The sequence below is a fragment of the Orcinus orca genome, chromosome 8 (genome assembly GCF_937001465.1).
Source record: "Orcinus orca chromosome 8, mOrcOrc1.1, whole genome shotgun sequence".
Taxonomy (NCBI): Eukaryota; Metazoa; Chordata; class Mammalia; order Artiodactyla; family Delphinidae; genus Orcinus; species Orcinus orca.
The window spans coordinates 96,484,198-96,727,990 of NC_064566.1; the positions used below are offsets into that span (position 1 = coordinate 96,484,198).

Consider the following 243,793-nt stretch of genomic DNA (forward strand, 5'->3'; position numbering starts at 1 on the left):
ACTGGGTCTCTCCTCTCAAGAACACTGTTGAGAGCACTGAACCACACGGGGTTCCAGGTGAGGCCCCAGATGTGACAACCACATGGCCTCCTAAGAAGCCCCTCCCCCCGAGAGTCGGACCTGGGTGAGAACAGGAGGAGGGGCATCTTCCCAGTGAATTTCAAATCACAGAAAAACTTTTGGATTGATTTTTTGAAGACTGAGAAGGCCAAATGCCTGTATTTCTTTGTTTCTGGCAGCAAGGGCCTAAAACGACTCAGGAATCTTTCACCATCAGCATCCTTATCTACGGCACCAGTGTTCTATTTATTCAACAATTACCTGCCGAGGGCCTGTTATGTGCCTGGCACTGTTCTGGGCACGGACAACTCGAAGTGAACAAAACAGAAACTCCTGGCTTTGTAGAGCTCAGTGCTAATGGGGGAGAGAGATCATAAACAAACAGGAAAATATGGGAGTGAAAAGGGCTATGGAGAAACCTAAGTCAGCTAAGAAGGTGGATGGCATCAAGGGTGTTGTTTCGATGGGGGTGGTCAGCGCAGATCTCTGTAAGGAGGGAGCTAGTTGTCAAGTACCCCATTTCCTACCTCCCCAGCTCAGGTGTCAGGCCAGATCTGAGCACCCGTTGCTCGGCGTGATGAGCAAAAAGGACCTGTCTCCTAGTTTAGAGGCACAGTGTGGGGACACAGGGACAGTGAAGAGACAGCCACTGCCTTCAGGGGGATGGGGTGAGAACACTAGGAAGGGCACGAGGCGTGCACACAGCAACAGAGCAACAAATGACAATTAGCATGAAACCCACTGACCATCTGTCAGGCAGGCTGCTGGGGCCGGAGGGAGCAGCAGTGGTCTCCACGGCAGTTCTATCACAAGTACATCCTGAGTGTCCCAGGCTTCCCCAGCTGGAAGGTGAAAAGCTGGTCCCACTAACATTTGTGCCTAAACCTTGGTGCTGCAAGTGCCCAGCTGTGTGGTGGCAAGAAGTCCAGTATTTTAGGGAGTAACTTCTGTCCCAGGTGACACAAAGCCTCCCTGCCCTGTTGTTTACACCCACCAACCAAGTCCCAGGCCCAACAGCATCCCTGATATATCACTTCTAGGACCTCATTGCACTGCCAGTATTTTGCCACTGCCAGGTCCATGACTCTATAGTGAAGCCCAAAGTCAGTGACTGGGAAGGCTGCCTGTGAGTTTGCCACTACTGGTGTTGCTCTTGCAAAGTAAAAGGGAAATGCTCAGAGCACAGAGAGTGAAAAAAAGGCTGGTACCTGAAATGCTATTCAGTTGGTCAACAGCTCTTCTTCTCCCCCAAACAGGCTGGGGATGGGCCTCCACCACGGAGCTTTCACAGTCCAGACTCCAATGAACCAGCCCCTGCTTCTACCCCAAGGGAAACTCTGACTTTGCAACCAAGGAGAATGCTTCATCTCACGCAGACAAGGGTGTCACACAGCAAGGAGTTTTGATTAGCTACATGTTCCAGATTTTTCAGTTCACAGGCACACAAAACCCCTTTATCTCAAACCACACAAGTCACCAAGGGGCTGGGACATGAAGATGGGGTGCAAACCCTCCCCTATGAAGAGTGCAGTCAGTGACTGGGCCAGGTTTCCTATCCTAGACACCTTTCTCACTTAGGTGAGTGCATTTTGTGTGCCCTCGTCGTTCTCCCATGTTATCTGCTTTCCTTTGGCTCTCATCCTACCCACTGCTCCCTCCAGCTCCCCCTCCATCAGACGTGTCTATGCCCCAACAGTACCCAAGGTTTGTCTTATAATTCCAGACAGCTCCCTGTTCCTCACGCAAATCAGCATACACACTGGAAGAGGTACTGCTCAACAACTCCAATTGGCAGAAACACCCGACCTTAATATGAGGGGTGGTGGGACTGACTCCTAGCTTATACCAAGATGCTCAGAACGTCCTGTGGCACATAATGTGCACTTAGCTTGCAAAGGTGGAGAAAGTGTCAACATCTTGAAAAATAAAATATCTTTAGAAGCAATTGCTTCAATATACTCTGGTACATACACACAGCACTATGCAACTGTAAAAAAAAAAAAAAAGAGGAAGTCACTGTGAACTGATATGGAATGATTTCCAGATGTTAGTAAGTGAAAAAGGCAAGTACAAGAGAGCATAGATGGCATGCTATCTTTTGTGTAAGAAATAAGGGAAAATAATAAAATGTACCTATATCAGCTTGTGATTACAAATAGAAACACAGGAAAGATAAAGCAAAAAATAATGACAGTTATCTACGAGGAGTAGGAAGAAATGGTGCTTTAGACTGCAATATTTGTATCCCCCCATAATTCATATGTTTAAACCCAATGTGATGGTGCTGGGAAGTAAGGCCTTTGGGTAATTAGGTCACAAGGGTGGAGCCCTCATGATTGGGATCAGTGCCCTTATAATAGAGGCCCCAGAGAGCTCCCTCGTCCCTCTGTTATGTGAAGACACGAGAAAAAAGACTGCAGTCTATGAACCAGGAAGTGGCTTCTCTCCAGACATCAAACTCTGCCAGGGCACTTGGACTTCCCAGCCTCCAGAACTGTGAGAAATGAATTTCTGTTGTTTATAAGCCACACAGCCTATGGTGCTTTGTTATGGGAGCCCAAACAGACTGGGATGGAAATTCGTACCCAGATGTGGGGGCGCTGCTGTAACAGACACACTTTTAAATGTTGACGTGGCTTTGGAACTGGGTAAAGGGTAGAGGCTGTGAGAGTTTGAAGCACATGCTGAAAAAAAGCCTGCATTGCCGTAAATGGACCATTAGAGACTCATTCTGGCAGGAGCTCAGAAAGAAAAGAGGAGAGCTATAGAGAAAGTCTCAATCTTCTAGAGAATACCTAAGTAACCCCGAGCAGAGTGTTGGTAGAAACACGGCCGGTAAAGGCCATCCTCGTGAGGTCCCAGAAGGAAATGAGGAACATGTTCTTGCACAATAGAGGAAAAGAGACCCTTGTTATAAAGTGGCAAAGAACTTGGCTGAATTGTGTTCTGTGGAAGGTAGAACTTGCGAGCGATGAAATTGGATATCTGGCTGAGGCAATATCTAAGCAAAATGTTGAAGGGACAGCCTGGTTCCTCGTTACCGCTTACCGTGAAATATAAGAAAAGAGAAATTATTATCTATATTATTTATACACATACACACACAAATGGGACATTATTCAGGCATAAAAAAAGAAGGAAATCCTGCTATTTGCAACATGGTTGGACCTTGAGGGCATTATGCAAAATGAAATAAGTCAGACAGAGAAAAACAAGTACTGTATGACCTCACTTACATGTGGAATCTTAAAAACAAAACAAACAAAAAACAAACCCACAGATACCAAGAACAGATTGGTGGCTTCCAGAGGTACAAACTTCCAGTTTTAAGTCCTGGGGATGTTACAAACATATGTATGTTCGTGAAGTGACTATAGTTGATAATACTGTAGTGCACATATGAAAGTGGCTAAGACAGTAGATCTTAAAAGTTCTCATCACAAGACAAAAAACACTGTATCTATATGTGGCGATGGATGTTAACTAAACTTATTTTGGTAATCGTTTCACAATATATACATATAGCAAATTATGTTATACACCTAAAACTAATACACTGTTCTATGTCAATTATATCTCAATTTAAAAAAGAAAGAAAAAAGACATCCATTTGTTATTCAAAATGTAAGCAGAATTTAAAGATGTGTAATATTCTCAGCCTATCCATACTGAAAAGAATGAGAAAGGCTGTTAGGGAGAGAACACTAAGAAGGTGGCCAAATGACCATTTGATAAGGAGATTAGTCAGCTCAGGATAGTGGAAGAATGAACCCCCTAACCTCCAGGGTGATTTAGCCCCTGGTACAGCTCAGCCTTGGTGGCTGCACTTCTTGGAGGGCACTAGATACAGAGTTTGGCAGATTCCCTACAGGACCATCTGGGGCCTACACACTGAGTACACGACCCATGGAGGCATGGCTTCCCCCACCTAGATTGCTAAGGTTACCTGGCAGAGCCATAGGTTCAGAACCCCACCCCAGGAGAGCCACTGCTAGGGACCCCAGCCTGCAGGAGCAGGGTCCAGACAGAACCACTGCAGGGACAAGGGCAATGCCCAGTGGAGTGGTGGAGCAGGGCTACCCAGAACATCAGGTGCTGAACCCCTGTCTAGCAAAGCTGCAGAGGCAGGACCCCTGCCCCTGTGTGTGCAGTAGAATGTTCTCATGCCTTAAGGGCTAATGGGGTTTTCCCTGTTGGGTTTTGGACTTGCTCAGGACCAGTCACTCCTTCCTTCTTTCCTATCTCTCCATTTTGGAATGGGAATGTCTGTCCTGTCCCACCATTGTATTTTGGAAGGATATAACCTGTTCGGGTTTACAGGTTCACAGCTGGGGAGCAATTTGCCTCAGGATGAATTGTACCTCGAGTCTCACCCATACCTGACTTAGATGATACTTAGGTGAGACTTTGGACTCAGACTTTACAGTTGATACTGGAAGGAGTTAAGACTTTGGGGGCTGTTGGGATGGAATGAATGTATTTTGCATGTGAGAAGGAAATGAATTTGGGGGGGTCAAGGGTAAATTGGTATACACTGAATATTTGTGTCCCCTCAAATTCATATGTTGAAATCTAATCTCTAATGGAGTAGTATTTGGAAGTGGAGGGCCTCTGGGGTGGTAATTAGGTCATGAGGGTGGAGCCCTCATGAATGGGGTTAGTGCCCTTATAACAAGGACCTACAGAGCTCACTTTTCCCCTTCTTCCATGTGACATTACAGCCAAAAGAAAGCTGTCTGTGAACCAGGAAGCAAGCCCTCAGCAGACACTGAATCTGCCAGGGCCTTGATCTTGGACTTCTAGCCTCTAGAATTGTGAGAAATAAATTTCTATTGTTTATAAACCACTCAGCCTATGCTATTTTGTTATAGTAACCTGAACAGACAGGGACACATGGGGTGGAAGGGATATGTGAAGAAGTGGTACTTCTCTGAGTATATCTTTTTAAAATAATTTTGACTTCTGTAAGCAAGTCAATACTCTATACATTCTAAAAACAAATTAAATTGGTAAGACTGGAGACAGAGAAAAGATGGAAAGTAAACTGAAACAAATGAAACTATATATTTCAAGTGAGGATTATAACCACACAGAAGTGGAGGAGGGAAAGAACTAATCCAAGTGACTTAGGAAAGTAGTATTTGACCACATACCCTCAGTCTGGGGCAAGATAGGGAGTGTATATGTGTATGCGTGTATTGGGGTGGGGGGAAGGGTGGGAGGGGAGGAAGTGCAGACAAATCCTGGATTCTTTAGAGGAGATTTGTTTATTGTAGTGGAACGAACTGCAGGTTTCTTACTGATGAAAAAGGGATGTGCAAATACGGAAGGGGTAAGGCAAGAACCCTGTGGAAATAGACTTGAATTGGAAGTATTGGTGTGAACTCATGATTTCTAAAGTATGTACGTATATGAATGTTCACATGCACGTGTATAATCTAGGTATGTGTGTGCAGATGCATTTGTATATGCATACGTGTGTATGTGCATTTGTATACACATGCATATATTTCCTAGTTCAACCACTGAAATAGCCAAGAAGCAAAGATACCCCTGTAGCAATGAGTACACCTAGCCCCCTGATATTGGTCTCTAATACTATTTTCCACTAAAAGGAACCATGACTCCCCAAAGAAGTAGCTGATTCCAGGACGAGGGCAGAGTAGCTACAAGACAAGCCTGGAACATCTTATGCCACAAAGTAAAGGATTGCTCCAATAATAATGATAATAATAATGGGGTATGTCACAGAACAGAGGAACCACATTGAAGGGGTTCCCAATGGCCAAATCTGGGATAATTTGAACAACAAAATAATGAGCGAGAATAATGGATTATAAACCACTGAAAAAATAGGAATTTATGAGCCCATAGCAAAAATATATATTTAGATAGATAGATAGGTAGATAGATGATAGATAGATAAACAGATATGAAAGGAGGGCTCTTGCTTAGTAGAATGCTGAGGGCAAACTGGTAAATGCTGGAGTCGGGAGATTAGCATCACGGTAAAGATTGGGTCAGTCAAGAATCATCAATGGATATTAAATCTAGCAGAAAATTTTGATGACAAATGGCAAGCTGTCTCCCCACAAACTGCTTACTAGTTGCAGCAGAGGGAGGAAATGGTAATTAATAGTGGAGAAAGCAGGTAACACCTTGACTGGACAAACAAAATTAAGATCACCTGCGAGGGACAGATGGACATTACATGCCTCCAGATGTGATACCCCAAGAAGTATACATCATCACCCACGTTGTATTGTTACTGAGAATGCATAACCCCACTCTAATCATAAAGAAACATCGCACAAACACAAAATGAGAAACAGCCTATTTTAAAAATGGAGCACTGTGTTCTTCAAAAATATCAATATCGTGTAAGACAAAGGAAAGGCTGTGGGAATGTTTCAGATTAAAGGAGGCTAAAGAGACATGAAATCAAAACGCTATACCTGACGCTAGACTGGATCCTACACGAGCGAAAACTTCTCTTATTAGATCAGGTGAAAAAATTATAATATGGCTGACAGTTTAGATAATGTACATCAATCAAGTTAATAACTCTACCGTGGTATGTAAGAGAATATTCCTATTCTTAGGAAATATACACGGAAGTGTTTAGGGATAAAGAGCTCTGATGTATATAACTTATTGCAATGTTCAGAAAAAAATTATGTATAAACATATATAACTGTGTGTATGAGAGAGAAAATACATCATAAAGTAGATGGGGTAAACTGTAAACAATAGGTAAATCTGGGTACAGTGTATACAGATGTTCTTTGTGTGATTTTTAGTTTTGCAACTTTTTGTGAGTTTACAATTCTTTCCAAATAAAATGCTTAAAAATGCCTTTCCATTTGCCTTGCACTTGACCGTTTTCTAGCATGTTCATATGCACTGGTACTTTTGATCCTCCCAGCAGCCCCATGAGGTTGGCAGGACAGGCATCGTTATTACATTTCCCATTTTATAAATGAGGAAGTTGAGGCACAAAGATGTTGAGTAACTTACTATGTATCACATCCCGGACACTCACCTGCAGGTGTCAAGTCTAGGCTTCCCTCTCATAATAACCACATATGCTCTCCCGTCTATCAGAATCCATGTACAGTTCCTGCTAGTAATCTCTCCAGGAGGTAATGAGTTCCATAATTCTATCTCCATGAGTTTATTACTCAGCCTTCAAAACCCACCGTAAGAGTCAGTTTCGTCCCTGATCCCCTGCTCCAGAGTCCCAACGGGCTCTCATCTGTTCTCTGCAGCATTGGTACATACATTTACTTCAGAACTGATGGTACATCTTGTTATTTCCTATTTGTTTCTGTTTGTCTCCCTAAAGGGCAGGGACCAAGTATGGTTCCTCTGACCCCCGGCCCCAAGCTCTGAGCCTGGCTCCGATTGTTTGATGAATAACTGACTGTGGAGCTGAATGAAACCTCCTCTTATTTGACCGAAACTCACCTCAATCAAGTCTCAAAGTGAGCCTTTCATCATGGAATTAGAATTAAATAGGATTAAAGTTAACGCTGTCCTGGCTGGCATACCTCCCTGGCCCCATCCCTTTCTTTCACAGGGTAGCAGATGAAGAGAGGGGACAGGTCATAGGGAAACAGTGTGGTGTTTTTCCTAATACAATAAAGAATAGCTTCCTATGAATGTAGCTTAGTGGGGAGGTCCCCAATCTGGCCGACATGCAGGAAGCAACAATGTGGCCCGAGTTTAGGGGAGGGAGTAGACAGAGGAGCAGAAGCCTCCTGGGGGTGCACAGATTCCAAATCAACTCAGGTTCAGTCCTCTAGGGAAATGAGGAATTTGGGTGGAGCAACATTTAACACAGTTCAAGTGACCACCTGCCCCATGTAAGTAGCACAGAAAATAAGCAACAAAGGGACATTGCACAGCCATCTTGGGAAACCTGATGGATATCTACCTTCCTGATTCATCACACTCAGGGCATCGGAGGCTATGATCTTTCCAACACAGCTCTGTACAGAGTGTGAGAAGATAGAACTTCCAAATAAACCCCTGGATTTGAGACAAGGCTGAAATCTTATTTGAAGGGATTTGCTTCGATTTCATTTTTTAAAATGCATTTTTAATAACAAGCCTATTCAATCAAAAGGCGGCATTAGAGTGCTTGGAACAGCAGTGAGATCTTCCTCAGTGTAATTTGGACCCTTTCCTAAACCCACTGCCTTTGATTCTGCCAGCTCAGATCTCTCCTCAGTCGGTAACTCACAAAGCCTTGGCATCAGTGGTGTGGAAGTAATGCAGTTAGGAGCATCCCTAAATACATCTCCGGACCCGTCCCTGTAAAGCAGGAGAGTGAGTTCCCATTCACTGGGCACCAATGCGTGACATTATGCATATGCACTTAATGCTATAGGGGGACGAATCCTGGGTCACGTGGGCCCAGCCCCTCTCATAGCATCGAGACCCACATGGCCAATCCAGATTGGGCCAAATCGGTCTCTCTTTAACTTTGCTCATTGGTACAAATTTGTGACATATTCAATTCACTGTTTTCCTAGAAATATTCCAATCCTAGTAGAGTTTAATCTGATAATCATGTAGACCGTCTCCAGTCCAGTGACAAGGACAGAGTGAGGACCTAATCTGAGGAGACAAGGTCTAAAATTTAAAATATTCTCAGCACAGCAGCCAGAAGGATCCTGTAAGAGCCTATAGAGTATATCCCTCCCCTGTCAAACCTCCCCATGTCTTCCCATTGCACCCAGAAATCCCCTACAGTGGCCGCAAAGCCCAGGGCGATCAGGCTCCCGGTTACTTCTTGGACCTTGTCCTCTGCGGTTCTCCCCTTCTTCACCCCATTCCAGTGATGCAGACCCCCACCCCTGTTCTCCCAGCACACCAGGCCCATGGGCTCTGGGCTTGCTGTTCCCTCTGCCTGGGTCTTCCTCTCCCAAGCATCCCCGTGACTCCAGCCCTCACTCCTTTACTTTTTCACTGAAGCATCATCAAAAGCCTGCCCTGCCCACCTGTCTTACACTGCAGCACCTCCACACTCCCTCTGCCCCTCTCCTAATGTAGCCCTTATTACCATCTGACACACCACGTGCTTCAATGATCTGCTTACTCTCTGGGGCCCCCAGTAGAAAGTAAAGCTCTAGCAGTGTCGGCATTTTTGTCTGTTTCACTCGCCACTGGCTCATGAGGAGCTAGAATAGAGCCAGACACGGAGTAAATACTCCAAATAGGTTTGTGGAATGAATGAAGGGGAAGAAGGTGGAGACTATTGGCCCCAAATCCCACCACCTTCTAACAGGACTCCTGCCCTAGGCTTGCTTGCCTCAGCCCTGGCTCTTGTCTTCCCTACCTGCCTTCTGCCTCTCCCATTGCCCGGCTCAACTTTGACCCATGCCGATGGCAACAGAGGGGCCAAGACGTGTGGAAGTAACCTCAGCATTTCCCAGAGCAGTGGATTCACTTGTGTCTATAATAATCTCCCTTGATTTGGAGACTTTTAATTAGCTCTCCAGTCCCTCATCGCTTCTCTGTTTCAGGCAGAGAAACCCCAATATCTAAGAGGGAGAGAGGGAGAAAGAAAGAGAGAGAGAGAGAGAGAGAAAGAAGGAAGGAAGGGAGGGAGGGAAGGAAAGAAGGAAGGAAGGAAGGAAGGGGAGGGAGCGAGGAAGAGAGGGAGGAAGGAAGGGAGAAAGAAAGAAAGAAAGAAAGAAAGAAAGAAAGAAAGAAAGAAAGAAAGAAAGAAAGAAAGAAAGAAAGAAAGAAAGAAAGAAAGAGAAAGAAAGAAAGAAAGAAAGAAAGAAAGAAAGAAAGAAAGAAAGAAAGAGAAAGAAAGAAAGAAAGAAAGAAAGAAAGAAAGAAAGAAAGAGAAAGAAAGAAAGAAAGAAAGAAAGAGAAAGAAAGAAAGAGAGAGAGAGAGTAAGAAAGGGAGAAAGAGAGAGAAAGAAAGAGAGAAAATCCCTCGTTATTTTATTTAGGGAAATAAGCCATTGGTTTGGCCAAAACAGGTGATCCTGAGGCACACCCAGCAGAGGGCTTGACGGGGAGGCAATGTTCCTCCTGGTGCTGGGCCTCCCTAGTAACCCTCGCAGTGGGCAGCCCTGGCCAAGGCCTCCTCCCCACACACTCACCACAGAGCCAGCTCGAAGAAGAGCCCCTCTTTGAGACTCAGTCGAAGACGTGTGTGCTTTCAGATCGTAAAGTACTTGTAGACACGGAAGAGAAATTCACCAGACAGTCCCATTCCGCCAAGGCAGTTCTTTCGAGCCTCCCTGACGTTAACATCCAGAGCTGGTGTCTAAACAGCCCCACACAGACATGAGGCTTTCTCAGAGCAATAGCACAAAACAGAAGCTCCAGCCATCTGTCTCTTGAAATTATCAAGGAGGGGGCACCCCTCAGCTGGGAAGATGCATTGAGGCGGGTTTCACGTCTGAGATACATCACACCGGGTTATGGGACAGAACTTTCAAGAGGCCTTCCCTCTGATGCCACGAGTGTCAAGTGGGCAGACTTCCCACCCACCGCCAACACCCCTCCCACCAGTGGCCACAGCAGTTCTAGAAACCCGTGGGAATAAGGATGCCGGTGAGAAGGCTCACGTGGAGGGTTGGGCAACAAACCCTGCCTAGCAGCGTTCCCAGTCACTCTAGACCAAATTCTGTTGAAATGAGACACTTTTCAAAGACAATTTCTGGGTAAGTGGTGAAGAAAATAAGATCACCCTGAGTACATGGAGGAAAGGAAGGAGCCGCCCCCCGAGGGCAGAGACGGGTCCTGGTCCACAGGCAGGGCGAGCCAGAGGATCGTTTCTCACATACCTTCGCGAGAGGCATCGGTTAGGACAGTGACTTGTGTGGGTTGCCATGACAATGAAATTGAAACTGGGATAAACAATAGTCACTCAGCCAGCAGCCTAACCTAAGAGCTGATCTGACATTACGATGGTAGCCACCTGGGCCTCACGCAGACATCAGGGGATGAGCATCTCTGGGCAGCTTTCATAACAGGTGGCTAAACAGAACGCTGGAAATCAACTAGCTCTTTTTGCCCTTTCTTGAGCTAAACTAGGGGATCGAGTGGCATCCTAGGAAAGGTCCCTAGAGCCTGTGGAGGGACAACAAAGCACAGAAAGCTAATGGAGTAGCCCCAAAGACCCGCAGCACACAGGCAGGAAAGGCTAAGCTCTGGTCCCCCATCCTAAGTTCAGATCCCTCCGAAATCATTGCTCACTGGGGGTAGCACTTCTAAAGCCCTTTGGGGCTTCCCGGCATTCCTCACCAAATGGAGCAATGCAAAACTGAACTATTGTCTCTTTTAGAACTTGAAGGTGCCTTTGCAGTTCCAAGTCAAATGCAAATTGCCCGGCTCCTGTGCACTCCCGTGGCAATCCTCCCTTCCATCTCTGCTAGCCTCAGACATGGAACCTAAGCCCCTCTCCATAGCCTCAGAAGCAGAGCATCAGGAAAGAGAATAGAATATGCCCCAAAGGGCCCAACTTGGCTTTAAAAACTGGTATTGTTATTTATATTTAATAGCAGCTTCAGAAAAAGCTGCAAATCCTAGGGCATGGCAGAAATGTAAATGCTAACTGATTGTTATTCTTACAGAAACTTAGAATTCAAAAATTTAATCATCCTCATTAGCATAATTTGGGCGACTTCAGTCCATAACCTCACCCTGGAGTTGATTATTTATGGCGCCTTGAACAGAAGTCAAAAATTAACATTGATTTAATGTAACAATTCCATCCCCAATATAATTCATAATGCAGATACGTTTGTCAAAAATAAATCAGGCTGCTTCGCCCATCTCAGAACAGGAAATCAAGAAAGGAATGGAAAGAGAATCCGTAATCTTTCGTTTCTGTGGCTGTTCCCGCGCAGCCTTCCCCTCGTCAAGTCCGTGCCTGCCCAGGGATTGCTCTGGAGGTGGCTGAGAGCTTCAGAGTACACAGAAATCTATAAATCAAGACAGGCCAGGAAGCAGTAGGGTTCCCCAGGGATGGACTTCTTGCTCCTCCTGAGGGTTTTATCCAAGTAAGCAGCTTTCTAACAAAATCGAATGAGAAAAATGATCACACGGCGCTGGTCTGGTGGGAGGCTGCATGTGGAGAGCCATCATCTATGCCTTGCCTGTGTTTGAGGTTTCTCAGTGTATAGTTTGCCTTCACCTGCATCACCGCATTCAATCCTCATGACGATAGATAAGGCCCGTGGAAACTGAGGCCCGGGGAAGTTAAGCAGCTTGTCCACATTCCACACGGTTTGTGCCAGGCAGTGCTGCGCTGAGATGCCCGTCTCCTGGCTCCACACGCAGTGCCCTCCATCTGCCAGCAGGTGGAAAGAAAGGCACCTGGCTGAGCAGCCTGTGTCCCAGCCAAGGACTCCATCAAGGGCTCGGGGTGACAGTGGGAGACAGTACTCCTGGAGCAGGCAAGAAACATCCTTAAGACATCACCAGCTCGCCAATTTCCAAAAGTTCAGAAATGGCATTCGTTACCTCTGCTGGAAAGGCTCAGAAAAACGTAGGATCCCCAGGCACTCGGCAAAATGTCCCAGGAGGAAACTCCCAGATGATTGGGGTCATAGTCATGCTGGGATTCTCTTTACCCCACTTCATATAAATTTGTGACCAAGGAAGAGAGCATGGGTAGCATGCTTTCCACGGGGAGTACCAAGGAGCCAGACCGGCATTGCGGAACAGGCGCTTCCTCTGTGCTAATTCTCTGTCTGGACTGCTAAAGCCGTCCAGACGTGCCAAGTTTTAGTGGCAACAGGTTTGCCTGCCAGGAGCCAGCCTCCTCGGCCTCCTGCCTCAAGCACCTACCTGCTGGACAATGTCAGCTCTCCCCTTCCCGTGCCAGGCGGAGTGGATGAGACCTCACAATGGACAGCAGAGTAGAGTGCCAACAGCCAGAGCCTCGCCCAGTGACTGGCAGGAAAGGGACCAAGCTCAGACTATGCTATGGTTCTCTGGCGTGTGCCGTGGAAAAGAACTGGCTGAGAAGAGGTAAAAGCTGTTGGCAAAACATGAAGTTCGGGTTCTCTCGGTCCCAGCTCAGCAGCGATAATCATGAGCTGGCTTGGCTTCTGTGTGTGTTATGTGTGTCTTCACGCTCAATCACATGTTTTTAACAGTTATAAAATGAAGACAAAATCAGGCCAAAAGTTCACTTGTGAAAGAGAAAGCACCCGGGGCCTTGGATAAAATCACGGCCATTCTTAGATTGGGTCAACTCAGGGGCAACCTTGGGGCAGCCCCTTGGCGCAGCCTTGGGGCAACTAAGGCTGCGCACTACAACTGCTGAACTCGCCTCCCTCGCCGAAAGAGCCCACGTGCCGCAAACTACAGAGCCCATGCGCTCTGGAGCCTGTGCACCATAACTAGAGAGAGAAAACCCGCATACCCCAACCAGGGAGAAGCCCGCGCGCCACAATGAAGAACCCGCGCTGAAACGAAAGATCCCGCATGCAGGAAGTAACACCTGACGCAGCCAAAAGATAAAGAAAACAAATATCTTTTAAAATAAAAAAAAACAAAACAGTGCCAGCATACAGGCAGAGAGGAGGCTCTCAGTAAATATCTATGGAATAAGTGAATGGTCGAATGAATGAATGAATCAGCTCTACCGTAACTGTATCATGAAACCAATCAGCTCCATATACACCCCCTGATCTGAAGCCCCAAACACAGAGAGTATCCAATGATGGGCATCTGGGCATGGCACTCCCAGAGGGCAAGGGTGAGGTATGCCCATGTTCTCTGCTGTCAGCAGGGGACGGGAGAGCAAAGACTGCCTGCCTTCCTGTCTCTTGGATATTTACTTTATCCCATCCCAATGAGTTTCCCATCAGTCACATGTCTCCCTGATAGGCCCCTGTGCTGGGAATGCCCTGTGCCACTCGGCACCCATTACCATAGCACTGGCATCCATGCTCCATCTTGCCAAACAGCTGTCAGAGCCGGGCAGTGGGTGGCCGCGGCAATCTTGGCAATGCAGGCGGACAAGTTTCTACCTGAACTTTGGCTCTGCCAGTGACTGGATGGAGAAGCCAGAATGGAGATCTAGGCAAAGGAAGGTGCCTTCTCATTTCTGATTCCCAACCATACAGGACCAAGGGAAAGGGATGTGCTAATGGTGGTGGGGAAACACCAATAAGAGGAGACATTCTTTGGGCAGATAGGAGCTCAGATCTCCCCATTCATCCCCTTGCTGCCAGGCTCGCCTGCACGCAACTCACCCAGGACAGACCTGTTCCTCCACGGCCCCCAGACAGAAAGCTCCTCTGATAACATGTCTCATCAGCCACGTTCAGAACTGCAGACCTTCCCAATGGGCAATGGCACAGGAGTGGAGAAAACCAACAGTCTGATGATTCTCTCCTGCCACAGGTTGGAGAAAGCACCAATCCTCAACTTAGCCTCTCAAATACATGTGCTGTTACTGCTGCTGTTTTCAAAGACCCTGGCCCTACTTATGCCTTGTCCCGTGCACTTCCCTCTTAGGACACGGGAAACAATAAAAAAGAAGGCGGGCTTAACCCTTCCCTTGACAGGGATAGGGACTTGTCAGAGATGAGTAGGAGTGAGTTTGCAAGATGAATACCTTGGGCTTGCAAAAGGCTTTATGTTTGACAAAGCTTTTTCTCATTTGAGCCTTACAGCTGTGAGATGCGTAATACAGTATAAGTCTATATTACAGATGAGAAAACAGAGGCTAGGCCAAGGCCACAAATGTTGTTCTAAGCCTCCTTTCCTGTCCTCATTACCCAGGTTCTAGGTCCCTGGAGAGTAGGAGAAGAGAAAAGGTGGTACTAACAGGCCATGTTAATTGCAGCATTGCCCAGCTGGTAGAAGGTTGTGTGTTACTCAGTCTGCTGCATCCTGTTCTCCTTCTGCTCTGTGAGATGAAGGGCCTGTGATGGTTAATTTTATGGGTCAACTTGACTGGGCCATGGAGTGCCCAGATATTTGGCCGAATGTTATTCTGGGTGTGTCTGTGAGGATGATTCTGGATGAGATGAACATCTGAACCTGCAGACTGAATAAAGCAGATTGCCCTCCCTGGTGTGGGTGGGCCTCATCTAATCAGATGAAGACCTGAATAGAACAAAAAGGCTGAGTAAGAGGGAACCCCTGCTGCATGGCTGTTGAACTGGGACATTCATTTTTTTCCTGCCTCTGAACTTGAATGGAAACATCGGCTCTTCCTAGGTCTTAAGCCTGCTGGCTTTCAGACTGGAGCTGCACCACCAGCTCCCCTGGGTCCCCAGCTTGCCGACTGAAGGCCTTGGGACTTGTCAGCCTCCATAATCACATGAGCCAATTACTTATAATAACTCTCCTTCTATATCTCTATAGCTATAGTTATGCATATATCTTTTGGTTCTGTTTCTCTGGAGAATCCTGACTGCTTTCAGACAGGTTCTGATTTAGGAGATGAGCTGGAAAACTGGGCTGGACTGAGGCAGGAGGCCTCCCATCCCCACATCAATCGAGAAAGGAAGCTGCCCTCCCTCCCACAAAGAATTTCTTCAAAAATATTTACTTACCCCTACCTTGTGGCAGGCACTGTTTTGGGAGTGTGAGTATGTCAGTGAATGAAGCAAAGATCCCTGCCCTCGTGACACTCAGTTTCCATTGCAGATGTAATCAGGAAATTAGTATATAACAAGGTGGGAAACACTATGAAAAAATTAAAAATTGATCAAGCGGGGGGGGGATCAGGTGCATTGGAGTGGGAGCGAGAGTGTCGAATCAAGGACGGCCTTGATGGGGAGGTGAGATTTGAGTGGATCTGAAGGAGGTGAAGGAGCGAACCAAGCAGATGTTTGAAGGAAGAGCATTCCAAACAGGAAATAGCCAGTGCGAAGTCCCTAAGAGGCGAGGTGCTTGTGAGCACAAGGAACCACAAAGAGGCTAGCTCGGCTGCCTCGGAGAGAGAGTAAAGAAGGGCAGAGCGGCAGGACACAGGGATGAGGTAACAGGAGGCTGGGTCACGCAGGGCTGCTGTCGAGATTTGAAGGGAAGCCACGGCAGGGCTTCTGGTAGAGGAGGACATGATCTGATTTTGTTTTGTAACAAGATCCCTCTGGCTGGCTGTTGAGAACAGACTGTAAAGGGGGCAAGGTTAGAAATGGGGAGACCAGTTAGGAGGCTCTTGTCAAAATCCAGACAGAGATGATGGTGGCCCCTCCCAAGGTAGTGTCAGAGGTCTGATTCTGGATGGAGTCAGCCAACAGGTGGAGACACCCCTGAAAGCAGAGCAGGCAAGTTCCAGGGTCTTGGGTCCTTCCTCTCTCTGCCCAGGGATGTGTCCCAAGACCAACTTCTCTCCTGGGGCACAACTAGGAATCCACCTTCTTTGGAGGGGGCTGTGGAGGAGGATGAGACAGCCAAGTTCCAGCTCCTTCCTCCACATCTGGTGCAGCCGTTAAAGGCTGATGACACCACACAAGTCCTAGAGCCAGAGTGAGGGGCAAAGAGGAAGGGGATGAGGGTCTCTCCCATAAGTACCGTCAGTGGTGTGCTGGTAAAGGTTTAACAACTGGCTCTCCAGGAAAAAAGAAAAGTGTGTGAATATGGGTGTTTGTGATTTTACTGATATAAAGGGTGCACTGCATATATTTTACAAAAATAATAAAATGTACAACACTCTTTATTGTAAATTCCACACATCCAATTGGTTTTCACAGAATGCTTCTGCTGATTTTTGCAGAACTCTTCTATCCGTAGCCAACCTATGGCTGCAATTGACAAACGAGTGTAGTTCTCACATGAATTTTGGTTAATATTTGCATTTACATTAATGGGTAAAAGGAAAGTGAAACGACAAAGACATTTGTGGGAACCTCCTTCGTCAATGATGTGGCTTCTTTGCTGCATCAGATAATAGTTTTCAATTACTGCAAGAATATTTCCTCAATTTTTTTGTGCTATTTACAATGTAATAGCTACACACACCACATACTTTTAGGTTTAATCTGCATCATTAAGATTTTCTCCATCACTGTTTTTAAGTCTAAACAAATAACAAAACAATAAATGAAGTCCTGACTTAACAGCATTTGCCAATTTCCATGTTGCGAATCCCCCCACTCTGGCTGATTTCAAGCTACCAAGGTGATGTCATTGAATGTGGAGTTGGAAAGAGATGCTTAGCAGTGAGTCATTGCACAGCATTTCCAACAGACAGATACAACTGACGTAAATAACCTCAAGAGCACAGATAATAGTAAAGTAATTAAGAAGTAATGAGTTTTGAGTATTTATTACCTTTGTGTTCAATGTAACTTATTTAATTGTAAGTTTATATAGTTTAATTTTTACTAATGGCCATGTTTATCAACCAGCTGGCAAAAATCACTGAAAGTTTAACAACTGACTCTTGTCAGTCGATACCAGCCAGCTCTGGCACCCTACTGACTGTACGGTGCTTTCACAGAACTCACCCATCTTCTCAACTGGGAGACCAAAAATGGGGAAACTGAGGCTCAGAGGGGTGAGGTGATTTGCCCAAGGCACTGGCAGCTGACGGCCTTGAGCGAGGGTGGCCTTGGGTGTCGGGCATGGGGTGAGGGGAGGATGATGGAAACCCCAGGGGGCCAGAAGAAGTTTCATACAAGGGCAGGGAGGGTCGATAGAGGCTGTGGATGGGAGGGACCCTCAAGCCCACACCCCCATTGCCACCACCTGCTCCCCCAGCTGCCAGGCTAGCCTCTCAGGATGGGACCTTGGTGGATTTCCATGGAGAGACAGCCGCACCTAAGTTGCATAGCCTGTGGTTGATTAACAAATTAGCTGTTAATCACGCACCAATCAACGTAAATAACAAGTTTGTCCACAGGATGGGAGACGTGACAGGGCCAGCCTCTTTGGTTGGGCTCGTCATGAAGTCAGCATGTGGGGATCTCAGGCCAAAATGAAACTAGTGTTTCATTGTCCCAGAAATGAGCTAGGGGCCAAGGGAGGGGTTGAGAGGCAGGAACTAGCCCCCAAAGATACCAGCTGTGCCTGGGAGGACAGCCCCCTTTACCCCCTTAAGTCATCAGCATCCTGTTTTTGTTCCCCAAGTTCCTTCTCTACCAATCACTGCCTCCAAAATGCCTACTTGATCCTCTGGGTCCCAGAAGTGAGAGTTATGATAGCAAGGCCAGGCCCTCCCCAGCCTCCCCAGGCCCACCCAGGTCCTGGATGTGGAGGGAGGGGCAGTGTGTAGTCCTAAACCCTAGGGAGGCCTTTGGTGGGGTTGCTCTGAATTTGACCCAGCTCAGAAGCTGAGGGCAGAGCAGGCCTCCTGAAGTTGGGGATGCTGGAAGGGGCAAGGGCAGCAGGGAGAGTGTAGCCAGGGACTGGCCAGAGCTTGGCCCATACCCTAGCTTCTGTGCACAGGACGGAGAGCCCACCAGCCTAGAGCTGTATTTTCTGAATCCGTTAGCTGTGTGACCTTGGGCAAGTTAAAGAACTTCTCTGAGTTTCCATTTTCTCCATGTTAGAAAATGAGTTAACAATACACTAAATTCCGGGTTTTCATACATTTTCTATTGTTTTTAACTATTTAATGATCTGGATGTTTTTCTGGGCAGTACCCCCTCGTGGGCCCTGTTTGCCTTCCCAGAAGCCCTTGGTCTCCTGCTTCACTAGCTCTGGTAGGAGCATGGAAAGAAGGATTCAGTGTCTGCTTCTAGCCTCCATCCCCTGACTGCTCAGTCCAGAAGCTCACTCCCCCTGGATTTTCCTTCCCCGCAGGATCTAGAATCTGCATTGCGGCAGCCGGTGCCTTGCAATTGGTGGCAAAGCACCAGGACCTCCGCACAGGGGTCTGCATGGCCCTGAGGGGCCAGTTATGCCTCCAGTCCCAGTGTCCAGGCTTTTTCAGCCCTGGAGGTGGGGAAAACATAAGCCTGGGAGTCCCACAGACTGAGGCTCAGAGCTGGTCCTGCCACTGAACAGGTGACAGGAAGCGAAGGCTCCAGGCCCCCTTCCCTCCTTTTCCACCAAGGGCCTCAGGGCAGCTCTCCTGGGACTAAGGGAGGGGTGGGGCAGGGCAGGGGGAGCTCCTCCTTAGCATTTCCCTCACCCTCAGATCTCTCAGCTGCTAGGGACAGCTCAGCCCAGAAAGGAGTTGAAAGCAGGCCCAGTTCTTGGCAACTCACAGGGAGGGAGAACCAGTGAGAGGTGAGCGGCAGCATTGGGAGAAACAGGTGAGAAGCTGAAATGGGGGTTGGGGAGAGACCAGAGTGGGAGGCAGGAGGGGAGGGAGGCGCTGACACAGCACTGGCTGTGCACGTTGCTGCCATAAATCACTCTGGGAGAGGCCTGGGAGCCCTCACAGCGGGAGGGAGAACACCGGAAATCCCAGATCCTAAGTGAAATCTCCATTCCTCTGGAGGCCTGGGGCACCTGGGGCCGCCCTTTGTTCTTGCCAGGGGCCTCCATTTACCCCACTGCAGAATGGGGAGCACGATCCCTTCCTCTTAGACCCTGGGCAGAGACTGTGTCCTGGGGACATCGAGGTCCCCACGCAGACGTACGTGGACAAGCAATGGGCTTATTAGTAGTAATTCTCATTCCTAACAGTATTAATTTTAAAAAAAAACAACCTCATGCGGAGCTCTGGGACAGGCCTGCTCTAGGGTGTGGAACAATAACTAACGTTTATGTAGTGCCTCACAGCATGAAAACCAGGGTGTATTTCTCTCCTGTGATTCCCACAATAAGGTAGGAATGCAGGTAGGGTGGAGGGTGTTCTTGTTTTACAAGCCAGGAATTCCCAGTTCAAAGAAGCCCGGGGCTGCCCGGGACCATGGAACCAGGTAGCTGGGGGGAGCAGGAACTACACCCCAACCTTGCCCTTTCTGTGGGTCACACGGGAGAACCCAGTTAACATGACCGAATCCTGGGAAGGAGAGAGATCACAGGACGTTGGGGTCTGTGCCACTTCCTTGTTATAATGAAGATAATACCCACCCCCTAGTGTTGCTGGGCGCATTAGGAGAGAGAATGGATTCAAAGGGCTTAGCAGAGCTCCTAGCAGAGAGTACGTGCTCAATTGACGTGAGCAATGGATTCCTAAGATTTAAGGGAAGGGGTTTTGCCCTGATGGTTTGCCTGCCACTCATTGGCCAAGAGATGGACATAATGACCCCCCAGTTCCCTCCCAGGGTGACGGGCCCAGAAAGTCATTTTCACAGCCTTTCTCATTTTCCCCTAGAGTCCCCTGCCTGTGCAGCTTTTGGGGTTTAGATGCCCACAGCCAGAGGACATTACCAAGGTGTCCTAAGCTAAAGTGAAGGAAACAGGGCTCTAGACCCTGGGGAGTTAAGCAGCTTCTGCCCTGACCTTGGGCTTGGAGCCCACCTGAGCCCAAGGCAGACCCCGGATAGATTTGTTCTTCATCAAAGCTATGACTGGGGAAGAAGCTTGGGGCAGTGCGAGAGCGTGGACTCTGGATCCCAACAGATCTGAAAACTAACTCTGCCTCAGTTTCCTTATCTGTAAAGTGGGGTTATAATAGCCATAGTGGGAATTGAATGTGGTTACCGTGGTTAAGAGTTCCCCTCCCTCTCCCTTCCCTCACTGTGGAGGCCAGAATAAAGCCTAGGATGCCAGACCACTGGGCAGAGCTACCTGACGCTCTCTGTGTGGACATCCTGGGGTCAGGTCCCCTGGGAGGCAGGACTCTCATCAGGCAGGACCAGCAGGTGGGATGCTGGTCACAGGAGCATCCTGGCCTCTCCATTTTCTTCAGGCCTGGCAGCTGCCCCAGCCTTCCAGGATGTACCACCCACCTGAGGCTATGGACCCTGGGAGACGGCCCTGCCTGAGTGCCCCGGCCCCCGGCCCTCCTCCAGGGTCCCCCTGACGCCTGTGCCGCACATGAGCATCACTCGTGGCCTCTTCCTGCAGCAGGTGAGCAACTCAGGTGACACGTTCGGAGTCTCTGAGGGCCCCGCCACTAAGTGGTGTAATTTGGGTTCTGTGTTTTGGTTTTGCCCAGCTGCGTCTGTGTGCATTTAGATTAATCCCGTTAGCTAGCGGGAGCGGGGCTACCTGCTGTTTATCAAGAGTGCTTGTGTGATTCCCGTTGAACATGCAGCCACCTTCCCTGTGCACAGAAGCCTCCTGTCTCCTCCCTCCCGCCGGAACAGGGAGAGGCGGACGGGTCCACGGAAGGGGCTGCCAGAGCCACCCACACTTGGCCTAGCACAGACCCACCTCTCGGCCTCTTCCAGCCTCAGCACCTCCCCCCCCCTGCCCCGGCTCCACCTTCATTGCAAGGCCTTTAATCTGCTGCATCTTGGAGTCTAGAAGCCTCCAGGATCATGGGTGTGACGGCTCTAAAGCCAGCAGGAGTCCGGGTGCTCCGAATAATGTTTGGAGACACATCCCTGACTCTCAGTTTTCTCACCTGTAAGGCGGGGCTAGTGATACCCATCCTACTTACACAGAAGCTTGTCCTGAAGGTGAAATGAGAGTATTTGCCCACAGTGCTTTGCGAGGTGTCAGCTCTGCTGCGTTGTCAGGTGCAAGGCATCCCAGAGGCAGGGTCCAGTTCTGCCCTCCCTCTCGGGTCACCAAGACACGTGACCTCTGTGATACCTCATGTAATACCCGCCCCATCCACTCACAGGGTTGATGCCAAGACCAACTGAGATCAGTTTTCACCCATCACTGGAACTCCTACCGGGTGCTTTCAACACAGCATCTAATTTCATGCAGGGCAACCCATGGAGGGGGAAATGACCACCCCAGACTACTGATAAGGAGCCTGAGGTCAGAGAGGTCCTCTGCCTCCAAACTCAAGCTCCCATCATTTGTGCTTCACCCATGGGGACACTGACTGGGTCAAGTCCTGTCCCTCTGCACAAGGTCACATCAGTGGCGTGATGACCTCCAGCTGGAGGTAGATGGGTGGACAGGGCCACTGCTCCTTGGAGCTGCAGGTACCTCAGCAGAACCCCAGCTCCCCTACCCAATACTGACCAGCCCTCTCCTGCTGGAGGGTTTGAGGGCCGCCAGAGGTCACCGGTTCAGCCCTCTGCCCAGCACGTCCCAGGGGTTCACCCGCCTGAGTGACACCTCTTCCTCCATGAAGGCATTCCCTCAGGGTCCATCATCCATCCCTTGGGAAATGCTTCCTGAGCAAGGTTATCCCCCCACCAAGCTCTCCATTAGCAACTCCCCAGCCTCTGTCTCCACCCATACCTCTCCCCTCAGTCTCAGTTTTTTTCTATGGATTTATTTCTCTTTTTTGAACAGCTTTATTGAGCTACAACCCAAATAGCCTATAATTCACCTATTTAAAGTCTACAGTTGAATGGTTTTTACTTTATTCACGAACGTGTGCAAGCACCACCACAGTTCGCTTTAGAACATTTTCATCATCTCAAAAAGAAACCCCGTACCTTTCAGCCGTCACCCCTCCATCCCCCCAGCCCCACTCAAGTCCCTAAGCAACCATTAACCTACTTTCTGTCCCCACAGATTTGCTTATTCTGGACTTTTGTAGGAACAGAATTGCGTACTAGGTGGACTTCTGGGACTGGCTTCTTCCACCTAAGGTTTTAGATGTCCATCCACATGGTAGCATATGTCAGGATTCCATTCCTTTCACGGCTGGATGATATTGTGCGGATACACACATTTTGGTCACCCATTCATCACTAGGTGAACAACTGGCTTGTTTCTACCTTTTGGCTCTAATGAAGAAAGCTGCTATAAACGTTGGCATACAAAGTTCTGTGTGGATGTATGTTTTCTATTCTCCTGAGTATATACCTAAGAGTGGAAGTGCTGGGTTATACGGTAACTATGTTTAACCATTTGAGGCATTTCACACTCTTACCAGCAGTGTATGAGGTTCTAATTTCTCCACATCCTTGACGACACTTGCTATTATCTGTCTTCTCGATTATCACCAACCTACTGGACGTGAAGTGGCGTCTCATGGCGGTTTTGATTTGTGTTTCCCTGATGACTAACGGTGTTGAGCATCTTTTCATGTGCTTATGGGCCATGTGTAGTTCCTTGGAGAGATATGCATTCTGATACTTTGTCCACTTTTTAATTGGGTTGTCTTTTCATTATGGACTTGTAAGTGTTCTTTATATGCTCTAGATTTAAGTCCCTTAGTCTCAGATTTTAACACCTACCTAGCTGGCATAGCTTTATGGTCGAGCGGGAGGACCATGGGCTCTGAAATGAGACCAGCTTGGGTTCAAATCCCCACTCAGGCACTGAGTCGCAGAGAATTTATTTAACTAATCTATAGAATAGCGGTAACGGCACCTGGGAAATAACACGCGCTGCTTGTGTTTAGCTGGTGCTACGCATGGGGCTGAGAGTCTTTACAGTTTTCCCACTGAGATAGGTAAGGAACTGTTATTATTCCTGTTTTGCAGGGGAGGCAACACAGGCACAGAGAACTTGCTAAAAACTGTGGAGTGGCAGAGCGGGGAGACCCCACATCTGGGGGACTCTAGTGCTGAGAGCCACAACGGTGTATTGCCTTCCCAAGGCAGACAATTGACAGGGGTTAAATGAATGAGTGAATGCATGCCTTCCCTGACGGGGACCTCACTACTCATAAAGTTGTCTGCTCTACTTTTGGACATTCCTAGTTACTGCTAATTCTTTCATTGAGTAAAACTTGCCTCCCTCATCAGAACCTCTCTCACTGGCCCTGGTTCTGCCCTCTAGCAGACTCCTGATGTGTAGGGGCTTGGGTCACTGCTGCTAACTCCAACCCTGGTCCAGAAGAGGTCCCCTGTGTCCCACATTCATGCACGAGCTCCAGCCCTGCCCTGCCGACCACGCTCCAGGGTTGAGTCTGGAGAGTGACCACTCCCACTTGTCCATCCGGCCCTCCCACTGGATACAGAGAGAGCCAGATTCCCCTCCCCAGGAACCAGGGGCTGAGCCCTCCACAGGGAGATGAGGCCCTCGTCAACTGTGATGTGGGAGCCATGTGGCTTTGAGACCAGGTCGGGTTAAGGCAGCAGCGAGAGCCAGGCGAGAGCCGGACGAGCCTGTGGCTGGCTGGTGGGAGGGGTGTACACGGGGAGCTGCTCATTCCAGCGATCTGAGCAATCCCATGCTTGGTTAGCTCTGCGAGTGACGTTGCTTCAGAGCTGACCTGTTGTGGCCCCAAGGCTGACCCAACCAGTGGGCTGGGAGGCCTGGGGGGTAGCAGGGGTGGACTTCAGTGCAGGAGCCCCCCCCCCCCAACAATCCCCCGAGAAGTGCAATCAGCCTGTCGTGCCGTCAGGTGGGACAGCGTACCTGAGCCCCTCTGCCAGCCCCTCCAGACAAGGAGGGAGCCCCACCTCTGTCTCTTCGCCACAGCAGGGGTCCTGGGGTGGGGTTCCCTTATGCCTGCTCTTGAGAATTCAGGCTGCGCTAGACAGGCTAGGACCATAACACCCAGCATCGAGGGCCAGGACCTCCAGCTGTGTCCTGGATGCAGAGGGAGCTCCCCTGACATGAGCAGACCCGAGGGCTCTTGTTTCCAACAATTCCTGCAGCTCCGTATTAGCTGAGAGGCTGGCTTGAATCCTGCCTCTGCAAGTTACTTCCCTGGCCTCAACTTGCATTTCTATGAAATGGGAATAGGGATGCTTATGTTGCTGAGGTGTTGTGAGGATTAAATGAGTCCTTCAAGCCAATCCCACAAGATTACACACTCTACAATTCTATTCATTTGGCATTCTTGATACCAAAATGATAGAAATGGAGAACAGATCAGTGGTTGGCAGGGATCAGGAAAGAGGGAGGAAGGGGGAGGTAAGGGTGCCTATAAAGGGCAACAGAAAAGATCCTTTTGCTGATGGAAATGCTCTGTATGTTGCCCGTATCCCTGTCAGTATCCCGGGTGTGATACTGTACTAAGGTTGTGCAAGATGGGGGGAACTGGACACAGGATACACGGGCTCTCTCTCTGTTATTTCTTAAAACTGCATGTGAAACTACAGGCATCTCAAAATTAAAAGTTTACTTTTTTGAAAAGAGAGTTACCTCATGAAGAAGATATCTGTAGAAGAATAGCATCTATAACATTAGGTATTCTTGCTATCCGTTCCTCTGGGTTCCTCTATGAACTGGTATGGCCTGGGAACTGGCATTATATGAAGCTGTCACAGCGAAAGAGGGAAGGAGCTGAGAAGAGCCTGACTACGTGTTAGCATCTTTTACTTCTGTGCCTGCCATGAGTGCGTAATAAACGCATGAGTGAGGGAGGGAGTGAATGGCCATTACAGCCAGTGAGCTGGAAATGAAATGGGCTCAAAGCAAGTGATATTTAGGGTAGACACAGGGCCAATCTTGCAGCCACTAGGATGGCCAGCCCAGGACCCTACCTTGGCTGGTCACCTCAGGCTGTGCTGTGGGGTGTGCCGGGAGCAGGCTGTGTGCCTGCACGGACAGCACTTTAATTAGTGCAAGAGTCAGTCACGTCGGACGAGGAGAGCCCCGACTTCTCCCGGCAGCGTGGGGAAAATGGAAGCCTAGCATTTTCAATGTAAGGTTTAGTTACATAATGCCTATTGGTGCTAGTAGATTACAGAGTGGATATTAAATCCTGCAGGATTCGGAATCGGAGCATACAAGTGGAATCCGTTAACTAGGAGGAAGCCGTCAGAAGGAGCTGGCGTCCCGCCGTCCTCAGCTAAGGAGAAAGCCTCTCTGTGACGCACAGACCTGGATCCTACAGCCTCCACTCCAGGACCACAAGGGGATGGTGATCACTGAAGTTCTAGGGGCTGGAATCGCTTTCCTTACTGGCTCCCCGAGTGGATTCTTCCCATGTTACAGATGGGAACGCTAGGGCCCGAATGCACCCCAGGGTTTTGCCGTCAGAATAGGAACTCACACTTCAAGCCCGTCCAGCCCTTCTCTCTCCTCTCCATCTGGTGGATTCCTACACTACCTTCAAGATGGCCCAAGACCCCCTCCTCCAGGCAGCTCCTGAATTACACACTGGGGTTCGTCCATGAGCCCGAGGGCTTTCAGGCATTCCATTCACCGCAGTCATTATCATCCAGGACTTTCCTCGCTCCCCACCACTTCTTGGAAGGGAGCGTCATGACTTACCCTCCTGCAGCTTCACCACCAGGCACACCGGAGTATCCGTAAAACATGCTGGAGACAAACGGGGCTTTTACGTTACATTTGTATTTGTCGTCGAACCGCTGACGCTTTTTGAATATGTGATGCGTTCACAGTGCTCGAGACTCAAGAGGTACAGAAGGATAAGGGTGAAAGTCTCCCTCCGCCTGCCTCGCAGCCCAGCTCCTCCCTGGGGGCAGCCAGTCTCCTGTGTACCCATCCAGGCTTTATCCTGCGAGCAAACACGCACATGCTTCTCTCCCTTTCTTAACAGAACAGAATAGGACACATGTTATCCCCCTACACTAGCTTCACTTCACCACCTTTCTTGGAGAGGCTATTTCTTATCCCTGCCCAGAGGATGTCTTCATGTCCCCCGTCATCTTTGTACCAGACCCCGCAGCTCCAGGAAGGGGAGCCTGAGGGGCTGGGGGCTGCAAGGATGGACTGCCAGGTCTCCCTTTACTCCCAGACAGGTCTGAGGTTGCTCGGGTACCTTAAGACGGCCTCTGAGGCTGACCTGGACCGGCACGCTCAGAAGCGTGGACACAGGGCCTCCAAGCCTTGGGCGCAGCCCACGGGACGGCAGCGGGGAATGTGACAGCTTCCCTGGGGCCAGGATGACAGCCCAGCATGAAGGCTCAGGCTCAGGCTCAGTGGAGAAGGAGGATATAGAAGCTTATTAGTTTAAGCAGGATGAAATGTGTAAATTAATTACCCCGGCCACTCATGCATGTAGCGGCCGGCCCCGCGTGCTGGGAGGAGACGCACTAGCCTCCATCCTTCCCGTGCGCGGTCGCCTCTCCTGCCAGATGCAGCCAGAGGACCCGTGGCTGCATGCCCAGGCAGGGAAGGAGGGGCCCAGACTCGTCTCGTCCCCAGAAACCAGAGTGGGTGGTCTTAAGGGATGGGCAGGCCCTCCCCTGGAATGGTGAGGTTGGATTCTGCCACCAGCAGCAGCAAAAGCAGGGTCAGAAAGCGAAGCCCGACACCCACTCACTGAACATTTATTTCTCGAGGGATAAGGTGCCAGGAACTGTGGCAACGCTTTACTTCCTTCCTTTCATTGAATTCTCACAAAACACACAGGTGGTTGTGATTACTAGCCCCATTTCGCAGATGAGAAAACTAAGGGCCAGGCTCTTGAGATGCCACAGATCCCAGGAATGAGCGAAGGAGCTCCCACCAGTCCTGCTGCCACACGAATCCTCGTTCCCGCCCCTCTGCTCTCACCTGGATCTGCGCCAGGTCATCTAGTCCAGATCCTACTCTAGGCAGGTCCCCACCAAAGACCCACAACCTCACCTCTCGAGGAATAATCGTGAGTCCCACACCTTCCACTGCCAGATCGGCCTTCAGCAAGTTGCCAATCAATCATGGGTTTTGCAGCCCACGGAGCGTCTTAACATGAGGATGCAACCAACCTCAGAGAAATCGTTTGCTCCCCAAGGCCAACCGCAAGGCCAGTGGGGAAACAAATTATCAGTCTGCTTGGGATTAATTTGCTAAGAAGCATGAGCTAGCCGAAGACCTCCCCCTCCCTCACCTGGCTACGTGTCCTCCCTGGAGAGCCTCAGGGACCCAGGGCATCTTTCTCATCCCCTGGGGAGGGCGTCCTGGCTCACTCACCCACATCCTCTTGCAAGAGGGTCTAGTGGCTCCCAGGGTCCTGGCCCCAGCGCCTCCTCCTTCCCTTGCCTCTCTCAGCTTCAGCCTAGGCAAGGTGACGAATTAGGAGCCAGGCGTTAGCACATCCATCCAGCAATTAGCGTTTATCTCTCTTGATCGTGTGCCTGGACAACAGTTCATTTTCAAACTTAATAGTCAACACTCAGAAAGGTAAATCTGCCTGGGTCACTCCTGGGAGGTGATGTGAGGGTTTGGTGGGAAGACGAGGACAGGGTAGGAACTCAGCCCACATATTTGCCTCCAAGCTGCCACCCCTCCCCAGAGTTATTCCTGAGGCCTCTGCCCTCCCCATAGAGCTGGTCAGGAGGAATGTACAAGATCCCCCCCATTCCATGTGAGCAGCAAGTCTGAGGATGACAGACATCAGTGGGCTCTGCAGTTTGCAGCCCCTCAGTTTTTTCTCACTTTGGATTTCAAGGGCTCTGACTTTCCATCTCGCACTTCACTTGGGGGTCTGCCTTGTACAGAGTCCCGCCTTCGGGGGCTGCAGAAGTGACCCTGACCAGCCCACCCAGCCCCCTTCCTCAGGCCCACAAAGACAGCGCAAGGGCAGCAGCGCCCACGTGGAGGGGACCCTCCCCATACACCACACTGCAACCTTCATGCCAGGCTGGACGGGGTTTGATGGGGTGAACAGGAAGCCCCTCCTTCCTGCTCAGCTGTCGTGATGCATTCCACAGCCTAGGACCTCAGGGTCTATTTAGCTAACGCAGAAAGAGGGAAGAAAGGGGCTCCCTTTGAGGGGCTGTTCCTGACTGCAGGGCTAGGGGAGGGAGGCTTAGTGCCCATTAACTTGTGGTGAAATGCTGCTACCTGCTGGCCATATCTCAGAACTGCAGGGAGCCCTGGGGCTGGTCAGGAGACCAGAAACTGCCCAGCAGCCTGCCAGTAGCCCCTGTCCAATTGCAGAAGGTTGAAAGGACCAGAAACCTGAGCTTGCTCTCAGGTTTGCATGTTGACTTCACAACAGTCATATTATCGTGTATCAATTATTGGGCGCTTGCTGTGCCAGGTGCTTTTCACACATTCCCAACAATCCTGTACGATGCCTTTACGGAATTTACCCTCCTAGAGGCCAGGGAGCTCACCGAGGTCACACAGCTGCTGAGTGGTACAGTCGGGACTCGCTCAGGCAGTCTGGCTCCGGACTCTGTACTCCAAACTCCGAAGCCCACGTTTCGGTTCCCCACCCGATGGAATGTCCCAGATAGCCCCTCCCTGGACCTCTCCCCGACTCCCCTTTTTTTTTTCTTTCATCTCCCAGCTGCCACCCCTCCCCCCAGATAGCTGTTTCTCTGCCTCCAAGTCCTGTCCACATGCCCACTTTCCTCTAGGAGAACAAGACAGAGTAATCCCTGATATCACAGAGTCCATATTCCAGTGGGTCCTGAAGATGCAGGTCCAGAGCAGAGCTCCACGCTTCTGAGGCCCCCGCCTCCCCGCTCCTGACCAGGAAAGGCATCTCTTCAGGGAAGGCCCAAGCCCCATACTGTCGGGGTCTAAAGGTGAGGGGGGGCAGCCGGGTGGGTAAGGGGAGGCGTGGGGAGTCAGGAGTCCAACCCACCTGGCTCTCGACCAGGTCCCGATCAGAGCTCTAACCTGGTACCAAGCTCCATTCTTCAGTCCCTTCGATCCAACCACTCACGCTATGATCTTTGCTGCACAGAGCTGGGAAAGGACCGCAGGAACGATCCAGTGAAAACACCTCAGTTTTTAGATGGGGAAGGTCGGGACCAGAGAGGGCAAGCAGATCACACAGCAAAGTGATGGAGTCAGGAAAAGAAATCCCAACTACTTGGCCCAGCTCCCTGCTGAGCCCCAGCTCTGCCGCGCTGCCTCCTCCAGCCCAGACCCCACAGGTCCTCGCCCCTGTGCTGGCAGGCTACCCACAGCACCCCCGGGATCGCCTGAGGCACAGAGCTTGTGAGGACAGGGCACAGGGGAGCATGGATCTGAGAGAAACTAGAATAGAAATGGAGTCTTGCTTCTCTCCTTTCTCTCCTGTTCTGGGGAGGGGCATGTCCCCTCCCATTCCCTGAGCCACGTGGGGCCTGCGATAGTCCCAATGTTTTCATTCACGCTGAGGAGGGAGGCTTTCTAAGAAGTGGGAAGAAAGGAGTCCCTTGATTGCTTTATAATCACAGCTCTGGCGGTAATGGAAATGGTGGGGATGGATGTGGGAGCACCGTGCTTGGGGGACGTCCTCACCCAGGTCCCAGCAGAGGGCCCAGGGCCTCCAGGCTGCAGGTGGCCGCTCCTGGGGAGGCCCAGGCCTCAGACAGGCAGGGGCCCAGCCGCCCCCATGGCTCTCAGCCCAGAGAATTCAGCAGGACTGGGATGCATTTCCCCTCCTCGAGCTGGCGGGCTTGGGGAAGGGCCCAAAATGTGGGCACACAGGCCCTTTCTCAGAGCATCTGGGCGCCCCTGGAGCCCGGGGGCGGGGGTGGTGGCCCTCTTTACCATGACAGCCACAGGGACTGCAGGTCCTAAAGAAGGTAGGGGAGGCCACGGGGCACTGGGTGCCACTGAGATGGACCTGCTGGGAGGGGAACACTCCTCAGAGGGCATTGCTCATGGAACCAGCACCCAGGGCTGTGGGGAGCGCAGCCAAGGCCGAGGACACTGCTCCCAGACCTCAAGGGAGGGCAGCAAGGGGGCAGAGCGTCCCACGCGCAGTCAGATCTGCTTCCTGATGACGGCAGAAGGTTCTCCCCTCACCTTCCCTTCACCTTCCCCTCTTTCCTCCCGGTCATCCTTTTATCCATCTCTCCTGATTCCCAGGAGCCCCCTTCTAGGACGTCTGGCTGCTGGCTGGCATCCCAAAGCTGCCCGGCCCAGCAGGGCAGAGAGGGGAAGAGGAGGGTGTTGCCCCTCCACGATGGACCAGCAGTGAGCTCACTGAGGTTCTTTTACTGAGGTGCGTGGGGCTGCTCCCCTGGGATCATTTGGCCCCTGGTGGGGAGCAAAGAAGGACATGAGAATGGAGGGGCCTGGGGGGGGTCCCAGCCATACCGGGGCAGGGGTGTAATTTTCTTGCACCCTCTTTCCTTCCCTCCCAAGTCATGCATCCTTCTGTTTTGCTTGCCTCTTCCAGGGAGCCTTCCCTGACTGCCTCTCCAGGCCTCTCTGGGTTCCCAGGGACTGGAAGGCCTCATCTCCTTTCCCCATGGCCCAAATTCAGGATGGTGCTGCCCTCGGGAGCGGGGCTCCCCTGCCAGGTCTCAGCTGTGGGCTCCCCTGCCCAGGAAGCCCTCCCCCTACTAAGAAGGCTGTCAGGTCTGAAGCCTCTGCTTGGCCTCCACCCCAGCCTGTGGGTAGCCACTCCTGGGCCTGGCTCCCCTCTGGGGACTCTGAGGTAGGCTGGCCAGGGGCTCTGAGCTCTCACAGCCCTCGGGGTATTCAGGTGATCCCCCGGACCCCACCTGCACCATCCTCCCTTCTGCTCACTGTTAACAGAGGCCGCTTCAGAAAGGTCCAGTGTCCTGCACTGCCCACTAGGGACCCAGGTGGGTGTGGGGAGGGGTGGGAGGGAGACCCAAAGGAACCACGTCTTCTGGAGGAAAGAGGGGAGATGACCACATACTCATCAGAGGTGGAGAAAGTGTGCTCAGAAGAACTGCAGCCAGCCCCTCCGGTGACCCTCAGGGAGACGCTTGTTCAATACAAAGAAGTGAGTGATCAGTGGTTTATTCAGGAAGGGAAAGCCCAAGCTGAGTGTCTCCCTCCCTCCCTCCCCCCTCCCTCCCTCCCTCCCTCCCTCCCTCCCCCATCCCTCTCCCACCCCTGCCAGCTGCCCCCCCTCCCCGTAGCCCCCACAGGCCCTTGGGAGGGGCACAGCGAGAGGAGGGATGACCCCACATTTGTGCTGCTGGTGTGAGCTCATCTCCAGGCCCTGGGCCCCATGACAACATGTAACATGGAGGGTAGTCAGAGGGAAGAGGGAGACCCTAGTGGGGGCAGTAGATGGGGTGCGGGCAGGGTGTAAGGCACATTGTAAAGATAGCTACCAGCCCAGCCACACTTTCGCCAGCTGCTCACTTCCCATTGTCAGGGAGAATCACAATTATGAAACCAATGAAACACTTCCCTCGGAGCAGCTGGGCTGGTAGCTATTTTCACGGGTGGAGTGTATCACATCAAGGGAATCGCTTATCTCAGCAGGTAGAAGAAAGGAATATTTTGGTGAAGATTATCCTGCCAAGCCAGGAGAGCCCGTCCTCAGGGACCACAGACTTGCGGTGGATGTGGGGAGACCCAAGGCCGGGCAGGGTGATGCCAAGACACTGAGAGCTTTTCCTCTGTGGTGGCCGAGGGCTGCAGGCCCCGCCAGGCTGAGCCTGGGTAGGTAGGACCAGAGCAGGGCACATGGGGCCAGTCTTCTCCTAGGGGGCCAGGCTGCTGGGAAGAAGTGGGCCCGTGTGGGTGGGAGATGGGCAGCTGTCATGGCCAGGCACCTACTGACATCATCACGGGGTAAGGGGCCTTGGAGAGAAATGGCCAACAGGCCTGAAGGCAGCAGGGGCCTGGGCCGGGGAAGCAGGCCGGTACCATGTGGACACCCACTACCGGCCCCAAGGATCCCACCCAAAAGGGGGAATGTGGCGTGTCAGGGGGGAGAAGCCTCATCTCTCACCCGCATGAGGGTTGGCCTCTGAGCACAGGGAAGATGGTGATCCTTAGTCACAGAGCAGGAGGGGGCCTGGATGGGGCCGGCTGATGGGGAGGAGGGGGAGGCCAGGCGGCCCTGAGAGAGCAGGGGAGGGCGGGGCGGGGCAGGGGGAGGGCCGGGCCCCCTCCCACCCAGATGAGCAGAACAGCAAGAGCAGCAGGGCCGCCGGGGCGGGCAGGGGTGGCGGCGCCTCGTTCCCGCCGGCCTGGCACTCACGGGGCCTCGCTGGGCCTGATCTCGTTGCCTTTGTTGACGCAGAAGGGCCGGTACTGTGACTGCGGGGGAAACAGGAGTCGTTAGGGAGGTCGGAGGGCACTCGAGCTCACCAGCCAGATGCCCAGCCCCTAACCTCCGCCAGGAAGCAGCAGTGGTCTGAACCCCGATAATTCTAGGGGCCTGTGGCCTAACCCACAAGCTCCATCTACCCTGGGATGGGAGTTGGGCCCCAGTATTATCAGAGTCTCTGGGTTCACATCCTAATTAGAATTCACTCCGTCAGTCGACTGGTGAGCTTGAACTTCAGCCTGGTCAACCGGTCTCTCCACTCCCAGGAAGCCCCACCCAGCACCAGCGTAGCTCCCGTTACTACGGTGTTCTCTACTCTACAGAAGTGGTATGAGGGCTTTCCATAGATGGACTCAATGAATTTTCACAACTACCCAATGAAGTGGGTTACTCTTATCATGCCCATTTTATACATGAACAAGCCAAGGCACAGAGAGGCTAAGCAACTTGCCCAAGGTCACCCAGCTGGCAAGCAGAGGAGCTGGGACTCGAGACCCAGCAACCTGGCTCCAGAGCCCAAGCCCCAGCCCCACCCGTGTCAAGGCACCTCTTCTGAGTCTCAAGACTTGGTCTCTGCTCTCTCTGCATAATTCTCCCTGACAGAAGGAGTGCAGAGAGGGCAAACCGCCGCCCCAGCCCAACACCTACTGGGAGCCTCCCATCCCAGACCTTCCGCCTCTCTCATCCCGGAACCCTCAGGGATTCAGGGCGCATCTCTCAGGACAGAGCCAGCGACAACTTTCTTGCCAGCCTGTGTATTATATCCCACAGCAATTTCACAAAATCAGCACTCCCTCCTCTTCCCAATCACTTCATCAGGGCCCTGAGAAATTGCCCTCCAGCCTGCAGGGAAGAGCACATTTTAGCCGCTGCTTGCCCCTGTGAGCACCCTTGGCCCCCAGAGGGCCTCCAGAAGTGGCTTTGCCCTTGAGCTGGGTCAGAGCCTGGGCCCGCCTCACACCCCAATGACCCCAGTACAGGAGACCCCAAGGGTGATCCCAGCCCCTGCCCTGGCCCTGCCTGCCTGGAAACCTGCATCTACAGTAGCTCCTTGCCTACATCTGGTCCACAGCAGGACTGGGGGCCTGTGGAATGCGGGGGCTGAGGGAACTTAGCTCAGGCCTTGGTTACAACACTTATTAAACAACGGAAGAGATGGAGACCCAGGGCGGGGAAAGACACAGCCAAAGTTACTCAGTGGCAGAGCAGGGCCTGGACCAGGTCTCCTAATCCCCAGGTGCCAGCCTGGACCCCAAAGGAGTCAGTAAGGCAAAGTGAATAGACCCCAAAATGGCTGAAGCCTTTCTTACAGGAAGGCTGGGTCAATCAAATAGATCACAGGTCAGTGAATGGTGCTGTCTTGTCAAGAGTCCAGGGTGGTAGGCGGGCACAAAGAGAGCACCTGGGCAGGGTGCTCCCTGCGCACACACACACCCATCCCCTGCCCCGTTCCCTCCCTGGCTCAGGGTCACAGCACATGAAAGTTGGAAGAGCTATGAAAGCATCCAGGCCATCTGCCTTATGTTACAGATGGGGAGACTGAGGCACAGGGGAAGAATGACTTGCGTGGCAAGCTGGTGAGAGGACTGGGGCCAGGCCAGCCTCTTCCTACACTAGCACCTGCCTCCATTCCCCGAGTGCTGGGTGCCAGCGGGGGACCCCAGAACCCTGCCCTGCCAGGCATCCCAAGGCGATGATAGCCGTCTCTGCTGGGATCAGAGCTCTGGGAGGGAGGGAGAGTAGTGGGAGGGAGGAGAAGGACCGAGTCCAGGGAGAGAAAGCTTCCTTTTCCTCTCCATATCTGCTTTGTGCAGCCCTGCTGTTGCGGTGGGCCTGGACCTGGCTCAGATTACACACACCATCACTTAGCTCCATCGCCAGCAAATTAAAGATTCTCTCCAATTAAACCAGCCCCCGTCACTCTTTGCGACCTGAAGCAAATCACCTCTCCATGCTCTGACCTCCAAATGCAAAGACAGAAGGGAGCCGGGGGCTCCAGCCCCTGGGCCCAGCAGATGCCACCCCCCTCCCAAGGCAGCAGGGCCTGGCACGGGCCTTGGAGGAGAGCGTGCGGGGAAGTGAAAGCACAGCATATGAAGGACAGCCCCTGATCGCTGAGGTCTCGGGCAGGGCTCAGGCATGTCGGGTCTACAGGTATTAGAGTCCAACCCCATCTCAGCACCGCATTATAGAGTCCCAGAGAGGTCTCTGACTCACTTAGGACCCCACAGTCAGCAGGTGGCTGGACCCCAAGACCACGCTTCCTCTCGTGCTGCTCTTTGATGCCCCAGCTCAGGGTCATTAGCTATCGAACCCTAAATATATCTATTCCTAACTTTGCAGCCTCTGCCTTACCCACGCTATCAGCCCAAAGGCTTCCATGCTGTCAGAGCTGGCCCCCAGGGAAGCGAGACTCACCTCTGGGATGCCCGTCCCCTGGACTCAGCATTTTGGCCATCATTCAACAAGCATAGGCAGCAAACAACCATTTGCACATAAAAAATCCTGGGCTGCCCACTTTACAGATTAGAAAACCGAGGCCCAAAAAGTATATCTTTACCCAGGCCCCCTGCCCATTAGCCCTGGGTCTTTCTTTACTACCCTTTGCTGTACGCAGGTATTCAGGCCACTGCCACCTCCATCCCATGGCCCAGAGACGTCACCATCCTCCCACAGGCCCTGCCCAGCTGCTCCTGGGAGCCCCATTCCGTGCCCATTCTGCACACGCTCGTGCCTAGGCAGGCTCTCCTCACTCACCAGATAATTCTGCTTGCTGGATTTCCAAGTCTGGGGCTGGGCCTTGGGGCTCTGGCACCTGAGGAGGGAAGGATAGCCTGTGGAGACAAGAGGCTCTGGTCAGAGGGAGCATGGGCTGGTGGTCAGGGGCTCAGGGCCAGAGCAGCACAGACACCACCTCCAAAGTGACTGCCAAGCTCCATCCAGCCCATGACCAAGCACAGCCAGCCCTGAGGGGGCGTGTAGGATCCAGGAGGGCTGCAATGGCGAATCCTGAGGAGGTGGGCCAAGGGGAGGGGCACCAAGGCAGACAGGAGGAGGAGCAACGGGCCAGGTGGGCTGGGCCAGGCGGCAGGGGAGGGTCACCCCACATCCAGGTCAGGATCACACCACTTGCTGGGATTTCCCCCACCCACCCTGAAGGCTCACCCCACAGACCCCTCCCCTCCCCAAAGCCCAGGGAAGCCACGCTATGAGCACGAACTGCCAGGATTTCCACCATTAGGCACTCATCCCAACTCCCCCCGCCCCCGCCGACTGTGTGCACCAGGCTCCCCACGTATTGGCTGCACGCGTGCTGGGCGCTGTGCTGGGACTCGCATAGGTCTTCCCTGTTTCTGTTGCCCTGAGCTGCACAGCTAATAATCAATGGTCAGAATTAGAACCCAGGTTTGCTGGACTCCAAAACCCATCCTCGCGTTCTGTCTGCCTAGCTTGGCTCCCCCTTCCCTGCTTCACACGCAGGAGGCTGGGGCCCAGAGAGGGGCAGCCACGTGGCTGCGGTCCAGGGTTAAAACAGCGAGCCCAAGGAGGCCTGGAGCACATGGGCATCATCTGGGCCTGGGGTCCTCGAGGCGCTGGCGCGGGGCAGCGCTGCCCAAGCCCACCTCCTCACCCCTCCCCCTCAGCCCAGCGGGTCTGTAAGGAGCTCCAGTCCACAGACCTGTGAAAAGTGCTCTCAGTGTCAGCCCTCAGCCTACAGGGACTGGCGGTGGTGCCTGGCAAGGAACAGGCTGTGCCCCGGCCATGGAGGAGCTCAAGAAATAAACAGGGTCTGTCCTTCGCAGGGGAAGGCTGGAGCCCTGGGCAGGCTGGCCTGCTCAAAGGCGGATGAGCTGGTCAGGCCCAGAAACCACGTGTAGCACTGCCAGGCTGCCGGTGAGGCCGGCCCTTCCCTGGGTTGGCAAGGGGGTGGAAACAGAGCAGAGAACCCGGCTGTCTCCCTGCATCTGGGGATGGGGGCAGCCTTGGAAAGAGAGGGTTCCTCAGGTCCTGAGTGGGAGGTTGAGAGGGGGGAATTCAGGTCTCACTTCTCAGTTCCCAGAAAGAAAATCCCAAGTCGGCCATGAGGGAAGTGGGGACGGGGATGCGGCAGGGCTGTGGTCCAGGAGACCAGCCTGTATAGCAGGCAGCATCAGGGGCAGGTGGGCTAGGGATGGCAGGGGGCGCGGGGCATGCATCCTCTTCTAGGGGGCTCTGGGGAGGAGGGACCAGGATACGCTAGAAGTGGCAGAGAGCCCCACAGGGTGTCCCATTTGCCCTGCTGTGGGAGGGAAAAGGTGTGGGGGGGTGTAAAACAGGCGGGTACCAGGATGATATTTAAACAGCCCACTGCCATCCAGTGGTTTGGAAAACTCTGTAGTAGCCTGTCCCAAGGTGGTGAACTGATAGGGGACTTTTCCAGTGCCTGCCGGGAGAGAGAGCCATTAGCACTGGTCCCAGGAGGGGCCAGAGGGTGTCACACGTCCCACGGGCACGGCCGCTCTCAAAGCCCTCACTCAGTCCTCCCTGGCAGCCTGAGTGTACTCCCTGCCTCCCCCCGCCCCAGAGTAGGAGGGGTCAGTCCTCCCTGGCAGGCAGCTCCTGCCCAGAACCCCCATACAGGCCATTCCCAGCAGATCTGGGGAGCTGATCTGCATGAAGGTGACGACAGGTGTCCCAAGGTCCTGGTGGTTTTGAGGAGAGGCTCTCCTAGGACAAGGCCTTCGCCTGGGGAGACTGCAGGCCAACGGGGAGACGCTAGGGAGCGTGAGAGCTCCAAATCACACCTAAGGGTGGCCGTCTTCCCTGCCGGGTGGCCTTTGATCCACTCTTGACCAGACAGCAGGGATGATCTGTTGGAAGCCAGACAGGCCAAAGCGAGTCCCAGAACTCCCCAGGCCTGGGAGTCCTGCAGGCTGGGACCCTCTAGTCATATCTCCTTGCTGGTGGATCCAAGAATCCCAGCCCTGGGTATAGGCTGGGATCCATCCCGGAAGGGAATGCTGGATGATAAAGCCACCATCCGAGGCCACTGCCTGGAGGTCCGCCTGCCCCTTTCCCACCCGCTCCGCCTGAGCTCACCCAACCTGCTTATCCTGTCTCCCAGGCCAGAGGTCTCCAAGCCAGAAGGCAGACAGGCCTGCTCCCACCTCAGCCCACCACAGCTGCCCCATGCACCTTTCAGAAGAGATGGGAGGGCCGCGGGCCCCACTGTGAGCTGGGGCCTGGCTCAGGCCTGCCCCTCAGGGTGACCCCATCCCCAGGGGACAGGAGGCATCGGCTGCTCAGCCTTGTCAAAGAGCTCTCGGGGGCAGAATCAGACTTGGGAGGCCTTAGAGATCCTCTCATCTGCCTCTCCCAGCAGGGACGCGGCAGGACTCTGGCTCCACGGGCTGCTCACAGGTGCTGTGTGGTCACAGGGTTCTGGAGTCAACCAAGGCTGGGAGTCACTGGGTGACTGAGTTAAAGAAACTTTCCGCAGTAGGAAGATCCGGTGCCTGATGGAAGCACCCTGGGGATGTCTGGCGTGGGGGGTGTAGAGGGTGTCGTGTGTCCGCACCTCCCTGACACCAAGGCCTGTATCATAGCACATCCTGAGGGACTGGCGTGTGGTGGCCCAGCCCCCCTGACAGCAGAGACGTGGAGGCAGGGCTCTGATCCTTACAAGGTAAGAGCTTGTGAGTAGAGTCCAAGGCACTCTGGATGGGGCGGGCTCACCTTTCAGGGAGAAGGAAGAGCTGCCTTGTACAGCAGGGAGGTCATCGGAGCTCTGGACGGGGGAGGAGTATTCCCAGGCCCGGGAGGTGTAGTTACCTGGTGGGGAAAGGAAGAGGCATCAGCCCTGGACAGCTTAGCATGGGGGACGGAGGCCGGGACGTGGCCATTTCTGTGAATCTCTCCAGCCCCTGCACGTCTCCAGCCAGGATACTGCTGGGCCCTCGTCACACTTCTGGCCAATCCTTCCTGCCATCAAGTTGTCCTTTTCAACTATCAAGTGTTGTCAGGTCTTTGCCCTACCTAACAGCCCGCTGCCCTCAGATTAAGGCACAAAGTCCTTAGCACAGCCCTCAGCTCTTTCATGAGGCCCTCCCCCCTCCCCACGGTCTCCACTTTCTGCCTTCGCCTGGAGTTGGGCCTCCATCACTCAGCGTTCCAACCAGGCTGCACTCTGAGCTCTTGACACACACCAGGCTCTCGCTTGCCCCAGGCTCTTTGCACAGACCAGATCCTCCGCCTAGAATAGCCCACCTGCTCCCCCACCTGAATGCTTAGCAAATTCAGGGGTCAGCTTCCGTGTCACCTCCCCCAGGTCTGCTTGTGTCTCAGCCCCATGCCCCGTATCGCATTGTAACTCCACGTTTAATGGTCCACGTCCCCCACTGGGCTCTGAGGGGGCAGGTGGGAGGCCCATCTGGCCCAGCATCACACCCAGTGCCTGGCACCCAGCCTGCTTCCTGGAAGGTGCTCATTGTACAGCTGATGGATGGATGAATGAGTAAAGGAGCAAATAAATACAAACACAGGCTAAAACTTGGAGGCGGGAGCAGCTGATACAAGTCCTGAAACTGTCAGGTTGAACAGGCTGCAAGTGTCCATTTGCAGGTGGACAGAAAAGAGGCCGTGGGGACGGTGTGGCAGGGACAACAGGGGCACCGCGAGGGCCTTCAAGAGCCCCTGTGGGCAGCGCACCCTCTCAGCAGCCCGGAGCGTGGGGGACCCCCCCTGGGTTGAGCTCACTCCGCAGCGGAGCCCACCAGCCCTGGCGATTTTCTCCTGCTCCTGCCTGCGGGGTGGAGCCGGGTCAGCGGTCGCATGGGGTTGGGGCGGGTGGCCTGCCCCGTCGTGGACCCCCTCCCACAGGGACCTTGGGCAGACTCTGCAGCAAGGCCCTCACTGAGTACGCCTGCCAAGGCTCCAAGGGGCCATCCGCCTCGCCCTTTCCTTCGCCCATTCATTGGTCCCCTCTTCCTCTCATTCAACAAATGTTTGCTGAGCCCCGCCTTCTTCTGGACCCTGGGGTCGCAGCGGGGAACAGGGCAGACCCAGCGTCTGCCCTCACGGAGCTCACAGTCTCCTGTGCTTGGTGGTGAACCCTGTCCTGCACCTAGAGGCCTGGGCACGGCCCTGCCCACGGTGCCCCTGACCTTCCAGATCTCCGGGGGCCTCGTCCTCACTACCGAGCCCCGACTCCCTTCCACGTCTCTTCAGACGTCCCGGTGCTGTGTCCGAGGGGGGCTCTAGCAGAGCTGGCCCGGTCCCCTCCCCCCCACCACATGTGGCACCCCCCCCGCAGGAGCCCCCAGAAGCTGGGCTCATCGAAGGTCGGCCCTGCCCTCGGCGCAGCGGTGCCTTCAGCGCTGTGGGCAGAGGGGACCCTGCGCTCAGCAGCTCTCCCTGGGGAAGCCGTGTCTCCACGCCCATCCCACCCCTCCCGGGTCTTAAGGACGAGTCGCCCACACACCTCCCTGGCAACAACACCTCCTGGGTTTCCAGGGATGGCCCATTTCATAGCATGCCTGACTTCTCGTTTCCGGCTCCCCTAGTCTGTCTTAACCACTGCATGACTTTCCGACCCAGGAGTACACAAATCAGGAGAGGTCCTCTGTGGTCCCCTGCCCTGACATCCGCGGAGGGAAGTCCCCACACCTAACCCCGGTGTTCACTTCCCCCTGACTCAGACTTCAGGGAGAAGATCCTATGCACTCAGGGACTTCCAGGGATGCCGAGGTGCCCGGCTGCCTTTCCTCGGCCTGACGACGTCACACACACGCGTACACATGCACACACACGCCCGTACACGCGCATACCTGCGCACACGCCCTAAGCCCACTAGGACCCCTCGTCACCCCTCTCTGGGTCCCCAACCCCACATTCACCTCACGTGGGGAGCCCAGGCCCCCTGCCCATGAGCCAGCCCACAGCCCCTCCTGTGTGGCTCCCACACAGGCCCTGCCCACCCCCCAGCTGAGCCACCTCCTACCTTTGGTACCATACAGGTTGTTGAAGGTCTTGTCCTTGGAGAGGCGGCTGGGGGACACCGGCTGGTACGACGTCCTCGACCCACCTGTGAAGCACACGAGGAGGGGCTGTCATCGCAGAAAGGGGGACCTGGCTCAGTCGGGGGCCTGTGGCTCTGACCTGAGGGGTGTACTGCAGGATTCCTTGCCCCCACACAGCGGCCTCTGCCTGTGCCAGGGCCTGTTCCCCCACCAAGACAGCTCCCTTGGGTCTAGGATAAGGTGACCACGTAAGTCACCCTTCCAATCAGAATGGTTCTGCGTGTGAAAGTGTGCTATGAACAGTTATGCTGAGAGGACCAGGTGTAAACCTGGAGAGTCCTAGATGTATGGTTGCCCTAATTAGGGGCTTTGAGGGTCACCAGAGCCTTCCTGAGCCAGGCCCTGTGTGACTGAGACCCCAGAGGCTGGGAAATGGGGTGCCCATGAGGAAGTTGGGCCATGGCCACCGTGGGACAGAGGTGTAGGGCCCTTGACCGAATGAGGGCGGCCACCTGCAGGGCCTGATGAGCTTGTGCCAAAAATACCTCCCCCACTACAGGGATGCTTTCCCCAGGGGTGAGCTCTACATGGCACAGGTGTTTCCCTCCCTCCCCCATTCGGGCTCCACACAGTCTTGGGAGGAAGGCAGACAGAACGGGCTCCACACGCGGCTGCTTCACAGATGCAGACAACGCGTCCCCCACGTGCGTCTGCGTGGGTCAGAGTCCTCCATCGGCTTCTGCCCTCCCGCCTAACCAGCCCCACTCCCGTTCTGGCCGAGCACCAGCTGGTCCTTCTCTAAACCCGCACCCCTGCAGTCCATCCCTCTCGCCCTGCGCCCTCTGTCCATCACAGCCACGTCCTCTCTACCGAGCCCCTGGCCCCTCTTGCAGGGAGCCTGGAAACTAATCTCTCCTGGAAGTCTCACTGCCCAGTCCCACTGCCCCAAAGCTCCCAGACTCAGGCCACTGTCCCTTGGTGGCCTTGCTTCCTGATCTCCTTGCTGACTCCCTTGGCCCCTCCCCTGCCTCTACCCTGAGCCCGGGGCTCCCAGATTTCCTCCCTCCGGTCCTCAGTGCAGGGGCAGAGACACTGGAGGAACCTGTTTCTTCTCCCTACAAATGTCACAGCCTGACTCACGGTAACAGAGCTGGAAGCTCTCCTAACAGCTGAGTCCAAGCTCCTTCTTCTCAGATGAGGATACTGAGGGGGCAGTGACCAGCCCAAGGTCACCAGGCCCGGGCTCTCGAGTGACATCTGGGCGGGTCCATGCTCTTTCCTCAATCCCCCATTATTGCTCCGCTCCCCTCCGCCTTCTACAGAGCAGGCCAGCCAAGCAGGGGCCAGTCGGGGGACTTGATACCACCCCAGGGTCTGATCCTCAGAAGCTGGGGAGCCAGAAGGGTCTGGGTCAGGGCCAGTAATGCTGGAATGGGGCTGGTTAACGCAGCTCACCCTCTCACAGGACTAGACCCAAAGGAGAGCGCCCTGGGGGAGGGAAGCGAGCAGGACCTGCCGGACCCAGGCCCCCACCAGGAACGTAGGTCCAGGTACTCAGGTCCAGCTTCCTTGCCGGAAGCCCAGGTGTTGTTTTCAAGTTGGGTGGGGCGGCCAAGGTTCCTCTCTGCTGAGCTCATCTCCCCTGGGCCCCTCCCACCGGGTCGGTGTGTGTGCGCACGTCTGAGGCATGTGGATTAGTGCCCAGGGCCTCGAGGCTCCCCGCTCCAGGCCCTGGCGTCTTCCCCACGTCTCCTTTCTCCCCCTTCTCTGCACACCCTCTCCTGTCCTGACCCCGGCCCCTCACAACACACACACATGCACACACCCCTCTGTCCACCGGGCACACCCACCCTTACGTCACGGGCATCGCTGTGGCTTGTTGCTGGTGCCAAAGAATGTGATGGGCTACCACAGGGCAAGGACAGCCAGGCGCTGGTCTCTACCCACGCCCAGCTGGGCTGCCGCCCCTCAGGCGGCGCCTCGCCAGGGCCTGGGAAGGTGGGCTGAGGGGCTGGCATGCGTGGGGGGGTGGTGAGGAATTTAAAAGCGCAGCCGTCAGTCCCCCTGCCTGGACAAGCGGGATGGCTCTGGAGAAGCCGGTCCTCCCTCAGGACCACAGAAACCTCAGCAGAAGCAAAACCCAGCTCAGCCCGGTGGATGGGAGTGGCTGAGGCCAGCAGCCAGGAGCCCCCCCGGAAGGAAAGAGAAGGAGGGTGTGGGCTGGAGGCACGGGGGTGGGAGGGGTGGGCACAGGGCAGGGAAGCTGAGGGGCAGGTGCCAGACGGAGGGCGAGAGGAGGTGCTGCTACTTACACTGGGAACCAGGTAGGCACCAGGACCTTCCCAGGCCTGTCCGCGAGGGTCACTCCCCAGGGGAACCTGGCTGCGTCTCTCCTGGACCATCCCCTCAGCGGAGGATCTGCTCCCTTCCCTTACCCTTGGATGCGAGGTACATGGAGTACTTCTTCACGGTGTCTGGAGCACCCCAGTCGCTGGTGTAGCTGTTACTGTAGCTGTTCACGTAGCGCTGGTCACCCCCTGGGAAGCAGAGAGGTCGGGTCAGCAGAGGGGCAGGTGGGGGGGATGAACTCAGCCACTGAGGGTGTCGCCGAGGCAGCCTATAGCCCCTCTGTCCCAGGGAGAGGCGAGGTCCCCAACCATGGAGAAGGGGGCTCCCTGCCCAGCATCCCCTCCGGCCCTGAGCTCCTGGGGGGCGAGAGAGGGTCTGTGTGGTGGGCCATCCACCCTCCCTGGGACTGGCCCCCGTGAGGAAGACGTGTGCAAGGCGCTTTGCAGTTTCCAAGGTGCTACCGAGTTTCATCTCTTGTTTGATGTGTGCGTCAAGCCTTGGGCTGATATGAAGATGCCCAGGTGACAGATAAGGAAACTGAGGCTCAGGAGGTGAGTGAAGCCACTGCCCCCTGTCACATGGCCAATAAGGGCAGATGTGGGGCTCGAGCCTTCACCCCTGTCTCCTGGCTCTGTCTCAGCCGCTGCTGGCAGCCCAGGAAGGAGATGGAATGAAGTCGCAGCACTGGCCTCCATGGCCAGGGATCCAGCTGCGGAGCCGTGCAGGGGAGAGTGAGCTACTCAGGACGGGGAGCTAACTCTAGCTGACTCCCCCCGACACCCACCGGCAGAGCCCCTTGAACCCAAACAAATCTGTAGCTCCAAGTTTGCCCTTCCCCAGCTGCCCTCTGCCCCCATCCGTTCTCCCGCTACTTCCCCATCGCCTACATTCCCTCTGCCCCTCCCCAGTCCGTTCTCCCGCTACTTCCCCATCTCCTACATTCCCTCTGCCCTTCCGTCTCCTCTCTCCCGGGCAAGAGGAGGAGTGAGGGTGCTCATCCTTCATCGCCATCACGTGTGCCGAGCAGGGTCCCGGCGCGCAGTAGGCGCTTCACGACAAAGAGAAACCCTTCTTGATGTTGGCCCCGTCCCGTCCCCACCAAGCCCAGGATGAAGACGCTCCGGTGCGTCTCAGACCCCACACCTTTGATGGTGGGCATTGAGTCCCTGGTCTGTCCGGTGGGCAGACTGCGATCAAGGGAGAGAAGACGGTCACTCCAGGGTCTGACTCACCGGCCACCCACGCCCCACCTCCTACAGCCAGACACACTCGCAAGCACATAGCAGTGCCAAAACGGCAACAGGGAGGCCCGGGGCCCCAGGCACAGGTGCAGGGCTGCTGACATCAGTAGCACCCATCCTCTCCTGGCAGCCGCTTCCCGGCACACCTTGGACAGGGCACAGGGCCCCACTTGCACAGAGGCCATGGCCAGCACTATCATGACCTAGAAATGGCACAGTGGGCAGGCTGCAGGCGGGGGTGGGGTGGGCACCCCAACCCGCTCGGGGCTGTCCTCATCGGTCCGACCAGACCTCAGCGGAGGGGCTCCTGTACCAGGTGTGTACCCCAGGGCTCATGACCGTCACACTCCCAGCTCCCCTGCACGGCCACCAGCAGCAGCTGCTTCTCAGATGAGAGGACACCGGGTGGAGGCGTTGAACAGCGGAGCGTGAAACCCAGCTCGCCCCCTGCTTAGCCGTGTGCCCCTTGAAAAGCTTCTTCTCTAAGCCTCAGCCTTCTCATCTGTGACGTGCAATTCATCCCACAGGGAGACTAAGATAATGTAAGGGAGGCGTTCACACAAAGCCAGCATCCAGGGAGCACCCAATCGCTGGGAGCCGTCCCCTCAGGATGGTCGCCATGGTCATTAGGAGGATTTCAGGACCCAGGTGCCACTTGAAGCCCAATGATGGTCTTGCTGAAATGGCTTATCTGTCCTCAGGTGTGACTGAATGTCCCTCACATCTCACGGGGACACTATGCGACATCACCATCCCCAAGACATACAGACACTGCCCCGAGTCCCAGCCCTTCTGCGCACTATCACCCCCTTCTCATCCCCCAAAGAATCACATGCTCCCTTCGGAGACCAAAGACCAGGGTCGCTGCCTTTGGGGTGCTGGGGCTAGAAGTCATTAGTTAGGCTGCAACCTCAAGGCCTGGGCCACTGGGTGGGGCTTGGGCAAAGTGTCCAGCTTCAGGCCCTAAAGGGACTGGGCTGGGACTGGTGGAAAAGCACTTAATGGGGCAGTTTCTCATGTTAGGACGCTGTGAGGTGATTCAGTCGCCTCTGCAGAGGACAGAGTGATTCAGTAGGGAAGCTGACTTCAGGGGAGCTGGTGAGTCACCGAGACACGCTGTGTCCAACCATCTCCAGCCAGGCCACCAGGCCAAGTCCACCTCTGGGCTCAACACTGCTGAGCACGGCCATGGTGACAGGCAAGTTCTCCCTCCAAGCACACATGCAGTTCTAGGTCATGTGCACTGGAACCTGCAAAGCCACCAGGTTGGAGTCTGGCCGTTACAAGCTGCAGCATCTCCACAGCTGCTGGATTGGGTCCGCCAAGCAGACGCAGAGCTGAATGAAACCAATCCCTGAGTTTGATGGACAACCCACAGAGAGGACATTTGTGCAGCCAGTGCCTGGGATGCTTCCTGCCCTGGAGGCCCCTTGTAAATAGCTGCATAACTGTGGCAGCAACTTCAAGGGAGGGGGGTACCATTCCTGAAACCTAGTCCAAACACCCTTAAGTGGGATGGGGGGCTGGGAACAGTGAGGGGCCAGCTGGCTCGATGTCGGCCTGCCCCAGGCAGCAGGAACTGACCTGGGAGGAAACACCCATGGCCTTGGGGCCTGCCCACAAGAGGGGACTCACCATTCTCCATGTGGTTCCTCTCGATGAAGTTATGGCTCAGGTCCCCCTTGCACATCTTCTCAACGTGACGCATGCATACATTAAGCAGGTCGTCCTTGAAGTTGTTCAGCGACTGCCCCAGGCCCTCCCCCTCCAATAGAACATGGTAGGTGGGCAGGGGCGGGGGGAGGGAGTAACTGCTCATCAAGGCACCAAATTCCTACCAGGAAAGGAAAGAAGCCATTAACTTTCTGGGTCTTTGGGAGCTATGGGGACCTTTCTCTGCATGGGGCTTTCATGGTCCAGCTGGAAGACTCAGTACAGGAGGCAGAGGAGCTGGGTTCCAGATCTAGCTCTGCTACTAACTAGTCCCACTTTTTCCCACTAGGCACTTGTTTCTTATTCTTCTGTAAAATGAAAGGGTTCAACTAAAATCCACTAGATGCTAATATCCTTAATGGCACTAGCACCGAGACCTGTGACTCCGAGGTTCCCGTCTCACGGTGGCTTCTCTCCCTGCACATGCCCACTCACTGCCTCTACACTTTGGCACTCCTCACCTCCCTTCGTTCTCACTGGAGAATCCCTTCATCTCAAATCCTAATGGGCCTTCAAGACCCAGTTCAAATTCCACCGCCTCCACAAAGCTGTCTCCAGCCTGTTTGCCCATCCCAGAGCTTCCACAGGCTCTTATCTCCTGAACCACAGGCTTTATCACTTAATTACACTCTCTTCTATATTGTTCTCTAATTGTACGTGTCTTATCTTCCCAGCCAGATTGCAGCTCCTTGAGGGCAATAACCATGTCTTATACCTTTCTATTCTCCACAGCACCTAATGGAGTACTGGGCATGCAGTACCCAACACAGTCTAGCAGGTGGAAGGATGGATGGAGGAACTGACAGACAGACAAGATGAAGGATAACAAATATGCAGCGCTCATATGTCACACACACCCATACCCAGTGCAGGCATCACTAATCGAACACAGAATGGTCTCCTACTGAGCCTGGAGCACTATTTGTACTTATCAATTGAAGTTGGGACAAAGCGATATTTGTGTGCCATCTTTAAAGTAGGCAAGGAAATGGCTTGGATGGAAAAATTCAATAGACAGATGGAATGGAGCTTAGAGGGCCGAATGGATGGATAGATGGATGGATGATGGATGGTGGATAGATGGATGGATGGACAGATGGACACTGGATGAGGGTCTGGGGGAGTGGATAGAAGGAGTGAGGGACTGAATGACAGAGGAGCTGCTTGTCACCTGCAGAAACAGCACCGAGTCGCTGATGTTGTGGAGCTGCTCCCTGGTCTGCTTGTCGTCCTGCAGCACCTTGGCCCTCTCATCCAGAGCATCTACGATCACCTCCACTTGGTCTGCAGCGTCCTGCTCCCGCTGCTCCAGGGCAGCCTTCACTTCCTCCTTTTGCTTCTCCAGGTCCTGCATCAGGTCTCGGAAGTTCTGCTCCAGGGTGGCCTTCTCATTGGTGGTGAAGCTCTGCGTCCAGAGTGAGGGGAGAGAGGAAGGACGGTTTCAGTAATTAGAAATCTCCCTAGAGGGTGCACCTTCAGGTCCCCAACATAGAGTCAGGGCACTTCTACTGCCCTGACCCTGCAAACCTGTTCAACCAAGAATCTCATTCAAAGGCATCACCGAGGGATGCCGTCTCTTGATAGAGATGGCCAGGGTTTTTTTTAACAGCCCACCTTTCCTTATCTATCAGCAGCTCCTCCCCCTTGGTGGGTTGACATGAACCATCATTCTACCCTTGGGTAACTCCATGGGCCCAGAAGTTCCCAGATGAGTCAGGGTGTGTCCACTGAAACTTCAACCAGACCCAAACATCATTCAGAAAGTGAATTAATGAGCTGTTTATGCAGCCAGGGTCAAGAGTCAGCGATTTCAGGTTGTAGTTTACAAGCATTCAAACCATGGCAGACATACATCTAGCCACACTGACACAAGTAAAGGGAAAATAGCACGCATTTGGTGGCTGGGTAGCCTGGTGGGCAGAACAGACATCGGTGGACATTGGAGGCCACACTGGAGGACAAGTTGGTCCAGGGTCTTTATTTGCTGGGATGATGTAAAATGAGCATTAGGTGCTGGGCAACATGGATGCCTGGCCCACACTTAGAAGGGGGCAAGAGAACACAGAAGAAACGAGTGTGGGTTATAACTGTGGGCCTGAGACCTCGAGCTGGAGCACAGGCCCGCCTCTTCCGGGCAGCACAGGTTGGGGAGAGCCCTGGGGGCGGCTTACCTTGATGCGGTCCTTCTCCTTCTGCCACTTAGCAGCTTCATCTTCGATCTCGATGATCTTGAGCTGCAGCTGCTCCTTTTGCAGTGACAGCTCTGTCTGCAGGGAAGGAGCCGGGGTTGGAGAAGAAGTCAGGGGGAAGAGGTGGAAGAGAACCAGAGAGTCAAGGAGTGGGCCCACCCAGGGGGCAAACTCGAGCAGGGTCCACCACTCAGCCCTTCCGCCGTTTATTCAGCAAACACTCATCAGGCCGTCGGATATGCCAGGCACAACAGCAGTCACCGAGGATCCAGCAACAAGACAAACGCCATCTCATTGTAAACTCAGGGCCCTGGGGCTGGGCAGCCCAGCCATGTCTTCATAAGGTTGACCCTCTGCCAGGCCTTCCACCCAACGTGAGCAGGAAGGAAGCTCATTTATGGGGTTCCCACTCCTTTCAATGGATCTGGGGCCATCAGGGAGCAGCTTAGGGGAGAAAGGGGACGCAGCCCAGCTCAGCAGAGCCCAGCCCAGGGAGTGTCCCGTGGCAGCAACAGTGTGCAGCATTTCTATGATATGACGTGAGGCTTGTGTTGCAAGCAGGAGCCTGGGTTGCCGCCAGCGGGGACTGTCTGGGCAGGCACAGCTATAAACCTGTTTATGGGAAAGGGAGTGCCGTCTGCAGTTTGGGCAAGATCGAGACTTTATTCAGGGTCCCTGGGGGAGGAGAGAGGCTAGCAAGTGAGGCAGTGAGGGTGGATGGGACAAGAGAAGGAGAGGTTCTAGGCACCCCTGCTCAGGAAGAGAACATGGGCTGGCAGGGTCTGGGGTGGGTTGGGAAGAGGATCTATCAGGAATCAGCTGGAACATGAGCTCTGATGGATACGGAAAGTATGGATAATAGTTTCCTTCCAGCGGAGGAATGTCCTTCTCTGAAAAGCAGCTACCACAGAGACAAAAGTGGAGGCGTGAAGCTAAGGTCAATCCAGGTCAGCCAACTATGGTTGGCTGGTTCTTTGGTTCTGTGGGTTCCCCACTAGTGCTCCCAAAGCACCCGCCAGCTTGGAAGACAGGGGGGTGATCTCCACCTGAAGGCAGGAAGACCAAGCCATCTGAGAACACCCCGGAGCGCTCACCGGTCTCCCCACCACACTGGGTTTTGAACACAGAGTCCCACCCATTTCCAGCCATCTCCTTGAGGAAGCACAAGAAGAGCCAACATGTGGAAGCCACAAACCACCAGGAACGTGAGCTCTCTTGGCAAGAAGTCCTGAGCGGCTGGGCGCACACGTCACAGCTCCTGGATACTCTCCCAGGCCGGGGGGCTGCTGGTGGGTCCCTGTGCAGACACCCAGGGAAGTGGATGGATGGAGGAGAGAGTGTCCTGGCTTTCTTGAAAAAGTGCCCAGAGGGCCGAGAATCTGGTGGAGAAGGTGGGAAGGCCTAGAGCAGGAGATGCAGAGCCCCCAGTCAGACAGCCCGGGATTCCAACCCCGCCCACTCTGCCCACACCCCTGGGCTCCCCAGGCCAGAGACTCTAAGTTCTTCTCAGAAAGCATGTGCCCCACGAGCTACGTGCTGGAAATCTCACAACACGGAAAATGCCATCGCCAGGGATGGAAAACGTTTAAGCGGAGGAGTAGACGCGGATGAAGATGAGGGTTTGGCCTGGTCTCTGGACAAAGGCTGGGAGAAGCCAGCTGTCAACAGACACAGCGGTGGGAGGTTGGAGAGTCAAGGGACCCAGACCCCACGTGGGCAGCGGAGACTCTGCGGGGGCAGAGCTGAGAGCCCCGAACTCCGAGGTTGGCGGAGCCGGTGGCCTGGAGGGTTCCTGAGAAGCCTGGGACTGGTAGGTGGGTCTGAGTTGTGAGGAAGAAGCCTAAAGGTCGGACAGTGGGTCTGTGCTGGGCAACTTTCCCGTCCCTGGAGAGCCCCTCACCCCCAGCAAGCAAGGCCCCAAGGGGATGGGACGCCGCAAGCCGCCTCCCCCCGCAGCTGAGATGTCCTCACCAGCTCAGCGATAGAGCGGCTGGCGTTGGGGCTTCTCACCTGACCTCTCCACCCAGCACAAGGAAAGCAGAGAACAAAAGTACATTCACTCCCACCCCCAGGTCTGGGGGGCCGGGGGGCAGGCGCAGGGCAGTTCTTCCATGAAATGAGTCTGGGGGATCCAGGAGGGAGCCCACCCAGAGCCCAGGACTGGGGCTCCAAGGCTTTGAATCCAGTTACCACCACCTCTAGGCAGGTGGCCTTCACAAGTTACCAAACTTGGTGCCTCGGTGGCTCCATTTTTCGTGGTGGTAGTATGAAGGCCATCTCCCAGCCAGGTGTGGGATGAACTGGGACCAGGCAAGTGAGGCTCTCAGAGAGCACCTGGCACAGAGAAAGCGCTGATGAGTGGTCCCATCCCCACTGCTGGGTGGGGCACCTTCCATGGACCGGGACCCGAGCTCGGAGGGGAGAGGACAGGGTGGCGGGCAGGCCCACAGGGCACGGGTGAGGGGAGTGGGCAGGGGCAAGCGGTGTGGATGGAGTGTGCCGTTGTGCTGGGGCCCAGGGGTGGTGCGTACACAGTCGGGATACAGAGTGAATCGTCCGGAGGTGAGGGGAGGGAGGTCAAGACATCGGGCTGCAGATGCAAAGTAGAGGCTTAGATGGTGGGGAACTGAAGATTGGAGGATACTGGGGAAAGCGGAAAGGAGGTGGGATAAAGGGGGTGGTGCAGGCAGGCTAAGCCCCTGCGCGAGGGGAGAAGGTTTGCCTAGAGAAGGTGAAGGTAAGGAAGCAGCAGAGTGAGCAGAGGTGCTCGGGGGACCTGCTGGCAGCTGTGGGGCATGGGGCATTAAGGTGAGGAAAGGTCTTACCCGCAGAGTACAGACTCCCTGGCCAAGAGGGAGGAAGAGGCACTGAGTACAGAGGAGGGAGAGTCCAGGGGCTCTAGAACAATGAAGGGCCTCGGCCAAGGGTGGCGGGAGTCAGCCCCTGGGGTCCATCCTGAGCAAGAGAGGCAGGGAAGAGGGAGGCTAGCGGGCGGTGCACAGAGGAGAGCCAGAGGTGTCGGCCAGTGACCTGGGAGGGCCGGAGGGAGAGGCAGCCGATCTGGAAACAGGCGAGAGAAGGGTCAAAAGCGGAGCCGCCCTGTCTGCAGCAGTGGGCGGAAATATCAGTCAGGGCGGAGGAGAAACTAGTCTACTGGTTTCTTTGGGGCACCAGGGAAGTCAACATCAGCTGGGAGGGGGCCCTGCAAGGCCAGACTTGCAGGGCACCAGGGACCTTGGGCTGGGAACTCTGTGCTACTAGAAAGGTCTGCTCTCACCTCTGGGATGAGTGCTACCCTGTCAGGAGAAGAGGGTTTGGGGTGAGACCTCTGGGGATATGTCCAGCATCTGTTTAGCCCTTGGCCATTTTTCCCTGCTGGCAGGGTTACACAAAAGCCAGAAAAGGCAGGATATAGGAAACAATAAAACATAGGAAGGCTCCAAAATACTGGGTTCTCCTGCAACCTTAGAAGCAAGGACCCTAACTGCTTTCCTGAGCGTCCACTACGTGCCCACATTTCTCCTTTCATCTGCAAAAGCCTCCTGGGGAGGCAAGCCGCGTTATCCCCATTTTACAGATGCAGAAACCGAGGCCCAGAAACATTGAGGAGCTTGCCTGAGTTCTCCCAGCGAGGAAGTGGGAAGACCACGACACAGCAACAGGACTCAGCTCTGTTACACGGCCTCAACCTCTGGGCTATTCTCTGTACCTTCCAGGACATCATCCGTGCCCTTCACCCCTGCCCAAGCTCCCCCACCTCACTGACGGGGCAATTCATCAATTCTGCCTCTTTTCCTCTCCTCCCCACACCCTCCCCATCACCCCCTGAGGCCCCACTTTCTCCTTCTTTCCCTCCTCCCTTGAAATCTGATTAAATCTCCTGATGTCTGACAGGGCCTCAGCTCCCCTCAGCTCCACCCCTGTCTACACCTCCCTCCTGACTTCCTCCTTCTCCCCAGCTCACTCCCTACACCCTGCCCAGGCCTGTCCCTAAATGCCTGCTTTGTTCCCTTCTCCCACACTCCTCCATGGCGACTGCCTCTCGCTCGGTTGCCTGGGATGGGCCCGTGTAAGCCACACAGTCTCGAAATCCTTCTGGCCTTGGGGAAGCAGAAGGGTGGCCAGTGGCTGGTGGTGTCTCGGCCCGGACAGACGGGACCTTCAGGTGCAGACTCACCTGAGCACTCACCTGGACAGGTGCCGGCGCTGCCCCCAGAGAAGAGGAGACGGGGCCCTGAGGGATCCTCCCCTGGTCTGAATTAACCACACAGGCCGTTGGCTGTGACATTTGCCAGATGAGCCAGTTAATTGCCAAATTGGTACTTTCAGACAAATGGTGATTCTATGGATAAGAATCTGAAATGCTGGAGAGATTTCCCCATTTCCACACAGATGGCAAACAGCCCAGTATTACTCTGCTTAGCTGGGGCACACCGTTCCTTCTGCTTCCTTGGGTGTCAGGATGGGGCAGGGGCAAGACGGGGTGGGAAGAGCATCACCCAGACTGTCTCCAGACCAGCATCGGGCCCTTGACATGTTACCCCACCTCCCAGGCCTCGGTTTCTTCCTGGTAAAACTGGACTAGGTTCCTGATTTCCAACCTGACTACGTATTCAAATCCCTGAGGGTAACTTAAAAGTACAGATCCCAGGCCCTAACCCCCTGAATCAGAACCTCCCAGGTGACCCCAAGGAGCCATGCCACCCCTATAAAAACAACATTTAAAATGGTGGCGAGAAAACAGGCTGGGCTACGGCCACAGTGAATCTGAATCCCAGCTCTGCCGCCTCCCAGTGCTGTAACGTCGGGTAAGTTTCTTGGCAACTTTGAGCCCATTTCTTCACCTATAAAATAGATGCAGTTACTCCCACCCCGTGGGACCGTCGTCAGAACTAACCGTGTAAAGGCTCAGGCTAGCGTCTGGCACATAGATGTACTCCATAAAGACAGGGGTGTCTCCTGCCTGCCTCCCTGGCACTCTCCTTCCCTGCCTCCTATCTCTGTACCTCTTTTTATTTTGTCCTTTCCTCCCCAGCACCCACAGAGTTCATCCCACCTCCTGTCTCACCCACCCTGTCCTAGAGCAGAAGCTTTCCCCTAGGATCTCTGGGGAGGAGGGTCCCAGCACCTGCCACTGCACCCTAGGCCTTTCGCCTGGCTCATCCTCCCAAACCCCGGTCATGGCTGTCCACCCAAAGAGCCCCAAAAGCCCAGACCAGCACAGCTCCCAAAACTCAATGAGCAGCGACTGCCCATGCCCAGCAGCCCGGCAGTTCAGCCTTCAAGGAAGAATTGGGCAATGAGGCCAGAAGCAAAGCCACAGGCCACGGTGACAGAGAGGAACCGAGCCAAATGATGGCGTCAGGAGAACGACCGAGGCACGGAATCTGAGCCGCGCTGACGAGCTAGGACCTCGCCCTCCAGAGCAATGCTTGGCCTGAGCACTCCTCCCGGCGCCTTGCCAGGCTGCCAACCCAGAGCCCAAGAGGCCCCACGACAGGCAGGCCGCCCTGCCGCACGCAGCCATGGCCAGAAATCCTCCCCCCTGACCCGGTGCAGCAGAGGCACTCGGGATAGGCAGAAGGAAGGGCCACGAGACACAGGAAAGGATGTTATGTATATCTCATCAGTCTAATGCAGCCTGGGAAATGCCCAGAGGCAGAGGGGTGGACCACAGGACATCTGTGGACCGTCCTTGTGACATTCAGAGTGGAACCGGAGACCTTCTGATCTTGAGTCAGCAGAGGAAGGATTGTCATGCTGGCACCCCAAGTGGACTTTCTCCAGCACTACCTCTGCTCGGAGTCTGTAGCGAGATCTGAGGCCCAAGAGATGAGCACCGCAGCCCTGGGTGTTGTCTACACTTTTGTGCAAGTAACCAAGATAGGTCAGCGATCACCTCACCTGGGCCTCACCAACCAGGCTGCAGAACAGGTTCTGGACGGGGCTCCTTGCAAAAAGCTGTGTGGGGCCCTAATGTTTGAGTCTGCAGGGGCTGCCTCCAAAGGATGCCAGGATTGACACGCCAGTCCACTTTGATCTGTCAACCCGTCTAACACTGCTCTGTGCCAACATCCCTCACGTCTGACATTCCAGCTGAGCCAGACCGGGACGAAATACCCCACTCCAGCTCCATCTCCACTCAGCCGCTCGGCACCCCCCCCCCCCCGCCCACCTACACTGCTGGTGCACACACACGCATGCACACACACACACACACACACACACACACACACACATACAGTCTGAAGCTCCCACCCCTAAGGTCACTCCAGTGAATCAGACATTTTCCCCTGAGTCCCTGTAATCCCATCCCCCTCAAAGGAACCCCAACCCTTCCCCTAAGTTGCTCCCCAACATTGGTTGAGGACTCAGGGAACTTCTTCCTCAAACAGTGAGCTTGGACAGGTCTCTTCCTTTCTCTGGGCCTGTGTCCCCATGCAAGGTGGACTGACAAGATTGCTAACGCTCCAGTCTGACGTTCTGTCCTCTGCAAGTTGATGTTTACTTACAGCCACTGCTGTGTAACTGGGGGGATGCGCCCCAGACTGGTTTGTGCATCTGAGCTCTCCCTCTTGACCTACATCATGAGCCTTCAAGGGTGAGAACTGTGTCTTTGAGTCCTGTCCCAGTACTAGAACATGAAGTCCTAGTCCCAGGTGCCACCAGAGAAAACTGCCCAAGACCGTCCTGTCCTCCAGGGGCACTCAGGCTTTTCTTAAGTGGAGATACCCTCGTTTCAGATGAAATTTGGGGCCAAACCTATAGATAAATAAGCGCATGCACTGCTTGCCCTGGGGGTGGGAACAGGGGTCCCCTGACTTCTTGGCACCAATTAGCCCCCCGCCTCATCCCTGATGCCTCAAAGACATTCCCAAGAAGACTAGGGCTCCAGGGGTCATTTGAAAACTTCCAATCTAGTCCAATCCCTTAGTTTCACATGAAGGGAAACCAAGCCTGAGAGAATGGGAGGGACTTGTCCACCATCTCACAGCTGGTTAGAGGCAAAAACCAGGACTAGAAGTCAGGTCTCCTAAAACACAGCCTGGGGCTCTGCAATTTCCTGGTTGCGGGGGCTGAGGGTGATTGGCCCTCGTTCTGTTTCGATCTCCTAGGTGAGGTCCTGGAGGCGGGGACCATGGCCCCTGCCCCATCTCCATCTCCCTATCTGAAGCTTGAAGCCAGACTGGGGTCAGGGAGTTAGGGAAACTGGGGTCACCTTTTTCCTGGGCCACATGAGGCTTCTGCAAAGGATCTTCGAGTCTCTTCTCATCTCTGACTCATCCTTCCTGCCCAGGGGTATGGGTAGGAGAGAGTAACCTACAGACTCCCGGTTAGGAAGGCTGGGCCCAGAGGGTGTCCTGTGCTGCCCCGTTCTGCGGGGTGCAGAAAGTCAGGTGCCCTGCCTTGACCACCGGCTGGAGGCCGGCCATGTCACAGAGCTGTGTGGCCGCGGGGGCACCAGCCCAGCATCTGTGGAGTCAGGAGCGGCAGCCACAGCTGAGCCTTTGGTCCAGCGCACCCTCTCCAGGTGTAAGGTGTCCACGTTCACAGGCTTCCACACGCCCCCGCTCCTCCCCACAGGAGCACATGCGGGATCACGTACACAGAACACAAACACACTTAATGTATCACATATACAGTCATATGCAAACATCCACATATGAATACAACACACCCCTCCCCCCCACTCCAACCCTCACCAGGAGTGTCCACCTACAGGCAGAGGTACGTCTACACATACTCTGTTCCACACACAAAACACGGGGCCCAGCGGAGGGAAGGATAAAGGAGGCCACTGGGAGAGTCAAGAGACTGGCTGGGGGATCAGATAGAACAAGAAGGAGCCACTGGACTGCAAAAGCCAACTCGGAAGCTAGAAAAAAAGGGGCTTGAAGCGGTCCTCAAATTCCCTTCTCCTCACCCATGACTCATCCCAGGAGCCAGCCCTGCTCACGTGGGAAGAATTCTTTCTCCCTTAAGTAAAAGAGAAAGAAAGAAAAGAAAAGAAAGGAAGGAGGGAGGGAGGAAGGGAGGGAAGGAAGGAAGGAAGGAAGGAAGGAAGGAAGGAAGAAAGAAAGAAGGAAAAGACCCAGCTAGACACAGAGTCCAGGACTGCGTGCTGATTCCCTAACCTGACTTGAATTTATCCTATGACCTTGGCCAAGCCCCGCATCTTTGCTGAGCCCCCATTTGCTCATCTAGGAGATGCCTGGTCTCCTGAGGCCTTGGAGGATTGGGGAACCGTCTCTGACGCCCAGCCTGGGGGCGGGAGGGGAAAGAACTGTTTTCTGAAAGGACAAGGGACAGCAAGAGACTTGAGCCCCAGACCCTGGGAACCCCCAGTGGAGAAGATGAGGTGGGAGGACGTGTTGAGGGAGGAGAGACCGGAGGGGCCCGCTGTTACCTCCTTCTCGGCTTTGGCCTCTTCCACGGTCACGGTGCTGTGGTTCTTGTGCTCCTGGAACATGCAGAGGTAGCAGATGCAGGTCTGGTCCGTCTGGCAGAAGAGTTCCATGGTCTTGCCATGCAGGGGGCACTTGCGGGCCTCGAAGTCCCGGATGGGCTCGAGCAGCTGGTGGTCACGGAAGGCGGCGCCCTCCAGGTGGGGCTTGAGGTGCAGCTCGCAGAAGGAGGCCTGGCACACCAGGCAGGACTTGACGGCCTTCTGCTTGTTGCCGATGCACGAGTCGCACAGGACCTCCTCGGAGCCCAACTTGGAGTGCAGGAGGGTGCTCGAGGCGGCCTGGGGGGAGATGTTCCGCTGGAGGTCCCCGGGCTCCATGACGGCCACCGTGGGCTTGCGGGGCTCCGAGAAGATGGGCCTGCGCGGCTCCCCCTTCTCAGCAAAGGTGACAGGTGGCTTCTTGGTGGCCCCCAGCTGGAGCCTGGCGTAGGGGGACATCTTGCCTTCTCCAGAGTCCATGCTGAAGTAGTTGGAGCCCTTGTCATCCACAGACTCAACATACTGGATGATGGCGCCCCGCCCCTTGTTGCCCAAGAACAGGGAGCCCTTTCCCTCGCCTGGCTTCAGGGAGCCACCTAGGCTCTTGCCCTCGGCCACTTCCCTGCCGTGGCCGTTGGTGATCCTGGCCTCTTTGCCTTCGGCCTTGGCCCCAGTCTCCAGGCTGCCTTTGGGGCCCAGCAAGCTGCGGGCACCCCTGGCTTCCGGGCTGACCCCACCGCTCCTGGAGGCATCTGTAGCTTCCATTGTGGGCTGCCTGGCTGGTCTGTGTCGGGCTCGCTGGAGGTGCGGTGGGTGACCTCTCGCGCGGCGTCTCGGCAGGAGTGGGACAGGCAGCCGCAGAGCCCGAGACACACCTACGGGGAGAGGGGAGAAGGAGTGGAGAGGAGGGGCCGCAGGCGAGCCTGACTCAGCGGTCCGGGCCCCGGAGAGGCAGGCAGCTCCCAGAGCCAGCAGAGCAGCTAATTACACAGGGGGCCACACCCTACACATTCATACCTAGCCTGCTTTTTTAAATAAGTGCTTTTTCTCTCCCCCAGTTTAACTATTTTCCACGGCTCAGCAACAAGTCGGGCTGCTTCCTCCTGACTCACTTTCTTCTCATCAGGAAATGGGAGCCTCTGTCCTCACAGGTTTCACTGAGGTGAGCAGTCCCCGGGACAGAAGGCGAGGCGCCCGCGAGGCCCACAGGACAGAGGGCTCTTAATTGGGTCACACAAGCCAAATAACCTTGTAATTTGAGGGCCCAGGTTTCAGAGGAAGATCCCCCGCCGCCTTGAGACAACAGAGCTGCTTCTCATCTTGAAGGGAATGATGGGTTCAGTTGGATTTGGATTTTAGGATTTGGAGGGAAGTGGCTACTGATCATTTAACCCTGTATGCCAACTTCCAGGCCCTGTGTTAGGTACATTACCTGTATGAGCTCACGTAAACCTTACAGCAACCTGTTCAATGATCCCCATTTAATAGATGAGAAAACTGAAGCTCTAAGAAGGTAACTTGCTGGCCTAAGTCAGCTGAGTCCTGGTGGAGCTGAGATTTGAACCCAAGGCCTTTGAGATGCTAAGGTCCCGTCAGCCACCTGACTATTGCAATGGAAGACAGCTTCGGAAAGTCACGTCTGTCCCAGAAGCACGAACAAGATGCATACAGCCTTAAGTTATTTCTCTCAGAGCAGGTAGAAATAATCTGCTTGGATCCAAAGGACAGAGAAATAGTAGTGAGGGACAGGAATGCACGCAGTGCCAGGACAGGGGGCTGCATCCTCGGGGCCCACACACTTCACTCTCATCTGTCTCCACAGTAGGTATGCTGTGTGACTCAGAACAAAATCTGCCCGCCCTCTCTGTTCCAGGCCACAGGCAATACCCTCCAAAAAGAAGCCAGTGAAGTGTGGACTCAGATACCCTCAGAAGTGAGATGTTTGGGTACGACTGTCATATAAACACAGACCTCAGGGGACGAAGTGAGAAAAAACAACTCTAGCCACTTCCTCTCTCTGACCTCCTGCAGGAACTCTGGGGACCCTCCACTCCTGCCAGGACATGCCACCTGGTCCCCTCTGGGCTACGACCCTCTGCCATGGTCCAGGGAAGCCAACACCCCCGCAGAGAGTGAAGGGCTGTGCCTCTCCCAGGCTGGGCTGGATGGGCCAGCACAGGAGATGGGCGTGGCTGAGGTGGCAGGTTCTGGACTGCGTGCAGGGGAGTGGGTTCCCCTCCCTTCCCCTCGACTCCGGGTCGGGCTCTGGGAGCCCTACAGCCCCTTTGGCTCACCAGGCTGAACAGCAACCCCTTTGCAATAACAGCCTCTGGGAACGAGAGACAAGCTTGGTTCACAGAGCAACCAGAGCTTTAAGGGGCGGGGGGGTGCTGGGGGCAGAGGGTGCTGCTTCATGACGGGGCTTCCCTCTCACCTCACGTCTCTGTTCTCAGGCCCCAGGGGAGTCCCATCTTGTTTGAACTCACTGGTAAGTTGTCTAAGAGCTCGTGGGGACCTTGGGGGCAGGAAATCCTTTCTCAAAGTCAGGCCCAATTCCACTGGGCTCTTGCCTGAGGTGTGGAGGGAGTGAGAGATGGGGACATGCCTCTCCTTCCCCTGCTAGTGTCTCCTGGACCCTGTGAGAACAGGCTATGAGGGGCAAAGAGCAGCAGAAGGGAAAACCAGAGCGTTCTGGTTATGAACCCAACATCAGTGCCGGCTGACCCTGGGGTGCTGCACTGGGAGACCTCTGCTAGTCCTTGTAAGGACTAGTCCTTCATGCACCTATCTTCCAGGAGTCTGGGAAAGATTCTGAGCCTGGGGAATAGGCCGACACAGAGAAGATGCTCAGAAAGCATTCGTGGGTGGATGGATGGATGGATGGATGAATAAAAGAAATAAAAGTTAGATGGATCCAAGTGGGAAATGGATGGGTGGATGGATAGCAGATGTGTGGATGATAGGTGAGTGGGTGGCAGGATGGTGGACTGATGGATGGATGGATGGATGGTGGCAGGATGGAGGATGGATGGATGGATGGTGGATTGATGGATTGATGGACGGATGGTGGATGGATGGTGGTTGGACGGATGAGTAGGTAGGTGGGGAACTGGATAAAAGAATTGATAAAAAAGGAAGGGAAAAGGGAAGGAAGGAAGATTCCTGGGAAGGAGAGAGGGAAGAGGAGGGAAGAGAAAGGAAGGAAGGAGATGGACAGGTAGTAGATGGACAGGTAGTAGGTAGGCAAATGTGCTGGTAAACGTTTAGCAGCTAACTCTTCTAGCACTGGTTTATAGTGTTTGCCAATTTCTCCCTCCCTGGCTAGTTTCAAGCTACCGGCGTGAGGTGTGCTGGGAAGAGATGAACACAGTCAGCTCCCCCAGGCCACTGTGAGTCACTCCGGCACATCACGGAGGGTCAGCGGGTGACTGGGGTAGACGAATTAATGTAGGAAGGAGGACAGAAAAAGGGACGCTGGAGAATTCAACTCTCAGTTGTCCTGAGGGAGCAAAATGGGCTCAAGTGATTTTAAGGCAATAGAAGACAAGGCTACTTTATCTCTTCCACGCGGCTTTCCCTCTGACCCGGGCCCACAGTGATGGTTCCCTCCTCTGAAACCCTGTTACGTCGCTGTCTGTCCTACTCAGAGGTATTTAGCTCAGACCACCCAATGGGGTTAATTACTCACTCATTCCCATTGATATTTCTCCAGCCTCCTACCATATGCCAGGCTCTAAACAAGAGACTGATCACACAGGCGTAAATGAGTCCCAGATCCCGTGGCTGGGGAGCTCACAGTCCAGTGGGAAAACAAACCAGTGAGTCAGTCATTTGAATCCAGCATGTCCGTGAATGAGAGAAATCCATGTGAGAGTTTTGGCCTGCCCAGGGTGGGGAGGGAGGGCCCAGGCCTTGCGGAGAGAGGCTGGTCCCTCTCACCAGGCTGAGCATGGCTCACTTCCCATGCACAGAAGCATCCTCCCTGGCCAGACAGAGGCAGCATTTAATTTGACTCGGCAGATTTATTCAGTTGAATTGTGTCAGTGCTGGCTTACAGGCGTTTTGGCCCTCCCGGATAAGGGCCTCAGGCCCTTCCTTCCCTTGGTGTGGGTGCTCCTTCCAAAGGCACGGTGGACTCTAGGTGGAGTCTCCTGGCAACCTCCAGAATCCAAGGGCTGAAAAAGGGAAGAAGCCAAAGAAATGATTGTCCTTCCAGGGACCCCATGACTCCATGCCCACCAGTCCCAGGGCTGAACTAGAGAGACAAGGATTTCTAGCCTCTGGAGTACTGAGGTCTGGTGTGGACACTGTGGACCATCCATGGGTAAATGATTGCTCCCAGAGCTCCCCCGAACCCCTCACTCCAGTTCTGCCATTGTGCCCCCCAAAACTACACTCTACACTATCTGCGGGGGTCTGCCTGCTCTTCAATCCCAAAGCTAGTTGCACAGTTTCCACGAAAGGGCATTTCCTGATGGCTCACAGAACCTGCGTGTTACGTGCAAACTGGCAAAAAGCCCCCAAAGGCTGTCATAGCCATCACTGTGGCTTGGAGGTGAGGGGGTGCTGGGAGCAGAAGAAACCTCTTTGTTTTTAAAGGCCTTGAAAGAAAGGGGCCCCTGGAGCCCCTCAGTCACTCATCTCCCATCTTATCCAATTCCCCCTCTGGTCTAGCTTAAAGCCTTCCTGCTGCAACATTTCTCCCTATACCAAGCGATGGTGGAATGTCACGGGCTGCCATCCCCATCCCTTGCAAGGTTTAGGAGGTAAGAAGAGCTGACAGGTATGGCTTCCAGAGAAGGACTCCCGTGAAGCTGGGGAGAATCCTGCCTGTTCAGACTAGGCCTGCCCTTCCAGCCAGCCCCCACCAAGTCCCTTCCTCCCATATCCACCTATCACCAACCCCAAGCCTCCTCCCAGGCTTGTTTCATGAGGCATCTCCAAGCCATTCCCCTCCCGGAAGCCTCCCTGGATTCAGCGGGTGGGGCAGCCTCACCCACCCACTGCCGTGCCCTGGCAACACCTGATTCTCTCACCAACCACCTCCAGATGAAAGAGGAAACCCCTTAAAAGGAGAAAACTCCTCCTGTTCCCTTGGAATCCCAGGGTTGAGAGGGAGCGGCCAGCTGGTCCACTCCCTGCCTCTAAGAAACGCTGTATCTAGAAATGTCCTCTAAAAGACCTGCAAAGAAAGAGTCTTCACAAGATCCCTTAGCCATCTGACTTCAAGCTGTAGGACCGTTTGCTTCAGGAACTTCTTCCTTGAGTCCTTCTGAGCCTCAAGCCCTGCGAAAGACGAGATGAGGCGCAATTGTGTCTGTGAGAGGAGGGCTCTGGTCCGACCTTAGTGCTTGCATGGGTCTTCTGAATTGCTGGTACCTCTGTCCTTTGGTGTGCCTCTAGTTGTAAACAGCAGCCAGAAGGCTGTGCTGCTTCAAACTTTAGAGCAACAATAAAATCTCTGAAGTCTAATTTACTCATTTCTGCTGTCCTAGTCCCACAGAGTTTGACCTGAAACTGGGGGGGGTTTGATTTTATATGGAGAAGCACTCTCTCTTTTTTTTTCTTGTGATGAGAACTTTTAAGGTCTACTCTCTTAACAGCTTTCAAATACACGATACAGCATTATTAACTATTGTCACCATGCTGTACCTTACATCCCCAGGACTTATTTATTTTAAAAAGAAAAGGTTATACCCTTTGACCAGAAGAAGAAGAACAAGAAGAAGAAGGAGGAGGAGGAGGAGGAGGAGGAGAAGGAAGGGGGGGGGAGGAGGAGGGGGGAGGGGAGGGGGAGGGGAGGGGGAGGAGGAGGAGGGGGAGGGGAGGGAGAGGAGGAGGAGGGGGAGGGGAGGGGGAGGGGAGGGGAGGGAGAGGAGGAGGGGGAGGGGAGGGGAGGGGGAGGGGAGGGGGAGGGGGAGGGGAGGGGAGGGGAGGGGGAGGGGGAGGGGAGGGGGAGGGGGAGGGGAGGGGGAGGGGGAGGGGGAGGGGAGGGAGAGGGGGAGGGGAGGGGGAGGAGAACTCTCTAGACTGGGAAATACTGTTTATGTTATCAGTAAATGCTCTTATTGGAAGAACTGTAAAAACAGGTCTGATTTCTACCTGCCTAGAATGTTTTAGGCACCTACCAGGGAGGCTGATGAAGGGAAAGGAACAGATATTTGTAGCACGTCTCCCGTGGGCCATGGTCCCAACCCTGGGATAAAGAGAGATAAGACACGGTCCGCACCCTCAAGGGCTCTTGGCCTACCTGGCCCCTCGGACTCAGGCAACAGTCCTCTTGCTCCTACTCCGAGGATTGCCCTTTGCTCCTTCTAAGCCTTCTGCCCCCTGAAAAGTCCCTGGGTCTTAAATGCAGCTCTCAAGCAGACGAAGGCAGCACATCCCCAGGGGAAAGCGTTCTGGTGTGGATCTGGTGGGACAACCCTGACCTTGGGACCTAGCACCCTCATAACGGGGAGGTCCACAGAGGGCTCTGCCCTCCTTGGCACCTTCCCAGCACTTGCCTGGGACTCTGGGGAAAAGGCCCACTGGATCAAGCCAACTTCTCCCCATCGACACCCATAAAGGAGCGTGTGATAGGTAGCTTTTTGTGTCAACTTGCCTAAGCTATAATACCCAGTTATTTAATCAAACACTAATCCAGGTATTGCTGCGAAGGTATTTTGTAGATGTGGTTACATTACAGTCAGTTGACTTTAAGTGAAGGAGACGACCCTCTTTAATGTGGTTGGGCCTCTTCGAATCAGTGGAAAGGCTTTAACAGTAGAAACTGAGGTTTCCTGTGGAAGAAGTTCTGCCTCGAAAACTGTACCATCAGATCCCGCTTGACTTGCAACCCGCCGGCCTGGCCTCTGGGCTTCGCACTTAGCAGCTCCCAACTGCACGGGCCAAGTCCAAGATATATAAATGAACCCTTTAGATAAATATAGAGAGATATATAAAGATATATATATAGATAGATAGATAGATAGATATATAGAGAGAGAGAGACAGAGACAGAGAGAGAGAGAGAATCCTGACAATTCCTGCCGCAGCCCAGCTCTGGCCTCCCTGGAGCCTGACAGCCTCTCCAGGAGAGAGATGCTTCCATAAAGGCCTGTGGGAATTGACTCTGTGGGCGCCACTGGGATTGGGGTGAGTGTAGCAGGAGAAGGGAGTTTGGGTGGAGGGGCCTGCGACTTTCTTCGTGTGTGAATTTGGGTAAGTTACTTAATCTCTCAGAGCCAGTTTCCTTGCCTACAAAATGAGGCTCCCCGGCAGGACGGTGGAGGGATGAAGGAGGTCACAATTTTGAAAATGCCTAGACAGCGCACAGCTCACCAGAACGGCTCAATCAATTTTTGCTTTAAGGACACATGAGCAGGGCTCTCCCCTGCTGGAAGAGGGATGGGGAAGGGCATCGTGAAAGGGAGCCTACTGGGCTTCCTTCCCATTCCGGCGACTGGGCAAGGAGAGGCCTGAACCCTCTGCATCTGGCTCTCCTCCACACCTCTCCTAGGAACCTTCCAGCTCTGAAATTCTATGATTATAGGGTGGCATCCTAAATTACAGAGAGGGCAATGAAAATAATTAAAGACTTGGAAAACAGAACCTGAGAGGAAAGGGTTAAAGGCACTAGGATTATTTAGCCTGGAGAAGGGATGCCTTAATAACACCCTTCTTAACCTCCGGAGGGTTATTTGGATGTAGGCTGGCCAGCTTCTTTCCACCTCTCTAGAGGGCCAAACAAGAGGGCACAGGCTAACAGCCCAGCTAGAGGGACTGAGGTCAGACAGACCACAGGCTGTCTGCCTCGCCCAAGATACCGTCTCCTTTAGAGGACTTGGGGGGCGCGGGGTTGGGGGGGATGGGGGGATGGGATTGCTGCAGACCTGCCTTGTGGTAGGAAATGTGTTGGATAATCTCCGGCTTTCCTCCTGGCTGTTTGAATTCTAGAAACTAATTTCCCCAGAATTGTAAGATAGGAGGAAAGGAAAAAAACAAACAGGAGAGCAGACGGAACAGGTGTGGCAGGGCTGGTCCAGCATCGCTCGGCTGCCCTGCATGGACTGTCAGCCGGGGAGGCCTGGAGGGGATGAGGGGGTCGGTCAGCACAAGCCCCACAAAGTGAGGTGGGGGGTCGGCCACAGAGAAGCCTCTGCTTTGGGTTTGCTCCTAAGACCTCCAAGGTCACCTTCCTTCCCCATCCCTTCCACACAGCTTGAACGTGAACCTGCCCAGGTGCAGGCAGTGCTTACATCTCAGGAAGACATGAAGGAAAACAAGACGCACATCTCATTCTAAGGCTGCGACAAGTAGCTCTCTCTCCCAAGGAACACCTAGATCCAACCCGTTCCCTCCCAGAGGCAACCAGTTCCCTCCCAGAGCCCTGAACTTCTTCCCCACCTTCACCATCAGGATAACAATACTAGTGACTAGTTTTTACTGAAGTCATACTCTCTGCCAGGCACATTACATAGATTATCCCCACTTTCACAACTCTCCCTGGTATGTAGTACCAAGAAACAGAGGTCCAGAGAGGTGAAGCAACTTGCCCAAGTTCACACAGCAGAGCTGACACTCAGCTCTGTGCCATCCATCCATACCATACAAACTTTACTACTCACAAGTGAGATAGCATTATCCCCATCTCACTGATGAGGAAATTAAGACCAATTAAGACCAGGAAGTTGAGCAACTTGCCCTCCCTCACTCAGCTGTTAACCAGTGATGGCATACATCCCAGCAGAACCCCCATTCTGCCACTCTCTCATCCCATGGTGGGGGGAGGGGGGAGTAAACCCTTGTGAAGCCCCCAGTGGGTGCCAGGCCAGGGTCACTCACCCATCTATCAGAGGGGTTGGAGAGAATAATACCAGTAAATAGCATTATTTTATTATTATTATTATTTATGAAGCCTTCACCATGTAACAGGCACTAGGCCAAATCCTTAATACGAATTATCTGATTCAGCCCCCCCATAATCTTACCAGGTGGGTACTGTCATTCTTCCCATGTTACGGTGGAGGAAATTGAGACACAGAGAGGTTAAGTAACTTGCCCAAGGTCACAAGGTTAATAAGTAGCAGAACTGAGTTTTGAATTCTACATAATCTGACTCCAGAGCTCTCCTCCTATTCCCTTAAACTATACTGCTAAATTTTTTTCTTCTGAGCCAAGCATGCGAACTGATTTTAGAGTCTACCGGCTACCTTTGTGATGTCACTAAAAATTCCTTCCATATCTTCCATGTTTTTCCAGCCTCCACTTCTGGGAAGTTCATCCACAGTCTGTCTCATCACCCCATGGCCGCCCTTGCCCCCATCCTGGCTCAGGGATGGGGGAGGCCCCTCCCCAGGAGGAGGCTCTGAGGTCAGAATCGGCTCTCCTGGCCCTGGCAAGGCCTGGCTTCTGTGTATAGCCTCACCTGTGGGTACAGCTGAGCCCAGAACCAGAGCCGGAACCTGAACAAGAATTGGAACCGGAACTGGAAGGGAAGCCAGAGCATTTCCTGAAAGGCAAAGAGGACAGAGGAGGCTGCCTGACCCCACAGAGGCACAAGGCGTGCGTCACATGGAAGGAGGCGAGGCCAGCTCGGCCTGAGTCACTGAGGGCTTCAGGGGGCGAGGACCGCTGAGGAAGAGGGGGAGCAGCTGCGGAGCACCCAGACCCCTGCTCGGCACCGCCCCACTCACGTCCTGTGCTGCTCAGGGGAGGCCGGCGCCAGCCACCTTGGAGTCCTCCTGGCCCAGGCAGAAGCACCACCGCCCGGGGAGGGGCGCCCGAGGAGGCTGGTCGGCAGCTCTGACCGGGGAGCAGGGGGCCCTCCAGTCCTCACGTGCGGGCTGGAACCCCCTCACACCCAAAGTCTAACCAGACTGAACTTTCTGCAGCTCCCGGAAGGCCCTGCACGGAGCACTCACCCTAGGGCTGTTTCACACGCTGCTTCTTTGCCGCTCCACCCACTCTGGGTCTTCGCTTAGTTGGCAATTTCTCCAAGAACTGCTTCTTGACACCCCGTCACCCCAATCCAGGCCGAGCGACCCCTCCCTTCCCGCTCCCCCCAACCCCCAACCCCCCTCCTCCGAGTTCCCTGGTGGCTGACCCGGTCACGCTCGCTGCCTTGTAACCTTCCGTTCCTCCCACCACCAGGCCAGCTCTACAGCCATCAGCGTCTCACTCGGTGCCCAGCACACAGTGGGGGCCTGATAAATATCTGTTGAGTTAACGGATGATTAAAACAGAACAAAAGAAAGAGCAGACTGTAGGCATCTTGTGGATCCTGCCCCGAAGCCCACAGTTTTCGGAGCATCGCCAGGCACTCAGCTGGGGCCTGGCAAGAACAGATCAAGGTACAAGGGCTGAGATGACGGCAGCCGGAAGGCAGTTACCCCGAGGAGGTCGGAGTAGGGCAGGGCGGCTCCAGAAAGGAGATGAGCTGGGGTGTAGGGCTTGGGAAACTGGCTCAAATTTCCCTCAAGGGCTTCCCTGGTGGCGCAGTGGTTGAGAGTCCTCCTGCCAATGCAGGGGGCGCGGGTTCGTGCCCCGGTCCAGGAAGATCCCACGTGCCGCGGAGCGGCTGGGCCCGTGAGCCATGGCCGCTGAGCCTGCGCGTCCGGAGCCTGTGCTCCGCAACGGGAGAGGCCACAACTGTGAGAGGCCCGTGTACCGCAAAAAAAAAAAAAAAAAAAAATTCCCTCAAAGCTGACACTTTTCAGGGAAGCCAAGTAGAGGAGACGTTGTCAGGGCAATGGCAGCCTGTCCCTCTGGTTAGAGTGCTGGCTCTCAGGCTGCAAGGCAAGCGGAGCAGCCTGGGAGACACAGGGTGGCCGAGCTTGCGGGCTGCAAGAGGAGAAAGCAAGAAGTAGCACCTTCCCTGACCTCCCCAAGCCGGCTGCTGCTGTGCGGCCACATCTTCAAGACACCGCCCTCACCCAGTCTGCAGCCACCAGAGCCCCAACGCTGCAGATCTGGAGGCATCAGTCGACAGAGGGCGATGGGCAGGCAGGGGAAGGGAGGGAGCTAGGCAGGTGGGAAATGAAAAAGAAAGCAGTGAGGTGGATGGACCTAGAGTCTGTCATGCAGAGTGAAGTAAGGCAGAAAGAGAGAGACAAATGCCGTATGCTAACACATATATATGGAATCTAAGGGGAAAAAATGTCATGAAGAGCCTAGGGGGCAAGACGGGCATAAAGACACAGACCTACTAGAGAATGGACTTGAGGACATGGGGAGGGGGAAGGGTAAGCTGGGACAAAGTGAGAGAGTGGCAGGGACATCTATACACTACCAAACATAAAATAGATAGCTAGTGGGAAGCAGCCGCATAGCACAGGGAGGTCAGCTCCGTGCTTTGTGACCATCTAGAGGGGTGAGATAGGGAGGGTGGGAGGGAGGGAGACGCAAGAGGGAGGAGATATGGGGATATATGTATATGTATAACTGATTCACTTTGTTATAAAGCAGAAACTAACACACCATTGTAAAGCAATTATACTCCAATAAAGATGTAAAAAAAAAAAAAAAGAAAGAAAAGAAAAAGAAAGCAGAGCGGCAAGAAGGACAAAACAGAACAAGAGTGCAGCAGACAGCAAGAACTAGAGTGAGTAAATGAGAGGGAGGGGAAAGCAGATCTGGTGGAGAAAGCTTGTGTCAAAACATACTTCCCAGACTCCAAAACCCTTTCCCCGGCACTGCTTCAATGAACGCACAACAGCTCCAGGAGGTATCATTATCCTGTTCTTTCCTTTTATTTTATTTTACTTTTTATTACGGAAAACTTCAAAAGTACACAGAGTAGACATAATGGTATAATTTAAATCCCTATGCACACATCGCCTCGCTGTAACAATTATCTCACTGTGCCATTCTTCCTTTCACTATATTTTCACCCACTCAATTTTTATTATTTTTTGACATGACTACTTTTAGGAAAATTTACATACGTTAAAATGTACAAATATAGCTGTATAATGTTGATAAATGTTTATATCCAAGCAACCCGCGTCCCTGTCATAATATGACATTACCATCTCACGGGCAAATTCTCCATGTTCATTCTCAGTCAATCCCACCACCTACCTCCACCCTAAACTGATCTAATTGGTAGCTAACAATAGTTTTGCCTAATCTAGAACTTCACATAAGTGGAATCATACCATATGCACTCCTGAGTGCGTTGCTCCTTTCTCACGGCATATTATTTCTGAGACTCTTATATCTTGATGCATACATCAGTAGTTGGTTTCTTTTCCATTGCTGACTAGTACTCCACTGTAGGAATGTGTCAGAATTTGTCTAGCGATTCTCCTGTTGATGAGCATTTGGGCTGTTTCCAGTATGTTACTACTGTGAATAAAACTTCTATGAACATTTGTTTCTGTGGGCATATGTTTTCACTTCTCTTGGATAAATACCTACCAGGGGAATTACCGAGTCAAAGAGTAGGTGTACAGGTTTAAGTTTATGAGAAACTGTCAAACCCTTTTCCAGAGCAGTTGTACTGGTTTGCATTCCCACCGGCAACGTGTGTGTGTTCCAGTTGCTCTATGGTCTCGTCAACATTTGGTGGTTGTCAGGCTTTTAAAATTTAGCCATACTGGCTGGTAGGTACTGCTTGTAATTTGCATTATTCTAATGATGTCAAGCAATGTTTCATGTGCTACTGGCATTCCTACATCTTTTGTGAAGTATCTGTTCAAGCCTCTTGCCCATTTTCAATGGACTTGCTTGTCTTTTCATTATAGAATCATAGGAGTCCTTTGTTTTTTCTTGTACTCAGTCCTCTGTCGGTTATATGTTTTCTGAATATTTTCTCCAAATCGGTGGCCTGCCTATTAATTTTCTTAATGGTGTCCTCTTATCAGATTTATCAAGGCATAATTTAGATAAGATTCACCCGTTTTCAGTATACGACTCAAAGGATTTTGACAAATGTGTACAGTCATATAACCAGCGTGAGAAGCATAATCTAGAGTAACTCCATCATTCTGAAAAGATCCCTTGTGCTCCTCTATAGCGACTCCCCCTAGGCTCTGGAAATCCCTGACATGCTTCCTGGCACCATGGTCTCGCCTGTTCCAGAATTTCTACAAATTGAGTCTCTCAGTTTGTAATCTTTCCTGCCTGGCTTCTTTCACTTAGCATAACGTTTTTGGGATTCATTAGCATTGTTGCCTATATAAATAATTCCTTTTTATTGATGAATAGTATTCCATTGTATGGACATTCTACAATTTACCCGTTTACCACTTGATGGACTTTTGGGTGTTTCTGTTTGCAGCTGTTATAGATAAAGTTGCTATGAGTATTTACATAAATGTCTTTATGTGTTTCTTTTTTTTATTTCCCCTGGGAAAATGCTTAGGCGTGAGTTTGTGGAGTCATGTAATAAGAGGATGTTTAACTTTATAAGTAACTATCAAAATGTTTTTCAAAACTGCCATGCCATTTCTCATTCCCACCAACTCACACGACTTCCAGCTTCTCCTCACCCTGCCAACACGTGGTAAAATCAGTCTCCTGAAGTCCTAGCCGTTCCACTGGTTGTTAAGTGGTATCTCAGTGTAATTTTAATTTGTGTTTATCTAGTGACAAATGATGTTGAGCTTCTTTTCACATGCTCATTTGCTCTGTTTACCTTTATTGGTGAAATGTCTCTCCAAATCATTTGCTCACTTTTTTTTTTTTTTTTTTTTTTTTTGTGGTACACAGGCCTCTCACTGCTGTGGCCTCTCTCGTTGCGGAGCACAGGCTCCGGATGCGCAGGCTCAGCGGCCGTGGCTCACGGGCCCAGCCGCTCCACGGCATGTGGGATCTTCCCGGACTGGGGCACGAACCCGTATCCCCTGCATTGGCAGGCGGACTCTCAACCACTGCACCACCAGGGAAGCCCGATTTGCTCACTTTTTAACCAGGTTATTTGTCTTTCTACTGAGTGGGAAGGGTTTTCCATGTATTTTCTGGATCCAAGTCCTTTATTAGATATATGATTTGCAATATTTTCTCCCCCATTGTGGCTTGCCTTTTCACTTTCTTAACAATGTCTTTTTTAAAAAGCAAAAGGTTTTCATTTTGATGAAGTCTAATATACTGATTTTTTTTTCTCATTAGAGAGAGGTTGTGCTTTCTGTGTCCTATCTAAGAAATCTTGGCTAACTCAAGATCACAAAGATTTTAGGTCTTTGCCCCACCATTTCAAGTTGTTGTTTACGGTGTGAGACAAGGGTCATTGTTTTTTCTTGTATATAGACGTCCAATTATTCCAGCACCATTTGTTGAAAAGACTGCCATTTCCTGCATTGAATTAGCTTGGCACCTTTGTGAAAAGTCAATTAACTGTATATGTGTAAGTATTTCTAGATGCTCTATTCTGTTCCACTGATCCAAATCTCTATTCTACACCATAATACACTGTCTTAATTACTGTAACTTTATTGTAAGTCTTGAAATCAGGTAATAACTCTTCCAACCTTGTTCTTTGTTTTTCATAAAACTTTTTTAGCTATTATTGTCCTTTCCATTTCCACATGAATTTTAGAATCAGCTTGTGAAATTCTCCAAAAACCTGCTGGGATTTTGACTGGGAATACATTATAGATTAATTTGGGGCAGAATTGAGATCTTAACAATATCAATGGTTCTGGTTCATGAAAATGGTCTATCTCTCTATTTATTTAGATCTTCTTTAATTTCTCCCAGCAATATTTTGTAGTTTTCAGTGTACTGTATAAATTTTGCTAATTTTCCCCTAAATGTTTCATGTTTTTATGCTATTATAAATGTTATTTTTAATGTAAATATCCAGTTGTTAGTTTCTAGTCTATAGAAATACAATTCATTTTGTATATTGAACTTGTATCTTGAAATCTTGCCAAACTTACTTATTAGTTCTAGTACCCTAGCTTTTCTGTAGATTCCTTAATATTCTCTAGATAGACAATCATGTTGACTGTAAACAAAGACAATATTGAATCTTCCCTTCAAAACAACAAGCCTTTTATTTCTTTTTCTTGAATTATTGCATTGCCTAGGATCGTCAGTACACTGTTGAATAGAAATATTTATAAAAGGGGGGTGGACATGGGAAAAATGGGTGAAGGTGACCAAGATGTCCAATTATAGTATTAGTAAGTTCTGGGGATGTAATACACAGCATAGTAATCATAGTTAACAATAATGTATTGTATATTTGAAAGTTACTAAGAGAGTAGATCTTAAAATTCTTATCACAAGCAAAAAATGTAACTATGTGAGGTGACGGATAAATTAACTCAATTTATTGTGGTGATCATTTTGCAATATATACATCAAATCATTATGTCATACATCTTAAACTAGTACAATCTTATGTGCTAAGTATATCTCAATAAAACTGGAGGGGGGAATCGTTTTTACAGATTTCCTTGCCTTGTTTCAGATCTGAGAGGGAAAACATTCAGTCTTTCACCACTAACTATGATGTTAGCTGTAGGTGTGTTTTTTTTGTTTGTTTTTGTTTTTTTTGGTTTTAAAAAAAATTTTAAACATCTTTATTTAGGTTTTTTTATAGACATCCTTTCTTTTCAGGTTGTGTAAGTTCTCTTCTATTCCTAGTTTGCTAAAATTTTATGTAAAATTTTATGTAAAATAAATGTTTATTTATTCTATGTAGAATTTTGTCAAAAACTTCCTTTGCATCAATTGACATGATTGTATATTGTTTCTTTTAAGACTGTTTAAATGATGCGTTAGTTTTCTACTTCGTTTCCTACCGCTGCTTAAAAAACAGTGGCTTAACAACAATACAGATTTATTATTTTACCAATGTGGAGGTTTGAAGTTCAAAATGGATCCTACTGGGCTAAAGTCAAGATGTCGGCAGGGCTATCTTCCTTGTGGAGGCTCTAGGAGAGAATCCCACTCCATCTCAAAATCCTTAAATTAATCACATCTGCAAAATCTCTTAAGCTACAGAAAGCAGCATATTCACAGGTTCTGGGATTAAGAAATGGATATTCTGTCTATCACATATGATAAAGCATAGATTGACTTTTGAATATTAAAACAACCTTGAATTCCTGGGAAAAAGGCCATTTGGTCATGATTTGTTATCCTTTTTACATATTGCTGAAATTTCTTTGCCAAAATTTTGTTAAGTATTTCTGTATCTATGTTCTTGAGTGACGGTGGTTTGTAGTTTAAGGGTTTTTTTTCTCCTTATAATGTCTTTGTATGGTTTTGGTATCCAGGTAATGCTGGCCTCCTAAAGTAAGTTTGGAAATGTTTGTTCCTCTTTTATTTTCTATAACAGTATTTATAGAATTGGTGTTATTTTTACCTTAAATGTTTAGTAGAATCATCGGTGTACCAGAACTGGCTTGTACTGGCTCATGATAGCCGACTGTTAAATTTTTAGGAATTTTGTGAACCGTTGTTAAACACAGCCATTATTAAAAATTAAATAAATTATATTAAAAACAAAGGTAATAAATCCTGAATGACTGTGCATCACTTCTTAATTATTTTTGCTACATTTTATTAGTAGCAGTGCTCTTGAGGACATTTATGACTGTTTTATCCGTGTGGTGTTCTACTGCACATCTCTCCCCAGCTCCATGATCAGTGACATCACATTGGTAACCTGAAATTGGTCATGGTGGGAATATTTACACCATGGAAACTGGCAAATGCTACAAACCAGGGAATTTTTTTCCCTTTGGAAAATCACAGGTGAAACATTTACCAGCACACCAATGGGTAGAATTCACTAGTGAAGCCATTCCTGGAGTTTTCTTTATAGAAAGGTTTGGGTTTTTTAACTATTAATTTAATTTATTTAATAGATATAGGGATAGTCAAATTATTTATTTCTTATTGTGTGACTTGTGTAGCTTGTGTTTCAAGGAATATGTCCACTTCATCTAAGTTGCTGAATTTATTGGCATACAGTTGTTCATGATATTCCCTTAGGTTTTTTAAATGTCTGTAGAATCTATAGAGATTTTCACTCCTGATACTGGTCATTTGGGTCTTCTCTCTTTTCTCCTGATCAGTCAGGCTAGAGTTTTATCAATTATGTTGATCTTTCTATGGTGTAAGGCCTAAAATTCAGGTCCAATATTATGTGCTGCCTTGACACCTAGTGAAATCAGGAGGGCCTCATCTGGCCCAACCTCAACTTCCCCTTCCCACTCTGTTCCTGTGAATAAGGTCCTCTAGCCAAACAACCCACCCTATCAAGAAGACCAGGTGCACTGCCTATTTGTCCCTGAATAGTAATTTTCAGTTCCCTGACAGCCGGGAGAATTATTCAAACACACCAATCACATCCTAGGAATGATGGGGCACCTCAACCTCTTGGTACGACAAAGCTTGCCTCCCAACAGCCCCTGGTGTTCACTCTGTTCCCAAGCGCAACCCCTATGCAGCCCTGAATGGCATGCAGTGTCCTCCTCCCCCTGACTGTGAGTATATGTGACTAATAAACTCCTGCCAGTTGCATCTGTCTGGTGTCAGGTGTTACGTGTTCCACTATTTTCCTAACTCATGGGCAAGAATCCCTGTCTCACCAACTGGGTGAATAGGGGGAAATCAAAACATTTTTCAAAGAGTAAGCTTTAGGTTTCTCGGATTTTTTTCTTTTTATTTCAGGAATTTCTGCTCTCGTTTTTCTTATTTCTTGCATTGGGTTTAAACTTTTTCTGCCCTGCCCCACTCTCTCCTTATGAGATTCCAAGTACATGAATATTAGATTGCCTGACATTATTCTGCAGATCATTGAAGCTCTGTTCATTTTTTCCCCCAATAGTTTTCTCTGTGTTTCATCCTGTATGATTTATATTGCTGGATCTTCAAGTTCGTTACTCCTTTTTTCCACAGTGTCTAACCTGCATTTAGTTCCTTCCAAAGTATTTTTTATTTCAGATATTATATTTTCATCTGTAGCAGTTCCATCTGGGTTTATTATATAATCCATTTTTCTCACATTACATTAGTTTTCCTCTACCTTCTTGAATCTATGAAGCATATTTATAATATGCTTTTAACACTCTTGTTTGTTCATTTTATTTTCTCTGTTTTTCTATTGGCCAATTTATCTCCTGATTATGAGTCATGTTTTTCTTAATTCATTTCATGCTTGGAAATTTTTATTAAATGCTGGGCATTGTAAATTTTATCTGCTGGGTGCTGAATTTTGTTGCATTCCTTTAAGTGCTGGACTTTATCCTGATGCACAGGTAAGTGATTTGTAATCAGTTGAAGCCTTTCAAGACTTGTGTCTAAGCTTCTTTAAAGTGGGTCCACAGCAACATTTAGACCAGAATTGATTTAGCTCCACTCCTAAGGCAATACCTTTCTGAGCATTTAACCCAATGTCCCATGCATTATAAGGTTTCTCAACTCTGGTTGGTAAGAACACAAGTTCCAAGTTCTATGTGGGCTCTAGAAATTGTTTTGCCCACTCCGTTCTGGGAATCCTTTCCCTAGCTTTGGGTCATTTCCTCTCACACATTGTAAATCAATAACCAGTCAAAGACTCAAGGGACACCTCTGAAGATCTCCAGAGCTCTCTCTCCTCTGTAGCTCCCTCCTCTTTGGTACCCTGCCCTGCAAGTTCGGCTCATTGGCTTCCCTGACCTCCAGTCACTTTCTCCTCAATTCAGTGAGATCACCAGGCACTGCTTGGCTTCTCTCTCCCTGTTCTGTGACCTAGAAAATGCCTCCAGGCAATAAAGTAAGGTATTTGTAGGGTTCACTTCATTTTTTCCATTCTCGCAAGGATCACAGCCCTGTGCTATTATCTAATAACTGAAAAGCATTGTTCCATATATTTTTTCCAATTTTCTACTTATTTAAGGTGACAGGGTAGATCTGGTCCCCATTACTCCATCATGATGAAAGCAGAAGTGTTCACTGATGAGCAAAAGTTGTCTTTTTTTTTTAATTTTAATGAAGCTTACTTTATCATTTTTTTGGTTATTGACTTTTGGGTCTTATTCAAGACCTCTTTGCCTACTTCTGGGTCTCAAAAATATTCTCTCCTATGCTTGCTTTAACAAAACACTTTGTAGTGTTAGCTGCTACATTTAGGTCTATGATCCAACTCTAATTTTTTGAAATATGATATAAAGTTCAGGTGTCAAGGCTTATTCTTTCTGGATAAACAGGTACAGTTGTTTCAGGACCATTTGTTGAAATATTTTCTTTTCTCCATAGAATTGCTTTGACACCTGTGTTCCAAATTAGTTAACTGTGTGAGTGCAAGTCTATTTCTAGAATCTCTATTGTATTTTGTTGATCAGTTTGTCTATCCTTATGTCAATACAACACTGTCTTGATTGCCGCAGCTTTTTAAAAAATATTTATTTATTTTTGGCTGCTTCGGGCCTTAGTTGCAGCACATGGGATCTTCGCTGCAGCGTGTGGGATCTTTCGTTGTGACATGCTGGCTCTTTGTTGCAGTACGCAGGCTTCTCTCTAGTTGTGGCTCACATGCTCAGTAGTTGCGGCACACGGGCTTAGTTGCCCTGCGGCATGTGGGATCTTAGTTCCCGACCAGGGGTGCAACCCACGTCCCCTGCATGGGAAGGCAGATTCTTAACCACTGGAGCACCAGGGAAGTCCCTGCTGCAGCTTTATAATAAATCTTAAAGTAATCTACCATAAACTCTTCATCTTTGTTTTTCTTTTTTAGGATTATTTTGGTCCTTTGAACTTCCATATATATTTCAGAATAGCCTATAAAATGCTATTAGCAAACCCTTCTGGGATTATGAATGGAACTACATTAAATCTCCATATTAACTTGGCAAAAATTACATCTTATCCAGATTGAGACTTTCAATTATAAATGTTATATAGCTCTCCATTTATTTAGGTCTTTTTAAATTTCACTCAGGAATATTTTGTAATTTTCAGTGCACAGTTCTTGCCTAGTTTTTGTTAAAGACTTTCCTAAGTATCTTGTTATTTATAATACTAAGTGGAATTTTTCAAGTTGTTTGCTGCTTGTACGTAGAAATATAGTTTATGTGTATATATTGACCTTGTATCTAGCAACTTTGCTAAATTCATTCATTAGTTCTGGTAAGGTGTTTATCCACATAAACTATCTTGTCATTTGTGAAAACATTATTTTACTTCTTCTTTTCCAATATTTGTGTCTTTTATTTCTTTTTCTTGCCTTGTTGCAGTGACTATGATCTTCAGTACAATGTTAAGTAGAAGTAATAAAAGTAGACATCCTGATCTTACAGGGAAAGTGTTCAGTCTTTCACTAATAAGGGTGATTTTAGCTGTAGGTTTCATATAGTGCCCTTTATTAGACTGGCAAAGTCTCTTGTTTTCCTAGTTTTCTGAGAGTTTTTATCATGACTGAGTGGAATTTTGTCAAATGCTTTTTGTACATTTATTAAGATAATCATATGAATTTTCTCCTTTATTCTATAAATGAGGTGGATTATAATAACAGATTTACAAGTATGAAATGGATAAACCTCATATAGTCAGATATATGATCCTTTTTAAATATTGTTGGATTCAATTTGTGAATATTTTGTTAAAGGTTTTTGTATATATGTTTATGCAAGATACTGGCCTATAATTTTCTTGTCTTTGTCAAATTTGGGCTCAAGGTTATGTTGGTCCCATGAAAAGAACTGAGAAGTGTTCCTTCGTCTACATTTTCTGAAAGACCACAGGTACTATTTCTTCCTTACATATGTAATGAACTCAACAGTAAAACTACTTGGGCTTGGAATTTCCTTTGTAGAGCAGTTTTATATAACAAATTCAATGTACTGGATAGGTATAGGACTATTTTGATTTTCTATTTCTTTTACATCCGTTTTGGTCTGTTGGCTTTTTTCAAAGAATTTGCCTATTCCATCTAGGTGGTCAAATTTATTGGCATAAAGTTGTTCATAATAGTCCCTTATTATCCTTTTGATGTCCTATAGGATCTGTGGGGATATTCCTCTATTATTCTAGATACTGATACTTGATATTTTCTCTCTTTTTCTTGGTCAGTCTTGATAGAGGTTTATCGATGTTATTAATTTTTCCAGAAAAAACTTTTGGTTTCATTGTTTTTCTCTATCATCTGTTTTCTATTTTATTGATTCTGCCCTTTATTATTTCCTTTCTTCTACTTATTTTCAGTTTAATTCCCTCCTCTCCAGTTTTTGAAGGTAAAAATTTAGATGATTGATTTTAAGCCATTATTCTTAGCTAATAGAAGAATTTAAAACTGTAACGTTTCTTCTAAATACCATGCTACAAATTTTGATATGTTGTATTTTCATTATTATTTAGTTCAAAATACTTTTAAATTTCCCTTTTAGTTTTTTCTTTGACCCACAAGTTATTTAAAGCTGTATTTTTAAATTTTCAAATATTTGGAATTTTTCTAAATATCTTATTGATTTTTAAATTAATCCCATTTTGGTCAGAAAACATCCTCAATCTTATTTCAGTCTTATGGAATTTATTGAGATGCTATTTTATCTAGCATATAATCCATTTTAGTGAATGTTCCATGGACATTTGGGGGGAAAATGTGTATAGCAATTGTTATGGGTAGTATTCTATAAATGTCAATTCAACTGAGGGAGTCTATTGTGTCCTTCAGATCTTCTATATTCTAACTAAATTTTTGTCCAGTTATTCTGAGAGAAGGGTGATAAAATTTGCAACTATGATTGTGAATTTGTCTATTTCTCTCTTTTCTTCTGTTAGTGTTTGCTTCATGCATTTTGAAGCTCTGTTACTAGATTTAGTACAGATTACAAACAATTATTTTAAGTATTATTATATCTTAGTACAGATTTATAATTATTATGCTTTCTTAATGTTTTGACCATTTTATCATTATGAAATATTCCTTTTATTTCCAGTAATAATCTTTGACTTGAAGTGTATTTTGTCTGAGATTAATGTAGTTACTCCAGCTTTCCTATGTGTTGTTTAAATGCTGCCTTAGAGACCTAATAGAAATAGAACCTACTGGAGATCTATAACAATATTTCTTTATCTATCCATGTTTTCTTATGTATAAAAAGAAAAAGAGAGATGGATAGAGAGAGATTTATTTCAAGCAGTTGGTTGATGTGCTTGTGGGGGCTGGTAAGTCCGAAATCTGTAGGGTAGGGCAGGCTGGAAGGCTCGAAACTTTCAGACAGAGGCTGAAGCTGTAGTTCATAGGCAAATTTTCTTCTTTCTTTAGGAAACCTTAATTTTGCTCTTAGGCCTTTCGACTGATTGGATGAAGCCTACCCAGATGACAGAGGATAATCTCCCTTACTTGAAGTCAACTCATTGTGGATGTTAATCACATCTACAAAATACCTTCACAGCAACACCTGGATTAGTGTTTAATTAAATAACTGGGCACTAATCAAATTGACACATAAAACTAATTATCACAAATGGTATATATTTTTCCATCCTTTTACTTTCACTTTGTCTCTTTGGATTCAAAGTACACCTCTTAGAGTCAACACATATCTGGGTCCAGTCAGACAATCCATACCTTCTCATTAAAATGTTTAATTCATCAATTTCATCAATAATTCATAAAACTACATTTGATATAATTATTGATAAATTTGGGTTTAGGTCTGCCACTTCCTATTTGTTTTATATTGATTTCATCTGTTTCCTTGTTCATTTGTTCTTCCTTTCCTGATTTGTTTGGAATTAATAAAATATTCTAAAATATTTTATTGTGATTCCTCAGTTTTATAGCTATATATTTTTGCATCTGTAGGAGTTGTTCCAGGTATTATAATGTACATCTTTGACTTACCACGATCTACTTAGAGTTAATATTGTACTGCTTCACATAAAATATAAGAATCTTGCAGCAGGACAGTTTCATTTACACTTGCCATCATAGTTTTCACTGCATGTCATATATATTAATCTACATATGTAATAGACCCCTCACTACATTGTTGTAATTTTGCTTTAAATAGTCATGTCTTTTAAAGAATTGAAGAAAAGACAAAATATGTATAGTCTTTTATATTTACCCACATATTTATCATGTCTGATGATTTTCACTTTTCCTATAAATCTGAGTTAACATCTGGTATCATTTCCCTTCAGTCTGAAAATTTTCCTTTAACATTTTTTGTAGTGTTAAGTGTGATGCCTAATGAATTCACCTCGTTTTTCTTAAAATTAATTTATCTTCATTTTTGAAGATAATTTTGCTGAATATAGAATTCTGAAAAACAAAGATCAAAAAATTATTTTTAATTTTGAGTTCACAGGGATTTTTTTCTTTTGCATTTTGAAGTTGCTGCTCAGTTGTGTCCTGGCCTCCATCATTGCTGTGAAGTTGGCCATCATTGTACCATTGTTCCTCTCTGCAAGCTTTCAGTATGTTCTCTTTACCTCTGCAGTTTGACCATCTGTGCCTAGGTGTGGTTTTCTATATGTTTACTTTGCTTGGGGTTCACTGGGCTTCTAAGATCTCTAAATTGATGTCTTTCACTAAATTTGTGAAGATTTGAGCTATTATTTCTTTAAATAATTTTCTTACCCATTCTCTCTCTCTCCTTTCCTTCCTGGGCTCCAGATACATTCATGTTAGATTGCTTGATGTTGTCCTACAGGACTCTGAGGTGCTCTTCATTTTTCTTTAATATTTTTCCTCTTTGTCCTTCATATAGGATAACTTCTATTGGTCTGTGTACAAGTTCACTAACTCTATTTCCTGCCTTCTCCACTCTGCTGTAAGCCCACCCAGTAAACATTTTATTTCATTTTTTGTAACTTTCAGTTCTAGAATTTCCATTTGGTTCTTTTATTATAGTATTTTTTTCTGCCAAGATTCCCTATCCGTTAATTCATAACCCAATTGTTTTCCTTTAAGTTTTCAAACATATTATAAAAGGGCTTCCCTGGTGGTGCAGTGGTTAAGAATCTGCCTGCCAATGCAGGGGACACACATTCGAGCCCTGGTCAGGGAAGATCCCACATGCTGCGGAGCAACTAAGCCCTCACACAAGCCACAGCTACTGAGCCTGCATGCCACAACTACCGAAGCCCGAGTGCCTAGAGCCCGCGCTCCACAACAAGAGAAGCCACCGCAATGAGAAGCCCATGCACCGCAACAAAGAGTAGCCCCCACTCTCAGCAACTAGAGAAAACCCGCGTGCGGCAGCGAAGACCCAATGCAGCCAAAAATTAAATAAATGAATAAATTAATTAATTTAAGAAAACATTATAACAGCTGCTTTAAAATCATTGTCTACTAACTGCAACATCTGGATCATCTCAGGATGGGGGTTGTGGGTTGACTGACTGCTTTTTTTAATTGAAAATGGGTCATGTTTTCCTGTTTCTTTGAATGTCTACTGAGTTCTGATTAGATACTAGACATTATGAATGATATGGTATGGACTCTGGATTGTGTTGTATTTCTTTGAAGGGTAAATTTGATTCAAGCTGTCAGTTAACTTAGCTGGACCAAAACTCCAAGCTCTGTCTCCGCTATGGTGAGTAACATCTGACATCTTTGCTCGGTTCCTTCAGCTTCCAGCCACTGCTTTTTTTCCAGGCTGCCTGGAATCTCCTTAATGCTTGACAGTTTAGCTTAATAACTTAAAATCAACAGAGAATATGAACAGATTTTCCATGTAGATTTGGGGGTTCACCCCTGCTACAGTTCCCTCCTTTTCAGGCCCCCCTCAGTTTTCTGGTTGCTCTGCCCTTACCAAATTAGTGAGGCTGCAGATTCTACCACTAGATCCACGTGGGTATCAGAGTTTTCATTAGAAAATGGCTACAAACTCATTCCTTGCAGTTTACTTTTTTTCAAGGGTAGACACCCTTTCAGTTTATGCCTGCTTTTAGTCATTCCCCAGTGTCTTCAAATAACTTTTTTTTAATACTTTCCCAGATTTTATAATTGTTATCTGTTGCCAGTGACTGTTTGGGGGGTGGGTGGATGGGTAAGTCCCACAAAGCTATTCTTCCATTATTAGAAACCAGAACTGTATTATCCCTTTTCACACAGTAGGAAACTGAGGCACTGAGAAATTATGTGACTGGCCCAAAGTCTTGTGGCTAATAATCAACTTCAATACCCAAGTCTTACCACAGTCGACTGACGGGGAGCCTCCCCTGAATCTTTCTAGTTTGAAATGTCCCCATACCCCTCCCTCTTCTCACCCTACAAACAGCTTTACCCTGAATTTCGTGTGAGGGGCTGGATGAAGGGCTGAATCCCACAACACTTGTCATTCACTGAATTCTGCACTTGTGTGACCCTGTCCCCATCACCACCCTGGCCTTCTCAGGAGCTGCCCACTGCTCTCCCCACAATGCCTCTGGCTCACTTCAGGGCATTATCCATGCAGCAGCCAGGGGGGGTCTTTCTGAAACATAAATTTGAACTTGCCATCTCCTCCCTTCTTCACATGCTGGCCCTACCTAAATTCTTCCAGTGGCACCCCACAGCTCTCAGGAATAAGACACCCGTCCTTAAGATGGCCCAACGCTCTGCAAAGTCCAGCCCTGCCCTTGTATCCTCAGAGCTTAGCACACAGCAGGTACTTACTGAACAAAGGAGCCACTTGACAGCTCTGAGTGGCACCCTCATGCCTCCTCAGTTTGTGATGCAGAGCAAATGAGTCAACTGGAGTGAAAGGTGCTCCCCAAAGCTGTAAAGGTGCAACGCAAGTAAGAGCGGCCTCATCACTGAAGTTAAAAGTGGGAGGATGGAAACGGAGGAGGCAGAGGGGCGAGGACGCGTGTCTGGAGAGGCGCAGCGGTGCGGCGGCGCCCGTGGGAGCGGTGGCCGCGGTGGGAACCAGCGGCGCCCAGGCTCTCAGCGCTCCGGGCTGGCCCCGCTCGCTCGCTCGCTCGCTCGGCTTTGACGGCTGCTCCCGCCAGGCACAAAGGCCTGTTTCATGCCCAACGATGGAATGGGTTTTGTGTCTGCCCGCGGGTTCCCCGCGACCGGAGAATCGGGGACCTGAGTTTGCTGCCCAGTGAGCCTCTGAGGATGGCAGGGACCCGGGCTCCAGGACGTTCTCTCTGGCCCCCCAGGGGTTGGGGTGAGTGAGGGGAGGGACCAAACTGAGCAGGGAGGCAGAGGGCGCTTCTGAAGTCCAACGTCCAGCGGGTCACCGGGACGATGCCGACCATTCTTGTTCTAAAGGGAAGTCCAGCAGGTTATTTACTGGTGGTGCGTTTTGTATGCGCTCTGCGCAGCCCCATTTATTAAGTATCTGGGTTTCTGTCTCTGGGTCTGTTTTTCTGCCCCTGGGTCCCCTCCTCTCTCTGCCCAGAGACGCTGCGGTGTACTAACTCACTTCCCATCCCTGACACCAGCCACTGCCCGGCCCAGAGCAAGATTGGAAAGGCTTGCTGAATAGGCACAAGTACCCTCTGGGGGGCAGGGGGAGGAGGCGTTTATTATTTTCATTTTCCTGATGAGGAATCTGGGGCCCAGGGAGGTCACCTGCCCAGGACCATGCAGCTAGAAGCAAGCAGGCGCAGAGGCACTGGATGGACGCATGAGTTCCCACGGGAGATTCCCTGAGCTTCGTGGGCTTCCGCCAGCCAGCTCCAGGTCACAGAGCCCAGCCTGGCAGCCAGGCCCATGCCACCCCACCAACAGCTCCCCAAGCACTCCAGTGTAGGGATGGCTCTCTGTGCTTGACCCCGGACAAGCAGTACTAGCAGCTGTTGAAGCAGCATCTCATGTTCTGAGCTCCTAGAATGATTCAGAGGCCGCGTGAGCTCCTGTCTGAGACAGAGCTTCCCAAACTTTGTCACAGCACGGCACATGAGAAAAACGACGACATGGCATGGCACGACCCACTGAAGTAAAGTGAGGGGCTGCTTTCAGCCAGAGGCTCCAGCTGGGGGAGGGGGTGGCAGATGCCCCGGGAACCTGGGACCATCTGGAGGATCGGATGGAGGAGAGCTCTGTCTTAGAACACCTGTAACTCATTCCCGGCACATCAGTGTGCCCTGCCCACAGATGGGAACTCTGCTCTTGGGCAGGTGGAACTGTACAACCTCTAGCCCTTCTGAGCAAGCACGCTCAGCCTCTCACAGGGAGGTCCAATGACACGGCTGGGTTTCCCCTCCTCACAGCCTGCCCCCATCTCCCTAAGCCCTCACAGCCCCCAGGATCTGGAGCCCCCCTTCCTGCTCCAACTCTACCCCCACTGACCTCGCAGCCCCACTTTCGGTCCGGCCCGACCATCCTACCCCTTAGGCAGGTGTAATGGTGACGAGAGTGGGCTGTGGAGTCCAGTCGCCTGCATTAAGATCCTGGCTCCACTGTCTTCCAGCTGTGTGGCTTTGTGCCAGTTCCTTAATTTCTCTGTGTCTCACTTTCCTCACCTGTAAAATAGAGAAAATGATGGATCTACCGCATAGGGTCGCTGGGAGGGACTGTGGACACACAGCTGCTGGCACAAGGAAGATGCATGGTGAGTCTTAGCTCTTGTTACTATGACCCACCCCCCCCCATAACCCACATGGCTCATGAGCCATACCCTCACCCAACATGAGATGCCCAGCTCGCCTCTAACAGTCAGTTCCCAGCCTGAGTCCGTGTCCTCAGCAAGCCCATGGTGCAGGGACCCTGGAGGAGTCTCACTGGCTACACCAAGTTGGCGCCGAGGACAGCTGGGGTTTGGCCTGGACACTTAAGAGCCGAGGACTAAGCAATGCCCACGTGACCTGCTGTGTCCACTTTGTCCATCAGAACAACAATGTCAGGCCACTGGCAATGGGACCAGCCTCTGAAGTGGTCATCTGAGCACCCTGGGAAACAGTCTATCCCCTTCCTTTACCTTCTGTCACTGAACTTGGCCTGGGCAGAAGGATTTCTGTGCCACCATGGAACAATCTTCTACCCAGTAAGTCCCTTCTGGTATCCGACTACAATCCCTGCTGCTGTCGTTAGCTCACTCATTGAGCTCTGGCCTGAAGGGTGGTGAAGGCTGGATCCTCACTCTCCTCCCTGCCCTGGGCCCAGGGAAGTTTGTCTGAAAGCTGAGGAGAGAGGAGGTGTTCTTGAACACCAGCGTGAACACAGAGGAGAGGGCAGTTTGGGGACTCAAGGGTCAGCTGGGGAAAGCACCTGCCCAGCACAGGTGTAAACTCAAGTAAGCCGCATCCCGCGTTTGCCCCGTCACCTTTCCGAGGGAACCAGACTGTGGTTCCTCATTCCCACCACAGGGTGTCTCCACACCCCGGCTCAACCAGCCACCCAGGCCGCGGCTCCCTTTGACACAGTCCTTCATGGGTCTGTCCTCAATCCTTCCCCTACTATTTAGCGTGTTTCCTCCTGTTTTGCCTTCAGGAGAGACAGGCCCTGACTGTTGGCAAGTGCAAGGCCTGTCACTACCCACACTTCCGCCTCATTGGGTTAAGCTGAGTGGCCTGGAGCAGGAATTGCTTCCCTTGTGGACCCACATGCTGTGGTCCCCTGGGTGGTGTTTAGGAAATCCTGGCCCCTCCCACAGAAGGCCTTGACCGGCTACAGAGAGGCTTGTGCTGTCTTCTGTGGAGACCCCTCCGCAGTCTGGCAGGGTAACTGGTGACCTAGGTATTGCTTCCTAACCTCCACAACCCACCTTCTCACGAACTTCTCCCTGTGATGGTAATTAGAAGAGGCATAATTATCTCCTTTTGAAACATTAAATGGGGCTATGTAGGTGAAAAACATTTTGAAAGCTCTTTATTAAAATATAAATGTTGGTTGCCAAAGACAGGGCAACTGAGGCCCCACAAGGTTAAATGACTTTCTGGAAGCCACACAGCAAGTCAGTGGTGGCCCGAGGGGAGGAGCCCTGGCCTCCTGATCCCAACCTAGATTCTTTCAAGACATCACACTTGGCTTTGGAATGGGCTCCTCTGTGTGACCCTAGTCCAAGGGGGTGAAAGGGCAGCAGAACAGAGATCCTGGGGGAGAGAAAGGAAGCCAGGGATGAAGGGGTTAAGGGGGCGTGGAGCCAGGATGGCTGAAGGCTATTCACAGACCAGTGGAAGCCAGGGAGACCAGGGACGGGTCTGGCTTTGATTAGGTCCCAAAGCTATCTGCAGGGTCAGACTCTGGAGATTGGTTGGTTTTACGGGGGGCAGATGGCATGAATTATAGGGGCTTTAATGGGGCAGCAGGGATCTACCCACAGTGCCTTTGGAAGGTGTTGGTGCAGGGCCTCTTCCCTAGCAGCCTGGCCCAGTTACATCAGCTCCAACCACTGCTGTGCTTCCTGCCCCCTCTCCACGCACCCCACCAAACCCACCCCTGAGGAGTCTTGGAGGATGTACCATCACACAAAGGACAGAGACCCTCTGCTTCCTCTATAGAAGCCACATCAGGATGCGGTACCAGCCTGGAGCCGCTGTGGGATGGGCTTCACAAATCATGAAGGGCCAGCTTGCCCCCAAGCTAACTGCAGGCCCTTAGACAGTCATCAAACCACGTCCTTGATGGGGAGGGGCTGGAAGACCATCCCATCCAACTGCTTCCACAGAGGGTCACCCCGCTAACACCTCGGTGCTTAACTTGAACCCGGGGGTCCCATCTCACGACCCAGCACCTTTTCATGACCACACTCCCATCACGCAGCCTCTCTGGGTCTATTTCCTCACCTGACCTAAGAGTATTTGTTTGGCCTCCCTCACAGCTGAAATGGAATGAAACATTGGCTACAAAAGTCTTTGAAAAGTTAAATCCGTCAGGCAAATGATTGCAACATTATTGCAGTTTGGTAAACAGGCTGGGAAGCCCGGGGAGTTCCCTGGGGGCAGACCAGCTGGCCCCTCTACTCTGTAGGGAGCCCAGCTGACACCCCCGGAGTCTGGCAGTCCCTCTGCAGTGCAGCGCTGCTCAGGGAAAGCAAGAAGCCATCCACCAGGCAAACATCATGAAGAGGACAGACTATTCCAAACAGACAAACAAAAAAACGAACAGAAAACACCTCTCTTCCTGCATCCCAAAGCCAAACAGAGATGATTTCTCAATCATCCCCTAGGGCATTATCCCACCCTGGCAGTCACCTTATTCCCAGATGAGGTGGGGGAGAGATGGAAGGTTGACAACCAATTCTCCCCGCACTTTGGATGCAATCTTGGCCAGAAAGCAACCCGAGCGACGTCCGTCAGCTTAAAGGACATGCCTCTGACACGGCAATTCCTCTCCTAGAAATGTACCCCTCAGTTATATTTGCACAGACGTGTATGTATAAGGCTGTCCACTGCAGTTTTGTTCATGATAACTAAAAACTAAAAAGAACTTAAGTATCTATCACTAGAGGGTGGGGTAAATAAATTATGGTCCATCTATGACCAGCCAAAGAATGAAGTAGATATGTGTGTATATAAAGAAATATATGCGCATATAAATGAAGTAGATTTATATGACGATCTGTAAGATATATTAAGAGCAAGTCATATATGGCAATATAAATATAAAACATTAAAAATAAAATTTTTAAATTAAAAAATAAAAGAGCAAGTCATTTATGGAAGAGTGGGTATCATATGTTCCTGCTGATGGCAAAAAAAAAAAAGAAGTAAATGCATTTAAGCATAGAAAATTTCTGAATGATACACAAAAAGCTGTTCATTGTAGTGTAAGAGGCCGTTTAAGAGGCAGGTCGTCTGCATAAATGGGGACTTGCTTTTCAGTATCTTCCTATTTTAGCATTTATATATGTGCTAATTTTTTCAGTTAAATGAAGGGGAGAAAAAGAGTCTAGAAAAATAACTGCTTGGGCTCAGTCCCATTTCTCAACTCCATTCGCCTTCCAACTTCCAAAGTCTTAGCCGTGCTTCCTTCCCACCCAGCCCTGACCCACTCCAGCCTCCAAGCCTGTCTGCACTACAGCCACTGCCCCCGGGGTGGCTACTCTTCACTCTGTGAGGATCAAGGCGTCCCTTTCATGCCCAGCTGCAAGAAGCACACAAGGGCCTCAAATGCTTGGAGGAGGGAGATCGCCCCAGATGGGAGCCCTGTGCGCCAGCCAAGGGGCTTGGCTTCCTATTAAGTGTGGAAGGAGTGGCAGTTAAACGCCAAGCTTCAAAGAGTCTAGGATTTTCCAAACTTGCTTTTGGGGAATATGCAGCTTTTATTGGAGGTGTCAGACATTAATGGGGGCTCTGGATTGGATCTTTCCCAGCCTGAAGAGCGCTCTCCCTCCCTCCTCCTTCCCCACTCCTTCCAGCAACCAGATAGCCCCCCTTTGATGAATCAAGAGAGGCTCCGAGTTCAAGGGGTATTCCTGTCCCACTGCTCAGCCCACTTCTTCCCCCTTCACTTCGGGAAGCTGAGAGGACCCGAGAGGAGGGGAGTGGGAACCCAAGGGAAGGGCAGGGAGCAGGTTCAGACAGAGGCAAAGAAGGGCAGGCTTGCTCACCTGCTCCTTTGCAAAAGGTTTCGTGGTTGACGATTAGGAATTCCGGGGCCTGCCCTTTGCCAGCTGCGATGAACCCTCAGCAAACAATTGCTCCTCTGGGCAGTGATCATGCTCTTAGCTCTTTGTCTCCTCAATTCCCCATCCTTCCGTTAAAAGTCCCTTCTTTCAAGTTCCCTGGACCAGTGTCCCTACTCTTTCCCTCCCCACAGAAAGTCCCCTTATTTATGGCCTAGAGCTTGGCCAGATGCTCACGGAGCCTCTGCTCTTGGCAGCAGTGGTGAGTTCAGGAGAGCAGCGGTGGGCTCCCTGACTCCACTCCGCCTCCCACTGGCTGAGTGTCCTCATTAGTCAAGAAGCAAGCCTGCCTCCAGTCATGGGGAGCACGCACGTTTCCCCAGAGCCAACACAGCCTGGTCTCCTCCTGGGAAGGGCTATTTCTCCTCTTCGTCTGACTTTGACCCTGCCCTTTATAAAACAATAACCCCAGCATTCATTCATCTAAGAAAGCATCACTCATTCCTGAGCTTGGCTCACAGTAGAAGCGTCACCACATCAGTTGTTAAGTGTTCTCAGCATCTGGAATGATTCTAATTAGATTCGTCCTAACTCCTAACACCCCCTTGATGAAAGGGGGAGAGGCCACCAAGTAGTTCATTCCACCATAATAAGAATTATCATCAAGGAGTGTCCATCCACGTAGGTCCTGTCTCTGACAAGGGTGTGGAGAGAGGATGCTGGTCTCCTGATGTCACCGTCAGAATGACACGGGGGGAGCGTGTCCAAACATCCCTGATTCTCTGGGTTGACATTAGTGGACCTGACCCTTTACAGTTTACCAAGCATGATAACACACAGTATGTCTTCTAATCCAACTCCTGGGAGGCTGATAGCATCATACAGTTAAGGAAACTGAAGTTCAGAGGGTCATACAATCTGTAAAAGGCCAAGTCAAACCTAGCACACAGGTTCCCTGACCCTCCTGCTTTCTCCACTTTACATTTTTTTTTAATTTTATATTTCCACCTAGAAGCCAAGACTGGTGCCAAGACTGCCGCTATGCCAGGAAAGAGTAACAAAACCGCCTGCCTCTTCCCAAGACAGGGCTAGATGCTGGGTGTCCCGAAGGTGCGGAGAGACCAACGCCAGCATTTCTGATCCTTGTAGACGTGGAAAGAAAACATGTCATGAACACAGACAGCCCATTACATCATCCAGAAGGGAGAGAGAGAAGAGGAAAGGGAAAAAAGGAAGGCGGGAGGGAGGGAGGGAGGGGAGAGAGCTCAGTAAACAATCTTCCAAGGACTTCTGGGAAATCACACGCACATGAACACATAACACACACACACACACCCTGCACATCTGTATGAGGGTGTAATGGAAGGAGCACAACTTTGGAGCCAGGCGGACCTGGTCATTTTTCCAGCTCTAACATTGTTGGCTGTGGGTCTGTAAGTAAATCACCAGATCTCTCTAAGTCTCCGTTTTTCCATCTGCAAAATGCAGGAATTTATACCCATCCAAAGACTGCAAAGAGCTCCAGAAAAATGTTGAGCCTGAGGCTAGAAGTGAGTGTAATAGGGGACTTGGATCAGAGGGGGTCAGGGAGGCCGGGATGGGAAGCTGTTTGAGAGCCTCGGATAAGGATCGAAGAGGTCATATTGAAGAAACCACACTCTAGAATTCAAACCCCAGAAGAAAGTTCAAATTCTTTTCTCCGTATGATTTGATACCAAGCCCAGCTCCCCTCCCTCTTCGTAACCCTTTCCATCCATCCCACCCTCACGCGTCCTCCAGACTTGGCGGGAGACGCTCCCAACAGCCTGTCCTCCTCACCTACCCCCCACTCCCGGCCCAGAACAAAAGCCAACCCACGTGCAAACCCGAGGCGCACCTGGGCCTCCTGGCCACAGCTGGCCTCTGCAACACACTGCCCTGCTACAGCAGCCGCGGAGGCGAATCAGGCTCACAGGCAGGGAAGCTGATGGCAGGACTCGGAGGACTAAATCTGGAACAAAGCTTTGAAAAAGGTCCATGTGGGGAAAGGGCCAGGCCCGCTGGCTTCACCTTACGGGCTTACACAAAGGGCAAGGGCAAGACTGAGAGTCAGATACTGAGGTTATTGAGCAGATATGCCTGGCTACGTCCAGAGCCACGTTCAAAGACAAAGGAAGAGGGAGGTGGTGTCTGAGGCCAGGAAGGCAACAAGGGCCAGAGAGAGAAGCTTGGCATCGATGAGGTGGATGGTCTGCAGCCACAGGCGTCCTTGGACATCAACCCAATGGCCTGAGTCAGCAACCCAAGCCGGCGGTGTTGGTTGAGATCATGACCCAACTCCCAGGACTGCTGCAGCTTGAAAGGGGCTTTGAGATGCTGGGATGAAAGGCACTGGGTTGAGTACAAAGCACAGTGCGAGTTGTCCTGGGAGTGGGAGACCTGGCCCTGGGCCTTCCCCAGCCCCTGTGCTGAGTCACTTCCTCCATCCTGGCTGGATTTCGCCTCTGTAATCCAGAGACACCAAACTCCCCTTTCGGGACAGCTCGGGGAGGGGGGAAGGGGGGATGGGGCGTTCCCAGAGAGTGTGTGCGGCACACAGGCCAGGCATGACCCTCCATTCACTGGGAGGGGAGGGAGGTGCTCTGGCCTTAATGCTGGTGGTGATGCTACCACGCATTTACAGCTTCGTGCCACCCTCTGAATGTGGTTGGGAGAGGGCGGTGGGTCACTGAAGAAAGTGAGGAACAAAGAGCTGGAGAGGTTTCTCAAGGTCTCGGGGCACATCTGAGGGGAGAGCAGATCTGAGGCCTTCTGCCCCCTAGCGTCCTCCCCGCAGAGGGCAGCCAGACCCCAGTTACTCATTCTTTTAAACCTGAGGCTCTCCTAGGAGCTGTGCTTTGTGTTGCCGGCGCTGTGATAGAGGCACCGCACGGGCACGGCCTTAAGGAATGTCTTCTCGTGCTCAACCAGTACCTCTTCAGCGCCTGGAAAATCACTGGATACTTCAGGGTTAAGAAAAAGAACAGGAGATTGAGCAAGAGAGTGAAGTCTCCTGGAAGGTCAGAGTGGAGAGGCGAGGGCTGCCAAGGGATGCGCTCCAGTGCTGGCCTCTGCCGGCGGATTAGAACCACCAAGTCCTCCCAGAAAGTCTCCTGCTGGTCTTCAGTTGGCCTCCATGAGAGGGGGCTCCCCAAACCTCCTTCACCTGGCGGGCCTCAAAGCATCCCCCTCCAGAGGGACTAGGGGCCCATTCAGCATTCCAATGGGTAGACAACGGTTAACCTGGCCCCAGCCTGGCCGCTCACGGGCCCCAGACAAAGAAGACACGGTTCCTGCCCTCAGAGTCAAGAAGAACGCGTGCAGCCACCCAGACCGAAAGGGACACGAGCCGGGATGCAGGAAGGTCCAGGCAACGTGCTGTGCAGACTGGAGGTGGAAGGGGAGGGCTGGTCAGTTCAAAGCACAGAGGCTGCTCGCTGTACTTGGGATTCAAGACCTGCCCCTGTCCACCAGTCAGGCATCTCCCCCCAGTTCAGGGTCCATCCCTTGAACTAGCCAGACCTGGCTAAGCTCAAATGAAGCAGGTGCTTCCGCTGGGAGCTTTCTCATGCCTGGAAACCCAAAAAGTATTGATAAGAGTGGTAATAGGGCCAGCCCAGCCCAGAGCAGACACTCCTGGAGTACTGGCTGCTTTACTCCGGTTGCTTTCAAATCCACGTTTATTAGAAAGTGCTGGGAAGCATCGTGTGAACTGTGGAGAGCTCCCCAGAAGCAAAGGTGGTTACAACCCAGAACCACAGAGTGAGGGCGACCCTGTCAGGCCTTCAAGGGAGGGCTTCGATGCACTGGCTTGCGTGCGGTGGTTTGGGTGGAGTCTGGCTGGAGGCAGGGGACTCCCTGCAATGACCTCTCAGGTTCCTTCTCATCTCGGGTGGATCTGAAGGCCCAGGGAGGGCTCGGAACAGAACAGAGCTGGTGTGTGAGGATCCAGCTCTGGCTTTGTTTTTCCTATTTCTCTGGGCCCGGGGCTCGCGCCTCCTGGCACTGGTCCTTCCTGGGGCCCCAGCTCCAGCTTGTTAGTTTTAACTGGAACAATTTCCTTTGAACTCAGCTTGAATTAGCATCACCATGGCGATGGATCAGAGTTTTCACAAGTCGACCTGGTCTTCACCCCTTAAGCAATTAGTTTGAAGGAGAAAAGCAGAAGGAAGAGGAGGAAGAAGAGGAGGGGATGGTGGGGGGAGAAAACAGGCAGGAAGGGAAGGGGAGAGGAGGAGGAGGGGGACTTACTGGAGCAGGGGAGGGGGGAGGGGGGAAGATGGGGGAGGGGGAGGGGGAAATGGGGGAGGGGGAGGGAAGATGGGGGAGGAGAGGGGGAAGATGGGGAGGGGGAGGGGGAAGATGGGGAGGGGAGGGGGAAGATGGGGAGGGGGAGGGGAATATGGGGGAGGGGAGGGGGAAGATGGGGAGGGGCAGGAAGAAGGAGCAGAGGTACAGGAGGGGCGTCCTGACCTGCCAGCTCAGCCACGCCCCCAGGGACACCCCCTAGAGCTTTTGCCTTCGCAACCCAGCACCAGACCTTCCACAGGTCGCCCAGGAGGAAAGGGGCACTATTCCACTTTCTCAGGGGAGACCCAGCAGCCCAAACCCAAGAGCGGTCACCCCCAGGTAGCCAGCCCACCTTCAGCCCCTTGCTCCTGCAGGGACCAGACTGGTAAGAGCCAAGAACAGGGTCCTGGAGCCTGAGAACTGAGGAAGGGTCACACACAGATCCCCTACTTATTTGCCCCATGACCTTGGGCAAGCCACCAGCCCACGTGAATGGCAGTGGGAGGGAGGGACAAGTGAAAGGGCTGCCCTGGCTTGGACTCCACGGTGGGCCCCGTGGGGGTCACTGCTTCCCTGCTTGTTGGCTCTCACTTATCTGGGAGCTTCTGGCCAGGTGGTGACCAGCTCTTTGTCATTGCTGAGTTCCCAAGACTAACACAGGGCCTGACACACATCGGGCCGGCAGTATTTTCAAATGAATTAACAAATGAATGAACTATTGCTATTTTTTTTTAATGGATGGTAAGAGTGGGGAAAGGGGAATAGAGAATCAGAATCCTCCAGAATTTGATGGAGTTGAGGATCTCTCTTTCTTCAAGACTCTTTTCTGTCCACACCTCGTCCAGGAAGCCCTCAGGGACTTGCCCTCCTCCCTCCACCCCACCCCATCCCAGGCTCCTCACACACTAGGGCCTCTGCCATCATCTCCATCTCCAGGCTGTGTAGTCACTGATTCACTCATCTCTCTCCCAGCTCTGGTCTGGTGCCCCTACAACAAGGACTATGTCTCATTCCCCAACTGCTTGCACTCTCCAAGCGCAGAGTGGATGCTCTAGAAATGTGTGTGAGTGCAGGAACCTGAGCATTAGTGGAATGCCCGCACCGTCATTTGTCATTCGGCTGTGTCCGGCGCAGGGCCAGGCCTCGGGCTTTCAGTAAAGGCAGTCCCTGGGGAAAACAATGTGTGAACAGAGGACTGGCAATGAGGCAGGCCAAGTGGAAAACACAGGCGAGAGAGGATGGGCTCACGAGGCAGGAGGCCTCATGACGTCTGCTCTACAAAGAGCTAAGGAGGAAAGGTGTTTCCTAGGCCCTGCACAGCACAGAGCATTTCAAGAAAAAGAAAAACAGTTTTTTCTCAAAGGGAGTCAGATGGTGGAGGGACATGCTCGCGGGCAGGAGGGAGATGATGCATCGTGTCAAAAGCTACGTGAGACCTTCTGAACTCACCTGAGGAAGGACCAGGCGTGGAGTCTACAGCTGGAATTTATGTATCGCCTCCGGCCAGGGGGCACCTCAAGCGTGCTCACCGCCCCTGCTTCTGTGTCTCTGTCACCCCTCACTGCACCACGCCCCACCCAGCGGCATGAGGCACCCAGGAGCTCTGCAGGCTCAGCACCAGCACCATGGCTTCTTGCCTGGCTGACGTCACATTAGGTATTAGTAAGGTGCCCGGGTTCTCAAAGTTCCTGCAGAGTGGGGGTGATGACAGACCCCGGGCCACGTGTGGCTGTCGTGAGGATTAAATGAGCCACTGCTTGTGAAGCCCTCAGCACGATGCCCTATGCCCGGTGTGGTGCGAAGGCTCGGTCAGCTTGGCTACCAACTCCTGCATCCCTTTGGAGGCCTGATTTTCCCACGTGTAAAGTGGAGGTAAAGCCCTCTCTGGGCACCTGCATTTCCTCCACCCCTCTGCCCCCAGACATAAACACCCTTTCTCTTCAGAAGCTCTCTGTTTCGGCAACGGGGCAATTTCCATCTGTCCTAAGAATTGCCCTGCTGGGCCCCGTCTCCCGTTTCTCGAGCTGTGCTTCCTTTTACATTTCTCCATGTGCTCTTACAACCTCCCTCCCTGGCCCTCCCCGCTCCGGCCCTCCCCCCTCCTCCTCCGTCCTCTTTTCCCAAGTCCTGCCTTTGGCCTCTCTGTCTCTCCCTTGGCTCTCCCACTCTGCTCCTCGTTATAAAAAAGAAATCTTTCCAAATACGCCAAAAATGCACTCATCCCCCAAGGACCCCAGTCCGGCACAAAGGGCTGGTTCTTTCGGGCTGCTCTGGGTGGCCTCCGTCTTGCCCACTGCCTCTGACTCGTGGTCTCATTCGCATGACTGGGAGGGCTAACTGGAGATTTTCCCATGTCCTTGGGTGGGGAGGAAGCTGGGAGGGTGTGAGCTGGATGAAAGAGGGTGAAGATATTTAGAATCTTCCCCAAATTTTGTTTATCTACAGGGGGAAAAACAAACTGATATCCTGAAACCTAAAGAATTCTATCAGATTGGCAGGAAAGATTTAGGTTACAAATCAGGAAGACTGTGCAGACCAGGACAGCCTCCATGTGGAATGTTCTGTCTGGAGGACAGAGTTGGCCTGCTTCCTGGGGTAGGTGGGGAGTCCTTTGGCCTGGAGGCAGTGGAGGGGCCCCCTGACCCCGGGAGACCCTCTGATGGGAGCACACCGGGGTTCTTCAGGGAGCACTGTGCCCTCTGTGCTCTGGGCCCCACCAACACCTCCGCCCTCCGCACCTAGTGCCCTCTGGCCAAGTCCCTGCTCCACAGGGGCACTGACCTAGAGGCTGCATAGCTCCTCCCCTCCAAAGCCAGAGTGACCTCACCCCAGCCAAGTCCAGAAAGAAACACATCTGACGCACTCAGGGTTGGGGGCAGGGAGCCTGGGGCAGAGGACGGGAGCATAGGAGCTGTTTCAGTCCCACAGGAATCCACCTTCTCACTAAGGCTCCCGGTGGAGTCAGTGCAGGGCCTCAGCCTCTGCCCCTGGGCTGTGGCCTTCCGGGGCTGCAGAGGAGAGATGGGAGAGGGCGTTGGCACAACCTTTCAGCCCTCATGTCCTCTGAGGATTTCTGAATTTTTTCCCTCAACAACATCCCCTCCCTTCCCCACCCCATCCCACAGCAGCTGGGCTGCTGGAAGCCAGTGGTGTTCCTGAGTTAATCAAAAACTCCTGTACTTTGCCCTTGAATGGAGGCCATCGTTCCTTTGTCCCAGGGCAGTGGGGTCAGCTTGCTCCTCCTGGGCTTAAATGGTGTCAGAATACTAAAAGGGGGTGGGGAGGAAGGAGAGGGGAACTAACGCTGATCAAGGGCCTCCTGCTATTATCAGGCACTGGGCTGCGTGCCCAGGAGACACTGACAGCCCAACTGTCCTACTGGGGGATGGTGGGGGGGGGTCCCTATTTTGCCTGTAAGAAGCTGAGGTGCAAAGCCTTGAAGAAACTTGCCCCAGACCTCACAAATATGAAATGAAGGGTGGAGAATGCCTCAAGGCTTCCAGTAGACTTTTGTGGGGGGAGGGGGGGTTAATTCATTACTGAGTTAAAACATTCCAGAATTATTCATAGAGTGTGGACAGAAAGCTGAGTATAGCTGTGGTGTTCCAGCTCAGAAGGATGAGTGAGGGTCTGTGTACAGCCTGGGCTCATATGCAGAGGGAGGGTCCCAAGGGGAACCGGCAAGGTCCGAGAGGTTGGATATTCTTTTGGACCCAGAAGCCACCAAGATGGCCTTGTATATGGATGAAGGGCGTTAAAGTGCACCCCAAGCCCAGGACACACCTCCAAGGGTCCCGGAGAATCCTGCTCTGGCCTGAGAAGATCAGGTCTTTGGGATACATTGCTGGAGAGACCAAGGACACAGGTTTTGTCCCCATGTGGAGCAGGCAGTGCCTTAAAATGGGTCCCCAGCAGAACAAGGGAACTTGAAGAGCTCGGTCCCTGCTTCCCTCCACACCTGCTGCCTGGCCACGCACACACCGGGCATCCTGCAGCCACACTTAACTCGCCCCTCCTTCCTTCTGAGACCCAAGCAAATGTCAGTTCTTTTCGTCTCCTTCCACTTTTATTTCCCAATTGCCCTCTCCCCGTTCCCCCTTCCTTGGCCTGCTCCCCCCTCCCCCCATCTGCCCTAAAGAGCAAATTCCTATCCTGACCGAGAAGCTTTGCTGGAATCTGGGAGGCCTGGTTTGGCGAAGGGAGAAGAGGCAGTCGTGGCTGCAGCTCCAAGAGCAGGACTGAAGGAAGGAGGGGTCATAGCAATGGGGAGAGGGGCGCTTCCGGCAGGGGAGGGGGGCTGGTGGGACGACTGGCCCCGGAACCCACCTGGCTTCCCGAGAGATGCGGAGTGGAGGATAGGGGGTTCTCAGGTTCCCTGCCCTGCCCTCCAGTGGGGACCATGGCAGTGGGGGGCAGCTGGGGAGGCACTCCCGCCTACGCCAGCCTCCAGTCCCGCTCAGCGCCCCCAGGGCGTCTGGTCTAGGCTGCCATGGAGACCAAAAGTCAAGAAGAGGGGCCCAGCCCAGGGGAGACCAAAACGTCAGTGGCAAACCGGCAGCCTTGGGCCTTGCCAGGCACGGCAGCTGCTCTGACTCGGGGTGCTCACTCGGGGCCCTCGCCCTCTCCAGGCCTGTGTCTAACAACACTCTGAAGCCCCATCAGCAGGGCTGGCTGGCTTCCCCCTCCGCCAGCCCAGGTTAACCCTTGCACAGCTGGGCGGCTTCCTCCTGTTTCAGCCCCCTCCCTCGCACACTTCCTAGCATCCTGGCACATGGTGGCCTTCCGCGGCCTGCCCAGCCAGCTCCTAGAGGCTGCCCCCTTCCCTGTCCCCAGTTTCCTCCACACGGGCAGGTCCCTGATTCCAGTCCTCCCAGAGAGCCTGGCAGTCCTGTCTCCCCAGATGGCCTGAGCACTTGGCCTGGGAGGGTGGCCTGTTCCCAGCCCAGTCCGGCCTCGAGAAACTGGCGTAGAGTCCAGGGTTAGAATGGACAGGACTTAGCAGTCCTCCAGTCCAGCCCCTCCTTTGCAGGGAGGAAACTGAGGCCCAGAGCCACACAGGGGCAGCTCCTGATCGCCTGGTGAGGAGGAGATCCAGGGTGCAAAGGGCCCAAGAGGAGGTGCGGGCAGCCTCTGTCGGGGAAAGGGCAGAAGATGGGGAAGGACAGGGACAGTCGCCGGGTCGGGAGTACCCAGCTCTCCCAGGGGAGGGCAGGCCTGTCCACCTGAAAGGGCAGGTGTTGCCTGAGGTTGGGTGTGGAGGGCTTTCCAGGTGGCTGAAAGTGAATCACACCTCCATGTGCATTGCACGTCCGCCTCTGGGCGTGCTGAATCAGCGTGCCTTGTCCTGCACGTCCAGGGAGGGAGGTTGGCGTTGCACGTGTGGAACAGGCCCCAGGGCACCGGGCCTCTATATCTTGAGGTGGTTCTCAGAATGTTCTGGCTCACCTGTGTGCTCATGTGTGTCCTTGTCCAGCCTCCGTATGTCTTACGGAAATCTGTTGTGTGCAAGAGTGTGTCTGCCTACGCGGGTGTGCGCATACAGGGACCAGTGAAGGGCTAGCTATAGGCACATGAATTCACTCTGCTGTGCCCATCGTGCAGAGATGGGGAAGCACTGATGTGCTCCGAGCTTCGGCCAACTCCAGTGCCTGGGTTTCCAGCTGTCCCAGCTGAACTGTGCACAGATGTGGGCTGCTCTGCTGCAGTCATAAGCAGACCTCCCGGGATTTTTCCAGAGGAAACGCAGAAATATTTTGGTGTCTGTTCTGGATAGTAGGATAGAGAATGGGGATGGGGCTCGAGGATAAGTTTCAAAAAGGAGGGACTGCAGGTCACAGGGAAACTGAAGAAGAAAGACCATCCCCCAAAGGCCAGTGTGGGGCCTGGGGGCAAGGCAGGAGTCTCTGATGGCTTTCAGCTGTAGGGCCCCAGGTACCACCTGGGAGAGCGATGTCTCCAGCCACCAGGGATGCTGGCCCCCAGCTCCCAGCCCACTGCCACTCCGCCTCTCCTGACGCCTCTCCGTGAGGGAGCAGGGTCCCCCGCAGGGCCCTGGGCAAGTGCCCCACTGTCTTCTGGGAGAACACACCAGCATACCTCCATCCCCTCCACACCATGGGCTGTGTGCCAGGGATGCACCTCGCATATACATGCACCCAGCCACCACGGCACCGCCACCCACACACCTGACCACACACACACACACATCCTCCCTCACATCCTATGCCAATATTTCAGAACCACAATCACAGACACCACACGACCCCCCCACTGCACACTAACGCCAGACCACACTCCAAACCATACATGCCCACCTCCAAGGGCAGTGATCCTGCACACCCACCCCCCAGTCTTCATCAAAGTCTGCCCCCGTACGCAGTTCCAGACCTTTCCAAGCCAAGGAATAGGCCTGATGCTGTTCTCAGGCTCTTCATCAGAGCAAACCATTTAAAGCTTTACAAGAATTTGACTAGTTCCTGTCCCACAATTACCTGCGCTGCTTTAAACCCCCTCCCCCAGGGATGAATTCTCCCATTCAACTCTACCCCTTCCTCGTCCCTCTCCAGGGCACAGAAGTGGCTCTCTTCTAGGCATTGATCCTGAGCTGGGCCCCCTCTGCCTTTTCCCTCTGAGGTGGGAGACATCCTTGCACATCTTACCCAGCAAACTCTCCTGGAGCAGTTACTCTGTGCCTTGCACGTGTGGGGCAGGTGAGAGGCACAGGACCGGAAGAGATGCTTTCTCTACCCGTAGGGAGCTTACAGCTCAGCAGCAGATGGGGCATGGACTGTAATGGAGCCACAAGACACCGTGTCAGAAACAGGGATAAACTCCACAGGTGGGAGAGAACGCTGCCAGCCCCCCAGAGCAGATGGACTTCCTGGGGGAGTGGCTTGTGGGCAGCCTCTACCCATGGGCATGTCCCTCTGCCCGCGTAGGAGTAGGTCAAGACGTGTGGCCTCACTCCCACCCCACAGAACTCGCACATCACCCTGTTGTAGTGTATGCATATAGCGCTTCTCTAAATTTACTTTGTGTATTTGGATATCTATTTTTATCTGTCCACCCCTGTAATGTAAGGGAAAGCAAGTCCATTGCACTTCAAAAGGGGTCTGGTGCTCCTTAAAACATGGAAGGAAGATAGAAAGGGAGGGAGAGAAATTGGGAGATTGGAACTGACATATATACACTAATACATATAAAATGGATAACTAATAAGAACCTGCTGTATAAAAAAGTAAATAAAATAAAATTCAAAAACAAAAAAGAAAGAGAGGGTAAGAGACTCATGCCAGCGCACAGGGACATGGAACGCATGGTGTGACAGGAGAAAGATGGTGCTGGGCCTTGAAGGCCAGGCTGAGGAAGCCATTAGGTCTGGAGCAGGGCACTGACGTGAACAGACCAGTGAGCCCCCGTGTTACAGAAGGTGGCGTCCAGCTGCTCGCCACTCAACAGCCAATAAAGAGGCAAGGCTGGAGGAAAGGAAAGTTTGCTTTATTTCAGAGGCTGGCAACCTCAGGCGGAGGGTAGACACCTGTACAAAGGCCGACTCCCCCCCCCACCCCACCACTGACAATCAGTGGGCAAGAGCTTTTATAGGCGGAGGGAGGGGGCTACGTGCAGAAACGGCTGGGTCAGCTCTGACGGTCATCTTGAGATTGGTCGTGTGATCATCTGATCAGCGTCATCTGGATCGTTTTTTAAGTACAGTTAGTCTTCAGTTCCAGGGTCGGTTTGTTCCCATTTCTTTGAGGCCAGTTCTCAGAATTGTGGCAGCTTATGTCATGACTACAGTCTGCTCGTCATGTAGTTAACTTCTTCCACCTGATGGGGGTTTCAGTATCTATAAGACAGCTCACAGGATGTGGCTCAGAATATCATCTATAGCCCTTGAGGAGGACCTAAAGGTCCTTGACTTTGCTTAATGACTAAACTAATATTATTTAATCTTGTTGGACTGTTTTCCTTTGTTTCTGCATTTTCTCACTTCTCCGAGTAAACTTATTCTTTAGCTAAAGTTCTTCCACAGACAAAAGGCAGGCTGAGGACATGGGGGGCAAGGACCACAGGGTCCTGCTCTGTTTCACCTGGGCCAGCTACAGAGAGTGCAAAATGATTTTGACTGCGGGGCATCTGGGTCTCAGAGGGAGCCAGTTGACACGTAAGCTCCATACAGTAGCAGGATTCATGTGTATGACCTTTAGCGTTACAGGGTTCTATATAAACCTATTACAGCATTACAATTTACATTATAGGGGTAGGACAGACCAAAACAGATTATCAAATAAACAAGATAAGGACTTCCCTGGTGGTCCAGCAGTTAGGACTCCACATTTCCCATGCCGGGGTGGGGGGTGCGGGTTCGATCCCTAGTCAGGGAATTAGGACCCTGCATGCCATGCAGTGTGGCCAAAAAATTAAAAAATAATAATAAGATAAACTCAGATAAGTCTTCTCTCCTGAGCTTCTCCCTCAGACCAGCCAACAGAAATCAGTCCTAGGTGGAGATGGGTTATGATGCAAAAGTCCTGTGTTGGAGAAAACACATTTCTACGGAGCAGCCGTATCATTGTCTGCATCTAGAGCACAGGAGTAATTCGGGCATTCTCCGAGAGGAGAGTGGCTTAGTCACTCATCCTGTCCTAGGAGCCCCTTTCCACCCTTTAGAGTGTGGACCAAGCCAGCACCCAGGGTCTCACTCTCGCTGGGGAACAGCTCGCTCGATTCTAGAACCAGAAAGGTAGGTGGGAGCTGAGAGAGAATCCTTTTGTGAGCCACCTGCCCACTTTCCCAAGCGGGGCAGGACAAATGCTCTGGGGAGGTTTCACTCTAAACTTTCTCCCATTGGAGGGAGGTTTTATCTCAGCAAACATCACCCAGGAAGGCCTGGAGATGCAGGAGGGGGGCCCTTTGACAACTTCAGCACGTTAGTCTGCTGTCCTGTGTACTGAAGACTCCCCAGCCCTCCTGCTTCCCGTCCTAGAGCCGAGAAGTCCAGCACTGCACGGGGAGGCTGCACTGTCTACAGCGTCCAGGCCCGGAGCCAGGAGGAGGGATCCTGGGTTCTCGTCTTGGCCCCCAGGACTCCCCTCTGAAGCAGGGCATCTCTCATCGCTCTCATCGGAGCCAGGGCAAGTCAGAGAACCCAGGGTCCTGGAGAGAAGGGGCAGAGCAGCAGAACAGACCAGACAGGAGAGACAGAGTGGGTGAGGGCACAGGCTCTGGACTTGTCAGATAAACGGAACTTCAGCCCCAACTCTAACCCCGACCAGCTCTGCTGTCTTGGTCAGGTCAGTTCTGCTTTCTGCACCCCTGTTTCCTCGCCTGTGACATGGAGACAACCATCACCACCTGCCTGCTGCAGAGGGATGCTGTGTAGGTCAAAGGAGACAGGAGAAGAAAGGCATTTGTGCTGCACACACCGGGCCGATCAGGCTGCTCCCTCCCCTCTTCTGCACTGCACATGGTAGCAGGACAGACTAGAAGGCCCTCCACCCAGAATTAATTAGGACGCTCTTGTTTCTCAACACGTGCCTGGAGTCTGAGTCCCAGCACCACCACTCACCAGCCAGGGAACCTTGAACCAGACAGCTCGGCGCTCTGGGCCTTTTCTTTGACCTGAGAGAGGAGGAGCTGGTGCCAGATGACTGCTAAGCCCTGCCTTTGTCCCCCAGTCCCTCCATCCCAGACTCCAGAATTCTCCCTTCTGTCATCTATAGCCCTTGAGGAGGACCTATCTTGCTCTCAGCCCAGGGGAGCCTGCGGAAGAGGAAACTGGGCTTCTAGTGAAGGTGCCGGCTGGCTGGCGGCTGAGAACGGCTGCAGATAACACAGGGGATGGGACAGCAAAGGACCAGAAGTGAGCCTTCCAGCGCTCCTCATGCAGATAGGCAAAAGATGGGGGGCTGGGGGTGCCAAAGGGGAGCTCCATTTGTTACCCCGGCACCTTGTGCTGAGCATCCTTTCTTTCTTCCATCTTTCATGTTCATTCATTCACCTGCTTCTGCAGCAAACATTTATACAACATGCCAGGTACCATCCTGGGCGTGGGGAATACAGAAGTGAGTCCGCTCACAGCCTCGTGAGGAGACCACACGAGATGTAAACAGATGGTTCCCGGCTGGTGTGAGGAGGGCTAGGAGAGCAGCCGGGTGCCTGGGGCACAGGGGGAACCTGCCCCGGGCCACGTGGGACAGCTCTTACCCAGACACGCAGTCGGCTTGCTGCAGTGATGGGAAAATACAGAAACTGCTTGGTGCCCAACAGCTTAGGGGGTGGTAAAAAAAATGCCAGAGAGAAAGGTTACCGGGTGGGATAATTAATGTTTTGCTAAGGAGGAAATTATGAGTGTGTGTTGCTCAGCATGGAAACACCTCAACTAACAAAACAGCTCCAAGAAAACAAGTGGAACCACAGGGGTTTTCTCACAAAAATTAAAAAAATAGAAGAAAAGAAAAAGCAGTCACAGACGTACCTCCTCCAGTGGCTGAAAGGACATTCCCCGCCAGGTGAGAAAACCAAGCCCTGGCGCTGGGCAGGGCAGGGCCGGGCCGCCACTCTTTCCTGGGTGAAGGCTGGCCAGCACCCAAAGCCCGCACTGCAGCTCCTGACCCAGGCTGCCTTCCCCTTTCAAGGCACTCATCCATCACTGAGGCGAGGGGAGTTCTGCCCACGCTGGTCAAGCATCCTAGGGAAATTAGAGATTGTTAATTCCCGAGGGAGTATTCAGCCGGTGTCACATCTGGACGCCTGGGGTCCCACTTTCAGGGGAAGTGTTGCATTGTCTGCAGCTCATGGTCACAGCAGAAGAACCTGGTTAATAGGAGGAGATAAGCTATTTTTGTTTCTACTTGTATGAACTGTAAAAAAAAGTTCAGAATCTCCAGGCGACAGTACCGGCCCAATGAGCCTCTCTCCAGTTTGATGCCAAAGCTGACAGGGGCTGCCAATTAGCGCCAAGAAAATGAGCCAGAACCAACGTGCCTGCTCTCTTCCCCAGGTGCGATTCCAGGGCCATTGCCGCTCAGGGGGATGGCTCTAGCTTTAAGCCTCCCTCTAGAGTCTGGTCCAGGCCTCAAGAGACAGAAGTTCAGGAAGGATCCTCTTCCCACTGTCTCCAGATGCTTGGGGGCTGGAGCCCAAGGGAAAATTTATAAGACAGGTCTGTTGCTGCAGCAGCAAGGCAACCGGGAACTCCCTCTTCTGCCCCTGACTACCAGCAGATCAGCCCCAGAGTCCAGGCACGGGTGAGCCCTCGGCTGTGTGGAGACAGGGGAGAGAGCATCGTACCCGCAGAGAAGCCCAGGGAGCCCCCGTCCTCCACTGGGACAGGATCGGGCCTGGGTCTTGCCATCCAGCGTGGGCATGGGTGATCCCTGTTGGTAACCCCAGAGCAGATGCAGAGCCAGCAGTCCCCACCATGCCTGGCCTGTGGGGAGCAGGTTTGGGGTTTGCCATTGGCAGCGGCTTAGCGTTGACTGTGGCTCAGCTCCGGGACCCACGGTTAGCCTGAGGTCTTCCTCTGCCTGAGCTTCCTGCTGCCCCCTTAGCCATCAGAGACTGCCACGTGCGGCCACTGATCTTCCTCCCTTGCTTCCCCCCAGTTCGTACCCAAGGTGTGAACGCCCCTCTCGTGGGTGTTTACATCCCTGCTGAGCATGTTAGGCAGGTCTTTGGTTGGCCAGCTCTTTCCACTAGAGACCCCACAGGTCAGGGTCCCTGGGCACTTTCAATGTCAAAGCAGATCTGGCTTAGAGTCCCAGCTTTGCCAGATATGAACTATTTGGTCATTACAACAATAAAATAGCAAAAATATTATTTTACAGATTTATATTAAATAAGACAGTCTAAAAAAACCCAGCACCCAGTTGTTGTCGCCCCCTTCTTCTTCTGCCTTAAGGTCCTAGGAAACAGACTCTAAGAGATTGGTACGCACTTACTGACGTGCTCTTGGGATGAGGCTGGTGGGCGAGTGAAGGAAGCAGGGCCGGGTAGAGGGAGAAGTTGGTCTGTGATGCAGTGGCATCCAAGGCCTCGGCCGACCCCACTGGGAGCTTTGGAGCTGGGGTGGCCCTGCAGAGATGACCCACCTTGAGGCAAGAGGGCTAAGCCTTGTACCCGACGGCAGCTGGTCATTGGATGCAAGGTATCCCCCAACCTAGGAAGGGGCATGACCTTGGGCAGTGCAGCCCCCTCGGGCTGAGGGCAATTCTGCAGGGACGTGACTCTGGGCAGCAATGAGCGCCTCCGTCCTAAAGGGGGCGCTGGGCTGCGTACCGCAACACCTCGCCCTACAGCCTCTCAGCTCTCTCCTCCTGCCCCAAACCTAATACTAGTTTCCAAGAAGTGAGTTAAATTCACTCTAGTACGAACACAGGCTGGGAATGATCAGGCCGCCATTCCTCTTTGGGCCCAAACTCTTAAATGTGGGGCTTTGGACAAGTTCTTTCATTTCTTTACCCTCAGTTTGCTCATCTTTAAATAGGCTCTGCTCACCTTTCTGCCTTTCCTAGGGGGCTGTGGGGAGCTTAAAAGGCCATCGTGCAAATTGTGAAATGCTCTGAAGCCAGTGGGATTTTTGCAACATGGTGCCCACACAGACCATAAATTCAGAGTCAGTCCTAATTCCAGTTACGCTTACTTGTGCGCCCATAAGCTCATGCTTTCCTGTCGGGCTGTGTGTCCTTCTCTGAGGCGTGGAGCATGGATCACCCCAGCCACGGCCCACCCAGAGGGCAGCGGAATGACAAAGGTGTTGCTTGCAGGACCCGAACTGGTTTGGGTGTGCGGACAGCAGGGCCCTGAGCCCCTGGACACTGTCCTTTGCTGGGGGGCTGGGCTCAGGCCTGGCTTTTCCAAGAGGCTGAAGAACAGTGTTGCGGTGCCCGGACAGGAGGCAGCAGATGCCGTGCACTGGGGCGCTTGCTCGGAGTGCCTCGTTTCTTGGTCCTGAAGGTGGAGCAAGTGGCCCTCCTGGTCGGCTCCTGACCGCTGGGAAGTCTCAGCCACCACCTGCATCCGTCATCAGCTGCCCTCCCTGGGAGTGAGATGCACCCAGAAACATCCTTTAAATCAGCAGGCTGCTTCTAGCCACACCATGTCTGTCTGGCCCTCGACAGAGGTGAGTCACATTTTCTCCCCCAAGCCCAGCTTTGGGCACCATTTCTAGGTGTTTCAGAAGCCTAGTTATAATGCTTTTCCTTTCCACTGATTGTGCCTGGACTCCTCCATCTAAGCCATTTTACCCATTTGAGTTCCTGCTTCTTTTCTCTCCTCACCCCCTTTTTCTCTAAGTCTTTGTGGTGGGGAGCAGGGAGGGGGACCCTCAAAGGACACTGAATTTCCAATGCCAGTGCCCTCTGTGGCCGAGGAGCTTGTTAAAGGTTCAGGATCTGTGTTCTGCTAAGGCCTCCAACACCAGCTCTTTGCGCATCTGCGAAGGCTGGCCTCGGAGGGACCCAGGTGACTCGGAAGTCTGCACGCTGGCCTCTGGAGTCTGCCTCAGCTGCCCATTTGCTTCAGCTGCAGGTCTGCAGTAAGAGAGGAAAGGAAGCCTGAATGCTGGCAAGACCACTCCAGTCAGCGGCAGCAGCGTCACCTGAGAACTTGTCAGGATTCCTGGGCCTCACCTGAAAACTGCTGAAACAGAACTTGGGTAGGGGGACCCCACCACCTGTCGTTGAACTGATGCCCTCCGAAGAGGACCACGCAGGAAGCCCCCTTCATCAACCTCAGGAGAGCACGGTTGGCCTTGACCCTATCTCAGAACAGGCCAACCATTAGCGCCACTGCCACCGGGACTGGAGAGCAAAGGTGGGTGTGGCCTCCCAGCAGAGTGTCTGAGGTTCCTGGTGTAGTGGTGAGGAGGGAGTCGAGGGGAAGGTTCTGGAATGCAGCCCAACATTCCTAGGGACCTGGAGACCTGGGCCATTCCACAGATCCCCGAGGCAGCACCATCCCCTACCCCCCAGAGTCAACATCTTAAAACCCCTTCATTTCCCAGGAAACACCCAAAGCCTTGGAAAGTTAGGTCGCTTGCCCAAAGTCTTTCAGAAAGTTAGTGGCTGAACCCAAACTCAGGCAGAAGGAAAATTGATCTGAATGCGAATCCCAGCTTCTGAGGCTACAGGGATTTGTCAGTTCATTCAGTCATTCAACAAACAGCACCTACAGCCTGCCTGACTCGGTATAAGCTCATCTACACCCAAGCCTGTGTGGTAGAGGTGACCGTTTCCATTTTTCTGATGGAGGGAAATCGAGGCTTCCAAGGGCAAAGTTACTCTCCCAAGTTCCACAGCTTGGAAGCAAGCAGCAGAGTCAGATTAGAACCCAACGGCCAGCTACAAGCCCAGAGCTTGACCCATGACTGATCTTTCCCATGAAAAAAATCCTAATGGCCAATGCCAACAGCTCCTCTTGTCCCTGAGAAAGCCCATGTCCCCAGCAGTTCTCCCGGGGACACAAGCCAGCTCTGTTCCCAGCGCCAGCCCAAGAATGGACAGAAAGGGCAGCGGAGAATCATTATGGGGAGGAGCTTTGGCTGCGCCCTTTAACTTCACTGAGACTGAGCCCCCGCCTCAAGACCCTCAGCCCTCCTCGGCCGGGGAGCCCCTCCCCACCCCCAGTTCAGCATGGCCTTGGGCAGGGCTCCACCATTAATTCCAGACACCATGTCTCCTCTATTTATGGGTTTTTTCTTTGCTCCTGCGGTTCTCCCTGGATGAGTGCCCCCTTTCCCTGGATTTACAGCATCCTCCTGCGGTGGGGTTGATGTCACTTTAATGAGAGTTACAGCCGCCTTCAACTGTGACTGCAGCATTCCAATTTATGGCCTGGCCTCCAGGAGTACAGCAGGACTTCTCCCTGGCAGGAGGGGTGGCCTGGGATGGGGGTGGAAGGTGGAGGACTGCAATCTCCTCCTCGTGCCTGGGGACAGCCGGCCCCAGCTTGGAACTAGGGCTCCAGGCTGGAACTGGGACGACAGGGAACATTAAGAATGGGGCCCGGGGAGGGCGTGCACTATAGGTTTGGGAAACAAGATCTCTCAAATTTTCTGGCCACTTCTCCCCCTTCCACGCCTGTGAGAACCATAGTTCTGAACTGGAGGACCCAGGGCAGAGGAAGGTAGAGGCATTCACAGAAAGCCTATTGTTGGCTAGTTGAATCCAGATGTGGATGGTGGGAGGGGGGAGGGAGGGGGGGAGGGAGGAGGGGAAAGGCGGAGGGGAACTGGGAAAGCGGAACGCCCGGCAGGAGTGCCCGAGATGCCCTGGAATTATTTCTGGATTTCAGTGCCTTCTGATTGGGGTCTAAAAGTGTCACCCCAAATTGGCCTCCATTGTCTCCAGTTAATAGATAGGAGGCGACATTGCCAATGGCTAAGCACCTATGGAAAACCTGCTGCCGTGTGTAGAGGACTATCAGGTACCTCTTGCTACGCAGCCCAGACCTCCAGCTGTGTGGACTTGCCCTCTGCCCAGCACCTCTGCTACAGGCCCAAATGCAGAGGTGAATGCCTGGACATAGAATACAGTACTTCATTACATTATCACAACAACCCGGGACTTCCCTGGTGGTCCAGTGGTTAAGACTCTGCGCTCCCAATGCAGGGGGTCCGGGTTCGGTCCCTGGTCAGGGAGCTAGATCCCACGTGCCACAACTAAAGATCCTGCGTGCCGCAGCTAAAAGATCCCACACGTGGCCACGAACATCCCTCATGCTGCAACTAAGACCTGGCGCAGCCAAATAAATAAATAAATATTTTTAAAAATTATCACAACAACCCGATGAGATAGGAATGATTACTTTTGAGGCTCTCTGTCTCAGAGGCTTAGCTACACATCCAAGGCCGTACAGCTGGAAAGTGGCAGAACCACAGTTCAGACTTGCGGCTGTCTGATTCCACTGCCCATGCTCTACCACCCACTTTGGAGTCATGGCATTTGCCCAAGACCCAACTTTTCTTAGAAATCTGAAGTTGGCTCAAAGTTGCCCCAAAGTCATGCTGAAGACAGGCTCCCTGGGGCAAGACCTTGGCCATGTGTTTATAATGCTCCAGCCCGCTTCGCCCTCCCCCGTGCCCTCCTGGGAGGTGGAGTCTGCTCTCCAGTGGCCTTAGAGAGGGAAGTTGCACTGTCCAGGAAGGCCCAGGGTGTAGATTCCCCTAGAGGCCCTTGACCCTGGAGAGGGGAAGGACCTGTCCCCGCCCTCCCCAACTCCCTGTTGCCTCATCCTCCCCAGGAACAGGAAGTCCATGATCGGGTCCAAAGGCTCAGCTGGGAGTGGGAGCCAAGGGCTGCAGCAGCGGGGACATCACCCCTGCCCTCCCCATCTGGGGCCGAGCACACAGGGCACATCTGGCCCTGGGCAAGAGGCTGTGGCTTGGGTGAGACCCAGGGCTGTGTAGCACAGAAGCCCCTGGAGAATGTAAGTGGGAGCCCAGACTTCAGAGTCAGATGGCCTGGGTGTGGCCCTAGTTCTGCTGCACTAACTGCGTGACCTTGGACAGCACACCGTGCCTCACTGTGACCCCCTACAAAGTGGGGGGCATCGTAGTTTCTACCACCTGGAGTGCAGGTGGGTATTGATGGGATGCTGTATTTAAAGCTTTTGTAGTGAGCTCCAGAAATGTTACCTGGTACGTTTCTAGATTCCACTTCCCATGCCACTGCTGATTCCAGCTTCAGTTTCCTTACACTTATTATAGGTAGAAAGATCCTTTTAGATGAACCATTCAGTTTCCCCAGGTCTTCCCAAACCTTTCATCCCAGGGACCCAAGGGACCATAGAGGTATTAATTAGCAATTAATACCTGGGACAGGCCCAGGAAGTGAGGGAGCCTTGCTGGCATTAACTGATGCTATCAGATCTTTGCCTAGTCAGAATGGAGTGGTGCAGGCTGCAACAGCCTCTCTGCCCTTGAGATTCACCATCTGCCCAAGACTATACCCCCAGAGTGGCTGTGGTGGGTGGATGGGCGGGCAGCTTCTCCCCTCCCTCCTCTTCACAGGGCCCAGCATGGAGAAGGGCAGGGACGAGCCAGGGGAGAGGCAGGGATGGGGCTACCTCTCCTATGAAAGGGTCGGGACCATGTTCTCAGGCCAGCTAACACACTTCATGCTATGAATGCCAAGGGCTGTGAGAGATGCCAGTCTCTGGCAATGGCTCTCAACTAATTTAATGAGCCCGGGGAGCCTGTTTGAAATGCAGAGTCCCAGGCAATGCCCTCAGTGGTTGAGGTCCAGGGACCTGTTTTGTTGTTTGTTTGTTTTTTTTGCTATTGAGGGATATTCATTTTAATGACAATTATTTATGAAAAATAACATATTTATTTATTTTTAATCATTAGAAAAGATAAATTTTTAAAATCCAGAGATACTATGTAACATTATTATAGTAACAAAATTGCAAGAACATAGCATCCAAAGTTGATAGTATTATAAGGAATCTGTATATACATATAACACTTTTGGAAAGCATTTATGAGTAGTGCCACAAAAAGTTATTTCCTTTAATTTGTTAATCTCACTCCTGGAAGTTCACTCTTTTTTTTTTTTTTTTTTTCACACACACGCACACTGTATTTTATTTTTACAAGAGGTAAATAAACTGACACCAAGCATGGGACCTGTGTTTTTAACAAGCACCCAGGGGATTCTGATGAGGTTGGTCTGCAGCACCACACTTTAGAGAACGCCGGTCTGATGTTTGTATGTCCAATATTACTCAGTGCAAAGCCAGGCACACAGTAGGCAACAATAATAAATGCCGATTGAAGAATAAAATGAATGAGTGAGTGAGTGAGTGGGCAGAATAGAAGGAGACTGAGTATCTGTAGGGTCTATAACCGAAGATCTGCCTTCCTCTAGGAATGCCCTCCCTCGCAGAAAAGTGGGCCCCTCCTCTCTGGCTCACTCCCTTTTGTGGGTGGGACCAGATTTTTTCCGCTGAAGTTACAAGTGGCTGTCTAAGTTCTAAGGAAAGTTCTAGTCCACGCAGAAGAAACACACAGAGTCCTTTTCCCCACCTCCAATCTAACCAGAGAGGTCAGGGATCCCTGAAGATTCTATTTCCAGAAAAATGCAAATACATGCAAAGATTTGCCTGTAATATCCAGAGCTCTGGACCCTGAAGCTCTCGGTGGTTAAGGATCCCTGCCGGGGCATCCTTTGATCTGTGAGTCATTGTTAACTGCTGGGAGGTGGGCAAGGGGAGGGGAGGGCCCGGAGGAGTGTCTGGACAGAGGGAGAGGCATTCGGGGCTCTGCCCCCACCTGGGGAGAGGGGTGGGCAGGAAGCCAAGGTTTGGCCTGGGTTTCTTTGCTTCCTTCTCCATCTCTCCAGGAGAGCTGAGGGGCAGCTAGGGCAGCAGGGGCAGGGCTGGGGTTCTGACAGACATGGGGCAGGAAGCAGCTGAGGTGACCCAAGAGTGTCCCAGGGAAGGCAGTAAAGGAAGGAGAGGAAAAGAGGTTTTTCTAAACTGCAGCTGGTGCAGGCACCAGGCTAATTGTGCATCTCATCACACTTAGTCCTCCATATAACCACTAGCAGGAATTCCTATCCCCTTTTCACATGTGACAGAGGGCGTGGAGACTCACTGGGTGGGGGAGGGGTATCACTGGCTCAACCTCACACAGCCCGGAAAAGGCAGAGCCAAGATTTCAAAACCAGGCCTAACAAACACCAAAGCCACGATGTCCTTGAACGATGGGACTGGGACAGTCTCAAACTGCAAACTCAAGGGACAGTTTTGCTCTGTCCTCCTCTGGTGCCACTGCCAGCGCTTTCTGAGCTTCCCTTGGGTTATTTGCAGGAAGTGAGAAGGAGGTTCCAAATGGACAGTGAGAAGGAGATTCCTTCCCCTCTGCCTTCACCCTGAGGGCCCTGACCAGGTCCCCCACCCCCACCCACGCAAGGTCTTGGGTTTGAAAGCTTGCTTGGTCTCCTCTGACTTGTTCAGGGGCAGCAGGGCAACCACATACACACAGAGGGACTTTCAGATCCCCTATTTCCAGGAAGAGGCAAAAAGTTACAAATAAAATGAAGAGCTAGACTCTGCGTAGATGAGAGAGATGCCGGGACATTTAGGAAGACAGTAGGCAGAGCCGGAAGCGCAAGACCTTGGAGCTGGACTTTGGTTCCAGGTCGAGTCCCACTCCTTTCTGGTGTGACCTTGGGCAAGTACATTCACTTCTCTGAGCTTCAATTTCCTCACCTACTAAATGAGTAATAATACCTGCCTCCCAGAGATATCATAAGAATTAAGTAAGAAAATGAATCCAAAGTTCCCAGGCTCACAGTAAGCAATCCATGAGTAGTCACAGGGCCTCTCACCACTTCGTTTTTAACAAGTTGGGTATTTGGGAGAAGTAAATTGAAATTCCAAATAGGAGACATGTAAAATGAGAAATAATTTTTATTTATTTATTTATTTTATTTTTTGCGGTACACGGGCCTCTTACTGTTGTGGCCTCTCCCGTTGCGGAGCACAGGCTCCGGACGCGCAGGCTCAGCGGCCATGGCTCACGGGCCCAGCCGCTCCGCGGCATGTGGGATCTTCCCGGACCGGGGCACGAACCCACGTCCCCTACATCGGCAGGCGGACTCTCAACCACTGCGCCACCAGGGAAGCCCCGAGAAATAATTTTTTAAAGCTGGGAGTGGATTGAATCGTCTTCTTTTCTCATCTGTAAAATGGAAATCGTAATAGTACCTACCTCAAAGGGTTGTTCAGGATTTGATGAAAATTCATGAAAAGCCTCTGCCATCCCCCAGCAGAATATTAGTCCATATAAGTGATTCCTATAGCTCATCAGACTCTTCCGATTTGCACAGGGATGCTATACGCAGGTCAGAGAAACCGTCCACACTGAGGAAGAGTAGAAAGCTTAAATTCACGTCAAAGAGATTTGTGTTGTACATTAGAAAGAACATTCTAGTTGAAAGCTGGCTAAGATCCTGTATTTACACAGTAGTAAATGAGTCCCCTCAGGACATAATGGGATCCTTTCCCTTCACAGACATTAAAACAGAGATGGAACACTCTGTTTCAGAGGCTGCTGTATATGCCCTGGCTGGAGGCATGAATTGATGTTTATGTCCAGGGGGTCAACCTTTGCAAAGAGCGCTGTTATTATTCATATTCTAGTGATGCATCTTAGAATCATATTCATATCTCCTTTTAAATCTTTTCTGCAATATCACACAGGAGAAAAATGATAACAAATGATTAGTGTGAGCTACCAACTGTTTAGACATGGCATGCTCCATAACTATTAAGAATGACATGTGAACTGTGTCAATATATGGAAATACAGGTATGAAATTATGTTGAGAAAAGCAGAACAGGAAACACAAAACTTGCCCTGATAGCTTCATAAAAGCCCTAAAGCTCAGAAGATACTTTGAAATAAATATTGATCAGGACCATTGTATGCATTTTAAAATATACAGACAAATATATATATATATAGTATGCATTTTATATTTATATATATATAAATATATATTTTTATGTATTTATATATTTATATATATTTTATATATTTATATATTTATATATTATATATATAATATATATTTATATATATAGTATGCATTTTAAAATATATAGACAGATATATATATATATATATATATATATATATATACACACACATATATTCCCCTGTGTGATGAATCAGTGGAGCACAGAGGATTTTTAGGGCAGTGAAATACTCTGTATGATACATTATGATATCACCATTATGATACGTAATGGTGGATATATGTCATTACATATTTGTGCAAGCCCATAGGATGTACAACACCAAGAATGAACCCTAATGTAAACTACAAACTTTAGGTGATAAAGATGTGTCAATGGAGGTTCATGGATTGTAAAAAAGGTACCACTCTGGAACAGAAGGCTGACAGCAAAGGAGACTGTGTGTATGGGGCGGGGAGAATACAGGAGCTCCATACTTTCTACTCGGTTTTGCTATGAACCTAAAATCGCTGGAAAAATAGTCTACTGGAAAGATGTTTTAAAGTCCTATTGAGATCATTGAAAGTGCACTAAATGTATGTATTGTTACCATATTGTTTGCCCATGGTGTATTTTTCCATTTGTTCAGAAAAATAAAGTAAACCTCTTTTAAAAAGTCATGACACAGGGCTCCCCTGGTGGCGCAGTGGTTGAGAGTCTGCCTGCCGATGCAGGAGACACGGGTTCGTGCCCCGGTCTGGGAAGATCCCACATGCCGTGGAGCGGCTGGACCCGTGAGCCATGGCCGCTGGGCCTGCGCGTCCGGAGCCTGTGCTCCACAACAGGAGAGGCCACAACAGTAAGAGGCCCGCGTACCACAAAAAAAAAAAAAAAAAAAAAAAAAGTCATGACACTGATGGTGGTTCTGAGATCCCCAGTTTGGGGAAGGAGGATGTTCTTTTTTCCATTATGTAAGGAAGAGATGTGATCCTCCCCACCCTTCTGGCCCCAGCTAGGACCTGACCTTCCCTCTTTCAATCTAATCGGAGCCAGAGAAACAGATGCTAAAGACCCTGAGCAGCACCTGTGATGGGAAAGCTGATGACTCTGGTCAGGTACGGCACCTGTCCAGGCCCAACTCACTCATACTCAGCTCCCTGATGAGAAGCAGGATCTCACCCAAAGCTATAACAGGTACATTCATTTTGTAAAAGCAGTAAAAACCTGGCTAAAAATCTGATTTTTCTAATTTTTAAAAAATAAATGTATTTATTTTTTGCTGCGTTGGGTCTTCGTTGCTGTGCGCGGGCTTTCTCTAGCTGCAGTGAGCGGGGGCTACTCTTCGTTGCGGTGCGCGGGCTTCTCATTGCGGCGGCTTCTCTTGTTGCGAAGCACGGGCTCTAGGCACGCGGGCTTCAGTAGTTGTGGCACGCGGGCTCAGTAGTTGTGGCTCGCGGCTCTAGAGCGCAGGCTCAGTAGTGGTGCATGGGCTTAGTTGCTCCGCGGCATGTGGGGTCTTCCCAGACCAGAGATCGAACCCGTGTCCCCTGCATTGGCAGGCAGATTCTTAAACACCGCGCCACCAGGGAAGTCCCTCCATTTTTTAGTAATAAACTTCCTCAGGGCTTTGCATAAAGAAAAGGATATGTACCCATGAAAAATGTAATAAACGCAAGGCATACACCCTGCCAGGTCCCCTCATTTTGCTGCAGGTTTATTGCTTAACGTCTCTGCTGGAGCTGAAGGTGTGGCTCCGCAAAGCAGAAGCAAGGCCCCTCTTCTGCAAGGTCTCCAAGGGTGCCCCATGGTGATGGAGTTACTGGTGCGTGAGGGGCCAGGATGCCCTCAGGGACACACATCTGTATCTCCCTCCATCTGTGCTTTCCAGCAGTAGGGAGCAGTGCTGGTCTCTGCAGATGGCCTGAGGGCTTCCGTTTTGATGTCGTGGCCCAGCCTGCTACCCGAGGGGGCCCTGTTCTCACATGACCAGTGAGATTCTTGAGAGCAAGGACTATGCCTCAGGTCCTCAGGTTTTCTACAGGGCTGTAGAAAACCTCATTATTGAAACCCTCTGTGCACAAGGTGTTATGCTGGGCTCAAGGGGAATACGAAGATGAGCCAGTACACCCTGCCCCAGCCATGAAAGGGAAACCCTGTGAGGCATCACAGAGGAGGCTAAAGCTGGCTTCTAATCTGAGCAGAGCCACTAATAGCGGGCCTCAGTTCTCTTATTTATTTATTTATTTTGTTGGGGGGTGGGGCGCACTGCAGGGCATGCAGGATCTTAGTTCCCCAACCAGGGATCGAACCTGTGGCCCTGCAGTGGAAGCTCGGAGCCCTAACCACCAGGGAATTCCCCCTCAGTTCTTTTATACCTTCTGGTTCAAGAACAAATGCTGTGGAATCATTAAAACAAAAGGCAAAGGGTGAAAAGTACCAGAAAAGCTACCAAAAAAGTAATGTAAGGGCTTCTTCCCCAGGCTTCCCAATCTCCATGCGTGGTGCTGCCCAATGGCCCAAGCCAAATGTCCTTGACCCTCCCTCTCCCTCACCCCAAGTCCAAAGACACATCAAATCCTATTTCCAAATCCTAGTTCCAAAATGCAGCTGAAGTCCAACACCTCTCTCACCTGCTGCCGCCACCGTGGTCCAAGCCACCATGACCTCTCCTCTGGACTGCTGCAATCCACTTCCACAGTGACCTTTTCAAAATACAAGTCTGCTCATGTCACTCCCTTATATAATACCTTTCAGTGACTGCCCCCCCTGTTCTTAGGAAAACAAAACAAAACTATACTCACATCCTAACATTGCCTGCAAGGCCCCGCATTATTTCCAGCAGCTCTCCTCCCCTCATCTCACCTCAGGCACTTGGTGAAGTTTCTGGGAAGCCCACCAGGCTCAGGCCCATACCTAAGCCATTCCCTTTGCCTGGAATATCATCTTTGCGTATCAATCCTGATTCATCTTTTAAGTCAACCTACACATTGTGGGTCTAAGCTAGAGTCTCCTCTAGTTCTCCACAGTACCAGTTACAATTATAATTTAAATATTTGTTTCTGCACTTCTTTTTTTAATGTCTAGTTGCCTTGCAGCTGGAGGTTCCATCTCAGGATAAGGAAATGCTGCATCTGCCTTGTTCCACCACTGTGACCACAGCGTCTAGCAGAGTATCTGACTAGATGACTGACGGGATGGATGGATGGATGGAGGGATGGATGGATGGATAAGTATCCAGGTAGGAGAGTAAGAAAGGCCCCCGGAAAGAACTAGCATGGAGAAGAAGATGGTTATGTTTGAGAACTTCAAGAGTCCCTGGTCTAGAATCAATGAGCTGAGATGTACCTTCTCTGGCAGTTCCGATCATTCAGGCTTCCTTTTCCTTCCTAAAGGTCACTGACTCAGCCCAACTTCATCTAAACTTCCCCTCAGCCCGATTTTCTGCCTGGGGAGAATGGCTGCTCACCCAGCAGTCCTGGCCCCTCTGCCCTTCCCGCTCTCTATCCTGGCCGCTGCCTCTCCAGTTCACTTTCCCACCACGCCCTTGGATTTATGTAACCAAGGAGCTGTGTGATGCTGTAAAACTAATTTGCACTTCTGCTTGGGCAGAGCAGTGACTGGAGCTTTGCAGTGACCTGGAGAGGTAGAGGCGAGCACCTCACCCCATCCCCAGGTCCCTCTCAGACTCAAAGCACGAATGACCAGTCCCATCGGCAAGTGCCCAGCACCGAGCAACTGTACCGTAACCCAACCCAAACGCCAGCCACAGAAAGAAATTAAAAGAAAAATCCTACCACTGTTGCAAAGTCAAGCTCCCTATCGCATTCTCCCCATCTCCAGATAGAGGTCACTGGTTCAGTTTCCCTTTCAGCCTTCCGCAGGGCTCCGTCAGCACCTGTTTTCTTGGACAGGGATCGGGAGATGGCATGGCATTTCTCTTCCTGCCAAATTGAGGCACCCTAAGATTGAAAAGCAAAGGGGAGGTGCTTGCCCAGGTGTTGCTGCCCACTTCCCAGTTTCAGTGGTCTCGGTAGCATAAACTGGAAGACCTAAAGAGAATAAATAGAAAAAGTATTCCGGAGGGAGTTGTGCGTGTGCGTGGAGTGTGGGCCGGGGAGGGGGGACCCCGTGTAGGTCAAACAGGGACTTAATAGTTGATATAAGAGGAGTGAGTAAACAGTTTAAAATAATAATAGCCACCATTTCTTGGGCCTCTACTATATGCCAAACACGTTGTCAAGTGCTTTGTACATAATGTTTCATTTAATTTTTAAAACAACCCAGTGAGGTAAGCATTTATGCACCCATTTTACAGATGAAGAAACAGGCTCCCTGAATCACACAGCTCCTGAGCGGCCAAGCTCCAGGATTGAGATGCTGATGCCCTTGCTTTGAACCACGACTCACAACTGCTTTCCTAGGACTAGGGATCAGAAAGGAAGGAAATTGGTCTATGGTGTGGCAGAGGGCTTGAGATTAGACATTAAGAATGTTCTGACAATGAGGGCTGTTTGGTTGTAGTCAGAGTAACTGGGCTTGTTAGAGCTCTTCCTCTGAGGGCCTTTACGTGTAAGATGAATAGATGCTTCTGTGCCTGGCTGGTTTAAGGGAAGCAGTCTCTGTTCCCAGCACAGAGCTGTCCTGTTTGAACTGACAGCCTCACTGGGGTACAAGATTGCCACACTTGGAACCATTAGATTACAGAAGAAGACAGCACAGGATGCATGTCTGAATGGGGTGGAAGAAAGCAAGGGCCACGGGCAGGCAGATGCTATTGTGGTTAAAAGCAAGGGGGTTGTGGTCAGGCGGCCTCGTGTTTGAATCCCTGCTGGCTCCCCTACTTGTGTGACTTCTGGAAGCCTCGGTTTCCTAGTCAGTAAAAGGCGGCTAAGAATAGAACATATTTTGGAGGGTTGCCACAAAAATTAAATAAGATGATACATGTAAAGTGCTTGCCACAGAACGTGGACATAATAAGAACACAGTGAATGGCAGCTGCTATGATAATTGTTATTGTTGGAGTTCAGAGCCAGGAGAGAATAGTGCAGAGCTGTAGGTCAGTAGCTGAGAAAGTCTTCCTGGGAAACTCAAGTTTTGTCCTGGATCTTGAAGAGTTGGTCAGGTAAAATCAAAAGGAAGGAGAGGGACAGAGGGAGGGCTTACATAGTGGAGTAAGACTACAAATTCTCTACCCTAAAAGAAAAATCTACTTTGATCTGTGGTTGAACTCAACAAGGACATTGATTATGGGTAAGCGGTGGTAGGAAGAGATGAGGTCTCCTACCCTTGTTTCCAAACCCAGAATTTGAATAGAGACAAAGACAGCCTACACCTAGAAAAGAAACCAAACACAGGGCTTCTTTGTTTACTTCTTCTGGGATCTCACTGGGGCGAAGAGGAAGGGGCCTAGGAATATGGCTGGAGGCAGTGTTGATGATGGATGGGGGACAGGATCTGAAACAGAGGAAGTTAGGAAATGTGGGTGAGGCCCTAATGACTCACGTGAGAAGGCCTATCTCTAAGGCTGGATTGGGATGAGTGTCCTGTCAGGCAGGAGGCCAGTTTTGAGACCCTGGGCACCTCTCCAGCCCTGCCAGCTCAGTGTGGGAAGCCCTAGGGGAGCAGTCTTTATGCTCATCCACTGTTATCTGACTGCCTGTCTTATCTCCATAACGGAGAGATAAACTCCTTTGGGACCAGGATGTTTCCCCAGGAAAGATGCTGTTTGTTTTAGATCCTCTAAGCTTAACCCTCTGTCAAGTACCAGCTATCCATCCCTGATATCAAGCCTCACTGGGTGTTTGTTTAAAATGCAAATTTTCAGTTCTTTTTCCTAAGGAGTCTGATTGACTAGATTTAGGAATCCAGCTATCTGTGTTTTTAACAAGCACCTAGGTGATTCTTTTGATAAGGCAAATTTGAAAAACATCAAGTTAGATAACCTCTTGAATCACTTTCAGTCTTAAATTTAGGCAGCAAAGTGTAGTAAGAAGAGCCCTGGGTTAGCAGTAAGGAGGTGGGTTCTGGGCCCCACCCTGCAGTTCAGGGGCATCTGGTCTGCTGGTGTCTTCAAGGTCCCTGGGTGCCGGAGTACCTGTTGTCATCTTCGGTACTAATAAGAACCCTGTGCTGGGGAAAACCTAGAAGGGAAGGAGGCTGCACAGCAGAGGAGGGTGTTCACCATCTGTGATCAAGATCTTGGAAAGAATAGGGGGCCCTAGAATAAACAGAAGTGAAATGGACATCAAGGAACCCCAGGTTCAGAGCATCCCCCTGGGGTTGTCTCTTCCAGGATTGGCAGGACTTTGTATGTCTCAGCAACTCCCACTATACCCAGGGGGACACCTAGGCCCGAAGAATTTTTTAAATGTGTCCAAAGCACACAGTTAATCAGAGAAAGCAGGAATCCAGATCCCTCCTGCCTTCACCCAGTTCATTGTTGGGGTGCATGGCAGGGCAGTCTTACTTTCTTGGGGCTTGTGGGACAGCCTCTGATGGTCAAGAGCATCTTGAATCCCCAGACATTCTCCAGAGTGGCCTGGAATGTAACATTTCCCTGAATCTGCTTGGCCTATTACTGGGAGAAAGAATGGGGGTCTGGGGAGGTGGGCAGGACTGGGGAAAGCTCGTGAATGGGGGAAGTGAGGGCAACGAGACAGAAAAGAAACTGCACAGGGGTTCACAGAATGCGGGCGCTTTCAGGGCCACCACGTCAGAGAGGTGCCCCGACTGATCAAGATTTCACACCTGACGGATGTCAACGCCAGCAGAACCCCAGCCCCTCTCTCCCGACCCAGGGCAGTCAAAAGGCTGAATGCGAGGCGAGGTCTGATTTTGCAGAAGCTTTGTAGAAATTCGCTGCGTCAGAGAAACTGAAAGACCAAACAAAACCCCTAAAACACCAAGCCCGATTCTCTAATCCACGTGGCACAAGAACAAGCCAAAAAAAGGGAGGCGGGAGAAGAGTCACCCGTCCCGCCCCTGCTGGGAGAGTCAACTCCTGGGCCAGCCCGGTCGCTGCCGGGCGCGGCGGGGAGGGAGGGCGATTGAGAAAGCCCTGTTCCCACAAGGCCGCCTTGCACCGGTCCCCTCGGCCCGCGCCGCCCCCGTCCGCGGCCGCCGCCGAGCGCGGGGAGCCTCCGCGGGCCCTTTAAGGGCCGAGAGGTGCGCGGTCTCTTTAAGGCAGGTCCTGGTGGTTTCTGTTTTCTGAAGGAAGTGACGGGGGGTGGGATTGAATGAAAAGTGCAAAACAGAGTCTCGGAGCGCCGGAGTCGGGGGCCGTGGGAGCCAAGGCACTGGGCCGAGGGGGCAGACGGGCCCTGGGAGCGCGGTGTCCGCCTCGGAGCCGCCGGGGGACGCGCGACGGAGCGCAGCCCACGTGCGTCGGCGCCGCGTCGCGGGCGCCCCACGGCTGGGCCCCTAGGGGAGCCGCGCCCCGGCGCCGCGAACTAGCCTCCAAGTTAGGGCGAAGTTTGGCCGAGCCGTTCCCCGCCCGCCCGCGGCGCGCCGGGACCGCGAGGGCGGCGGCGGTTCCCGGGGATGCGCCCACCAGGCCGCGGCGGGGTCCCCCCGGCGTCCCCTGCGCTGCTGCTCCTGCTGCTGCCGGTGCTTATGCAGCTGCTGGGGGCGCCGCGCGGCGAGGGCGCGGGGACCGGGGCTGGCGCGCCGTCTGAGCTGCGGGTCCGCGTGCGGCTGCCCGACGGCCAGGTGACCGAGGAGAGCCTGCAGGCGGACAGCGACGCCGACAGCATCAGCCTGGAGCTGCGCAAGCCCGACGGCACCCTCATCTCCTTCACCGCCGACTTCAAGAAGGTGAGGCACCCTCGCTCGCCCCGGGGGGACCTGCGTGCCTGAGCGCTCCGGGGTCCCAGTCGCACCGAGGCCAGCAGACGGAAGACTGGGCCAGGAGAAGGACGCGACTTAGCCAAGGTCACGCCGTGGCTCTTATCCACACCTCTTTGCCCTGTTCCCCAGCGCCTAGACCCGGCCCTTCGTTCTCCCCCACGAACTGCTCTGCTGCCTTTCCGATTCTCCCCTCCAGCCTTTCACTTCTTCTCTCTGGGTGCCCAGGCCACCAGACCAGCTCCCCACTTCGTCTTTCAACTCTCCACTCTCCGAGAGCCCTCTAGGTGCAGACCTTACTTCAAGGGAGTCAATGTTAATAACCCCGTCTCCCTCTTTGGAGTCATTTTCTCAGGCTCTATCAGGGAAAAATCCTGGGCCAGGTATCAGAGGTCCTGGGTTCTCGCTGTGTGACCTAGGGCAAGTTCCTTTCCTTCTCCGGGCCTCCTTTCTCACCTCTGTACAGAGCAAGCCGGTGGCGCCAGGCCTCCCAGCCCTGACATCTTGGAGGCTATGTACCACTTCTCCTTGTTTCACTTTCCTGGGCTGGGGGAGGGGGTTCCTGGGAAGAGCTGCTTGTCCCATGTCCCTCCCAAGCCACTTCTCCTCTTTGGTCCAAAAGTCTGGGAAACTTGTAGCGGAAGACCTGGGAAGAGGCCGCAGATGAGGTCCCCAGGCTATGGGAGAGGTGCCGCCTCTCACCCTGCTTGGCAGGAGGGCTGGCCAACCCCCAGTTTTGGCCTAGATTGTGGGGAAGTGGGTAGAGATAGCCTCTCCTGAGTGTGTGTGTGTGTGTGTGTGTGTGTGTGCGCGCGCGCATGCGTGTGTGTGTGTGTGTGTGTGTGTGTGTGTGTGTGTGTGGTGGAGGGAACCAGTAGGTGGGCCTGGACCCCCAGGATTGGGGCTGGGGTAGAGAGTGGAGGTGCTGGGCTTATCAGGAAGTGGGCCTGGAAGGGCGGTGAGTGACTAACGGTGACCCAGCAGCAGGAATCCTGGAGGGGAGGAAGGTGGGTAAGGTGTAGGTACACAAAGGGTGCTGATCACCTAAAGTCCCCCTCCCCAAGTCCCTCTCCTGATAAAGAGGCCCTGTGAGGCTCTGTCTCTGGGGGAGTGGAGAGGTGAGGCCCATGACATAGGCAGCAGCTGGGGAAGCCCAGGGTGGTGGGACTGTTGCCTGAGCCATCTCTCTCTCCTTCCTCTTAGAGACTGGGAGCTGGGGTGGCGGGGAGAGGGTAGAGTTTGGAGTGTCAGCTAGGGACCCAGCAGAATCACCCGAAGATAGTACCAGGTGGGTGGGTGGTGATTCTGTGGACGGTGGAGGTGGGGCTTGACGGCCGATCTGTCCCTGGACTACTGAGTTTTCACTGACAAGGGATGTAGGGAGACCAGTGGCGGGTGGCAGGTTGTGGGGGGAGGGGCGGCTGAGTGTCGCAATGGGGAGGACTTTGCGACCCTTCCTCACTCAGCAGGCCCAAGCTAGGTTCTCAATTCAGGTCGGGGCAGGTGAGTTTGTGTGTGGAGAGAGGGAAGCTGACAGGGCCAGAACACCCCCAGAGTCCCCACTTAAACTCCAGGGGAATTTTGTCAAGTCTCTTCTTTTCCTAGAAAACCCAAATAGTGGCTGGACCCTCCCCAGGAGACAGGGATCTGATCTTCCCTTCTGACCTTCCACTGAAGCCCTTTGTCCTTGTGAGTGAGCGTCAGGCCAGCCTATGAGTCTCCCACCTTCCTGCCCACTGCACATTGTTCTACGGCTGTGCTGAAGCCCTAGAGAGACTTCCCCGACCTGCCACCTCTCTGGCAGCCAAGGCTGTGGCTAGGACACTGGTTGAAAGAGTCAAGGGGTAGAGCTCAGCTTTTATAGCCTCTAGCTGCAGCATGAAAGATTTTATTGCTCTACCCTGAGGGTGAGGGGAGGGAAGAGGCGGGGTGGCAGTGGGGTGAAGGCCTGGGGATTGGGGCTGAGGGTGGAGTAGGGGGCTGACTGCCCAGTTAGAGAATCGATTCAGAGCTGATTATAAGAGCCTCATTTTTGCTATTTTTTTATTATTTTATTTTTTCCTTGTTAGTTATTTTAAATATAGCAGTGTGTACATGTCAATCCCAAACTCCCTAACTATCCCTCCCCCCAAACCTTACCCCCTGGTAACCGTAAGTTCCTTCTCTAAGTCTGTGAGTCTGTTTCTGTTTTCTAAATAAGTTCACTTACAGCATTTTTTTTTTTTTAGATTCCGCATACAAGCATTATTTCTCTTTCTCTGACTTACTTCACTCAGTCTGACAATCTGTAGGTCCATCCATGCCGCGAATGGCATTAAGAGCCACATTTGAATCCCCACAGCGGTCCCAACCACCACCCAGGTTTCCAGAGTGTGCTTTTCAGGTTAGCCTCTGACCCAGAAGCTGGCATTTCACACCCACCCCTGGCATCTGCAGTTTCATCAGCAAGGGAGGGAACTGGGAGTGGAAAGTATGGAAAGGGAACCAGCTTTCCAAGGTCCCCTCTAACTCTGGGTGTCTCAGATGGCCTGGAGCAGGGTGGAGTTGGGGAAGGCTGGGAGTGGGGTTTATCTCCACCCCAGTCCACTGTCTGCATTGGCCAGAGCAGCTTTTATACGGGATCCTTCTGGGGTGGGTCACCTCTCTTGTTGCCTGCCCAGTCCTCAAGATCTCTCGCAGCTTTCCACGAGAAGCTTCTATCTAGAAGTAATGACTTTTCCTGTAGGAAAAAGTCCTGGATGTGGTGTTTCTTTTGTTTCATGTACCAAATCCATTTGGGGTGGTTTGGAAACAGTCCCTAGTCCACTTGGGAATAGTGACGTTGGCCATTTTGCACATTTGGGAGACAGTCCAGACTGAAATGAGACAGACCTGGTTTAACCCTGGGCAAGCTACCTGATCTGTCCAAGCCTTCATTTCTTCATCTGTAAAATGGGGATAATAATGGTACCGATCCCATGGCCATTGTGAGAACTAAACAGGGCAATGCATATGAAATACTCACTGTGTGTCAGCGGCTGTACTCAGTGCTCCAGAAGTAGAAGCCAGTAACTTTCATAATCATAGTTCGCATCGCATCTCAACATGGACCTTCCCTGCTAAGCCTGGGTGCAAAGGGGTTGAATGACCGACCCAAAGTCACACAGAAGGTCCGCACTGAGCCTGGAAGAGCCTTAATCCTTCATCGTAAGCTTCTCTTTGAAGCTCCATTATTAGTCAGAGTTCTCCCGAAAAACAGAAATAATGGGGTAGAAATACAGATCTACAGAAAGAGATTTTATCATTAGGGGTTGGCTCATACGGTTACGGAGGCTAAGTCCCGCGGTCTGCTGTCTGTAAGCTCGAGGCCCAGGAAAGCCCGTGTAGTCCCAGTCTAAGTCCACAGGCCTGGGAACCAAGCACACTGATGTCTGAGGGAAGGAGAAGATGGATGTCCAGCTCACACAGAGAGAGCAAATTTGCCCTTCCTCCACCTTTTTTGTTCTATTCACACCCTCAACAGATTGAATGATGCCCACGCACCCTGGTGAGGGCCACCTTCTACTCAGCCTGCTACTTCAAATGCTACTATCTTTCCGAGACAGCCTCACAGACACACCCAGAAATAATATTTTGCCACCTATGTGGGCCTCTCTTAGCCCAGTGAAGTGGAAACATAAAGTTAACCATCACACTCCAAAATTGCTGGCCAGCCCCCTAGCAGGGAGCAGCCATCCCTGTCCTGTCAGTCTACTCAGGGCAGCAGCGAGGCCCCTTGTGCTGGATGCAATGCAGCCCTCTGTCTGGATGATCTCACCACACACCCACACCCACACCCACACCCACACCCACACCCACACACCCCACCCCCCACCCCCCACCCCTTCCACCCTCCCTGTTTGCGTCTGCCGGGATGGGTCTCTAACATGGCCTGGCCCTCCCCACACAGCCACACTGGACCTGAAGCCAGTAAAGCTGTAACAGTGATCAACCTGCTCTAGGACGTATGTAGCCTGGAGCCCGGGCAAGGATGACGAACTCCACAAGCAGCCTGGAGCTACCGAATCACCATCGTGAGTTACTGTAAGCCCTGCCCACAGGCTGCTGCCCGTCCAGCAGATCAGGCTGCCGCTCTCAAAGAAGTGCTAGAGCTCAGCGACTCCCAGACTTCGCTGCACATTTGAATCGCCTGGGGAGGGAGCTTTAGAAAACCCCGAAGCCAGACTAATTAAGTCCGACTGTCTGAGGCTAGGAGCCAGGCAGCCAGAATTTTAAAGAGCCCCTGGTGATTCCAATGAGCAACAAAGTTTGGGAAGCATTGGCATAGCTGCTCCAGGGAAGAAGGGGCTTGCAGGAGGTTTCAGGTTAGACTGTTAAATGAAGGTAGATCCCAAACTCAGTCACTTCGTTGAAACCTGCCATTCTACCCGCAATAGTCCCTAATGTGTTTCAACAGCATATCGAGGCTTAATTCTCCGTGCCCTCAGTGCAGGAACTAAAATTCATCACACACTGTCAACAGGCAGTGCTCTTCTTGAGAATCCAAAGCCCACGTATGTAATTATACCCGGATGTACAGACTTACTGGGCATATTAATAGCGGGCGTGGCACCATCCCGGCTTTTGGTCTGACAGCCCTGTTGGTCCCCGTCCCCCAGGCTGCTGTGCCCGTCCAAGTATCTCTTTCCCCTCTGTCTCCCAGTGTGAGTGTCTAAAAGCTGTGGGAGGGGATGAGTCATGCTCAAGCGGTTTGGTGCTGACTAGACGGGGAGGGTGGGGCTGAAAGATAAGAGAAAGTCATGAGCAGCTGCGTGGGGGTTGGGGGGGGGGTCAAGGCTGCAATGGGAGGAAGGAGCCACGTCCAAGTGTGTAGAGGGAGGGGGTCAAGAGGGGCCTCGGGCTGGCACCAAGATAGGGGAAGCCATATAACAGGGTGGGTGAGCTCAAGGTCACTCTGAGGGACCCAGAGAGATGGGAAACTTGCGCCCTGCTCTGGGCCCCGATGGTCCCTGCCCTGGGGCTCCCCGCCTTGGTGCGGGGAGCAGCTTCAGCCTGTGAGAGGTAGTCAGCAAAGATGTGGAATGTGCAAATGGCCATGTGGCTGCCCGAGGCTGTTTATTCTAACGGGATATCACATCACGGGACTGTCAGGCAGGACAAAGTCTGAGAGTCCAGTCTCCCCCTACCCTGCAGTTTGGTGATTTGTAGTAGGGGTATTTGTTGGAGAGGATGTCTTTTGGGGGAACAGAGGGCAGTCGAGGTGCTTACAGGAGAGGCCCAGAGTTTTTTGGTATCCAGGGTATTTCCCCACCCTGGCGGTTCATGAGAAGTCACCAGAAAGAATGATCCGGCTTGTGTCCATGGAACCCTCCGGTCTAACAGCAGTCCCTCTGCCATGTCTGAGGAATTCCTCCCCGCATCAGGGATCAGCAGCCCTGCCCCGAGGTTCAGCCCAGCTCCTGGAGTCTGGCAAGCATCTCCCACCCGCCGAATGCCTATGTCCAGATGGAGTCCTGGCAAAAGATCCCGGGTCAGGCAGTGAGGACTGCCACCTGGGACAAGTAAGTGGCCTGTTGGGATGACGGGGAGAGGCAGAAGTGAGGTTCTTCCTACGAGGCTTCCCAGGGTACACAGAGGTGGTGATGGTGGAGCAACAGAGGCCAGCTTTGAGGTAAGAATCACATATGTCTGAGCTGTCGGATCACACACTGACAGTTGCTTTCACACACCTGGCCTCCTTCGATCCTCACCACTACATCGTGCAGCAGGTATGGCTTCCATTTTGCAGACGTGCAGACTGAGGCTCAGAGCTATGAAGTGACTTGGATGAGATCAATAACTAATGATCCAAGGTTGGGACCCAGGGAGCCTTCCACTACATTCTGACCGCCTGTGCCACTATGGCATATACGTGGGCTCCTTCTAGAAGGCTGAAGAAACCTGAATAGGGGAGGGGAGAGGGAAGAAGGAGACTGAAAAAAGCCTTGGTGCAGAGGAACAGATCTACAGAGAAAACCTCCTCTGTACAGATTTGGGCTGCACCCCTCCCCCAGGCTCATCACAATTCCCCCACCCCACCCCTCCCACGAACTTTAAGTTTTGGCCCCTTCACTGTGCCTGAGACACTCCCCGTTCCCCTCCCGCCATGGCCTCTGGAGAGATGGCGGGTGGGGGTGAGGGGACCATTTTTAAAACATCTCACAGATACTACTGAGCACTCACTAGACATTTTTCTGCCCTTTCCCAGCTGTGTGACTTGACAAATCACGTAACCTCTCTGAGCCCCAGGTTCAGACATGACACAAACACAGTGTGATGCTGGCAGGCGTGTTGTGAGAAGTGAGTAAGAGGCCTCAGCGAAGCAGAGGCCAGCGAGGGCACGTGAGAAGAGAAGTAGCAGTTCTAGCCGGAGCCCCAGCCCTGCTTCCTCAGGCCGTTAGCAGATGGTTCCTGCTCTGGGGACCAGAGCATTATTAGGATTCCCGTCCTTTCAGCTGGCAAGCGCTGAAGTGGCTGCCACCGAGGTTCCCACGAAGGGCTGGGGGCGGGGCTGGGACTGGGAATGCAGGTGAGAGGGAAGCGTGGCACCCGCCTCGGGAGCCCTGAGTCAGCAGGACATTGGGGTGCAGTTGATCCACATACAGCCACACGTTGTTCCAGGGGCAGTCGGGACACTGGCGACCTTTGGGATTTGGCTGACAGAGCACTGGGGGCACTGGGAGGGGGCAGGTGGCACTGCCCCCAGCTGGTCGTGGCACCCGTAACAAGAAGCCTCTGTCCGGGCCTAGCCTTGAGGGTCTGCAGGCATCTCGTAATAGGGGCGGCCTACGTCCCAGGCACCGGCCAGGGAATGTGCTTGGCCTGGCTGTAGGTTGAGTCCATTCACCTCTGTACCTGCTTGGAGAGACAGGGCAGAGGGGCCAAGGTGCCCCTGAGTGTGCCCCGGGGCAGCCAGCATGGGGAGAAGAGGGCGTTGGTTCCTGGCTGCCCCTCCAGGGCGACCCCTCACCTCCCCAGTGCAGTGAAGTTCACTCCTCTCTAGCCATAAAGCAGCCCCAGCCAGGAGCAGCGCCATAAATACTTGGGTTGGCTCAGCCCGGGCCTCAGAATCACACAGTCCGGTGTGACGACGGGAAGGAGACCAAGATGGTAGAGGAAACTCCCAGGAGACAGCATCAGCCGTCCAAGGGCAAAGAGGAAAGGGGAGTTGGTGCTTTGTGGAGACCCTGGAGAGGTGGCCTTCAGCCTGGGCTGTGCAGCCTCCGTGGCACAGAGGTGGGCTGGGAGAGGGGCTTTGAGGGAAGGGCAGCTCCGCCGTCAGGCCCTCTTAGTTTTCAGGTCCCCTGTGGTGCAAGGCTGGGCTGACAGCAAGGTCTGAGACAGGACAGCCCCCCCCCCACTGCTCCCCACTGGGGGGCTGAGGAAGGCCCCTGGGAGGGTGACAGGAAGGCAGAGGAGGAGGGGAGGTCGGCCAGGCTGAGGCTGGGGCAGCGAACGAACGTAGGAGAGGATGCCCACGAGGGGGTGTGCAAGGCAGGGGAGTGTAACAGCATGTGTGCAGAGGCTCATGTGTGAGATGGGGTGTGAGACATGGCGTGTGAGACTTTGGGGGAATTCAAGGAGGGAGGGAGGGTGTGGGAGAGACTGTCGGAAGGAGGTGGGCCTGTGAGACAATCTGTGAGGGCTGCCACGTGTGACTGAGAGAAAGGGGGAGGTGGGGAGTCTCCCGGGAGAGGCTGTGAGGGAGGAAACGTGCTCCTAGGAGCAACGGTGTGAGGGAGAAGGGACCGTACAGCCGAGCCACGGCGTGGGCCCTGGCGGGAGGGGCCTGGGGGGCCTGGGTGCCGCTGGGTGAGGGGTGGGAGATGGTGGGAGGATCAGCACGTCTGGGTGAAAGATTATGGCCGTGGGACCCACGAATGGGGGAAAGCAAGTGTCTGTGCGTCCAGTTACGATTCGACTTGGCTGTGAGTAACATAAAACCCCCCAGCAGCGGAAGCAAGAGAGAGGTCTGTTTCCCCCTTTCAGTCTCATCTAAGGCTGGAAGCTGGCAGCTGGGCTGATGTGACCGCATCACAGCCGTCAGCGCTCCGGTGGGCTCCGTCTGCGGGGTTGCCACCCATCCCCAACACTGAGGTTCCCCTGGAGCTTCTCCCCAAGAAGGCAGCAGCAGAGGCCTGGCATGGACTGTCTGCTCTTGGAAGTGCAGGGAGCTGCCCCCTGCTTTTCCCAGAACAGCCTTCTCTCTGTGAGATACAGTGGCTCTCTGGCAGCGTGGCAGGGAGTGGACGCACAGAAGAATAGAATATTTGGGAAGGGGCTCGGGGCAGGGGGAGCTCGGAAGGGCAGAAGGATCACTGGATTGAGTCAGGAGATCTGGGCTCCTGGGCCTGGCTCTGCAGCTGTGTGACCTTGAAGGTCACGTCCCCTGCTGGAACCTCACTGGAGCATGAACTGAATGATCCCCTAAATCTTCTAGAGGCCCAAATTACAGCTGTAGGACGACCAGCCTGCAGAAGCCCAGTTACAGGGAAGCCCAAGAAGAAAGCGCCGTCTTCTTTTTGGAGGCGAGGGGGTTGATGGAGGCCCCGGAGCACCGGTCCGTTCTCTCAGCTCTGTGCCCGACTCTGAGGACGCTGCATAAATAAGTGGAGCCCCGTCTGGGGCTGGGGCACAACACGAAGGGCCCGGGGCACGTGTTGCCCAGGCAGAAGACGCTGCATGAGGACGGGGCCCTCTGCCGAGGCGTTTGGGTCAGATGCACACTGGCCCAGCACAGCTCGAGTTTCTGATTCAGCTCTAAGCCAGAGATCCATTCACGTCCTACCCTGGCTCAAAACCCAGCGATGACCCAGTGATCTGCTAGATGAAGCTCAGACTTCTTTGGCTGGGCTCTCGGACACCGTGCCCTGCCCTCCTGCCGGCCAGCCTCCTCCTTCCACACCCAGCCCTCCCCTCCCCGGTACCCCCCTCCCTTTCCTCAGCACCCTGGCCTGCTCTTGTTTGCCCACTCAGCGCTTCATTTATTCATTTCCAGATAGGTACTGAGCGCCTGCTGTATTCAGGGGTCAGGGATACACTGCAAATAAGATACTCTCGCAGCCTCAAGGAGTTGAGTCTGGAAGGAAAGAGATCATTGCAGACACAGTGGGATTCGTGCTCTGGAGGCTAGGGGTTGGGCCTGGCCAACTCTGCTGGAGGGTTGGTGAGGGCAGGGGTGACGGATGCATTTGAACTGAGTCCTGAAGGATGATGGGCAGAAGGGGACAGCTCATCCCTGGCAGAGGCATCAGCTCACGGCCTCGCTCATTCTGGGAACCGCCATCTCTTTGGTTCAGCCTCTGGGGGGTACACTTTATGGTGAGGACAAAAGGAGCCTTGGAAGGGCACTGGGCCAGATTGTGTGACAGTAGCGTGGAGGGAGGGATGGGGTGGGGGCATTAAGAGGCCTTGGTACCTTCCCATCTTCTGTACATGCCTCTCTCTTTGCTAGAAAGCCACCCATCCTTTGACTGTCCAGAACCACTGAAATGTCCTTCGCTCTAGGAAGCCTTTCCTCCCTCCACCCCTCCCAGGCCCATCCCTAAGGGGACAAAAATGCTCCCTCCTCCATCCTTTGCCCTATAGCATTTTGCATAAACCTCACCCTAGGCCTTATCATAGTGCGCGACATCAGTTGTAGGTCAGCCTCTCCTCTGAGCCCCTTAAGACAGGAGCCTTGGCCTTGGTCGTGCCCACTCCCCTGCTCCGCCCTGGCGCCTGTGAAGGCTCTGCCCTGTGTAATCAGTGCCCTCCCACAGATTACCTGCGAGATCCAGCAGCCACCTGACTTCTCTGGGCCTCAGGTACATCTCTGGGAGAAAAATTTTTTGTCCTGCCTCTGCAGGTCTGGAGTAGATCACAGCTGGAGCAAGGCCAGGGATTGCAGCAATAATAGAGAAACTTAAGGAATCCGGCCCACTCTGTTCTGAGACCTTTCACTCATTTTTCCTCACAGTAATCCCTTGAGGTGTAGGTATTGTTAGTTGTACTCATTTTACACATGTGGAAACTAAGATACAGAGAGGCTAAGTAAATCCCTCAGGGTTACAGGACTCATATCAGCAAAGCCAGGATTTGGATGCGGCCAGCACTGGCTCCAGAGCCTTTGCTCTTAACTACCGTGCTCTTTGGGAACCTTAAAACCACCCCCAAAGGACTTCAGCAAATGCTCTCTCCATGGCCATACGCTCTGTGTGGCCCAGTTTCAGCCCTAGTACTGGCCACTCCACTTCTTCCTGGTGGCCTGGCTCCTGGTGGGCTGGAGTTTCCTGGGAGCTCGTGGGAGAAGAAGCCTTATAGAAACTGCCCATCTTGGGAACCCTAGCCTGCGTCCTGGGCCTGGGGAGCCTGCCATGGGCTCTTCCCCAGCTGTGTGGTCTCGCCTTGGGGGTTAGGGCACCTCTGGGTGGACCATCCCAGGGGACTCTCGGGCGAGCAGGGAACCTGGGAGCCAGGCATCCATCTGGCCTGGGCTTAGCGTTTGGCCAGATGTTCCTTGGAGCAGGGAGACCTCTCCCCCTGCCCTGCCCTCTGTGCTGGAGGGAAAGGGGGCCCTGGAACCTTAGCAGTGAGTCTGAGGTGTGGGGAGTAGAAGGTAGGAGGGACACTGGTCATGATGATGGAGCCGGAGATCCAGATGCTTGGGCCGCTTGTCTCCCTCCCGGGGCTCAGCGCATGGAGTATGGTTTCCCGGAGACATAGGATTAAGAAGGCTGGAGAATTCAGGGTTTAAAGAGGCTCTGGGCAGGGCAGGCAGAGGGCTTAGAAGGGCAATCCTGCATCATCTTACCCTGATGTTTGCGTCAGATGCTGTTGTCTGTTAGTCACACAGAGCCTTGGATAGGAGCCGCCACGTTCCCAGGGCAGGTCTGCAGAGGACATACAGACCACCGCCGACGGGCACAGCTAGAAGAGGGCACTGCCTTCTCATCCTGGCTCTGCCACTCGCCAGCTGTGTGGCCTAGGGCAGACCACACTTTCTCTCTGGGCCTGAGCTTTAGTTTCTTTAACTGGGCATCAAAGAAATTGAACTCGTTGATGTAGGACGCAGCTGTGCATTGTGGCTGTGAGAGCTTGGGTTTTGGAGTCAGACCGCCTGGGTTAAAATTCTGACTACATTTCCTCTTGGTCCCATGACCTTGAGCAAGTTATCCATTCCAAACTCGGTAATAATCATAGTTCCTATCTCCTCTTGTTATAAAGATTTTAAACCGGACGATACATCCTTTTTGACTCATGGTAACAATGACTTGTCCCTTCCAGTTATAAACTTCAATAAAGCTTTGTCCTACACAAATAAATAGGAGATATAGAGGAAATCTATCTCAACAAAATAATTCTCATCCCCTCGCTTCACCCCCAGTCAAGTTCCCATTTTGGTAGCGTTTTGTTGCTGTTGTTGACATTGTTGTTTAATACAGAAGCAGGGAAAATACTCTAACAGATTTTGTTCGCCCCCTGGTCTGGTCTAAAAGTTCAAATTCTTTCTCCTGCTAATGGTAGACGGTGATATCCAAGCAATGAGGCCACTTGGGGCATCCCTCAGACCACAGGCGGTGACACGTGCCTGTGGTATTGGAGAAGATGCTGTGAATATACCAGATGGGTTCTTTTAAAGGGTCATTGCTGAAATTACCCCGGAGGTGGAACTTGGATCCTGCCTGGGGGTCCTGCCAGGGACATCCGCCTGACTCAGCCCCGGGAGGGAAAGTCTGGTATCAAGTCTCACCTGGCAGGAACTGAGCCCAGAACAGAAAATGCACAAGTGTACCAGCCTCCAGTCTCTCCTCAAACGACCTGAGGGGGTGGAAGATTGGATGGCCCAGGCTGGCGGGGCAAGCAGATCCCAGCCTCGTGGCCTGAGAGTGGATTTCCTGTGGAGAGGAAGCTGAGGTTATCCGAGCTCTGATTCACCTTGCCTGCAAGTCTGGGACCATGAGGAACCTTATGGAACCTTTCTCACCATCTGGGTCTCAGTTTCCCTTGCTGCAATCTTGGCGGAAAATCTCCCTGGACACTCCCACCCCTCAATGTTCCAGAGATCATTTACAGTGAAAGGAAGTAGGGAAATGTCCTTGTAGAGTCAGAGGACTTCCAAAGGGCATGGGGGTTTGTGTGAGGACAGCACTGACTAGTTTCAGATCACCTGGGACACTTGCTGGTCACCTGCAGTGATGACAGTGGCCCCGGTTAGCACCGCTGAGCACGTACTCCGGGCGGACATTCTGCTGTGCTTTCCCTGCACACTAACTCATTTAGTTGTCACCATAAGCCTCCAGGTAAAAGTGGCATCATCCCCTTGGGCTTCCCTGGTGGCGCAGTGGTTGAGAGTCCGCCTGCCGATGCAGGGGACACGGGTTCGTTCCCCGGTCCGGGAGGATCCCACATGCCGCGGAGCGGCTGGGCCTGTGAGCCATGGCCGCTGAGCCTGCGCGTCCGGAGCCTGTGCTCTGCAACGGGAGAGGCCATGGCAGTGAGAGGTCCGCGTAACGCAAAAAAAAAAAAAAAAAAAAGGGGCATCATCCCCATTTCACAAACGAGGCTTAGAGAAGGTGGGAGATAGACCTGTATGCCGGCTAATACAGTGTAGACTTGGAGTGGAACCCTGGGCCCCTCGCTGCCTCTACTGGAATCCAAGGGGGACCCTCAGACCCTGTTCTCAGAGCATTTCACTCTGGCACATGGACAGTAAGTGCTCAGTGAATGGGGGCTCTCAGTGGGCGAGGCCAGGGCACGGACACTGAAGGATGCATAGCTACACAGGGCTATATACCCTCCGTGCTGGTGCAGGGCCATTGGGGTTCCTGGAGGAGAACCATCGTTGTGGCTTGGGTCTCTCGCAGGGGGGCTCTTGACATATTCAGACCACTTCTGACTGGGACCTGCTGACTTCTCACCGCGAGCTGTTAGCCAAGGCACAGAGATGGGTGAGAGCAAGGGACACCTCAGGTACCCAGGGTTCCAGCAGCCAGATTGGGAAGGGGACCCGATCCCACCGCCCTTCTCCCTTCTCCTTCTGCCCCCCCTCCCCCAGCCTCTCTGATTCATGTAGTGAATCAGTGACAGGAAAGAGCCCTTGGCCTGCTGGTAATGCCATTAGTAACCCCGAGGGGAAAGGGGAAGTGGAGAGAGAAGGGGAAAGGTGAACCAGCCCAGCTCCCTCAGGTCAGAAGGCCGCAACAGCTGCTGCTGTGTCTTGCCCTTAACCCCACCCTGACCCCACTACCTCCATCTGAGATGCAGGTGGCTAGGAGCCTGGCTGACCAGAAGCACCGGGGGCATTCTCCCCAAACCTACTGAATGGGAAAGTCAGCGAGAGAAACTCTAGAATCTGTACTTGTAAAAATGCAGCCCTCCCCCATGATGCCGTAGTCGGGTGGTTGTAGGGGCCCTGACTCACCCTGATCAGGGTGATATGGGGGTACCACCGAGGGGAAGCATCAGCTATGAATGAACCGGGAGCCGAAAGGGGTGCTGTTTCCTTTAAGGTGACGTTCTGTACTTTTAAACAATTTTGTTTTGGAAAGCTTTCCAGCAGTTCCCTGTGTGAATTTTCCAGGAGGCTTTGGAACATCTGGGACATGTTCTTTCTTTTAAGTCACAGGTTTAAACGGGAAAGAGAAAATTTTCCATGCCGGCAAGAGGGAGGCATCTATTGCAGGGCAGCGTCCAGGCCTGTGTCCTCTGCAGAGTCTGAGCTGAGCACTGGGTGGGCTGGTGAGGAGGCCCCGCCCCCTCTGGCCGGTTCCCATTCTTCTGCTCTTCTCCATCAGGATGTGAAGATCTTCCGGGCCCTGATCCTAGGGGAGCTGGAGAAGGGGCAGAGCCAGTTCCAGGCCCTCTGCTTTGCCACCCGGCTGCACCACAATGAGATCATTCCCAGCGAGGCCATGGCCAAGCTCCGACAGGTGAGTGCCCACCCTGGACCTGACCCAGAGCCCTCACCCCTGCAGCTGACTCCTGGCCTGGACCCTACCCCAGCCTCAGGCTCCCACCTGATTGCCGGCACCCCACTCTTACCCTCTAGTCCTGAACCCCTTAAATATGCCAAACCTGACCCCATAACCCCAGATCCCTAATCTGCCCTGAACCCCCATCTCCCAGCTTCTGCCAGTCCCCTAATCTCAGCTCCTCCCCGTTTATGATGGAGGCAGGTCGGATCTGCCTCCAGGCCGAGGGCCACCACTCATCGTCCCGGTGACGCTGGACAAGTCACCTCGCCTTCAAAACCCCTGTTTTCTTACTGAGAGATGGGTTATGGTGAGAATTAAGTGGGAGAGTGCATGTTAAGTGTTCAGTGCGGCCTTTGAAACCTTCAGCCTGTTGCCCTTCTCCCGGTCCCTTCCTGGACCCCGGGCCTCTCCCCGGCCTCATTTAATTTCCCTGAACTACCCAGCAGGAGCTGTCCGAGGCCCCTCCCTTTTACCTGCTTTTCCCAGAGTGACTCAGTTTCCTGGATGTTGGAGAATACAGGGCCCCAGAGGTCACTGACCCTGGGACAGTTCGCCTCGCCTGCCCACCTCCAACGCCACCCCCCAGCAACGGGTCAGAATTCTCCCTCAGGCCCCAGAGGTCAGCCCGGGCGGCCGCGGGCTGAAAAGGCTCAACTGCGCCCTGGGTATCAGTTTCTCCGCCAGTTGGAGGGGGACTGGGTGCCCCTTGACTGCCACCCTGCCGGTGGCCCCAAGGATCCGAAGACAGCCGGCGTGGGCTTGTCTGACTCTCAGCGACCAGGGAAAGAGTGGGCAGGGGGCCTTCTGAGGCCGGGTGGGAACGGCTCTTCTCCTCCACGCAGAAAAATCCACGGGCAGTGCGGCAGGCTGAGGAGGTGCGGGGCCTGGAGCAGATGCACATGGACGTCACCGTGAACTTCAGCCAGGGGGGCCTGCTGAGCCCCCATCTCCGCAACGTGTGTGCCGAGGCCGCGGATGCCATCTACACCCGCCAGGAGGACGTCCGGTTCTGGCTGGAGCAAGGTCAGCTGGGTGCTGCCCGCTGCCGTATCGTCTCAGATATGATGGGAAGCAATGACGAGATATGGGAGGTCTAAACCCAGCTGGGACTGGTCAGGGAAGGCTTCCTGGAGGAAGTGATGCTTGTGTGGCTCTTTACTGAGAGGAGTCAGCAGATGAAAGGAACCAATTCCAGGTAGGGACGCGGAGAACTGTGACTCTGCTAGGCCCCGGGGAGGGAATGCCCAGGCAAAGCCCCCATCAGCCCTGCCCTTAGTGAGAACACAGATGGAACCTTCTGTCGTGGGACACGGGAACAGGAACCAGGGTCTGGATGGGGCCCAAAGATGCCCATTCCCAGCTGCCACCTCTTCTGCCACCTCTCAGAGCTCAGCTCCTCTCTTTCCCTTCACACCTTCCCAGGATCCTTGAGAACGCCTCCCATCTTTGCACGGTCCCTGCCTTTCCGGCCTATGGGACCTCACTGCTGGCCCATCTCTGGGTCACCTTTCCCAGGACTGTCCTGAAGTCAGACAGACCTGGGATTCAGTCCTGACTCCCCTACCTACTGTGTGACCTCAGCCAGATGGTTAAACCTCTCTGGGCCGGTTTTCCCATCTGTAAAACAGGGATGATAACACTTAGCCCATAGGGGCGCCGGGATGCCTGAAGGGGTCATGCCAGGAGGTCCCCTCCCCTCCCCCATCCCTGACCTCCGCCTTCTCCCCCAGGTGTGGACAGCTTCGTGTTCGAGGCCCTGCCCAAGGCCTCAGAGCAGATGTTGCTGCCTCGCTGTGGGCAGGTGGGGGACCGCGGGAAGCCCTGCGTCTGCCGCTACGGCCTGAGCCTGGCCTGGTACCCCTGCATGCTCAAGTATTGCCACGGCCGTGACCGCCCAACACCCTACAAGTGTGGCATCCGCAGCTGCCAGAAGAGCTACAGCTTCGACTTCTACGTGCCTCAGAGGCAGCTGTGCCTCTGGGATGAGGACCCCTAGCCGGCTCGGGATGAGGGCTGGTCCCGGAGGCAGCTGCTCGGGGCCCACTGCTCCTCCCCCAGCCGCCAGAGGGCGTGGCCACCCCCAACCGAGGCCTTATTGCTGTTCCTTCCCTCCTAATCCCGGAGCCTCTGGCCCCCGACTTGTCACTGTGAAAAGGGGTGTGGCACGGCAGGGGTTAACTCATGAAGGCAGACCCCTGCTCCCATGGGGACGGAGGGAGAAGGGGGTTCTCCAAGCTTGACCCCCGCACCTCCCCTGAAATGTTCGCTTTCAAGCAACCAAAATAGGACCACGTGACTCTATTTAACTCTTTGCAGGTTTAGACCCTGGAAGGTGTCGATGCCTGTGACACCCACCTCCCCACGCCCAGCCCCCTGCCCCACCCTCCAGAAGGAGCTGGCCCCTGTGCATCTTCCCACTGCCCAACAGGGAGGGGATCCTTGCCCCAGAGAGGGGGCAGCGCCGACAGCGGATCTCAACACGTTCCTCTCACTACTGGCCTCTGAGGCTGCCCGGGGGCCAGCTGGGGGCCCCCCACCCCGAGACAGACCACAGGTGCCTTTCCGCAGACCTGGACTTTGCCGAGGGAGCTGGAGCCGGCTTGCACCCTCGAAGCAGAAATATTTTTGTAAGGTTTTGGGGCAGGGAGGGAGCATGAAGTATGAGGAAAACTTGAATCCCAGATTTTTAATGCAAAGTATTTATCGTTTGTACCAGAAATAAAAGTTTAAATTTTTACTTGGCTGATAGCTCTAGACTCGGAGTTCTGAGAGAACTTTTGGGCAATGCTGCCACCTGGCGTCAGGAGAAGTGTCCCTGTGCTCTTGGTGACCCATCTTGGGACAACAACTCCTAAAGCACCTACTGTGTGCTCAGCCTTGTGTTGGGGGGAGAGGATGTAGATGGGGGTGGGTATTATTAGGAAAAGATATGACAAAATTTCTGCGCTTAAGAAGATGAGACATACATAGATGGGCAAGCCAGGCAGTAAAAGACCCCGTGACATAGACTGAGATGTGAGATATGGTGAAAACTCTGGAACCAGACTTCCAGGGGTCAAATCCTGGGCATGATTTTTTTTTTAATTTATTTTATTGAGGTATAGTTGGTTTACAATGTTGTGTCAGTTTCTGATGTATAGCAAAGTGATTCAGTTATACATATATATAATAGTTTGCATTTGTTAGTCCCAAACTCCCAGTCCATCCTTCCCCCACCCCCTTCCTCCCCTCCCCCTTGGCAACCACAAGTCTGTTCTCTATGTGAGGCTGTTTCTGTTTTGTAGATAAGTTCATTTGTGTCATATTTTAGATTCCACATGTAAGTGATATCGTATGGTATTTGTCTTTCTCTTTCTGACTTACTTCACTTACCATGATAATCTCTAGGTCCGTCCATGTTGCTGCAAATGGCATCGTTTCATTCGTTTTTACGGCTGAGTAGTATTCCATCGTGTATATGCCCCACATCTTTTTTTATCCATTCACCTGTCGGTGGACATTTAGGTTGTTTCCATGCCTTGGCTATTGTAAATAGTGCTGCTCTGAACATAAGGGTGCATGTAAATATCTTTTTGAATTGGAGTTTTGTCCAGATATATGCCCAGGAGTGGGGTTGCTGGATCATACGGCAACTCTAGTTTTTGGAGGAACCTCCATACTGTTCTCCACAGTGGCTGCACCAATTTACATTCCCACCAACAGTGCAAGAGGGTTCCCTTTTCTCCACACCCTCTCCAGCATTTGTTATCTGTAGACTTTTTAATGATGGCCATTCTGACCAGAGCGAGGTGATACCTCATTGTAGTTTTGATCTGCATTTCTCTGTGAGCGAGGTTGAGCATCTTTTCATGGCCCTGTTGCTGGCCATGATTCTTATTTGCTGTGCAATCTTGAGTTACTTTACCTCTCTGTGCCTCAGCTCTCTCAGCTATAAAATGGGCTTAATTGTGAGACTGAAGTGAATTTATACGTGTCAAGTGCCCAGCACATAGTGAGTGCTCACTGTGTTAGCTGCTATTAATATTGTTACCGTTAGTGAAAAGAGCAGACGTTTCCTCATTTATAAACCCGACACAATGGAGCCAGACATCCCGAAGGCCTCTTCACTTCAAGAGTATCTTCTAGTATAAAGAGGCTGTAACATGAAGTGCTGGGCTGGGCACTGAGGACTTTCAAGGAGGAGGGATGTGCAGGCTGAGTTGATTGGGGAAGGTTTCCTGGACAAGATGGGACGTGGGTTGAGGCTGCAGGCTGGTAGGGATTTGGCAAGGTGGAGGGGACTGTGTGAGCACAGGGCAGAGACTGGAGTCTTTCAGGTGTTGGGCAAGTCCCAGGGGTCCCAACTCCTTAGGAGGGAGGAGGCTGGGAGTCAGAGCCTTCCTCACAGGCCTTGGAGAAGAAAAGGGGCTGGCAGGGCTGTCCCCCTTACTCTGCCCCCCAGCACCCCCAGAACAGGCTGCTGTTGCCCATGGAACTGTGCTGGGCTTGCTTGATGGTCGAGTTAGTGGTAGGGGAGTGGGGAGACATCCTTTTCAAGTGGGCGTGCCTCTCTCTCAACCTGTTTTCAAGAACCAGCTTCAGCTGTGCTGGGGGGCAATTTGGGGAGGCCTTCCTCCCCAAGCGTTTTTCTCCTTCACCTCCTGCCCAGCCCCTGCTCCGGGTGAGGGAGGGAATTACTTGGAGAAGGCATCTCCCACCCCTCTTAACTCTGTGGGTGTGTCTTCATTGCTGGGGGTGGTGGTCCCCACACCATATGCCTTCCCTACTCACTTCCAAATAGCCAAGAATAATACTTTTTAAAAAAGTAATGTTTTCGAGACTTGGAGTGTTTTTCTGATCTTCCTTGGGGAGGGGGGGATGAGCACCTCCAAGCCTGCCTGTGTCCTGCAGGGAGGGGCCTGCTGGACACTGTCACTACAGACCACCCTGCCTGGGGCCCCTTCTCGGTCTCAGGGCATGGAGATGAGGATGAAGATTCCCTGTGACTTTGGCCTGACCCTATGCTCAGACGAAGTCCACGCCTCCCCTCATTCCAAGGAACCCTCCCAACCTCCCCAGCCAAGCTCTGGTTCTGCCACGGTGCCTCCAACTGGAAGTGTCGTATTTGTGTTCATCAGACTCAGAGCTTGTTACCTAGATGTAGATGGTCCGCTATTCGAGAGATAAGGCTTTACTTTCCTCAGAAGTCCTTTGTGGATGTGAGAAAACACCTGTGAGAGGTCATATACCTACAATAGTTCTCATTTCTTCAGGGTTGACAAAGCGCCTTCTTATGAATGAGCTCACTTGGCTTCTTTCAGCGCTTCTGTGACATTTCATGAATGCGGCTCACCTATGAAACGATGGGACTTGCCCAAGGTCAGAGAGTAGTGAGGAATCCAAACCCAGCCTTCTTACGCCACGCACACTTACAACCCAAATGGGTTTATCGGATGGGCCCACCGGAACCTCAGCACGGCGCACCGGGGGAGGGTGAGCAGGGCCAGCCCTGCAGTAGCCATCACTGAGGACTGGGTGGGTGGGTGGGGGTGTTCCCAAAGCTCCCCTGGGACTGATGTTGGCAGGAACAGGCTTCTGATTGGTTCCCTTGGCCAAGGTAAGCAAGGCCCTCGGGTGGGAGCCCAGGAGACCAGATCTCAGCAGTGCCTCTTCAAGCCAGAGGAGCTACAAGTGGTACCAGGCCTCCCCGGCGGGATCCCCCGAGCGTGGCCGGGCCTGTACTTTCTGTGGGTTTTCTTCAGGCTCCTCTCCCTGCGGTCTTGTTAACCACTGGATGTCTTCGGTGGGGAAACTGTGGAGCCCTACAGTTGGAGCATCTCTGCCCAGGGCCTTCGTGGGACCTGGATAGGGTGCGTGGAGCTGTCAAGGAATCTGGCAAAAAGTGGGGCAGGGGCCACTCCCCAGGAGCAAAACTTGAGGCTAAAAATTCACGTGAGGAACGTGGGCACCGGCCTAGTCCCACCTCTGGGTGACCTTGGGTGGGTCACCTCCCCTTCCAAGCCCCCAATTCCATCATCCCCTAAGAGAGAGGGCTTGTCTAGACTGTCCTCCCCGACACTGGCACTCACCGTGTAACTGCTGCCTGGCATCCTACTGCAGGCTAGTAGCCATTTGGCTACTGATGGCAATGGACTGGCTCCTACGGCCAGTATTTGGTCGATACTGTCGACTCACCTCCAAATGGTGCTGTCCAAATTTACATTCTCACTAGCAGTGTGTGAGAGGCCCTGTTTCCACACATTCCTGCTGTATCAGTCAGGGTTCTCCAGAGAAACAGAACAGAATACACACACACACACACACACACATATATATATACATACATACATACATATACACAACTGTATCCATACATATACAGTTGACCCTTGAACAAGGCAAGGACTAGGGGAGCAGGAATCAAACCTCTGACATGATCTATAGCTGGTCCTCCGTATCTGTGGTTCCTCAGCATCCGCACTTCTGCCTCCACAGATGCAACTGTGGATCGTGTAATACGATAGTATTTACTATTGAAAAAAATCCCCCGATACGTGAACCCAGGCAGTTCAAACCCATGTTGTTCAAGAGTCAACCACACACACACGCACATGCACACGCACGCGCACGCACACACACTGACTGATTTTAGCTCACGTGACTGGGGATCTGGGCAGCTAAGGGCTGGCAGCTGGTAGGTTAGGCAGAAGTTGATGTGGCAGCCTTAAGTCTGAAATCTGTAGGGCAGGTCAGCAGCTGGGAACTCAGATTCAATTTCTGTGTTAAGTCTTGAGGCAGAATTCCTTCTTCAGGAAGGCTGTTTTTGCTCTTAAGGCCTGCAACTGATTGGATGAGCCCCACTCACATTAGCAAGGGTCATCTCCTTTACTTAAAGGCAACTGACTGTAGATGTTAATCATTTCTACAAAATACCTTCACAGCAACACCTAGTCTAGTGTTAGACCAGAAACTAGCATCATGGCCTAGCCAAGCTGACAGAGAACATTAACTACCACACCTGCCATCACTTTATATTATCACCAAGCGTTGGTCATCTTGACTGTGAGAAGCATCAACGCGTTCTAGGGTTTATCCTCCGATACGAACAAGTGACCATAGAGAGGTGACTGGCCGCGCTGTTTCCCTGTTTGCCCCTCGCCCCCTGCATTCTCCACCTCCCTCTGCCCTGCTCTGCGCCCCAGGACTCCGACCTCTGGATTGGTCTCCCCTGGGCTCTCTCACCTCTGGCTCAGCCAGGAAAAGCGCCAGACGTCAGAGGGCAGGATGAGAGAGACTCTGGGGCTTGGATTCCCCGCCCCTTACTTCCTCAGCACCACGGGTCTGGCCCTGGCTTCCTTCCTCCAAGGCTCCAGACCTCCTTGCACTCCTGGACAACTACTCATTCCTCTTTAGCCCTAGCTTCTCAATGTCCCGTAACCCTGCTGGCCCCTCTGTAAATAAGCAATACTTCATCAAAGGCCTTCTGAGTTCAGCTGATTGTTTTCCCGTAGAGATCCTGATGACGACAGCCGTCCCAGATGGGGACCCAGAAGGATGGACGGTGGACGGGAAGAGGGCCAAAGTGAGGTGGACAGAGGCCCACATGCTTCTCCCTGGGAGAAGGTCCAGACCTCAGGGGGCTTCCGGTCAAACAAAGGAGAGAGAAGGCGGGTCACAAGCTACCTCAGGACCCAGGCCTGCAGAGCCTCTCAGGGGTGGCGAATTAGTGGTCCTGGCTCCCGCTGTGGGTCTCCCGCTGGGAGAATGTCCTGACTCCTAGGGGAGCGGGGGGGCGGGATGAAGGGACACTGCACCCACAGTGCCCTCCTTTCCTGCATCCCAGGAGCAGAAACCTCTCTACCCCCTGCATCCATACCTGCCTTTCAGGATTCCCGCCCGTCCTGATGGTGGGGAAGTGTCCCTTCTGCCCGACTCCAGGGCTTTGAATCCCAGTCCTTCCCCTTCCTCTCTGGAGAAGTGTTCTCCGCTCTTCCCCTGGCATCTCGCTCTTTCCTGCCTCCTGCCCATCTGTGCTGAGAGTGTTTAAATCTTTCCCATTTAAAAAGTGCAGTCAAACGCACCTCAAACCCAAGTCCCACTCCACCTCTGCCTTATTTCTCCTTGTGTCCTCACAGTCAAACTTCTTGCCAGACTCCCCCTCCTCTCTCCCCCTACCCCCGCCCCATGCCATGGCACTCAAGCTTATGCTGTGATGCAGTCAGGAAAAGTCACCTGCTCCTGAAACTGGTGAATCATTTCCACCTAAGTTAGGCCAGATTCAAGGTCCTCCCCGTGCAAAAACCATCACCTTCACTCACTTGTGGTTTTCCACGTCTTGTACTCTGTGATCTAGCTGCCTTGTACTGTGTGGGCTCCCCCCAGTGTGCCACGCACCCTCCTGGCATATGCCGTTCCCTTTGCTTGTACGGCTTAGGCTCCCTTCCTCCTACTACCTCTTCCCTGGGGATTTCTGCTTAGATGTCCCTGCCTCTAAGAAGTCTTTCCTGATGCCCACCCCCAGACTCAGGTAAGACGTGCCCTACTGTGGGCCCCCATAGTCCCCCCTATTTCCCTGGTACAGCACAGGCCCCAGGATGATGGACTTACTGTTTGCTGGTCCGCAAGCATCGCCAGCCTGTGAGCTTCCTGAGGGCAGGGACACTGCCTGGTCTCTGTTCCGTTCCCTGCCCCTAGCCCAATGCACAGCTCCGATGGGTACTCAGTTCCCAGCTCCAGATGGATGAATGGACCGATGACACTGTCCTCCTACGTGTGCGGGTGTAGGATTGGCGTGGAGCTCAGAAGCTCCGGAGGGCAGTGTGGGATGTAGGACGTTTTAACCAGCAGAGCTGTCCGGCAACAGGACTGACAGCCCGTCAAGGCGGTGACTGGCTGACTCCAAAACTGGGCTTCCATGGTGAAGTCTGGCCTTGGATGGGGAGCACGGACCAGAAGACCCAACAGCAGCCTGAAACTAACACTCAATATCTCCAGCTGGCCTGGAACTGGGGCCCTTGCCTGTGGTTCCCCCAGACATGGACCGCCACTCACCACAGGAGACAGTGGCGGCGAGACCGCTTGGAAGGAGAGGTTGGGGGGCGGGGTGGAGGTGGGGGTGGGCGTGGGGACTCAAGTCGGGATCATACACGCCTATCACCACAAGAGGGCGCCCTGGGCTTAGACTTGCCCTGAGCGTGCAGGGGGACCAGGCGGGGAGAGGCTGGTCTTGAGGCAGGGCTCTGCCCCAAGGTGTGATTAGAGTGGCCGGACCCAGACCCAATGCTGGCCCCGAGGTCAAAAGAGTTCATCGGAGGACAGGATTGTTATGCTGTTTTAAAATTAAATACATATATTATTATCTATTATTCAAAACCTTCAAGAGCAAAATGGGCAATGAGTTTGTGTGTACTCCCTCTAGACGGGTGGGGTGGGATGTCCATGGTTGAGGCTCAGCGTTAGGGATATCAGGGGCAGGAAACAGCTGTGTCCTCTCCCATCCACTTCCCTGGAAAGTTGCTTTATTCTGGTTCCCAGCGCACCTCTCACTCTGTCACCCTGACACGAACCCCCTCCACCCCCATCCTGCAATACTCCTCCTGGCAACTGTGCCACGAGATTGACTCTGAGGTGTGGTTTTAAAAGGCCTCTATCTTCCTTCCATCCGCTCTTTTAGGAAGCCTGAGCACGGATTCAGTCCCTGAGGTCACCCCAAGGCAGGGAGCTGACCCCCGCCCCACATCCCCCCGCTCTGGGCCCTACAGCCCATCTGGCAGACAGAAAGAGCTAGAAAGGACTTGCTACTTGGTGGCCTTCCAGGACACCTGGCTCTCCACCCTTCTCCCAATCCTGACAACTCACACCAGCTGACATGACAGGAAATGAGGGTGAGCAGAAAGGCCTGCGGCCAAGAAATCCACTTTGCTGAGGTAGGGAACAGGGTGCGGGCCCACCTAGCTCCCCGAGCACCTCCTCCAGGGCTACAGCCTGTTTCCAGCAATGTGTCTGGACGGGGAGGCTTAGCTCCTAGAGCCTTCCGTCCTTGAAGCAAAAGAAGCTGCTAGCATGCTCACATAGAAATGGGGCCGGGGCGGGGGGGGGGGGGCTCGTAACTTCCTAGAGGTGCAGCTGAGGGGATCAGACGTAATCCCAGGAGGACCAGAAGGACCCCCAGGAGGGATCCACGTTGATCACAGTTTGGGGACAACAGGATCCTGGAGTTAGGCTTTGGCTGCTCTCTGAAAAAGCCCTCCAGCTGTTGAGAGGGTAGGGGGTAAAGGAGGAAGTGCTGGGTCATTTGCATATCATTTGTATGTGATTTGCATGGTGCTCTTTTGATGTCCAAAGGCACTGAAATTTCCTGTCTTTGCTTCTTTTTCCCTTTCTTTCCTCTGTTCCTTTCTAACCTCCAGGCAACTCCCTATCTCTCTCCTCTTCCCCACAGCTTTTTCTCTTCCTGGCTAAACAGAGAAATGGAGTATTAGGCCACGGAGGTGGCACCTTCCCCACCTCCCACCTGCCCAGAACTCAAAGAGCTGATTTCATGGAGACCATGAGTGTTCCACAGAAGCACTCATGGTCTCCACGAAGGAGGGAGGGACAAAGGGGTCTTGTGCACTCCTGTTCCAGTTCATCTAGTTGAAATGGTCATCAAGCAAGTCACAGAGGGAAGGAATAAAAATCATCGAACCCTGCCCCTTGCCCCACCCACCCTTCAAAGGCCCAGAAAGAACAGAAGAAGGAGGAGCAGAGAGAACAGAGGGTCTCTGCTCTGCCTTTGCTTGCTGTCGTGTGACCTTGGGCAAGTCCCACCCCCTGTGGACCTCTGGTCCCTCATATGATTATCTAGGTTCCTTCCACCTGGAGTTGTATGCGCATAGAAGGGAAGAGCAGAGAAGAGGAGACTCGGGCTCAGACACTGGAGGCCAGGATTAAAAGTACCAGCTTTGGAGTCAGGCAGGCCTGGTCTAAATTTCAACTCTGCCATCTACTAGCTGCATTAACCTCCCTGAACCTCAGTTTCCTCATCTATAAAAGGAACCTAAAAATTGTATGTTCCTCCTAAAGGTGTGATGACTGAATAAAAAGGTACATGCCCAGCACGTAGCACTTTCTTGGCCTATAGAAAGCATTCAATCAATATGGATTGAATGAATGAGTAGTGAATGAAGGTGAGGTCTTGTCTGCTACCTCTCCCCCACCCCTCTCACCTTCCCATCCTTCCCCCAATCACCCCCTCTCCTGGTCCGGAACCCAAAACTGTCCTTCCAACTCTGAAGCTATAACGCCCCATCCCTTCCCCAATGGGCCCCATCTCCAAGGGTTCCACCCCCACCTGCATCCCCAGGACCCCCGTATCCTAGGCTACTAGAGCTGGAAGACCCTTAGAAATCATTAGGTACATGCTCCTCTGGCTTCTGGAAAACTAAAGCCCAGAAAAGAAATGTAACTTTGCACATGGAAAAGAGAAACAGGTTCCAGATACTGGTGGTCAGAGAATCAGACCCTTGGGGAACACGACTATACAAATGCTATGCAAATAGAGATATGGAAATCACAAGCGCACCGGGGTATATAAACTACGTGCAGGCATTTTTCTAGGATGGTGGTAGGTGAAGTGCAGTTGTAGATAAGAAATGGCCTCAGGCTTGGGGCCAAACCTGAAGTGGAGGAAGGGAGGGAAAGTAGAGGAAAGAGGAGGGAAGGAAGGGACAGTCTGGCGGTGTGCCAAGGTGTGGGGGGCGTGTCTCTGGGTTCACTAGGCCTCTGAAAAGCTACTGATCTCTTTCCTCAGCCAGAAGAAACAGGAAGAAAGTCTCCTCCCTTCTTGCCAAGAGTGGGAGGAAGAAAGGTTGGTGCGATTGGGGGAGAGTGGTTTGTGTGGACCCGAAGAAGCACTTGTTAAACACTTTCCCTCCAGGGCCACTGTGGCACCCACTGGGCCCTTTCTGACACCTGTTGTGTACCCTGCACGGTGTTTGGTGCTGTGGGGGCAGCCAATCAGTTAACGGCCAGGAGATAGGACAAGAAAAGTCCTGCAGAGCGAGCCACAGGGCTATTAAGAACATTGAAACGTTATGGTAATTTAATAACAGACCAGATCACTTCCAGCTTCAGAAGGAGGTGGCATTTGAATAGTGCACGAAGGGTGAAGAGTGCAGAATTTTAGAACAGGAGCCCTGATACTTACTGGAAGGGTAACTGTGGGCACACCAAACTTTCTAAGCCTCATTCTTCCCATCTGTAAAATGGAAATAATAACAGTCCAGTTTTCGAGTTGTTATGAGGACTAAACAAGATCAGGTGCCTCTCAAGTGTTGGTTAGCACAGTGCCTGATGCACTGAAAGCTCAATAAATGCTGGATATTCTAATGGGGATTATTGGGGTGGATGGTGGGTGGACATACCAACTGGAAAGAACAGTGCAAACAAGGCATAGCGGCAGAAAAGCCCAGGACTTGTTCTGTAAGCAGGTTGATAGGGAGACCTGTCTGGAAAGAAAGGCGAGGTCTGGCCTGCTGTGGGCACACGGCTTTCAAGGCTTATACACAGGTGGTCTCTTCGCCTTGGCACCTCTTCCTGGGACCTGAAGAGTGGAGGAGAAGGGTGGGGGAAGCTCAGGTGACGAGTCTATGATGGGCGCTGCAGAGAGCACTGGAGTGGGAGTCCAGAGACCTGATCCCAGCCAGTTTCCTTCCACCACTAGGGAATTGTGTGCCTTTGGACAAGTCACTTCCCAGCTCTGTAAATGAGGAGGTGGCTGTTCCCACAGCCCCTGACACTAGTAAATAGCCTTCACATCATACTCTCATAGAGCCTCGCAGCAACCTGGGACCTGGTAGGGCAGGCAAGAGACACTATCTTCACCCAGAAAATGTGATAATTAGCTGGGCCCCATCTAGGTCCCAGGATGTGGTGAGGATGCACGGGGGGCCTAGGTGAGCTTGACCACCTGCTAACTTCAGATAGATAGATGCCAGTTAAGATTAACACCTGCCCCCGTTTTACGGATGAGTAAACTGAGTTCAGGGAGGTGATGAGCCTTGTCTCATGTCACACAGCCGGTAAGCGGCAGAGAGGTAGGATTCCAACACCAGATTCTTCCCAGCGCACTCCCGCGGCTTCTCCAAACACTTCCAGAGCCCCTCACAGAGCTGGGGTGTCTGTCCAGACGGAAGCTCAGCCCGCCCCCCCTGCCGCCCCGCTGGTTAATCTGCCAGGGGTTCCTCAGTAGGGCAAGCTGTTGGGCCGGGCGCGGTGGGGAGAGGCCATTGGCGGGCCCGAGGCGGACAGGTGTTCCGCAGGGTCAGGACCCGCCCCGGCAGCACTGCCTGCCCCCTCCCCCGGCCCCCGGCTCCCCGAATGCAAATCGCTGCTTTGCCTGGGCCGGGGGCCAGGCGCGGGGGCCCTGCCAGGGGGCGTGGCCCGAGGCCCCCGCCCCGCCGCGCCGCGTGCTCACCTGGGGCGTGTGGCAATCCCGCCGCGCCAAGTGCTGCCCGGGTGGGCGGGAGGGAGCAGCGGAGCGCGCTACGGCTGCGGCGACGGCTCCGGCGGCGGCTCCCGCGGCGGCGGCGGCCGGGGGCGGGAGGAAGGAGACTCTGGCTTCCCCGGAGGCCCGGCTGGGGCAGCCGCGAGGGGCCTGGGGGGAAGCTGGCTTTGGCCCCGCCTGGGGCAGGATGGTGAATCTGGAACCCATGCACCCAGGTGAGGGGCGGAGGGCGCGCGCTCTGACAGGTGTCACTGTGCTCGGGCAGGGGCGAATGACAGGGGCGCCGCTCTCGGGGGGTCTTGTTCCCCAGCGGCCAGGAGAGGGCAGTGTGGATAGCGGGTCGCCCCGAGCTGGCGGGCGCAGGGTCCGTCTGGGGGACTTTGGGGAAGAATGAAGGTAGGGGCTACGGTGGAGGGTGGGAGGGCTTCTGAAGCCTCGCATCTGGAGAGCGCTGGCATCTGGAGAGCCGCAGCCCTGTGGGACCTGGGCGTGCTGAGCTGTGGTAGTCTCGGGGAAGTTGCCCTGTTCACCGGTTGCAGAAGGGTGGCTCACTGGCTCAGCCAGGGGTGTGGACCTTGGAGTGCAGAAGTGAGAGAAATACGTGTATCCACATGTTGCGTGTTTGGTGTCCCAGGTATTTACGTGAAGTATAGGGAGAGTGGATATTGGTAAGGTCTAGGGGGTGCCTAGGAAAAGTGAGTGGAGCTGGGCATTTACAGAGGCACACCTGGGGCAGGTGCCACGGTGCACACGTATTGATCAGGGCCTAGGGAAGCATGTGTCCGTGTGTGTCAGAGGTGAGTCTACCTGTCCCCATGTGTGTTGGGAGAGGAGGTGGAGCAGACCCCACCCGTGAAGGTGTACCTGCTCCCCTGCTCCGTGAGCCTAGGCAGTGCCGTAGGCTGGTGCGCGGCGGGGCTGGGGAGTCCGCGTGCGGGGGCTGAGCCGGAGCTCTGTGGGACGCACAGGAGGAGAAGCCTGCACAGGGCCCTGTGGGAAAGTGCTTCCATCTCTGTGTCTGGGGGTTGGGGGGGGCAGTGCGAGATACATCCTCTGTGTTCTATGTCCCGTGGATTTAGATACCAAGCCCTCCTCTCCTCAGGGGTGGGAACCTAGGCCATGGAAATGCTTTTCTGGGAGTCAGTTTCCCCTGCGTGAAAGGTCTATGGGCATGGAGTGAACCCAGACCCCTCCATTCACCCTGCTGATCCCTCCTTCCACAGCCGGGCAAGGACTGGAGCTACTAATCCTGGAGGTCGGACTTGGTGTCGGGGTGGGCCTTCTGGAGGTCTGAGGGCCTGAGCAGAGACGGACTGACGTGGAGAAAGCTGAGCCTGATTTGGCCATTTCAAACCAGCAACTTGCCTCTTAAAGGGGGCAACACCCAATGAATGACCTTCATTAAGGACTTCAGGGCTGTTGACGGGAATTTTGTTACCTGCTCTCCTTTCTGGAGGAAGCGTGAGGGAGTCAATTCTCATGACCTACCCCAAGGAGCAGGGCAGGCTGGAGGCTTTGGCCCTTCCTGGAGCCGCCAATCCTTGAAATCAAGCAGCAGTGGGTGCACGGGGGAGACCGAGTTTCCCAGACGCAGTCCTGGTGGAGCTGAGTGAAAACCAGCAGACGGTGAGGTGTTAGCTCTGAGTGGATCCCCAGGTGCCAGGACATGCCAGGGAGGGCTCGGTGTGGCGGAAAGAATCATCCAACTGGGTATCATCCAATGGTTGGGGAAAGTCCATTTTCTGACCTCGTAGCACCAGCATGGAGCTGGACATAGCTGGGGGCAGATCCCGGGTTCTCCTTTCTCCACTTTCCACCAAGAAGGCCTAGGTGTGCATGGGAGCAAAACCTGAAGGCACACCCCCCAGTGGGAAGTTCTTTAGGACCAAGATCAGAGACTTCCTGGGGGTTTTCCACCTCATTGTCTACTGGGGGCTCCTGCTCTGGAGGAAGTGGGAGGAGGGGCGGCAGCTGGGACCCAGCAGGGAGGCCGCCTGGGGGCTAAGAGGATCTAGCGGAGATCAGGAAAGAGAGGGTGAGGTTGAGGTGAGGAGGCCAAGCCCTCCATGCCTGGCCTGGGAGGAAGCTCCAGGCTGAGGCTTTTCAGAAGCCCGGGCACCTCCCCCAGCCCTGTCCCCTGCAGGCAGACACAAAGGGGGTGATTGAGCTAAACCCAGGGTGCGCTGACTCCTCAGGTGGGTTCTCCATCCACCTGTTTACCTCGGGTGGGTGACCTGAGTCATCTCTCTACATTTGCTTGCCACTGCTCCCCAGCCCGCTTCTGTAGTCTATCTCCCCTCAGGGCTGCCTGGCCTCCCTGTGAGGTTTCCTGGCCTCTCTGTGGTGTCTGGTTCCCCTTTGGAGACCTCAAAGGGATCGCTCGATTTGGGACTTTCTGTGGGGCCTCTCTAACTAGGTCTCCATTTGAGGGCTCCCTTTGCTGGGTCTTCTCAGTGGGCTTTTTAGTCCGGGGTCATCTTTGTAAGGTCTTTCATCGAGGGCCCTGCTGTGGGGTCTCTGAGGGAGGATCCGTCTATGGAGTGTCTCCCTGGGGGCCCCTCTCTAGGGTGTCTCAGTCCAGGATCCTCTCTGTGGAAATCTGGTCTCTTCTGAGCCCTGCTTTTCCCCTCCCAGTGATCCTGTGTCCTGCGGATGCTTTATAAGCAGCACTTGCCCTGTAAATCCCCAGTCCTAGGCCCTTGGGGATTCCCCCTCCATGGATCTTCTGCAACAGTTTGGGGGGGTTGGAGGGGGAGCAGGGGCACACAAAGTAATGCGTAAGGTCCCCCACTCAGCAGCCCCGCAAGCACTGCGGCCCCTGAGTCAGCCCATCTTTTTGCTCTGATAACCTGGGTACCAGCCGTGATTCAGGTTGGCCTGGGACCTCAGCACTTTGTATTTTGTAGCACACCTCTCACGTGGGAGCACAAACACCTGAGCAGGCATGAGGTCACCAGACACAGGGGCACCCAGGCTAAGGAGGGGCTCCTCCCTCCCAGGCCCAAGGCAGGTAGACAAGAGTCAGACAGAAAGCTCAGGAGGGAGAGAAGAGATGGAGGAAACAGTGGGAAACCAGCCGGAGGGGGACACCTGGTTAGTCCCAGAGCATCTCTTTTTTGCCCTTTTCCTCACTGTGAGCTGTTCTCTATCAGCGTTGGGAAAGGAGGATTGAGTCTCACAGACTGATACCAGTTCCAGCTCAGGACCATTGGGTTGGAAGGTCTCTTGAGAGGAAGTGCATTTCTCTTGAAGAAGAGGCGAGAAGCATCTCCTCCAGGGGAGAGTTGGAGCCCTGGCTCGCTCAGAAGTAGGACGAGTGGCCCCTTGAATTCCCTCTGGTAGAAGTGCCTGAAGCAGTGGGTGTGGGAGGGAAAAGTCAGGAGGGAGCTCCAGTCCCTTCCAAAGAGATGAAGATGGACAGTAGGAGAGAGAGGAGTGGGCCTTTTGTTTTCCTGGCGTAGCCTGGACCCAGGAGGTCCAGGACACCGTGGACACTCAGCCTGCAGCCTGGGGAAGTGCTGCCCCTTGGACTTTGCTCCTGCAGGTTCACACACACATCCTGGTTCACAGATGTGTAAGGAGGGGCTGCTGCGGGTCATGCCAAGGCACAGGGAGGTCAAGGCCAGCGGCCAACATTTCGCTCCAGCTTCAGCGGGTGACAGGGCCAGTGAAGCAGATGAGGGGCTGCATCTGGTATCTGGGTTCTTACACGGACCAGCTGAGCCTCCCCAGGGAAGGGAGTGATGGCAAGGAGCCTCCTCAGTTGCCAGCTGAGATTAGAACAGCAGAGAAGCCTGACCGCACCCCACACCTCTCTCACTCACCTCCGGCATGTGCTGTCCGACAGGCGAAGGGTTGTGGCGTCTCGGCGAGTTTCGGTGTTGGCCCATTTTTAGGCTGAGACCCACGAGCTCGTCGTACCCATCAGCCTCGGCCTCCTACCCAACAGGAACAGGTTCTCAGTGTCTTAACATCCTATGGGCATTAAGAGGTTTTACAGATCATCTCAGCCTGACCCTCCATTCAGACTCAAATCCCTGTCCAATCCCGAAGTGTCACAATGTTGCTCCCGTAATGGGTACATGCAATGAGTAGATGTCCTGGAAGAGTGTGGAGCCTTTGACTCCTTCAAAAGTTAATTTTAGACATGATTAGGACTACCTTTTATGCTAATTTAAAAGATCAGAGAGATGGCTTTTGGGTAGAGTTAAAGGTGGTGCAGGGAATGGGTGTTGGAGGAGTGTTTGGGTTACAGGCATAGAATTATGGTTTAGCTAAAATGTCACCCTTCTTAAACGTCAGATGTTTGAAATAAGTTGATTCAGAATACCTGGTCATCATCCCACCCTCACTACCTCTTAAACTCTTCTTGTCCCCATGAGCGTTTTTCCCATGAAGTCAGAATTGGGAGAATGCAGATGGCTTCCCAGGTAAAGGACAAATTACGATACTGCTTAGACAGAAAAACCAAAGCTGTTTACTGTAATGGGAGAAGGGGACTCCGATCAAAGCCTAAGTATCTGTTTAGTTAATTCATTTATCACGTGCTTCCTTTATACCAGGAACTGTGCCAGGCGGTTTTCATTCAGTATCTTATTTGCTCCTCACTATAACTCTGGGAAGTATCATTTTTCTCATTTTTTTTTTTTTAGCTGAGAAAACTGAGGTTCAAATATGTGGCCAGGGTCCCCCTGTGCTAGTTAGGATGGCACTGGGATTAAATCCAGGTCTGTCTGCTGTCAAAACCCATGCTCTGAATTCCCAGCGCCACTGAAGCAGGTTTAAAAGCCCACTGAGAGGGCTTCCCAGTGGTTGAGAGTCCGCCTGCCGAAGCAGGGGACGCGGGTTCGTGCCCCGGTCCGGGAGGATCCCACATGCCGCGGAGCGGCTGGGCCCGTGAGCCATGGCCGCTGAGCCTGCGCGTCCGCAGCCTGTGCTCAGCAACGGGAGAGGTGGTGAGCACTCACCCCCTCCCGCCCCTTCCCAGCAGTCTCTGACGTTTTCTCTGCACTGTTGAAGGATCCCTATGGGGAAGTGTAACTGAGCCGATCTATAATAGGCAATGCCCAGCTCCAGCGTGGCCCTTCATGGGTGGGACGAAGCTAAGCCCATTTCCCCACTGGAGCAGAAAGCGTGGAGCAGCAGAAGCCCTTTGCAGACCCGTCCAGGTGGCCCACACTAGTTACTCTGCATATTCATGCATGACAGACTGTACAAAAAGTTTCAAACTGCAGCAGGAAGGACTTTGGTTAGGCTGGAGAAATGCCTTCTTAAATGTAGTGCACTGAGAGGGGTGGCAAGTGTGGCTGCAGGGTTTCCCCTAGAGGTCTGTGGACAGTGTGGATGTCTGGGGAGGGCTGTACGGAGCTCCAAGTATTTACCTGGGAGTCATCACTTTGACCGGTCTCAAAACTATTCCTCAAACTACAGTGGCTCCCAAGGTTGCTTACTCCCTCCCCTGCTCCTGGGGTGTTCCAAGGGCCGTAGAACCTCGGGACTCCCCATCTCTGTCTTGCTTGGCATGGCAGTCACCCCTCCTGCACTGCAGTCACTGCATCCCCTGGGACCACACTTTAAACCTCTGCCAGAGCCACACACATCATTGCCCTAAAAAAAAAAAAAAAGTAGAAGAAGAAGAAATAAAAGTCGGTTTCTTCCTGCTTTTCCTGGGGCAGAGGTCCACCCTTCTCCCTCATCCTGGTCATCTCCAGACCTCAGACATCCAGACTGTCAACTGCCCAATCATGTGGCCCAAATTAAGACGGGCTGCTTACCCGGGATTGGCTGGGGGGCCGGGTATGCAAATTGGCTCACCAAGACTTTATCTGGTTTGAAAGAGTTAAAGTGCTGCCCCAGAGAAGGGGGGGGGGTCAACATGATTTGAATAAAATATTCTTCTGTCTTTAACGGCTTCAGTATTGGGGTGGTTTCATAAGGAGAGGAGCTGAGAGTGAGTTAGCTCAAAGTTGTCTCTTTCCTTCTCTTTGCTGACCCTTGAGGAGACTTAGGGGCCTCTTAGGCAGAGGCAGCTGTCTGTTGTGGGTAAATGTTTAATTTACTGAAATGAAGCAGGGCAGAGAGGCCAGACCCGCAGCACTTGGGGGCTGAGACAGGGGGCCTTGTGTAGGTCTTCTCTCTCCGCGGGACGCTGACCCGCCTGCCATCCCTTTCTTACTGAGAACGTTGAAGGAGTAGGAGAGAAGGTAAGGGTTCCCAAGGAGGGCCACACAGGAACTAGGGTTTGATCACCAGACAGTGGGTTGACCTCTGAGAATCAGGCAGAGAATAGAGGCAGGATTGGCTAAAAAAGATGAGAAGGGCAAGCCTTGGTTCAAGGGTGCTCTTACCTCTCAAGGTAGAGTTATTATGAGGGGGAGGACGGGAGATGGATATTTCTTGTGCTACTTTAAAAAATAACAGACATCCCCCAAATCCCAAAGGAAATGAGGATGGAGAATGAGGAGCATTCTCCCCCATTCCCCTCCCTCCGCTGTACCCTTCCCCTTGTTAAATTTTTACCAACCGAGCCTGGTGATAGAAGGAAGTGGCCGTGAATGATGCAAAGGGGAGAGACCCTGCAGTAGCACTGGAGAAAGGGGGAAAGGAGGCAAGCCTGGGACGAGGGGATATGTGCTCCAAGCTTATGAATATTCTAATAGTTGTATGTTTAGGAATCAGGAATTTGAAAGTCTGATGCTTGTTGTAATTACCCATTCATCTTCGCTGTTTAGTTAAAGCCACATATGTCATAGCGAGAAAAATTGTGACCTGTTACTAAAATCAGTTATGTTCTCCCTGCAGATATCAAGATGAGTGGGGATGTAGCAGATTCTACAGTTGCTCGAAGTGCTCTCAGCCAGGTGGAGACAGGTAAGGGTCTTCTCTTCTGGGAAATGAAACAGAAAAGCAAGGGCAGGACAGAGTTACTGGAATTCATCGAATAATGGAATAACGTGGTACCTCTTCCGGCTTGGTCTTTCAGCCAATCAGACCCAAAGGCTGGGTCTTAGGAAATGAAGGGATTCCCTAGAGACAGGGGGTATGACCCTGGAGCCTTTGAACAGTAGACATCGGTATACAACGGAACAAAGCCTCTGAAACTAGGCTAGGAAAGGGCCAGATCCTTAGAAACAAACAAGAAGTCAGGGAGGAGATTCACTTTTTTTTTTTCATTTTTACGTAACATTTGTTTTTTTGCTTTTAGCTTTTTTTACTATTTTTTTAATAGATCTTTATTGCAGTATAATTGCTTCACAATACCCTGTTAGTTTCTGTTGCACAACAAAGCAAATCAGCCATATGCATACACGTCCCCATATCCCCTCCCTCTTGAGCCTCCCTCCCGCCCTCCCTATCCCACCCCTCTAGGTCATCTCAAAGCACCGAGCCGATCTCCCTGTGCTATGCTGCTGCTTCCCACCAGCCAACTATTTTACATTCGATAGTGTATATATGTCGATGCTACTCTCACTTCGCCCTAGCTTCCCCCTCCCACCCCATGTCCTCAAGTCCATGCTCTATGACTACATCTTTATTCCTGCCCTGCAACTAGGTTCATCAGTACCATTTTTTTTTCAAGGCCCCTAGAAGCAGCAGGCTGTGTTCCCAGCTGCTACTGACTGACGGAAGGCAGAATGTGTCTCTGGTAGATGGGAACTAAGGCCTTTTAACCCCAGATTTCTCAATAATCCTACTCAAGGAACTAATCAAAGAGGCCCATGGACAAGTGTTCCTCTTCCAAATTACATGCATGTGGGTGGCAAACAGACCCAGAAAGGAGGGCTTGGTGCCTTTAGATGTCTTTGCTTTGTGAATAAAGGAAAAGGAGAGGGAAGAGTTGAGAAGAAAGTTTCATAGCTCTCTCTCTCTCTCTCTCTTTTTTTTTTTTTTTTTTGCGGTACGCGGGCCTCTCACTGTTGTGGCCTCTCCCATTGCGGAGCACAGGCTCCAGACGCGCAAGCTCAGTGGCCATGGCTCACGGGCCCAGCCGCTCCACGGCATGTGGGATCTTCCCGGACTGGGGCGCGAACCCGTGTCCCCTGCATCGGCAGGCGGACTCTCAACCACTGCGCCACCAGGGAAGCCCCTAGCTCTCTCTTTTAACTCCATAGTCCAAACCTTGCTTTGAAAGCTCCATATAATTAAAAAGAACTTGAAGAAAGATGAGCATAAGTTGTAACACCACCAAATAACTTTAATAGTATCCCAACAAGACCTCAATTAGTCTTTCATCTGGATCATTAGAGGCATAGAAATTAGAAGTGGAAGAGAATCGATGTCCCCCAGAGCTGAAATCTTTTCCCAAGTCTTCAGGTGCAGTCTAGTTCCATTCTTGAAGCTAAAAGACTCAGGATCAGGGACACGATAATTGGGGGTCTTGTGGAGGCATCTGCAGCATACATTTACCATAAACGTTTCTGCCCCTCCGCCCTCAATTTAGTCTTGAAACTGTCTGTTTACACGGGTAGTGGTACATGTTTTATACTTTGCTTTGTGTCTGGGAACAGTTAAGCTTGGAGAGAGTGGGCCAATTGCAACCATTTGTCAATTGATTTATTAGCTGAGTATGTTTAAAGGTCTGTGGAGTGGGGTATCTGTTCTCCCCAGTTGTGAAGAAAATTCCCTTTCATCTCCAGAACTCCAGCAAGGCTTTCATATCAGTTCACCTGATGAGTAGTAATAGGTACATCTCTGCTCTGAACTCTTCCCTAGAGAAAAACCAGAGTCCAGAAGCCTTGATTCAGAAGTTGAGTCACCCTTTCCCAGTAGCAGGCTGGCTAGAGCTGACCCTGTTCACCTGGGCCAGGTATCTTGCCCCAGGTATGTGGTGACACAGCTAAGAGAGTGTCCATGAGGGTGGAAGTCCACACTTAACAGGATAGCTCTGGTGCTCTGTTATTAGTTACGGGACCAAGTCAAGACAACTGTGTCAGGAGTGAGAAGGACCTACATGAGACCCTGAAAAGCGATCCAGGAGACAGAGGGAGTTCAGAACCTGGGGATTAGGAAGGTTAAGGCGTTACAGGCAGTCTCAGCAAGCTCTGGCCTCCTGTCTGGGACTGTGGGAGCTTGAAGGAGAAAGGTTGAAGGAGAAAGAGTCTGAACATAAACTGGGACTTTCAGAATACGAGTGTCATCTCAGTGTCTGCCAGTTCAGAATGTGACCTTGGACCAGCCGCTTTGCTTCCCTAGGAGGCAGGAACAGATGACCTTTGAAGAGTATGGATTTAGAATCAAACAGACCTGGGGTAAGAATCACAGCTCTGCTGCTGACTGGTTTATGTGATCTGATGAGTTAGTTTAGCCTGATCTCTTCTAAAGAGGACAATTAATGTCCATCGTAGAGAGTGGGTTGAGGGTTAGCTGAGATATTTAAAGCCCTCAGCACAGTGCTTGGCACATTGACAGCTGCGGTCATCATTTCCTCTAATGGCATCATTAAGATTCTGTAATATACACAACGAGACTTGATGCTAAGTGTTCTGGGGCTGCAGGTAGCTGGGGTGCCCTTCTCCCCTTCACTCAGGCCAAGTGGATCAACCCTACAGGTTGATTTTGTTCCTTCCACCATTCAGGGAAAGAGTCTGTGTGGGTCCTCCTCAACTCCAAAGAGTCCCTTTAGTTCATCTGTCAGAACGCCTCCATTCCCAGATCCTTCACTTCTAGCGGCTCAGCTTGGTGGCTGGTAGCATCCTTACTTAGGTGACTGTCAAATTACTGCATGTTTTTAAGGGCAAGAAAAAAAGAGGCAGCTAATTAAAGTAACCAAGCTTCCTGGAAAGTCATTCTGACTCATTTTCTACAGAGGAAAACTTATCGTGAGTCACAGCGATTACCAACTTGGTTTAATGGCTTCCTTTGGATTTTTAAAAGGCAGATTCCCCTCCCCAACAGTGCCTGAATTAAGGGGTGGTTTGTCTCTGGGTTTTAAAGAAACTATAAACAAAGGTGACCTAGAAAGCCCCAGCTCCCTGAGAGCACCCTCTGTGTTGTGTGAAATCCCCAAGGTGCACGAGGTGGGAGCTGGGAAAGGGAAGTGAATTTCCCCTCCACACTGGCCAGGACTGCAAAGGAGAGCGTTCTCTAGTCCAGACACAGACCTCCCGGTTGGTAGAGACGTGGCAGGGAAGCTAGCTCATCCTTTCCTTTCCTTCGGTCTATGAGGAAGCCGAGGCATGGGTGGACAGAGGAGAAATTCAGTGTCTTTGTGACAGCACTCGGGACCAGAGAAGACTCCCGATCCCCTGGCCAGTGTTGTTTCCACACCCTGCAGAAGACTGAGGCCAAGCTGTTTCTAGATTTCTGAACTATCAGCTTTTCTATCCTTCCTCTTACTTCCCGTTTTTACTTTTCCTTCCTTCTTGAGACTGACACCGATTTTTTTTTTTTTCCGGTTCTCAACTGAGTGGTTGATAAGAACATAGCCTTACCCACATTTCAAAAGCTCCCAGCTCCATAACTGACCATCCCCAAGCACCCAAGCAGATAACCCTATGACTTTTGACCACTCTGGTCACAGTGTAGCCTCCTACACAGGGGGAGGACAAATACGGTGGGCTTGAGAAGAAGAAGGGAAAGGCCAGTCACATCCACGGAGCCTCCTTCCCATACCCAGGCCCGTGGAGCCAACTGTACATGCATTACCTCATTTAATTCTTACAATTGCCATTTTTATCAATGAGGAAATTGTGGCTCAGAATGAGAAACTAACTAGCCCAGGATCACACAGCTTCTAACCAGTAATCAAACTCAGTCCTGACTGCAGTCTGTTAACTCCCTGCAGATTATTGGGCAAATGTTTTCCCACCCAGACATTTATTTTCCTCCCCATTAAGGAGGATTTGGGGCTGGATAGCCTCTAAGGGCTGAATTTTTAAAGATGTGTATGCAGTTCTGCTTTTCCATATTCTCTGCCATCAGTTCCCACACTGTGCATTTGTGTGGGGACTTCCTCAGCCCTGAGCTCTGCCCGTCTACCCCGTCACCTCCCTCAGCCCCTATATCCCCTCCTTCCACCACCCCTCTCAGCCCGCTCTCCTTCTGACACCTCCAGCTGCCTTGTTCTGTTCAGGCTCCGTCCTCTTCTCTGACCTCGCTGGCAGTCCTCGCTTGTGTCAGACCCTGGGCTCAGAAAGATGACGAAACAGTCCCTGTCTTCCAGGAGCTTTCCTCCAGGGCTTCATGGTGGAGTGGATCACAGGGCCAACCTGTGTTTGGAAGAGCACGTTCAAACAGTGCGTTTGGACTTTACAACAATTCTGTGAGGGTAGATGACACCATCCCACTTTGCAGACGGGGAAGTTGAGGCTGGTTAGCTGATCTCCCCAGGGTTCTGTATCTAGCAAATGACAGAATTAAACTTGGGTCTTTCTAGTGACTATTTACCCAGAGATGGTGGTGGGAAGACTGGGGACCAGCACAGGAAACCAGGGACAGAGGACACAAGAGAGTGGCGGCATCAGGGAGATGCCGAAATTATGGCAGGCGGCTCCAGCCAAGGGGCTTGGCTCTCCTCCTTGGCCAGAGGACAGCCAAGCCCCTGCTGGGGGGTTGGTCTCATCCAAGAGGCAGAAGCCTTGTCTGGTGCCAAAATGTGCTTGCTGGGGAAGAGAGGGAAAGAGCTGGGGTCCACTTACTCCCTTTGGTGAACTGTGGAGAGGGAGAATCTGGCCTTGGAGAGAACTGTCTCCATCTCTTCTCTCATCCTGGGCCAGCCTCACCGACACACCAGCCCCGGCTCCCCGCATTCTGCAGGCTCAGTTGTCATGGGTGGAGTGGGGGTTTGCAGGCCCAGATGACAGTGGAGCAGATGCCTTAGGACCCTTGTGCTGCTCAGAGATCTGGGAAGGAAGGGCTCCACGAGGGGAGCCCAGGGGAGGAAAAGGGGAGCAAGAAGGAAGGGGGTGGGGACCGGACTCTGTTCAGTCATCCCTTCCTGCTGCCCTTCTTCTTTGCTTCAGTTGCCTATCTGAGAGGTGAAATGGCTCACCGTGTCCCACCATCCGGAAGGACCATCCAGGGGAGCTAGCTGTGTGGGGACCCTTTGGAGAGAGTCTCCTCACTTAAATCTGGCAACTTTCTGCATGGTTTTAAGACGGAATGGACACGATTATATAGGGGAGCCCAGAGAGGTTAGTGATTCTCCTTAAGGCCCAAAGAAATAATGAGTAACTGACCCAAGAAGAGAAGCCCCGTCTTGGTCAGTTCATTCCTGGGACCTCGCCATCTCCACCCTAGTGAGTCCCCAAGAAAAGAGCTAAGGATAAAGAAACTACGTCTCACTGCGACGAAGAGGTGCAGTTCCAGGCAGAAACAGGTGGAAGGCTCTAGAGACGTGTGTGGGTTTTAACCCAAATGTTTATGGAATAAAACTATTCTTTCAATGACAGAGAGGACGAGAGAAGTCTAGGAAGTACCTGGGGTGAGGTGAGACTTGGGGGAAGGTGCAGAACAGTCTCCTATTGACAGCTCTTTCTAAATGAGACACACAGGCGCACGCGTGTGCGTGCGTGCGCACACACACATACACACACCCTTTTATGATTAAATGACAGAGTGGGTGTGAAAGCACTTTGCAAAGTGAATGTCACCATACAAATACAGTCCATCATTAGGTTGATAATTATCAGAAACGTTCAGGAGACAAGACAAAGCTCTGTCACTGAGCAGTGTGGGACAAGTCTGCTTGTGCCTTAGACTCGAGTTTCCTTGTCATAATATGGCGGGAGAGAGGGCTTGAGGGAGTAAAGTGAAGAGAATGAGCTGGGTGGGCTCTAGGATTCAAGCCTGATGACTCTGGTCCTGTGCCTTGGTCTGTACCCACTCTCTCCCTTACCTCTCTGGAGGACAAAAAGGAAGCCACAGCCCCTCCAGATGTCCAGGGGGAACTGACATGAATCCCTGGATTCTGAGAGGATATCTTGTCCATACCTCTCTCTTCCTTTGAAGCCATTTCAAAACCATCCCTGGAAAATAAAGGATCCTGTTCTTAGAGCTATTTTCCCCTCATTTATCTTCCATCCTTAAGAAAAGCTAACCCCACAATTTCTCTTGGCCACCTATTCTTGTAGGATACAATTCTCAGTGTCGGAAGTCCTTTCCTATCTCTTGTCTACAACCCTCATGCTGCAGCATAAGCCCCTTGCCCCTGGTTCTGGCCTTCTCAAACCAGAGTGGCTTCCATCTCACCACGTTTCCAGTTTCTGTGCAGGGGGATGAGGAGGTACTAATTCACCATCCAGGCTTCATACTGTGGCTGTGCGTGCCAGAGGTCCCGGGAGAGCAGCCTGTGGCGTCAGGAGGTACCTGCCTCTAGCACACAGAGAACCTCTGCAAATAAAAGAATTACTACAGCAGCTCCCACCTGTGCCACACTTTCTCACCCATCTAGTCCCAAACCCAAGCCCACAGGGCAGGACCATGCTGCTCAGATGAAAGTGTTGTGAAGTGTTTTTAATAGCAGTGGTTTTTTATATGTTGCTTGAAATCAGGAGGTTTATAACACATTCGTGTCCAGAAATGAGTCAAGATACTTTAAAGTCTAAGCACACTATATATGAGTGTGTTAGGAGTGTGTATGTCACAATCTCAAGAGGGGTAATAGTCCATATGGACTAAATTAATACTTGCCTCTGGGTAGCAGGTATGTTTGTAAATATAAAATTATGTTAAACCTTAGCACCAGTGCAGGTGGATGAGCCAAGTCCTGCCTGGCACCCGTCCCTCTTCCTCTCGGAGATCTCTTTAAGGAAGGCCACCTTCCCCACCCCATCTGCCATCTCTGCAGCCCCCAGAAGAACATGGACCTCCTTTTCTCTCCAGCCTAAGAGGGAACAAAGCGAGGGGGCCGGGTGGGGGGGCATCTGTGTGCTGGCTTTTACCATCTGGAGTTCCGCTTGGTTTCATCAGCCGTCATTCCTTAGGGCACCGCTTCAAAGAACGCGGGCTGCTGGACCGGTCGTTTTACTTCTGGTCTGTCACAGAGCAGTCCACAGTCCCACCGTGCAGGACTGGTATGCAGCTCGTACCCACCACACACATTCAACAGGGCCCAGACTTGTCTCCACTGCGTCCACAGGGAGCGCTCACTAATGACGTACTTGGGGTGCTGTGAACATTTCTAAATTCTTACTCTCTGTGTTTGGACGCATCTGGTCTCCGACCTTAATGAACAGCTCAGACCCGCCTGGCTGTTGGACCACACTTGGAGGTGCCCTGCATTAGAGGATAAGAGTGTGCATAAGAATGCCCCTTTCCTTTGGCATCCCATGGACAATGGGTACATCTTATGACTTTCTTAGCATCCCTCCTACTCCCACTGTTGGTGCCGTGGGGGCAGTGATGGGGAGATCCAGCAGGAGAGGTCAGTCCCAGGCTATCCTTTGCTGCCAGGGGTGAAATGACACCCACCCTCAACCTGCTACCAACACACACACACACACACAGACAGAGAGAGAGAGAGAGGCCCTGAGCAACGTCCAGAGACTTAACACTGTAGCTTCTGGGCCTTAGCCCTTCACTAAGGCACCCAAATTGCAGCCCCCCTCCCTCATAAGCTGTGAGTAAATGCTTTTGGTCTCTTGGGTCCACCCTCCTCCTTAAGAAACAGTTACAGCAATGAACACCTGGTGTGGAAAAATGCTGAACAAGTGGAAAAAGAATTTGAAAAGAAATGAGCAGCCAAATTAGGGTTACGTCTTCGGGCTTGAAGAGCGGCCCCGTCTGGAGCCTGTGCTCCGCAACGAGAGGCCGCGATAGTGAGAGGCCCGCGCACCGCGATAAAGAGTGGCCCCTGCTTGCCACAACTAGAGAAAGCCCTCGCACAGAAACGAAGACCCAACACAGCCCTAAACAAATAAATAAATTAAAAAAAAAAAAAAAGAGTAAATCCTATTTAAAAAAAAAAAAAGAGCAGCCCCAATCCGGACAACTGAAATGCAGTTACACTCCACCCGCCCCACTCCCAAACACACAGACACACACACGCCCAACTCACACTCACGTGCAAACACACACGACTCACACAATCCCCACCTCAAAGCCCTCAGGGCAGGTTGGGCAGTCTGGTGGTGGGCTGCACCCACTGGCAGTCTTCCTTTCTGGTCAAGGCTCTATCAAAGGCAGGCTGGGGTGGTGGTGGGGGGGGTTTGTGAAACTACAGGAGGGGTAGGGGACACGGAAGTTGGAGTCTCTGCCCGCATTTGCTAGTGGGTCCCCCTCGGGAAGGGAAGGGCTCTGCCAGGATGACCCGTCCTTAGGAAGAGCTGCTGAGGGGAGAAGCAGGTGCAGCTCCCCTTGCCTCCTCTCACTCCCCACTCCCCACGGCCAAGGGGAAGAGGGGCAGACATGTCCTTAAAAGGGAAGCCGCAGGAGGTCATCCCAACTGGGGCTGCGTTCCTCTCATTGGAGCCTGAGGGTCTGGTAGGACAGGGCTGGGGAAGCTGAGCGAATGACCAGAGTCCTCAAAGGAGGCTGAATTTCATTTCTAGGGACTTCAGCCACAGACAGTTCAAAGTCCCCTCCTGGATTCTCCACGGGCTTAGAGCTGACTGTGGGGGAGCTCCTGGCTAACAGCAGGGCCCTGGGAGACTCAGGGACGGCAGGCCTTTGTGCCAAGCTCGGAGCGCGGGAAACAGAGCTGCAGGCATCTCCCCAGAAAGCACTCGTGCTGTTGACTCAAAAAATAATAGGTGTTCATTTGCATGGCATTTTACATACAGGTTCCGTGCCCTGCGTTCCATCTCCTATCACTGGCACCACCGAAGCCCTCTAGGTCTCTCCTCTCCTGTCACCCCCTCTAGGAGCATCGCTGTGTCCTCCAGACTCCAGAACTTCCTCACCACCATCTAGCCCATCCTCGGATTAGGCTAGCCTGAGAAAAAAACAGCGGCTGGTCTCGCTTGGGTGAGACCAAATCTGGGTCCAGATTTGCACTAGAGAAGCAGGCAGGAAGCCTGACGGGCCTGGGCCCCGTTGGGCACCTCGGTGAGGGGTGCCCCCCCTGCCTGCTGGGAAGAGGAACAAAAAATCTAAGCCAGAGAGCCCAGAGAGGGGCCAAAAGGAGAGGAAACCCAGTAGTTGCTATGACGATGGGGTCCTGGCGCCCAATTTGCATAGGGCAATGATTTCCATACTGCTGGGTGAATTTCCATATCCCTGCCTCAAAGCCTGTTGGGGCAGGGAGTGGGGAGAGGGGAGAGGTCATTTGAAATTCAAATGAGGATGATTAAGCTTTTCTTGAGAAGGGAAGCACGCACAAGAAGGGTTAAGCCTGCTGGGAAATGTCTGCTCTGGACTCCAAGGTATCAAAGGGAGGTAGCACTGGGCTGGCTGCTCCCACCCTGTCCCTGTCCCCTCCCCTCAGGCCCCTGGAGGCCTGAGGGTGGTTGGCTGAGTGGGGTATTTGTGACCTCTGCCTCTCGGGAGAACCAGCTGGGTCCCCATCCCCGCCTAGCTCCAACTCAGTTTACCCCAGCGTCACAAGGATGATTGGGCTCTTAAGGACCATTGAGTGAGTTCTGGTCCTGGGCTCAGGCCTGTCTCCCTCTGCTGACAACAGACTAGTCATCTCAGTTTTTCTACCAGTGAGACTGGAGAAACAGTCTGCACCTTCTCGTCTGGCTGAGGAGATGTGAGGAGAGATGGAATCTGGACTCATCTCTACCATGAACCTGTGTCAGCAAGTCACCTCCCGTCTTCAGGCCTGAGTTCGTGCATTGGACGGAGGGTCTGAACTTGAGAGTCTCTAAGATCACTTCCGACTCTAAGATGCTGAGATCCGTGAGCACATGCTGACCCTTTGTGCTCACTGGTTATTATTTGAAAGGTGGGGGTTGCTGTACCTCTCAGTTCCTGTAACGTGTTAGGAAGGGCACTGCTGCCCCCAGCTTACCAAGGCGGAGGCATTAAGGGCATAGACTTTGGAGCCAGAGTCTGTATTTGAATCCCAGCTTTTCTACTTACTAGTTATATGACCTTGGGCTGGTTACTTAATGTCTCTGCTCGGTTTCCTAGACTGTAAAATGGAGGTAATAACAGGGATAGGCTCCTAGAGTTGCCGTGAGGATTTTTTGTTTTTGTTTTTCTTTTTTAATATTATGGAGAGTAAGGAACTTTTTTTTTTTTGATTTTTTTGGCTTTTTTTCTTTAATAAATTTATTTATTTATTCATTTATTTAGGGCTGCGTTGGGTCTTCGTTGCTGCACATGGGTTTTCTTTAGTTGTGGCGAGCAGGGGCTACTCTTCGTTGCGGTGCACAGGCTTCTCATTGCGGTGGCTTCTCTTGTTGTGGAGCACGGGCTCTAGGCACACGGGCTTCAGTAGTTGTGGCTCGCGGGTTCTAAAGCGCAGGCTCAGTAGTATGGCACACGGGCGTCGTTGCTCTGCGGCATGTGGGATCTTCCCGGACCAGGGCTCGAACCCATGTCCCCTGCATTGGCAGGCGGATTCTTAACCGCTGTGCCACCAGGGAAGCCCCTGCTGTGAGGACTGAATAAGCCAACCTGTGCAAGGCGCTTAGAGCAGAGCCTGCCATACAGTAATGCCATTTGCCAGTATTAGTATCAGAAGGACAGAGTGTCCACACATGACTCAGTGGCCAATCTAGGGACCCTCTATTAGGAATATGGGCTGTCTCCTGAGTAGACCTACCTGTGAATTCGTTCACTCATGGCCAACACACTGTCCTATCCACCTGCGCTTGGGAGTGGGAAGCGTGCTTTGGTGAGGGACCCTCAAACAAACTGACTCCAGGCAATCAGGAAATGGCCGGAAGAAGGGGAGGGAGTTGGTGGAAAGACCCCTCCTCCCAGGACCCAGTGTTTAGGGATGGTACAGATTCAAGGAGACTAGATGATGTTTATAGTTCTGGAAAAATCTTTTTTCCCCCCCTCAAGTTTCTGTGGCGACTCCATATGTGTTTTCATTTGGAGATAGTATGTCAATATATACCGTGGTGTGGTCAGCCTTGGCTGGTGGACAGACGTGGGCTTGAGTTTCTACTCGGCAATTTACTAATCAGTAACGTTGGGCAAGTTGATTGACCTCTCTGAGCCTCAAGTTTCCTCATCTGTAAAATGGGGATAATAAGAGCACCTACTCATAGGGTGGTTGTGAGGATTAAATGCTCTCCTGTGTATAAAATGTTTAATACAAAGCTTGGTGCATAGTAAATGCTCAATAAATGTCAACTATTAATTAATCCCTATTATTTGAAAATAGTGTTCTCCTGCCAAAATGTTTGAAAATTCTCTGATCTAGTCCCATTCTCCTATTTTATGGGGAAAGAGAGTGGGGTCAGAAAAGAGGAATGACTTTCTCAAGGTCACAGCAACGGGTTGAGATCCCTGTTTCTTTAAAAGCCCTTTCCCTACCCTAGAGGCAGTCCTCTGTCTTTTGCTTTTGTTTCCTTGTTTTGTTGGACAAAGTCTCCCCCCTCCCCATCATCCTTCCCTCAGAAGTGGCCCCTCCAGCCCTAGGAACACAGGCCCCAGAAGGAGAGGAAGCTACGTTACCCCGCGTGAGGGAAAGGGCATGGCATGGTGTCTGGATGCGGAAGACGGCTGTGTGACATTAACCAGCCCCGCCCTCTCTGAGCCTCAGTGTACTCACTGGTGAAACAGGAGTTCTGGAATCCCGGCCCTGTAGAACTCACAGGCAGGCGAGACTCTAATAAGGACTGGATATGAAAGTGCACTGCACAGAAAGGAACAAACCCAGTGCACGCCCCAAGACCCATGCGTGTTGGCCAGCGCACCAGCCCTGCAGCCACAGGCCTGAGATCCAACTTCCTTTCCTCCAGCTCAGGCGCCATGGCCCAGCCTCAGTTTCCTTATCTGTAAAACAAGTTGTGAGGCATGAATGAAACAAGAGTGTATCTGTGGCAGCTCTCAGAAGTGAGAGTTGTTCTACAAATGTGAGATAGCATCTCCCATCTAAGCTTTCTTACCACACACGTGCCCCTCTGAGCTGCACAAAGGACATCTGTGTGCCCACGTGAGGACCAGCGCCCGGCTGCACGCCCCTCTCGGTAGCTATCCTTGCTCTTCCCACCCACCCTTCTCACCCCCACTTCACTCAGTCCCGGGAAGGGGGTGGCGAAGTGTCTCTTACCAACCTTAATTCTCTTTGAACCTCTTCCCCTCTCAGGGCTGAGCAAGGAGTAGAGAAGGGGCTGGTCTGGAGGTGACCTTTAGGGAAGCCCTGGGCTATGGTGGAGAGCCAAGTCCGGGCATCGGAGCTCGGGCTTTGTTCCTGCTTTGCCATGTGTTACCTGTGTGACCTTTAGCTCATCACTCATCCTCTCTGGGACTCAGTTTCCCTACCTGTAAGTGGTGGGTGCTGCACTGGGAGTGTCTGTGTGGTCCCCTCGAGCACAAGAAAGTTCTGATAGAAAAATAGCGGCCAAGGTGCTTCTCTGACCTGTGCTTATTTAGGAGCGATGGGAACCCTGGGTTTCTTTAACAGAGTTTTTCCTTTGAAGTTGGATTTTTATTGTTTTCTAGGGTCAGCGGATCATGAGTGGAGACTTTGCTGGGGAACCTGGCCCTTTGGCCCCATTCCAGGCGGGGGCCTGAGTCCCTGGCCTCTTCAGCATAGCCTCTGACCATGCTGCCCACTTTGGGCCTCAGTGTGAGGCCAGCAGGAGGTACAGGGGCAATGCAGGGGGCCCCAGAGAGTCCCATCTATAGCTCAGACTGAGAAGAAACAGGAATTTTATTTCCTAAAAAATTCGAAGACCTCGGCGAGGAGCCTTTCATTTATCAAAGAATGATGACAGATAATAAAGGGAAGTCGGAGGAGGCTGGGCTTCCCTTTTAGCAAAGGTGGGCAGTGAGTGCCTTCCTCAGCTCCACGCTCCTGACATCTGTGTTAAGGGCCTGCAGACCAAGACTTCGGGGTTCAGCCTCATGACTGTGCAGGTGGAGAAACTCACTGGAACGCTCACACAGGCCGGGTTGCAAGGAAGCCCCGAGGTCAGTCGCGTTTACTCTGCCATTCTAGAGAGGAAGAAGCTTTAACTCATGAAAATCCCCAAAGCCACAGACGGTCAGAGGTGGAGGGACCCTGTAAGATCATCCTGTCCTGGGGTAGCAAGTGGGTTTCTTCAGGAGAGCTGTTTCTGATCATCAGTGGTGGTCACTGTGCACTGAGTTTAGGAAAAGGAAGCAAGTGAGGTGGTCCATTAGTGATGTCTGCCCTGGGCATGGCTCACACGCTGCATCTTTGCATCTGCTATCCACAGTCGGGGACACTCAGCTGGTGGAGACCTGAAGCTCAGATCTCCCATCCCCTATGCCGGTGTTCTTCCCACAGCCCATCAAGGACATCCTGTGTCCTGTTCTGCAGGTGGCTTCAGGGGCCAGCCTCAGTTTCCTCCTAGGCATTTCTTTGCTCCTACGAAGAAGGTGGCAGGAATATAGGCAGAATTTTTTGTTTTAACATGTAAGGAAAATTGAAGGCTATGGAGATCAAGCAACTTGCCCAAGGTCCAGCATAAAACAGCCTTTGAAGTAACCCTCAAGCTCAGTTTACAGTGTGTTCTCTGTACAGAGCTCTGACCATTAGGCAACAGTGCCCAGTTCCTTGGAGGGATCTCAAGTAACAAAAAAGGTAGGCATAGTGTCTGTGGGGTCTTGGGGAAAAGTGTTTTGACTGGGTTGAATGACCTCACTGGGAAGTCTCGTGGTTTGCTCTGGCGGCTGCCTGCCCAGCAGTGCTTCCAAGGTCCTGGTTGCTTTAATCATTGCTATCCCAGGAAGTGGCAGCACATTTGCCAAGTGGTCATAAAATGACAGGGGAAGTCTTGCTGGGTTAACCTGGGAGCGGAGCTGGTGAGAAGAGAAGCAGCCCGGAAATGGGAGAGGTTTGGCCTCATTGCAGAATGCTCTCTGCATGTTTACCAGGCAGGAGTGAAAATCCTGCTGGAACAGGATTCCTGTGCTTCCACCTCCCTCACCCAGAGAATTGCTCCCCAGGCAAACTCACATCCCAGCGCTGCCAACGCATGCAAATCAGCGGGCCTGTGAGGCTGTGGCTCAGAGGTGGGAAAGCAGAGGGCTGGCGCCGGCTCCTCCTGTCTACTGTCGGACAGAGGTCCTTGCCAGGTGGCTCGGACTGCTGACCTGGTGCCCACCAGATGCCAGGGAAGGAGAGGCAGAGGTGGAAGCTGCCTTTGACCCCTGCGCACCTCCTACAGACTGATCCTTGGTCTTTCTCATGGGGACTCCTTTGGGTATTACGGCCATCCTGGCCTAAGGAAATTCTATCCAGAATCCCGGGTCTCCCCACCAATTCAAGGTGCCTTTTACCCTCTTTTGGTCACTAAATCCCATTTTCTATGAACTGGGATGTTGTCTTCATAATTAACCCAAATCCCTCGAACTGTATTCTCGGCCTCTTCCTTTGTCTGGAGCTCTTTGGTATAGATGAACAGTTCTGGGTACCGTGTGGGACCAGGGAGATTCAGGAGTTGGGCCATTTCGCTGGAGCTTGGATGGAGTCCTCAGACATTGTCTGAGTTTTAGAGATGCTAGCAGTGGCGTTAACGCTAGCGTGGGAAGGATGTACCACGTTGGGGCTGGAGACATGGGTTTTTATCTTCCCCTGAGGATTATTCCCAACACATGCCCATGCTTTAAAAGCTCTGTTACTTCGTACATATTATCACTTAACCTTGTTGAGACTCAGTTTTCTCACTGTAAAATGGGGGTGAATAATAAGGCTTCATTTTCCCAAAGGCAGAGCACTCGCCCTGATTGTCTCTTCAGGTCCCTCCCAGCCCCGTGAGCCATAGTTCCAAGGTGTTTGCGCTCTGGCTTTCTTGCTAGAAGCTTCATGGTCCAGAGTTTCCCAGGAGACCATGAGAACCAAAACAGGCTTGGAGAGACCTTAGCTGTTGTCCCTTCCAGCTTGGCACAGTTCTTACCCATCTGCCCCAAGACATCCAAAGAGAGGATTCTGAAGCTTCCTTTGTGAGCCCTTTCTGCCCCATCTCTGCCCTCTGTGTTCATGTCTTTTAGTTGTGGGCAGAACAAACAGGACAGAGGGAAACGGTGGAGAGAGTTCTTTGGTCCTTCCTTGCCTCCCTCTGCAAATGCTACACAGTGACCAGCTTCTGGGAAGGGAAGAAAAAGCCCTGGTACATTTCAATCCGCTGCATTGAATCCTAGGACTTTAGAGCTGGAAGGAATTTTCAGTCCCCTGAGATCACCCGAGATCCCCCTCTTGATATTATCAAATTGCCCCTCAATTCAAATACCACTTCTATAACATCCCTGAAATAAGCAACCTCTGCCTGAATATTCCTAGCAATGGGGAGCCCTGTTGATGTGAAACTGTGGGTTTCGCTGCTGGACAATTCCATGTTTTACAGAATTCTTCCTTATACTGAGGTGAAGCCTGCTTCCCAGGAACCTCCACCAATGACCTTTGTGGAGCTGGGTCTTTGCAGCTGCAGACTAAGCCTGTTTCACATCCATGCCAATATTGGGGGAGGAAGGAAGAGTACACTGACATTTACTGAAGCACTTACTATGCACCAGGCACTATGCCAAGAAGATCTTACAAATGTTCCCTCATTGAATTACTTAAAAATTTTTTATTTTGAAAAACTTCAGATACATAGAAAAGAGAAGAAACAGCCATAACAGCTGTTAATGAACAGCCATATACCCATCACCTGGATTTAATAGTTGTTAACATCTTGCCATGTTGGTTTCATCCCTTTTGGGGGGAAATATTTTATTTTTAACTTTTTATTTCAAACGCACACAAAGGTAGACACTAAAACGATGAGCCCCATATACTCATTGCCTACTCTCAACAACCATCACATTTCTGCCATTCCTGTCACTGGAATATTTTCTTGTAAATTATAGACGTTATAACATTTCAATCCTAAATATGGCAGTATGTGTGTCTAAAATGTAAAAGACATCTAAGGGTAAGTGTTCTCCTCTCTAGGCTAAATATCCTTTCCTCATTTGGTGTGACATCTAAGCCCCTTACCGTCTTGGTCCTCATGTTGCGCAGCCCAGTTCATCAGGGTCCCTTTAAAAAATGTTGCCCTGAACTGGACATGATGCTCTCAGCTGAGATCTGCAAGTGATGCTCTCAGCAGAGATGTGCAACGGTCTGCATGCCTGCTGATGCACAGGATAGCATTAGCTTTTTAAGCAGCTACACCACACCTGTGCAGTACGCTCAGGCCAATACTGGCTTCAGTCAACTGAAATTCTCCCTTTTTGGGTTTCTTTTTCACATGCGCTTTTTCACTAGCGCCAGCCTCCTCTCTCTTCCCCTCCCCACAAGGAACTGCAGTTTGTTTATTTCCAGATACTGTCTGCCAATAAACAGAAATGGGAATCACTTTTTTGTTTTTGTTTGGGAGGGAGAGATATATTATATTTCTTTAGGAGATTTAACCTCTTTGAAAATGTAAAATACAGAGTATAGATATTTTGATGGTCAAGTATCTTAAATTATGCACACTTGAAGTTTTAATCACCATATGTATCTGCTGTTTACTCCATTGCTCTAGTTTGAGGTTATCGGTATTGTTGAAAAAACTCTTCATCAGGTTTCACATTGTAGCCCAGAGTCTTTGTTTAAGCTTTATTGAGGTGTAACTGGTAAATAAAATTGTAAGATTTTTACAATGTACATCATGTGATTTGATACGTGTATACATTGTGAAAGGATTCCCACCATCTAGTTAATTAACACATCCAACACCTGTATATTTATCTTTATATGTGTGAGAGAGAACATTTAAGTTCCACTCTTTTAATTTTAATTAATTTTAATTAATTTTAATTAATTTTAATTATACAGTACAGTGTTGTCAACTATAGTCCCCATGTTATACATTAGATCTTCAGACCTGATTCATCTTATAGCTGAAAGTTTGTACCCTTTTACCAACTTCTCCCTATTTTGAAACCCCTCCAGCATCTGGCAACCACTTTTCCACTCTCTGTTTCTATGAGTTTGACTCTTTTTCATTTTTATTTTTTGGATTCCACGTATGTGATACCTTGCAGTATTTGTCTTTCTCAGTCTGGTTTATTTCACTTAGCGTAATGCCCCCAAGGTCAATCCATGTTGTCGCAAACGGCAGGATTTCCTTCTTTCTCATGACTGAATGTAACCATGTAACAAGTTATATATACATAACATTTTCTTTATCCATGTATCCATTGAGGAACACTTAGGTTGGCTATAGTGAATAATGCTGCAGTGAACAGAGGAGTGAAGCTATCTCTTTGATACCCTGTTTTCATTTCCTGTGGATATACACCCAGAGTAGGATTGCCAGATCATATGTAGCAGATAGGCTTAAAGGTAGGGCATACTTTTGAGCAATTTGACTTCTTTAGTTGCCTACCCAGTATGAGGTAGAAAATTAGCTTTCTGGGTTAGAGTAGTTGTCAAAACATAATTCTCTAAGTTTAAAAAACTCTTTACTTTTTTCTCCTTTTTTTGGGTGGTAAAAAACATACAATATTAAATTTAAACATAAAACGTAAAATTTAAACATAAAATTTACCACCTTAATCATTTCTAATTTCAGCCTCCTCTATCTTTTATGTATACAATTGACCTTTTTTAACCTAAATGTAGGGCTTAGATGTATTCCTGTTACATTCTGTGTTGTTGGTTTTGGCCTCTTATTAGAATCGACCAAAATATTTTCTAATCCTGATTTCATTATCCAGTCGTCTGAATTAATCTCGCTCTCTGCCTTAAATCACTTCCAGATTTGATCGGCCTCAATACTGCTTATTTGCCTAAACTGTTGATTACAGTCTAATACTTGGTCTTCTCTGTGTTGGACTTGGGATGCAGTGGGTTTATTGCGAAAATTGTATGAGTATGGGAGTTGCAAAGTCCAAGCTTTAGTCCGAAATCAGGGTCTCTGAGGCTGTGTGACCACCGCAAGGTGCTCCCCTCTGAGGTTGGACTTCAGTATCTTTCCAATGCTGAAAATAATGCTCCGGCCCCTCTGTGTGTCTGTCCTGCTTTGTTTTTTTCTGCAAGTGGCTGCCATCTTTCAAAGCCAGAACTTGGATAATAGAATATGATCAGGTTTCTGCAGCTGGTGGCACCTATGATGTCTTAGATCTGAATAGAAGATTCGTTTTTGTAACAGTTTCTTAGTGTTTTGGATCAATTAAACACATAGTCATTCAGTTCCTTCTATGTGTTAAACACTGTTTTAGGCTCTTGGGGTACAAAAATGAATAAGATGTAATAACCCTGGCCTCTAGGAGCTCCCAGTTTCATGAGGGAAACAGACACACAAAACACTGACGTTTAAAAAATGTGGTAGGTGCTGGAAGAGGTATAAGTAGGAGAGGTGGAAACATAGAGGAGGAAATCCCTCATTTTGCTGTGGATAAGTTTCATGGAGGACGTGACATCTGAGTTGGGTCTTGGAGGATGACTGTGTATTTTCTAGGGAGAGAGGGCATTCTAGTCAGAGGGAAGAGCATGTGCAAAGTCCCTGACAAAGGAGCAGGCTCAGCCTGATGGAGGAGTGGCCCGGGATGTGTGGAGCCCAGCCCGCACCTGGAGAGTGCTTCCCAGCATATAGTTGAGCTTTACTGTATTCCTGGGAAGTGGGTGGAATTGAAACTATGGCCTTATTTTGCCATCAAGATGCCTGACGCTCTGGAGCTTCCTGTCTTGACCAAGGTCACACAGTTTGGGAGCGACGGAGCCAGGACTTGAGCCCTAATTCTCAGACTTCAAGTCCAGGACTGTTTCAAGTATGCCCTACTACTCCTGCACACCACAGCTTAAAGGGGTAGGAAACAAGTTTCTGGTGATTGTGGACCAGTATTTCCCACAATATGGTGATGGCATCCCTTTCTTTCTCTAGGAAAGAGGGGTGCCCTCCTCGCTGTTTCAAAAATGAATAAATTGGGTCCTGGGAATGGCTTGTCGGTCACCTCTCAACCTAGAGCATTAGGGCAGCAGCAGAACCCCAGTGAGCTTGATCTTGTCCCAGAGTTGCCAGGCACCGCCTCCCAGGCCTTTCCTGTAGGCTGGGTGGGGAGAGGTGCCAGGTGGAACAAGGTCCGTGAACATGGGAGAGAAGCAGGAAGAAGCAGAAGTAAAATGAGGGCTGAGGCCGTTTCCCCTCAGCCAGATCTGGAGAGAGAATCAACAGTGTCATCAGAAATGAACTAACGCCTGTATTAGACTATGTCATGGTGTCTCCACCTAGGCCCCCAGATGCTCTGAGTTCCTTCTCCCCAGCCGGGGGAAGCCATGTCTCCTGAGAATACTCTGACCTGCTTAGCAGTGGAATCAGAATCGGAGGTGAAGTCACTTTGGGGGACTGAACCTTTATTCAGTTCCCAGTGCTGAGCTAGTGCCACTCTCTGCTGCCCCAGAGTAAAGGGGTCTGTCTCCTGGGAGGCCTGGCTGGCCTGGGCCCCTCCAGTCCAGCCATTCAGTCAGCCTGGGACTCCAGGAGGACTAGGTCATGATACCGATGCAGGCCAGGATGAGTTTGATGAGAAGGGGAGACTCCACGTTCAGGCTCCAGGCGCAGCAGGTGCGTCCTCAAGGGGAGAGGCCTCTGGAGAGAGACCCTGGAGAGACTCCTGGACAAGAGAAATTGTTCTCTTGTCGGCTGGTGGGTTTTAAAATTAATCTCCGTGTGCTGTTTGCTTATCTTTTGCGTTTTGTGGATCTCACAAACAACACTCTGAGGGCATCCGCAGATATCGAAAGTGAAGACTTCTTAATTGTTCCCAATCCCGATGACCTCTCCAAGATGGACTGTTTTGGCCCTCAAGGTTTCTCCCCCTTTCTAGGTCTCATTCACATGTATGTTATTACCTCTTCTGGAGGCAATGATATTACACCTTCTCTTGCCTTCCAGACGCCATGCCTGCCTGGTCTTCCTCCTACCTGAGTGCCCACTCTTTCTTAGTCTCCTTTGCTGGCCCTTCCCCATCATTCCCAACCTTGACCCTTTTACTCTCCTTCATCTGGACTCAGTTCCTTTGTAAACTCATCAAGTCCTATGGCTTTAAATACCACCGATAAGCTGAAAACTACCCACCCTGTACTTCTGACCTGACACCTAGCCTGAGTCCAAACTCCTTTCCCTGTCTCTCCTGGGATCTTTAACTGGCATCTCAAAGTTAACACGTCCCAGAACATAGCATTTGATTTTATACCGCCAGCCAACTCTTCCCTGAGTCACCCCCATCTTGGGGAATGACTCCACCACTCACTCCATGGAGAAAGCCCAACCCTAGGAATCATCCTGCCTCTCCTTCCCTCGCACCACTCCTTGCAGCCATCAGCTGGCCCTGTCAGCTATCAATTCAAAATCCAGGTCCTTCTCACTACCTGCACGGGTGCCCTTCTATCCTGCACACTGCCCCCTCTCATCTGACCCACTGCGATAGCCTCCTGGTTGTTCTCCCTTCCTCCTTGCTCATCCCTACAGCTGATCACCGCAGGTGTAAACACTTAAGTCAAATCATGTCACTCCTCTGCTCAAAACCCTCTGATCACTTCCCAACGTCCTTGGCATGAAAGCTGAAGTCTTCAGCACAACCCGCCTGCCAGACCCACGGCATCTTTCCCCTGGTCACACCCATCCACATGTCTCCAGCCTTGCTGGCCTCGTCACTGTTCCTCAGCAGGCAAGCCTGTTCTTGCCTCCCTCAGGTCCCGATCCCTCTGTCTGGAGTGATCTTCCCCAGACCACCCTGCTTATGGACAGCCTCTGACACACTCTTCCCCTGACCATGTATTATTGCTCTCCATAGTAACTCTCTCTAAATGAAATTATATATTTGTTTTCTTATTCCTTTCATGTCTCCTCAACTAGAAAAGAAGCTCCGTGTGGTCAAGGACTTCTGTCTATCTTTTCCAGTATTATATTTCCAGTGCCTAGAACAGTGCCTGGTATAGAGAGTGTATTTAGCAAATACTTGTGGAATGAATGAATTTGCTTTTTGGTCAAATTTTAAAATCACTCCTTACTAGGCCACCTTTACAATGTCATGAAATAATTTTTAACATAAAAGCAATTTTATCTTTAAGTCTACACACACACACACACACACACACACACACACACACACACACACACACGCTATTTTCAGTCTGTGGGCCCTTCCCATCTTAACTCCCCTCACAGATTATCTATTTAGTCTTCGTTAGTCTCAAAATCAGGCTGCTATTCAAAGATGACTTCCCGTCTCACGAATTTCCTCTTTCTCGGAATCCTGGAGCCCTCAACTTCTGCTGTCATCTTGCTGGCCCAGCTGCTCTCGGAGACGCTTCACAACCAATCATACAGGCAAGGGCTTCACTTACCCGTTGTTTAGAACAGAGCAGAGGGAAGGGGGCTTAGCTTAAAGCTCCAGAGGATTCTCCTGGACCCCATTCACTCATCTATCAGGTGTTTCTTGAGCCTCTGCCCCATGTTAGGAACAGTGGTGGCCATCGAGGAGAAAAATGAATGTCATCCTCCTAGTTTTCAAGGAATTCATAGACTAGAGGGAGAGAGAAGCATGCAGACAAATAAAGAGTTACATGACATGTGCCATGCGGCTGGTAGAGAAGCCTGAAGGACCAGAGAGAAGGGGGACCAACTCTGTGGAAGGGAACAGTGCGTGGAGGTGTGGAAACGGGAGAGGTGTGGCGCGTTTGGACATGAGCGAGCTTTCCATGAGTCTGGAGCACAGGGTACATGGGAGGGAGGGAGGTGAGATCATGAGAGGCAGCAGACAAAGCAGGGAAGGTAGGCAGAAACCAGGTCATACAGGGAATTATATGTTAGACTAAGAAATTTGGACTTCATTCCAAAGCTACTGAAGAACCGATGGAAAGCAGAAGAATTTTCTGATTGAAAGTTCTGAATTCATTCACATGTTCATTTATTCATTCATTCAACCAATATAACTTGAGCTCCTATTATATACTAAGCCTAGTGCTAGGCTCTGGGTGGTATTTAATATCATTTTCTTGCCATTATAGAGCCAATAATCCATGGGGCACAAAGGAAGATTGTTTGGCAGCTCCTGCCCTGAAGAGCTGTATGAATAGGAAATTTCATTATAGCAAAGAATGGAAGCAATTTCCCTAATAACAGGTATATGTTTAAGCAGATTCTGGTATCTCCATAAATGGAATATTATGGAGCCATTAAAAATGATCTTTGCAAACATAGGAGAAAGATTTATGACGTTCCTTAATAGTGTAGGAGAAAGATTATGACGCTCACTGGAAAATGCAGGGTAAAAAATCTATACAGGGCTTCCCTGGTGGCACAGTAGTTGAGAGTCCGCCTGCCGATGCAGGGGACACGGGTTCGTGCCCCGGTCCGGGAAGATCCCACATGCCGCGGAGCGGCTGGGCCCGTGAGCCATGGCCGCCGAGCCTGCGCGTCCGGAGCCTGTGCTCCGCAACGGGAGAAGCCACAACAGTGAGAGGCCCACGTACCGCAAAAAAAAAAAAAAAATTGAGTAAAAAAAAAAAAGATCTATACAGAGCGATATATATCAATGAGGAAAAACAAGCATAAAGAAGACCATAAAATATACAAAAATATTAATTGCAGCTGCCTCTCTGCAGATGGATTTTTCTGCTACTTTTTACTTTATCTGTACCAAAAAGTTTTCTCTATTAAGCACACATTTACTTTTTCAACCCAACATTTATTATAAAGGGAAAAAGATGAATAAAACCAAGAATGAAAGTTGGGGGTGGGTGGAAACAGGGGTGACACTCATCTACCTGACATGATTTAGGTGTCATCAATGCTGGAGGGCTGGGATAGCGGGAGGACTTCCTGCCTTCGGGCAATTCCTTTAGGATTTGTGGCCGGCCATTCCTTGCTTTTCCATTATAGCATGTATCACAGCTTCTGTCTGAGGGCATTTGGCAGAAGCAATCTGGTGTGGCAAGTTCTAATCTCAGTTAGACTCTATGTGACCTTGGACAAGTCAGTCTCCCCTTTCCCTGGTTACCTACCTTCCTGAAGGAGATTTTCCAAAGACTTTTCCAGGAAACAGGATAAGCAAGAAGATTCTGGCCACAGGGCAGGCATTTTGTTCTTTTTCAAAATAAAGATAAGCCCATCCCAACATCCTATTTTCCACTAACTTTCAGTCTCTTCCAATCCTGCTAGCTATTAATGTTTTCTTTTTTTTTTTTAATCTCTTCCAGGAAATGATCGAAACGGCTTAGATTTCAACAGGCAGGTAAGGACATTCAGAAGAAAACCTTTATTCTATAAATTTTGGGGGTCATTCATACTATGTTAGGTGTGGGGACACAAAGAAGATTAAGGGAAGTTTGAGAGTGTTTATTCATAGACTCATAGCTCTCAGAATTGAAAGGTGTCTTTCAAGGGCTTTTGCATCCAACCCCTCCCCCAATCCACAATCCAACGTTGGGGTCACCTCTTCATTATGTCCTCGAAAGAGTACTGACAGCGCAGCCCTATTTAGGATTATCTGTAGGCTGGATGTGGTCTGGAATCTAAGACCACAACTCTTTTCCCATCAAAGCTCAGCTTGAGTTGCCTCTTGGGCAAGTCTGTTTGCATGGCCTGACTATGTGTAGAGGAATTTGAGGAGGTGCAAAAGATGGAGGGTTGGGTTCCTCAGGGAACTCCTGATTTATTTACTTATTCATTTACTTCTAACATTTTTATTGAAGTATAATTGCTTTACAATGGTGTGTCAGTTTCTGCTTTACAACAAAGAGAATCAGTTATACATATACATATGTCCCCATATCTCTTCCCTCTTGTGTCTCCCTCTCTCCCACCCTCCCTATCCCACCCTTCTAGCTGGTCACAAAGCACCGAGCTGATCTCCCTGTGCTATGCGACTGCTTCCCACTAGCTATCTATTTTACGTTTGGTAGTGTATATATGTCCATGCCACTCTCTCACTTTGTCCCAGCTTACCCTTCCCACTGCCCATGTCCTCAAGTCCATTTTCTGTAGGTCTACGTCTTTATTCCCGTCTTGCCCCTAGGTTCTTCGTGACCATTTTTTTTTTTTTTTTAGATTCCATATATATGTGTTAGCATACGATATTTGTTTTTCTCTTTCTGATTTACTTCACTCTGTATGACAGACTCTAGGTCCATCCACCTCACTATAAATAACTCAATTTCATTTCTTTTTATGGCTGAGTAGTATTCCATTGTATATATGTGCCACATCTTCTTTATCCATTCATCTGTCGATGGACACTTAGGTTTCTTCCAAGTCCTGGCTATTGTAAATAGCCAAAGGAACTCCCAATTTAAAAGAAGACAGAGGACAAAACAGGGGAGCCAGGACAAAAAGAGCTCTGGAAGGAGGGTGTAACCCAGCTCAGTGGGACAATGGAGATACAAGGTGGGCGCCTTTAAAGGAACAAGCTGAGTGGAGTTCAAGTTAGTCGGGGAGGGTTTCAGGCAGGGGAAGGTGGTGTTGGACGGATTGAAGGATGGATAGATCTGGATGTGTAAAGAGGAGGGTGAATGAAGAGAGGACCTTCCCATTGAAGTTAGAGGCTGATGGGAATTGGGGGCTGAGGGCAAAGACAAGGTGTGATGTCAGATGGTGGGAGGGTTCATTGGGGGGACAAAGTCAAAATTGGAGACAAGCAGGAAGCAACACTGGGCCCTAGAGTGAGGCAGAGACGTGAGAATTAGAAACAAAGTCAGAAAGCCTGGGTTTGGGTCCTGTTTGGGCCACCAGCTAGCTGTATAAGTTTGGTCAAGTCACTTAATATTTTTAGTATGAGTTTTCTCAGCTGAAAAATTAATTTATTTCATAAATTTGGGGTGGGGGAGGGAACATGTACTGTGCCAGATGTGGGAATACAAAGAAAATTAAGACATGATCTCTTCCCTGGAGGAGCTCACAGTCTAGATTGAGGAGTGGGGGAGATAGGGATAGAGGGAGAGGGAGAGGGGAGGGGAGAGAGAAACTCTTGAGTGGATAATTATAATACAATCTCATTCATGCTTTATTGAAGGCGTGTAAAAAGCATGGTGTCAAACAGAAATGAGAATACTTCATTCTTCCCGGTAGCTCAGGGCAGGCTTCACGGAGGAGGTGATATTTGATTCTAGCTCTGAAGAGTCAGTAGAGTTTGTCAAGCAGAGAAGAATGGGCTAGAGAAGGAGACAGCCAGGGGGAAGGAAAGACAACCCCAATTTGGGGATACATTTGATACTCACTAGGGGTCCTTCCCACTCATATCCAGAGTCCAAGTTTAGAAGCAAGTCAGGGGTGGAGGTCAAACTCAGACATATGTTCTTCTCCTCCTTTATCTGTAGAGTGATTTGAAGTCCCTACCAACATTTCCTGAAAGGCTTTTAACTCTGGGTACATCCTTCACGGTTGGAGAGGAACAATCTGGAGTCCTAACCCAAAACCTCTTAGGCAACTTCTGCAATTGTGTTCATTGGGGAAGTTTGCTAACACATGGAGGCCAACTACTCTCCCTCTTCCCTCAAGACCTAAGACAGAGGTAGGCTTCAGTTAAAGACACATCTAGGTGAGCTACGAGGAAGGACTTGCAGCCAATGTGGCTTATCACACAATGGAAAAGCTACCAAGGGAGGGAGACTGTGGAATCAGCTTCTCTCTCAGGGTCTTTAAAGATGAGACAGATTCTCATCTAAGGGATAGTTTGACCAGGTTTGTTTCCAGGGCAGGAGGATGGAGGACATTCCCGAGGACTGAGTGACCCTGAAGGAGCCCTCGGCAGGTTGGGACACGGCCTGTTGCCTGTGCTTTCCCAGCCCAGGGTCCGCCTCTCATGGTCCCTTGGACGAGATGCACGTGGAGGAGCCCATCCCACACCAAGACGTGGTGGCACCAGCCCAGCCCGGAGGTGGCCCGCTCCACAGGCCCAGTGGGTTTGGCTGCCTGTGTGATCTTTCTAGAGCTTGGGAAACCCTCGTGCTTAGGACAAGGCTAGGGACAGCCCCTCTGGCCCCAGCAGCCTACAGAGAGGCCCCGGCCCTTTGAACATCCTTTGGGGTATGGTTTCCCCACCAGTTGGGAGAAAGTTTCCTGGCTTCTGTCAGGGGAAAGCCTCACTAGCGTTCACTTCCCTTCGATGAGCCTCGTGGGAAGGGGGGAGTTCCACCCTCCCCTGGGAAGGGTTTTTGGATTTCTCATTACTGACGAGAACAGACACAAAGATCTTTTCTTTAAAGAGGTTGGAATTTGGGAGGAAGAGAGGCTCAGCTGGTCACGCTCATTTACACACTTAGACTGGAGCTCTTCTCTGTGCACAAGCACACATGTCCACGCCCTCCCCAAGGCCCTCCTCGCTCCCTCTCACTGTCTCTCGGATGCCTCAGATACCAAGGCCCACACCCTCACATTCTCACCAGTTCACTTACGGGCCTGCAGGTGGGCGCCAGGATTTCTCAGGCCCTTGCACTGACAGTGATACCCTCGTGCTTCATAACAAGGGAAGTAAACCAAAGTTGGCGACCCCGAGCCACTGGGCAAAGTGCTGTTGTCACTTTATCTCATCTGATTCTCACTGTATACCAAGTGTTACTATCCCCCTTAGACAGGTAAGGAAATTGCCTCCCAGGCAGCCCCACCTGATTAGGCAAGGGATTTGAGAGGTTAAGTAATCTGCTGAAGGTCACTCCGATTGGTCAGCAGGCAGAGCCAGGACTTGAACGCACATCTCTTTGACTCCAGAGCTCATTTTTCCCATGATGCCTTGCAGCAGCCTCCTCTGCAGTCTCTCAACTCCCCTCTTCCTGAACATACACATCGTCCTTAGAGAGAGGCCTGGGAGCCAGCGGCTGGGTGTGACCTCACCATGACTAACTGGGAGGAAGTGGGAGATGCAGGGAGCGGGGAGGGGAAGAAGGAGTGTTGTGTAGGCGCGGCCTCTGTGTCTGATACAGAGACGGGGTGGCAGACGCAGGAGAGCAAAGGATGAGTCGCTGCCCTTGGTGAGGCTCACATTGGAAGGCCCCAAGCCAGGCGGTGCAGCTGGGAATTGCAGCCAGGCTCTGGGCGCACTGCTGTCCTAAGGTTGCATGAGCGAAGGATGCTGCCTCATCATGAAGTTTCATGCTGAGCCTCTTAACTTCCTGGTCCCAGGAAAGCAGCCTGAGCCTGTTTGGGAGATAATTGTGAGCTGACCCAGAGACCCAGAAACAGGGCCACCCCTCAGTCCCCAGGAAAGCTTAAGACAGAGTTGGGAGGCAACCGAACAAGGCCAGATCCCTGGACAGGGAATCAGAGGTCCTGGGTGCTGGTGCTGTTTCCACCCTACACAGTCCTCTTCCCCTTTCTGGGCCTTAGTGTCCTCGTGAATAAAAGGAAGACATTTGCTTGAGATGATTGCTAAGACCCCTGCAGTCTGTACGTTATGGTCCCATCGATATTCTCATGCCATATCCTGTTTGGTTTTGCTTCCACTTTCCTTTCATGTTTTTCTTTGAAGAGAAATGGGGAAGAGAGTGTCCATTTCTTCACCCTGAGCTGTAGAGAGTGAGGAGGAATATGTCACATGGAATCTTTCCAGCCTTTATGATCTTGTGTGATCCAGCGAAAAGAATCTTTTGAAATTCAAGGGGCAGAGACAGGAGGACCCAGCAGGTTGGATCTAGGGCCAAACATTCACTCTTTGAATATTTAGTCTTTCCTAAGAGCTGGAGAGAGTGTGTCATTGGTAAGAAGATAAATGGCAATGAACTCTGCAGTGCATTCTATAAGAGACATAAGAGTACTGAGCTCTGAGATAGTGCCCAAGGATGTCACCAAAGAGATGGTGTTGAAGCGGGTGACAAGGGAAGAGAAGGGGGTTTGACTGACGGGCAGAGAGGGGAGGCAAGAATATTCCAGGCATAGGAGACAGTAAGGGTGAAGCCTCACTATGTAAAAGGGAACTGTGAGAAGGTCAGCATGGGATGTGATGGTGGAAGATGAGGCTGGGCCGGATTGTGCAGACCTTTGAATACCCAGCAAAGAAGTTTATTTATTTATTTGTTAATTTGGCTGTGCTGCATGGCTTGTGTCATCTTAGTTCCCCGATCAGGAATTGAACCCGGGCCCTCGGCAGGGAAAGCGCAGAGCCCTAACCACTGGACCGCCAGGGAATTCCCAAGAAGTTTAGATTTTATCCTGTGGGCATTTTCAAGCATAACTAGTTTGATTTAATGGAAGAGCCTTAGAAGGGGGTGTGGGTGCGGAGGGAAGGAAGGATGAATGACGCACTGATGCAAGAGAGGCCTGATGGGATGCCATTGTGGTAGGAGGAGTTGGCAATGCCAAAGAGAGGGATTAAGCACACAGACTTAGAGCCAGATGACCTGGGTTTGACTCCTGGGCTTGGCACTACCTGGCGGTGTGACCTTGGGCAAGTTCTTCAACTTCTGTGTTCCTCAGTCTCCTCATCTTACAGGTGGGGAGAATAATGGTACCTATCTCACAGGGCTGTTGTTAGCATGTGTGTGTATGCGTGCGTGCGTGCGTGTGTGTGTGTGCTTGTGCGCGTGCACGTGTATACCTCTTAGACAATGTCTAGAACGTGTAAACTGTATAGGTATTTGCTATTATTATTCCTGTGTCAGGAAAGCATGGAGAGACTCAGATTTGAGAGAGATTTTGGGTATAAAACCAGGAGGATTTTGTCAACAGTTTGGATATGGACAGCTAAGGAAGGGGAAGGGTCCAGCAGGATTCTTAGGTTTCTAGCTTGGGATACTGAGCGTTAGCGGGACTGTAACCAGAGATCAAGAGAACGGGAGGTCCAGCCAGTTTGTCCAGATGATGGGAAGAGGACAAAGGGCAGATAATGGACAATAGGTGCTCAATACGTGGTGAGAAATTTGGACCTGGAGCCCAGCAGACAGGTCAGGATGCATACTGAGAGTCACCATCGAATTGTGTTAACCAAAGTGATGGGAGGGAGTGAAGTCACCTATAGGGAAGGTGCGCAGACTGGGATGAGAACCCAGGGCAGACCTGGAGAGAAGGAACATGTAGGGGACAGGCTGAGGAATGGCTACCCATAGATGAGACCAAGAAGGAGTGGTTAAAGGGATGGGAGGAGAACCACACCCACAAAGGAGAGACTTTCATATGAAGGTGGGGATAGCAGACAGCATCACAGCACGCAGAGATATTGTAGAGCCCCAGCCTGGAAGTGGCCACGGTTTGGCAGTGAGGTGAACACTGGTGGCCTCATCATAGCATCTCTAGCGTCTGTGGTGAGAGCAGAAGCCAGATTGCTGTCGTCGAGGGGTAAGGAGAAGTTAGGAAATGATGGAGACGAGGACTGCAGAATTCCGTTTCAAGGAGTGGGATGTTAAAGGGATGCAGATGTTGGCTGAAAATGGAGACAGTGTGAAGGGAAGGTTTTGGGGATGAGGGAGACTTTGGTGGGTTGTGGGCCTGGGGAGAGATAGGAGATGCCATAGGGGAGACAGAAAAGAGAGAACATGGGTGCAGGGTTTAGCCTAGAAGAAGAGAAGGGCTCTTCTGGGAGGGAGGGAGGGAGGAAAGGCTGAGTGCCCTGTGGGTGAAGTCAGGAGCCTGAGGGACAGCCTCCTGTTCACAGAGTTTCTCCACTTCCATTTCCTGCTCTTTTTTTTTTGGCTGCGTTGGGTCTTCGTTGCTGAGCTCAGGCTTTCTCTAGCTCCGGTGAGCGGGGGCTACTCTCTTTGTTGTGGTGCGCTGGCTTCTCATTGTGGTGGCTTCTCTTGTTGCAGAGCATGGTCTCTAGGCGTGTGGGCTTCAGTAGTTGTGGCCTGCGGGCTCAGTAGTTGTGGCTCACAGGCTCCAGAGCGCAGGCTCAGTAGTTGTGGCGCACAGGCTTAGTTGCTCCATGGCATGTGGGATCTTCCCAGATCAGGGATCGAACCCATGTGCCCTGAGTTGGCAGGCAGACTCTGAACCACTGCGCCACCAGGGAAGTCCCCATTTCCTGCTCTTTCAACCAACAGCTAACTTCAGAAGAACACTAGGAAGTATCATTGGCTTAAAGGGGCTTGGAGAGTCCACAGTGACAGATGCACACCCGGGGAGCCTTGCCCTGCTCTGTGCCGGTGACTTCTGGGCTCCTCGTCATCCAGGGCTGTGGGTGTCCACCAGACCCATCAGAGCGATGTCTCCACCTATGCTGTTGAAAGCTAAGTCTTGCTAGAAGTCTTCACAAAAGTTCTCTGAGGCCAGAAGAGAGTCTGAAGCAAGCTGGCAGTTGTCTCTCTCCCTGAGCTTCCTACCCCCAAAACTGAGACCCAGTGGCCTGGGATTCTATCTCAGCCCCAGGCCTGGCAGCATTCTCAGCTCTCCTGCGGCCGCAACATTCAGCCGTCCAGTGCCTCTCTCGGGAACCCGTCCAGCTAGTCCAGAGCAGTGGTCCCACTGTGCTCCCATAGAGCGTTTGGTTTTGAATCGAATGGGATTTTCCTTCGCCGTTTTCATGACTGTGAGCTACCACGGATTCTTTTTTTTTTTTTTTTTGAATTTTTGAATTTTATTTTATTTATTTTTTATACAGCAAGTTCTTATTAGTTATCTATTTTATACATATTAGTGTATATATGTCAGTCCCACGGATTCTGGCTGCTCCCGGCATGCGTTGATTGTAGTGTTTAATCATCTCAATGGGACATCTTCTCTAAAATCAACAAAATTCAGACTAAGTAAAGGTCTCTGAGGATTCTGAATGAAGGAGAGGCTTCTCCGGGGAGGCGCATGATGGAGACACAGGGGAGGCAGGACCAGACTCTCAAGTGAAGGTCTGCAGTGAAGACATAGTGAGCCCCTCCCCCAGGCACCCAGGGAGCAGCCCCAGGAGGGCCGGCACCACAGTAGCTGAGCACCAGAGGACAAGGGAGGGAATTAATTGACCACATTTGACCGTTTAGTTGCACAAACCTGTGTCTAGCTGTGAGGGGTCAGAGGGGAGTAGAACGTGGTCCCTGCCCACGGGAGCTCCCAGCTGGTGGGAAGAAAATGCAGCAGAGGCTGCGGAGGGGAGGGAGGGCCCCTACACTGTAATAATCCTGATGGGGCTGGTTCAGTGAGTCTAGGAAAGCCAGGCAGGTGTGTAGAGCCAGGGGTAGTTGCCCCAATAAGCTGGAGGGAGACTCTGAGACCTCCCTGTGAAAGACCTTGGAGGATGAGAATTAAGGATGGCGAAACTCTTGATCCTCTGAGGCTTGTTTCCCTCTGCTGCAAGATCCTTCTTCTGGTCCTGTACTTCTGGGTTGAGGCAGGATTATTGAGGGTGGATGGGCAGACTAAGAGAAGAGGATGCAGAGCCAGCAAGCCACATTTTGCTCAACCCTAAGCAGTAGGGTTGGGTTTTAGAGTGTTGATGTATAACATCCTTCTTCCTTCCCCCTCCAAGGTACCAAAGCAGTTGAAAAAAATAGATACAGGAGCCTGACAGATAGAGCTGCAGGGGGGACTGGGTTGGTTTTTTGTTTGTTTGTTTTTAGAGTGTTTTTATCGCCAAAAAGAAAGTGACACGGCTACCCTAGGAAACATTGCTATAAAAATCATTTAACAATAAAATTATAAAGACAAAGTAATGACAAAGATAGTGGATAATTCTACCAGAAAGCCTAGATGGGCAAAAAATGTAGAGTGGACATCAAAACATAGCTCTTATATCTTTGTCAAACAAGAGGAGAGGAGAGCAATAAAATATTGCTTTTAGGAGATACCCTTTAAAAAATGTACAATTTATTCTAAAAGGCTGCACTTGAACAACAGGCCAGAACTTATATTCACTTAACTTGTTGGGGGACATGGCTTTGATGTGTAGCCACAACGGACTTTCAAAGGCCTTGCTCCAGAATTAAATACATCCACCTGGCACAGATAGAGCTGGTGGAGAACAGACCATAAAGTACCCTCCTAGCCAACAGGCAGGTCTCAGAAGGAGTCAAGTCGCACACACCCACTTCCTTCTAAACCTGTGTTCTTAGCCTTATCAGACCGAATGTTCCTTGTAACAAGGATGCTATAAAGCCCCTTCAATATCCTAGAATGAAATTTATAGAAAACATACATAAAAATCGGTAAGATACTCTCATTTGAATAAGGATTCAAAGGAGAATGAAAAAAATTAAAATGATATAATATGTATTTCAGCAAGTAAATGCTTGGGCACATTCCTCTGGAAGGTTTGATGAGCTAGTAGGATGCTTGCGCCTATATGAAGGTGACAGACACAAGTACAGACTGATATTGGTATGCTCTGCTGGCAGCTGAAAAGCCATGATTTTCCAAAATGTTAAACAACTCTTGGTAAACTTCCAAACAAAATAAAATATAATCTTTCCTCAATTTATACAGAAAATGGCATCCCGGAAAAAGTCAGTGCATATCAGAAGTGTGCCAAAGATACGTTGTGCCTGCATAAAAACTGGAACTGGGCTCTAGGCTCGTGTGATACAGGCAGGCTTTTTACTGACACGAGTGTCCAGTGGGGCGTTTGAAAGTCGGATGCGAGTTGTACAGGACACGAACAAGAGTTTCTTGTCTGGTACTGTCTCCTGCGTCGCAGGATGTCTAGAATGCCTGTCCTCTGCCTGGTAAATGCAAATAGAGTCTCCTAATTATCAAGACAGAAAAGCCACCACATAGATTTCAGAGAATGACCTTCAGGTTTGCTGTCATCCCCAGTGAGGACAGCTGACCTAGACTCACCAGGGACATAGGTCACTTCTACCAGGAGGCAGAGGGCGAGATGCTCCTCTAGCTGTGATCCTTCCACACAGAAAGACAAGGCAGTGGAAAATGGAAGCTCCCCAGCACTGGGAAGAGGCACCCCCAAATAATACACACAGACCTGCCCTCAGAGAACTTACTTGCTATCCAATGAAGGAGACAGGTCTGAAAAGTTCCTTAAAATGTCAGAACGAGGGATACGTAAACCAGTGCAGCTTCAACAGGGAATAAGCTGGGCTTATTGAGTAACAAGGTTGATGGAGAACAGAATTTTCAGGCAGGAGATCATTGGTGAGAAGAAATGATTCCTTTCTCCAAAGTGATTTCCCCATTGTAGTCAAGATAATATAACAATAGAAATAGTTATTGGATCCTGCCTGTGTGCAGGCGCTGAGCGCCAAACGCTTCATGTTTATTGTTCCATTTATTACTTAGAGCGACACTGTGAGGTCATTGGGATTATTCCAATTCTATAGATGAGAAAGCTGAGACTCTGAGAGGTTAAGGAATTTTCCCACAATCACTCCATCCATAAGTGGGGAATTTAAAGCCAGGCTGGCCAGACTCCAGACTCCACGGCTCTCCTGCTCCATGGCCCTGCTCGTCTTGGAGGAGGCGGTTCCACGTAGCAGCTGAGCCGATTGTCTGTGTTGGCCAACTCTCCGCGTCTCACAGTCTCATCCAAAAGTGAGAACAGTCATAGAGCCTACTTTCCAGTCATGTTGTAAGGGTTAATTATAGATAAGATACACAACTTAGAATAGGCTCTGACATACAGTCATCGACCAATAAACATTAGCTGCTATTACTTCTGATGAATGAGAACCCATCATTTTCTCTTCCCCTTCTCTCCCTGGATGGCTGCTGCACTGGGCTTGCACCAGTTTAGATGGGCTGCATCTAAACTGGTGTTTAGATGTTATCAGAAAGGAAATTTTTTTCTGAGATCCACGATCTCTCCATCTAAGCTTCCCCCACCTACCCCAAGTTTGGGTGGGATGCAAATGATGAGTGTCTTTGCATTTGGGGAGGTGGAAATTTGTCCTCCTTTGCCAATCATGCTCTGCTCTTTGGCCTGAGGCTCAGCTGTCAACTGTGTCCTGTTTGTGGCCTGGGCAGCAGCCTTGGCATTCGATGGACTGAGCCTTGTTGAGAGCAGCACGGTGTGGAGCAGGTAGGAATGGGAGTGGCCGGGGTTTTCGGGAGCCCTGCCCCTAGAACACCCTGGTTGACCCAGCTACCCACAACACCAGCACAAAGCCTCTCTGGGGTACTGGGTGTCGGGCCAGCTCATTCAGGCTGCAGCACGGGCACAAGCCCACAGTGCATCTCGATGGCGAGTGGAGACCAAATGTTCCTCTCCGCTCAGGTGTGGGGTGCAGAGTGGTGAGGCACAAGAGGAGGAGGGAAGTGTCAGAACCCTCTCCCTGATTCTGCAGGGATCCAAAAGGGGGGTTTCTTTGGAGATTTGAACGAGTTGCCTTTGGTGGGTATAGGTTCTGGTAAAGCAGGGCCAGTTCATCCCCCTCTCACTTAGAAGTCTTTTTGGAGCAGGGGTCTTGAAAAGGAAGCTGGAGTTGGCCCCAGTGGCAGAAGAAGTTAATACCACCCTGAGTTGAAAGGCACTGGGCCATGCCCTTCATAAGCAGTATCTCCTTGAAACCTTACAGCAACCTAGAGCAATAGCTTTTAGAACTCCCATTTTACAGATGAGGAAACTGAGTCTCAGAAAGGTCAAGATACTTGCTTGGAACCAGGATTCAAACCAAGGATGATGGGATGTGCCAGGCACTTTACCTAAAGTTATATCTTACTGGATATTACTTCATCCTTACGACAGCCCGGTGAGGTAAGCATGATTATTCCCATTATATAGCTGGGGTAACTAGAGCTCAGAGAGGTTAAGTAATTTTTACCCAAGGTGGAGCTCAGATATACAACAGGCCTGTCTGACTCTACACTGTGTCAGGCTGCTTTTGCGAGAGACAGAGAGATCCTGCAAATCAACAAGCCCTAATGTTGCCCAGAGCCCCTCATCTGATATCTCCACAGTACTTTTCCACAGGTCCCAAGCCCTCATGCTCACACCGCAGACCTCTCGCGGCCGGGGCTTGCCAGCTCGCACGGCAGAGATGCTATCTGCAGGCTCAGGGAAGGCTGCCAGGGGAAGGGTGGGGCGAAGAAGGGTTCCTACCCAGAGGGTTCCCCTACCCCAAGTGCAGGAGCACCTCCCTGGGCCTGTGCGTGAGAAGGGTGCAGGGAGGAGAGGGGCGTTTTCTTGTGTGTGTGCCTGCAGGGCAGGGGGTGGGACCTGCTCTTCTCGTTGCCCCCCTAGTCAGAGGGCTGTCGAGGCAGCTCTAGTACCTGGGAGATTCTCCTTCTCCCAGAATCACAGCTGCGGCAGAAAATAAACTTTTCCCCCTCAAACTTCCCTCTCCTAGTCCAGCCTGAGAATGGCTTTGGAGGCAGCGCTTAGGGCTCAGGAGCTATTTCCTTGTAGCTGCTCAGTTCCCTACCAGGCCACATCCCATCTCACGGCCCCCTCTGCCTGACAACTTACAGAGGACCCCATTAAGCCAATAAGTTTTAACTCACAATAGCTATTAAACAAGTGTTATCATTCTCATTTGACAAGGAACTGAGACTCAGAATGATAAAGTGACTTCAATTAAGTGGCAGAGCCAGGACTTATTCAATGTACCTTTATTCAGTGTCTACTTGATAATAGGCGCTGTGTCCAGTGCTGGTCTGCTGTCTGCAAATCCAGCTTATTCTACTAATCGGCTGACCCCATCGCCCCCATCGCCCCCATCGCCGCCTGGGCCTCTGCTGCTTTTGTTCAGGTGTCAGGACTCCCTTCCCTCTCCCCTGCGAGGCCACTAAAATACCCTTGGCTCCCAACCCCCAAGGAACCTTGGTTCACACCCTGTTTTGTTTTTCTGTCTTGGCAGCCCCTCCCCTGAGCTGGCATCTTCTAACATTTTCTCCACAGACTTCGCTGGCATGGACTGTTGCAGGGTGTCTGGTTTTAGGCTTGCAGATGGCAGTGTAGTAGTGGTCAGAGGTCCAGCTCTGGCGTCGCACAGACCTGGATTTGAATCTCAGCTCTACCAACAGAAGCTGTGGAACCCGGTCACTCACCCTCCCCAAGCCTCAGTTTCTGCCTTTGTAAAAAAGGGGTAAATCATAGCGTCAACCTAATAGTATTGTTAGGAGGAGGATTACAAGCAATCTTGAGTATAAACTGTCCGGAACATAGTAAGTGCTCAATAAACTGGGCTATTGTTGCTCTTGCAACAGGATTGGTTCTAGATGCCCCGTTTCACATCAGCCTGGCTCCAGCTTGCGCTTCCTCTTAGCTCTGCCCTTGGGATCCTCTGAAGGCCGGAGGTTCACCGTTTTCCAGATGGCAGTTCTGCTCATTTTCCCCTCAACTGCTGGCATCCCTCTGAGTGCTCTTACTTGTGCCCTTGTACCTGACTCAGCCTGTTACTAGAGGAATAATAAGAAAAATATGCCAGACTCAGTTGGTGCCGGGTAAATACAGGCATGTCTCACCATACCTAAAAGGGTGGTTCCCGAAATATTGTACCTAAGTCAAAGTTTTATCAACTAAATTCTTTTTTTTTTTTTCCACCAAGAGCCTGCTATTTAAAGAAATGTTACACTGTCTTTTCAGAGAATAAAGCATGCCCTTTTACAGTCAGTAGGAGCCAAGCATCATTTATAGGGTTTGCTTAAAGTGAGTTACATATCAATTTGGCTTTCCCTCGATGACATCTTCTCAAAGAAAGTGTGTGATCCTAACAAGGAAAATTTTAAACTTTACGCCATCACTGTGGACTGGCTCACTTGAGGGCTTGGAAGTGGGTTTGCAGGCCAGTTGGGTAGCTGGTAAACTGAGGCCCAGAAAGATTTGGACACCCAGTCCCTGGGGATAGATGTTGATTCGTGCCGGGACCAGTGGTGGAGTGTTTCTGTGCCCCGTGTCCCGGGCTGGGACTCTCAGAGGTGAGGCTGCTAGGGTAAGAGCCCCCAGGCCAGAAAGGGTTAACACCACTCTGGAGGAGAAAGCAGTGCAGCCACCCAAAGGCAAGGAGTCCCTTCCTCTCTGCAGTGAACCAGAACCAACTTCCTTTCTGAGGGTTTGGTGCTTCCCCTTACACTGGGCCTGGCGGGGCAGAGAACAACCTCCTGGCTATCAGGGCACTCCCCAGCCTGGCCTGGCCCGAGGCCTGGAAGAGACAGACACTCTTCTGCAATAAAGCAGGGTGGGGAATGGCAGGACCTGGGGTTTGGGACTTTGCCCAGAATCTGGCCACTCAGCAAGGGCCCAGCACTCTTAGTGTGGGCTGCCCCATCCTGCGTGGGCGGGAGAAGGATCGGGGGAGTCTAACCTCACAAGGGAACCCCAGGCCCCCTTCTTCCCCCGTCCTAAGGACTTCCAAGTACCGCCGGGAAATGAGCCTCTTTGAAATGATGGAAGTGTCCTGAAAGTACAGAGGAATAAAGGAAGAGACAGCACCTTTACAATGGCGTGTTAGTTTCTGCTTTATAACAAAGTGAATCAGTTATACATATACATATGTTCCCATATCTCTTCCCTCTTGCGTCTCCCTCCCTCTCACCCTCCCTATCCCACCCCTCCAGGCTGTCACAAAGCACCGAGCTCCAGCTCAACTCTGTTTTGAATGAGCCCTAGGACTGGCCTCTCTACCCGCACACACCCCCGCCCCCGCCCCGCCCCCGCCCCGCCCCCTCACTCCCCATCGCCCTGCCAGCCCCTCGTTCATCTTTCCAAACTCAGCTCAAATGTCTTCTTCTCCAGGTAGCCCTCCAGAAGATGGGAAATATTTGAGGAAACAGCCTGTATTGTATTGATTACGGTAGAGCAGTGCCTGGTGCAGAGCAGACGTTCAATAAGTGTTTCCTGAGTAGATGGATTGATGGATAGCTGGAATGAACCTATCCGCCCATCCCTCCATCCTGGGTGCCAGGAACTCCCATCTCTCTGCTTTTCAGGGCCTTCCGCTCCTCATGCTGCTCTGCCCCCTGTCGTCTTTCAGCCAGCGATCCGCAGAAACGCACCCCTTTTCCCAGGGAGGTGAGCTTGCTGGGTGTCTGCAGGTAGCGTGTGTGGTGGGCTCCATCCAGTCAGCTCTGGGAAATATTTCCCAACTTCGCCACTTGCTGGCTGGGCCCCAGGAGTTGTTGGATGAGGCGTCTTAGCTTGTTTGCTCAGTGGGCGCTGGGTGCCAAGGCCTACCCTCCAGGGATCCATCTGCACATAGGACTCTGGCTAACCTAGTTTTTTCAAAGTCTTTGAGGTTGAGAGTTCAGTACCAAGCTATATATCTCAAGCCAGAATAGGCCCTTTACAAATGCCCCTTAGGGAAGACAGGACTGAGGTTCTCCTGGGACTGCCTTCTCCTGGCCACTTCAATGGAGAGTGTGGTTGGGGATATCCGGTGACATCTGATATCACTGTGACTTTATTTTTCGTCAACTGTGGAGACAAATATGGGTTGAGCTTCTAACTCTGGAGTGAGTTAGAGACACATAAACCCTTAGGGCTAAAGGGTCCCTTAGCACCTGTCCCCCTGTTCCCAGAAGGGTTCCACAGACCTCTGCAGTCTGGCTTTCTTCTTCCTTCCTTCTTCCTCTCTCCTATCCTGTCTGTCGATACACTTATTTATTCATAATATTACATCTTATGGCTAAATTTTCACCATCCACAGTGACATCTTAAAAGAAGAAAACAGCAAATTTTTATAAAGCTCAATGTATTCAATTTTAACAGTCTGAGATTTTGCATTTTTTTGGTATTAAAATATTAATGGTATGTAATGAAATGATGACCTGAGTAGGTGATACTGGTTACTTTAATATTATTTGGCAAAATAAAAGAGTATTCTCTGAAGTCTGAAAAAAAAAAAGATTTACTTGTCGGAGCCTCAAAAGCTTAGGAACCAGTGTGATTCCAGCCTAACCTACCTCCTGGGGCACATGTTCTACTGCTGACACCCCTGACAGATGGACGCCGGCTCCACACCCCTGCCAAAGCTCTCCCAGGAATTTGGGACTCACCACCCAGAAGACAGCCCCCTCCAGGGTTGAGCGGGCTGCAATGCTTGGCCATTCTTCCTCCTGATAGACCCCATCAACCTCCCTGTGATGGTCCCCCCGTGGTCATCACTCTGCCTGCCTCAGCTCCAAGGCCCGAGTCCATCCCCTTCACTTGACAGCCGTTCAGTATCTGAGAAGAGTTCTCACGCCTAAGTCTTCCCCTTTCCGTGTAAACATCCAGAATTCCTTCAATAGTTTCACGTATCAGGTTTCTGATTGCCTTGTTTAAAGCAATTACACACATAGTACGTGAACGCTATGTATACTTGCTTGTGAAAATATTTAATAATAGAGATAAACAAGAAGAATTTTGTTCCCTGTTCAGCCTCAGCCCTCTTCCCAGAGGAAACGCCTCTTATCGGTGTGGTGTGTATGTGTTTAGAAGAATCTTCTTTCTGCACGTACATGGATATGAATACAAACGGAAATGTATAAATATACGTGGAGTTTTAAAAATGCATATATAGGTACATATGTAGGTAGGTATAAATGATACAGTGTGTATTCTTTTGAGACTTTCTTTAGAAATTTAAAAATAAGATTTAGAGATTGTTTCGTGGCAGTACGTATAGGATTGATTATGATTGTTGTTAATGACCACATACTGTTCTACTGTTTCCATGTAATTTTACTGTTCCATTGCCCTATCAACGGGCATTAAGTTGCTTCAAATATTTTTGTACAATGCTATACAAACTCTTTGAACTTGTTTGCGCCTTGATGCCTTTATATGTATAGGTTTCGGTCTTCCAATCACCCTCTTTAAGTGTAGTATCCACAAGCGTACAACTTTCAATACCCAGATGACATCTGGCTAGGCCAGAGCACAGTGGGACCCTCGGTTCATTCATTCATCCATTTATTCATTCAACAAAACTTGGTGGAGCGGGTACCATATCTTTATCATGCCCTGATTTCTTTCCAAGCCCAGGTAAGACAGTGGCAGGCCTTGTTCCGCCTGAACTTGCATGGTTAAGTAGGGGAACCTCCCTCCATACTCTACTGTACTAGGATGGTACAGCCTACCCTACAGATTTTTTAAAAGATAATTGTATCACACTTTCAACGTACATGCTCTTAGGGTCAGTTAACACCCTCAAGTCTTTTTTTAAAAATCTGCACTGTTGCCTCAACTTGTACAGTTAATTTTCATATTCTTAGTAAAAGATTTTTACAGTTCCTCTTATGTTTTATCTTATTACTTTCTTCCCTTCCTTGCACAATTTCAAGATTTTTTTTTAACCTTGATGTCTTTGTGCAAGGTACTAGCTAGCCCTGCTCGTCATACAGAGATGTATGCAGGGCACATACATCATCATACTCTAAGGTACTGATAACATTCTTAGCAAGACTGGACGATGAAGAGAGTCCCATGACATGCCATTGGAGACATCCCTCCTGGATGGCATTGATTCATTAACTAACACTGTCTCAGCCCTTATGACCCCACCTTGACCTCCAGGGACATGTATATATGTATACATACAATAATTGCAGCATTCACCTGAGCCTCATTTCTAAGAACCCTGTATAAAAGGAAATGAGCCTAGTTTGGCATGCCTTTTTAAGTCAGTGTGATACAATAGAAAGAGGGTTGATTCTGGATCTGGTCAGACGTAGGTTCAAATTCCAGCTCTGCCACTTTCTAGCTGTATGGCTTTTGGAAAATCCTTTGACTTCTCTGAGACCCAGTTTCCTAAATTCAAGGATTATTGAAAGTATTTATACATCAATTCTGCATCTATTTAATTAAGCACTTACTAAGTGACAGACAAGCAATATAGGTGTCCCAGCTAATAAATGTGCAGAATCATTAACTTCATATCGTTTTGGTGACAAAAGCAGGGAAAGCTCTTCCTAGAATAGGTTTTATAGACATTTAGCCCTAACTCTTGAGACCTGGGTAAGACTCAGAGATGATTTTCCTTTTATAAGTAGGGAAACAGATATACTGTCAGAGAGTCCCTTGGCTCAAGTTTACTCCGCCTTTTGGCAATAAATTTGGTAACTGCTCCTCAGCCTTAGAGAATTTAGCTTACACTGTCAGTTGTGTGGGTTCAGCCAACCATTGTGCCTGGAGCCCTGTCGCAGGCTAATAAGGGTAACAGGATTGATACGTAGTCAGTAAAAATTGAGCCAAAGGGCGAGCCCCATGTCAAAGAGCTACACAGAGCCACTGCAGTGCCTCACTTATCCAGAGAGCCAGCAGCCTCACCAATTTAGAATCCAGCTGAGAATAAGAAGGAAGCAAATGAGACCTGGAGCCAAACCCTTTCTCAGAGCCTCTAACTTTTATTTTAGAAACAGTTATAACAAACTTAACTATCTGTTTTTTCTAGCCCTTAGCAAATAGAAGTTGCGAAGTTGAGCTGAAATAGGGGCTGCTAGAAGCAAGGATACCAACAGTAGGATAAAAACCCGGTTGTGAGAAAGGAGGCAGAAAACCTGGAAAAAGCAGAGCTGCAAAAACAAAAAGAGGCAATTCAGGGCCATTTAGTGCTACTGCCAACAGAGAGGCCAAGCACTTCAGTGTCCCCGAGGGCATGATTGCTTCTAAAAAGAGTTCACAATTAAGATTGAGTCATTGACTAAATTATCTTTCAGGTGCTATTCAAGGGAAAGAAGAGATGTATATAATACATTAATAAATATCAAAAACAAACCCAATAAATATCTATCCAAAACTGAAATAAAGACTTGGAGCTACAAGAGATCGATTTCAGCGATTGAAAATCCATTTATTTGGGGAGGCTTCCTCAGGAAATCCTAGGAATTTGAAAGATGTGTTGAATGATTTTTTATTGAGGCACAGTTGATTTATAATATTATATTAGTTTCAGCATACAGCACAGTGATTCAAAAATTTTATACATTATACTTCATTTGTTATTATAAAATATTGGCTATTTCCCTGTGCTGTACAATATATCCTTGTAGCTTGATTATTTTATACATAGTAGTTTGTACCTCTTAATCCTCTACCCCTATCTTGTCCCTCCCGCCTTCCCTCTCCCCACTGGTAACCACTAGTTTGTTCTCTTTGTCTGTGAGTCTGTTTCTGTTTTGTTATGTTCATTCGTTTTATTTTTAGATTCTAAATATAAAAGATAACATGCAGCATTCATCTTCCTCTGTGTGACTTATTTCGCTAAGCATAATACCCTCCAGGCCCATCCATGTTGTTGCAAATGGCAAAATTTCATTCTTTTTTATGGCTAATATTCCATTGTATACATATACCACTTCTTCTTTATCCGTTCATCTGTTGATGGACACTTAGGTTGCTTCCATATCATGGCAATTGTAAATAATGCTGCTATGAACATTGGGGAATTTGAATGAACATTGGAGAATTTTTGAATTAGTGTTTTCATTTTCTTTGGATATATACCTAGTGGTGGAATTGCTGGATCATATGGTAGTTCTATTTTTAGTTTTTGGAGGAATCTCCATACTGTTTTCCACAGTGGCTGCACCAATTTACATTCCCACCAACAGCATACAAGGGTTCCCTTTTCTCTACATCCTCACCAAAATTTGTTATTTATGGTCTTTGATGATAGCCATTCTGACAGGCATGATGTGATATCTCATCGTGGTTTTGATTTGCATTTCTCTAATGATTAGCAATGTCAAGCATCCTTTTCATGTGCCTGTTGGCCATCTTTATGTCTTCTTTGGAAAAATGTCTATTCAGTACTTCTTCCCAGGTTTTAATTGAGTTGCTTGATTTTTTTTTTATATTGAGTTGTATGAGCTGTTTATATATTTTGGATATTGACTCCTTATTGGTCATATCATTTGCAAATATCTTCTCCCATAGGAGAAGATATTCTCAGTAGACTGTCTTTTTGTTTTGTCGATGTTTTTGTTTGCTGCACAAAAGCTTTTTAAGTTAATTAGGTCTTGTTTATTTAATTTAATTTAATTTTTTTAAATTTTATTTTGCTTTATGAGACAGATCCCTCCAAAAAATATTGCTACAATTTATGTTAAAGAGTGTTCTTCCTATGTTTTCTTCTAGGAGTTTTATGGTTTCTGGCCTTACATTTAGGTCTTTAATCCATTTTGAATTTATTTTCGTATATGGTGTGAAAAAAATGTTCTAATTTCATTCTTTTACATGTAGCTGTCCAGCTTTTCCAGTACCACTTATTGAAGAGACTGCCTTTTCCCCATTGTATATTCGTGCCTCTTTTTTGTAAATTAATTGACCATAGTGTGTGCATTTATTTCTGGGTTCTATATTCAGTTCCATTGATCTATGTGTCTGTTTTTGTACCATTACCATACTGTTTTTATTACTGTATCTTTGTAATATAGTCTGAAGTCAGGGAGCATGATACCTTCAGCTCTGTTCTTTCTCTCAAGATTGTTTTGGCTATTCGGGTCTTTTGTGTTTCCGTACAAATTTCCATGCAACAAATAATTTTATTTCTTCTAGTCCTGTGAATAATGCCATTGGTATTTTGATAGTGATTGCATTGAGTCTAGAGATTGCCTTGGTCATTTTAACAATATTAATTCTTCTAACCCATGAACATGGCGTGTCTTTCCATCTGTTTGTGTCATCTTCAGTTTCCTTCATCAGTTCTGAGTATATGTCTTTTACCTCCTTAGTTAGATTTATTCCGAGGTATTTTATTCTTTTTGATGTGATTTTAAATGGAATTGTTTTAATTTCTCCTTCTGATAGTTCATTGTTAGTGTATAGAAGTGCAACAGATTTCTGTATATTAATTTTGTATCCTGCAACTTTACTGAATTCATGGATGAGCTCTAGTAGTTTCTTGGTAGTGTGTTTAGGATGTTCTATGTATGGTATAATGTCATCTGCAAACAGTGACGACAGTTTTCCTTCTCCTTTTCTGATTTGGATAGCTCTTATTTCTTTCTTGTCTGGTAGCTGTGGCTAGAACTTCCCATACTATGTTGCATAAAAGTGGGCATCCTTGTCTTGTTCCTAATCTTAGAGGAAATGCCTTCAGTTTTTCACCATTGAGTATGATGTTAGCTGTAGACTTGTTATATATGGCGTTTATTATGTTGAGGTATGTTCCCTCTATATTCACTTTGTGGAGAGTCTCTGTAGAAGGATGTTGTTGACTTTTGTCAAAAGCCTTTTCTGCATCTATTGAGACGATCATATAATTTTTTATTCTTTAATTTGTTAATGTGGTATATCACGCAGATTGATTGGTGAATACTGAACCATCCTTGCAGCCCTGGAATAAATCCCACTTGATCACGGTACATGATATTTTTAATGTATTGTTGGATTCAGTTTGCTAATATTTTGTTGAGGATTTTTGCATCTATGTTCATCAGTAATGCTGGCCTGTAATTTTCTTTATTTGTGATATCTTTGTCAAGTACTCTTTAAGGGCAAGTAGAGATGTATAAAATACAAGATCTCTATTCAAAAATGAAACCAATAAGTATCTATCCAAAACTGAAATAAAGGGTTTGGAGATGTAAGAAATATATTTCAGTGACTGAAAATCCACTTATTTGGGAAACTTCCTCAGAAAATCCTAGAAATTTGAAAGAAGTGTTGAATTTTAAATCAGATAACTTGAGTTCAAATCAGAGCTTTCCTGCTAGCCAGCCATGTACCTTGGATACACCATTTACCTTTCATGAACCTTGTTTTCCTCAACAGTAAAACAGGAATAGCATCACTTGCCTTTTCAATCTCATGGGAATATTCTGAAAATAGACCAAACTGATATGTTTGAAAGTACTTTGTAAGCTGTAGAACATCATGGAAAGGTATAAGTGAGGTCTGTAGGCCACAGACCTACAGGTGTTGCCTGCTGGTAGACAATGACTCAAGATGCGGCAGAAGAAGGAGATGGATTCCCAGTTATTGCTAAAAAAAAATACACACACGCACACACAGAATACACATATCTGCGTATATGTGTGTTTATTTAGAAAATGTGCCCCTAAACCTCTCAAGACTTCCCTTTCACCAGGTAAAGAAGGGAACTGTAACTAACTTGAATACCTCATAAACTAAGAACTTCCATACAGACTAATGAAATTTTGAGTGCTTACTATTTTTAATATTAATTTTAAATTAAGATTAATCTTAATTTTTTCTAATTTAAAATGAATAATTACCTTTAAAAATTTGAACACTGCGGAAATATTTGACTTAGAAAGTGAATACCTTCTGAAACCCCAAATACCCTCCACTCCATCTCTTATTAGCAGTTAGATTATGTTCTTTCAGAATTTTTTCTGTGTTAGTTCTTTCAGTCCTGCAGGCATTCAACAGAGAATTCCTGAAATAGTCCTTTGTTATAAAGGATAAACCTTTAGGGGTGGAAATACATTTTCTATCCTAAAAACTTGCCATTCTGTCTCCTCTTCTCCGTTCTTACTGTTTTGGCCTCAGGCATGTCCTCATCAGTTCTTTACCTAGACTATTGCAATAAACAGCTTTTGTAACTAGCTGTCCCACTTACAGTTGCCCTCTCTTCAAATCCATATTCCACACAGCTGTTAACATAATCGAACTAAACGAAACTCTTGCGTGTCCCTGCCCTTTACCTGAGTTACACTTTGCCCCCGAGTCCAGCCTTGACTCCTTTGTGTGACCCACAGGACCTCTGTCGTCAGGCCCTGGCTGTTTGCCCAGGCCTCTCCCACCCCACGCTGCTGTGACGCTGAATAGCTTGTCGCTCCTGAACATGAAGCCCTGTTTCACCATCTGTGACTGTGTACCAGCTGCTCCCATTTCCTGGCATGCCCTGCTTTATCTTCTCCTGGTGAAACTGTCTTTGTCCTTCAGGGCTCTTCAGAGGCTTCACTTCTCTTCCGTGGAGACTTCCTACCTCATTCCCCTTTCTCTAGCTATCCTCTGCCCTGACAAAGCAAATCACAACCTTTCCATGTGACCACTGTACCGCCTTCCCATTGCTGTAAGTACTGCACTCTAGGTAATTGCTTTTTTACTTGCTGTCTCCTAATTAATCTGGAAGGTCCTATTCACCTTTGTGTCCCAGTTCCTCTTGGTATACAATGGGTGTATACCAAATATTTATTGAGCTAAATTGGGAAGGGGACCTTTATGGGGCAGGAAAACCTCTGTTGAAAGCATGCCACATGGAGGACTGTCTACTCCAACTGCTGTTGGGGCAGACCCGGTGTCAGAGGACCACAGAGGTGCCTCGTTTTATTTGGGGTACAAGAAGAATACAAGAGACAAGGGCCTCAGCCTTACTTAGAAGACTGTTCTCAAATATGAATCTTACCAGGGAAAAGCCTTTTACGTGCATTTATAGCCAACACTCAGGCTTTCAGAGACAGGCTTCCAGGTCACAGGAAGTTCCCCAGGGGATGCCAAAGAGAATCTCATTCAGACTTGTTGAAAGTTTGCTTTCGATAACTATGTCAGCCTCACATCCATGTAAAAGTCCCAGGCTACACTTGTGGATGGAAATGTTTACACCAACTGTGCACCACACGTGCAAACAGCATGGCACATGGGGAGGCAGAGGTCAACAAGCTCATTTTTACGTGGGAAATTCTGGGTGGCAACCCAGTGGGGCCGCCTTACAGAGTGGTATAGGCAAAAGAGGGCCTGGAAGCCAAAGACCCAAATAGAAAGTCAGGCTCTGCTTTTCCTGGCTGTGTGATGGACATATTAATTCCTCCTACTCTTGGTTCCTACATCTGTATAAATGGTTGGATAAGATTTTTTCCCTCGTTGAATCATCATGAAGAATAAATGATGATCCTTTTGAAAGTGCTTTTTAATTTCTAAAATGCTTTAAAAATATTCCTTTTTCCCTTTCTCGAACTGATGCTCTTGGAGCTAATCTGTATAGCGCTTCATAGTCACAGGTTGGTGTGTATGCATGCATGTGTGTGCGTGTGTGCCTGTGTGTCCGGGACGAGCAAGGCATCTGTCCTTCCTTTCATTAGTCTCCTTTGGGCCCCAGAGTAAAATGTACACTGGCGTGAGGATTTCATGGCATGGCTGAGCCTTGCCTTTCCCCTCTCTACCTCTCTTCCTCATGATGAGGGAGGAAAAAAGCAAATATCAATCCCCTGGAGTTAATTCATCCATGTGAGAGTCAAGGGAATACAGAATGCTCGTTCTCAAGCCAAGTGTGTTAGGTTACACATCAAGTAGATGTGTGCTTTATCTGTGTCTAAACCTTACCCTGTGTAGTAAGGGAGAACTCTGAATCGGGACTGAGATTAAATCTTATTAGAGCAATGGGATTAGGGTTACTACTGAGTTACTTGAGGAGCCAGAATAGGCAACAACATCAGAGTGATAGAGATAGAAGATAGAGCCATGCTGCAGTGCAGTGGAATGGACCAAATACTGGGTGGAGAGTTAGGAGACCAGTCCTTACGGGCCCTGCCTTAGTCTCCAGGCCTGGCTTGCCTGCAGCTCTAGCTGTGTTGCCCTGAGCAGGTGATTTCTCCTCTCTGGACATCAGGAGTCACAGCTGTAAAATGAGCCAGTTGAACCCGGTGATATCTACATTTCCTTCCAGTTCTGATGGAGAAGGAAGGGAATCAACACTTGTTGAATGTCTTGCATGCACCCGACACAGTCCGCGCTAAGCTACCTTGAAGAGTCTATGATTCTATCACACATGGTAGTCAGGTTTATGTAGAAGAACTATGGAATCAAATAGATGTGGATTGACATCCCAGATCTATTATTTACCAGCAGTGTAACTTTCAGCCAGTTTCTTAACTTTTCCAAGCCTCAGTCTTTTCATCTGCAAAATGGGTCTAATGACACAATAAACACATTTGTAGGCTCACAAGTCAATGCTCACTCTCTCTTCTATACATTCCAAATTTCTTAAGTAGGTTCCATCTCATCTATTTTCCTCCTTTTGTGGAGGCATAATCTAGGCCTACATGGATGAGTGCAGTAAATAAATATTAGATCATGCAGGTTTTTAGAGGCAGGGACAGAGCCCGAAGTCCGGTCTCCTGGTTGATTCTGAGCCTTGTACTTGTTTCCTGGATGTCTTTTTCTTTTTTTTTTTCCATTCCCTGCTCTAAAAAGGATTACAGAGTCTTCCCATGATAGGCAACCCAATGTATGCAAAAGAACCCAGTGTGATGACAGCCAGCACTCACACACAAGATGATTCCCAAGAAGAGCCACTGGCAAACAGTTCTCAGAGTCTGATTCTGAGACCGTGCTCAGCATTTCTTACCCCACCCCACCTCCTGCCATTCCACTTCTTGCGGGGCAGAGCAGCCATCTATGTGGGCGAATCAACAGTTCTGTGTGGCGCTCCTTCCCAGCCAAAGAACCAGAGAAGGTAGCTCTGTGCTCTTGTCCAACAGGTAGGAAACCAGGAAAACCAGAAGACTCTGACTCAAGACAGATCAGGGTTGGGAATTCCCTGGCTGTCCAGTGGTTAGGACTCGGTGCTTTCACAGCTGGGGCCCGGGGTTCAATCCCTGGTCAGGGAAGTAAGATCCTGCAAGCTGCGTGGCGTGGCCAAAAAAAAAAAGATCTGGGTCAAAAAAGAGAACTTGCATCAATCCAGCTCCTCACTGGAAGCAGACGCTGCTGGCATCTCCCAAGGGCTGGGAAGTGGTACAATGGTTAAAGTTGTTCAAGTCCTGGGCACCAAAAATATCTGAGAGGATGTGTCCTCAAAGAGAACACAGCTCCTTCCTAGAGTTTTAAAACTTGAATGCACGGACCTATATGCCAGAGGGAGAAGAAAATGTTTATGGGCTTAAAATGACGGGGTTTTTTCAGATATGTGTCAGCACTAGCAGTGCTGTGCCCTAAGAACTGAAGCCAAAGCATTAAACAACATGACTGATAAGCTTTTTGCCTTTCCAGAGGAGGTACAAGCAGGAAAAACAAGGATGCCTCTTTGGAAAGCTTCTTTTCGGGAGGGAACAACTCTAAGTGGCTCCAGCCTCCTAAGAAACCGTATGTTTATTAAAGGGCCCCATGTCTCCTCACTTCCATCACTCTTTTGTCTAGAAGTTCGATGCTTTCCAGAAGATCCCAATGTGCATGGGCAAAGGTGTGCCTAGGCTGGTCTGTCGTAGGTCTGACTAGAGACCAGGGACTGGATGAGGCCATCTCCCCAGGTAATTCAGGGTAGCATCCAAAGAGGCAGGAGCCTTGGACTCATAGGGAGCGGCCAGGAGCCATGGAGAAAGGAGAGTCCCCCAAGCAAAAATACAGGCAGCATCTCTTAGGGGGCTCTCAGCCTTGTTCATCTGAGATAAGTTACCAGCCTGCCCTACTCTACCGCTTGGAATATATTTTTAGGATCTTTTCATGAGCAAAACGTTTGTCAACCCTTTTATAGATCAGTTACGAAACAGAAACTCTTCCTCACTGCTAGGGAGACGTATAGAAGGGGGGAAGAAAGAAAAAAAATCTTGCCTGTAATTGAAGGCAGGTTGGGAGATGTTCACGCTTTGAAATTCTCCTTCTTGTGAAATGTTTATGAAACACTTTCCACAAACGAGTTATGCAACTGGCACTACAGCTTTGATCATTTTCATCACCAGTGATATATTCATTAATGTTGAGTTGTTTCCCCCCCAAGAGAGAGCCACGTGAAATGTCCCGGGGAGGGGGCTAAGGCTAAGTACTCCAGCCCCATTGCATGACCCCAAACAGATGGTTAATAAGGAGGTCCAAGTGTAGGTCTGGGCCAGAACATCACCTATGGTCTGTTCTCTCTCCCATCCCTGAGATGTTTGTAGTATTGTTTTGTAGATAGAGTGCCTGGGGAGGGTCAGAGGACCATTGTCTTGTAGCGTTTAGCCAGTGTCTTGTCGTGTAACTTTACACGCATCTCTGAAGCACTCCTGGTCTTTGTGAGATGGGAAGATAAACACTCATCCCCACACTTCCTGGCTGGGCGGTGAAGCCAAGTAAGGAATGTATGAAGGGTTTCCAGTTCCTCAGAAGGGGCTCTCTCTTCCCAGAATGAGGCTATTTCTTTCTAAAGCAGGTGATGTCGGGGAGTTCGCTGGGATTAGAAAAGATAATCACCCACGATACCTTTCTACCTCCCTGGTCACTGCCCAAGACTCAGTGTAACACCTTTGCACAGCTCAGTGGGTGGAGAAGATCCTGAACTAACAAGCCATGTCTAACATCTGGACAGGATGACCGATGGCTGTGACCAGGCAGAGGCCTCTGTGGTGGCCCACATCCCCAGGGATTAGTCCATCCCAAACAGGGCCTGGAGAAATATTTCACTTGCGTGAGAAGAAGCTCCAAAGGGACCCTGGAGACAATCTTCACGGTTCCAGACAGGCTGTGGGTTTGGTTGGGTTTTCACAAGTACGGGGGAAATTGGGTCTTCATCCAATTTGCCTCCGGTTCTCACGTTAGAAGTCAATGAGATCCAACAGAAGTCTGTCTCGTTTTCCCAATCCACGGCCAACACCCAGTTGCCTGGAAAGGCTCCAAACTTTTCCATTCGACAGCTGTGAAAGGGCTTTTTGGATTTGGAAGGGACTTGATTTCTTATTGTCTTAGCTAGCCCCTGAACTCTCAGAGAATCGTCGGAGAAGTGTGCCGGGGTCGGGAGGGCAGGCAGAGTTGCCGCTGTATCTTCTTCTCCTCCTGGTACAGCTCTACTCTTTCTGAGACCCACCGACCAAAGTGGACATTTTAGAATTTGTCACAGGAGAAGTGGTCTGCTTTACTGCCTTTCAGATTGGTTTGTTTAGGATTGTCTCCTTTGGGGTTTACCGTCAGCAGCTCACACACAAGGGGTAATGAATTATGAAAAATGAAAGAGTAAGAGGTTAATAAAGAAAGAACTGAGAAGAGGAACACACAGAGTTGTCAAAACGCCCCAGGCTAACACCCAGAGGGATTTATTTTTGCTATCAGACGCTTCATTTTCAGAAGTGGGAGGTCGGCAGTGCCCCTAAAAGAGTTTGGAGGGCAATTGATCCAGGAAGCGGATGAAAGAGTGAGTTTTCTTTCATGATGGTGCTGGTTTCTGAAATTAAGTGTTGCAGGAAGACCTGGCACTGATTCTAACAGATAGCACCCAGGTTGGAGGCAAAGCACATGTTTTCAAGCTGTGTCATAGCTGCACCCCCTTATCTCCCCGTTGCGCATAATGAGTCTATAAAGGAACCCTGCCACTTGCCTCTGAGCTGGAGCCACGCCAAGCTGCCTGCGGTGGTTCCACCAGTGTGCTTTGAGCTCCAATTTTCCATGTTCTCCCTCCGTCCCCCTCCATCCTGCCTCACCTATCCCCACTCGGGATGAGGGACGTCCAGGAGAAGGAGGGGGTTGCAGAAGGGAGATGTGGGGAAGGGAGGCTTCCCTTAAGTAAAATCTCCCCTCTGAGCAAAGCTTAAGATTGGTGGTGGTTTGAAATAAGTAGTTTACCATCTATTTTGAGCTTTTTAAAACCTGCTAACAAATGTTTCCCCGGAATCTAGGATGTGAAAACTCTAATTTCTGGGGGAAGAACTAGGACAGCAAGCTTCTTAGATGGAGATACCAAGTGTGGGTGGGGAGAGCTGAAGGGCACTGGGGGTAGGGATGGCGGCTGTCCTGGGGATCACTCCTGGGGGGCAATGCCTTTGGAGTTTTCCTGATGTCTAACTCTCTGCCCCCATTGTGCTACTTCCTGACACTCTCCCTTCCTCTTCTTTGCTTCCAAGACTCCAGAATAGCCTCCTTAGGTGAGAGAAGAGAGGAGTGATTTGTAAAGACTGTCCCTAAAAGAAGCATCCTCTTACCAATTTGGGCGCAACTAGGACTTCCTAGTGCTGTTTAGATCTGCTTTATCTAAGAACACTACAGCAACGTGGACTAGCCAGATTCTGCCAAATACACCACGGAATTGGAATTTTATAATTCCATTCTAGGACTGAAAGAAAAATGATGTAGAATCATACAACTGATGGGGAAACCAAGTCTCATAGATATGAAATGATTGCTCAAGGTTTATCGTCAGTTAGAGTCAGAGTTAGGACTGGAAACAAGTTCTAGCTCCCTGTTTGATGTCTTTCTCGCTGTATCCCGCTGAAGGATGGAGAGGTGGATTCTGATTATGTCTTTTATTCAGTTAGCATGCATTCAGTTCCCACTATGTACAAGGCACCATATTTAGGATGTGAGCTCCCTCCTCAGTCTCTGTCACTCAACAAGGTCTTCCTAACTCTCCAACCAAAGGGAACTCTTGGTTGAGTAATCCAGAGCACCATTCTTCCACAGCGATTAAACACAAGTAGAGCCGTTAGTCTGAACCTTTACCTTGGGTTAAACTAATACAGAAAAGGTTCCAGGATGTCAGTGATATTCCCTGTATAGACCATGAAAATGCTTTAAGCCAGGGTCGCTATGGCCAGGAGGTTCCATCAGAGGGTCGCCCAATGCCTTTTATAAGGTATGGTCTAGATCCCAAGCTCCCTGCCATATTATATGAATCCAAAGTCACTTGCATACTCCCTACCCAACGCCCCCATCCCCACGATGGACTTCCTGAAACGCTGCAAGAGGGTACAGTAAGCCCCCTACATACAAATGAGTTCCATTCTGAGAGCGTATTCTTAAGTCCAATTTGTTCACAAGTCCAACCAAGAGAGCCTAGGTGCCCAACTAACACAATCGGCTATATAGTACTGTACTGTAATAGGTTTATAATACTTTTCACACAAATAATACATAACAAACAAACACAAAAAATAAAGCAAACATTTTTAATCTTACAGTACAGTACCTTGAAAAGTACAGTAGTACAGTACAACCGCTGGCATACAGGGGCTAGCATCAAGTGAACAGACAAGAAGAGTTACTGACTGGAGGAGGGAGAGGAGGTGGGAGACGGTAGAGCTGACGGATCGTCAGCAATAAGAGACGGAGGACAAGCTGCAATGTCACTCACACCTGACAGTGATGGCACAGGTTCTGGTTCCTTGCTGGAACCAGATGCATGTTCGCATCTCTGAAAGTCTGCAACTTGAAGGTTCGTATGTAGGGGACTTACCGTAGTTGTTCTCAGGGTGGGAAGAGGGGTGGGCACAAGTAGTGCTTCCTGCCCTGCCCGAAGGGTGGTGGAGGCTGGAGAGAGTTTGCACACCACCACAGTCCCCTCAGGCTGCAACTACAGCAGTGATTGTGAAGGAGACATGTCCCCGCCTGTAGGGAGACAGGCAAGGACTGTCACCTAAGCCACATGGGTGAAGAGGCCAGCTGCAAAGGTAGCTCAGCACGCAGAGGGCAGACAAGTGTGGAAAACAAGGGGGGGACGGAGGGGAAACTGGCTCCCAGACATTGGGATTTCGTGGACCAGGAAAATAAAAAAACATAATATAAAGGAGATTGGTCAAGGGTTGCCAATTTTTTTTTTTTAATTTGTGAAAGTGGGGAGTTTTTAAAATACCATTTAGGATCACCATCATTTCCTAAAAGAAATTCTAACATACCACCCCCCCAAGAAAAAAGAACATCACCTTGGAATCTAAAAGAAATGTCTAAAGTCACTACAAAAATTCCTCGTCTTTTGGCGTTTCAGTGAGGAAGAGCATATATTGCACTATGTACCAGCACATGCCCCGGAATGGTGTTCGGGAACGATCAATCCAGGTGGATTCCGCATCTTGAGGATGGTTACTCCAGAGAGACTCTCACCTCTGTCCCTTACCAGCTGCCCTGGCCCGAAGGGCTCACGCAGGCAGGAAAGTCAAGCTGCAGCCCAGTAGACGCTGAGCTAGTTCTTTGACTCTCCAGGCTTGTCACTTATCTCCTGCCTCGGTCTTCTCTAAGTTTCTACTTCTGTCTGCCTGGGGAGGCCCAGAACTGATGCTGTCCCCGCTGCCTCCACTTACAGATTAAAACCGAGGACCTCAGTGACTCCCTGCAGCAGACCCTCTCTCATCGGCCATGCCACCTGAGTCAAGGACCTGCCATGATACCTGGAAACCAAATGTCTGGGGTAAATGGCAGCCCGAGTCGGGAAGCCCTGATCCTCTCAGAGGGCCAGTGAGTTTAAGTCAAGCCTCCTGCAAAATGCTTCACCTCTAGATCTGGCTCTCAGTGAATGCAGATTGGGCTAAAAAAAATGCCCTGCAGGGAAACTTGGAGGCCTGCATTGGGAGGGGGGCTGGGTTACAGAAAAATCCTCTGAAAGATGCAGCCTGGCTAGTTATGGGAAGAAGGAGGTCTCCACCTCTCCGGAAGAAAAAGCAGTCAATCTTGCCAAAACAATGGAGCTAACCCCTACAATGGGGTTAGCTAGCCCCTAACAATGGGGCTGGGGTCTGCCAGCCGTATTCAGGGGAGCCCCATGATGACAGCTGCTGCTGTGGTTACAGAGCATCTCCGTCCCCAGTAAGCCCATTCTCCTCCCCCAAGGTTTTGTCATACTAGAAGGAATAAAGAGGCACCTGAAATAGTAACGACAAATGTCTGAGAAGGCGGGTGTCCACGCGGCAAGCCCCTTTCTCGATCTGGATTCCCAGGGGAGGAAAGAGCCGACCCTTCCCTGGAAATATTTAAGACTAGAGCGTGCATTTATTCCTTCACTTCTTTATTCAACAAGGGTTTACCAAGTCTTTCCTTTGTGCACAGACCTAAGCTCAGTCCTGTGGGGTCACAGAACCCTGGGGGTCTAGGTCACAGAGGACTCCCAGATCCCCCAGGTATTGGGAAGTAGTATTTCCCTTTGGGGGGCTATTGGGAGGAACCCAGGGGACATGGACTTTCTGTTTAATCAAAGTGGTTTTATTAAGAACGAATAACGTGCCTCTTCCTCCAGGAAAGGTTCAGGACCAGGAAATGGCCAAGACAAAAGCGGCTTTTAGCACATCAAGTGGCATGAGATTTTTTTTAAAAAAATTAGAAAGTTGGGATTGCATGTCATTTCTAGGATAAACCTCTGAGAGATGGGTGATACCCACAGTCTGTGCCCTTGGGGCGTTACCAGTCTAGCTGGGAGACCTTTCTGATACACAAAAAAGTTAAATAACAAGGCAAGGTTTAAGCAAGGCACAGCTCCGCTGAGTGCAGGAGGTGTAACAACACCATCATTAATGGGGTAGCTGCTCTGTGTCAGACACAGGGATACAGAGGCATAGGGCAAGGTCCCTACGGAGACCCACAGGACAGATGGGCGGTGGGCAGATGGAGCCCACACTTGCAGCTTGTAAATTCTGTGATGCCTGTATCTCCCTGCACAGGACATGGCTTCCCTCCACCCGCTCCAGCAGCTTGTGCTGGTTCCCGGACACCTACAGTCTGTCTCCCAGTTCCTGCTATCTCAGTCCCAGTCTGGGCAGCAAGGTGAGAAACCCTGGGGGCTTCTACCTAGATGAGTGTGCTAAGGATCTGCTTCTGCCTGCTGGGACCCAAGTGTGGGGCGTGGCTGACTGGCTCACCCTCTAGTATTAAGAGCGGCTTGTCCACCTCAGGGCCCGAGGAAGCGACCTGGCGTGGCCCTCCAGGTTGAGTCTCCTTTTCTGCTTCCCCCTCCCATCGTCCTCAATTTCATGGCCAGTTGAGACCGAAGGCGCAAGGGTGGCAGGAGCTGGGGCAGAACAAGGAAGGAGGAGCTCCTTGGGAATCGCAATCCAGATAAGTCCCGGGTCCTTGGAAATCTCCCCAGGTTGTGGTCGTGGACTCAGACTTCCACCCTTGGGAGGCTGGAATTCCATTTGGGTAGAGCGGCAGTGCCGCCCACAGGCTGTGGAGAGCGTTTTCAGGTTTTCTTTGGCAGGGAAGTTACTCACAGGCAACTTCTGCTTGGCCAAGAACAAACAGATTAGAATATTCACAATAATAGCTAACATTTCTTGAGCATGATATGCCAGGAGCTCTGCGGAGTGATTTTCCTGACATCTTTCAAAATAACCTTGTGTTATGTCACCGGTGACCTACTAGAAAGTTCCATAAAAGTCTGTCGGAAACCCACGTTCTTGGCATTGCACTGTACTGCCTCTCCCTCTCCCATCTCCACCAACTAGGGCTGAAAGTGATGAAGTATAAGCTTCCCTCCATTGTACAAATCCCGAGGAGAGGCTTTGGAAACCCAGAACCCAAAGAAAACGTAACTCTGCCTTCTGTCCTTAGCACCTGCCCAAGTTAGAGTTATCCTTAGTTACCAAGTCATCTCAGAGTGTTATTATGATGATGAATGAGAACATATGTGAACCTGTGAGTATTTATCTTAGCTAAACAGTACATATCATACTTCTGGAATAGGAAAGGGAAGGTAACAGTTCACTCTGTTTCTTTTTGAAAGGCGGTGTTGTGAAACTGGCTCAGGCATATAACCAATGAGGTCAGTGTACGACACAGGGGGAAAGAAACAGTTTGGTATTTGGAATCAGAAAAACTCACTGGTTAAAAAAAAGTCCCCTGCTAGCTGTGTCTCCTTGAGAAACTTACCTAACCTCTCTGAGGTTCCATTTTCTCCTCCCTAAAACTGGAATCATAGTAAAACTCCGCCTCACAAGCTTATTGAGAGTTATTTGAAATAATGCATGTGAGAAGGCTTTGTACATTTCAAAAGGCAACGTAAGTGTCAGATTACTATTAGCACTCAAGCTTCCGACTCCCAGTCCAGGGCTCCTTACAAGAGCTTTTTTGCCTATGTATTTTAATAACGAAAAATTAAGCCCTGGTTGTTTTAGACTGAGGGGCAAAACGGTCAGCATCAGTAGATCTACACATCAGTGACCCAGAACAGCTTAGGGACAACAGAGAGCCCAAAGTTCTGCTGTGTGATGAGTGCTTGGGGTGACCTGCCTCATCGTGTGCTTCGGTAATTTGATGGCCCCATTCCCACAGTGAGAGTGAGAGTGCCCGGCTGTGGCTCTTCTTAGAGGGAGGCCACTGTCACGACCACCATCCAGGCAGAGCCCTTCATGGGCAGTTTTCCTGGAGAAAGCGATCCTCAGGCCGTGCAATGAGCAGGTAGAGTCCATACCACCAGGTAGAGTTGCCCCCTGCTCTTCCCTTCTCTCTCAGCCTTTCCTCCCAAGTGTTCAATGTCTGGGTCCTGCCGAGAGCCTCTGCCAATTGGCTGCTGCCCTTTGGAGCTGTATGGTGCCATTCCCTTGATCCGGCATCTTTGCAGATCAGGCTAGGCCTTTGTAGCCATCCCAGGTGCTTCTGCAGGCAAAACGGAAACCCTCAGCTCCAGCTTGAATTCTTAGTAGTCATCCCCACATCTCCTTCCCCCGTGGGTTTCTCCAGGCCTGGTTCTCAAATCCCAGAGCAGGTTGCCTTGACCCTCCTCAGCCTTTGCACCACTCCAGATAGGCGGGCAGGCAGAAGGACTGGTTTGGGGACTGCTGTTTACATCTGTGTATCCCTGTGTCTGATTCGCCTCCACCTGTGTGTGGCAATCCTGACAGTGCCCATGGGGGCCTCTCCACAAGGCTGGAGGCGGGGTGGATGGACATGATTAGGTAGTGGGGCGGGGACAGTTATCATGGTTCCAAAGCTGTAGAGCATATCTTTTCAGCTGGCCTGGATTTGATTCGTTTGCTCCTTTGTTCCTCCCCTTTCACCCAGGTCTGCAGTCAAATCTTCTCTCCTTTCCACAGCAGCAAAGCTCTCTCCTCCTCCCACAGACGGGGCTTGGCCTGGCGTCCCAGGTAAACACCCACGTTCTTCCTGTCCCAGCTCCTGACAGAGTTAAGCTCCTAGGCTTCCCCCACCCACTATACGGTACACTTACCCCTCTGGGAAGAGGGAATCGCGAGGGATTATCCCAGTCGGCACGGGGACAAATTCAAGCCACAGCCAGAGGAAATGAGGGACCCAGTATCACTGGTGGAGCCAGAATTAGAAGCCAGAGATTTCAGCGCCTGGGCTAGCCTGCTCTGTGTGCAGGCATTCCACTCCCGCCCCAGTCAGGCCCTGGCATCACTCCTCTGAGAACCTGGGATCAGCCAACTTTCCAGGGACGCCAAGGTGACTGCCAGCCCTGCCCAGGTGCTCGCAAGCGCCAAGGGGGAGACCAGAAGCCCAGAGACCTGATGTTCTGAGAGCACCAAGCCAGGGCCTCTCATCTCTGGGCCTCTCTTAAGAACTGCTCTTCTAGACTGCTTCCTGGAGGGGACAAAGCGAGGGTCAGGAGGACGGAGGCCTGCGAGAGGGCCCTTTGCAGAGCTGCCGTGGTGTCACACAGCACCTGTTTTCCAGGGAGAAAAAAGGCACCTCTTCCTCTGGCCAGACGCGGCCTCACGCCAGGGAGTGTGGCTTGGCGAGGGCAACAGGAGCTACACTGGAGCTGCCACTCCTCCCCTTATCTGGGTGACCCGGTGCAGTTAACGCCTGCACGCTGCATGAGGCGCCTCTGCAGAGACGGACGTGTGGAATAGTTGGGAATGACTGCAGAGACCCTAATGTCCCTTCTCGGGGCTAAGATCCCCGTGGATCGATCACTCAGGGCCCTGGCTTTACAGGGCTAGAGTCCAGTGGAGGCCCCTGGAAGGGGGTGGGTGCCCCCTAGTGGCTAGTAGAAATGGGGACACCAAGAGTCCTGAGCTCTTGGACCTTCTCCTGACTGCTCTCCGAATCGCATCATCACAGACTTAGATCTGGAAGAGATCTGAGAGAGGGTTCAAGATCACCTCTCATGTCTTATAACACGAGAGCCGGGTGAGACCAGAAGCAGAGAGACTGTTTGGAAGGTTATTAAGATCATCCTGGAGCAGCGGCAAAGGGACTGGCTTTGGGTGGTGGCAATAAGGGTAGAGAGGAGGGGCTGACAGGGGATGTTGGGGAAGTTGACTCAGTGCAATTCGGCCGCTGATCGGATGTGAAGGGAGTAGGGGGAAGGTCTAGCAGAGAGCTCAAGACATGTTTGTGGGATGAAAGAACAAATGAGTTCATGAAAGGAAGCCTGAGAGAGGACCGAGGCCTTGTCCTGAGGGTCTGGTCCACGCCACCTTCTCTCCCACGGAACAGGATCAAAGCTTAATGGTTTCAAATCATTCTGTTCTAAAAGACCCTCCCTCGGGGGAAAAGAGTCCTTAACTTCTCTCTGGTCATCACAAGGCTGCCCGTCTGAATGGGAAGCCTGAATATCTTGGCAGAAAGGAGTAAAGTTAACCCCAGTCTCGGAAAAGAGTAAACTGGAAAGGAGTGAGAAGAGGGTGGACTTAGGCCATGCCATCCACATCGGTAGCAGCCCCTGCCCTGGACACAAGCCCATTAGGACCCCAAGCCTGATGGGTTTCTGCTTCTTCTCTGTGGACGGGTTGGATTTATTCCTGACCCCAAATGGGCACAGCATGGATTCTAGGTATAAGGGTCTGTTCTCCTATGAAAATAAACTAAAGAAAGAATATCTCCTGACAACGCCAAATGATATCAAGGTGCACTTAGACAGCACTGGAATACCTCTGATTAAAAAAAAACAAAAAACAAAATACTCTCCGGAAAGAAGATGATTGTTTAGAAAATAAAATGGCAGTCATAAGAGTTTGGAATTTTGTGGAAATTCCATTAATGCAGTGAATTTCAGATGCCCTCTGTTATCTTCAGTTAATGCCTGTTGAACACCTCAGTTACTTTGCTTTGTGGAAAAGAACAGGCAAGGCAAACAAACTTTTCCTTGTCCCGTTCTGAGATCTGTTTCAGGGATCTTTGTAAACGAGTCTGCTAGCTCCTTTTATGGTAGAAAACTGAAAGGAGGAAGTTACCTACTCAGACTCAAATAGTGAGTCATAGACTAAAACCCAGAAAGGCCACCTCCCTGTCCCGCACTCCTACTGTTTCTACCCCAGCTACTGCAGCTATCTGCCAGTCCCTTCATGGAGACGCCAATTTCCACTTGCACACCATCGAAATCATAGGAATCCAATCTGTCATCCTCTAAGTGGGCCTATTCGTACAAAGTATCAGGAAATGCGTTTGATCTGTTGACTGTTTGTGCGTTGGCTTGGTGTGTGTCTGTTCTTAGGCAGTTGGGTGCCCTGGGGTGCCAGGATCCTCTTTAGAACCGCATCTGGAAGCATCCCAGCATCTCCCAGTCCCCAAGCATCTCCCCAGCTCTGGAGGAGCCGATGAGCCCAGTGACCTGGAGGAGCTGGAGAAGTTTGCCAAGACCTTCAAGCAGAGGCGCATTAAGCTGGGCTTCACACAGGTTCGGTTTGGGGCAAGGAGGTGGAAGAACTTGGGTCGAGTGAGTAGAGACTGGGGTTCCCAAGTGGAGGTTTTAAGAGCTCATTGTGTTTGGAGCAAACCCACCGTGTTCCTGCGTCCCCTGAGAATGGGGCACAGTTGCCGTTGGTAGGGAAAATGGGAACACCACTGGTGGAGGGGAGAGGAATGAGAGCCAGGCAAGGAGCTAGGCCCGAGGGCACAGCGCTCTCAGAGTCCAGGGAGAGAAATAACCAAGTCTCCATCTTGGAGGGAAGAAACTGGAAGGGAGCCACGGTGAGCAAAGGTTCGCTGGGTGTGGATAGGCGCTAGGATGGTGAGGGATGTGGACAAAGGAGAGAAGGGGCCTACCTCTCAAAGTTCTTCCCTCTCCATCCCCGCGTGCAGGGAGACGTGGGTCTGGCGATGGGAAAGCTGTATGGCAACGACTTCAGCCAGACAACCATCTCCAGATTTGAGGCTCTAAATCTGAGCTTCAAGAACATGTGCAAGCTCAAGCCACTGCTGGAGAAGTGGCTGAATGATGCAGGTAGGCCTCAGGGACACGAGGATGGATGGAGCCTTAGAAGGTCTGCAGGGAAGGGGGTGGTGACTGGTCCGTGTTGGGGCTTGCTTGCTTTCTTTCTTTCTTTTTTAAACAACATTTTAAAATTATTATTCATTTATTTTTGGCTGCGCTGGGTCTTAGTTGCAGCATGCGGGATATATTTTTTTAGTTGCAACATGGACCCTTAGTTGCGGCATGCGAGCTTCTTACTTGCAGCACGCAGACTTTTAGTCGCGGCATGCATGCGGGATCTAGTTCCCCGACCAGGGATGGAACCCGGGCCCCGTGCACTGGGAGCGTGGAGTCTTACCCACTGGACCACCGGGGAAGTCCTCTGTGTTGGGGCTTTTGGCAGTCAATACATAGCACCCTTTCCTCTCCTCCTGAGTCTGGAACCAATTGAGAAATAAGACACAGGAGACAGCCAAGTAGAGATGAAAATGTCAGCTTCACTACTGATAAAGCGCATGGAAGACATAGCTTTAGGTCTGTGGCCATGAAGACTTGCCCCATTTTATTCCCTACCCCAGACACACCCAGCCTAGACCATAGGACAGCTCGCCAGAGACAAAGGTCGGGTCTGCAGAGCAAACGCACTTACCCAGAATGCTGTCTGGACTAGGTCTAGGTCAGGGGGTTAGGGAAGTAGGTTCTCTAGGGTCTCATGGCTGGGAGGAGGAGGCAGTAGGCACAACGCAAGATCTTCACCTGGCGAATTCTTGAGTAGGTTTTCAGAGGGAAGGGAGTTACTCCAAGCTAGACTGGTTGGGAAAGGCTTACAGCAGGAGTGGGGCTTGCAGGAGGATTCAGTCAGGCGTGGGGGGCCAGGAGGTCCGGGTTGTAGGCCAAGGGCAAAACCTTTGCAATAATAATGGAAGAGTTTGGTGTCGTGGCATAGCATGGGACAGGGTTTCTCAACCAAGGCACTAGCAACAGCTTGGGCCAGATACTGATCTGTGGCAGAGGCGGTCCTATGAACTGTAGGCTATTCAGCGGCATCCCTGGTCTCTACACACTAGATGCCAGGAGCACCTGCCCCCTGTTGACAGGTGTAAAAATGTCTCCAGATACTGCCGAATGTCCCCTGGGGGAGTGAGGGTGGTACGGAATCTCGCCCCAGGTTGAGAACCACTGGTCTAGGAGCAGAGCCAGTGTCAGGGCTGGGCTCTCGTCTGTAGTTAATGTGGGTCAGTGGTTACTATGGAGAGAGAGGAAGGCGGGGTATGGGCAGCCAAGGGTGTGACCCTCTCGGAAGTTGCTCCACGTGGAAACAAGGGAGGGGGTGAGGAAGCTCCCCAGCCCACCTCGCCCCACCCCCACCCGTGGAAGGCTGATCCTTCGGCGGTTTCACTGGAGCGCCGAAGTGGAAGAGGTGATCAGAAGGTCTCATCTTCGGGAAGAGATCTTGCGGATCATTTCTTGTGCGATTCCCTGGCTGCGCCTGAATCCTTCCTAAGGGACATCCCCGCCGACCCCTCATACAGCCTCAACCCCAACACTCACACTGAAAAGGAAGTGGCTTCCACACCAACATTCCGCCACCAAGTGCCACTGCCTTTAGCTCAAAACACCAGTCCTCATTTTCCTCGGGATTCACATCCAGGCCTACTTATAAAAGACAGGCTCATGGGCGTCACTCGTAGGAGCTCTGCCTGCCCCCACTCACACCCACACGTGCCGCGGATGTCTGGATGTCCCCGAACCACGACCGCAAACGCTGGAGGCACGGCAGTGAGAGGCATAGAGGACCTTTTGCCCAGAGCAACGAGGGGAAGCAGGATTCTTGGTCTGTCTGGTTCCCCTGTGTCGGGGAGGGGGCTGCAGAACCTGCCGGGAAGGGTCATTGGACCCCAAGTCCATCAAGCCAGAGCCTGAACCAGCTGCTTTCCCTTCCCTGAGCCTCCTCTGCTCTCCCCTCCCCACAGAATCCTCTCCATCAGACCCCTCCGTGAGCACCCCCAGCTCTTACCCCACCCTCAGTGAAGTGTTCGGGAGGAAGAGGAAGAAGCGGACCAGCATCGAGACCAGCATCCGCCTGACTCTGGAGAAGAGATTTCAAGATGTGAGCGGGCCCTTTGGGTGGCGACGGGTGGGCCGACTTGCACAGGGGTTGAGCAGACGCACACAAGCCCCCCAGCGCCACCCCTGAGCCCCCATACACCTGCCTTGGGAAAGGGTCGGGACACAGAGACACGCTCCCTTTCCGGGTGCCCCGGTGTTTGAATGAGAGGCTGGGTTCCAGAAACTTCCTCCCCCACTGACCCTTCTCGCCCTGACCTCTGTTTGGTGCCCATTGTCCCTCGAGCCGGGAGATTTAAAGACAGGGGTATAGAATCCCAGAGGAGAGTGTATCTCTGTATCCAGTTGAGATAAAGGGAGCAAAGCCAGGGCATTGTACATAAATTCTTTATTTTCTTTGCATTGTTCTGTATTTTTCAAATTATATATATAATAAATGCTCGTTGTAAACAATTTGGAAAATGCAGGGAGGCAGGAAAAAATTCCACCACCCAATGCCATCTAAATGCATGTCCTTCTATTTCTCTCTTCTACGTATATTTCAATATTTGTAGTCATATTACGTAGACACCTTTTTAAACTTGCAGCAAAAGTATATTCTTGAGCCAATATGTGGACACTAATAATACCAGTTATGTGCCCCGGGGGAGCTGGGGAAGAGAAGAGGGATAAACAGGTGTGGTCTAAACAGCCTCTAATCAGGACCCCTTAGGTACCAGCCTCCAGAGCTTCCATCCACACCACACGGTCCCTAAAGGGCTCGCCTGTGGCCTAGTTCCACCTTGCAGGCCCCAGACCTCCAGGACTCCTGTCTCTCCAGCAGACTCTCCAGCACATATGACTCAGGACTTGATGGCTGCATCCTGCTGGCAGGATGACAAGACCTGGCTTTTCCTTCTGATTAAGTTTCTGAGAGCAGCAAGAGTAAGGGAGGGTGCAGAAGAGAGAGAAGGGAGCTAAGATCAAAGACTGGGTGGGGGTGGGAGGGGTCAGAACAAAGGAGTGATGGATATGTATTGGAATGTGTGTGTGTGTGTGTGTGTGTGTGTGTATTTATTTATTTATATACACACATGTCTCCTTTATAGTCTTGATGGGTCCTCATGTTTTAACTTTATCATTTCCTATTTTGAGGTAGGCAGCAAGAAATGACGCAAGAGAAGGGTATCAGATTCTGAGGAAAGAACAGAAGGGAGCGTGTGTTCTGGGGATTCTGCCTGCCCTACCTAACTCATCAGTGGGCTCCTCTTTTCAGAACTTCTGAAGAAGGAGCGAGAGAAGAGCCTCCACCCTGTGTCAGGCCCTGTGCTTGGCAGTTTATACACATTTTCTCATTTAATCTTCATAATCATCCTATACGGTAGGCATTATTTCTCTCATTTCATAGATGATAAGACTGAGGCTCAGAGAGGTTCAGAAAGTTTCCTAAGGCCACAGAGTAAGTGCTCAAGCCACTATTCCATCGTAGGTCCGATTCTAAAGCTTTTGCTCCATCTATTGTTCTATCCTGCTTCTTCGGAACATCTGTTCCCCACACACAATTCTTGATCCTATTCCCTTCTCCTCCTGACTACTCTATCCCTTTGGTTTCTGTAGAACCCCAAACCCAGCTCAGAGGAGATCTCCATGATCGCAGAGCAGTTGTCCATGGAGAAGGAGGTGGTGAGGGTCTGGTTCTGCAACCGCCGTCAAAAGGAGAAGCGAATCAACTGCCCTGTGGCCACACCCATCAAATCACCCACGTACAGTTCCCGGCTGGTGAGTGGCCAGGAGCCAAGCTGCCCGCCAAGCGCTGGGGGAGATGAAGCCTGGAGGGCAAAGAGTCCTCCCCGTCCTAAAGAAGACGGGGGTTGGGGAGCAAGGAATAACTATATAAACAAAGAGAGGCTGTATACAAAATATATATAATATAAAGAAGAATAAAGAAGGATAAGGAGATAGAAAGTGATTACGGGGAGATGCTTTTATAGTAGAGGGGTAAGAAAAGACCTCTCTGATAGGGTGACATTTGAGCAGGGATCTAAGTATTGAAAGGGAACGAAATATCTGAGGGATAGAGTGTTCCAGGTAGAGAAACCAGAAAATGAGAAGACCTGACATGTTTGAGGAACAGCAAGGAAGCCAGTGTCGCCAGGGCAGGGTGAGGAAGGAGGTGAGAAGTGGGAGGTGAAGTCTGAGAAGTAACGGGGAAGTAACAGGAAGCCATTCACCGCGGTCTCGGAGGCCATCAAAAGGACCTTAGCTTTTAGTTTGAGTGAAATAAGAAGACACTGGAGAACTGACATGGGCTGCTATGTGGAGATTAATTTGTGTAGAGGCAGGATACCAGCCTGAGAATTACAACAATCAGGCTGAGAGTGGTGGAGGCTTGGGCTAGGGTGGAGATCATGGTGGTGAGGAGACGTGGCTGGATTCTGAATGTATTTCAACCATGAGCTAACAAGATGAGCTGTTAGCTCAGATATGGAGTGTGAGAAATGAGGCCAGGATGAGCAGCTGGTTGGAAGGTGCTGCCATTTTGGGAGATGATGGAGACTGCAGGAGGAACAGGTTTGAGGGGGAAAAAAGACTAAGTATTCAGAGCTGGTCCTATTAAGTTAGACTTACCTCCTAGGCATCCAAGAGGAAGGGTCATGCAGACAGTTATATCTGTGATTCTGGGGTTCAAGGGGAGAAGTCAGGGCTGGCAATAAGTTGAAGTTCAGGCAGAATGGGAAGTTTGGAGGATACGCAATGTCTTCTCCATCTAGGAGAGAGATGGTGCCTGGAGGGTGCGGGGGGGAAGGTTCTTCTTCAACCCTAGGGATGGTGATGGTTGAAGGTTAAGGGAATTGGGGATAATGGTGTTGTCCTCTGTCTTTTAGTACTCAAGGATGGGTGAAATTCAGCCTCGTTCTGGGTGGGACATAGCGACTTCATAAAACTATACTATTGTTTATTCTTTCACCAAACATTTAGAGACTATCTACTATGTTTTGGTCCTTGTGCTGAGTGCTGGGAACGCACAAAGAAGTAATATTTGTTCCCTGTCCCAGAGGACCTCACTGCCTAGCAGAGGAGACAGACAAATAAACAAATGATAAACAACACGATGATTTCTCTTGGAGAACTTAGGAGTAGCAGCCTACAAAGCCTTGGGAGGTGGTGGTTAGGGAAGGCTTCCCCAAGGAGATAATTAATACCTGAGCTGAGTCTAAAAAGACAAGGAGGAGTGAAGAGGCAAATAAGTGAGGGGTGGAATTCCCCCAGGGGGATAGTATGAGAACAGTGGTATGGAGGAGGGAGAAGAGAGCACATGCACAGAATGGCCGGTGGTTCCACGTGGAGGAATGTTGAAAGATGAGGCTGGATAGATCAGCAAGGGCCAGACACAAGGGGCTCTGAGCGAGGCTAAGGAACTTGAAGCCCTGGGGAGTTGCCGAAGGACGTGAAGGAGGGCATTAGTGTGATCTGATTGCTTTTTAGAGCGATCACTTTGACTGTAGTTATAAAGGGTGGTTTGAGAGGCATCACATTTGGTTTCAGAGAGACCAGTTAGATGTGACTGCAGTTATCCAGCAGTGACTTTATAAGGGCTGAAGCAAACCCATGTGGTAAGAATGAAGGGGATGGGAGAGATTCAGGAGATAATTAGAAGGTAGAATTATTAGGTCTTGGTTAATAAATTGAAAACTGGGTGGGGCAGGGAGAGCGAGAAAGGAAAGAGAATACTCTGAGATGACTCTCAGCATTCAGGCTGGGCTGATTGGGTAGAAGCTGGTGCTGTAGACGGAACAATGAAACACAGGGGGAGGAGCTGGCTTAGGAGCAGGAAAAAATGATGATTTCAATTCTTTACATCATTATGATATACAGAGAGGCCTGTGGGACACCCAAGTGGGAGTGCCCCGGGCACTTGGAATAATGGGTCTGGGGGTCAGGAGGAAAGGCTAAGGTAGAGAAATGGGCTGGGAGTCATAAGCACACAGGTGGTAGTTGGAATCCTGGGTAAGGAGGAGCTCACCTGTGGAGTTTGTACAGAGGAAGCAAAGAGGAAAGTTGAGGTTTCAACCCTGGGGAACACTAGCTTTTGAGGGATGGGCAAAGGGAGAGCACCAAGGAAAGAAACTGAGAAGGAGGAACCAGAAAATGCAAAAAACTGCAATGAAGTAGATGGAGGGGTGATGCAGATGCGAAGAGCCCTGCAAGAGTGCTTTGGGAACACAGATAAAAGACCCCCAAATCAGAATGGGGTGTGGGAGGGCTAACCCCCTGATTTGTTTGGAGAAGAGATTAGGAGTTAGCAAAAAGAACAGCATAGCTGGCAGAAGGAACAGTGTGTGAGAGGCATGGAATTATAAAACAACGTGATGCATTTGGGGAATCACAAGCCTTTTGGTCTGGCTGGAGCTAAGGGTTTAGGACTAAGATAGAGAGGTTGATGAGAGCTAGATCATGGTGGGTCGTGGATTCTAAATTACTCTCAAAGATATGAAGAACCGTTGACAGTTTTAGGTTGGGGACAATGTGATATTCATTCACCATTCCTGTCTTAAATACTTACTGAGCACCCACCATCTGTTTGGCACTGGGATATGGTGGTGCACAGGATACTTATTGGTGATCTCTGCTGAGAGTCTAGCAAGGAAAACAGACATTAAACAAATGCAATTTGTGATGAAGCCTCCAGGTAAGATGTGTGGGTATCTGAGGGACCTAACCTAGTCCAGATGTCAGGGGCTTCTCGAGGAATGATGCTTAAATTGACAGCAGAAGAAAGAGTAGACTTGAATGGGGAAAAGGTCTGAGTTGCAGTGGGAGACAGGATGGAAGGGTGGAGATAGTGTCAGGAAGGACACTCTATGCAGAGGAAACAGTGTGTACAAATGTTCTGAGGCTGGGGTGGGTGGGGAGAGGAAGAAAGAAGGTTGGAATGGAACCCGAGGAGTGACAGAGAGTGTGTGAAAGAGGAAGCTGGAGTGGTAGGCGGTGGCTAAATCATGTAGGGCGTTGTAGACCATGTTAAGGAACCTGAACCATGTCATAAGAGAGTCAGAATCTTTAAAGATGGGGCTTTGTTTAGAATAGATGGGAGGCAGTTATCACTTTGGTTCAATCCCAGCCTGGGACACCAACGTGGAGGAAAGTGGTGGGAGGCATGGAGGTGCCGTAAAGGAGTGTCATGGGTTCTCATCGTGCATTCAACACATATTTACTTAACATCCGCAAAGTTCCAGGCACTGCAGTAGACACTGAGGACACAGCAGGGGACCACGCAGGCATCATCCTGCCCTCATGAATTCCCCAGCCTAGTGGGGGAGAAAGATGTTAAATAAATAATCACATTAATACTTGTGGCATCCTGAAGGAAGACTAGAGAAAATGTTCTAATCCTGTCTTCTCCTCAGGTCTCATTGGGACACTGTCCGTGGGACTAAGACATAGTTCCTTCTGCTTCTGATGTGAAATGATCGCTAAGATACACAGTTAAGGGGAAAAAAAAGAATGAGACAGAGAGAGAAGGAAGGAAAAGAAAAAGGCAAAATATATTTCAGACCAGTGTGCACAGAATGCTTCCATTTATATACAAAATGTTAAAGGAACCACATCTATGTCTGCTTGCATATGTATAGTCCATCTCCGGAAGGAAGCAGAAGAAGCTGGTCGCAGTGACTAAATCATTATTTATTTAAAAACAACAACAAATGTCTGGGGGTGTGGCAGCAGGGAGGGGCGGAGGAGAAGAGAGAGGGAGATTATCAATAACATCTCTTACCTCTTACCACGCTGCTCCACACCTGTCTCCACCCTTGGTGGGCCCCAGCCGACTGAGGACGCTCCTTGTAAAAGGGCAGGTAAATGAAAGCAGCAGAACCATTGCTGATTAATTAGGAAATGAGTACATGCTGCATCCTGTCGGGATGGGATGTTCCAAACTGGGGAGGGGAGGATGGCCAATCCCAGCTCCCTGAGCAGAACTTCCTTGCAAGGTCCTTTGTAAAGGTCGATCTGAGCGTCCCAGGTCAGCATGAGAAGAATAAGGGGGAGGAAAAGTATGCAGGGTTCAGCTCAAATGAAGAAATAAACAGTTTCTAGCTGGAAACACACGACAGTTGACAGCTTCCTGCTGGAAGGAAGGGAGCTAACAGCCGTGCGCTGTTTGCCAGGCATTGAGTTGGAAGCTTTACGGACATTATCTCATTAAATCTTAATTAAAAGAAAATATGAGGGAGGTATTACTGCTCTTTTACGGATGAGCAAACCAAATCTCAGTGGGGTTAAGTGACTTGCCCAAATCACACAGACAGTGGTGGAGCCAGGGCTCCCCCCCAGATCTGTTGGGCCACAGTGTCTATTCCTTTTATTATATCTTGTTCCAGGTTGTGCCAGGATAGTAATACTGAGGGAGGGGATTCCTGAACTGTGTGGGAGGTTAAGCCAAGTCATCTTAGGTCCCTTCCAAACTCAGAGCTGATGATGCTGTGAGGTACCCAGGGCACGATGAAAGGCTTCAGAGACCGCAGTTCATCTCGTCCAGTTACCTCGGCAGAGTGAATGGTCTACTCACGCGTCAAGATGGGAAGCCTGAAACAGGGTGGTGAGGGCTGGGTGCTCTGCTGCCCTGAGCAAGTGCAGGGGTCTTTTAAGAAAGAAGATGAGGGACTTCCCTGGTCCTCCAGAGGATAAGACTCCACACTCCCGATGCAGGGGGCCCAGGGTTCGATCCCTGGTCGGGGAACTAGATCCCACACGCATGCCGCAACTAAGAAGTCCGCAACTAAGACCCAGTGCAGCCGAAATAGATAAATAATAAATAAAATAAATAAATACTTTTTTAAAAAGGAAGAAGAAGGGACTGGAAAACAGGCAGCCGTCCAGCAGTGTCAGCCACAGCGGGGTCCAGGAGGCATGCTCCTCTCATCACCGGAGCACTTGAGCAGGGCAGCTTCAGCCTGGCAGTGCCCAAGAGACCTTGCCAGGGGACACGCAGCAGGGAGGGCAGGGCCTGGTGTCAGCAGCAGGGAGACGCGGGAGCAGGGCAGAGCCAGAGCTGGGTGCTGTACGTGGTCCAGAGACCTTCCTGTGAAACAAGGCACAGAGTGCAGGTTTGGGATTAGGAAATCATCCGGGAAGCTGAGCCCTGTCTCTGCACAGTCTGGGGCCCAGCATCCTGGGAGAAGTGCGAGAGGTGGGAGAAGGAAGCAGAAGTGGACATTTATAAGCTTCTGTTGCCTTTCAGGTGTCTCCCTCTGGGTCTCTGGGGCCCCTCTCTGTCCCTCCTGTCCACAGCAGCATGCCTGGAACAGGTGAGCTCTAAACATGAGGTTTCTGAATAGTACCAGAATTCTTTTAAATAACGGGATACTAGAACTGAGAGGCACCTACCTAAGTCAGCATTCCCAAAACGTATTTCAAAAGATGTTAAAATCTGTGCTAGGAAGAAAAGACTTCTGTGATCAAGTAAGTTTGGGAAATGCTGGGTAGGCAAAGTTTGAACAAGTGTTTGTTTTTGTTTTAATTGTCGCAGTTTCTCCATACAAATGAGCTGTATGGAAGGCAGGGTTTTCCAAACCAATTTTCTACAGAACTCTATTTTTCAAAGAGTATTCCAAAGCATTTCTAAGAGCTAGAGAGGATGACCATATGACAGTCCCTTGTCCTGACATAATTATCGATAGCAGTGCCTTTGACCCTTCAAAGCATCTTAGCTTGGAGGGTGAAATATATGTCACCTTCTCCACGGAATGCTGTTTGGGAAACTCAAATACAGTTTAATCCAAATCTGCCATATTACAGAGGTCGAAAAGGGGATGCAAGGGGATGCAGGGAAGTGAAACAAGTTGCCACAGGCCACAGAGCTGCTTAGTGAATGGCCCAGGACTCCTCACTCCTGGTTGTGTTCTTTCTGGAAGACCACGAACCATCTGGAGATGGCAACATCAGAGAGGCTGGCCGTCTTTACCTGTGCTCTCGGCTTCTCTTTTCCTCCCCGAGCACTTTGCTTTCTTTCCTCCTCTCTTCCTTTCCAAGGCTTCTGGTTCTTTTGCTCATCCTGCCCCGTGGTCCGGGGCTGCGTATGCCCAGCCCAGGGCGTGTCCTGGAGTAGGATGATTTTGGCATCTGTATCTCCTGCGTTCGGCTAGTCTGGGACTCGCAGAACCAGCCACGCCGCTCTCCAGGGCCCGGGCAGAGGAGAGCGTGTATGAGGAGGGCCCCTTTGGGGCCGGGTGTCGATGCTAACATGGTAGGAGTTGGGCAGATGGGTGGCGGGTAGGGACAGGGTGAGCCCCCTTGGAGGATACGTGTCTGAATGTCACGAGGTCCCCAGACCCAGCCTCATTGTTTCCCCCTTGTTTTTGCCTCTCCTTGTTCTCAGTAACGTCATCCTGCCCCTCTGGGAACAACAGCAGGCCTTCGTCTCCTGGCCCAGGACTCCACGCCAGCAGCCCTACTGCATCTCAAAATAACTCCAAAGCGGCTGTGAACTCCTCCACCAGTTTTAACTCTTCAGGGTGAGGCAGAGGGGCGAGCCCAGAGATACCTCAGCGGGGCCGAGGGACATGTGAGAAGCTGCGTCTGGGTCAACACCTTGGGAAGGAAAGCTTGTCACGGGGCTGGACAAGGGGAATGAGGGGGCAGGGAGGGGGCAGGGTGGAGCGCCAGACTGGACTCTCTCCCTAGGGAGTGGGATTTAAAAGAGAAGCCTTAGCCAGTGAGCAGTCCTGGCAAGGAGCTGATGTCAACAAAGCCAACATTTCCCTCCTCACTGGGAGGGTGGAAATTTCCAAACCCTCCTGTCAGAAAGGGCCAGGTCCTTCACTGGGCTGAGGAGAGTTACCCTCCAGGCCAGCCCCTCCGCTCTGGGGTGTTCTGCCCCGAGCCTGAGCTTCCAGCGTGGCTGACACCGTGAGAGCAGGAGGGTGCTACCCCGTAACCTCATGCTCCCACCCGGGATGCAGCGGGAAAAGCAGCCTCCCATCTTTGATTAATGAAGCAAAGAATCTACTCTAAGAGGTGTTCTCAGTGGATGCCTCGAGAGATCCTTCCCCGATTCAGCACAAAACAGAGATTTGTAAGTTAGGCGATGGGTTGAAGACCTGAGCTTGTCGGAAGAAGTGAACCCGCTTGTCCACACCCAGGCTGTTCAGCAAGGCAGCCACCTCTTATGGGCCAATTGTTGCACAGCCCTAAAGGTTGGAGCTCCTCAGCTGTCTCCACCGAAAAACAAAAAGAGAGAGAGAGAAAAACATATAATGTACATTTTAAAGAATTGTCTTGAGATATAATTCACTTTCCATAAAATTTACCATTTTGAAGTGTACAAGTCACTGCTTTTTAGTTTATTCACAAGGTTGTGCGATTGTCACCACGATCTGATTCCAGAACATTTTCATCACCCCCCACCCCATACCTACCTGCTAACACTCACTGCTCACTCCCATCTTCCCTCCTCATTAGAAGCTGTCCAAGTGACTTGTTTCTTCCTTCCTTCTAGATCTTGGTACCGATGGAATCATCCCACCTACCTGCACTGAGACCAAAAAAGTTTCTCCTATGCCACCTGGCCCTGTATTCCCCACTGGAAGGAAGGGAGTCACGCCTTCTCTGTATGGACAGATTACTTTCAGGACAGTAGAAGAGAATCTCCACTATCAATGAACCCAAACTCTTGCCTTGTTCAGGAGCAAGGGCCTCTGGAGATACAAACTGCGACCGAACCGTGTGCTGGCTCCCTAGTGCTCTTGAAACGCACAGCCCGCCTAGGAGTTGACCATTTTTACCTTCCTTGCCTGTGCCCTTCTCCTCTCATTCCGAATATGTCAGATGGCTTCACTGCGACAGTGGTCTTTCAGAAAGGACCTCTTGGGCTTCCCTGGTGGCGCAGTGGTTGAGAGTCCGCCTGCTGATGCAGGGGACACGGGTTCGTGTCCCGGTCCGGGAAGATCCCACATGCCGCAGAGAGGCTGGGCCCATGAGCCATGGCCGCTGAGCCTGCGCGTCCGGAGCCTGTGCTTCGCGACCGGAGAGGCCACAACAGTGAGAGGCCCGCGTACCGCAAAAAAAAAAAAAAAAAAAGGACCTCTTGTCATTATTCTCCAGCTCATCTCCAGCTCATTCTGGGCACAGCCATTTGCCTGGTGCCAAACCACCAGAGGGGTGGGAAGGTTTTGACTGTGAACTTAGCCACAATCTCCGAACTGATTCTAGAATCTATGAAAAGATTTGAATCTGATGTCTCCACCAAAGCTCTGATGTCTTCTCTGTTCAGCAAAGCCTTCTGACTGAGTCTTCACGTCACCCTATTTTCTCTTTAGCCCCGCCCCTTTTCCAGAACCACATCCATTCATGATTGCGTTCTCCGAATTCCCTCCTCTTTACAGAACGCTGAGCCACACTCAGCCCCCTGGGCACATGCTCTGCCCACAGGTGTTCTTCTGTCTGCTCCGTCTGCCCCAGAGTTCAGAAACGCTTGTTCTTTCTCTCCTTTCCTGTATTTCTCCTTATCTCGTCCTCTCTCCCTTCTCCTGGTGCAGAAGGAAGAACACAAAAGCACACACGCAACAATTATGCTGGTAAATACCTGTGTATAGCCCTTTCCTTTTTTTGCATTATGTTCTTCTCTCTTTAGTGTGGAATTTTCCAGCAAAATATTTAACTCAGGTGTGAATTTTGAAAATCTCTGTAATATTTTATCTTCTTTAACAAAAAAGAAAGAAAAAGAAAGGAAAAACAATACCAAAGTGTGAAATACCGTGCTAGCTTCCGCAAGAGTTCCCACGTGGGCTGGGAATCCTTGTTGATTTCTGCAGGAACATTCTTTCTCGAGTCTCCTTCTTTGTGGGCCAGTGTGTAAACATGTAACATGAAGCCATTCCAGAAATGGTAACTTTTTTTTTTTTTAGAGACGGCATGTCCAAGAAAATGATGACATTCAAAGGAATCTCTCTGTTCCTAAATAAATTTGTATGGTGATGATATACAGTATTCCACTGTTGGCAAGAAGAGGTTTAGATTATTCTGGGTCTTTTTTTGTGCAGGACATGTGAGTGCATGTAATAAAACGGGATGGAGAAAGGGTTTCACATTGGTGGATTAAGTCTGTGACTCCCTGAACTGATGCTAAAGATGATATACATTAATACAGGACTCCAAAGAGTTCAGAGTTTCTACTCTTTTTGACAGAAGAGCCTTGAGGACAGAGTAGGTGAGAGATTGGCTTCCTCATTTTGTAAGTGGGAGAATGGAAAATGTTTAAGGTCAAGTCATTTGTAGACTTTAAGAGGTGAAGACTGAGGCTAATAGTTCATATCTCAGGATGTCCTGAAGGTCAATTATTCATTATTTGCAATGGAAAGTGATAGATATTTGAGACAAAGGATAATTCAAAAGTCAAATCTATTTGGCTTTGGAATGCACTGTGACTTTTGATGAGAGGGTTGAGGGGCAAGGAGGCTATCCCTGTGGTTTTTCTTGGGTTAATAAAAAGTTAAAGAGTTACCATTTTTGAGGCAAACATTGACCTGTGGTGGGAAAGGGAGGCCCTTCAAAAATGTAATGACTGAAGGGAAGAAACTAAAATTGGCATTAAACATTTGTTGCAAATACTAATATCCAAGGGAGAAATCCATACCTAAATAACCATAAGTTAAGTGCTTTTCATGTTTGGATGGGGCTTATACTAAGACTCGTATTTCATGTCATGAAGTGGAAGAAAGCCTGTTGGGAGCGGTTACTTTGTCAAGAAAAGATCCAGTTGAAAGAGGCTCGGTATGTGTCAAAGAGACAAGAGGAGCCTGCAGCAATAATTAAAGTATGTAAAGAAATTACTCTGCCACCCATGAGCCCAGCTGTGCATATCTGTGCACACACACACACACACACACGTATGTATGCACTGTTCCTTGCATATTCCTGGGTGCCGGAGCTGATGCTTTCCTGCAGCAGTCTTGGCCACCTTGACATCTTGCTCAGGTGAGTGCTGAAAGCTGATGTCCTGCACTGTCCATGAGGCTGGTTTTCACTCATTTGACCCTTTAAAAAATACTTTATTTTTTAAGAGCAGTGTTCGGTTTACAACAAAATTAAGAGGAAGCTGTGGAGATTTCCCATAGACCTCCTGCCCAAACACGTTCGTAGCCTTCCCCATTATCAACATCACTCACGAGAAAGTAAAATTTTTTTACCAAGAATGAACCTACACTGACACATCACAATCACCTAAAGTCCATAGTTTACCTTAGAGCTCACTCTTGGTGTTGTACATTCTACAGCTTTGGACAATAGTATAATGATGTAGATCTATCATTATAATATCATACAGAGTATTTTCACTGCCCTAACAATCCTCTGTGCTCTACCTATTCATCTCTCTCCTTGCTACGCCCTTACAACCACGGATCTTTTTTTTTTTTTTTTTTTTTTTTTTGCGGTACGCGGGCCTCTCACTGCCGTGGCCTCTCCCGTTGCAGAGCACAGGCTCCAGATGCGCAGGCGCAGCGGCCATGGCTCACGGGCCTAGCCGCTCAGCGGCATGTGGGATCTTCCTGGACCGGGATACGAACCTGTGTCCGCTGCATCGGCAGGCGGACTCGCAACCACTGCGCCACCAGGGAAGCCCTGATCTTTTTTACTGTCTCCATAGTTTTGCCTTTCCCAGAATGTCACATGGTTGGAATCATAGTATACAGGCTTTCCAGGTTGGCTTATGTAGTAATATGCCTTCAAGTTTCTTTCATGTCTTTTCATGAGCTTGCTAGCTCACTTCTTTTTAATGCTGAATAATATTCTCTTGTCTGGATGTACCACAGTTTATTTATTCATTTACCTACTGAAGGACATCTGGGTTACTTCCAAATTTTGGCAATTATGAATAAAGCTGCTATGAATATCTGCATGCACATTTTTGTGTGGACATAAATTTTCAGTTCCTTTGGGTAAATACCAAGGAGCGTGATTGTCGGATCGTGTGGTAAGAGTATATTTAGTTTTGTAAGAAACCACCAAACTGTCTTCCAAAGTGGCTGTACCACTTTGCATTCCCACCGGTAACATTACCAGAGTTCCTGTTGCTCTACATCCTTACCAGCCTTTGTTGTCAGTGTTCAGGATTTTGGTCATTCTAATAGGTGTATAATGGTATCTCATTGTTTGTTTTAATTTGCATTTCCCTGATGACATGATGTGGAGCAACTTTTCACATGCTTATTTACCATTTGTGTATCTTCTTTGTGAGGTGTCTATTAAGATTTTTGGCCCATTTTTTAATCAAGTTGTTTGTTTTTTTTTTACTGTTGAGTTTTAACAGTTCTTTGTATATTTTGGGTAACAGTCCGTTATCAGATTGTCTTTTGCAAATATTTTCTCCCTGTCTGTGACTTTTCATTCTCTTGATATTGTCTTTCACAGAAGTCTTTAATTTTAATGAAGTCCAGCTTGCTAATTATTTCTTTCATGGGTTGTCTTTGGTGTTGTATCTAAAAAGGCATCACCACACCCAGCATCATGTATGTTTCCTCCTTTGTTATCTTTAGGAGTTTTATAGTTTTGTGTTTTACATTTAGGTCTGTGATCCGTTTTGAGTTAACTTTTGTGATGGTGTAAAGACTGAGTCAAGGTTCATTCTTTCACGTGTGGATGTCCAGTTGTTCCAGCTCCATCTGTTGAAGACACTACCTTTGTCCCATTGTGTTGCCTTTGCTCCTTTGTCAAAGATCAGTTGACTGTATTTACGGGGGTCTATTTGACCATGGTTTTCATGAAAGAAATAAACAGAATTACAGTCTAACTGCTCAGCCTCCCGTAGCTTCCATTGTCCATTGCCTTGGACAGTTGCTGAACAGAGTCAAACCTGAAGGTGGGTACCAATTCACATTTCATGTCTGCAAGATTCTGTAAAACTCATCATTCCAGTCAAGTTTAACAGAAGCCTGGTCAGCTTCTTCAGCATCTAATTAGGCACAAGAGAATCAAAGGGCAACAACCAGTCACTGTTTAGGAGGAAGGAAGGGAAAAAGAATTGTTGCCGCTGCATTTTGCACTTGCAAAACGTCGATCTTTAGTTGACTCAAGACTGGTGGGCCCAGCTGTGGGCGCCCAATACTAAGGGCTTTTGGTCCAACTCAGACAATGAGTTTAGTCGTAGACTCAAATTAGGAATCCTGTCCTGAGGCCCCAGGTTGCCGGTTCAGTGCCTCTTCTCCCTGTGCACTCTGCATCCCCATGCTACATTCATGGACTGGTTTTGCTGACTCGCCTGCTTCTAGTGCTAGACTGTGGGGAGCTCCTTGTAGCTGAGTCTGTCTTTTTCTCTGTATTCCCATGACTAGCACTGCGACTAGTACATAATATGCAATTCAGGTTTTTAAAAGTTGAATGCTTTCTTTCAACCTCTAAACAACTTCTAGTGCCTTTCACTGATGTTAGGAGCTATGAATATAGAAAAATATAGTACCATCTGTAGTGGAGGCGGACTATCTTGGTGGTTAAGAGCGTGATCTCCAGTGCCATATCGCCTGGGTTCATACCCAAATCTGCCTCCTATTAATCATGTCACCTTGAGCAAGTTCCTCAAGTGCTCTGTGCCTCAGTTTCTCACCTGTAAAATGGGGATAACAACAGTAGCCATCTCGTAGAGTTGTTGTGAGAATTAAATGAATGAATATATATATTATATATATATAATATATATATATGTAAAGTTCTTGGAACAATGCCTGATACATTAATAAGTGTTATCTGTTATTATCCTGATTATTATGATATTATTGTTATTCAAATAAATTGGTGGAGAGTTTCCTGTCCTCTGCTCTCTCTAACAGCCCAGAACTTTCCTGGGGGACACCACAGTTGACAAGCATATGATTTGGTGGAACAAGGGTTGTGGCCAAAGATATGTGAATTAATAAAATTTAATCCCAAGTAATGGAGCTTGAACCTGGAATCCCAGTCACCCCAGGATAAAGGCCCAATAAAGGCTCCACTGGAAGAACTAGCACCTTCCCTTATCCCCTCAGTCTTTAGACTCCTGAAGCCTTTAATATGTACTCTGTTCTTTCCTGGGAAATGGTGGCAGCAAGAAGGTAATTCCAGATTCAGATACTAGGAGAAAAAAACAACACTGCGACAAAAACAAATGGGGAAAAAGTTGAGATGTGCATACTATATGTTCATTTAGTGAAATGGATCTTTCCTTGTTTTCTTCCTGCAGGCTATTACTATCTCTTATCTGGTCTTTTCCAACTAGTCTTATACTGATTTTCATTGAGTCTCTATATGGCAGTGATTCTCAACTTTGATTACACAATGGAATTACCTGGGAAACTTGAAAAAAAAGTTTGACACTCACACAGATTCTGATTTACTTTGTCTGGGATGTGGCCCAGGGAATTGGGATTTTAAACAGCTCCTCAAGTGATTCTATTGTTCTGTCAAGGTTGAGAACCACTGCCTGAATGTTCATACAGATCATTGGGGACTTTGTTAAAATGCAGATTCTGATTCAGTAGATCCGGGGTTAGGGTCTGAGATTTTGTGTTTTTAACAAATTCTCAGGTGATGTAGATTTTGCTGGTCCCTGGACCAGACTTTCAGTAGCAAGGACTTGGAGAGCATGGTAAAATTATTCCCTTTGCCCAATATCATCATAGGTTTCCTATTATCCGCATAATAAGATGCCTCAGCCTGGCATCTTAGCCTGGCATCAGTCATTTAAGGTCCTTAAACATCAGTGGTCCCCAAATGTGACTAATCATCTGAAGATCTATGGGCAGATTTTCAAAGATACAGATTCCTGGGCGTCACACCAAGCCTACTAAAGCACAACCTTCAAGGTGCGGCCTGAACAAAGGGTATTTTGAAAACACTTCCCAAGTGGTCTAGATGGTCATTAAGGTTTAGGAGCTTCAGTATGCTTCCAATATACATTTCCAGGCTCATTGCCCATTCATTCAACCAGCAAACATTTATTGCACCTGCCTCTGTACCAGGTACTAGGGAAACAAAAATGAAAAGAGTGTGATCCTTACTCTTAAAGGGCTGGCAAGACAAATGACCCAAACAAGACTATTTATTATTTCCCAGACATGGCCTACATGCTCACAATTCTGCTCAAGGTCTTCTCTTCTTAAGAATGTCTGGGCCTCTCAGCATCCTACCTTTGCCTGTCCTGATCAACCAACTCAGATGCTCTTTTTACCCCATTTGCATCTCCACACTTATGTTTGGTTATCTCTTCAAACTTACTTTCCCTGGTATTAAAACAGATCCAGAGAGGAGAGAGGATTAACCCAAAGTGAGGTAACAACAACAATAATTAACATTCATATAACGACTTCCATGCACCAGCCATTGCTGTAAGCACTTTCCACATGAAAAGTGTGTAGAATGCTTGCAATAACTTTATGAGACAGCTATTATTATTATCCCCATTCTATGAATGAGAAAACGGAGGCACAGAAAAGTAACTTGTCCAAAAATACACAGTCAGTAACGGAGCCAGGTTTACCCTCAAGCCTTATACTCTACTGCCAAGTTGGTGACAGGGTTGACATGAGAAGGAATATGTAACTCTAATTTTCAGGCCTGAGCGCTTCCCTGGAAATTAATTATTTGTGTGCTTGTTTCACAACTTAGACTCAAGCAGGGAGTGAAGGCAGGGACTATGTCTTTCATCTCACACAGTGCCTAGCAGGGGTGCAAGCACTTAGTAGGTGCTCTACAACTGGTTATGGGATGGGCTGTCCCATCGTGGGGGGAGGGGATGGATATTTATTCTACCAAACAGACAACAAACAAACACATAAGCAAGGGCAACAGCCTGCAGGTCTCACGTCACCACTAGGTCATCATCACCCCTCACCACCACCGCCCCGCCCCCTCAGGCCTGCGCGTAGAAGGAGGACCCTCCCGCCCGCTTTCTGAACAGTCTCTGGTCCAGCTCTGGCTGTGCGCTCCGTCCTCCCAGCCAGCAGGTGCCCCCAGACCACCGGCTCCTCCTCTGCAGCCGTCAGAGCCTCGTCCTCTCTCCCTCTTTCCGCTGCTTCCTGCTCCCGGGATCCGGGCCCTGAGCCCCGGGGCCGGGGTTCCCGAGGCTTCCCGGGGCGCTCGGCCAGGTAACTGCGCGGCGGGGACCGCCCGGTTCCCGCGGCCGGGATGGGCTCCGGACGTGGATGGCCCGGCCTGCGCGGTCCGCTGCGGGGGAAGGAAGCGGGCAGATGGCCTGGCCTGGCCTCTGAGGGGAGGGGGTTCCTTCTGCCTTTGGGCGCCGGCGCGGGCGCCGGGTGGGATGCTGGCATAGCGGTCCGGCTCAGGTGTGCCCAAGCCGGGCGTGACCACAGTGTAGGTAGGCGCGTCCGGGGGAGATGCGCTCGCGGTGCCTGTCAGGCGCCGAGGTTGCTGCTCGCTCCAGCCACGCCTGCTCCGAGGCCCAGAGCCAGGTGGGCCCGCCCAGCGCTCCTCCTCCCGAATCTGGCCCTGGACCGGGAGGAGCAAGGACAGGAGCCTTGGAATTCTGAGCTGGAACGGCCATCGGCCATCTAAATACCCTGTCATTCTTTCACCCAAAAGTGAAAAGCCGAAACGCGGAGATGGAGTGACTTTCCCAAGGTCACAGAGTTGTATCTGCCATTTATAAATGTCCATTCTTTTATTTGTTTGTAAATGGGCTACCGTGTCCTCTGTTCTGCCAGGGAATTAGGATTGAGGGAAGAGGACTCTAAAAATACTAATCGGCATATCCAAATGAGCTGATCCGCATTACTGGCCGGTGACCCTGGCCTTTAAAAGGAAGTGAGAGAGGACAGTTCTTTTCACTCTGGGTCCTTTGTACCTCTGGCCCTTGCTCTGAAAATTGGCCTGGATGTTTTACGAAATTATCTCAGAACTCCTTGTCAGAACTGGGCCGGATCATAGAGTTATTTTCAATCCTTTTCTCTTTCCTTTCTTCTCTCTCTCTCTTTTTTTTTTTTTTTTAAACTGAGTCTCAGGAGGTGAAAGTGAGTGCTCACACTCTTATGGCTATTTAGGGGCAGAGACAGAACTGGAACTCAGGTCAATGACTGACAACTGCTGTTTTCTAATCTGATTTCAGATGAAAGCTGTACAGCACTTGACCTTCATAAAGCCCTCTCTGGATAGCATTCTTGGGAGTGGCTTGTGTATTGAAGTGTGTTGGTCCACAGATACTATTTCACTTGTCAGAATAGGGTTAAGCAATAAGTGTAGCCATGCAGAAAATTCCTGCTGAGATGAGACAGATATCTGAAATGTTTTTTACTTTTTTATTTGTACTTTCAATAGAGGAGCTAATGAATATTAATAAGGACATCTTGGCTATTTTCAGATTTTAGTCCTATCTGACTATATTGACTCCATTACACTCATTCTTGTCCTGAAACATTTATCACCGGTAAAAATTTCAGTCAGTGGCTTTCTGACGTTGTTTCATTTTTAACTAAATAATTGTCTTAAAGATATTTTTATATCTTAACAAAAACTCCCCACTTGTACCTCAAAATCCTGCTTCCCCCTTGGTCAGTCTTTGAGTTGGATTTCAGAACTGAATAGAAGTAGGAGTTTATTTTTTTTCCCTTCCAAACTATTTAGGTCTTTGTTTAGTTCTGTCTTTAGGTTTACCTCAAGTTTTGATTTTGACTGATAAACCCATGATCCAAACCCAGACTTCAGTTGAGTTTAGTATCAGCTTAAAACCACATTAAACTGCCATGTGTCATATGACTTCTAGCAGAGACCACAAGTGGTGGAGGTGTTTTTCCGTGAGGGCTTCTTATTGAGATTTTTGAAATATGAACACATTATCTAATACACATATTAAATTACTTGTGTATTGTAGTCCAAGGTCAGTCATCACTGGGAGGTTATTGACATTTACTCATCATAACAACATATACCATATTAGACCATCTGCTCACTCAGAATGCAGTTCCTGCTTTTCGGTTTACAGTTTTGACCAGTTATCTCTAAGGAACACGCAATCAGAAATACAGCCATGCTTCAGTAGAAGATTCTTGGCTCTGTAGATAAGGAAAAAGTGTTTCCAGGAAGGCAATATTTTTGTACTGTCTTAGAGTAGAAATGAAGACGTATACACAAAATGACCCAATGCTGTTTTCTTAGGGTGCATCCTTTGTTTTTCTGGTTTTGGTCTTTTCATCGTAGGATGGCCTTAGCTCTGTGTCTGCAGGCGCTGTGCAGCCTGGGGGGCTGGCTCTCGCTCTACATTTCTTTCTGTCGCCTGAATAATCACCGAAGCTATGAGTGGAGCTGCCGGCTGGTTACGTTCACCCACGGAGTCCTCTCGATAGGTCTCTCAGCTTATATTGGCTTCATTGATGGCCCTTGGCCTTTTACCCACCCAGGTAGGTGGGAGACATTAGAGAGTTTTCCCTTAGGAATTTATGATTTGGGGGTAGTCTTAGAAGGATGGGACTTTTCCACAGAATTTGTATAATACTGAAGAATATTGAAGAATAATTACTATTATAATGTGCTTTGGGAGTCTCCATTCATCTTCATTGTGAATGCTGATTTGTATGTGTCACCTATTGTTTCTGCTTTTCATAACTCTCTATTTTTAAAACAAATCTTAATTGCTTTTTACAATTTAAGCGACCAAAATGTATAAATCATAAAGCTAATATCAACATCTACCACCAGCCCCAAACAGACACTAATGGACTGCATTAAACATACTTTTTGGTAACCTGCAATCTTTACTTGATTGTATAATCAAAGGACATCATCTTTCCATGTCTATATATATAGATCTTCCTTATCCTTTTCAGTTGTTATATAATATTGTGTTGTATGCATTTACTATTTTTTATTTAACCAATGCCGCATTATTTGGGGGCAGCTATATTAATTTTTAAGCTGCTAGATGTACTGATACAAGTGTTACTCCCTTAGAATACAAAACCTATATCCCCTTGAATTAGTTTGCTGGGGCTGTTATAACAAAATACTACAGACTGGGTAGCTTAAACAACAGAGATTGATTTTCTCACAATTCTGGAGGCTAGAAGTCCAAGATCAAGGTGTTGGCGGGTTGGATTTCTTCCGAGGCTTTGCTCCTTTGCGTGCAGAGCTGCCTTCTTGCTGTGTCTTCACATGGTCTTTCCTTTGTGCCTATCTACATCCTAGTCCTAATGTCCTTGTTTTATAAGAACACTACCCTAACATCCCTATTTTAACTTAATTACCTCTTCAAAGGCCCTATTTCCAAATATAGTCACATTTTGAGGTACTGGAGTTTAGGGCTTCAACATACGAATTTTGGAGGGACATAATTCAGTCCATAAGTTCCCTAGAATATGATTTTTTTAATTCCTTAGATTCTTTCTTTTTATAATTTCTTTAGATTCCCATATTGAGCTTCTGAAATTTCCCCCAAACTGTCAAACTGATAGGAAGCAACTCTTAAGCTTTATATTTTATATGAAGGCTCTTAATGGATTCAAAACATGTCAGGTCCTTGCACCCTATGTTCTTGGACATGGGAACATACTACCTTTTGGGGTTCTCTCCAGAGTCCACTTTCAAGACGAGTTAGGGCCACCAATGTCCAATAATCTAACCCATTAAGCTAAGAAATTAATCTGACATTTGGGACAGAATAACTTTTCCATTATGGTTTATTACAGGATATTGAATATAGTTCCCTGTGCTATACAGTAGGACCTTGTTGTTTGTCCCTTCTATATATAATAGTTAGCATCTGCTGCTAGTGGGAGAGAATAACTAAAAGAGTCTAGAAACAGAGCTTTAGCTGGTTAAAAAAAAAGACAAGAAAGAGACTGTGTAGGATTTTAATTGAAAGAACAAAATAACTGGATTTTATGCTGCTACACAGAGAGGACTCTGAGATAATTGCTGGTGCTTAAATCATTCATTGAGATCTGGTGCATCAGAACAGCATTTCCTGGGCCCTGTAACATCGGTTTGATAAAGATCAAAGTTTTAGTGTTTTGGGTTTTTTTTTTTTTTTTTTTGGTTGCCTTTAAAAAGCACATGCCTGCAATTGTTTTCAGTGATTCAGAAAAGTTTGAGAAAGAGCAACCCAGGATCTCTGCGTAAGGTAGCACGATTCCCAGCCACTCAATTTGCTTCTGTCTTGGTTTATTTCAGGCTCACCCAATACACCTCTCCAAGTGCACGTTCTGTGTTTCACCTTGGGCTACTTCATCTTCGACTTGGGCTGGTGCATCTACTTCCAGTCTGAGGGGGCCCTGATGCTGGCTCACCACACACTGAGTATCTTGGGCATCATCATGGCCCTGGTGCTTGGAGAGTCAGGCACAGAGGTCAATGCAGTCCTCTTTGGAAGCGAGATTACCAATCCCTTGCTACAGATGCGCTGGTTTCTTCGTGAAACAGGCCATTACCATAGTTTCACTGGAGACGTGGTGGATTTCCTCTTTGCAGCTCTGTTCACTGGAGTGAGGATTGGCGTAGGAGCTCACCTCCTCTTCTGTGAAATGGTCTCACCCAAGCCCAAGTGGTTTGTGAAGGTCGGGGGAGTTGCGATGTATGCTGTGTCTTGGTGTTTCATGGTTAGCATCTGGCGTTTTGCATGGAGGAAAAGCAGCAAGAAGTACCACACCTGGAGAAGCAGGCGGAGTGAGGAGCGGCAGGTAAAACACAATGGACTTCTCAAGACGCACTAGCCAAGGCTTGCTCCAGACAATGGATTGGGTTAAGTCAGCCACGGGAACCAGGTTGGAGATATGGCTGTTACAGAATCCTGCTTATGACGAGCTTAGGTTTCTAAAAAGGGCTAAATTTATCCATCCGTTTGGTCAGTCTTGGAGCGGAACACATCCCAGTATTAAAACACTAACTTCTGCAGCTGTGCAGTTGTAGAAAGTGAGACTACCAGCAGTAGTTGTAAGTCAGAACTGTGAGGTGAGCATGCTGCCTTCCTTTTAAGTTGTGGTGACCCTGGCTCCTTTGTCTCTGGGAGGCTTGGTGATCAGACAGCCTAGAAAGGAACTCAAAAAGCATGAGTGCTGTTTCTTCCTTATTCCTTTGAGAAGTGACTCCTTCAACAAATACTTCTTCCTACTTTCTGTGTAGCAGCTTAAAGAAATGCACCTCATTTACTATAAAGTGAGGAACTTTCAGGAAGATACATGCCTTTGGCATTCTGAGCATTGGATGAGGAAATTGAATGGGGGGACAGAAGGATGAGAGAAGGATGTGGGTGAAACCGTGATGGTGGGGGTGGGGCTACTTACTGAGCCTCCCTATACCATATACTTGGTATATACCATAAAGGACTCCCTGTACTTGGGGGTCCCAAGATCACCCTCAGGCTTGGTGCAGTGGACTCATAGGACTCAGCACGCAGTTGTACTTGGAGCTTTGATTTATTACAGCAACAGGATACAACAAAAGATCAGCCAAGGGAAAAGGCACCTGGAGCAGAGTACAGGGGAAACCAGGCCCAAGCTTCCAGAGCCCTCTCCCAGTGGGATCATGCAGGATGTGCTTAATTCCCCTAGCAACGATTTGTTCACAATATGTGTGAAATGTCTAGAAGGAAGCTTGTTAGAGGCTAAGTACCCAAGGTTTTAATGGGGGGCTGGTCATGTAGGCAGTCTTTTCCTGACTCCCAGAAGGAAAGGAGGTTTTCGCCGTGAACCACATTGTTTGTAGAAACAGTTTAGAGCCAGTGAGCCAGTCTCATCAGTTCATGTGGGAACCTTCCCAATGAAATCGAAGTCTTCAGATGTCAGCCAAGGGCCAACCTTGCAAACAGCCCTTTCCAGGCCTACTATATTAACTCTTTTCTGCACAAAAACCATAGAGCTAGAGCTTTGGATGAGAGATGAATGAGGTGTGGGCAGATTTACCGGGCCCTGTTGTACGGGTTCTGCCCTACCAGGAAAACTCTGCCAGTTCTCAGGGCTTTTGTGCATTAATCTCCTAGGCATGAGAGGCTGTGACTGAATTCCATAGGGATTTACCATGTGGATTCCACTGGGCTTGAGATGCCAGTTCAGGTTTCAGCTCTGCTATACATACTGCAAACCAGAACCAAAGACCAAATGTCCTGGCCTCAGGGTGATGAGGCTACTTGTTTTTCTCCATTTCAGATACATTACCTGTTCCTCCTGTTACTACTTTTTCTCTGGAAAAGGTGCCACTCTCTCTGGATAATATATCATGGCAAGGCCCGTGTTGGAAAGAAAAAATATTTCTTAATCAGTAGTCTCTCAGCTAGGAAAAGCAAGAACGTAAGTGTAGAGGAAGGGCTTAGGAATCGAGAATTCTTCGATTCTTTGAACTAGTTTGGCTACTCACCTGCCAGATCATTTGGGCAGGTCACTTGTTTACTCTGCTTCAGTTTAAACCCCATTGTCAATTAAGGAAATACCCCGTTGTGAATTTCACAGAGACATTAGGTGGTGTTTTATTAATGCAGGTCTTTAATGTAGGGCTTTTACGGGGGAAAAAAGGGAAGTTTTATTTGTTTGTTTGTTGTTTATTTATTCATTTGATTGCGTTGTTGAGACCAGTGGTGAGCGAGTAGCTCAGCTGATGAGCGAGGGTATGGGGATGTTGAAGTCAAGGCTGGACGTGAGTAGGAAGTATCAGCCCATTCAATGGTAATCCTAGCCTAATGAGTGGTCTTGAAGATGGACGTCATTGTCTAGGTATGACCAAGTGGTTGGAACTGCATGAGGTCATCATTGCTCTGAGAAAAGCGGCTTTAAAGGCATGTTAACCGTGGGTCTTTTAAAATGACTGTCTTCAGGTTAAGGAGATTTGCTGGACATGAGAATAATCTGACAGTAGCATCTCCATCTCTTTTTTTCTATGATCAGTATCCCTGAAATGTTAGCTTCTTTCCAACAAAATTGTGGTCCAAGTAGGATGCTGGGGAATGCTGATTTTAGCAAAAGCCTAGTTAGAAAAAAAAAAAAAAGAGTGGCTTGGCACAAAAGAAAAAAAAAAAAAGAAAAGGAAAAAGCCGTCTCTTGAGTTTTGGCACAGTGCAAGCTGTCCCACACCAGACAAATGAATAGACTTAATCTGGTACCATTCTTCTCTCCTTCCACCTCAGAAGTGAAGGGATTGCAGACCTTGCTCTTTTAGGGGAACATACTTAGGTTTCTTGAATTTTGAGAAACCTATCTAGTGATAAGGGAAGGAGAATCCCTCATTTCAGCTTTTCTTGCTGTTGTAGCTGAAAACTCTGAAGGAAACTCGCTGAGAGAAAAATGTGAAATGAAGGTGACTCAGCAGTTAAGATGCTGAGTCTGTACATGAGAGGTACATGAAGGGCTAATTAACATGTGGTGTGGTTGGACACATGAAGTACTCATTTGCATTTAGATTACTATGTAATAGTCATTAACACTGCCCAAGAAGGATTTATATTTCAGTGAGATTTGTACTAAATTTTATAAAAATAAACAACTTTTTATCAACCCAGAGTCTGGCTTTATGTCTTTGTTCTGGTTCTGCCAGAAGCTTTAAAAAAAAAAAGGCTTTTGGCCTGCAGAAACGTTGACCCATATTTATACTTATCGGTAAAATACTTCGTAGCTGTTCTTATCATCCACCATTCCTCATACTGCTTACTTTTTGAGGCAACAATCTACATATAGAAAACAGTTTGCCAAAAGAAGGAGGAAGAACTTAATTTCTTTCTTATTTTGCCACCTGTTTGAGCAGTTGCCTTGAGAATGATGATGTCCAGTTGGGTCCACAAAGACAGGCCCTTCGGCTGTCCTCGGACTCTGCTTCCCATGCCTGGAACAGTGTTAGACACATAGTAGGTGCTCAATAAGCAGGTTGAAAGAATGGATGAAGGCATGAGGATGTAGTTTAGAATTACCCCCCATTGGAAAACGTTCTCAAAGAGCATGCACAGTGGATGGTGTCACCAATGTCATTTTTCTAGGTAAAGGACTAATGTCCCTGGGGCGTGTGTTCTGCTTAAATTGGTGTGACTCTTCTGAAGGTATTCTATACACAGACTTAAAACAGTCTAGAGCTATCAACGGCTGTAAAGAGGCTTTCAGGGACATTTTTTACCATTAGAGCTTTGTGCCTGAATATAGAGATTTTCATCATTAAAAAAAATAGCTCTGGAGTGAATAACGACTGACTTAATTAAATCCTTTGCTTACCATCTTCTGAAGCTTTCCCACAGCAAATGCCCTCTTTGCTCACAGCTAGAACTTTGGGTCTGTTTAAGTTTGGAAAGATCTTGAAAGCAGCCTGCCAAGAGGTTTTGTATGCAAGGAAGAGAAGGTGAATTAGGAAACTTTCCCAGTTTGTTTTATTCCTGAAGTTCGTGTAGTGAGGCATTCTTGAAGAGAAGAGGGGAACTCATTTTTAAAATGCATGATTTGATGAGTCATTGGGTCCAATTAATTTGATACCCACACTATAAAATTATTAGAATAGGGCCAAAAAGATATTTAGTATGTCTAAGAAAGACAAACGTTTGGGGATAAGGTTTGCATTTTGGTCATTTTTTATAGATTGATGGAGCTCTTTCCAGTTACATATAGAAAATGTGCAATTATGAGTTTTCAAGATAGAATTATCATGCTAGGGTACACCAGCAGGTGGCAATGTGTCCTGGTTGGATCATTAGGAAAGCGGCTTGGAACCCTAATCTGCTTCTATTCTTTCCCAAAATAAACATTACAAAATTAGCTGGCTGTGCGCTGAACTTAAAAAAAAAAAAAAATCAAGCAATAAAGAGTCATCTTTGGCCTCTGTTTATCTTTTTCTTTTTTTTACCCGTTCTAATGTCAGCCTTAGCTCATGCATCTATTCAGGGATAATGATCCTTTTATGCACTGTTGCGGATTGACTTTTAGAAACAGCATTGTTAAGAAGTAATTGTTTCCCCTCTCCACGTCCACTGTTTGTTAGATTTGCTTTGCCACTTGATTTCCACAAAGAGGCTAAAGACCCTTACCCATCAATACAGGTTTGAACTCAAAAGTCTGAAAATAGTTGGATAAAGAGACAGCCACTTCAGATGTTTGCAGGCGGAATTGAAGAAATACATTATACATGGTACTTGAATCGCTGTAATCCTGAATTATGCAATCAAAACTGGACGGTTATCTAAATCTGTCTACCCAGCAGGAAAA

The 243,793-nt window shown here is 50.4% G+C and overlaps 4 protein-coding genes and 1 long non-coding RNA gene across 23 annotated transcripts; 4 read left to right on the plus strand and 1 right to left on the minus strand.

Moving 5' to 3' along the window:
* Positions 1–32,601: 32,601 nt before the first annotated feature.
* TRIM29 (tripartite motif containing 29) lies at positions 32,602–57,690 on the minus strand. 3 transcript variants are annotated; one of them, XM_004280677.3, is made up of 9 exons: positions 56,697–57,688; positions 48,272–48,367; positions 47,272–47,505; positions 46,023–46,221; positions 43,233–43,334; positions 40,779–40,862; positions 38,516–38,611; positions 35,558–35,634; positions 32,602–32,790 (listed from the first exon to the last, which is right to left on the minus strand). In XM_004280677.3, exons 1-9 carry the CDS (start codon positions 57,498–57,500, stop codon positions 32,728–32,730), a joined length of 1,755 nt encoding a protein of 584 aa, XP_004280725.1. In that variant the 5' UTR covers positions 57,501–57,688; the 3' UTR covers positions 32,602–32,727. The 3 variants fall into 3 exon arrangements, 2 of the variants coding, with proteins under 2 accessions (XP_004280725.1, XP_033263195.1); XR_007478719.1 differs by lacking the exon at positions 38,516–38,611 and adding an exon at positions 38,612–38,761 and having other exon boundaries at positions 32,654–32,790; positions 56,697–57,690; XM_033407304.2 differs by lacking the exon at positions 38,516–38,611 and having other exon boundaries at positions 56,697–57,689.
* Positions 57,691–57,808: 118 nt separating this feature from the next.
* Positions 57,809–59,879, plus strand: LOC117196949 (uncharacterized). The gene is made up of 2 exons (XR_007478724.1): positions 57,809–57,897; positions 58,609–59,879. It is a non-coding gene; the product is annotated as an uncharacterized LOC117196949 (long non-coding RNA).
* A 60,020-nt stretch (positions 59,880–119,899) lies between these two features.
* OAF (out at first homolog) lies at positions 119,900–137,445 on the plus strand. Its single transcript, XM_004280726.4, has 4 exons — positions 119,900–120,694; positions 134,518–134,652; positions 135,540–135,720; positions 136,428–137,445. The coding sequence occupies exons 1-4, from the start codon at positions 120,422–120,424 to the stop codon at positions 136,691–136,693; spliced, it is 855 nt and encodes a 284-aa protein (XP_004280774.1). The 5' UTR covers positions 119,900–120,421; the 3' UTR covers positions 136,694–137,445.
* Positions 137,446–147,912: 10,467 nt separating this feature from the next.
* On the plus strand, positions 147,913–231,441 carry POU2F3 (POU class 2 homeobox 3). 15 transcript variants are annotated; one of them, XM_049713297.1, is made up of 13 exons: positions 147,913–148,377; positions 154,964–155,032; positions 176,426–176,493; positions 178,365–178,399; positions 210,175–210,277; positions 212,513–212,595; positions 214,911–215,093; positions 215,498–215,639; positions 217,583–217,719; positions 219,273–219,434; positions 224,896–224,962; positions 226,033–226,168; positions 227,152–231,441. In XM_049713297.1, exons 5-13 carry the CDS (start codon positions 210,178–210,180, stop codon positions 227,189–227,191), a joined length of 1,050 nt encoding a protein of 349 aa, XP_049569254.1. In that variant the 5' UTR covers positions 147,913–148,377; positions 154,964–155,032; positions 176,426–176,493; positions 178,365–178,399; positions 210,175–210,177; the 3' UTR covers positions 227,192–231,441. The 15 variants fall into 15 exon arrangements, with proteins under 15 accessions (XP_049569254.1, XP_033263197.1, XP_012392521.1 ...); XM_033407306.2 differs by lacking the exon at positions 176,426–176,493 and adding an exon at positions 208,827–208,931 and having other exon boundaries at positions 148,219–148,377; positions 226,033–226,218; XM_012537067.3 differs by lacking the exon at positions 176,426–176,493 and adding an exon at positions 208,827–208,931 and having other exon boundaries at positions 148,219–148,377.
* Positions 231,442–234,544: 3,103 nt separating this feature from the next.
* Positions 234,545–242,113, plus strand: TLCD5 (TLC domain containing 5). Of its 3 annotated transcripts, XM_033407325.2 has the most exons (3): positions 234,545–234,766; positions 236,832–237,031; positions 238,800–242,113. In XM_033407325.2, the coding sequence occupies exons 2-3, from the start codon at positions 236,833–236,835 to the stop codon at positions 239,336–239,338; spliced, it is 738 nt and encodes a 245-aa protein (XP_033263216.1). In that variant the 5' UTR covers positions 234,545–234,766; position 236,832; the 3' UTR covers positions 239,339–242,113. The 3 variants fall into 3 exon arrangements, with proteins under 3 accessions (XP_033263216.1, XP_004280728.1, XP_033263217.1); XM_004280680.3 differs by having other exon boundaries at positions 234,545–237,031; XM_033407326.2 differs by lacking the exon at positions 236,832–237,031.
* Positions 242,114–243,793: the final 1,680 nt, after the last annotated feature.

What these genes read in the sequence shown, in the direction of transcription:
- POU2F3 (XM_012537067.3), top strand. Translation starts at nt 148,350, where the DNA reads ATGGTGAATCTGGAACCCATGCACCCAG. An exon ending in TCTCAGCCAGGTGGAGACAG is followed by an intron (nt 155,033 to 178,364) that starts GTAAGGGTCTTC and finishes AATCTCTTCCAG; the next exon opens with GAAATGATCGAAACGGCTTA. An exon ending in ACCAGTTTTAACTCTTCAGG is followed by an intron (nt 226,169 to 227,151) that starts GTGAGGCAGAGG and finishes CCTTCCTTCTAG; the next exon opens with ATCTTGGTACCGATGGAATC.
- OAF (XM_004280726.4), top strand. Translation starts at nt 120,422, where the DNA reads ATGCGCCCACCAGGCCGCGGCGGGGTCCCCCCGGCGTCCCCTGCGCTG. An exon ending in TCACCGCCGACTTCAAGAAG is followed by an intron (nt 120,695 to 134,517) that starts GTGAGGCACCCT and finishes CTTCTCCATCAG; the next exon opens with GATGTGAAGATCTTCCGGGC. An exon ending in CCATGGCCAAGCTCCGACAG is followed by an intron (nt 134,653 to 135,539) that starts GTGAGTGCCCAC and finishes TCCTCCACGCAG; the next exon opens with AAAAATCCACGGGCAGTGCG.
- TLCD5 (XM_004280680.3), top strand. Translation starts at nt 236,767, where the DNA reads ATGACCCAATGCTGTTTTCTTAGGGTGCATCCTTTGTTTTTCTGGTTT. An exon ending in TTGGCCTTTTACCCACCCAG is followed by an intron (nt 237,032 to 238,799) that starts GTAGGTGGGAGA and finishes GGTTTATTTCAG; the next exon opens with GCTCACCCAATACACCTCTC.
- TRIM29 (XM_004280677.3), bottom strand. Translation starts at nt 57,500, where the DNA reads ATGGAAGCTACAGATGCCTCCAGGAGCGGTGGGGTCAGCCCGGAAGCC. An exon ending in CAACCTGTATGGTACCAAAG is followed by an intron (nt 38,612 to 40,778) that starts GTAGGAGGTGGC and finishes TTTCCCCACCAG; the next exon opens with GTAACTACACCTCCCGGGCC. An exon ending in CCAGCAAGCAGAATTATCTG is followed by an intron (nt 32,791 to 35,557) that starts GTGAGTGAGGAG and finishes TTTCCCCCGCAG; the next exon opens with TCACAGTACCGGCCCTTCTG.